Genomic DNA, 288358 nt, shown 5'->3' on the forward strand with positions numbered 1-288358 from the left:
TGTTTTCTTGCTTGTATGTTTTTGTTTTGTTTTTCCTGCTAATCTGTGGTTTGGTATAGGGTGTGAAGAATGACCCCTTACCTGGAGAATTGTAAAACTCCTTAGACTGCAGAAAATATCACTGTAATAATCTCTGGGAGAGGTAATCAGTTCCTCTGGAAACAAGCATAATATTTTTTAAAAAACATTCTTGGCAGAGTTCTCTGGATGACAATATATTTTGTAATCAAGGGCAAATTTTCTGCTCTTTAATGAAGTTCTGCTCCAGGATACAATCCAGGGAGCCACTTCTGCAAAACACTTGGCCAGCTCTTATTCTATCCCGAAGCTGACCGCTTGCTTTTGAAATCCCAACACTGAATGCGCGTTCAGTTTGCAGCATCTGGGCCCTCCTGTGCCAGCATGCTCAGAAGCTTAGGTTATGTATATTTTGTGTGAAGTGAGTACAACACGGGGAGATGGCGTGTCTCAGATGCCAGAAGAGCTGTGCAAGCCTGCTGCTGAGGGCATGCTTCCCGTTTGTTGGGGCTTTGGGGAAGGAGACCTGGTGACACAGTAGCCTTTAGGCAGAGCTGCTTGGGATGTGCAGGAAGTAGTGCTGCGGGCTTTGTCAGTGGGGGCTTGGGAATCTGAGCCATTTCTCTGCAGACAGCTGTGTTTCAGAGTCTGGACAAGTTGCTGTTGAATTTTGCATGGGCTGCCAGGGTAAGTGTTTTCATGTTGATTTGCTTATACTCTTGCTTTTCTTCCTCCTAAGTCATCAGGCCCTTTCTGGAAGTGCTGCAGGACTTGGTATACGTTAGCTAAAGTGGAATACAGAGGTTTCATTCTAATATGTTTCTAATCCAACTTTCTTTTCCTTTCCCTCTATAGATTTCGTGGAAGTATAATACTTTGTCATTATGAGATGTCGTCTCTCGGTACCTCCTTTGTGCAAATTAAATTTGATGACTTGCAGTTTTTCGAAAACTGCGGTGGAGGAAGTTTTGGGAGTGTCTATCGAGCCAAATGGATATCACAGGACAAGGAGGTGGCTGTAAAGAAGCTACTCAAGATAGAGAAAGAGGTAAGGTCTTTTCCTGCTATCAGAAGTGGTCACGATAGCACTTATGTAAGCTTTTCAACCTAGAGTCAGAGGTCTCAGGCTGCCAGGGACCTAGCAGAGCCTTTGGGGTTGATCCGTGAGGCCGTTTCCCAGTTTCCATTCTGGGAGCTCCATAAATAGGAACCAATGCCACGTGTGCTGGGGGTTGAATTTTACTTGGGCTCATCTGAACTGAGAGGATTTCTTTCCATGGCGTGAAAGACCGAATGTTCTCTGAGCTCTCGTCCAGGGGAGGTGAGCTTTCAGGCCTTCCCAGGCTTCAGGCTTTTCCCTGGGTCAGCCAAGAGGGGTCAGTAAAGAGTAGTGTGTAAAGTTTTCATCCCCTTTCCATTTTCTGTCCATTAATTTGTGGTCCTCAGGAGTTGTCTTTTGAAAAACAAAAAGCATTATTTTTCTACTGAAATATAAGCAGTACCAGCTTCTTGCATTTCACCTCTACTTGAAGCCCAAAGTGATGGACTTTGTTTAATAAAGATGCTAGACAGAGAGCTGGCCTAGTTGTAAAATGGGAAAAAGGTCTTAACTTTCAGAGTCTGGGATTTGTGCTGGTCCAAGTCAAGCCCAAAACGTATACACAGGCCCTTTATCTTTCTTAGGAAAGTGACACATCATCCCCACATTCCGTTTGGTACCTAAACTCCACAATAAAGCTAGTTGTGGAGCTGACCTGCAGGGGCTCAGGGCATTGATAACTTTTAATAGTTACCTTCTGGAGTTTGCTTTGGTCATTTCTACTTATGTCCTGTTTTGGCTTCTTATTGTTCTTTTCAGTATCTTTTTGAAGTGAACTTTTCCATAAACATCTTTTAACCTCCCTGAATGATTTCATTCTTTTCATTAACTGCTACCAGTGACCCATAGCAACTGACTGAAGATGGAAACCCAAGTGGAAAGTACTATGTGGCCTTCCATCCCAGCACTGCTGTGTGACTGTGTAATCACCATCTGTGTTTCCGATTGTTGAAGCCAAGTCAGAAAGCCTAAGATAACTCTGCCTTGGGGGTATCTGTAGGTTGTGGAAAGCATTAAGAAGTGAGAGCTTTTAAAGCCAATGTGTGCCCCAAACCGAAGGGCACTATGTAGAAAAAGTTTCCTTCCCCTGATTTCTTGATCAATGAATTTTTAAAATAGTAGCCAAATAATAAAACCATTTCTTACTCTGGACTTGAACCTAGTTTTTTTAATCTAGTGAACTCTTAAGCCCTTTACAGGCCAGCACTATTGTACCCATTCTGCAGGTTGAGAAATACAGCTTTGAGAAACATGTTAAGCTGCCCCAGTAGGGGCAGGTGAAACCCAGGTCAGACCCCCTGTTCTCCAGTTTTTAACTCTGAAACCTCTAGTTGACCAGCTAAGAGCAGAAAATAAACCAGTACCATCAAATTTATATTCATAGAAGTGTATTTATATTCAAATATTTTTAAGCATCATGCAACTTCAGTACAATGAACATGTTCTTGTGTGATTGTTGGGTGTGAGAAAGACTTTATGAGACATGAAATAGATTTTGATAGGAAGACAATAATTGCAACCCATTCACTCCACCGCCATCCATACCCAATACCTTTTTTTACTGTCTTTGACAAAGCCAGGAAAATGACATAGGAAAGCACAGGGGTGAAAACAGGAACTGGAAACTGCCAAATCCTGCTCTTGTGTACATATTTAACCTGAGTATCATTCAGAATTGGAGTTGATTACAGTAAACCGCAGGAGCATACCTCATAAACTTCTAAGTAGGAAAAACAGAAACTCAGTTTCAGCTTTGGAGCTTGATTTAATCAGTGACTGTCCGTGATAAAGAGACATGGTAAGTTATTGCAAAGCATCCCCACACTTACTGACTTGACATGCGTTTAAGATGTAAATAATTTTGGCTAGGGGTTGGCAGTTATTGGAAAGGAAATATGCATTTCTTATGTGAATGTTTGTTATACTTTATGAACTATGTATTGCCTCGGTGGCTAGATGTTTTCTCAGTGAAAAGATAAAGGTAATAAGCTCTGGATTTTTTCCAATTTATAGATTCAGTCCTGTGTCACTTGGTCATTTTTGCCAATGAATTTTAGAAGTGATGGAACATTTACTAATATGTTGGTAGCTTGCTCATGGAACTCTTTAAGAATGACCTAAGGGCTTCCCTGGTGACGCAGTGGTTGAGAGTCCGCCTGCCCATGCAGGGGACACAGGTTCATGCCCCGGTCCGGGAAGATCCCACATGCCATGGAGCGGCTGGGCCCGTGAGCCATGGCCGCTGAGCCTGTGCATCCAGAGCCTGTGCTCTGCAACGGGAGAGGCCACAACAGTGAGAGGCCTGTGTACCGCAAAAAAAAAAAAAAAAGAATGACCTAATATCTGATTAAATATATGTTTTGTGAAAGGTGGAGAAAATATATTCAAAACTCTAACTCTGCTTATGTGAGAGTATAGAGGAATGCTATTTATTTTTGCTTTATTCGTAGACTTCTAGTTTAGTGAGTATATGTTACTTTTCTGATTTAGAAAAAAAGAAAGAAAAATGGCATTTACTTAAAATCTTGGTAGTTCTTTAAAACTTAATTTTTTTGATATTCATCCATTTGTTTTATTTTTTAGATTCCACATATAAGTGATAGCAACAGTATTTGATTTCTCTGACTTATTTCACTAAGCATAATATCCTCTAGGACCATCCATGTTGTTGCAAATGGCAAGGTTTTCATTCTTTTTTATGGCTGAGTAGTATTCCATTGTGTACATATACCACATCTTCTTTATCCATTCATCTGTTGATGGACACTTAGGTTGCTTCCATATCTTGTAAAACTTCATTTTTAAAACACTGTTACACCTAGTGAAAAACTACAAGGATAGTACCATGAACTCTAGCATACCCTTCCCCTAGAATCATAACTAATTAACATTTTGCAACATTTGCTTTCTCTGTATATATTATTGATTTATATATATTCATACATATTTTAGTTTTTACTGAACATGAGAGTAAATTGCAATGCTATGTTCCTTTATCCCTAAATACTTTAGCTTCTCCCAAGAACACAACTGTAATACAACTATCAAAACTTTTACCTATTGTACGAGTCTATTTTCAGATTTTGCCAATTGTCCCAGTAAAGGCTTTTGATGGCATTTTTTTCCCCAACCCAGGTTCCAGTCCAGGATCACATACTTCAGGGGGATCCCCAGCCTCCAGGATCTAATGCCTGATGGCCTGAGGTGGAGCTGATATAATAATAATAGAAATAAAATGCACAATAAACGTAGTGCGCTTGAATCATCCCGAAACCACCCCCCACCACTGCCCCCCACCCCCAGTCTGTGGAAAAATTGTCTTCCACGAAACTGGTCCCTGGTGCCAGAAAGGTTGGGGACCACTGACATACTGCATTTAGTGATATATCTACTTAGTCTGTTTTAATCTGTAACAGTTTCTCTGCCTTTCTTTGTCTTTAACACTTTGACATTTTTGAAGTGTGCTGGAAAGTTTTGTAGAATGTCCCTCATTTGGACTTTATCTGATTTTCCCTCCCTCTTGCCTAGTTTAAAGTTATGTAGTTTTGGTAAGAATGTTATATAGGACATGTGCCCCTGGTGTGTCTTAATGGAAGACCTCCGATGTCAGTTTGTCCCATTGTAGGTGATATTAATTTTGAACCCTTGATTAAGAGGGACTCACTCAATATCTCCCCGGTAAAATACCTGTTTTCTCTTTGTAATTAATAATTAAGCTATTGGTAGATACTTTGAGGTTATGTAAATATCTTCCCTCAACAAACACTGCCCAATGTTTTTAGCATCCATTGATGATTCTTGTTCGAATCAAATATTATTGTGACAGTTACTGTGTAGGAAGCAAAAGGTTCTAGCATAAATGAGAGCCTGTCTTCCTTGTTTCCTTACTTTTCACTTATTCACTCATTCATCTATTTATTGCTTCATTGTAGACTTACAGATTCTTTTTCAAATTCAAAGTGTTATATTTCATTACTATCGTTATTCACTTTTATGCTTAAATTGTTCCCGATTTAGCAAGTAGGAGTCCCTTAAATTTGGCTCCTATGTCTTTTTGATACTTCTTCATCATTTTTCTAGCCTTTTCATACTCCCTGGCACAAAAAGATGTCCCAGTCTCAGTTAGTTCCATTCCTGGAGTCAGGTATTTCTTCAGGAAGCCCTGATTCAGGGTACCTGATTTGGGAGTATGATATTTAGAAACCAAGATTTGGGTACTAGGTTTGCTTATTGTAGACTCCTTTAAAAAGAGCCTTTGTTCTTCTGGGAGAAAGAATGTTTATAGATAAATTTTATTTATGGGAGCATTTAATTAAAATTTTAATATACATCTGTATAGCTATGATCTGTGATACACTCCTGTTAGAAATGTAAATTGATACATGTTTTGGAGAAGAGTTTAGCAAAATATATCAAAAATATTAAAATGTTTCCTTCCTTTGAGCCAGAAATCTTACTTCTAGGACTTTATCCTAAGGAAATAATCAGAGATATGCAGGAAGAAGGCTATAATAGGTTGCTTATCTCAAATAAATAATGAAGAATTAGAAACAACTCAAGTGTCCTACAACAAATTATCTTTTAAATTATGCTACATCTTACCACCCTCCCAAAAAAGTAAATGTGAAAGATGATGGTTGTGTTAATTAACTTGATCTTGGGAATCCTTTCACAATATACGTATGTATATTGACATCATCATGTTGTATACTTTAAATATATTACAATTCTACCTGTCCATTATAGGTCAATAAAGATGAAAAAAATTATGCTACATCTGTATAATGGAATTCCATTGCATTTGGAAGAATACTTAAAGAGCTACGAAAATGCTCATAATATATTGCTAAGTGGTAAAAAAGTTACAAAATAAGGTATATAATATCATCCCAGGTGTCTGTGTGGTGTTTTTCTTATACTTTCTGTTGTTTTTCATATTTTTCTATGATGATCTCATATTTCTTTTTTAAGAACATAACACCTTTATTATGAAATTTTTCAAACATGAAGAAAAGTTGAAAGGGTAAAAATGAACATCTGTATGTCTGCCATCTAGGATCTGTTATTAACATAAATACTTGCTTTATCACATGTATGTCTATGTATTCTTCCATCCATCAATCCATTTTGATGCATTGCAAGATAAGCTGCAGGTGTCAGTAGTTTCCCCTTAAATACTTCAGCATGCATATCATTACCAGAGTTCATTATGTGTTTGCAGTTCTGTTTTCTTTTAAGGTAATATTTACATACAATGAAATACACGTATCACTAAGTTTTGACAAATGTAAACACAGTGTAACCCATATATTTACAGGAAAAAAACTCAAAAAAATCATAGCTGTGACAACCTTTGTCACTTTCTAAGGATGTTCAAGTGAATTAAGTTTTATAAACCTCTTTAGTATGTCACAAATCACACATTTTTCAGTCTCAATATGTGCTTTCAAAATGTTTAATGTTTACTTCTACATTGCTTTCTCATAGCAGTGCTACAGGTTTTTCAGTGATAATTTAGTTTGTTTTTGTTGGTTGCAGATTTACTTACAGAGCACTATTTATTTTTGTTACAAAAAAAAGTTTTCAACAGGAAAAAAATAATATGGTCTTAAGGGCATATACCAAAGGTAAGAAAAGAAGCCATTATTGTATCTTTTTGGTAAATTCCAGATGAACTGAGATCAAACCAAACTGCTTAGGCAGAAATTGAAGTAGGGAGTGGCGAGGGCAGAGGAAGACACTGTGGATCCCAGTGTCCTCTTTCCAGCCACGTACCCAGAGGAGAGCAGTCCCCACACGAGTGGTTCATCAGCTTCACAGCATGAACCAGGCATGTCTGTACCTGGTACTTCTTTCTGTCGGAGAGATAGAAACCCGCAAGCATTTGTGTTAACTTGAAATCTGTTGATATTTAACTGATGGTAGGAAACCGGATTTAAGTATGAGATATGAAGGAAACATGATTCCTTTTTATTTCCCCAAAAGAATGAAAAGGAAGCAGAATCCTCAAAAGGTGAAATATGAGGCCCTTCTTCAATTGCCTTGACTTCTGCAAGGCCCCACTCCCGTTTTTGTTTGTTTGTTTGTTTTTTTGTGATACGAGGGCCTCTCACTGTTGTGGCCTCTCCCGTTGCGGAGCACAGGCTCTGGACGCGCAGGCTCAGCGGCCATGGCTCACGGGCTCAGCCGCTTCGTGGCATGTGGGATCCTCCCGGACCGGGGCACGAACCTGTGTCCCCTGCATCGGCAGGTGGACTCTCAACCACTGCGCCACCAGGGAAACCCCCCACTCCCTATATTTAAAAAAATCTTTTTTCCTGCCAAATTTGATTGTTGTAGAAATGTTGAAAGCCAGATAAATTCAAGTTTCAAAACTTTCCCACAGTATAAATATTTATAGGTAAAGAGAGAAGATCAAAATATCAAAACTGATCATAAGAACAGGAACTCTGAGTAACTTTTTATATAAAGAGGGAGATACCTGTGTGAGACAGAAAATACAATCTTGAAATTGACACAGAACTCAAAACTAAAAATGAGAGCTTTTATTATAGACTTTATCAACATGACAGCAATTAGTGCTTCACTAGAAGACTAATGTTGTTGTCATTTTATTAACTCTTGAGAGACCCTTTTTCCTCTTCTTTGCAGTTCTGTAGCTGACTTTTTATCAATGAATTATTGCCTTTGCTTTAACTGTAGGAATGTGAGCTATTATTTAAGATAACCCCATGCAGAATTTTTCTGTGCGCAGTCAGAATTTACCCATTCTGCAGTCTATTCTTTTAGGTCAGTGGTTCTCAAAGTGTGGCCCCTGGACCAGTAGCATCAAGCGTCACTGGGAAATTTGTTAGAAATGCAAATTCTTGGGCCTCACCCCACCCCTACTGAGTCGGAAACTCTGGGGTGTGGGGCTTGGCAATCTGTGCTACAACAGGCTTCCCAGGTGTTTCTGATTGCTCACTGGAGCTTTAGGTTGTACCTAGCCAATCATGTCAAATACAGACGATCAGTATGTTGACTCCAGTTTGGAATTGCAGGTACTTAGTGAAACTGGTAGTGGAGAGATTGTTGTTGTTAGAGGCTTTCGAGACCCTTAAATTCACCGTGCTCAGGTGACCACCTGTGCGCAGGCCCTGCTTGGCAATGTCAGTGGGCATAATGAACTCAAGGCAGACTTAGGAATGGCCGACAGACGGAAAACCTCAGGCAGATGCCTGAGATTCCAAACCTTTTCCACTGGGGCTCTCACCTGACTTTCCAGCTTTGTCTTTCATTTTCTGACCTGAAACCACCTTCCCTTCTCGCCCCCTCCCCAACCGGGTCCAGCTGTGCTTCCATCCTGCTTTCCCATTTCTGTAACCTTGTCCACATTCTTTCCTTCACCTGTAATACCTTTGTTCTCTGCCTGAGCAGGTCCTACTCATTCTTCAGCTTTAATTTCTTCCTTCACTGTGAAACGTTCTCAGATCACACAAATGTAATTTTTCTCTTTTTCTTTTGAATTTATACCAGTTAGCACCCATACAGCTAATTTGACATGCGATTAAAACTGCCTCGTGGCTCTAGAATTACTGTAAGGGATGGCACTTAACTTTTCACATGAACATGCCACGTCTTCTCATCCAAAAAGTGGGGCTAATAACAGTACCTCCATCACAGGGTTGTCGAGAGGATTAGAGAACTTAACACGTATAAAATATCTAGAAGAGTGCTTGACACAGGAAGACTTGGGTGACTGTTAACTGTCGATTATATCTTCACAACCATGCTGTAAAGTCAGGATAGCAGATAAGTGTCATGTTTTGTGAAAACTTCAATTTGTTGGTTCCTAGAACCTATGTTGAGAAGGGGTCAGAGGCCACGTTTATAGTCTGCAGGAAAAATCCATGGCAAGGCTCAGCATGAATGCAGAAGGGCAAGCATGTATACGCAAGTGTATGTAGCATCCCTGGTGAGAACTCTCTGAGGGCAAGAACAGCCTTAACCATTGCCTTTGTTGCTGATGCTGTCACCATCCTGGTCATCATCACTGTCCCAAGTACAGCTACCACTGCGAGCTGATCACTTGGTTAGGGGCTTTCCATCCTTGCCCTCTTCCTCTTCACAGTTGTGTTACAAGATTATAATCTCCATTTGATGGCTCAGAAACTAAGGCTCAGAGAGGTTAAGTAACCTGGCTAATATAAACAGCACCCTTCTTACCTGTCTCACAGCACCTAGCACTGTGCCTTGCTCAGAGTCAAGTATTTGTTCTTGGGACCATATCGCTGTAGATGTCCCTCTCATTCTCATCCAGGAAAGATATCCTGTATGGATGTATCTACATTTTCTTCATTTACTCTCTTTGAGCTATGAAGAGGATAGAGCACACCTGTCTTCACTGTGTCAACTGTGTCACTGTACCACTTGCATTCAGCTACATAGTGGCTTCCCTGGTGGCGAAGTGGTGAAGAATCCACCTGCCAATGCAGGGGACACAGATTCGAGCCCTGGTCCGGGAAGATCCCACATGCCGCGGGGCAACTAAGCCCGTGCACCACAACTACTGAGCCTGTGTTCTAGAGCCCGCAAGCCGTAACTGCTGAGCCTGTGTGCCACAACTACTGAAACCCGCGTGCCTAGAGCCCCTGCTCCGCAACAAAGAGTGGCCCCCACTCACCAGAGCTAGAGAAAGCTCTCATGCGGCAGAGAAGACCCAACGCAGCCAAAAATAAATAAAATAATTAAAAAAAAATACTGCAGTTACATAGTACTCTTAGTTATTGGTTTGATTTTTATAAATTCCTTTGCTTTTGTACCTTTTTTAGACTGACATGCCATTTCCACTTAAGGAATTTTAAGCATTTCACTATACCATGCTTTGATGTTTTACTACATACATAAATCATTACTTTGAATTAGAGAATAAGCAGTTTAAAATAATGGATCATTTTATTTGATCATTAATGTAGTCACCACTCCAAAGGTATATATATAAAACAGCTATCCATCACTCAGCTCTTTTCTGTGAGACATTTCTGTTACTGGGAGCTTATAAGACACCCCAAAGTGAATTGCTATAAAGAGATAGAGAAAATTGGACAGGGACTTCCCTGGTGACGCAGTGGTTGAGAATCCGCCTGCCAGTGCGGGGGATACGGGTTTGATCCCTGGTCCGGGGAGATCCCACATGCCCGTGCACCACAACTACTGAGTCCCTGTGCCACAACTACTGAAGCCTGCACGCCTAAAGCCCATGCTCCACACCAAGAGAAGCCACTGCAATGAGAGGCCTGCACACTGCAATGAAGAGTAGCCCGTGCTTGCCACAACTAGAGAAAGCCTGCGTGCAGCAACGAAGACCCAATGCAGTCAAAAATAAATAAATAATTTTTAAAAGAAAATTGGACACATGTTGAACAAATATGTAAATTACACGAGTAAGCGTATATTACTGATATAGCTGAAGGTAACACAAACCTTGTGGAGAGGTAACCTTACACTGAGGAAAAGCTGTAGGAATGGCTTCCCCTGAGACCAAGAGGAATTTAGAAAATTACCTGAATTATAAATAATTTTCTTATCATGTTATGTGAAATGCAGTCACATTAAGACAAACATCATTCTAGGATATTTTCAGATCACTTATGCGACTGTCATAGTGTTTTATTTTCAAGAAAAAGCCCCTATCCTCCTTATTTTTGCTTCTCAGTCATTTAAAAATTTTTTAATCCTTTCAAAACTTTGTTAGATTACATATTTACTTGCATGTGGAGGTTTTTTCAATTTGCCATATGTAACATTACACATTACAACAGTTATTTCAGCTTTTCATTAAAGTTATTATTGATCTCAGTATATTAGGCAGTAAACATTTCAGTTAGTTAATAATATTTTTCCAGCCATCCTCTAAATCTTGTGCTGAAATCAAACCAATGAATGTATTCCAGTAAGGCTGTTATATCCTGACTAACTGGTGTCATACAAAGCTAGGCTCTTGCTGCTAGAAGAAAAATAGTACGAAGCATGAATTGGATTTTTGAGAAACACAAAGCCTAATATGGAGAGAACAATTAAAAAACTGAAAAATTGGACGAGAGGAAGAGCTACCTGTGAGTATTTCAGATAGTTTTCAAGTAGATATGATTAATTCTCTGTCTTCAGAATAGAATTATGTCACTTGGGTATTAAAAAGGTGTGTAGAATTTTCTTCTCTGCTTTCTAGTGAAGACAGGAAGTCACTCTCATGGAATTACTTAAGACAGAGACCATCCTATCAATTTTTTTTTCACTGATGCTTGATTCCTGCTCCTGGTTAGGACAACCAGTTTCTGTTTGAAGGCTGCCATCGATGACATGTGAGTTGCAGGCTGTTCAATTTTGCAACAGCTTAATTCTTAGAAAGTTCTTTATAATGTAACTTCCAGCTGTGGATACTGGTCTCTTTTTCTGGGGCCATACAGAACAAATCTTACCCTCTTCCTTCCATACGTCTGCTTCTTGAACTTAAGATTTGTATCTCATTGATCTTTTTTTCTAAGCTCTGCATTGTACCCAGCCCACCATAAGCAATCAATAAATGCATAGGGAGTAAATAAAATAATAAACCTAGTAATCATATCTCAACTTTCTCTTCTTCTGTAAGATTTTCCAGGAAGGTTTTGTTCTTCCTGAATCTACAGAAAAGAACAGTCTGCATTTCTAGTCTACTTCATTCCTAGCCTTTTCTTCTCCACGTTTGACTGATCTTTTGAGCTCTTAACAAATTAGTTTGTCTTTGAATGAAAGGTTCTGTTCTGTGGCTGTTAGGCAGGATTTTCCTGGCCATGGTTCTTATCTGTTTTTTGTTTGTTTGTTTGTTTGTTGTTTTTGGGGTATGCGGGCCTCTCACCGCTGTGGCCTCTCCCGCTGCAGAGCACAGGCTCCAGATGCACAGATCCAGCGGCCATGGCCCACGGGCCCAGCCACTCCGCGGCACATGGGATCCCCCCGGACCGGGGCACGAACCTGCGTCCCCTGCACCGGCAGGCGGACCCCCAACCACTGCGCCACCAGGGAAGCCCTGGTTTGTTTTTTTTAACATGTTTCCAAGAAAGGAATCCAAGATGCTTTTTCTTAGCAGTGTTAATATCTGATGTTCATGATTCATGACCTGAGAAAAATTAAGGTATCCTAAATGAAATGAGACCGTTGGAGTCTTAATGACTTGAAAATATGACTTCTACCCCGATACTATTTAGGAGAATAGCACTTGGTAAAATTAGCTACATTACAGCAGATACACTGTTAAGGATGGAAATGTCTGGTGAGTGTTTGTGCAGGCTCTGCTCAAGAAGGAGGGGACTACATGGCCGATCTGCTTTTGAAGACAGATTATATTAAGTAATTAATGAACAAAATCCATTTAACTCACTACATTTTAAAAACATGCAGAATAGTGCATCCTTTAGTGGGAAACAGTTGTTTCTGTTATTGGGACCATAGTCGTAGAGCCTATCTTAAGTATGTATTCATTTTATTTTAATCATTGGGTGGGTATTTTAAAATATAATACATAGTTTGGTTAACATCTAAACTAACTTCTACTAAACTAATTAGCTGCTGACCAAATCTTTAAAGTTATGAAAGTGGAGAACTTTTTTCCCTTAAAAATCTCAGGATAGGGACTTCCCTGGTGACACAGTGGTTAAGATTCTGAGCTCCCAATGTGGGGGACCCAGGTTCAATCCCTGCTCGGGAAATTGGATCCCACGTGCATGCTGCAACTAAGAGTTCACATGCCATGACTAGGGAGCCGGCAAGCTGCAACTAAGGAGCTGGTGAGCCACAACTAAGGAGCCCACTGGCTGCAACTAAGGAGCCCGTGAGCTGCAACTAAGGAGCCCGCCTGCCGCAACTAAGACCGGGTGCAACCAAATAAATTTAAAAAAACTCAGGATAATTTCTTAACCTCAAAATAAGGCCTCTAAGTGTAACCTACATTCTTCTTTGGGAAAAACTTGGGAGCTGTGGCTAAGGCCAGGGTACTGGTCTCAGAACAGGGAGGATATGTGGGAAATTCTGATTCCAGTTAGACTTGCTGTAAGCGCAGATCAGACCAAGAACAGATCTAGTAAGAGATCAAGACATTAATATTAACTGGATTTGGGGGTGTGGAGCATTAAAAATTTATACTCTACCTTTTTTCAAAAACTATTTAAGATTATTAGCAGGTAGAATAAGCATGTTTTTGAGATTCCAAGGAAGACCCTCTATACCCCCCAAATCTCCCAGACCTGAATGTAGGGTAAGGATATATAAGCAAATTAACATTTCCTGAGTTCCTGTTATTGACAGCCTCTATTCCAAGCCATTTACATATATTCTCTATTTAATCCTATTGCTGATGCCTCAAATTTTAGCACTGTAATTTCATTCTTTCAGATTGTTTACCCTAATAAAACTGCAAATACCACTGAGAAAAGAAACATGTTAGTAACACCTCAGAGTAAATGACATATGTGATTTTTCTTCCTGGGACATACCTTTCTAGGTGGGTAGATGCACAATTGGTGCTGTAGGAGACTGTGACCTACACAGATTAGTAGGAAATCTCCTTTTCTGTATTCTGTCATCCAAAAAATATTGGATATTAATACATGCCAGGCACTATTCTAGATACTGGAGCCACATCAGTAATAAAATAAATAGACAAAAAACTTACAAAAAAACAGACAAAATTCACGTCCTTATAGAGCTTTACCTTCAAATGTGGGAAATGAAACAACTAACTGAAGGGTATATTAAAACATTATAAAGACCCTTATGCCTCTTAAATATGGGCTGAACTTAGTGACTCACTTCCAAAAATTAGAGTATAGAAAAGAAAAAATTAGTAACTTTACAATCAACAAAGGTGCCAAACACTACCTTAACCAAGTGACATGGGTTAATATCGTTAGTGTTAAGCCATGCTGCTAGCCCATAACCCCAATATGATGTGATGAGAAAACCACTTCACCTCTGTGGTCCTCTTCCCCCCAAACCCATAAACCTATTCTAGTCGTGAGGAAAATATCAGATAAACCCAAAATGATGGACATTCTACAAAATACCTGGCCAGTACTCCTCAAGGTTATTAAGGTCTTAAGAAACCAAGAAAGACTGAGAAACTGTCACAGTCCAGAAGAGATTGAGGCATGATGACCAAACATAATGTAGTATCTTGCACTGGATTCTAGAACAACAACAAAAAAAAGACATCAGTGTTAAAAATGGTGAAATCTAGATAAAGTCTGGAGTTTAGTTAATAGTAATGTACCAGTAATGGTTTCTTAGTTCTGATACATGTACCCTGGTGATGCAATATGTTAAAATTAACGGAAGCTGGGTGAGAGGAATGATCTGCATTATCTTTCCAACTTTTCTGTAAATCTAAAATTATTCCAAAATAAAAAGTTTATATTAAAAAAGTGAGGAAAAACATAGAGCAGAGTACGGGGCATCAGGAGCGCCAGTATGGGGCTAGTGTTGCCAGTTTACATGGGCTGGTCAGGTAGGCCTCGTTGAGAAGGTGGTATTTGAGTAAATGCCTGGAGTAAGCGATGGAGCCATCTGCTTACACGGGGATAAAACAGTCCATGCAGAGGGAACACGCAGATGCCAGGTGGGAGCACGCCTGGTGTGTTGGGGAAGAGCAGGGAGGCCGTTGTGGCTGGAGTGGAGTGAGTGAGGGGGGGAAGAGACAGGAAATGGGGCCAGAGAGGTAACAAGGCCAAATCGAATAGGACCTGTAGGCAACTCTTAAGAGCTTCTGATTTAAATCAGGAGGAAATGGTGAGCAGTTCAATGCTTTGGAGTAGAGAAGTGAAATGACTTACATTTTAATATGACTACTCTGGTTACTCTGCTGAGAAAAGACCATATGGGGCAGGGGCAGAAAGACCAGTTAAATTATAATCCAGACAAAGAGATGTTTGTGGCTAGGCCCAGGAAGGTTACACTGGTGGAAGTCAGAAGCGGTTGAATTTGGGGTATATTTTAAAGATAGATCTAACCAGATTGGCTCACTGGACATGCTGTGTGAAAGTAGAGTCAAGGAAGTCTCAAAGGTTGTGCACTGAGGACATGGAAGGATGCATCTGCCATCATGGGAGAGGGGGAAATCATGGGTGGAGCAGGTTTGTGAGAGCAGATCAAGAGTTCATTTTTGATACAGGCAATGAACCAAGGAAGGAATTAGCCATCTAAAAAATACCACCTACAATGCAACGAAAATATGAAATAATTGGAAATAACCCAAATGTCCATCACCAGATGCATGGATAAACAAAATATGGTGTATGTATGCAATTAAATAGTATTCATTCCTTTAAAAGGAGTGTAATTCTCTTTTTTTTTTTTTTGCGGTACGCGGGACTCTCACTGCTGTGGCCTCTCCCGTTGCGGAGCACAGGCTCCGGACGCGCAGGCTCAGCAGCCGTGGCTCACGGGCCTAGCTGCTCCGCGGCATGTGGGATCCTCCCGGACCGGGGCACGAACCAGTGTCCCCTGCATCGGCAGGCGGACTCTCAACCACTGCGCCACCAGGGAAGCCCAAAGGAGTGTAATTCTTATACATGCTACAACATGGATGAATCGTGAAAACATTATGCTTAGAGAAATAAATGAAACACAAAAGGACAAATATTGTATGATTTTACTTATATGAGATACCTAAAATGGGCAAATTCAGGTACAGAAAGTAGAATAGTGATTACTAGGGGCTGTGGGGAATGGGGAATTGGTATAAAGTTTCTGTTTGGGATGGTGAACAAATTCTGGAAATAGATTAGTGGTGATGGTTGCACAACACTGAATGCATTTAATACATTGTACATTAAAATGGTTAAAATGGTAAGTTATGTATTATGTAGCACAGCTAACATATAAAGTTCTATTTCAGAAAAAAATGAAATACTGAGGGATACATTTAACAAAAGAATTGTGCAGTATCTTTACACTGAAAGCTATAAAACATTGCTGAGAGAAATGAAAGAAGACATAATAAATGGAGAGATATGCTATGTTTTTAGGTCAGAATATATGTCAAGATGTCAGTTCTCCTGAAATTGATTTATATATTCAATACAGTCACAACCTACAGCCAGCTTTTGGTAGATATTGATAAGCAGATCATAAAACATATGGAAATGCAAAGCACCTGGAATAGCCAAAAGAATTTTGGAAAAGAGAGCAATGTTGGAGAACTTCCACTACTGCCTTATATCAGTACTTACTATAAAGCTACAGTTTTCCACATTGTGTGGTGTCAAGATGTATGGAGAGAACAGTGGAACAGAACAGAGAGTCTAGACATAGACCCACACATATTTGGTCAATAGATTTTTGACAGAGGTCCCAAGGCAGTTGAGATGAGGATGAAAAGATGAAGAAAGGATCATATTTTCAATAAATGGTGCTGGAACAATTAGTGTCTATACGCCAAAAATTTCAGAACCACTGGAATAGGGAAATGTAGTTGGTTGCTGAGTACCGATAAGGGTGTGTGTTTTCTCCAGGCATATTCAGCTCAACAGGTGCAGGAGTGGAGTAGAAAGAACATCGGATTTATTCACGGTTGTGATTTTCCTGAGTAAAGTGAAGTAAAAGCAGGACAGAGGAGGTGAGGATGGATTGAAGGGAAGGACTCTATGAATTGCCATGGAATTTAAGTGAGGCGAAGAGGGGAAGGAAGACATCCGGGAAGGGAGTGGCGTGTAAAGATGCCACTGGTGATTGTAGGGCGAGGGGCTGCTGGAGTCCAGGTGCTAGAAGGAGGGAGCAGGAAATATAAGAAGTGGGATGGGTGGATATTGGATTACGGACGGTGCAGTTGCTGGTCATGCAGGGTCTAGGGTGTGACCAAAAGGATGTGCTACTGAGGTGTGTTGCAGCAGAGTTCAAGGACTTGAGAGGACAAGTGTCCGAGGCTCATTTATGTGCATGTAAGCATTCCTACACTATGTGACAAGAATTGTAATCGGAGAAAATGGCAGTAAGCTAGGAGCTGAAATCATCAAGCAATGAAAGGGAGCTCTCTGGAACTTGTCTATGTTGGCAACTGTAAAGGATAATGGATGATGCAATCTAATGACAGATTCAGCTTTTAGGGAGGGGAGGGAGAGCGGTCTGGAAACGGTTATGAGGAGCCAGGAGGACACCTTGTTCCCCTCCAGGCCCCATGGAGCAAGTGCTGAAAGAGACAGACTAGCTGTCATCGGGAGAGCTGCAGAGGAGAGCCAGCTCCTGTCAGAAGATGAGGGAAGGTCTAGGGAAGTTTAGACTTTCGGTGGAAGTGTAAAATGGCATAGCCTGCTGGAGGGCAGTTTTGGAGACTGACAGAAGTCTTAAAATGAAATGCTATTTGATCCATCACTCTAACTTTTAAGAACTTGTTCTAAGGAAATAATTGGAAAAGGGCACATGCGTATGTGTTAAGAGTTGTATATGGCCATGAAAAATGGGAAACAGTGAGCATATGCTACTTTTATAATCAGAAAAAAAAAAAAGCTAACCAAATGCATGGAATCTTATAGCATGGAGACGGGAAAAACATCTTTATGATTTGTCAGTTTTGTACACAGTGGCAACTCACCCCCTGTTTAGTTTTAAATCATGAAAGTACCTTGAAAATATACTCATATGCTTTTGGTATTTTCTGCTTCAATTCCCGTAGAGTATCATTGATGGCATCCTTTTTTTTTTTTTTTTCATGCCAAACTGGCCCCTCAGCAGTGAAAGCGCAGAGTCTTAACCACTAGACCACCAGGGAATTACCCATGGCCCCTACTTTTAATCTCCTTGTTTATCTTAATTTTTTCCCCTTAATTTCTTTGCTGTCATGAAGTTCTACATACACGTGGTATAAAGTAAACATGAATTCTACTTAAGAGTCTCTCCGGGTATGAGTTGATAGCTGAAGAAACACTGCAGGCATTTTAAGTTAAAATATTGTACATTTCTTTGGGTTTGACATCTTAATCTTGTAGTATTCTTTAGGAAGACAAATAGAACATTTGATTACTAACCAACAGGGCTTTAAAATTTTGCCTTTGTTTCTAGCTGGCTCCAGATTTTGGTAATTATAAGGGGGAGAAATCTGTATTCTGTAGGTGAAGACTTGAAAAGAACACATAACCAGTACTTGGGTGGTATTTAAAATGTGTTTTTTCCTTTATTATGGTGGATTTTTTTTTTTCTTTTTGTTTTAGCAAATTCATAAAGGTTCTGGAATGTTTACCCACAGCCATTTGTCAGGATGAGTTAGGAAGAAATTTTCCTTTTTAAGAACTGCATATAAACAGAGAAAAACATTTCACACCTGTTTATCTTAGCACGGCCTGCAGAGAAGGAGAGGCAGATTCTCCATTAACTCTTCCCTTCAGAGAGGAGTTTAGAGAAGAGAGCAGCCTGTGACCTTATCAGCCTTGAGTAAGAACACTCACAGCCAGCTGGAGGGGCCCACCATTTGTGCCTACAAACAAAAACCTTTCCTACATTTCTTACTTCTCTTTTTGAGCCCCTCTGTACAGTTCTTTCAACTCACCTAGCTGAATTGTCTATGTTCATAAGATACTTCTAGAATACATTTTCAGAAATACACTTTAGAATTTTTTTCTTTAATGAAAACTACCTTTCAGTTTTGGTCCTCATTTGATACAGAAAATGTCTCTCTTATCCTCGTATATTAGGAAATCTAGTTGTGGGGTGGGGTGTGATATATTTGTCTCCTCTAAAGGAACGTCTGATAATCCTCTTCCTTTTAAGATATTAATTTGATTCAGTAATAAGTGAGGCATAATAAGTAAAATTAATAACCTTTTAACTTTTTAAAACAATTTTTATTTATTTCTTTTTGGCTGGTCTTTGTTGCTGCACGCGGGCTTTCTCTAGTTGTGGTAGGCGGGGGCCGCTCTGCGTTGAGGTGCATGGGCTTCTCATTGTGGGGGCTTCTCTTGGTGCACAGCACGGGCCCTAGGCGCACAGGCTCAGTAGTTGTAGCTCGCGGGCTCTAGGGTGCAGGCTCAGTAGTTGTGGCGCATGGGCTTCGTTGGTTCGCGGCATGTGGGATCTTCCCGGACCAGGGCTTGAACCCGGGTCCCCTGCATTGCCAGGTGGATTCTTAACCACTGCACCACCAGGGAAGTCCAATAACCTTTTAACTTTAAAAAGAAACAAAGTCCTTTTTTATATACAACTTATAAATCAAAATAAGTGGTGTCCTCGTTGACTGAATCAGTCCGTAAGCCATATAAGAAAATCAGCCTGCTTTCTCATTTGCTACCACCCCTCTTCATGGACTCTCTCTCCATGCAACTTATTTAAACCACTTCATGTTGCACACATTCCTGTCTTCCTTGATTTCAGTACCTGCCTCAGTTATTGTTTCTGTCCTGTCTTTGACCATCAACCATCCTGAGTGAATTTGGCATCCACTTTAAGGACCCTTGAACCGACTGCAGACTTCTGTCACTACCATTTGCATGGCTTTTAGTTCCACTTACCTTCAGCCACTTACGGGTAAAACCTCATAGCTTAGAACTGCTCTGCCTTCAAAATAGCAAGCCTGAGCTTCCCTTCTCTGCCCATAATTTATTTTACCCAGTCTTCAGCAGCTCTGCTTTTCTTCATCCTTATCACGGCATCTAGCCTTTATTCTCCAACCTCAGCACTCCCTTTTGGATTCATTTGCCTCCAGGCCTGCAGGTTTCCCACCGTGCACTTATTTCAGTGTTCACCTCTTTAATCCTGTTAAATCCCTTTGTTCTTATCTCCTTGACCTATTCCTTGAAGACAAAGACAATGGCTTTGTGCATCTGTGCATCACCTTGCTCAGTGTTCACTATTTTCTTAATGGGCAAATGACATTAACATATGTATTCACGGGTTTAGTTTTAATAACTTTTGACTGTGTCAAAAATTAAACCTGCCATCAGAGGACAAGTGTTTATAACACTCAGGAGCCCAGCTAATGGAATTGCAGGGCCTGTAGCTTTAAATCAGGGCTGCAAACTGCAGAGTCTACATACGGTAATCTGAAGGAGTAAAGTCAGCACAGACTCATTAATGTTACTAACTAATATCAGATCTCATTCTTTTGGGCACATCTATTTAAAGAAAGATTTTTATCTCCTTAAATGTAAGCAATTCAATAAACTAAGAAATATTCTGACTTGATTGGAAGAAAACAGAATTACAAAGAGAAAAGAGATGAAACATAATTAATCTTAAGGTCTACTATTGTACATGGCTATATTTCTCCATCTGTAAAACAATGGGAGCAAAAATACTTGGCTTCAGATAATATGTTTTAAGGTCCCAAATTTTCTGATTCTAACTGTATAAAGAACAGAAAACCCCCTGGGGAGAGTCTCCTGCTGTACCAGAGATTTACTTTATTTTAAAAAAAATTTTTTTTTAATTTATTTTTTGGCTGCATTGGGTCTTCGTTGCTGCACGTGGGCTTTCTCTAGTTGCTTCTCTTGTTGCGGAGCACGGGCTCTAGGTGCACGTGCTTCAGTAGTTGTGGCTCACAGGCTCTAGAGCGCAGGCTCAGTAGCTGTGGCGCAAGGGCTCAGTCGCTCCGCGGCATGTGGGATCTTCCTAGACCGGGGATCAAACCTGTGTGCCCTGCACTGGCAGGCGGATGCTTAACCACTGTACCATAAGGGAAGTCCCCCTTACCAGAGATTTAGATACTCTTGTTACATCTCTCCATTGACCACTCCCTCAAGCATCCGCCACCCCATTCCCACCCTCTTTACCTTGACAAATGGCAGGTACTTCACTCTAATTGAACAGAGAAGGCCTTTATATATAACTTAGATGTTTTCCTAACATACCTCAGGGGAGAGCGTCTCTGGTATTAGATGCCACAAGAGATTAACAAAAATTTCCATAGCCAAAAATGATTTATGACTGTTGTCCCACTCAGAGACATTTTCTAGATGAGCACTTCTTTAAGCTACCCTAACATCTGTCCTATCCTGTATTGTGTAATCTTGGAAATTATTAACCAATTCTTGGTCAATTAAGGATATTGAGGTTACAATTTTATTGTAAAAAACAAAATTTTATTAAGTAAAAATTTTATTAAGAAAATAAATAGCAAAATAGTTGAGGCATATAAGAGCCTTGGTATTATTTTCATTTATGGGTAAATCATCAAGGAGCCAATTCATATAAAATTTTATCTTTATATTGCTACAAACTTCATCATTTTAAAAGAACTCTCTCATCAATGAAACAAAAAATTAAATATATCAATTCACGTAACACTCCTCATATTTGGGGAAAAAATTCCAAAAAGAGGCAGAAGCCTTTAAATGGAATGGAAATGTCTGCAAATATAATATTTTACTATGCATAAAATGTTACATGTTTTATTTCACTATCATAGAAGCATATCAGTAAAAACAAGAGTAATATGCACAGCCTGATCGTTCCAGAATCTTCAAAGGAAGATTTCGTTTTTCAGAGTAGCTTTCCTTACAGAGATAACTGAGGACAGGAGAGAGAGCTTCATGTGGAAAAAGAAAATGGAAAAGAGACAGTGATCTTTATCACTGTTCTTGGCTTTCATCTCATTCCTTTATTGCCACATAGGACAGAAACCAGAGTCACTCCATTAACACTTTGCCACATAAAAATATAATCCATGTCTATAGTTTGGGAAAATGAATGGAGATAAGGAAGGTACCGCTATCAAATCAGAAATAATTCAGGAAATATGATATTTGTAGTTTGCAAAGCTGCTTCTTGCTTAAAGATACATTTCAGCTCATGACTTATACATTTTGTGTTTTTGTATTGGTACTTTACATTTCTGTGCTAAAAGTCCATTCCAAGAACAGAGTTCAGTATGTTTTATTAGGGAAAAAAATCAGTGAGGAAGTTTAAAAGTTTACCAAGAACATATCCCTTCTTCGTAAGAGGCACTCTTGGCATTCTTAAGAGATTCAGCTTAACATTCCTTAGTCCTTCAGATATACTTCACAGATAAATTATTTATTTATTTTTTTGCGGTTCGCGGGCCTCTCACTGCTGTGGCCTCTCCCGTTGCGGAGCCCAGGCTCCGGACGCGCAGGCTCAGCGGCCATGGCTCACGGGCCCAGCCGCTCTGCGGCATGTGGGATCTTCCTGGACCGGGGCACGAACCCGTGTCCCCTGCATCGGCAGGCGGACTCTCGACCACTGTGCCACCAGGGAAGCCCAAGGTCAACTACTATTAACTAGTAAAAGTCTCTAAGGAATATCGGAATAGCAAAGGTAGGGAGCAGCTACTCCCTCTGAACCTAGGAAGAATACCAAAGGAAGAAACAGACTTGGGAGAGAAATTTAGACCTCATTGGAGAGCATGTAGCTGCTTCTGGGTGGTGGAGGGTTTTGCTGTGGTGTCACAGTCTGGAGCTGGTTCACAAGAAGCCATCCACTGGGGTTCCAGTGATGGTTCTCAGGGGTACCACGGCTGGTGTGTAGGAAGCCACCAGCTGGGGAGCTGGCCGGCTGAAGCTGGTCGACTGAGGTGCCAATAAAATACTTGAGGGTGAGTAACACTGGGTGTCTCATATGCTGCTGGCAACCATAGCCACTGGAAAAAAATCACACAGGAAACAGGAAGGGAAGGCCCCTCCTCTGTCATGTCTTGCAGTGGCTCTCCAGTGCCCTTTATTGACAGCCTAACATCGTGCCAGCTGGCAAAAGAAAAATGTTGATAGGGTCTGTCTCCAGTATCATGAGGCAGGACAAAACAACAGATACGGTGCTGAGAAGCAACTGATTGGTAACTGGCACGGTTCACCCCGTTGGCTGCTCAGCTTCTGTGTACAACCTCTGTGCACATTTGAACTTCCATATAATAATGAAACAAGTCTGTGCTTTTACCAATGAAGAGCACCTGTCCTTTGTACAAGTGAAGAAGTTTTCACCCTTCCCCCAAAATAAGGAGACACACACTCCCAAATGTCATCATATCCATTGCTGACCTTATTAATCTCTCCTCAAATTCCATTGTAGTCTCACTGAATACTCTGTTACCTAAAGACTAAGTCATAAAGTTAACCCCTCACAACTTGCATATAAAACATGGGGGAAATAGACGTTTTTCCAAGAAGACATACAGATAGCCAGCAGGTATATGAAAAGATGCTCATCATCACTAATCATCGGGGAAATGCAAATCAAAACCACAAGGAAATATCTAATCTCACACCTGTTAGGATGGCTGATAGCAAAAAGTCAAAAGATAACAAGTGCTGGCAAGGATGTGGAGAAAAGGGAACCCTCGTACAATGTTGGTGAGAATGTGAATGGGTACAGCCACTATGGAAAACAGTTATGGGGGAGGGATCCTCAAAAAGTTAAAAATAGAACTACCATATGATTCAGCTGTCCTACCTCTGGGTATATGTCCAAAGGAAATAAAATCACTGTCTCAAAGAGATATCTGCACTCCCATGTTCACTGCAGCGTTATTCACAGAAGCTGAGATATGGAAGCAACCCAAGTGTCCATTGATGGATGAATGGGTAAAGAAGTTGTGTGTAAGGTACAAACTCTCAGTCATAAGATGAATTAGGTCCTGGAGACCTAAGGTACAGCATGGTGACTATTAATAATATTGTGAAATTTGCTAGGAGACTAGATCTCTCAAGTGTTCTCATCATACAACACAAAAGGTAACTATGTGAGCTGATGAATATGTTAATTAGCATGATTGTGGTAGTCATTTTATAATGTATACTTATATCAAAACATCATGTTGGGGACTTCCCTGGCGGTCCAGTGGTTAAGACTCCGCACTCCTAGTGCAGGGGGCATGGGTTTGATCCCTGGTCAGGGAACTAAGATCCCACACGCCGCACGGTACAGCCAAAAAAAAAAAAAATCATGTTGTACACCTTAAATATATACAATTTTTGTTTGTCAATCGCACCTCCATAAGCTAGGGAAAAATAAGAAGAAAAAGAGATAAGAAAGAAATAGTTAATATACACAAATAAGTGTACATATATTATACAGATATAGATATAATTATATAGATATCAAACAAAGGGAAAAATACACAAAGCCCCTCCCATCCTCATTTCTGTAACTAGTCATGATTTCTGGCTTCCTTCCTCCTCTGCTCGTTCCAGATTTCCTTTTTCCCTCAGCCAAAACCTCAGCTGTTTAGGGTTCTTTACTTGGCGGGGTGACCTGAACTTTCATTTCTGAAGGTTCTGAGTCCTCAGTAGTCCTGCCTGTTACTGGTTATCGTTGTGTTTCATTAACTCTTGTTATTGATCATAGGCGTATTAGGGGTCACCTCATAGAATCCCCTGGGTTTCAAACATAGAGTTCCTTTCCCCCACTGTTAATCAACAGCCTAAGTTTTTTCTTTGCTAGTTGGGCTCAATCACTCCCATCAGTAGAGGAACTTCTTTTTCTACGTTTTGGTTCAGTGGCATAAAAAACCTAAAATAGTCAAGTGGCATTCTTATATTCCAGTTCACTGGAATCATTATTATGTGTCCCCCGGTGGGAAAATTTCACCCTCTGGGACTAAGGCTTCCAAACTAGCAGAGCTCAAAGCTGCTGTGGTGGGGAGCACAAATCCTCCAAGTGGATTATTAGGTATAAGAGCGATAGGAGTCACTCTCCGTTCCCAGCCCCACGTATTCCATCACAGGGGAGACAGTGGTCTCTGATTCAAAGCGTGTACTTCATCCTCTACGTCAGAGACACTTTTACGGCGTTGTCTCTCAACTGGTGACATAGCTGAGACTTCAGTAAGCCACTGCCACCTTTCTGTTGGAGCCGCTGCTTCTGAGTGAAGGGTATATGGTGTGATGAGTCACTTCCATGGGGATGAGCCCGTTGCTGCACTTCCTTTGTTGTGAATTGGTTTCCTTCGTCAGGAGCCCCGCGGTATAGTGAAGAGAGTGAATAAGGCATGCTGGGAGGCAGCTGGTGAGGATGCTGGCAGGAACGTTACTGCTTCTCCACAGCAGCAGCAGACCGCTCGCTCAGCCTTGCCGAGGGGGAGGTCCGTGTCGCTGAGTCTCCATCCCTGCCACCACGGTCACTTTGTTCACGGACCCATTGAGCTAGCATTGCAGTGGCTGGGAAAGAGGCTGAATGACATCTGCAGAGCATATAACTTTGTTTATCTGATTATTGAGCACCCCACCTGCGGCGGATGCCCTTTGGTGAGCATTTATATGGGACATAGTCTGTGCCCGAGCTGAGACATCCATCAGCTTACCTCTTCTCCCCACATTCTTTGTCATCAGTCTTCTAATCCTGTTCCTTTCAAGTCCCTGATCATTCAGACAAACTGTAAGCAAGCACCCATGAGTTAGTATACATTCATACTTCGGGCCATCTCTCTTTCCGGACAGAATGGGTCGCTAGATGTACCGCCCAGGTTCTGCCCACCAGGAGGGTTTTCCTTAAAAGCTGTTCATTGGGGATGATCCCTGCTTGGGGCTGCAGACATCTACTTTTAGTCGGTACTAACGTCATCGCACAGAAACATTTATAAATTGAGCTCGTGCATTTTCCTTTGTCAGTCAGCCTGCTATAGGGAACTTAGTATTGACTCAGAGCCAGTATTTCGTAATCTCTGAAACCACTGGGCATTTCCTTTTCCCCAGTGCACTGTCCGTGTAGTAAATGGCAACATGTCCCTTTGGTGAATGCTCAGAGGAGGATTTTCTATGCCTGTGACAATACAGCAGGGCTCTTCCTCAAGGACACCTGGACTTGCCTTCGATCAGAGGGCTCTGGTCTGAAAACCGACCTAGGCCTAGAAACTGGGTGTGATGTGTGACTCCCTGGTGGTGACTTAGGGGTTGCCAGACCTAGAGATTTTTCTGTTTAATAGATCATGTAATATTCTAGTAGATTCCACGCTGATTTCATTCCTAGGGACACCCAGTATCCCTAAGCATTTTGGTTATCAATACATCCCTGCTGCCTTTTATGGTAAACGCACCAGTCTTGTCTTCGGCATTAAGTGCTTGCTGCTTGGCCTCTGCTAACCCCTGTATTTCTTCATCACCAAGGAAATCAGAAAGCCTGTGTCAGTGGTGACACCTCCTGCGGTCACACCTGGTCTACAAATGAGTAGCCACCGAGTTTTTCAGCAATGCAGTGCTCCTTTCACCAATGTATTTTTCAACGTGTTAGTGAAGGGAGTGTCTCTGGCCCTCCTCAGGAGATCTGGTTAGGGTGGGTGTGTATGCAGTTTGCCTGTAGTAATCAACTCCAACTTTTGGATTCCTTCTTCCACATCACGCCAGGGAAGTTCTAGCATCTCAACCTCATTACATGTAGGCTACCACGGGGTTCAAGTTTTAGTCAACCAATCAAGTAAACTATTAGAGACACTTCCAGCTTCATGGGCTAACATATTAAATCTGGAATCTCTAGTAAATGCATCCATATCTCTGAAATCAGCCTGATCTGTGTATTCCCACCCTCCTCTGTCTAACACCTTTGATATTTACTCCTACACACATTCCCTGGGTTTTCCCCATATAAACAAAAATCTTGCAGGTTTTTTTGGCCTGTAACATATTTACTTGTGGATGGTACTGTGTACCTGACCACCTGGAGCCATGTTGAGATTTGGGGACAATGGGTGGTTTTGGTCAATCTTGAGAACAATGGGCATCCCCTTGCAAGGCACGTACTGTAGGTGACGCTCTCCAGCAAAAGTTTTCCAGCAAAAGAAGGCTTGTCTCTTGAGACATAGGAGGGCAAGCTACTTCTATAGGCAAGGGAGCCTCAGAGTGCCTTTGGGGTTTAAAATGGCCAGTTTTATCTTAAATCTAATCAGATGTACCCCTTTCCAGGCTTCAGGTCCAGTTCTTTCCCAATCAATACACTAACTTTCCCATGAGGAACTTGGTGAGGTGGTGAAATCAACTGATGTTGTAATTCAGCAACATACACAATAGACTTTGGTTTTAACTTCTGGAAATAGTAGTTCTGTGGCTACTGGAAATAAAACATCCTTTTAGAGCTGCTATGGAAGCTCTTTGGTTGTTAGACCATGACTTGCGCTGGGGATTAAAGGACCTGGCGCATCATTTTCTCTTGGTAACTACCTCATTGCCCTCAAAAGAACCCATCCTACCCTACAGCCCTTATTTCATCATTACTGCCATGATGGTCAAGGACAGCAGACGCTTTGGCTTCCAGGCCTTGTTTCAATTGGCGCTTCACCTCAGTTAACCACAGGTGATGATAACATGATTAATGTTGCTGCCTCTTTATGCCACGGATTATAACATCCTCTTTCCCGTTGACAGGGAACTTGGCACTGCACTGCAGTCCACGTTCGTGACCAAGCTAACCCTAAAAACTGATTTTTCAGGGTCTGTAACCTGGGACCACACGCAGTACCAGCTCTTTGTCAGTCAGAAAAGTTAATATAGAGAATTATTGACTAGTAAAAGGTGGTTAGCCACCCAGCGGGGTAAAACGAACTCAGGAGTACAGAAATAACGGACACGGGGAGCAGCCACTAACTCTGGAGCTGAGGGAGAGTCTTCAAGGAAGGAGCAGACTTGGAAGAGGTCCCATCCACCACACTGTGGTTGAGACCCGTGGGCGGGGCTGTAGCTGTGAATGGGTGATAGGGGAGCTTGTGGTGGTACCACGGGCTGGAGCTGGTTCACAAGAAGCCACCTCCGGGGGTGCTGGTGACGTTGCATGTAGCGCCCTGGCTTGGAGTCGTTCCACACGCAGCCCCTCTCTGGGTTATCTGTGGGCCGGAGCTGGCAGGCAGCAAGCTGCCCATTAGGGTGTGGCTTCCAGAGCTCGTTACAAGAAGCCAGCTGCTGGGGTGCCAGAGAAGCCTGCTGAAGGATGAGTGCCCCCGGATTCGTGCTGAAAGGGGGAGAAGAGGCACCGAGGAGCAAGAAAGAGATGCCCCTTCCTCTGCTGTGCCTGCGTTGACCCTCCAGAGCCTCCCTTCACAAAGCCTGAAACCACACCCACCGACTAAGGAGAAATGGTTATGGGGGTCAGCTCAAGTGTTACAAAGGAGGGCAAAGTGTGGGTGCAGAATTAATTGAGAGGCAATTAATTCATAACTGGCACCTGTTTATAAGTAAGTACCAGGTCAGTCTGAGAAGAGATGATACCATTTTTTCTTCCTATATTGAAAATCAACTGCCTAGTCTTTAGTTTACATGTTTTGTGGAAGGTGTGTATTTTAATCCGCCTTTAAATATATCCCTTGTGGAATCTCTCGTGTACTACCTCCTAAGAGAAAGAACGTTCTCAGTGCAATAAGTTCTTGCCCGCGTATGTCAGCCTTCCATCCAGGAGTCCTGAGACCACAACTAAAGAACAGAGATTGTTTTATGGCTTTTTAGCTTGGTGAGAGCTCTCATCACAGCAATACAAGGATCTCAGATTACCTTGATAGCAACCTCACTTACTTGTGTTTTTCTGCTTAGAAGTTTTTACCTCATAGTTTGAATAGGAAACAAAGTTAAATTTCAGATATGTTCTTTGAAAATAAAACTTTATATACTAGTATTTCTTGCCTAACACAAAAAATGTCAGTACACTGGGGAGTGGAAGAGAGGATGCATTTCATTCCAGAGAGGAGTTTTCTCAGAAAGCTTTCTTTTCTTGATTTCCTTTTAATTTTCTAGATTGAGGGATGTATGCTTTCCGTTTCTGTTTTGCAGTAATCTATACATTATAAATGAACAGAAAATTATACCTCAGAGAATGATTAAAAGCAAATGCTTGGAAGCAGTATAATTACATTTCTTTATGGAATTTTAATATGTTTAATCCAAAGAATGAGGCATTGTCTCTAAATATATATTGTTTAAAAGAGCTTTGTGTGATGCTTTTGCCATGGCACTTATATAGGGCTTATATAAATTAGGGTATAGAATGTGGGGTTTCATACTTTATAGTTGGGGCAGGGAAAAGAATGACGGGCATGGGCAAGAAAGAGATAATGTTGTGATACTCCAGTGGTGATGGTCCAAAGTAACAAAGCGAGCTTCTTTACAAAGAGAGTATTCATTTCCTGTTCTTACTGTCAGTCCAGAAGGAAGGAGAATGAGAAGTGCTCGGATTGCAGATGTTCTCGCACACTATTTTGGGCAGTAGGGTTTGCTTAGAAAAACAGGATAAATATTGATAGGCAGCAACCACATGTTCAACTCTGGTGGTGGCCACTGCAACAAGTAGGAGGTTTGTGCTTTCTGAATTTTAGAAAATGAAATAGAGCCTACCAGGATCCTTCACTTATGTGACAACCCGGTGGTTTTGGAGTGGACATTTATTTTCTCGTCAAACCACAATCCTATCTGGGTTGGTTTTGTGGTTTTCTTCGGACATGCACCAGGAAATAGGGATTAGCAGTATGACCACTCAGTAAACATCAGGATTTTGATCACGAAATGAATGAAACAAGGAATAAGAAAGCAAATTTCCACTGCAGAGGACCACCCAGTGGTCATTTCCTTCTAATTACCTCAGTGAGTAAGAAAGAAGGAAGAGATGGATGGATGGATCTACACTGATGGTAAACTCTCCGGAGGTTGGATTCCCTTTTCCTCATTCCATTTCCTCCCTCATTTAAACATTCTGTTGATATTTAAATAATTCAAATAATGACTTGCTACTCTCTCACCCCTTTTCTTAAGACTTGCTCTGCTATTCACAATGAGGGAAAGAGAAGAAAAATACTTTGATAACTACTTGGAAACAGAAATTTTGCTTTTCTGAGGATTCTGTTAAAAAGGTGACCTTTAAAAAGGAATTAGCAGCATCTTTCAAATTTAGGATCCCAGCCAAAAACAAGCATGTTTACATTTTGGAGAGTCGTGGGGAAGAAAGATGATGGGAACTGGTATGAATATGAGAAGAAGCTAAAATGTACATCTTTAGTAACAAACCAGACCTTCTTTCTTGGGGAAGCTTTTTTTAAAAAAACGCTTAATTTCTAAATGAGATGAGCATGGGGACAGGGATACAGAAATGTATATGTTAGTTTGGAATATAATGTTAGTAAAGTTTATCCTAAATTAAGACAAAGGCATTAAGAGATGAAGTCAGAAACCCCATAATTTATACAGAGCATCTAATAATAATATGTACAATCCTTTATTGAACTCTTCCCTTATACCAGCACTCTGTGTGCACAGGTAACACCCCTGTGAGTTAGGGGTTACTACCAATACACAGGTGAAGCAATGGAGAGAAGTGGATTTATATGCCCCAAGTCACATAGTAAGTGGTAGAACTCGAATTTGAATCCATACCTTCCTGGCTTCCACCATACGCATACGCAACTGGACCTCTCTTAACTGAAGCGTACCTAGTTGAAGACCTCCCACACCTAGTTATAAATTTCTTTCTGATTCTAACAAGAGAAATATAATGAATTAATTTAGAGGCAAAAATTTTATGAAAACTGTTGAAATAACAAGGGGAAGTTTTATTTTTTCCTCTGATACTAGGTTTATCTCACACGCCTCCTTGATGCCCTCTCCAGTGTTTCTTCTCATGGTAGTTTTCTAATTGCAGCTTCCAAGAAGCAGCTTGGTTTGGGTTTATGCATCTGCAAAAGATCCTTTGACAGAGTAGCAGATGGAAAACATTATGGTCATTGACTTTATTTATTTATTTATTTATAATTTTATTTTTGGCTGCGTTGGGTCTTCGTTGCTGTGTGCAGGCTTTCTCTGCGGTGAGTGGGGGCTACTCTTCGTTGCGGTGCGCGGGCTTCTCATTGCGGTGGCTTCTCTTGTTGCAGAACACAGGCTCTAGGCGTGTGGGCTTCAGTAATTGTGGCACACAGGCTCGGTAGTTGTGGCTCACGGGCTCAGTAGTTGTGGCTCGCGGGCTCTAGAGTGCAGGCTCAGTAGTTGTGGCACATGGGCTTAGTTGCTCCGCGGCATGTGGGATCTTCCCGGACCAGGGCTCGAACCCTTGTCCCCTGCATTGGCAGGCGGATTCTTAACTACTGTGCCACCAGGGGAGCCCACATTGACTTTAATTAAAAGTTTTCATGCCGTTCTTTGCATTATTTCTCCCACAGCTATTTGGAGACTGTGTCTAAGATCATGATTTTAGGATCTTAGTAGGCTGATTCTTTCCTGAAAGTTCAAAATGATAGATCATTTCCTGATCAAATAGAATTTCCTTTAAATTCCATTAAACAAGAACCTGTTTTATCTGTGATAATTTTAAAATGAAAAATTTTCAACTGTTTTACAATAAAATGTGCTTCAGGGAACTGTAAACATTCTTCAACTCAATTTTAGAAATCTTAAACATTGAAAACAATTACAGAAATAAGTGACACTATGTCAATAAATAGTAACATTTCTGGAGTGTTTACTGGGGAGGGTAAGCTCATACATTTGTTATTTCATTTCATTCTCACCACAACTCTGTGAGGTAGGCACTACCACATCTCATCAAATCTAAAATGCCTTCAGTTTAAAGTGAGCCATTATTTTATGCACCACTAAGAATGCTGCCAGTGAAAACTGCAAGATGACCACCAGCTGCAATACAACCTTGATTTCAGTGATATCTGAAGAAATAAATGTACATCTTAGAATCCATGAAATACGTCAGTATCAGTTTTACATATGAGGAAACTGAGACAGAATTAAATAACTTGCCTGAGATCATCTGGTTTATAAGTAGCCTGCTAGAATCAGAGCCCAGGGCTCTGACTATGTTCAAACTGTTACACTTGTGCTCTCACAAATGCTTTCATTAAGGGATCTGGGACTGATCCACTTTACTGGATGATTTATCTATATTTGACTTGTTGAAATTGCCTTTTCAAAATTTATACATAATCAGAAATTAGAATTGAAACCCATGTAACTAACATGGTAAGGAACTAAAGCAGGGCCAAACACACTAGTATAAAGAGGACACAAAGAGACATTTCACGAAAAATAGACTATTTACTGTTGATGACGATAAAAACCTATGTAAATTTTCACTACTGTTGAGGGGGCTGGGGAAATGGATACTCTTAAATTATTGGTAGAAGCTTAAGCTGACATATTTCTAAGTTGCATCTGTGTATTATTCTGTATCAAAATGGGCATACTTTTTGACCCAGGCATTTCCCGACTAAGAATATGTGCTGAGCTTATGGGCAAACAAGTACATCTGATAAATATACAGTGATGTTTTTATAGTCATGAGAAATTAGAAACAATCTAAATGTTCAACAATAGAGAACTGGGTCAACGAATTCTGGTTTTCCCATTCAGTGAAAATTAAGCTGCTATGGAAAACGATGATCTCAATCCATAATTACTGACATGGAAAAAATAAAGCAGCTTATAGACAATATATATTTGCCTAATGAAGAACTGCTTTGAGATGATATCCACTGAATTTCCATCACTATCACACACACACTAAAAAAGGTTATGAAGCTACATCGATAGTTTAATGCTGTCAAGGAGAGAGTGGAATTCATATTTTTACCCTAGACTCTTAAAATGAGTCCCTTCACCTTTCTGGTTCCCTCCTCTGTAAAAGAGAGTGTTAAAAAATAGAATTATTGAATCTTTCCAGTTCTAAAATTTAAATGCACACTCACTAAAGAGAACTAAATACGACACAAGAATTTGTTGGACCCCATCCAGAGCCTGCTAGTTAACCGAGGTACCAAGTTCAGGTATGATGGGGCTAGGGCAGTGCTGAGCACATTGCTAGGCAAGTGCCCTCGTGGAACGGGCTTTGCATTTCTGTTCACTGCCACCGCCCATCTAGGAGATAAAATGAAATCGTCAATGAGAGAAAAAGTCAGGCTGATGGTTGTTACTGCTGCTGGAATATCATCACATCAGGGTAAAACAAAAATTTTAAGTGCACCGGGATTCAGAGTTTGACAAGATTTTAGAACCTGTCAAAACTCTACTGAAACATGTGGCTATGTCTAAAACAAATAGGATACTGTCAGAAACAGAATTTGACTTGTCTATCAGCACCTTTGAAAACAATGTGTATGCAATTCCTTAGGGATGATAATTACTTCACATGGTAGTGGCATTTGTGCAGAGTTTTTGTCTGCCTAGATCAAATCCTTGGCTGTGTGTTCTAACTTGGTGGAAATAGCAGAACCAGCAGCAGCCCAAAGGTCTCAAATCATCCTTGTGCATACACTCATTTTGTTTTTCTACTCCGGCTTTTACCCCAGAGAAGATGATGCATTGTCTCCAGGGAATTCAGAGACTATGGTATATGTCTTATAGAATCTAAAGGAGATTTAGTAATACATACACATGTAAAGTTGCATGTATAGTAATTGACATTAGGTGCTCCATTAAGCAATGAAATGTCACAGTGTACCAATTTTTCAGGACATGTTGCCATGGATACCTAATGTGATAGAGGTAGGGAAAGAGTTGCTTAGGAATTCGATGATTTCATTTTGAGGTGAAGTGAAAAATAAACTATTTAGAGATAGGAACCATTAAACTAGTTTATATATACAAATACTTGTTTTCAAAATCATTAGTCTTTCAAAATGAGTATCAATTAATGACAGTTCATTTATATTGCCTGTTGTTTTGTAAGCCAAAGAGCTAGGCAGAATTCTTCATTTCAGCTAGGAAATTGTGTGGCATCTAGATACTCTTAAGAGAAAATATTTTAATCAAAGAAGAATAAAACTCAAAAAAATCAAATGTAGAAATACAGAAAGGTGGCAGGAGGCTATAGTAGGAGGCAAGTTCTCTGAGGGTCTGCTCAGACACACTCAGTACTGTGAACCCTCAGGTAGCCTTTGGATTGGTTACAAAGCAAAGATTTGGGAAAGGAACAAGTTTTAAGAATTAATAAGATGGAACAGAAGCAGTGGTAAGGATGGCAGCTAACTAGTTTGATATGATTTCATGTCCTCCCCTGTGTCTAAGAGCAGTTTGCAACCAGGACTAATTCTAATTCTCCGGTTTCCTGGAGGTATCCCTGATCTCACCCCCAACACTCCCCAGTGGAATTGTCATCTCTAATCGAATAGATTCCGAAACAAGGTCCCTGGAATGGAAGGACAGGGCTCCTAAGGAAATGGGTGTTCATCTAGTTGTGTTCTCAACCATGTACATTTTGTTGACAATAGAAAGATTTTTTGGAATTGGTGCTCCCTTATTCCATCTCTGCTTCCCTTAATACAAGTCATTATTCCCTCTCCTTCCAGTATCTATTTTCCCTTTCTAATCCATCTACCGTATGGATACCAAAACAAACAAACAGACAAAAAACTCACCAGGTCAGATCATGTCATTTCTGCACCAGACACTTTTGATAGTTCTCCATTACTTATAGAATAAATTCTAACTCCTTAATATGACATTGGGGAATTCCCTGGCAGTCCAGTGGTTAGGACTCCCAGCTTCCACTGCAGGGGGCCCGGGTTCGATCCCTGGTTGGGGAACTAAGATCCCACAAGCCCCTCAGCCTAAATAAATAAATAATACAAGGAATAAGATTTTTTTTAAAAGTGCACATTTAAAAAACTATATAACATTAGCCCGCTTTAAGAAAGTTCACTCCCAGTAAAACTCTTCAGCCTCTTATGCTACTTTCCACTCATGCAGGCTGTATCTCAGCTTCATGAGAGGACAGGACGTTCTCCAAATTGGCAGTGCGCTTTCCTGCCTCCAGCTGAAATGCATTTCTACCTGCTGCCAGCCTGTCAGAGGCCTGTTGTCCTTAAAATACCCCTCCTTCAAAGCTCTTCTTCCTCTCCTCCCCTCCTCCCAGGGGAGTTAAAATGTCCCTCTGTTTTCACAGAAGTCTGTTTACACCTCTACTGAGCACTTAGGTTGCTTTTGTAAGACTTTCCTCTACCCCATCAGTATGTGTAGCATAGTGGTTAGAAGTACAGGCTCAGCGTCCTGTAGTGGCTGGAAGTACAGCTCGGAGGTGGTCGTCCTGCGTTTGAATCTATCTCAGCTGTTCTACTTATTAGCTTTTTGACCCAGGGCAAGTTAATTAACCACTAAATCTCACTCTATTAGAAACTGTAGATAAGATTGGTAGCTCTCTCATAGGCTCGTTTAAGGAATTAGATAACACAAGAAGCATTTAGCCCAGTGCCTAGCACACAGTAAGCCTTAAACAAATGTTAGAAATACACACTGTGTCTCTTTTTATCTCTTCCATCTCAGAGCTCCCAGTGGTACTTTATTTATAGTCGGTACTCAAAAATATTTATTGATTGAAAACCGTGGCTCGTTTTTTTGTTTTTACTTTTTTTTTTTTGGCTGCGTTGGGTCTTCGTTGCTGCACACGGGCTTTCTCTAGTTGCGGCGATCGAGGTCTACTCTTTGTTGAGGTGCACGAGCTTCTCATTGTGGTGTCTTCTGTTGTTGTGGAGCATGGGCCCTAGGCACGCAGGCTTCGGTAGTTGTGGCACCCGGACTCAGTAGTTATGGCTCGCGGGCTCTAGAGCGCAGGCTCAGTAGTTGTGGCACACGGGCTTAGTTGCTCAGTGGCATGTGGGATCTTCCAGGACCAGGGCTGGAACCCGTGTCCCCTCCATTGGCAGGAGGAGTCTCAACCGCTGAGCCACCAGGGAAACCTCCAAAACCGTGGCTCATTTCTATAGAGTCCTCAGTAAGTGTTTCTCTATTAAGCAAATGATGGAGATATATAAAATTTAGGGAGCAATATTTTGAAATGCTTTACCTAAATATCTGACTATTTTAAGAGGACAAGTTTGGTGAAGTATACATAATTTATATGTAAATCCTGAATTTTAGAAGACTGTATAGTAGTAAAGCAATGAAAACTTTTAAGTCCTTTACCCATAGAGCTGATGTCATTATTTTTATCCACAGTAATAAAAGTGGATACGATCTGCAAACAGATTGGGTAACATGTCAAGAGATGATGCACAATTTGGAAACTCCAAATTGATGCTAACTTCCTGGAAGAAGCTCTCTCACAGTAACTGTAACAGAAAGGACTTCGTGGAAGGAGAGACGAGGTTAGAGTTTGATGCAGAGTGAGGGCATTTGGGGACTATAGCATCTGTAGGGCTTGAGAATGTTAAGTACGGTCATAAAATGAAGAGACAGTTGAGAGCATACCTTCATAAAATTACAGAAACTTAAAAGTTGAAAAGGATCTCACAGTCCCGTTTTCCTAATTTTGTCTGCACATCAAAATGACCTGGTGGGCTTGTTAACATACACATAGCTTGACCCTACTTCCAAGAATTCTGATTTAGTAGTTCCAGAATAGAACCTAGGCGTGCGCATGTGTGTGTGTGTGTTTAAATAATTATCCCTGATGTAACAGGTCAGTGGACTGACATTGGCATTTAGGAAGCACTGATCTCCCCTAACCAGAGATTCTCATTATGGGATGATTTTCTCCATCATCTGGTTATCTGGACGCTTTAAATACCTCTGGTAATTGGAACTTACACTAAGACACCCTTTCTTCTTTTGCACTGCCCTCTTTTAAAGGCCTTTGTTGGTTTTAGTTAGAATTTGCTACCTTTTAACTCTGCCCATTGGTTCTAGTACTGTCTGCTGGAGCCATATAAATTAGGTTTGACACCTCCGCCATCTGCAGCCTTTCAGATATTTGGAGACAGTTATGATGCCCTTTTAAAAACCTTCTTTTATTTAGGCTGTAGAACCCTCTCCATCCTTAGTGTGCTATGGCTTCAACTTAATTCAGAAGCCGTATAGCCATATATTAAGGACTTAGTATATGCCAGAACTGTGCTGGAAGTTGGAGAACCCATGGGGATCTTACATTTGATCTAGGAGAGATGAACTTGTAAACAGATACCTTCAGTACAGAGGCAGTGGTGTAAAGTGTGGGTTCTGGAGTCAGACTCTTCTTGGAATCCCTAGTTCAATCACTTGACTAGCTTGGCCTTTCAACAAGCTTTTTGTGTCCTGATTTCCTCATTCTAGGGTGAGAATACTAATACGACCTGTCGCAGAGTACCTCTGAGGGAATTAAAGGTTTTCAGTACAATGCTTGGCATACAGTAAGTGTTCAATACATTTTGGATAAAAAATAAGCTAAGGGCAATAATAGTGATAGGAACTAAGAGGATGGATTACAACTTGGAAGGCAAAGTTTATCTGGTACTGAAATAAAAATATTGAATTAAAGTTTCCATGTTCAAATTAGGTGAATTTGTACACGCTTTTACATGTCCAAAAGACATAAAGAGCATTTAATCCTTGTGGAATTAAATTAAATACATTTACTCACATCCTTCTTAACACTTACTTTAATAATTTAGGTAGCATCTGATTCAGTCAGTATGATAGTAGGAAAAGTAGGTGACATGTTGAAAGGCTTGGTAAGAACAAGAACCTGAAAAGATTTCAATGGATGAGAGCAATGAACCAACAGATGGAAATGAAAAATCTTATACATAGACTGTGAGGAGCTAAGTGTAGGCAGAAGGTGAGGAAGATATGGCTTAAGGGAAGGACATTTTAGATTTGGTTTATTATGAGTTAAAATGTGATATATTTGCCAGAAAAGTTAATGTGATTTTCAAACCGTGATAAGAGAAATTTAGGCTCCTGAACCATTGAAGATCATGCCCTATTCTCTGTTTAAAGTTCTAGATCTGTTCTTACTTTGCTCTTATTAACTGGGATGTTGGGCAAGTCAGCTAACTTCCCTGGAACTTAGTTTCTTCACCTATAGTATGGGCATAACTCCTGCTTAGTTGTATTTGCTTTGAATTGTAAAGATCAAATATAATGAATACAAGTGGGACTGTTGTCACTTTAGAGAATTTTGTCACATTTTATTCATATGGTTCAAAACCTTCTTTCCTTGATATGACTGACAATATTACTAGTTTTATTAACCACCTGGGATTTTAATTAACCAAAATTTAAATAACTAAAATCTTAGCGATTGTGCCGTATACTTTATTGTTCATCTTGCTTTGCATTCAGTAGAAATATGGACATCAAAGTGGTTGGTAAATGGTGAATTATTTTTTACCTCTTTTAATTTGTATTTTGACTGGCAAACCTAACTGTGTATTAAACTGACCAAGGTATTTTAGAATAAGTTGTACTGAAAACCTCAACAGCATCCAGGGCTAAGATTAGGTATAGCAAAAGCAGTATGAACTACCTCATTGCATAGCCAGTGTTCTACTTTTCGGGGAAAAGGATACTCCAGGAATATAGGAAACGAACAGGGTGGTACTTTCTTTTACACTCTTTGCTACTGGTGGCTTATGCTTTTTTGGGAGGCGGGAATGGTCTCCTTTTCTCCATTCTTTCTCTGTCTCTCTGTCTCTCTTGTCTTTCAACTGTTAGAACAACAAAAACACATAGTATGGAGATCAAGAGCCTGCAGTTACAGTTCTTTCTAATTATATTTTAAACCCAAACGTGAACATTAGAATCCTTTTGCACACAATATGACAGTTTTCCATCCACCTTACATTGACATTTTGTTTTGTGTTCTCTGTAGCTACCAGAGAGCCTCGATAGGGAAGGAAAGAGACAGAGGGTGAGAAAGAAAGGGAGAGTCTAAATGACAGTCTTTTGAATAGTGTAAGTTCAATCTCTAAAACAAAAAGCACGATCTTTTTTTCCCCTAAATAATGTGCTCTCCAGCTTCACCTCTTATCCTGAGAAACATGAAAGAGAAAGTAAAAGAGGTGACCCAAATCACAGAGTGCCTTTGATAGGAGAAATTCAGCTGTTTTGAACACTTAAAATCAAAGGAAGTGGTTTCCCTAATTACATGAACTATGTGAAATCTCTCAGAATAGCTCTTCCACCCCAGGATTCCTTGCACTTTAGAAGTTTGCATAAAAAGCTCACATGGAGAATCAGATGCAAAGTGTTTGATTCAGATTTTATTAGGCAGAAGAGTGCCCACATCCATCCTGCAGTTTGCCAGCTGCTCGGGTTGGGACCACTATACCTGGTTTTGATGTGGATGTCTTTCAGACCTGCAACATTAAGATCTTTGTTCTATCCTTTTCTTACAAGGAGCACCACTTTTCAGAAGCAGTAGCTGTGAAAATATTCAGAAGATTGGTCTTCCCAATTTCTCTCTCAACCTGAAATGGATTCACAGCTGTGTTTGTGAACTTTGCGTGGGAAGACATGATTTCCTGGGTTGGTTGCTGGGTCGTGTTAAAGTATTAGATTTTATTAAGCTCTTCATTATATTTTAATATTTTAAATATAATCATTTACCATAAAATTCATATGTAAATTTCCCCATTTACTCTCAGAATCTAGAAATCTGCCAAAACACTTGGCCTAAAGAATAGTGATTATAGCTGTATTAAATCTTTTGTATTTTGATAGTCACCTTGTTATTGAGGCATAAAGGGTGGGATAGGTGGGCAGAGAAGAGAATTACAGATATCCTGAGTTCTCTGTTTGGGGAGGCAAGCATCAGTATGGAGGCACCAGAAGACAGAAGCATCCATCTTAATTAAAATGTCAGCTTGAGAGCTTCCCTGGTGGTGCAGTGGTTAAGAATCCACCTGCCAATGCAGGGGACACGGGTTCGAGCCCCGGTCTGGGAAGATCACACATGTCGCGGAGCCTGTGCGCCACAACTACTGAGCCTGCACTCTAGAGCCTGCGAGCCACAACTACTGAATCCTGTGCGCCTAGAGCTCGTGCTACACAACAAGAGAAGCCACCGCAATGAGAAGCCTGTGCACTGCAACGAAGAGTGGCCCCCGCTCGCCACAACTAGAGAAAGCCCGCATGCAGCAACAAAGACCCAGTGCAGCCAAAATTAAATACAATAAATAAATTTAAAAAAAAATTCTTCCATAAAGTACTGACTTAAATTGTAACCCACATAAAATGTCCTGACACTAGGACTGTTGGCTCTTGGGCAGCGAGGTTTAAGTAAAGGAAAATAAAAGTGCCCTTCAACCAACCAACCTACAAAAATCTATTTAAACAATTACATAGCAATTTCTTTGTACTTTAACAATCCTCATTTATTTCACAGAAATAGCTTATTTGAAAAGATACATAGATTGATAAGTATTTGTCATTTTAGAGAGACTATTTAAAATCTGAGAGTGTGCATGACTGAACTATGGGACTTTTTTCTTTTTTTGTGTGTTGTGAACTAATTATGGATGGATATAGATTTGGCTGTTTTGTAGATAGTCTCATCAGTATAATAAGAGAAAGGAGATTTGAAAGATGACGAAGGATTGATATTGTGGTAGGGGTTTTGCTTAATAGGTAGGTTTTCACATAATTGTGAAAAGGTCTGTTATCTTAGAAACCTAATATAATATTCAAAATGAAATTTTAAAAAAAATATTTATTTATTGGCTCTGCTGGCTCTTAGTTGCAGCATGTGGGATCTTTCGTTGCGGCACGCAGGCTTCTCTCTAGTTGTGGTGCGTGGGCTCCAGAGTGCATGGGATCAGTAGTTGCAGTGCACGGCCTCTCTAGTTGTGGTACGTGGGCTCAGTAGTTGCAGCACGCAGGCTTAGTTGCCATGCGGGCCTAGCTGCCCTGCAGCATGTGAGATCTTAGTTCCCCGACCAGGGATCGAACCGGTGTTCCCTGCATTGCAAGATGGATTCTTAACCACCGGGCCACCAGGGAAGTCCCTCAAACTGAAATTTTAATAGCTATTTTAGTTCAACAATCCCAAACCCCCATTTTAAAAATCAGTAATTTGAAGTTAAGAAGTGTTATCTTGGGTAGCAATAAATTCAGCTGTAGGGCCCAGGCCTTTGGTTTGCCTCTTTGGAGCTCTTGTCGGGAGCACACTGTCAAGTTCCTACCGCATCTGTTATTTTTCAAATGACGTTAAACTGCCTACACTATGCTTGTTACAAGAGAGAAGGTTAAATATGCTTGAATGATAAGTGTTTGATAACACTTTAACATGAGTAGTAAAAGGTCATTTTGCTCTTCTTCTTCCTAGTATTTCTAACAACTAAGAAATAGTGCCACATAAATCACAATTCAGCTTCTTGTTCGCAATCAAGACTATATCTAAATCATCCCAGAGACTGAGAATTATATGTCATGTTAAAATTCCACCACCTCTCTGGAAAACGGGTTCTGTAATCCTTACCATTCAGAAGTCTGCTTAATGGCTGGCTTAAATAACTTCTGTTAAGGTTTTAACTCAATATCCCTTGCATTATCCTCAAATGATTATAAATAATATTATTCAGATAGTACTTTTACCATTTACAAAGCACTGTTATATTATCATTCCATTTACAAAATGATGAAACAGGTTTAGTGTGACTCCCAAAATTATACCTTAGAAACCAGAGCTTAATCTTAGGTTTTTTGGGTCTGGATCCAATACTCTTTACCCACGATAGAATCTCAGCTTTGGAAAAGACCTTAACTGACCATATTTCTTTTTGTTTTTTTCGCGGTACGCGGGCCTCTGACCGCTGTGACCTCTCCCGTTGCGGAGCACAGGCTTCGGACGCTCAGGCTCAGCGGCCATGGCTCACGGGCCCAGCTGCTCCGCGGCATGTGGGATCCTCCCGGACCGGGGCACGAACCCGTGTCCCCTGCATTGGCAGGCAGACTCTCAACCACTGCGCCACCAGGGAAGCCCTACTGACCATATTTCTGATGCCTGGCTCTCCTCTTCAAAATTCTGCCACAAATGGGCCTTTAGCATCTGTTTGAATTATGATTACTAGATGGAGAACTCACTGACCTTCTGGGACAATCCACTTCACCTTTGGAAAACTGTGACCATCACAAAGTTGTTCTCTGAGTTATTCTGAGTCTATAGCAAGTGCTAACAGTACTTCTTTGGCCAATAATAAAATGAATAATGTAATACTGTAATGTGATTTTAAAACACAACATTAAAATTATAGTCCTCACGGGCTTCCCTGGTGGCACAGTGGTTGAGAGTCCGCCTGCCGATGCAGGGGACACGGGTTCATGCCCGGGTCCGGGAAGATCCACATGCCGTGGAGCGGCTGGGCCCGTGAGCCATGGCCGCTGAGCCTGCGCGTCCGGAGCCTGTGTTCCGCAATGGGAGAGGCCACAACAGTGAGAGGCCCGCGTACCACAAAAAAAAAAAAAAAAAAAAAAAGAGTCTGCCTGCCAATGCAGGGGACATGGGTTTGAGCCCTGATCCAGGAAGATCTTACATGCCACAGAGCAACTAAGTCCGTGTGCTCAACTACTGAGCCTGCACTCTAGAGCCCACAAGCCACAATTACTGAAGCCCACGTGCTGCAACTGCTGAAGTCTGTGTGCCTAGAGCCCATGCTCTGCAACAAGAGAAGCCACTGCAATGAGAAGACCACGCACCGCAACGAAGAGTAGCCCCTGCTCGCTGCAACTAGAGAAAGCCCGCGTGCAGCAACAAAGACCCAATGCTAAAAAAAAAAAAAAAGTGATACATGTTCATTGTAAAAAAAAATAAATCATTAAAAAAAAATAATAATAAATCAAACATTACAGTAGAGTAGACAGTATAAAAGGCAAAAAATTTCTCCTCCCTACAATCCTATTCTCTAAAACTTCTCAGTTTATGAATGACTTAACAGATTGATTTTTTTCTCTGCATTTATAACTATGCTAATACTGTCTCCACCCCATAAAAAAATAGATCATCCAAAAAAGAGAATCATTTGGGAAATTTGTGATGGAACTGCCTGTATCTTGACTGTTGTGGAAATCAGTTGAATACATGTATGATAAAATTGTGTAGAACTAAACACACACACACACACACACAAGTGCATATAAAACTGGTGAAATCTGAATAAGGTCTGTGGATTGTATCAATGTCAATTTCCTGGTTATGTTTTTGTACTGTAGTTATGCAAGTTGTTACCATTAGGGTACACTGTGTAAAGAGTATATGGGATCTCTCTGTATTATTATTATTATTGAGTATAGTTGCTTTACAATGTTGTGTTAGTTTCTGCTGTACAATGAAGCAAATCAGCTATATGTATACCTATATCCCCTCCCTCTTGGACCTCCCTCCACACGCCCCCCCCATCCCACACATCTAGGTCATCACAGAACACTGAGCTGAGCTCTCTGAATCTACAATGATCTCAAAATAAAAAGTTAAAAAATTGGATCATGCTGTTATATATATACTAACTTGCAACTTGAATTTTTTTTTTTTTTTTTTTTTTTTGTGGTCCTCTCATTGTTGTGGCCTCTCCTGTTGCAGAGCACAGGCTCTGGATGCGCAGGCCCAGCGGCCATGGCCCACGGGCCCAGCCGTTCCGCAGCATGTGGGACCCTCCCGGACCGGGGCACGAACCCGCATCCCCTGCATCGGCAGGCGGACTCTCAACCACTGCGCCACCAGGGAAGCCCGCAACTTGAATTTTTAACTTTGTATATTGAGGTACCATGTGACTCTATATAGAGCTACCTCATTCCTTTTAATAACCTTTAAACTTTGTGTTTAAATAGTATTCATTTGTTTACCTTTTCTTTATTATACTAAATTATATTCTTGGCCAATGTACAATAAAAATTTACTAAACGTGAAGAAACATGAAAATGTTTCAAAAGGAACAAACTGTGAGCTGACCCAGATGTTGTAATTAGCAAACAAAGACTTTAAAGCAGCTTTTATGAACATGTTCAAGAACTTAGAGGAAACCATGGCCCTAATGAGAGAATAGAGTGGGAAATTCAGCAGAGAAATGGAAACTAAAAATTCTAGACCTGCAAAACTGCATTTTCTGAAATGTAAATTTTACTAGATGGGGCTTAACAGTAGATTAGTAAATGAAAAGGAAGTGTTAGTATATGTAAAAACAGATTAATAGGGTTTATCAAATCTGAAGGACATAAGAAAAAAAGACTGAAAAAATTGAACACTCAGTAATATGAGACAATATCAATCAATCTAATATACATGTAATTGGAATTCCAGGGGTAAAAAAAAGGAGGATGAACAGAAAAAAATTGGAAGAAATGATGACTTAAAGTTCTCCAACTTTGGTAAAAAGCATACACTTATAGCTCCAAAAAGTTCAGCAAGGGCTTCCCTGGTGGCACAGTGGTTAAGAATCCTGCCAGTGCAGGGGACATGGGTTTGAGCCCTGGTCTGGGAAGATCCCACATGCCGCAGGGCAACTAAGCCCGCACGCCACAACTACTGAGCCTGCTCTCTAGAGCCTGCGTGCTACAACTAAAGCCCGCATGCCTAGAGCCTGTGCTCTGCAACAAGAGAAGCCACCACAATGAGAAGCCTGCGCACCACAATGAAGAGTAGCCCCCACTCACCACAGCTAGAGAAAGCCCACGTGCAGCAGCAAAGACCCAATGCAGCCAAAAATAAATAAATAAAATAAATAAGTAAATTTATTAAAAAAAAAAAAAGCTCAGCAAACCCCAAGCAGGATAAATTAAAGACCAAAAACAAAAAAAATCAAAACCAAAAACACTACACCTAGTCACATCATAGCTAAACTGATAAAAATCAAAGGTAAAAGAAAACTAGGAAAAACAGAGAAAGATGACACATACATAAAGAAGAAAAATAATACAAAATTCTGGTAATTTCTCCTCAGAAACAGTGGAGGCCAGAGGCATTTTTAAAGTGCTGGGTGAAAAAAAGAACTGTCAACAGAATTTCTATATCCAGTTAAAATATTATTTAAAACTGAAGGTGAAGTAGACACATTTTTAGATAAATGAAAATTGAGACAGTTAGTTGCCAGCAGATCTGCGCTACAAGAAATGGTAATTTTTAATATGAGGATAAATATAAAAGACAATCTTTATTTTGTTAATTTCTTCAGAAGACAGCTGTTTAGAGGAAGAGTTGTTCTGTCATATTATGGATTTTATAATGTATGTACATTAAATTGCATAATGCAAATGACACAAAGGATGGGGGCATAAGAAAATTACTTACAGTTTATGTGTAACGCAAAATTAAATCTAGTAGACTGTGATAAAGGTACAGATTGAATTCCTAGAGCAACCACACACACACACACACACACACACACACACACACACACACAGGGTATTGCGTAAAACCCAATGGAGAAATGAAAATGAAATACCAGAAAAAAAAATTATTAATCACAATGAAGACAGGGAAGGAGAAAAAGAGGACCGGAAAACAAATGGAACAAATGGAAAAGATAACAGTATAGTAAACTTAAAGTAATCAACATATATAATAACATCATGTATAAAAGGATTAAGCACCCCAGTTAAATGTCAGAGATTGTCAAAGTGGATAAAAAAAGCAAGACCCAACTATAAACTATATTCAAGAAATGTATTTTAAATATTAGAGATCTGTTGAAAGTGAAAAGATGAAGATATCTTACACAACTGGAAAGCATAATAAAGGTGCTGTGGTTCAGGAACCAAGAATATTACCAGAGATAAGGATATTGATTTAATAATGACCAAAGGGTCAATTCCTTAAAATATATAACAATCGTAACTGAGTATGTAAATAATGACTAAGCTTCAAAATACATGAAACAAAACCACCAGAACTAAAGACAGAAATAGACAAATCCATCATTATATTTGTAAATTTTAAACATCCCTCTCTAGGGAAATAAGAACAAAGGGCAAAGTATGTGGGGAGGGATGTGGAATTTCCATCCTCTGTCCATGCATACCACTCTCCCAGCACCTCCATGTGTTCATCTACCTGGAAGCCCTCTGCACCCTGTTCTTTTGGATTTCTATGGAGACTGTTACATAGGCACAATTGATTAAATCATCGGCCCTTGGCGACTGATTCAGCCTTCAGCCCCTCTGCCCTCCCTGGAGGTCAGGGGGATGGGACTGAAAGTTCCAACCCCCCTAATCACGTGGCTGGTGCTCCTGGCAACCAGCTGCCATCCTTAGGTGTTTTCTAAGAGTCATCTCATTAACATAACAAAAGGTGCCTTTGTTGCTCTCAGTATTTAGGGAATTCCAAGGGTTTTAGGAGCTCTGTGCCAGAAATGGGAACGAAGACCAAATACATATTTATTATAAATCACAATATCACATACTTTATTCCTTTTATTGCCAAATAATATTCCATTGTATGAATATACCACGTTTTATTTATCCATCAGTTGATAGACGTGTGGATTTTTTCTGCTTTCTGCCTATTATGAACAATGCTGTTATGAATGTTTGTGTATGGACATATGTTTTTAATTTTCTTTAATTTTAGTTGCTGAGTCAGATGGTAACTATATGTTTATTATTTGAGTAACTGTCAGATGGTTTTCCAAAGTGGCTGTACCATTTTACATTCCCACCAGAATGGAATGACGGTTCTAATTTCTCTACATTTTCACCAGCACTTGTTATTGTCTTTTTATTATTATTATTTATTTATTTATTTTGGGCTGTGTTGGGTCTTTGTTTCTGTGCGAGGGCTTTCTCTAGTTGTGGCAAGCGGGGGCCACTCCTCATCGCGGTGCGCGGGCCTCTCACTATCACGGCCTCTTTTGTTGCAGAGCACAGGCTCCAGACACGCAGGCTCAGTAGTTGTGGCTCACGGGCCTAGTCACTCCACGGCATGTGGGATCTTCCCATACCAGGGCTCAAACCCGTGTCCCCTGCATTAGCAGGCAGATTATCAACCACTGCACCACCAGGGAAGCCCCTTGTCTTTTTTTATTATAGCCATCCTAGTGGGTATGAAATGGCATTTCATCACGTTTTTTAAAATTTACTTTAATTAATTTTTAAATTTATTTTTTTTATTTTATTTATTTTTGGCTGCGTTTGGTCGTCGTTGCTATGCGAGGGCTTTCTCTAGTTGTGGTGAGTGAGGGCTACTCTTCGTTGCAGCACGCAGGCTTCTCATTGAGGTGACTTCTCTTGTTGCGGAGCACAGACTTTAGGCATGCGGGCTTCAGTAGTTGTGGCTCACAGGTTCTAGAGTGCAGGCTCAGTAGTTGTGACACATGGGCTTAGTTGCTCTGCAGCACATGGGATCTTCCCGGACCAGGGATTGAACCCATGTCCCCTGCATTGGCAGGCAGATTCTTAACCACTGCGCCACCAGAGAAGTCCCTCATTGTGGTTTTGATTTGCATTTTTCTACTGAATAATGATGTTGAACATTTTTTGGTATGCTTATTGACCATTTATATCTTTTTTGGAGAACTGCTATTTAGATTCTTTGCCCATTTTTTAACAGAGTTTTCTTTCTATTATTAAGTAATAAGAGTTTGTATATATTCTAGATATAAGCCCTTTATCAGATATATGATTTATGGATACATTCTCCCATTCTATGAGTTGTCTCTTCATTTTCTTAATGAAGCCTGTTGAAGCAGAAATGTTTTTAATTTTGATAAAGTCCAATTTATCTATTTTGTTGCTTGTACTTTTGGTATCATATCTAAGACAGTTCTGCCTAACCCAAAGTCATGAAGATTTACTCCTATATTTTCTTCTAAGAGCTTGATAGTTTTAGCTCATCGTTTTTGTCTGTGATCCATTTTGAGTTAACCTTTCTGTATGGTGTGAGGAAGGGGTCCAACTTCATTTTTTTGTTTGCGTGAATAATATCTTCTTACATCTTATTAGAATTTTGTTATTAGGTCACATTAGCTATAAGGGGGCTTGGGAGATGAAAGTTTTGGTTGGGGACCTTGCTGCCCTAAACAAAATAGAATGCAAGCAGCAGCAGCTGTCAGTTTTTACTTTTCACCCAAAATAATGTACCACCAAATTTCATGAAGAATTATCCTAATCTTTCTGAAATATGAATTTGATCAAGAGGCATTCTATAACTGGCTTCGAAAAAGACTTTTTAAAAAGTTTCCTGGATTATATTTGTTAACATGGTTTTCCAGAAGGTAATGTGGAAAGCTGAAAAGAAATGCTATTTATTACAATTATTTATTTCACTCTTCTTTATGCCTCCACTCAACTATTTGCCCACCATCACTCTCTCTCTCTCTCTCTCTCTCTCTCTCTCTCTTTCACACACACACAAACACACACACACACACACACACACACACACACACAGTGTAGTTTTTGCCTGCTAACATTACATTATATTAATGCATTTGACAAACATATCCTAAAGGACATGTTGGCCTCTCTGCTAAAAAACAGGTCATAGTACCTCCCTGGTTCTTGGGTCGTAAAAATTTCTGAACACTGCTTAGTAATATGTTATGCAGTGAGAGGCAGGATGTCTAGTGGCTTTCAGTACATGTTCAACTCCAGAACGTTTCCTTTGTTTTATTCTTCTAAAGCAACTTGGAATTTATTCACTATTTCCTGATATTGTTGAGATGGGTTATGTGAGTAACATGGACTCTGGTTGAGCTTTCTCCCAGGCAAGTTAGCAAGCTCAGTGTACTGACCGATGAAGAAAGGTTCACTCTCCTGCCTCCCCCTCACCACAGGTCATCTTTTCTAACTTCCTAATGGTGCTTGGAAACTGTGCAGATTGTTTAACAGGAAATGTATAAGTGTTGGTTGCTTTGCTGATTTCTATGGAATGGTCCCTCTTGAACTTCGTGACTTCTTTGGCTGTGTAGCTCTAGGACTAAGATTGATGATGAAGTGAAACCTGCGTGGCTTCTGAGGTTCCACTGATGCCTCCCCTGCCTTCACTCTGTCTCTTGTCTTTCCTGCTCTGCTAGATTGAGCTGCTTTTGCTAACTCACTTGGTTAGAGCAAGGTGTTTTTGAAGATGTGGTCAAGGGCTATCTCTATAAAGCTGGCTTCTTATGGAGAAAAATCTGTAATTGTAGAGGAAGTCTGAACCCCAAGCAGCTGTTGAAGACATGTAGAACCGGCCACATTGTAGGATATGTATAAATAATTATTATAATGATAACGCTAATAACCCATATTGGGAGCTTAATACATCCCAGTTTTCTTGGTGCTTTATATGCATGGACTCATTTAATGCCTAACAGTAGTAAAATGTATTCTAATACTCCTTTTCATTTTATGAAGTGTTTTCACATTTATTTGATTCTTCTTAAAAGCCTGTGATAGGAGGCCAGAGAAGACTAGGGTGACCTAACAGCTAAATGTGATGTGGTACTCTGGAGTGGGTCCTAGACCACAAAGAGGACATTCATGGAGAAACAGGTGAAATCCAAACGAAGTCTGGGGTTTTGGTTAATAGTAATGTACGATATTAACTGGGCGAGGGCTCTACAGGGCCTCTATTTTTTTCTATGACTCTAAATGGAATCCGAAGCACAGCTTTCCTCTGAACCTAAAAATTATTCCAAACGAAAAAGTTTAAAGTTTTTATTATCCCCCATTCCACAGATGTATAGTGTTTGAAAGGCCAAGTCACTTGCTGTATGGCACACAGGGGACTTAGTGAAAAACCAGAACCGAAAACCCAAGTCCTTGCCTTCCTGATGCCGCACCTGTATTCCTCTCCGTGCTGCCGCAGTAAGAATGCGCTGCTCTCTGGGCCGTCCTCCCAACAGCCTTTAGAGAACTGAGAGATAATATCCTCACTTTACAGATAATAGATCATTGTGATCCGTGTTCACTCCTGGAAAAATAACTGAAAAATATTTTCCCCATTGCCTTTGAGCCAACAGTCCTTCCATATTTGAATGGAGAATACAGTTACCTGTACTGGGCTCATTTGATTAAACTAACACAACAGAGACCTCATTATGGTGAATGACAGCCAGGGCCACAGGCAGCTGTTTTGAAAACAAATAATGGTATATTGTGTGCTCTTCTGTGACCTCTGACACAGAGATCTGAGAATAGGCAGAAGATAGAAACACAAGACCTGCCCCACCGAATTCACATTCGTTCTGCAAAGGCAGTAATTGTGAGGCTAATGATGGTAGGCTGGATTCCTTACCCCGTGTGTGGAAAAGAGAAGTTATGTCCACTTTCCTTCAGCTTGGCACTTTATTTTTAAAATAGTAGGGGACTTTAAGAGATTTATTTCGAGAATAGAAGAACTAGGCTTAACAGCTTTTGGTCTCCTTGGTATATTTTGGTCTTTGGATTTAGATTCTTCCAGCTGCTGTGGTGTTACCTGAGTATGCAGGATGATATATGCCTTCACTCTCTTCCAGTGCTGTATTCACTAGACTCTCTGGTTTGTGGTCACTCTCCTGCCCAGACCTGTGGCAAGACAGGTATTCTCTCCTTTATGAGTTTCCCTGTGCTGTTGCTGTCAGTCTTTGCATCTGTTTTCCAGCACTTCATAGTTCTAACTGATGTTCTGTGTATCTGAGTTCAGTTCTGTATATCTTCTAAAAATTTTGTCTTTGTTCACTCTAGGAATGATTCATTGAGGAAAACCAGGTGCCTAGCATGTACTTTCCATGCATATTTGGCCCTCACAGCTGCTTTAAGTAGATACTGGTTTTCTTATTTTACAGATGGAGAGCAAGCTCAGTGACATTAAGAGACTCGCGAGGCCACACAGCTCACACATGAGAAAGTTGAAATTCAGCCCCAGGGTTTCCGACTCCAAAGTAATGAGGCTACAGTGTAGCTTTGCCACAGAAACCACTCTCCAGGCCAGTGCACATTAGACTCACCTGAGAAGCTTCTAAGACACACCCATGCCTGGGCCCCACCCCATACCAATTAAATCCGATTTGAGTCAGAATGTTAGAGTTGAAGGGACTTTAGATCATTCATTCTGTCCTTTTTACCTCCACATTTTGACATTTTATCATTAGGTGAGCTGAGGCCCCAAAGCACATAGCCATCAAGTGTCAGAACCAAGGCTAAACGTGGGTCTCTTGATTCTGATTCTAGAGTTCTTTCCACACCCAGATCAAATAAATATGTTGGAGTATTTACTATATTAGGCATATGTATTGTCACAGGTGAGTCTGTCCATTTATATGAAATATATAGAAATGTGTGTCCATGCACATCTGTGTACATGTATAGAGCATGTTCATCTATCGACATTCATTTGTGAGAGAGGCAGTACTGTGTCATGGTCTAAATCATAGGCTGTACAGCCAGACTGCCTGGTTTGAATCTTGGCTTCACTGCTTCTCAGCTATCTGACCATGAGCAAGATACATAGCCTCCTGTTCTGTAGTTTCTTAGAGATAAACTGGGGGTAATAATAGTACTTACTTTGTGGATTAAATGCATTAATGTCTGTAAAGTGATGAGACAGTGTTAATACACAGGAAGCCCTGCGTGAGTATTAGGTAGAGTAGTGTGTGAATGATGGTGTGTTCAGCTTTCAACTTCTGAAACTCAAAAGTTATTACATTCATTGATTGCAAAAGAATTATAAAATGATAGTATTTATGGGAGCTGGTTCATCTGTATCAAGTCCCTTTCTCCCAGCCTTAAAGAAAATTGTATAGCTTTCTTTAGGCCCTTAACAAGGTGTATGTTCTCATGCTTCATAACCCACAATCTTCTATCCAACTCCTTCGGAAAACATGCCGATGTTCTGGTTTATTTTCTTCTTTATCTCTGGGTTCACTGTTGGACCTCACTACTTAGTGAGACCCTGTATCTCTGGGCTCACTATTCCATCCCGGCTATATTCAGCAATGACTTTCTGTGTGTTTTGTTAACAAAGGTCTCGGGCTCCCAGAAGTGTTGCTCTTGTTGATATATAACATACGTCATCTCCAGGTTTATATTTGTTTACATGCAAAATGATTCTTGTGTTTTGAGGGTCATATGCCATTGATAAGCATAATTATACAGAAAATCTTGAATTATTTTCTCTGAGACTTTTAATGATGATAATGGTCTGTTGCATGAGAAGAGTTCCACCTAGGGCACTCAGAATATAAACTGAGGCCTGTCTCTGATCTCTCCAGGGTTCTAAGCGTTGTTGCATGAAATAAAAGGAATCCTGTTACACAAATACTGCTTCAGTCAACAGGTGCGGGAAGAAGGTTACAGTATCATTAAGTACCATTATCAAAAGCCAAGAAAAAGGGACTCTTTCTTTCTGCTCAGAGGTATCAATGTTAAGGTATTCAATAGAGCCACAGTCAGATTAAGGACACCAACTGACTCTTCAATCAAAGAGAAAAATCAGAATTTGGGGTGTGATGGTGTTTGGAAATGACATAAAAATCTGAGCAAGCAAGTTCAAGGAACACAGGAAGTTACATAGGTCAACTCAAGCAACTTGAGGCAACAGAATAGGCTATCTAGAAAAGTAGTTTCCTACTATATGGGATCGAAGGCTCCCAAGGATATAGGGAAGGCAACTTCTAGGGAAAGCTGGTAGCTGCCCAAATAGCTCACTAGTAAGGTAGCTTCTGCTTTTTTTTTTTTTCATTTTTTGGCTGCACCAGGTGGCATGTGGGATCTTAGTTCCCGGACCAGGGATCGAACAGCGACCCCTGCAGTGGAAGCACGGAGTCTTAACCATTGGACCACCAGGGAAGTCTCAGGTAGCTTCTGCTTTATGTGATGAGAAATTTCAGAGTTGAGTGGACTCAGTGCTAAATCATGCTAACATATTTGACTGCAACTGAAGAATAAAGTCAACTTACTAATTTAAAAATTTTCCATTCATAGGTGAGACATTGCTTTGTGAGTGTGGACTCAGAACAAGAGGAGTTAGTAATGGGATTTGAATATGTTCTACTACTACATTCTGCTGATAATCTGATTTATCTACCCTCCAACAGGACCCGCTCATTGGGGAAGTTATTATGCTTTACAGACTTCCCTGCCAGTGCTTATTATCTCTAACTTTGTTCTAGGCCATTATGGCTGACCATCCCTAACTACCACTAACTACACAAATATATACATGTGAACACACGTGCACACACATGAACTTTAAGTATGTCAATACTTTCAATCAAGTTATCTCCCACGCTGCTGGCCTGAAAAGATCTTTTCACTTTAGAGGGACTTGGCATATCTCTGCTTTCACCTGTTTAAGTCAGTCATTTCCAAATTCCCAGCAATACATCACTGCTTTCCTGGTGTTAACTTGTCCTTAGCAGTGTTCAATCAGAGGTGGAATGCCTGTTTCTTAAAATAATACTAAGGGAACTACTTCATTAGAAGGACAGTTGGAGCAGATCGCCTTTAAATTCCAACTAGTGGTAAATTAATAATTCTCTTACCTCTGCAGGCCAGGCTGGAAGGTCTGTTTAAACATTAATATGTTTTCTTACTTTTTAGGAGTCTCTCCTACTGAAATTCAACCTGAAAATCAGCTTAGCATGTATTGTCATGTTGCTGTAGGTTTGCAGGTCCATTACCTATCTGTGTTCTACATATACTCCATGTTCCAACCAAACAAAAGTGCTTCTGTTTCTCAGATATGCTGCCCCATGCTGTGTCTCTACCAAAGCTCTTGCTATTCCCTTTGCTTGGAATGCCAAGCCTTCACCAGCTATAAATCAAAACTGAATTCAGGGGCTTCCCTGGTGGCGCAGTGGTTGAGAGTCCGCCTGCCGATGCAGGGGACACGGGTTCGTGCCCTAGTCCGGGAGGATCCCACATGCCGCGGAGCGGCTGGGCCCGTGAGCCATGGCCGCTGAGCCTGCGCGTCCGGAGCCTGTGCTCTGCAACGGGAGAGGCCACAGCAGTGAGAGGCCCGCGTACCGCAAAAAAAAAAAAAAAAAAAAAAAAAAAAAAGAAAGAAAAAACTGAATTCATTCTGCATTGTCTAGTTGAAGCTTCCCATTATCCCCCAGCTTCACCTAATCTCCACATGGGTCCTCCACAACACTTTGTACTTCTTACGGTGGTTGTGTTGCATCTTGTTATTTTGCACTTTTATTGTTCCCCTGATATTGTATAAGTCTTGATGGTAGGGGTTTATTTTATTTTTAAATAACTTACAATGCCTGTGTCTCATCCTTGTTTTCATTTATGCCAGGATATAGCACAGGTATAGATGATAAGGACAGTATCAGACTGTTAAGGGGAGGTTATATTTAACTTAAAAACTCAAAACAGAACCTATAAAGGGTATATTTAAAAGAAAAGATCAGAATTCAGAGTTAGTTAGGGAAACTTTAACAATAGAATAAAAATCCAGCCAAATATAATTGGATTAAGAAGTGAATAGAAAGCAAGGAAACAGAACTTAGTGTAAAGTATTATTTCAAGACATTTTGATGTTTAGGAAAGTAGTTTGAGAAGGAGAGAGGGTCAAGGAAAGTTGTTTGTTTCTTGGAGAGATGAAACTCAAGCATTTTTTCAGCCTAGAGGATAGAACTAGAAGGAGATTAAAGGCTCCAGGAAGGATATAATTGATGGATCGTAATGTCCTGAGGGAAGAAGGGGAGATATAAAGAGCACAGGTGTCAGGGTAAGGTCTGGGGGAAAGGATACCTTTTTCTCAGAGGCAGATAGAAAGGCAGGAAGCATAAGGAAGGAATACTGAAGGCAGTTATGCCTGTTTCCCCAGTGTAGAGTAGTCATAGTAACCTGAGACTGAAAAAGGCAAGAGTAGCTAAAGGACATGCAAATAGTCGAGGTTTATTGTAGCTGATTCATAAAGGTTGTCTTGTATACTACTTGATTATCATCATTGTCTGTCTTCCTCTACTAGACCGTAAGCTCCATGAAGGCAAGGGTTTTGCTATCTTGTTCATCACTATCCTCAGCACCAAAAAAATGGTGCCTGGCACATAGACACTCAGTAAATATTTGTTGGGTGAACAGAGAATGAAGAAGGGAGCTGGGACGTCCCTGGTGGTCCCGTGGTTAAGACTCTGCACTGCCAGTGCAGGGAGCACGGGTTCGATCCCTGGTTGGGGAAGATCCCGCCTGCTGCCTGGTGCAGCCAGAAAAAAGGGAGCACACTGGAGATACTCAAAATTACTGCTACAGTTTTTTAGCTTTCAATAATTGGAGATGTAAACAGAACTCATTGGATGAGATTGCTGAGAAAGCTCTTTAAAGGAGGCTGACCTAAGAGGATGCCCTTATGCACTTTCCTCCTTCCTGCTGCATGGAATGTAAATATAATGGCTTGGAACCTCAGGGGTTGTATTGTGACCAGCAGGTAACGTTGAGGATGCCAACCAGTGCTAAGGGAGGACGGTGGGATGGAGGTAATTGTGGGGCTGCCATATTGGGCTTCGTGCAGCCTTCATGTTTTGAGACAATATAAACTACTTCTTTAAACTACTGCTATTTTGGATCTCTGTTTCTTTCAATAGAACCCAGTTGATTAGAAAGGAAAAACTGAACGGAATTAAGGGACTAGAGACCTCAATGTGACCAACTGAAGAGCAGGTTTAAGGGGAATAAGGCTAAAAGATTAAGGTCAAGGAGGGGGGCTTCTAAGTTTGCGATGGATGGGTAATGGAAGGATCTAAGGGATTGTCATAAATTGCTAAAGCAGAATGCTAGTGAAGCCTGCTGGAGGAGAAAAAGCTAAGGAAATAGTATCTGTGTGCACAGATAGGTAACCAAGAGGTAACCCTTCGACTAGACCAGTGTTTCTTTGAGTTTTCACTTGATGGGCTGCCAAGGATCTATCTGTGGACCCCGGAATCTTATCTTGAGGACTCCAATTTGAGATACACTGCAGAATACTATTTTATTGTATGACCTTGTTGTCAAAACGATTTAAGGCAGCTAATAAAAATACAAATTGTGAGATGTAAAAAAATGAAAGTAGGAAAATGGGGCAAACGGAAAATATGGTAGAAAAACAAAATGAAAACAGGAATGAAGTTAGTATGATAAAAACACACTCATGAGGTTCTTTGTACTTTCTAGATGTAGGCAACAAATTTGTGTCTAAGCTTTTTAGCAATCAACTTGAAAAATGTAACATGATAGATTGTTGAGCAACGGGATAAAAACAAACCAGTTCAGGAAAATCACAAATATTCCTTTTACTAAGACCATTATACTTAAATTATAACTTTATATGATTGAACTAAAAAGAATATCAAAAATTTTCTTTTAGATGGGAGGAATATAAAGATGGTTTTGAGGAGAGCCACGGTAACCAAGTTTACAACATATCCCAATATTGGGCTGAAAAGTGAATACATTCAGTCAGATGGCTGTACCTAATACCAATTATTTAAATATGTTTTCAGAATCACCGATGTCTTTGCATAAACTTAGGTAAAGATAACTCCCCAAAATTGAAAAATAAGATATGTCAAGAAATTGATAAGAATTAAAATTTTTAGGCTTAGGAAAATGTATAATGTAATATAATATAAAAATTAGCTTTCAGATGTTATCTTTCACCATCTCTATTGAACACAAAGAAAGACTTAGATTTCAACATGAAGGTTAATGGAAGGAAAGATTGTCATGGTAAGTGGTGATGGTTATTAGTCTTGGAGGGTTTGCTTAAGTGGAGGCTATCTCTTCATCAGACCTTTAGGGGAGAAATGATCTTAAGAGCCTATGATTCCAGATTATTTTTACTATATATTTGTTGGGATTTGGTACTTTTTTTTTCACTCAATAGTCTGTGAGATTTCACACACATGCCTTTGTCATTAGTTATTGTTTGACTATGCTGACAGAGCCCAGAAATAGTGAAATCATTAATTTAGCTGAAGAATCCAGGTATTCAAGATACTGTCTAACTGGAGTCTACAAGACGTGAAAGGACTTTTCAAGACTATTTAAAAATTAAATTTGCCTGAATTCTTCTAAATGATTTTTCAGATTTCCATAATAAATGTAGCAAACATTTCTCTTATGGGATGTAAATAATCAAACTCTGTTGCACTGTAGAGTAATATTATAAAGCACTTAGCGAATCAGATTGTGCGAGTCGCTCAGAATTCCTAACCATGTAATTTTTGCGTAGAGAGAGGGTGCTTCGTGCTATGCAATTAACTGGTTTTCTGAGCTATCAATTTGGTCGTTCCTGGCTGGCCTGACGGCCTAGTGCCTACGGGATTTAGATCTTGGTTCTTTACTTGATCCTGCACAGTTGAGTGTCAGGAAGGTATGGAAATCTTGCAGTGGGGGCAGTGGCCAAGGCCCTAAGGGGGAGTTGATGAGGAGTTGTTTCCCACACTTCTGAATTTCCTAGGCCTATTGTAATTTTCGGATGTTCTATAAACTAAGGTTCCATTCTGCATTCAAATTAGGTTTGTAAAGTAAAGTGGGATGGTTTAGTGATTATAAGCAGAGCTCTGACATAAGACAACCTGTGTTAAAAACCTGGCTTTGCCATTTTCTGTGCCCTTAGGCAAGTTTTAAAATTTCTCTGTGCCTAGTGAAGGGTGATAGTGAAGGGCCCTCGCTCATTGTTTGCTGTGAGGATTTAAAAGGTTAGTCTACCAATTGAATATGCAATCACCAGGCAGAATGATTTTTGCATTACTTACCTTTCTAAAATATGATTATTGTCATTAAGTCCTTTAACTACCCCTTCCATTTCTTCCTTCAATTTCTTCATACTACATACATTCAAAATAAAGATAAATAAGTACCTCTGCTCAAAAAAAAGTATGCGTTTTAAAATTACATTTGTATTATGTTTTAGTTCTCTAGATTGATCTAAGTCATTAAATAGCATTAGCAAATGTATTCACAGCAAATATAAAACATTTCAAAATAAAAGAAGAAGATCGCAAACTGAAATAAAAACAAATGGAAGAGGAGGGGGAAGGGGAAGCTGGGACGAAGTGAGAGAGTGGCATGGACATATATACACTACCAAATGTACAATAGATAGCTAGTGGGAAGCAGCCGCATAGCACAGGATCAGCTCGGTGCTTTGTGACCACCTGGAGGGGTGGGATAGGGAGGGTGGGAGGGAGATGTAAGAGGGAAGAGATAATGGGGATATATGTAGGTGTATAGCTGATTCACTTTGTTATAAAGCAGAAACTAACACACCATTGTAAAGCAATTATACTCCAATAAAGATGTTAAAAAAAAATGGAAACATTAAAAAACAAAAGCAGTCTACATAAAGTGCTTGGCATATTAGGCACTTAGTACATCCTAGCTGTTATTAATTATTCAGGAGTCTGCAAACTGGAATCTCTTTGAGCAAGGGCAACTTTTAATAAAAAATATTTAGAGGGCTTTCCTGGTGGCGCAGTGGTTAAGAATCCACCTGCCAATGCAGGGGACATGGGTTCGGCCCTGGTCCAGGAAGATCCCACATGCTGCGGAGCAACTAAGCCCATGCGCCATAACTACTAAGCCTGTGCTCTAGAGCCCACGTGCCACAACTCCTGAGCCCATACGCCTAGAGCCCGTACTCCGCAACAAGAGAAGCCACCACAATGAGAAACCCATGCACTGCAGTGAAGAGTAGCCCCTGCTCGCCACAACTAGAGAAAGCCCATACACAGCAGCAAAGACCCAACACAGCCAAAAATTAAAAAATAGATTTTTTAAAAATAAATAGATTTAAAAATATATATATTTAGATGAGAGGACTCATATTTTATTGCACTTTTTTTTAAAGGGGGGTGGAAATTTATAAAAAGAGGCAGAAGTAGAAGACCTAGTTGCAAACTTTATTACTGACGTTTACTAGGCTCCTGGGAAAAAAATGAGCCTGCACAAATCAAATCAATGACCCAGTTTTCTTAAGTCTTAAATATGATAAAAAATATCTAACTTATTTGTGAGAGTCAAATAACATAAGTGCTTTGGAAATATTAAAGTGCTATATTTAGGTAAAAACACAGATAAACATAAAGTCAAATATAATAAATATATGAAGCTAACTAATACAAACCAATTACGAAAGTATAATCCACTGCTGGAAGAGATCTGATCTTTGCTCGTAAGCTTGACTTGACTCGGAATGATGAACTGATTAAAAAGGAAGGGGAAAGCCTTCAGAGAAAGGAATTAGCATTGGATAAGCACCTAGTATTTGCTAGACACTGGGGTAGGATTTCTGTTCTCCCTTAAGGAGACGGGCCCAGAGAGGTTAAATAACTTCCTTTAAATCACCCAGCTTATTGGTGGCATAGCCAAGACTCATGCTTCAGCCTGTTTGACTCCAGAGGATGTCCTAACACACCACAGTTAACTACCTCAGTTCAGTTTAGCAAATATCTATTGAGCACCCACTCTGAATAAAGTAGTTAATAATGCATCAGGTTTTTTTTTTTATATAGAAATGGAAAGAAATTTAGAGCATGAAGGAATCTGGAAGATAATTTCGTCCAACCAAGTAGTTTTCTAGGAAGAAAACAAGGTCCAGAGTGACCAGGTGGCTCCGGGGCCATCTATTTTGTAATTAGAATTTAAATTTCCACTCACCTAATCTAGATTTTGATTAAATTATATTGCTTTTCATTTAAAAAAAAAGCCTAATCCTTCGTTAGTTCATACTTCAAGTCTTATTCAAAGGCTTTCTTTGGGGAGGTTTTCTGTGTAATTTTAGCCCCAAGTGATCTCTTTGACCAAGTTACATAAGTTGTTTAGTGGGAAGTTAGGTGCTTGAATGTGCTTTTGTCACCCAAACTGAATACAGGTTGTTTATAATATATTTTACTTTTTCATGTCATCACAGTGATATTCTGTTGTGAGCATGAAGAATCTAAAGTCTCTTCGCCTTTTTATGCCTTGGAGATATCTCTTAAATCCCTATCCTTAAATCTTCACTATTTATTTCATTCAGTTTCAGCCACCCTTCCATCCTGCCAGGTTAGTCTGCCCTTAGTTGGGTATGTACTTAACTAGAGAGCAGCCTGATCCCTGGAGGGGAGCCTAGGCTGCTGTCCAAGCAGCTGCATGTGGTGAGTCTGCTGCAACCCCAGGAAAACCACTGAGCAATTTAGACTTCCCAGTACCAGTGACATTTGTAATGCATCCCACATGGCTCCATCTTGACTGTTCATGAAGAGTGAGCAGAATGACTTGTTTGTTTTTCCTTCTTAGTATTTCTAGCCATTTTTCTTCCAAGGAAAAGTTTTCATGACCTCAAATGTCATGAGGAATATAGGCTGTATTATATTATGGAACCTGAATTCAGTTCATCTATCCTTCTTTATTTCCCTGAATACCTAAAGGGCAGCATTTGAAAGAGAACGTACAGAGCTGAGAGGTTTGCTGCTTGTCATGTTATTGAATGAGTCTCATTAAGCCTAAAATGACTCAAAGAGCATGACCTGGGTATGACTCTGGTGATTAAATACAGGATTGAGAATCATCCAAGCCTACTTTTAAAGTTGTTCTATAGCACTGAGTTTTTAGGAGGAACGGGGGCTGGTTTTCCATCTTGCCGTACATGTAAGAATCAGGTTTTTATTTTAGGAAAATGACTCTAGCCATGATACTCTTGGAGTAAAAATGCAATGAATTAAACAACTTTTTCTTGACCCTGGTTCTTGTGATCTGATATGTAAATCTTCTGATTACTGAGAGTGAACATTCTGCCTCAGTTATCTTTATAATCAGAGCCTGAAAGAGTTAAAAGGGAAGGGAAGGTCTACCCACTTCTTGCCTGAAAGAACCAGGTATTTCGACCTTACAGACTTGTAAACACACTACTGTTTTAGGAGTTTTTAAATCAAGAATTTCCCCTTTTCCCTTACATTCCACTGCTAAGTCCGATAGTTCTGGGCTCTGTGGGGATAATGATAAGAGGTATGCTGTTCTGAGAAGACCAGTGGCGTTGTCTTTTCGAACCCCTCCTGTTCATAAGAGGTCTGGTTCAGTTGTTGTAGAGTTTTGTGATACTAGCCCAAGCCTAGGAAGAGGGCTGTCTTAGTCCATTCAGGCTACTGTAACAGAATACCGAAGGTGGGATGGCTTATAAACAACAAACATTTATTCATCACAGTTCTGGAGGCTGGGAAGTCTGAGATCAAGTTGTTAGCAGATTCAGTTTCTGGTGAGAACCCGCTTCCTGGTTCACAGATGGCCATCTTCTCGCTGTGCCCTCACAGGGCAGAAGGAAGGGGTGAGAGAATTCTCTGGGGTCACCTTTATAAGGGCACTAATCTCATTCATGAAGGCTTCACCCTCATGACCTAATCACCTCCCACAGGCCCCTCCTTCAAATACTATCACATTGGGGGTTAGGTTTCAACATATGAATTTTAGGGGAACACATTCATTCTATAGAAAGAAGCCTTCGTGAAATGTAGCCCCACTCCTGAGAATCAGGGCTCCATTTTTCAGTGTGTCATAGAGGAGTGTCTGCCACAGTGGGTATGGAAAGTGTGGACTTGATAAGAAGCTGGCTTACTTGCAGAGGTGATTTTTGGAAATATAAATGGTAAAATGCATTGGGTAGAAAACTGAAACTGGAAGGTTTAAGACTAAGCAAGCCTCTGCATTCTGAATCTGAAAAAGTGCAATGAGGGCATGCTTGGAGAATAGCCAAACAGGGAAGGGCGGTCAAGAAATTTTGCCTGTTTGATTGTTGTGGACGGCAGAGCCTGCAAGAGGCAACTTGTAGCCATCCAAGTCTTCATTCTGAAAGTTCAAATCAATAACGAGCTGGTGAACATAAATTTCCATGTGGCTTCTACTATGGTTGTATAATTGATTGACTGTCATTCTTATAAAATAATACCCTTAAGTAACCCTTATGCATGTAAAAGAACAGAATGACTATTAAAGCAAAGCCACACCCACAGACATTTTAATCTTCTTACTGTCCTGTTCAGAGTAAACATTTACCTAACATGAACTCTTACCGTGGCAATTACTTAAACACATTTAATATCATTATCATCAAATACTATTTGTTCATCCACCCTTCAGATATTATTGAGTACTTCTGGTATATAAAGCATCTAACCTTTCTCCCTCATGTGGTATTATACTAGACATGGTGCAAGATGAGAACGTAGGGAAGGCTTCCCTCAAGAGCACTGGGCCACAGGAGCAAATGTCAGAAGGGAGAGGAAGGATGATGATTTAATAAAGCACTGAGCCAGACTCTGAATAGGTGCACTCAGTGCCCAGCACCTTTGTCTCATGGCCTCTCAGAGTCCATGGCCTTCTTCAAGAAAAACCCAGGTGAAAAAAAAAAAAAAAGAAAAACCCAGGTGAACACTAGTTTGCTCTGGAGCCATATCAAGAGAAACTCATAGCTCAGAGGTTAACTAAACTAGTTTTTATATACCTAGGGTAGTTCTGGGGAGGTAAGGAAAGAGTTTTATCTCTTCCTGACCCAATCCTAGGGAAAAATCAGAATTTCCATGCAAATCAATATTTTTATATTTATATGCTCTAGTCATATATATTACATATAACATGCACGTATTAGTTTTTCTGATTCAAAAATTATAGAGACTTATTGTAAAGAATTTGGGAAATATATAAAAATTTAAAATCATTTATGATTCTTTTCGCTACCTACAGATAACCACAATCAATATGTTATTTTATTTCTTCCCCATCTCTCTTCTTATATGTGTAATTTTAATTTTTTTTAAAATGTGGGCTCATCTCATATCTTCTTGAACTTCGGGGGACTATACTGATGCTGGATCAGATTGATATTTTGGAGACCGAGCTGTCTTTGGAGAGAGCCTTTGACCTTGAATGCACAGTGCAGTAAGGAGACTGCTTCCTTTTGAAGGATTGGATGAGCCACTTTTCTTCCTTTTACTATCATACTCTGATGGAATCATAGACTCTTGGAATTGGTGAGGACCTCAGAAATCAAGGTCCTCCAGAAATCAGGAATGTTTTAAATACCACACACCAGAGGGCAAGGAGGAGCAGCTGACACTCGTGGACAGTAGAAGTGTACCTTGGATTTTTTTTTACACCTACTATCTTTGTGGTTGGTACCACATCACAGGCAGAAAGATGGACCCTGTGAGACACAGTCCTGCTGCTATGTAGCGGCTAAGAGCTGTTGACAACCAGGGAGAAAAGCTTGTTCCTAATATAAGATGTAAATAGAGCCTGCCAGCCTCATGATACGGGTCTTCATAAACTACTGCTTTGATTTTATAGTGATAAGTAGAGTGCCATAGGTATCTTTTTTTCACAAAAAGAAGTGAACCCAACTTTATTTTTAATATGTTATCACATAAATACATACAGACTGTATCAATGCAATATTTTTAAATGTAAAACAAGCTTTAAAAACACAAAATCTGGGCTTCCCTGGTGGCGCAGTGGTTGAGAGTCCGCCTGCCAATGCAGGGGACACAGGTTCATGCCCTGGTCTGGGAAGATCCCACATGCCGTGGAGTGGCTGGGCCCGTGAGCCATGGCCACTGAGCCTGCGCATCCGGAGCCTGTGCTCCACAGTGGGAGAGGGCACAACAGTGAGAGGCCCGCGTACCACAAAAAAAACCCAAAAAACCCCAAACAATCTTTCACTCCAATGTTCATAGCAGCACTATTCACAATAACCAATACATGGAAACAACCCCCAAGTGCCCACTGGTTTAAGAAGATGAGGCATATATATATATATATATATATATATATATATATATATATGTATATACACACACACACATACATATATATATACACACACGTGTGCGCGCATGTATATACAGTGGAATATTACTCAGCCATAAAAAAGAATGAAATATTGCCATTTGCAGCAACATGGATGTACCTAGAGAATATTATACTAAGTGAAGTAATTCAGACAGAGAAAGATAGATATTATATAGTATCACTTATATGTGGAATCTAAAAAATAATACAAATGCATCTATATACAAAACAGAAACAGACTTACTAAGAAAACAAACTTATGGTTACCAAAGGGGAAAGAGAGGGGAAGAGATAAATTAGGAGTATTGGATTAACAGATGCAAACTACTATACATAAAATAGATAAGCAACAAGGATTTACTGTACAGCACAGGGAACTATATTCAATATTTTATAATCTATAATGGAAAATAATCTGAAAAAATATATATAACTGAATCACTTTGTTGTACACCTGAAACTAACACAATATTGTAAATCAGCTATACTTCAACTAAAAGAAAAAAACTCATAGAATCTTTAAGGGTTCTATGGTAGCTCTCCAAAATTAAAGAGAAATTAAAATTTGGGATTAGGTTGAAAAAAGTTTTGAATAGAGGGAAAGGGATTGCTCTGAAGATGAAGATACTAATTAACTTAAAACCTTATTATAAAGCTGTTGAAAGTACTTTAAAGGAAGGATGTTAAAACTTAACCACCCCCTAAACTTAAATTTAGTTAAGATACTTAGTAAATTTAGTTAAATTATGATATTTAGTTTCTCTTATTCTCTCTGATCGGATCATCCATTTGGAACCTGCTGGTTGAGTTCTGGAAACATGGCCAACTGAGCTAATGGGTCATCTCCCCACATAAATGCTTAGAAATGCCGGGTGAAAGAAAATTAACAGAGTGCCCACCTCCTCCCCAAATCCCTGATAAGTTTTCCTATGAAGAAAGAAGGAGGGAGGGAGGGAAGAAGAAACCAGCCCCGATTGGAAACCATGGGAGCAGTCACATATCTTACTGCAAACACAATAGCTGTATAGACATCTGTGTGCTCTGATAAGGACATTACTACTAGACATTTTTATGAATAGACCTGTGGTTACTCCACTTGTCTGTCACATTGGGATCCTTTATTTTATGGAGAAGCTTTGAGCGTGAGTTTAAATTGCTGTAGTCTGTCCTGGTCTTTCCTTAAATCCTCACGTCCTAATCTGGAAAACTACTTATTTACCCCAAAGATCTTTAGACCTTGGGTTGTGTAACTCTTGGATGATTAGTAAATAGATTATGGTCATTCATCTCTGCAAAAGTCTAGAATAACATTTTTAAAACGTTTAAAATGTTTATTGTAGTAAAATACATACAGCATAATATCTGTCATTTTAACCATATTTAAGTGTATGGTTCAGTGGCATTAACTATAATCACAGTGTTGAAATCAACCATCGCCACTATCTATTTCCAAAATTTTTCATCACTCCAAACAGAAATTCTACATGTTAAGTGATAACTCCCCATTTCTTCCTCTTCCAGTCCCTGGTAACCTCTAATCTACATTCTTTCTAACCTGTGAATTTGCCAGCTTCAAGATATGTCATATAAGTGGAATCATCCAATGTTTGCCCTTTTGTGCCTGGCTTATTCACTTAGCCTAATGCTTTCAAAGTTCATCCATGTTGTGGCAAGTATCAGAACTTAATTCCTTTTTACGGCCAAATAATACTCATTGTATTTACTACGTTTTATTTATCTGCTCATCACTTGATGAATGCTTCGGTGGTTTCTGCCTTTTGGCTGTTGTGAATAATGCTGTTGTGAGTCCGCATACAAGTATCTGTTAGAGTTCTTACAATAGCATTTTGCAAACAGAAATGTAAATACATTGTGTAGAAAAATGAAGTCATCTGGACTTCCAGTGTTGACTAAAATTATTATTTCAGTGTAACTTGAGTAAACATAAACCTAAGAATTAACTCTTTATTGTGTATAGCTCGTAAAATCAAAATCAATTTTTCAGTTAAATAAAAATGCAACTATAAAATCAATACAACAGAAATAAACAACTTTCATCAAATTATATGTACTAAAAATAATTCTTTTGTTAGTTTTAATAGTGTAAAAAGATATTTACAGTTTTCAGTACAATGGAGCATTATTTTAGCCTTCGTCATTGTTATGTTTCCTTTTTAATAGTGAACTTTTTAAAACCACTAATCCATTATTTTGATGTGCAGGCCATTTGCTAGAGTATCCCAGAATTTAAATCTGGAAAACAACAATCTAAGGAAAAATTATTTGCTGCATATTTACTTCAGCAATTTCCATTAATGAACTGTTGGCAAGCAGGTGCCTATCAAGGCAAATCTACATAATACATATGCTTGCTATCAGTTACTGGCTGCTACAAGTACAGGTTTTAGTAGTTCAGTTAATCCCAGGTATTTCTGTTGGAGCTTGTTTGAATTAGTAACATGGTGACACTTGACCTTCATTTATTGCAAATACCACTTATTTATTTAATCTACCTCTGCTTATTATTAGCCCATTTCCATGAAACTAGTATAGCACTGTAAAATAGCATGTTGTTTTCAAGATGTTAAATCAAATTCTTAGTTTATTAAATTGGAACGTAAAATCTTATTCCATAAAAATGTCTTTTACTTGCAAATCATACAAGAGTTTTTTATAACTGAAAAAATTAAAATACGAGCACAACAAAGGGACACAAGATAATAGTTGTTGTTTTGTCATTAGCATATGCCTACTCAAGAGCTGTTAGACATGCTTACCAATACCTGAAAAGATAAATTCTCTCTCCAGGGTATAATTTGTCAATATCTTAAACGTAAGCATGAAAACTAGCTGGAACACTGAAAATCCCATGTCGTGCTGAATTATAAAATGGTCGTCTAGGGCTTCCCTGGTGGCGCAGTGGTTAAGAATCCGCCTGCCAATGCAGGGGACACGGGTTCAAGCCCTGGTCCGGGAAGATCCCACACGCCGCGGAGCAACTAATCCCGTGCACCACAACTACTGAGCCTGCGCTCTAGAGCCCTCAAGCCACAACTACTGAAGCCCGCGTGCCTAGAGTCCGTGCTCCACCACAATGAGAAACCCGCGCACCGCAACGAAGAGTTAGCCCCCACTCGCTGCAACTAGAGAAAGCCCGCGTGCAGCAACAAAGACCCAATGAGCAAAAATAAATAAATAAACTTTTTTTAAAAAGGTTCTCCAAGGATTCAGAATATTCTTGTATTTATTCTTTATTGTTACAAACATTTTTAATGGTCACAGGATTTAGATATTCCAAAGAATATACCAAAACACACCAAAGGATAACAGTCCCCTATTTTGACCAATACTAGTCCCAACATTAATGCTTCCTCACATTGAACTCTCATGCTTTACTCACAAAAGAGTTGATTTGCCACTTAAAAATAGAGGGTTTGGGGCTTCCCTGGTGGCGCAGTGGTTAGGAATCCGCCTGCTAATGCAGGGGACACGGGTTCGAGCCCTGGTCAGGGAGGATCCCACATGCCACGGAGCAACGAAACCCGTGTGCCGCAACTGTTGAGCCTGTGTTCTAGAGCCCGTGAGCCACCACTACTGAGCCCACGTGCTACAACTACTGAAGCCCACATGCCTAGCGCCCGTGCTCCACAGCAAGAGAAGCCACTGCAATGAGAAACCCGCGCATCGCAGCGAAGAGTAGCCCCCATTCCCCGCAACTAGAGAAAGCCCGCGTGCAGCAATGAAGACCCAATGCAGCCAAAAATAAATAAATAAAATAAATTAATTTTTAAAAAAATAGAGGGCTTATGATTTCCAAACTTCACATGAACTCAATTTTTACAACCAAGGTCATTTATGATTAATGAGAAATAGAATTGTCATATGAATGAATAATTGTATTTATTACTCAATTAATGCATTTTCTTTCTACTTGGAAAACTAAACTATGAGAAGGTTGTTTGATGAATACAGAACCTCTACACACAGTGGATGCTCAGTGAATGTTAAGGAATCGTTTTGATGGCTCCCTTCAACACCTATATTACTAAAAGAAAAAACTGTCAAATCAACCTTGATAAATGTCTCATCCAATCACGAATAATGTTCCTTTCTCTTGTTCCCACATTGACCCCTTGTCAACCCTCAACCTTCTGTTTTCTATCTAGTCACACCACCTTCAAAACAAGTTTCACAGCATTTTAAATGAAAACTCAACTCCTACTATGAAAAGAAAAATGTATAACAAATGTGCAAATTCCCAAAGGGGAGTCTCCTTTATGACCAAGGCTTCTCCATTTTTATTCATTGCTGACTTTAATTGTACTTTTAACTCTTGATTAGCCATATTTTAACTCCACAAAAGCAATAAAATTTTAATGACTACATGTAATTTACTTAATCTAGAGAACATACTCCTGTAGACATTAGCAGATATACACTGTGGTACCTCTTTTATTTTTCATTTTAAAAATTAAGTTTAGGGCTTCCCTGGTGGCACAGTGGTTAAGAATCCACCTGCCAATGCAGGGGACACGGGTTCGAGCCCTGGTCCGGGAACATCCCACATGCCACGGAGCAACTAAGCCCATGTGCTACAACTACTGAGCCTGCACTCTAGAGCCCGTGAGCCACAACTGCTGAGCCCACATTCCACAACTACTGAAGCCCGTGGGCCTAGAGCCCGTGCTCCACAACAACAGAAGCCACCGCAACGAGAAGCCTGTGCACCCCAACGAAAGAGTAGCCCCCGCTTGCAGCGACTAGAGAAAGCCCATGCACAGCAATGAAGACCCATGCAGCCCAAAATAAACAAATAAATAAATTAAAAACAATTAAGTTTAATAAACGGTATTTTTTACCATGACACTCTGCAGTACAGTTTTCTAATAATTAACACATTTCACAGTGTAAAGTCTGGCTTCCCTATCAAATCACCACTGAAGGTCAAGAATCCACGTGTCTGTCCTTTACAGTACTTTGCATATGGTACGAGAGCAATAATATATTTTAAATAAATGGTTAGATAAATAATATAAATAGGTATTACCTGAATCTATTCCAGTAATAGTTAAGAAACCCTGCCGTAATTTTGTCATGACTACTCATCCAACCGACAGAAGTTCAGTCTTATTGCAGTCTCCCAAAAGAAATATTATGCAGGAAAAAATGTATTTGACTTTTAGGAAGAGGGCTTTTACTGTAAATAAATGTGGCATCTCCCCTCTTTAGTCATCCCCTTCCACTGTCAGTCATGCCAGCTTGCTAGTAAGCACCTCTTCTGCCGCCAGTTCAACCCCACTTCTTTTTTAAATTTTTCAGAAAGCTTCAATATATAAATTCTTAATCTGTCAAGAGTGCTGCCAAAGACAGTTTTATCAGCATCACATACTTGTTGAGCACATATACATCTTTGTAAATGTATGTAAAAGAAAATTGAGTAGGAAACTTATGAGACTTTTATAAATGTGAAATTTTATGCAATTTTGTATTTGATTTTTATATAGGCAGAAATACTCAGTGTCCTCAGTCACAGAAACATCATCCAGTTTTACGGAGTAATTCTTGAACCTCCCAACTATGGTATCGTCACAGGTAAGAACTCTATTTGACTTTTTTCTTTCCCCAATTACCTAGCTTTAGATTCTTTAATATGCTAAAATGCTTAATATTAGGTTCTGTCATGAATTGTGTGCTACTGTCAGATGTCACTTTTGTTGCTATAAAGCATTAATAAAACTGATTATATCAATATAATTAAGAATGGTGTTTCCACTTCTACCCATGTTTAATTGTGCTAATTATATCTGCGTAAATGCTATTTAAATGCACTCGCAGCTGCACTACCAATATTTAAAGGTGCCATTTAACTAAAATTTCATTTAATTAGTTGAAATGAGCGATGTTTTTTGTAACTCTGTGACCTTTTACAAATTAAGATTTCTTGAGCTATTCATGTTATAATTCTTTGCAAGGCATTTTAATCCCATTAGAGCATTCTTTCTTCAAGGCCTCTGACATGAGAATATTTTTCAGATTTGGTCATCTGCGTTGATAATGACCTTGATCTAAATGATCACATAATTTGGAGCAGCAGTTTATAACTGATGGAAATACCCTTTCCAAAAAGGAGCACACAGAAAATGTTGCCGTATAAAAACACAGAAAGGCACATATTTTTAACACTTTATACTCATATTTGTATAATCCAATGAGCAACTTCAGGTCTATGATAAGTATAGTGCTCCATTTTACAATACGTAACTTTGACCAGGTTCTTTATCATGGCAGTTCTTTGATCAAAACAAAGCAAACAAGAAAACCTTAAAAGATTAGCCCTCTCTTCTACTGTAGGGTTAAGGACTTGGATTGTCTTTATATAAAATAACAAAACACCCTCAGTAAAAAGGGTTGGATTAGGTACTTCCTTATAAATTATCTCATCTAATAGTTAGAATAACCCTATGAAATAAAGTAATTTTATTTCACATAAGAAACTAAAACTCTAACGTAAGTACTTTCCCAAGGTTACCCAGCTAGTGGTAGAACCACAGTGGTATACATTTCTCAATTTGATTTTATACAGAATCTCCTCTTCTTGTATGCAAGAAGCCTATGAGCACACTGTAGATCCAACGGATGTGGAGGGTCGACTGTACTGCTCCATTTTATATAAGGGACTTGAATATCTGTGGATTTTGGTATCTGCAAGGGGTCCTGGTACCAACCCCCCACAGATGCTGAGAGATGACATACATACACGAACTGAGTCAAGTGTGGAAGATCAAATGGATAGGGGATGATAGCACTTGCCCTGCCTCTTGAAATGAACACAAATAAGTCTTAGTACGGGAAGGTTAAGGCAGAAAGAGACAGGCACACACACCTTGATCACCCCGCCTAGCTAGCTCCCTCTCTTTAGAACCTCATTGTCTTTCTCAGATGTTAGGGTTCTGAGGGGGGAATCTTGAATGGCTTGAATCTATTCCAACCTGAGTGTACTTGTTAATAGAAAGGTACAGCAGGCAGCTGTTGTCACTCATACTGAGGACTTGAAAGAATAATTTATCAGAGTGATGGAATGGAATGAACACCAGAATAGGAATTGAGAGATGAAATCTTGTCTTGATTCTGCCAAAGCTGCATAGGTGGGTCACTGATGATCTATGTCTCAGTTTTCTCATACGTGAATTAAGGGACTAGAATTGCTGATTTCTGGGTGAGAGTGTGTATGTGTATGTGTGCACCTGTGCATGTGTGTTTGCTGAAACTTCTCATCACAGAGAAGATTTTCTAAAATCTGCTTATAAGACCTCGAACAGAGTCCAAGAGGCAGCTGCCATTTTATTTCCCTTAGAAGGGAAGTGAACATCTTTCTCCCAGATCTACAGAGAAATGGGGTGACTAGAGTCTCAATCTCCAAAGTCAAAAGAAAAGATACAATAGTGGACCATCTTTTCTTTGATCTTTGGAAACCTTAATTTTGTACTACCGTGCAAGCAATAACCATGAACTGGAGTAACTATCATAATTTCAGACAAAATAGGCTTAAGAAAAGGAATATGACTAGAGATAAATTGGGTCATTTCATAATGATAAAAGGATGAGCATATCAGGAAGATACAGCAATTGTAAATGTATATACAGCTAACAATAGGTCCTCAAAGTACATGAAGCAAAAATTGACAGACTTTAAAGGATAAATAGTCAGTTCAACAATAATGGATTTCATTACCCCACTCTCAGTAACTGAGAGAACAACTAGATAGAAAATCAGCAAGGATATAGAAGACTTGACAAACGCTCTCAACCAACTCTACCTAACTCACATACATAGAATACACCACCCAACAAAGAATACATATTCTTTTCAAGGGCACATGGAACATTCTTTAGCATACATAAGTTAGGCCATGAAATAAATCTCAATATATCTAAAAGGACTGAAAAAGTTCTCCAACTACAATAGAATTAAGTTAGAAATTAATGCAAGAAAGAAACCTGGAAAATTCCCAAATATTTGGAAATTAAACAACATATTTCTAAATACCCAGTGAGTCAAGAAACTACAATGGATTTTTAAATAGTTTGGACAGAGAGAAAAGTAAAATGTAGCATATCAAAATTATAGGTGGCAGATAAAGTAATACTTAGGGGGGGATTTATAGCTTTAAACATCTATGTTAAAAAAAAAAAAGGTCTGGGCTTCCCTGGTGGCACAGTGGTTGGGAGTCCGCCTGCCGATGCGGGGGGCACGGGTTCGTGCCCCAGTCCGGGAAGATCCCACGTGCCGCGGAGCGGCTGGGCCTGTGAGCCATGGGTCCGGAGCCTGTGCTCTGCGATGGGAGAGGCCACAACAGTGAGAGGCCCCGGTACCGCAAAAAAAAAAAAAAAAAAAAAAAAAAAGGTCTGAAATTGATCATTAAGCTCCAACCTTAACAAATTGCAAAAATAACAGAATAAACCCAAAGCAAGCCCAATGAAAGGAAATAATAAGGATTAGAGCAGAATGCAATAACATAGAAAACAGAAAAATAATAGAGAAAATCCATGAAACTAAAAGTTTGGTCTTTGCAAAGATCAGTAAAACTGACAAACCTTTAGCTGGACTGACCAACAAAAAAGAAAATACAAATTAGCAAAACCAGGAATGAGGGAGAGGATAGCACTACAGTCCCTACAGAAATTTAAAAGGATTATAAGGAAATGTTATGACCAACTTTATGCCAACAAATTAGACAATTTAGTTGCAATGAACAAATCCCTGAAAAGATAAAAAATTTCAAAACTGACTCAAGAAGAAACAAAAAATCTGACCAGAACTATAGGTAAAGAAATTTAAATTTAAAATATCTTCATAATGAAACGCCAGACCCAGATGATTTCACTGGTGAATACTATCAAATGTTTATAGAAAAAATAACACCAGTCCTTCCCATACTCTTTATGAAAATAGAAGAAACACTTACCAGCTCATTCTAGAAGGCCAGTATTATCCTAATATCAAAGCCAGATAAAAACATAATAAGAAAACTTCAGACCACTGTCCCTCCTGAACATAGATGCAAAAATCCTTGACTATGTATTAGCAAACTGAATACAGCCACCAATAAAAAGGACTATACACCACAACCAAGTGGAATTTATCCCAGAAATGTAAGGTTGATTTAACATCTGAAATCAATTAATATAAAGCATCATAATAGATAATAGAATAAAAGACAAAAACCATTTGGCATTCTACAACACCCATTTACGCTAAGAAATCTCAACAGGCTAAAAATAGAAGTCAATTTTCTCAGCCTGATAATTAGCATCTATTAAAACCCACAGCTAAGATCTTACTTAAAGGTGAAAAATTGAATGTTTTTCCCTTAAGGTTGGGAACAAGGAAATGAGGTTCTGCTCTTGTCACATCTAGTCACCATTGTACTGGAGGTTCTAGTCAGTTTAATCAGGCAAGAAAAAGAAAATAAAAGGCATCCAGGTTAGAAAGGGAGAGGTAAAACTGTCTTATGTGACATGATTCTCTAAGACTCAGGACACCCAGGAATCCACAAAAAACTACCAAAACTAATAAACAGGGTAAGCAAGGTCACAAGGATCCAAGATTAATATACAAAAATTAATTGTAGGGGGCTTCCCTGGTAGTGCAGTGGTTGGGAGTCCGCCTGCCGATGCAGGGGACACGGGTTCGTGCCCTGGTCCGGGAAGATCCCACATGCCGCGGAGCGGCTAGACCTGTGAGCCATGGCCGCTGAGCCTGCGCGTCCGGAGCTTGTGCTCCACAACGGGAGAAGCTGCAACAGTGAGAGGCCCGCGAACCGCAAAAAAAAAAATTAATTGTATTTCTATATACTGGGAATGCACAGTCTAAAGATGAAATTTAAAAACCATTCCATTCACAGTACTATCAAAAAGAATAGTACTTTGGTATACATTTAATAGTATTGGGGTATAAATTTAACATAAGAAGTGTTAAGACTTGTGCAATGAAAAGTACAAAACATTGCTGAGAGAAAATAAAGATCTAAATAAATGGAAAGATTACATGTTCGTGGCTTGGAAGACTCAATATTGTTATGACGGCAGTTCTCCCAAATTGATCTACAAATTCAAAACAATTCCTGTCTAAATCTCAGCATTTTTTGTAAGGAATTGACAAGGTGATCCTAAAATTCACATAGAAATATAAAAGACTGGAATAACCAAACCAGTTTTAAGAAAGATCTAAGTTTAAGGTCTTTGCCGCATTTCAAAACTTATTATATAAAGATGTTAAAAAAAAAAACTTATTACAGATCTGTAGTAATTAGCATGGTGCAGTATTGACACAAGGACAGGCATATAGAGCAATGGAGCAAAATTAAGAATTTAGGGGAAAAAACCTTGCATTGATGGTCAATTGATTTTCAACAAAAGTGTCAAGACTATTAAATGGTTAAGGATAGTCTTTTCAACAAACTGTGCTGGGAAAATTAGAAATCCACATGCAAAAAAAAAAAAAAAATCTTAGACCCTCACCTCAAACCATACACAAAAGTAAACTGAAAATGGATCATAGAAATTATCAAATTGTACACTTACAGTATGTGAATTTTAAGATAGAGAATTTATATCTCAAAGCCATTTTTAAAGGAATATTCTCACTTTCTTGGCCTTTTGTGCTTCAAATTTGAGGGCTCTTCTAAATCCTGATGCAACAAATACTGATTTGTTTGCATTGTCACATAAACCCTCTGACTCATGTGTTTCATCTTATCTCATAAGAATAACAAATTTTTGAAGAAATACCTATATTCATGCCTACCTTTGTTTCAAATACATTCTTGCAACATCCTTGTGTTTCTGAATTCCATCTGAATGTCTTTGGATTTCATTGTCAGCTCAAGTTTTATTATTCGTTCTGTTAGTGGTCTTGTCTTTGACAGATTTCTTACCAGGATGATATTCACTTTTAGAAACTTTTAGAAACAGCATGGAACAGTTTTTATAAACTTTTAATGCCTTTTGTTAAATTATTTAACACATTTTCCCAATGAAACTATGAAGTCTTATTTCTGAAATGTGCCTTGGTTTTAATTATATGCTTATGTTTCCTTTGAAAATAGAATATGCTTCTCTGGGGTCACTGTATGATTACATTAACAGTAACAGAAGTGAAGAGATGGACATGGATCACATTATGACCTGGGCCACTGATGTAGCCAAAGGTAATGCTTCATGTATTCTTACAGAATTGATGGAGAGCATCCTGACATGGTGACTTTAGTCGGAGGATTTCTTATTCTGTATCTTAAGATGTTCTTTTTTCAGACCAAAAGTAGCAAGAATTCTGCAGCTTACTGTGCACATAATATTTTAGATCATTGCCTTTCTACTCCTGCATTCCTTTTCTCTCCTTCCTTTCTTTTTTACCAAAAACCAAGTTCCAACAAAATCAGTGGCTCCAAGGCAGCATTTTTGCCCTATTTTGTGACATTGTAATTGGCCAGCTTGTTTGATACATTAAATGGAAAGATTATAATTCTGTTGTGCTGCAGGTCTCTACTTAGATGCAGTATCCAGAAAACATGACTTACTGTAGGATTAGTTCTACTCATTTCGGATACATAATAATATGCTAAAAATAGTAACCACTTGGAAAAAATTTTTTTATTTATCCTGCCATGCAAAAGCAATTCAGATTTTATTTTATATTTAATGTAAACTTGGAAATCACCCTTGGAAATGAAATATTTTTAATACACAATATGCCTAAACAAGGTGCCTAGTTCTTTTTCCCTCATAAATTCCTGCATAGACAAATGCTCTCTAAAGCAATTTAAATTCCATTTATTTTTATCTTTTTATTTTCCATTTTCCTAACTGAATGTTTCTGAGTTTTATTTATAACTGTCAAAGTTGCTTTGGAAACAACTTAATCTAATGAATGCTGATGGTTACGTTTGTATTCTAGCAACCCCCAGAAGGCAAGTCTTTCCAAATTTTACTGGAGCAATTAACTCCTTTGCATTTTGCCGCTCCAATCTCTACCAACATCTCTTTACAAAGCAAATAAAGGAATATTTAGCATCCAATAAGGAAAGCAGTTCATACTTTGCTTTCACTGGGAAGTTACACAGAGACTTCCAAAAGCAATAGCCTTTCCTTTGGGGAATTATCTTGTCTGCTTTAAGTTTCATCAACACCTGCCAAATTCTTCAAATGGAGAAAGTGAAAATTATTTAAAAAAAAAAGTTTCATGCTAAATGCTGCTGCTTAAATGCTACTTCACTACCTTATAAGAATAATAAGCTCTGTGTTTAGGATGGTATACCTAAGGCTTTGGCTGTGTTAATTAACTTAATTGTGTATTCATTCATCAGACGTCTCAAATCAGCCTTAAAATTTCACATTCTTCAAGACATTTTCATGTAGCATCATAGCCACTTCTCTGCATATCAGTAGGCCACCTGTTTGTAAGCAGGGTAATGTGCTATTATTGGAAACTGCCTGAAGCATTGTGGAAATACACTTACAGAAATGTAAATACATATACAAGCAGTCCTTGACTTAAAACACTTCACCTTACAGACATTTGCATTTAGGGTGCTCAGCCAATTACACCCATCTTATTACTTAATGGCACTTATGATGGATAGACAGCAAACAAATCAACCGACACCAGTCACTCAGCTTCCAGCTGTACACCCTCCACTTAAGCTTCTCTGGCCCCCAGCCTGTAAACCTCATCCCTCCTGGTCCCTTCCCCTGCAACAGTCCCTGTCTGTAGGGCAAGTCCTTTGGCTCCAGATCAGCTCAGTCATTCCTGTGGTTTCTCAAGAGCCCTGGCACTCTGTATCAGAAGTACAAGGAAGAAAAGGAACAGGACTAAATAGCACACTGGAACTAGAGGTAAAAAATAGGGATGGAGAAAATGGGAGTGTCCAGAGCCACACGGTAATAAAATCACTTTTTGGTGGCTGATGAATTAATCTGAAAGGCAAGTTCTGATGTGTTTGGACTCAGGTGAGAAGCGTGAGGCAGAGAAGAGACTTGTTTATGTGTAGTCACAAGTAATACTTAATACTTGAAATGGCCTACGAAAGGAAGAAGAAATCAGTGCTTTCAGAATGACTTCTACCCTCTCTGATAAAGCTATGTGTAGAACTTGGAGATGAAATAGGAAGGCTTGATTTTTGTTGATTCCATTTTGAATTCAGCTGTGCCCTTCAGTTTGACCATGACTGAAGCCACTGAAGCAACAAGATGTTGAGAAATCAAAGGATGAATAATTCATTTCAAATAAGAGTGGATTCGTGCATTTTGAAATAGGCATTGCTTAACATCACTGCAAAGAGAAAACCTCCTAAAAGGCAAAAAAAAAAAGATTCTCTTCTTTCTGGGTGGGAAGAGGGATAGAGGGCAGACCAGCCAGTATAGCTGAAATTGCTACAGGTCAGTCAACAATGGGTAAAAGGAACAATTAAAGCAAATAAACCAGGATCCAATCTCCAAATGGTCATCATTGATTCCAAATCTCCCCAGTGACTCCTGTGAAATCTTTTTTTAGGAAACTCTGAATCTTAAAATTGATGAAAATATTTTTCAGCATTCCTATTGTTTTGCAATAAACATAAGGCAGACAGAATTGTAGATAGCTCTATAAAAACACATTAAATAGAATTTTATATGATTTTGATTACAATTTTTTATATACACTAAATATTCTATAAATGTATATTATATGTTATACACAAATAATTTACAACACTTTTTCTCGTAATAGCTGCCATGAGGAAGAAAAGTGCCTGTATTTAAAGCTTCTGTGCTTGAGCGTTTTTTGAAATTCTTTATTGTCAGCAAATGTAGAAATGATCTAGGTCTACCTCTAATAGTTAATTCGTTTCTACCTGAAAAATTATTCAGGAATTTGATTCTTAAAGACAAAGAGAAATAACTATGAAATTCTGTCATAAAAATTATTAAAAGTTACCTGAGTTGTAGCTTTTGAATTTTCACAGCTTAGAATATGTAGAACTTAATATTAGAAGAAATTTTTCTTTTATTCCAGTTATATATTATTTAAGATCATTTGAATTACTAATACTTTTGTTGACTCTTCAGTAATATCTTTATATGGCAAGAGTTTAAATTTTTTGAAATTTTTCTTTGTTCTTTCATGATTCTTCACTATATAATAATCAGAATGTAGAAAATAATAGATTATTTTTAAAATTAGCCTTTATAAAACTGAAATTTTCTATATAGTGAAAAAAAAGAACCAGCCTAGTTATTAAATTATTTTTCAATAGATAGTTCATTAGGGCTTCCCTGGTGGCGCAGTGGTTGAGAGTCCGCCTGCCGATGCAGGGAACACCGGTCCGGGAGGATCCCACATGCCGCGGAGCGGCTGGGCCCGTGAGCCATGGCCGCTGAGCCTGCGCATCCGGAGCCTGTGCTCCAGAATGGGAGAGGCCACAACAGTGAGAGGCCCGCGTACCACAAAAAAAAAAAAAAAAAAAAGATAGTTCATTAACCAAAGGAACCTGTTTGATTGGGGTAAGGGGCTATTCCATTGTTTAGAAAAGACAACTTGAGAAATAGAGGAAATGTTTCAGTAGAAAATGCTCTTCTTCTTTATTCTAAGGGGATAGACTGTATAAATACTGGGAAAGAGTCATTTTTTAATTCAAAATAATGAAACTCTATATACATCCAATTTACTGAAGTAACCCGATTTTCAATATGTTGTAGAGAATTTTGGAGTACATTTAAATATATATTATGTCGAAGATTTATCCTTGTAAGAAGAATAAAATATTTTGTAACTACTGTATATTTTTCTATCTGAGGATCCCCAAATCCTTTACCAACCACAACTAATGAATCCAATCAGTTCTCCCCACCCCTACCCCACCTCCACTCCCAGGGTCTTACTGGAATGAGTACTGAGAAACCAAGCTTCACTGGGTAACTGCAGACATGCAAATGTAAACTGAAATTTTTGGTCAGAACTTTGGCTGATTTAGAAGGCAGTTGGTAGTATAGAATACCTTAGTCATTGGAGCATTTCTTCCAGTAGTATCTGTGCTATTTTCTTGCAGACTCCAGAAAATTAAGGTGTCCTTATTGGGTATTATAAGAAGCTAGCTTTATCCACAATCAAATTCCAACTTCTAAGAGGTTAAAGCACATAAATTTTTCTTAGCATATAAATTGTCTTAATATGGGCATATCCTGTCCCTATTTTATCCATCATGGAAGAACAGAGCACACGAATTTAGTTTTTGCTATTAAATCCTTTGCAAAAATATGGAAAGTAATACTGATGTTTAAAATAAAAAGGTAATACTGATGCAATGTTGAAAAATTATATTAATAGGCCTTTCTTCCTTTTTGTACAAAAAGGAATGCACTATTTACACATGGAGGCTCCTGTCAAGGTGATTCACAGAGATCTCAAGTCAAGAAATGGTAACGTAGTCATATGTTTTTATTTTACCTATTTTCTTATAAAATACATGCACCGTTGTATAGAAATAGGCATCATGCTTTCCATCTCTTTTGTAACCTGCTGTTTTGACTCACTGCTGATACTGTGAAAATCTTTCCTCGATGAATAAATGTTAAAATCCTCCACATTATTTCAAGAGGCTACATAGTATTCCACTGTATAAGTAGCACAGAATATGGACATTTGGGTTGTTTACATTATTTTTTCTATGATAAGAAATGTTGAAGTTAATACTTCTCAGTAGAAATTTTCAACACATCCCTAATTATTTCTCTAGAATCATCTTCTAAAACAGGCATTGCTGGTCAAAGCACATAGTTGTGTATTTCTAGTTTTTCTATTTTTAGATGGCTCTCTGTACTAGCAGTTTGGAGTTTTGTTCTTGTTACTCCTGAGTTATTTGGTGTAAATTTTTTATGTCACTCACATTACCCGAAGGAGTGCCCAAAAATGATCAGCACAGGTTTGGAAAGTAAGAGCTTTCTTTTTCTTCTTCTCTACTTCCTAAAGTTTAATTATGATCCTGTATTTTATAATTCGGAGAGTGAGCACTTTTAAATGGCAGGATTAGATGTTACCTTCAAGTAGGAGTGGTAATAGAATGCTTTGTCCATTACATCACTTGAAAATTAATGGAAAAAGGCAGTGGGATTATTTAGCTAGCCAGCACTCAGAGTTTGCTACTTAAAAACAAAAAATCTTGCTATCAATTCATTCACATGCTTTAATTTTTTACTTGCTTTCTAAGTGATTCTTCTAAGTATGGAGGAGGAGGAAAACAATTTATTTTTAGAAAATCTTTAAATCACTGCAGTTAAAATGGGTAACTGCTAATAGTGTGATCCTTAGAATGGGTAGTCATGGCCAGCCGAGGAAGAGAACTCAGGAATCCAACCAGCTGCCCAGGACCTTGATGCTTGCGGGGGTGGAGAAGGGGAAGCTGTCAGCAGCTGCCACTCCTCAGCAGTCCAGGTTGGACCAGCACCCTGACCCTGACAGTTCACTCTGGCTGATTGTTCTTGCCCTTTTCTAGGTTTCATCACTTATCCTTTGGCTTTTCTTAGACATAAGCTTCCTGGAGCTAAATACTTTTAATATATATTGGCTAGCAGGAGGTCATTAGGAAATAATACAGAATCTAGTAGGAAGTATCAGAGTTTTATGACTTTGTACATTTTCAGTTCTTGCTCAGAGTTTCAATCTAAATAAGTTGTTTAACATCTCTCCTTTTAATCTAGTTTACCAGTATATCCTATATATCCCATGAGAGGAGAATGGTTAAATTATCCAAGATGTCATTATGAAGACTAACAATGGAGAATGTTCCCATTTTTAGAAATTACAGTTTGCGGCCTTCCCCAGTGGCACAGTGGTTAAGAATCTGCCTGCCAGTGCAGGGGACACGGGTATGAGCCCTGGTCCGGGAAGATCCCACATGCCACGGAGCAACTAAGCCCATGTGCGGCAACTGCTGAGCCTGCGCTCTAGAGCCCATGCTCCGCAACAAGAGAAGCCACCGCAATGAGAAGCCCACGCACCGCAAAGAGGAGTAGTCGCTGCTCGCCACAACTAGAGAAAGCCCGTGCACAGCAACGAAGACCCAACACAGCCAAAAATAAATAAATATAATAACTAAATAAATAAATCTATATAACTTAGAAAATGAAAGTCCTACTATTCTGTCTCCACCCCCACCCCAAAACTGTTAAAAGTTTGATCTGTATTGTTTCAGTGTGTATGTGTTTTCACAACAAGTAACTACACAAACTGTAAATTTATTTCTGGCTGCGTTGGGTCTTCGTTGCTGTGCGTGGGCTTTCTCTAGTTGCAGTGAGCAGGGGCTACTCATCGTTGCGGTGCACAGGCTTCCCATTGCAGTGACTCACAAGATACGTATGTGAATATGTTCAACAAGCAGATAGATATATAGTTTTGAGGCTGAGATCTATTTGAGAGTGTTAAGATGTAGTTAGGGCTTTTATGGGAGTGGGCGAATAAGAGCATAAGAAGGGAGAAGGCCAAGGGCAGAATCCTGAAGAAATGTTTCTAGCCTTTCCTTTGTAAGCCACACAGTGCCTTGAACATGGTAGTTTAGCAATACTTATTAGCTGTTACAAATGACCTTGATAAGTGGAGAAAATAACCTTTGCATGATCCAATACACAGAAATAGCCTAAGGGTAAATTTGATACTATATATAATAAGCTATACATTTTTTCAAATAAAAATATAAATATGGTTAATACTATATTCAGTTATTTAAAAAATACTTCTACTTTTTTATCATAAGATTAATAAGTGTTCATTTAAAAAGTCTAACATTATAAATCTGTGTACTAAAATGTACTGTGTCCAAGTTGATCTTTTCATCTTCTGCCTACCCCCCAAAAAAATTATTCCTTCATTCCCTTCTCAGTGAGTGACAATACCAGTTGCCTAATCCAGTAATCAAATAAAAAGGAATTTCAGTTCGATTGCAGAGCTCCTGTTCTAACCATCATGCTGTATGGCCTCTATTTTATTTCCTCTTTGAGTTCTCCTCCTCCTCTCCCATAGCCAATAATCCAAGCCCAGTTGATTCTGCTTCCTGTTTCTTGACTCGGTCCACTTCTCTCCTGTCCTTTGCCACAGCCTTAGTGCAGGCATCCTCATCTCTCTTGGACTACAACACTGGTGCACACAGTGATCTGCTTACCTGTGTTCTGTTCCCCTCTGCACATTTGACCGTTTCATTCCTCCACTTAAAATCATTCATTGCCTTTCCATTTCTCACAAAGGCTCTTCTGGACCTGGGCTGTGCCTTTTCCTCTGCTCCTGACCTTTTGCACAAGCTCACTCTTCTGCTTAGAAAACTGCTTTCCTCCCCCAGGTCTCCTCTTTCTGGTTAGCATCGCATCATTTCTTCCAGGAAACTTCAGCCTCCTTACACTTTGACTTCTTAGACTGCTCTTTGGTCCTGTGGCAATCTCCATGCCTCTCATCATGGAACTTATCCCACTCTATTATAGATGTTTAACTGTCTTTACCATTAGACTGTAATCTCTACCAGAGCTGAGACAATGTCAGTCTTGCTCACCTTCCTCTGCTAGAACATAGTACATGGCCTTGCCCATAGTATATGCTCAACAAATATTTGTTAAATGAATGAATGTATGAATAAGTAAATAAATGAGTATTATCTCTGCCTTCAAGAAAAATTACTCTTCAACTGGGAGGAAAAACCATATATACCATGAAGTAATAATGCTAATTATTCCTCAGTATCATGTTGACAGTCTAGTGGCAGAACCCAAGGAAAAATTTGGTTCTCTTGACTACTACTAATCTATGCCTTTCTTGCTGGACTTAATTTAAACCAGTGTTTTGAAGCTGCATTTAATTTAAACCAGTGTTTTGAAGCCTTTTTTAATCAGCACCTCATAGAATTAGTTTTTTATTTTTATTTTAATGTCAGCTCCTTTTTACAAAATCTTCAGTGCAGTAAATACTTTAATTTTACCTTTCATAATGCCATATGGAAGATAGAAATAGAAGTTTATAATATTTTTCAGTATAACTCAAATTAGATGAGTTTCATAATTTATCTTTTTTTTTTCCTTTTAGTTGTTATTGCTGCTGATGGGGTGTTGAAGGTAGGACTCTTTATTTTAATTTTTAAAAATTTCATTAATTTCAGATGTAGGTTTTGTGACTGGTAATTCTTTTGTTAGTCAGTGAGTAAAAAGTTGATACTCGTTTCTCTTTTCTCAGATCTGCGATTTTGGTGCCTCTCGGTTCCACAACCACACAACGCACATGTCCTTGGTTGGGACTTTCCCGTGGATGGCTCCAGAAGTTATCCAGAGTCTCCCTGTGTCTGAAACTTGTGACACATATTCCTATGGTGTGGTGAGTTCATTTCTTATTTTTTGTTGCTAAAGGACATGCAAAAAGCAAACAACTTGCAGAAGCGGGGTATGACAATTTAACCCAGTTTTAAAACAATGATGCTGTTGCTGGTGGAATGCCCAGAGCAGTGGCAACAGAGAGAATATTTTCTAATTACTAGAAGGTTTACTTTGATCATTTTTATGCATCTGAGTTATTTTGTCCTGTGTTGAGAAGAAGCCAGTGCCATCTGCAAGAAGCAAATTTAGATGGAACCTAAAATAGTGTTGGGCCTGATGCCCTCCTGTGGAGAGGGCCTTCCTGGGTGGACATATGTCTGTAGAATATCTCTGCAAGTCAGTGGATACAATGTGGAACAGGACTTCGTTGTCATGTGTTGCTCAGAAACCGCCAATGGATCTGCCAAATGAGTTAATTAACAGGAAATGTCAACCATTTAACTGATTAGTGAATTTCTGGAGAATACAGAAGAAAATGTGCTTATCATCTAGCACATAGCCTTGCCCATGTCTGCTGCAATGGCTGTCTGAACCATGAACCTAAGGTCTCACATAAGAATACCAGCAGAGCAACATAGTTACAAGAACAGAATAATGTGCCGGTGGGATGCTCAAGGAAGAGAGACCACAGGAATGAAGTGAAGGAGCAGAAGCTGCTAGAGGAGTTTTGAGATGGATCATTCTTGAGGAATAAGTTGTATCTGAATTAGCAGAGAGAAGGAAGTGGGGGCAATGGGGGAGGAGAGGCAGGGAGGGGAGAGTGGGCAGGGAGGTTTCTTGGTGGACGAAGGAATTTGTTGCCCTTTTTTGAGGATAAGTTTTTTATCCCTAAAAATGCTGTATTTCCTTTAAAAAGTCCAAAATAGTGTTTGGAACCCCCTGTCTTCGCCTCTCATCTCCTGATCATATTGCCTCTCTATTTTATAACTTCTTAAAAGGAGACTTTCATAATAATGGGGAAGAAGCAGTCTAACTGTAGACCAAATCAACATGCCTCTTCTTCCTGAACTTCTGTGTTTTCAACTGAAGGTGACAGCTGATAGCACAGGAGACCAACACTGTCAAACCCATTCCTTTTTCTTTAGAGTTCATCAGTCTCTAGGTAATTACTGCTAGCCTCAGTAAGTTCTGGGCTGGTTTCAGTTAGCTAGCTTTTTCTAAATCATTACTATATCTTATGTATACCAAATTAATATAATAGCAGTTTTGTTGGCTATTGAAAAAAATCATTTCATGAATGAAATATATGTTTTTGATGAAAGGCTAGAATTGTAAAAGTTGGAAGACAGTAGTAGCATCAGGTTAAATACCTAATTTTCCTTAATTCTGTGTGCTTCTAATAATGAAGGCTATAACCTATTTTAGACAGTGATAAAATAATTCTTATCAAAAGAAAGGGAAAAAAACAAAAGTTCCTGAAGAAATATATTCTAAAGCTGGTCCCGTATGTCAAAAGTTACTACGTTCTAACCATTCTACAAATCATCTGCTGGGGAGTCTGAAAATGCGGAAATTTGTTGCGATTTAAGACTGTTTGTGAGATTATTTCCTCTTAATGAAGTTATGTTCCTCATTTTTTTTTTTTTTTTTTTTTGCGTTATGTGGGCCTCTCACTGTTGTGGCCTCTCCCGTTGCGGAGCACAGGATCCAGACGTGCAGGCTCAGCGGCCATGGCTCACAGGCCCAGCCGCTCCGCGGCATGTGGGATCCTCCCGGACCGGGGCACGAACCCGTGTCCCCTGCATCGGCAGGTGGACTCTCAACCACTGTGCCACCAGGGAAGCCCTATGTTCCTCATTTTTAAGCAAAAATCTATTTATTGTGTCAGGCACTGTGCTAGACACCAACTTAGGGCAATTTACGTTTTACTTTGCCTGCTCCTTGGGACCAGTGTCTCATTTTATCCTGTGGAAACAGGAGCCAGCAAACTTTTTCTATAAAGGCCAGATAGTAAATATTTTAGACTACGAGGGCCACTTACAACCTCTGTTGCATATTCTTTTGTTTTTTACAACTCTTTGAAACTGGTAAAACCACTCTGCCATCTGTAGCAGACTGACATTTGAGACCCCTGTGGAACCCTCTTATTCAAGATTGGAAGACAAGCCACATGGCTGAAGAACGGTTCCTAGTATTTTGATAAGGGACCACAATTCTCACTCTTTCCCATTGCATGTTAGTTTTAAAACAGGGGCTACTCTTTTGCTATCTTAAAGAGAGGGGTTTACTCAGAATGCTGGTTATTCTTACCCCATAGCTGCATCAGCAGAATTCCATTCAGAAAAGTGCACATGTGCTCATTTAATTATAAATGACAAATCAGGATTTTATTTAATTCTGACCCCTTCCCATAGTACTGTCAATTAACACCATTAGTGAAAGAAAAAGTACAAGGTATGCTTTACTGAGCCTTTTTGTTTAAACAATCAGTTTTTTTTTTTTTTTTTTAACGAAAATAGCGTTACATGTCCCTAAAAGAGCAGTAGAGGACAGTTATTAAGGTAGGGGCCATGTTAGCTGTAGAAGTTTATCGTGCATAAACCTTGAAAATTATATCTATCTAGGAGAGCAATGCGGGCATTTAGAATTTTTGATGTCCTTTCAAAACAGGTGAGTAACCAGAACTCCTTTGTCAGTAGGTGCATCTGTTTGCAGAAAACATACCAGGGTTCATTAAAAAGCCTGTTCCATTAATTGAGCTCCCACCCACAGAGCAGTCACACGCAGATGAATAAGAACATAAAAAACAGTTGTCCCTTTTTTGAAACCCATCCCCCAAACCCCAATACATGTTTGCTTTTTATTTTTCTTTCTCAGGCTTGCTGTAAGAATTTAGCCCTTCATAGTCTCAAAGTCCCTAGCCCTCCCCAGTTTAATTAACCTCTGTTTCTTCTTAACACATGAGGAGACTAGCCAGCCTTGTATAGCCCTGAAATAAACGTGCTGGTGAAATGCCAGAAATGGATCTTGTGATCCTTGCTTCTGCGCTGGTATTCGCTAGGCAGGGAATTGTTTCTGTTTTATAAGGCAGTAGGTTTTTTCTACCCCCTTCTGGTGACTTCTCTTGAAGGACTAAACCAGGAGTGTTTAGGATATTATCCACGAAAAAGAAAAGACTTCAGGAGAGCCAAAATCATTGAAGAATTAGCCTTCTGAGAACTCAAGACCTAGCCACTCTTTAAAAACAAAGCTCTCCTTAATGCCAATGCAGAAAGGATTACCTTCTCAGAAGCTTCTCAGCCAAAACCAGCTTTGAAAATAGAGTAGCTTAAGAGCGAGCATCACTGCCTCACTTGTCTCTGAGCCCTGTTCCAGAACCAGCCCGGCTCAGGTAATGGCTTTCCATTGTTTGTAAAAGAAAAGGCAGGAAAAGTACACAGCCTTGTCCAAGTTTCTCTTCTGTAAACTGAAAATAGAAATTTCCCTTGTGAACCCAGTTTAAACATGGGGATGTCTCAATATAAAATGAGTTGGAAAATATTTTTAAGGTGAAAGATCACAATAATGTTTGGCCTGCATTTTCCATAACTGATATTTTCAGTCACAGTTTAATATACTTTTTGACCTCTAAGTGACTTCCTCCACAAAGTTACATTTTTTGTGCCACATGTCATTTTGTTCAGTAGAAAAAGCTGTTGTCCTATCTCATACCACCAACTTTTTTGATACATTTCTGAATGGTGAATAAATAATAAGAAATCTTGAGATGTGCTGATCCTGGAATTAAACTAAAGACCTCATTTGGGCTTCAGGACCCAGTGGTTAAGGACACCATCCCCGCCATTCTTGCCAGTTTCACATCCATCAAGTGGCTCCCTCAGCTGTGGTAGCTCTTTAGAGACACAGAGAGGGAGTAGAATGAAACTATCTTATTTTTTCCAGGATTAGAACCCTCGGAGAAATGTAACTCGGGTCTTATTAGATTTTTGGACACTTTCCAACTGAATATTTTGGGATAAAGAATGACATAAATCTTTTTCTGGTGTCACTCCCCAGGCTCTTGGTTCTGCATCTTACCCCACAAAACCCAGGCCGCCTTTGTGCATATGTGTGCGCATGTGCAGGCAGGCCCGACTCCAGAAGGAGGGGTGCAAGGCTGCTTATCCCGACGTTTTGGGGGTCCAGGGCATCAGATTTATTTGAGGCAGTCATTCTTCCCATTCTCCTTAGGAATGCCAAATCCATTCACTTACTTGCCCTTCATACGCCTTCCCCTCCCCAATCCCACCACCGGGAGGGTGGTAATTGCAACAAACTGAGGGGCTTCATTTCCTGCTCAGCCCTGTTGCTGCCTCTGTCCCCCACCCCAGCCCCGTGCCGCCCTGTGTCAGGTTACCACACACCTGTTCTAGTTCTCACCCTTTCTTTACTTTCAGTGTTTGCTGGAATCATCCCCTTCTGGGATGCCCCTTACCTTTTCCTAAGCACTTCTGTGACTCGAATAGAATTATTCAGTAGCTCTTCTAAAGAAGTACCTGACACACTTGATTAAAAGCCCAAAGAGGTTTCCGTGAATTTCTTTTCCTCCTGCTTGAGCAGCGTCTGCCAGTTTCCCTGATTTTGCTGCTAATTATCTTCGTATTAGCCAGAATTCATTTAACATGTTATGGCTCCAATAAGACCGAGCGCTGGCTGAGGAAATAGTGGATATTGGATTCCCTTGAATAGTGTATATATCCTCAATCTACATTCTTATTTAGAAATGGGTTTTTGTTTTTGTTTTTAGAACAACAGAAGTGTAAATCAGAGGTGCTGAATTCGCTTCTGCCGTGGCTCCATACCGAAAGTAGGGCCCGCTGCATTCTCTCTTACACTGTAGCTCTTCCCTCTCTACAATTACATGTGGTCAAGACCTTGACCTTCAGGGGTGAGACAGCAAATTCATATTCTAGCTCTGCCACCTGGTAACTCAGTGCCTTTGGGCAAGTTTATTTAACTTCCTTAAGCCTTAGTTTCCTCATCTGTACAATGAGAATGATACCTCTCTGATGGGATTGAGATTAATCATGATAACATACCAAAAGGGTTTAACAGAGTAACTGGAACATAATCACTCAATAAATGATAGTGGTTGTTATTATTACGATTATCATTGAAAAAATTATAATTGTTTTTGCACTTCACAAAAGTATTGGTAGATTCAAATCTTAATACTCATGTGTATAAATAGAGAAAGAAACTGAATGTAAAAATCTCCATTACTCAGAGTTTAAAGAGAATACAAAATCATTGGCTGTTTTCAGCATTTCCAGCATCAGTTTGCTTCAGTACAAATTTATTAATCCTGCTAATCTCAAGGATTGCAGAGAGGTAACACAAACATAAATTTGCACACGCATGAACGCATACACAGCCTATATATATGTATATATATAAGGCGTTTATTACATTCTAGAATATAGTATAATGAATTATGTGGTAGGTGGAGGAAAATGAATCCCTTAGACTGACTCATTTTGAGAGAGATTTTCTCCAAAGCCCAAAATCTAACTGTTACAGTTTGGCGAGTACCTGCCATTGTGGAGTAAGTGGTTTAGCCAGTGATTTGGATTGGGCCCTCGATTTTTTTTTTTTTTTTTTTATGAGACCATTATTGAACCTTTGAAAATGTGGTTGAATTCCCGGTTATTATCTTATAGAGCCGTTTATCAGAGATTGAAGGTGCAAAAGAGTTTTGACCAACAAAATATAAAATCTAGTTTGTGGTGATACATGAGAATTCTGTTAATTTACAAGATAAAGTTAAATCACTGAGGCCCACTGGTTTCATAAACTTTGAAGCCTGGCTCTAGACATTCTAATTCCTAGACCAGATTTTTTGTTTTTAATATAAAAAAAGAACAGCAACAACAACAACTAAAAAATATATATATATAAAAAATATATGGAAGAAGTCCTCTGCACGAATATGTACATTTTGCCCAAGTTTCTACAGATGGAGTTGGTTGTGCCTGGTAACTGGGTACAGTTAAATGTTAAAGTTTCAGTAATATACCAAAAATATGAAGTACAAGAATAAAAATTCCATTTTCTTTTTGTTCCAGGTTCTCTGGGAGATGCTAACAAGGGAGGCCCCCTTTAAAGGTCTGGAAGGATTACAAGTAGCTTGGCTTGTAGTGGAAAAAAACGAGGTAAGACTGCGATCCTCCATTCAGGTACATAGATCAGAAAACAGTATTGGGGTTTTGCAAAAGACTTTTTCATCTTCTTCAAATTGAAAGTAAGTTCACGCTTATGGAAAGATTAGCAGTAGGAGCTAACACAAAGGGTCAAAGTGATGTTATTCCTCATGAATGGACCCTTTACATCTAATTGTTGCAGCTTCACGTCGTGATGCTGTAGATCAAAAATTGTACAAGTACTGTACTAGTTTCTCAGTCTCAATTGTAAAACCTAGGGGTTTGTTCTTAGTGATGAAAGAAGCCATTGCGTCCAAGGTAGGGGAACAGTTTTAACTCCATCTCCTGCGTTTAGGACATCTTTTTTACTGTCCGGGAGTTGGTATATCTGTAAGAGACCTTCAGCTACTTCAACTTACCTCTCCCAGCAGGAGTCACTATAGTACAAGAAACTGTCGCTTAGATGAGAATTTCAAAAATAAAAGAAGAAAAAATAGTTTCAAAAAAGGGAAAAATTACAGTTTTGCCACCTACGTTGAACACTACATTGAAGATGAGCTCCTCACTGGAATTGGCGAGGCAGTGGCATAACTGTTCCCTTCTTCATGCAGAGCCTTTCCATTTCAAAAGAACTTCAGTGGCGTAAACACCGTTTGTGCTGTGTCCCCAGCCTCGCTTTTCTTCTTCCCACAAATTGAGGCTTTCCGTTAGTTGGACCCATGAGCCAACATCAGAGAACACGGTACATTCATATCAAAGACAGCAAATACATTTTGAAAGGTTTAAAATTGTGACTGAAACGCACAGCCATGGAAATTCTCAGCATAAGGATGAAGCATCCATTATCAAGGTATTATGAGAAGTTAGATCAAGTAATGGAAGCATGCAGTTGTCTTTGCAAGGCTGCAAAACAACTTTATTTCACAAAACTTCTTCATTTCCACATCTTATCTGTGCCCTTCACAAAAGGGAAGGGTGCAGGCTTAGGGTAAAATAATTTGCAAAACGGTGAATATGTAGCAATATTCCCTTTTTAACGCTTTAAAAGAATTAGATTGATCCGCTCCCCACGTGAGTGCAGGAGCAAACTAGATCAATCAAAAAGCTGCTATTGACTGAGAGAAACCAAGTTTCCATATTTTAGATCACATAATTCATGGTTACCTTATTAATTTGTCCTCCTGAGCCATTGAGAATGGATGAAATGTTCATGATAGCTGAACTTGATGGGAGAGAGCTGCCAATTTAAGAAAAATAAAAAGATGTTATATTCAAGAATGTGTCTTACTCATTGTTTCACAGAGGCTGTTCTGTTTTAATTAAATGGGATGGTTATTCCTGGTGTGCTATTAAATCAGACCTCACACACAGGGTAACTGATTATCTCATGGTATGAGAACCCACTTGATTCTGTTCAGTTTCTTTTGCCAGTGAGATGATTAGACGTGTAGTTCTGGGTTGACAAATAGAGTGAAGAAGATTATTGACCTTCTGTTGACTTTGGAGCAGAACACTCAATGTCATTTTTTTCCCTCTGTATCGTTTCAAGATAAACTAGGAGGAAATTTTTTTTAAAAGCTGACTGGACCCTCCAAATATGTATAAGACAGACTAATTAATATTTTAAAATATTTCATTTAAAGGAGGGCAGAAAAGGTGTGAATCTAAAGCACTTTAAAAACAAAGAGAAAAATGAATTTAGAAGCTGCCTTTGAGTAGCTGACTTGAGGGTTGAGAGTCCCCCATAAATAACCTTCAGAATCTCCTCAGCAGGCTACATGAGGAGGCCATCTCCCCCTTTCTCCCCAGGAATCCCCTAAAGTAGAGTGTCCATGGTGTGATCTCATGATCACCTAATAACAGATGGAGACTCTTCAAATGCCTCGCATACTATATTTATTAAGTGAAATAGTCATTTGAAAGAAACCCACACGGTGAAGTAATTTTTCTCAACTTTCTAATGAACCTAATGAAAATTGGGTATTACAAGGATATTTGTTTGTCTGTTCTCATTCTGCGTATTTATTTCATTTATCAGAATATGGAAATTAAGTTCAAATGTAGTTTCCATTGTCATCATTCAAGAAAATGTCTTCATTCTACCTCATAAATGGAGGCACTTATTACCAAAACAAATTCTGTTGAGATAGCATTAAAATAATTCCCAAGAATTTATTTTATTTTACAATAAAATTGAGACTTTGACTTAAATACAATTTGTAAAAATCCCTTCAAATTCCAGTTATTTTATTTTAGTTATTTTTACTCTGGAATACCTTGCGCTATTGAGTTGAAAAGAGAAAGCTATAGTTTTTTTTAAGAGGCCTCATTGAAATAAAGGATGACATGTTTAAACTTTCAGAGAGACATTTTAAATGTGAGCTAGTCACACTAGAATGCTAGTCATCCTAGACTCATAGGAAGCTGCAAAAATATTACAAAGAATTCTGTGTACCCTTCACCCTGCTTCCCCCACTGGTGAGACATAGGTATAGTATAGTATGAAAACCAGAAAATTGACACTGATCCATTACTGTTAACCAGACTCTAGACCTTATTTGGTTTCACCATGTAGGATTACTTTTTGCATCTATAGGAAGATGATACTTTCTAAAAATTATATCTGAAGACCTTTAATTCCAAACCCTTAATAATGAAATAAGGTCTTCAAACGATCATTTTTCCTATTATTAAATCCTATTGAAACTAGAATCCATAAAGCACTGTTAAACTTTACAAAGCAAACAGTGAACTCATAGAAAGCATGAAATTAAGAGGGTATTACTAATAAATTTTAAAAACCTTACAGATGTGTCTATCTGCCTTTGTAATTTCCATAAAACTCAATTAGTAGTCATTCAGAGTGTTCTGGCATTATAATTCCTATCTTTATAAATGCTTAAATATGTTTTATTCTAAGTAGCAAAATTACTATTCTTTGTTAACATAGAAATCCTCAAAAACTTAATCCATTGTTCTTGACTACACTTTAAAAAAAGATAATGAACTTGACTTAAAAAATAATTATTGCATCTTACGTTGAAAATGGTGCAAAAAAGAATATGATCTTTTTAAAAAATATCATGCCTAATTTAGTGATTAGGAAATATTTTAATTTTAAATTTGAAAGTGTTTTATTTTAAAATATTTAAGTTTTAAGTAGTGTTGCAAACCTGGTGCTAATATCTGGTTATTTCAGGATGTTTTAATGAATTAGGAATGCCCACAGTTATGTAATCAGGACTTAAATATTTTAGATTCTCTTTTAAAGTACTTTTTAGTGTACCAAAACAATCCGTTACATGAAGTGTCTGAGTCTAGATTTAACTGATCTTTGACCATCTCAGATAATTTGAAATAATTATGTCTCCTTTTATACTGTCTTACATGTGGTATCTAAAAAGTTTGTCAGTAAGAAAAGATCAACATCCATATTCAGCCAGTTCACATTTCAGTTCTTGGGAAAATGTTGTGCTAAAGTTATGTTGAAAATGTTACCTTTTATGAAAACTTATTTTTCATTACACATGGAGTACATTCAGTCACATAATTGCAGTCACTGTTTTTATTAGTTGCCATCCCCAACCATCTTACTTTTTTTTTAAGTAAACACATGATTTTCCTTTTGACCTTCATCAAAAGGTTTCCAGTTTGCATTACAGTAAAATAATAGTACCATTTACTACGTCTTGCTCTATTCTATGAAATCACAAGACCAGAAGTTGAAAAATGCTTAGTGTAGCCTCTAAGTTGTAGAGTTGTTTTTTTGTTTTTTTACTTTGCTTTAAAGTTTTATTTATTTTGGTTTATTTTTATTTTAATTCCAAATATAGATTGTCTGTTTTCTTGCCAAGGCAACTGTTTTTCTAGTTTTATACGTAGCCTCCCTCACATCCAACTAAATTGTTTTGTTTTTTATTTGCAAAACTTCTTGGCAAAAAATACTGTAAAATAAATCTTCTTAGTAAAGAGGTTCTCAGCTCTATCACATCCAATGCTCTCTTTATAACAACCATGTTAATGCTTCGTCTTCTTCCCTGAAATGAAATTTGGAGGTAGTACAACATTGTATTTTAAGTCAACGTGATGCTCTAAATGTAATATAAGGAAGAAGTAAGTATGTATTGCAAGGTGTAAATGCTCAGGCATACCAACAGTAGAGGTGATGATGGAGGTTTTAGATGCTTCCACCTATGGATAAATAGAATTCAACAGCTACAAATGCAGAGTAGAAATGAGTTGTATTAATGATTCCAGTACCATGAGCAACACTGTTGTAGGCAACATTTTCCCAAAATCTTGGTAAGGTTATGAATAATGCAAAAATCAATCTGCCCTTGATTTATTTTATTTAGTAGTTGCATTCATAGAATGTTCAGTGTATTTTTAAAATATCTTTAAAAATACTCTATTTATAAATCAGATTCTAAGGCTCAGAAAATTATAAGCGTCATTGTTTTCTTGTTTTACTCACATGAATGCACCTGGGGCATTTGAAGTTTGATGGAATGCAGGAGAATTTTTAATCAGGGCTTTACTATATATCGAAAGATGGCCAGCATTCTTGACCTGCTCCAGGTGCAACCCTCCAGACTTTAAAACAAAAATGTCTCTGTAGGGCTTCCCTGGTGGCGCAGTGGTTGGGAGTCCGCCTGCCGATGCAGGGGACACGGGTTCGTGCCCCGGTCCGGGAAGATCCCACATGCCGCGGAGCGGCTGGGCCCGTGAGCCATGGCCGCTGAGCCTGCGCGCGTCCGGAGCCTGTACTCCGCAACGGGGCAAAAAAACAAACAAACAAAAATGTCTCTGTAGATCTGTAAACTGCCCCTGGGGGCATTACATGTCCTGTGAGAACCACTGCTGTACAATGTTAGAACAAGACTAACCCTCACATAATCTTTGTTCTATCAAGTCCTTATAATTTATGCATTTGACCAAAACTAAGCCATAATGAATCATCCATTCAGAATGTCTCATTTGCTGCTGAGAGAATGCACACTTCTTTAAAATTATCTCTGTGCTCAAGATGTTTTCAGAAGTTGTACACTATTGCCAAAGCTGAACTGTTTTCCTAGTTACCTGGCCTGTTTGCATATCTCATAGCTGTCTATAAAAATACAGTGATAGATGTGTGGTTTAGATTTAGTATTTAAGTTCCAACTTGCCCCTCTCGTACTGGTTTCTTTTAGACTTGATTCTATATTTTGTTGCACTTGTTGTGCTGAGCCCTATTTCTTCATCCACTGTGATTCCTCTTTGGAGGAAAACGGTAAAGTGTCTTTAGAGCTTAGATGCTATGAACCTAAATGTAAATTCTCACCAGTCACATATCAATCAACGCAAGTTTTAAATTTTATGTCTTGTTTATGCTACTAAATTAACTCTTTTATACCTTTCAATTAGAATTTCCTTCCTTTAGTGAGAAAATCCTTGTGTTTTGTTTTGATTTATTTTTTCTTTCCCTGTTACAGAGATTAACCATTCCAAGCAGTTGCCCCAAGAGTTTTGCTGAACTGTTACATCAGTGTTGGGAAGCTGATGCCAAGGTACACACACACACACACATATATATATATTTTTGTTGTTGTTGTTGTTCTGAAATTTCACTTGTTTGTTTGGCTTTGACTTTTTAAAACTTGGGGTAATAAAATTCATTACAAAGCAAAACTGGGTTGCTGTTCTTCCGAGCCCCAGATTGACTGTGAAGGCTTTCTGTTGACATCTACTTGTCTTGATCCCTAGAAATCATTACTGGGTCTTTCTTACAGCACTCTGGCATTCTTGAGTCAATAAAAAAGAATTCTGTTACGTTGTTTTTAATCTTTAATAGTAACTGTTGCACCTCCATGTTATACAGATGCTAGCACACGGTGCTTATTGTAAGCCAGGAACTGTTCTAAGCATTTTATGTATGTTAACTCATTTATTCCTCAGAATATCTCTGTGAACTAGGTAGTGTTATTATCTTCATTTTACACATGAACACAGAGGTTAATTAGTGAGCTCAAGACCACACAGCTGGTAAGTGGTGGAGCTGGAGGATGAAGCCAAACCAGCTGACATAAGTCCCTGTGCTTAACCACTACACCATATTGCCTTTCTAGCCAAACACCAGGCAAAGGTAGCACTTCTAGAGAATCTTGATACACACTCCCTGTGGAGTTTCAGTGATGTTTTTTAAGCTATCACAATAGAGTTGGAGAAATTCCAAAAATTAAGGCTTTCATGTGGTTATCCCATTCGAGCATGAACGGCTCATTTCCTTTCCCCGCAAAGGTCTGTTTAAAAGACTCTTACAGGGCTTCCCTGGTGGCGCAGTGGTTGAGAGTCCACCTGCCGATGCAGGGGACACGGGTTCGTGCCCCGGTCCGGGAAGATCCCACATGCTGCGGAGCGGCTAGGCCCATGAGCCGTGGCCGCTGAGCCTGCGCGTCTGGAGCCTGTGCTCCGCAACAGGAGAGGCCACAACAGTGAGAGGCCCGTGTACCGCAAAAAAAAAAAAGACTCTTACATACATACAGAAATGTTTATAGGTAAAATGATAGACGAGTCTCGGATTTGCTTCAAAATAAAGTGAAGGGAAATGGATGATGGTATAGATTAAATACCGTCATCCATGATAATTTTTGAAGTGACAGGTATATAGAGGGTCATTATATTGTTCTCTGTACTTTCGCGTATGTTTGGAATTTTCCATAATAAAAAGATAAAAATTAAAAAGATCCTCACAGATTAAATATTGGAATAAGAGAGATACACTCAAGGGACTTCCCTGGTAGTCCATTGGGTAAGACACTGCGTGCCCAATACAGGGTGCCGGGGTTCGATCCCTGGTCGGGGAACTAGATCCCGCATGTGTGCTGCAACTAAGAGTCCGCATGCCGCAACTAAAAGATCCCGCATGCCGCAACTAAGGATCCTACGTGCTGCAACGAAGATCCCTCGTGCCGCAACCAAGACCCGGTGTAGCCAAAAATAAATAAATAAATATTTAAAAAATAATAATAATAGGGGGCTTCCCTGGTGGTGCAGTGGTTAAGAATCCGCCTGCAAATGCAGGGGACACGGGTTCAAGCCCTGGTCCAGGAAGATCCCACATGCTGCGGAGCAACTAAGACCTTGCGCCACAACTACTGAGGCTGCACTCTACAGCCTGCGAGCCACAACTACTGAGCCCACGTGCCACAACTACTGAAACCCGTGTGCCTAGAGCCCATGCTCTGCAATGAGAGAAGCCACATGAGAATCCCATGCACCGCAACGAAGAGTAGTCCCCGCTCACTGCATCTAGAGAAAGCCCGCGTGCAGCAACAAAGACCCAACGCAGCCAAAAAATAATTAACTAATTAAAATGATAATAATAAAAGAGATACTCTCAAGAAAGGAACTAAAATTTTATAGTTCAAATTTGTCCGGTTTTTCATGGAAATAGGTGTATTACAAACCGACCTTTTAAATAGAGATCTAAAAAGAAAGATTTAAGAATGGAATTTCTCCCTTAATTTAAATGCAGTTCCTGTATGACCCCCAAGAAGAATGAATGATGATAACATATACAGCAGTTCCTCGGTATGGGGTGGGGGGTGGGGGGGATAGTTGGTTCCAGAACCCCAGCGGAATCCACGGATGCTCAAGTCCCGTATATCAAACGGCGTAGTTGAGACAGGAACCCCCCGTCCATCCTCGGGTTCAATAGCCTGTTCGAACTTGGGTTCACCAATATGGAAACGTGCGTTTTGTCTAGTGGGAGTAACTCGTAACACTTGGTGAGTATGGGGATTGTGTTAGTATCAGGCAGAATTCATGCTGAATCATGAGTAGTGGTTTTCAGCACACTGTTCCACACCACAAGCGAGAACAGCTGAACACCAAGCACAGTAGTGCAGCCAGTAGCACAGCAAGGGACACGGACCGGAGAGGTCCCTCTGCCCCACGTGCTCCCTGTTGGCTGGGATGAGCGGTGCTTTGTCTTGGAAGAGTTTGTTGCTGGTTCTCCCCAGCCTTGTGCGTTTGGCCTGGTGAACCAGCAGCCTCCATCTGCTTTCACTCCCGTTCATCAGACTACCCTCACCCTTTTTTAAAGAGTCCTACATTTACTTAGTATTGTTTTTTATTAAGGAACTTAACAGTTTTTAAACTGTTAGTATTTTTATGTAGGTTTATTATTGTTTCATTAGTTTTTTTATGACAAAGTTGATAGGTTTTGAATGGTCTGTCCTGCCCCTGTGTAGGCCTTATTTTAGTGTGTGATTTTTTAGAATATGGGGATTTTTAAGCATTAAGAGAAATGCCTGCACTTTGCAACTAATCCAGTGGAAACTGTAAGTGGCTATTTGCAAGCTTTCTGTAGAACATTTATTTTATACTATTAAAATACTACCCTTTTCATACCCTACCACTTATATGTCCGTTGTGGCCCAGTTGGTAATTTTTGTAGTATTTTTCTCTCTGATGCTCAAGTAGAAATTTCACCTGAAGTTATGTGTGCTGAATTAGATGAATGCAACTAGATCTCTGTAATTTTAATTATATTTCAGTATGCAAAGCAGGTTTTGAGTTTCTTAATCAGAAACTCTGTACTATGTTAATTAAAATTCTAAGAATATACATTTATGGTGTATTAATTAAATGATAGTGTAAACACCTACACAACAAGGACATTAGGTCCAGAGTTGACGCCATGAAGTTGGCATGTCTCTATTGAACATGTAGTAAGCTGACCCTTTCTTAGGGTCAGAGGAATCTTGTGTTCTAGCCCCGAGAAGTATGAAGAATGTTTGAGATCAATTTTTATTTCCTAAATTCATGGCATTTTATTCTGATACAAATAATATATGCCCTCTATATTTGATTTGATTATGCATCCAGCTTACATTTCTAACTCTCTCATTGCTCTGTCCTCTAGACACACCTTACACACCTTCTTTATTCCCTGAACATGTTCTTTTCCTTCTTTTCTTTTCTCCCCTGATTACTTCACCATCAAGCCTTCCCTGGTTATTCTGTTTACCCCTGTCCATACTAACTACTTCTTTTCCAAAACCATAATCTGAGCTACTGCCTCATCTTGTGCTGTTGCATTTTTTAAAATATCTTTTCTTCCTAAATGGATTACAGGCTCCATGAGGGAATAGAGCTAGCTTTTCTTTGTTTCCCTATAGCATCTTCCGTAAATTCAGTGAGTAGATGTACAATTTTTTGTTGACTCAAGTGGCCAGAGCAAGGTCTATTTCCTGAGAAGTACATTTTAGTTCTCTGGCTAGAAGTATATAGCAATTCAACCAGGAGTTGGTGCCAGTCCTATGCCCATAGATAGAGCAATAGTTGGTTAAAATATATTTTATTTCTTTTTTTTTTCAGTCCTTAGGCTCTAGAGTATTAACACATAGATTAAAATATTCAGCTCACCTATAGAAATATATTCTTTTGCAATGAGGAGGTAGAAATGTATACAAGAGAAAGCTGCTATTAGGTAAATAAATGTTAGATAATTCCAGTGGCTTCCACCAGGTGTTCAAAAAAATTTTTTTGAAGAAAAGAAGGAAGTAAAGGTGGGTATTGGTTCAAGTTCTAAAATGATATTTCTAAAGGAGAAAAAAATAATAGTTAAAGCCCTGAGTTTGATAAGAAGTAATGTCTTACCATCATGTGATGAAGCATTTTGAAGTGTTTAAGAGCATAGACCCTGGTTCTGTAACTTGCTTCCTGTGTGATACTGGGCAAGTCATACTTTTCTGAGACTGACCTTCCTTATCTATAAAACAAAAATAACAAATAATGTATACAGATGCTTAATAAATTGTTCTGGTTGTGCCTTTTTAAGTAAGCAAAGCCTACATAATACATAAAAGGAACCTAGACCGCTTCGGAGGAAGATCCTAGACCAAATGCCGTATTCTGTAACCAGAATACTCATTAAATATTAACACAAAATTCTACATTGTTGATACCTTCTAAATGTTCACTTTGATAATTTCCATCTGAGAGCATATTCTAACTATAAAATTAAGATTTTTTCAGGGATACTTGCCATCCAATTACAAAAAGTTTTACCTTATCTCAAGAATGATTAAGTGGGGCTTCCCTGGTGGTGCAGTGGTTGAGAGTCCGCCTGCCGATGCAGGGGACACGGGTTTGTGCCCCGGTCCGGGAGGATCCCACATGCCGCGGAGCGGCTAGGCCCGTGAGCCATGGCCACTGAGCCTGCAACGGGAGAGGCCACAACGGTGAGATGCCCGCGTACCGCAAAAAAAAAAAAAAAAAAGAATGATTAAGTGTAGGGAACAATATTATTCTTTGAAAATTTGTCAGCTCCTCCTGCTGCTTTTCCATGAAAAATGAAAATCCTATATTTATTATATAATTAGTTCCTGTACAAACAATTAAAACATTTTTCCTTTTGCAACCTTGACACATGGTGGGAGAAATTAAAATGGGAACAAATTCAAAGAAGACAAACAGAATTTTTTCAAATTTCCTACTTAAGGCGCTTTTCTCTTTGCTTATTACAAGGCTTAGTGTACAATCAGTGACATTTAGCTACTTATGCCCTCTTTTAAAACACACACACCCACACATACACACACACACCCTTGAAAGAGAACAATAATGGGAGAACTCAGAATAAATATCCCAGTTTTATATTCCTGAGAAAAATTGCTTTTCTTAATGTAGGAAGCGCTCAAGTCCTGAGAGCAAGCCACCTCAACATTCTTCCTTCTTGTTTTTGTGCTCCTAAATTAAAATGCATGTTTTTAATTGCTGCAACGGTAATTTGTTCAGAAATGGTATAATTATGAGGTGTGATGAAGAGAGAATGTACATCATCCTTTTATTATCTTTCTCCATTTTTGTTTAAACCTTTTGTCTCAATCTTGGCTAGAGTCTAAAGAGAGAGACTAGGGTAGTTTTTGCTAGCTAAAGAAATACATCTAACCACTCCTTTTTCAATTTCTAGTAAACAGTACCTGAGAGTTTCCCAGCATCAAAACTAGTTTTAATGTGGAATAAACATTGAGAACAGTGAAGTTATGATGGCTTTAAAATTGGGGAATTTTTCTCTGAGCAACTGGTTTAGGAAATTTTATAAGTTCTGCTAGATTAATAAGTAGATTTCCCCCAACATTTTATTATAAAAATTTTCAAACATATGGAAAAGTTGAAAGAATTTTACAGTAAACACTGGTATACCCATCGCCCAGAATCTACTGTTAACTTTTACTATACTTGCTTTATCACAAAGATTTTTTAAAATAAATTTATTTATTTGTTTATTTTTGGCTGTGTTGGGTCTTCGTTTCTGCACGCGGGTTTTCTCTAGTTGCAGTGAATGGGAGGCTACTTGCGGTGTGCAGGCTTCTCATCGTGGTGGCTTCTCTTGTTGCAGAGCACGGGCTCTGAGCGTGTGGGCTTCAGTAGTTGTGGCTCATGGGCTGGAGCGCAGGCTCAGTAGTTGTGGCACACGGGCTTAGTTCTCCGCGACATGTGGGATCTCCCCGGACCAGGGTTCGAACCCGTGTCTCCTGCATTGGCAGGTGGATTCTTAACCACTGCACCACAGGGAAGCTTCTATCACATAGCTTTCTTTTTTTGGCTGCACTGGGTCTTCGTTGCTGCATGTGGGCTTTCTCTAGTTGCGGTGAGTGAGGGCTACTCTTCATTGTAATGCACGAGCTTCTCATTGTGGTGGCTTCTCTTGTTGCAGAGCACAGGCTCTAGGCGTGCGGGCTTCAGTAGTTGTGGCACGCAGTCTCAGTAGTTGTGGCTTGTGGGCTCTAGAGCACAGGCTCAGTAGTTGTGGCGCACAGGCTTAGTTGCTCCATGGCATGTGGGATCTTCCCGGACCAGGGCTCGAACCCGTGTCCCCTGCACTGGCAGAAGGATTCTTAACCACTGCGCCACCAGGGAAGTCCTATCACATAGATTTTTAAAAGACTTAACTTTTTCCTTTTAGGAGTCCTTAATCATACCCAAAAGAGAGAATTAGTTAGTACTTTCCTTACCTGGAAAAATACTATAATCATTCCAACCTTAGGCCACACAATAGAAAAATGACATCTGAGTCTATTATGAATAACTGGTTGAAAATAAGAAGTATGGTTCCCTAAACCTGAGCAGTCTGACAGTTGTAAAATAACTAAATCGGGACATTACATCATATTTTATTTTGTTTTATATAGTAATAAGGTGACTTGACCTTATTACTATACCTGTGGATTTTCTCTTAAAGATCTACTTTCTTGCATCCCAACAAGTGATTATTTTTTCTCCTTCAGAAACGGCCGTCTTTCAAGCAAATCATTTCAATCCTGGAGTCCATGTCGCACGACACGAACCTTCCTGACCAGTGTAACTCATTCCTGCACAATAAGGCAGAGTGGAGGTAGGTGCCTCGCATCCGAGTCACATCATCTGACTTTAAGGGATCATGAGTAGCTTCAGCCAGGAACAGAACCTGGAAACTTGATGACAGTCCTGATTCCTTAGAAATTGGGGCTTTTTCGTGTGTTTTTTGTGTTAGAAAATTTTGGAGATCGAATAAGCCCTCCCTCTCATATGTAAGCAAAGAGTGTTCCTCTAAGTGTAAGAGTGTTGCTTTATCATATGTCTAAGTATTTAGAAAGCATATTAAAACAGTATCTTCTGAGATAAAAGACGGTTACCTGACATTCCTCTGTATGCACTCTGTGTTAGGAAACTTTGGCCTCTGTCCAGTGAGAAATAAAAATACTGTCTGCTTGGAAATATGCAGAGCGCTGTATCTGTTGATGGAAGAGTTAAGGAGACTGTAAAAACGCTTAAAAGAAAGCTTTTGATGTTAGAAATCCTATTAAATTTTTTCAGGTGTAAACAAACTTAGTAATGAGAGAATTGTATTGTGTGAGTGGAAGAAGTAAGCCCGAGATGAGACATTGGAGCCGGGTCACATGATGCACGAATATAAATAGCATGTTTGGAAGCTGACATAATTCCTCCCTGACTCAGCAGAGATTTAAGTAACTCATCTCTGCTCCTGTTAGCTATGGCAGTAACGTGACGCCTGGCGCCACCTGCCGATACCAAATGAATACTGCAGGCACTTAAAAAAACGACAATCGTTTACTCCTGGGATGACACATTTCTTTGGGCTTTCTGTTTGGTGTTTTACAATAACCTTCTTTATTTTTTATTCTTTGGGAATCTCTAGGACCAGTGAGTTAAAATGAATTTTTACTTAGTGATACAAAAGTAATACTGTTTGCTGGAGTCTAGGTGTGTATGAGGGACTTTGTTCTGGGCTGAAATAATTAACAAAACAAAACATGTAAGTAATATTTGTTTCCTACAGTTAAGCGATCAGCACAAATCTAATCAGATCACTCCCCTTTTAAATCAGTATAAGGGGCTGCCATTAGTCTAGGACAAAGGCCAAAATACTTAAGATCCATGACACCCTCCGTGCTCTTGCCTCAGCAACCTCATCTTAAGAGCATCATTCTACCCCTTAATTTTTGACGTTGGTCCCTCAACACATGCATATTTCTCCCTCATACCTTGCAAATGCAGTATCTTCTGTATAAAATTCATCCCAGCGACACACCAACCCTGACGCCCAAACCCAACTTAGCTCCTCCTACTACTGCTTCAAATAGTAGCTGAAAAAAACTCCTTTAAGGAGGTGTTTCCTGACCCCAGACCAGCTGAGGTTCCACTTTATGTGCCCTGAGAGCATCTCCTTCATAGCTTCTACTGCAGTTGAAATTGATAAGTAGTTCTGCAATCTGTTGTTTAATAATGTGTGTCTCGCTGGCTAAAATGTAAGAGAGTCGGATCATCTCTTTTGTTCCTTGCTGTAACTGGAGCCTCTAGAACGTATCTTGAATACCGACGGCAGTTGCTCAACAGACATTTGGAGAAGGAAATACCACGGTGGTAATAATATTAAAAGACATCACAATGTTACACAAAAGAATAGAAATATGTAAGTTAATTTGTTTGCTTTGACAAATGTGCTTCTTACATTCATTCATTCAGATATTCATTGAACCTCTGCTGGGGAAAGGTGTCCTTTAGTATTGGGCTCTGGTGATGAGCGGAACAGCCCCAGTGCACGTGGAGTGTCAGTACTGGATTACTAAACACAAATCTACGAATAACTTTCATTACCATTTTGATAAGTATTATGACAGAACATTACTGGACGTCTGAGTGTATATAACCGTGAAATCTAATCTAGTCTGAGGGTTTAATAAGGGGATTCTCTGAGGAACTGCTGTTTGATCTGTTGGCCAAAGGATTAGTAGGATTTTAATACTACTATTAATACCCATGAGATAGGGAGTCTTTGAAGTATGTCAACAAAATCAGAAAATAGGGGGAAAGTTGGTAAGTTTTCTATATAAAAATGTAAAACCTCCATAAGACCAAAAGCAATACCCACCATCAATAAATTTCTAAGACAGATGCCATAGTGTTACAGCTTTTTTCCTATATAATAGATCATCTGTTCTAAAAGTTTCTAGTCTCAGGACTCCATTACACTCTGAAAAATTATTGAGGACTCCAAAGGGCTTTTGTTTAAATGAGTTACATCTGTCAGTATTTACCACATTCAAAATTAGAACTGAGAAAAAAATTTAAATATGTAGTTATTGATTCATTTAAAAGACAGTAATAAATCCTGCTTCCGCATTCAGCCTATGGTACTGTCCCATGTCATGGAACCTGTGGAAAAGTCTGTACACTTATGAGAGAATGAGAGTAGAAAAGGTAAATCATGTCTTGATGTTATACTGAAAACCAATTTAACCTTTGAAAAGCTCTCCTGAGTCCCCAGATCACACTCTAAAACCACCACTTCTGTCTTTAAAATAACATTTAATTAAAATATCATATTAAAGGGCCTGAAATGGCATTACACAAAAAAAGAAGTCAAATGACCAATAAACATGTGAAAAGTATTCAACCTCATTTAGCAATCAAATCAAAGGGAACATAATTTATTCATCAGATTGGCAAAAATTTATATCATGAAAATATCCAGTGTTACAAACTTCCTCATCCTTCGCTGGTGGGAAAATACTACCTTTTGGAGGACAGTTTGGCTATACAGATCAGACACCTCTCCCACTGCCATTTCATTCCTAAGAAAATAAACGGGAAGGTTGTGCAAGAATGTATGGACATTTGTTTATCACATCCTTTAGAATGATAAAACTGGAGATGAGCTTAAAGTGAAATAAAAGATTGATTTGGTTTTTTTGTGGTTTTTATGACTTAGAAAATTATGATATCCCCACACACAAAATAGTATGGAGCCTTTCATGATATTACGGATCTGATAAACGATTCAAAAATGGATGCTACGGTCCAGTACGTTCAGAATGATTCCATTTATTCTAAAATAAACACATATTTATGTGTACATGTATGTGCACGTAGAGAAAAGTATAAAAAGGTCAGTGTTACATATCATTGGGTAATGAGATTATGGGAAAGTGTTTTCTATGTGTATATCTTTATTTTGTATAATAAACCTGAATTCGTTGAATCACAAATTTATTTTTTTTAATTCTTCAAGCTAAAAAGATGAGAGAAATAAAATTGGTAATACATTAATGTATTTTAGTAAAAGGCAAACAGTTGCTTAGGGGGCTTCCTCATTGGCTGTCTTTCAGGAATTCCTTAATCCTGAGAGCTGGAGAAAGAATACATATCTTTACCTGAAGCACTAAACCACAGTTTGAGCGGCAGCAGAGCTGTTTTAATTGAACTTGGTAATTGGTTAAAAACGTGGGGAATAATAATCATATTAATTAGAGTAACAATAACGAACACAGCTGTCGTTTATCAATTCTTAACCAGATGCTTGTAGTTTATTTGGATTATCTTTTTTAATCCACATAGCAACCCTAGCGTGTACATCACAGGTGCAAGAAGCGAGACCTGGACAGGTTGGACAACCTGCTCAAGATTATACCATGTGAAACAGAACCAGCGCTGGCACCCAGGTGGTCTGATCCCACAGGCCTGCTGTGGCGCACATGCTGTGCGGTGCTGTCCCTGAATTTGTGGCCAGTGTCATGCCCTCCACTGGATTCCCTTTTAGCAAAGAGAAGCATCACAGGGGCATGATGGCTTTTTGTTTTTGTTTTTTTTTTGTGTGTGGTACGCCAGCTTCTCACTGTTGTGGCCTCTCCCGTTGTGGAGCACAGGCTCCGGACGCGCAGGCTCAGCGGCCATGGCTCACGGGCCCAGCCGCTCCACGGCATGTGGGATCTTCCCGGACCGGGGCGCGAACCCGTGTCCCCTGCATTGGCAGGCGGACTCTCAACCACTGCGCCACCAGGGAAGCCCAAGGGCATGATGGTTTTAAGTGATGATTAGGGCAAAACAACTATCCCACTCAACGTGCCAAGTGTCCAAAAGAAGGAAATGTTTTGTCAGGTCATCTGGATATTTCAAAGGACAGCACATTCAGACCACTCCTCTCTTTCCCCTGACTTTTATCTGGTGTCTGAAACCATGCGTCTAGGGTCCAAAGTGTGTGTAGGAAGTTAACAAGTATCAGTGAAGTCGGACTCCCGTCCTGCTCTGGTGTTTCTGACAAATGCTTGTTTGCTGGTGGCGCTTCCTCTACACATAAACCAGATGGAACATCTAGTCTTAGAAACTTAAATGATTATTTTGAAAATTCTTTTTAAAACTAGGTTATTAAAAACCACATGAACTATGTTCTTTCCTTTTACCTAATAGGTGATAGGCAAGAAATCTAGTGTCAGACCTTTCCTTGTTCATCACATCTTCACCTTGTTTCTCCTCCTATTGACTTGTTAGCAATAGTGGCCACGAGCATTAAGAACAGAAAATGTGTCATCCTCTTGGTCGTGTTTTCAATTCTCGTTGCCCTTTGTGATTGTCTGCAGCCCTGTGGTCACCTGCACTGAGTGAGCCTCATGTCGCTGTGATAGTGCATTCAGGGTCTCTGTCTCTTGGTAAGACATTCTGCTGGTTGCATTCTTCCTTGGTGATCAAAATATTCTTACTCTGGCATGCCTTCTTAAACACAAAACACAGAGGGCTTCCCTGGTGGTGCAGTGGTTGAGAGTTCACCTGCCGATGCAGGGAACACGGGTTTGTGCCCCGGTCCAGGAAGATCCCACATGCCGCGGAGCGGCTGAGCCCGTGAGCCATGGCCGTTGAGCCTGCGGGTCCGGAGCCTGTGCTCCACAACGGGAGAGGCCACAGCCGTGAGAGGCCCGCGTACCGCAAAAAAACAAACAACCAAAAAAAAAGAAACACAGAGATTTAAAAAACTAATCTTTGCAATTTGGATTTTAGCACAAATCATTTAATATATAACACTAAATATAATATATATATTATCTATTTCTCATGTAATATACATATAACTGTTTTTATGAATTAATCTTTTATTTCAAAGTAAGTTTCTGTCTAGTAAAAGAAGATAATTATAGTTCATTGCCTGTTTTTGACATAGGGAAAATTTTCATCAACTTAAAACATATTAAACTATATTTTTAGAACAGGAGGGTTATATAAGGGCATCAGCCAATGCATTTGATGCGAAACAGTGCATCAAGAAAAACAGAGGGAACAGCCAGGGGAGCAACTGTCTTTGTGTTGCCATCCAGGTTTGGGTTACAGCTCTTGTGGCGTAGGACCTGGACCACTGCTGTCAATATCCCAGGGCGTCTGGGAAAGTCTCATTGGGGAGCATATTTACTCAGTTTTTGTTTTTCTGTGACAGCTCTCAGCTTACTTAGCTTTATTTAACTGTTGATGTATTTTCCAGAAGGGCTTAAAATCAGAGTGGGCTCCCAGAGCTGGAACTTGAGATGAATCCTTGGCTTAAATTACAAGTGAAATTGCATGCGTTGGCCATTTACCCTGATCAAAAAGAACACCAGTGAGCTCAGTCTCCCTGGCAAAAGAGTTGGGACTGGGCTTGGTGGAAGCACCACGTGGCAGCAGCCCCTGCCGTATCCCACTGAGTGTGCCCAGGCCCCTGCTGTATCCCACTGAGTGTGCCCAACTCTGCTGCCTCCTTTTCTCACCCTCTCATTTATTGAAGATGGCTCATTCTTTCTTTTTTGTTACAAAAGTTTTAACCTAAGCTTTTCTACACTGTGTTTTTTTCTTTAGTCCTCCATTTGAAAAATAAAAACACTTATTTATAAATGGGCATAATACTTTGTCTGAAATATCAGGGATAAAATTTGGATTTTATGATACAGTCATCATTTTGAAAGATGGCTGATTCACTGCTTTTCCTTAGGGACTCTAGTGTGACTTGACTTACCTGGCTTTATCATTTTCAGATGGCACCAATAAAAGGGACGGGGTTGACAGCAGAGGCTTTTCCACTTACTTTCCTGCCTCCCTTGCTCTGAGGTACTTTGCAGACAGCCAGGGAAGTAAAACGAGGAGCCCAAGTCCAGAAACACCTCAGTAGCTGTACTCGGAGTTGGGTTTTGCCAATTAATACCCAGAACCTTTTTGTTTTCCTTCATCTGCTTCTCATATCTACAAGGGCATTGGGATAAGCTGTCCACTTATTCTGATTTTCCCTGGACATAAAAAAGCAGACTTTGGCTACATACAGTCATCAACTTAGATCTGGGGACATCTACCTTCTGTAGTCAAAGTCCCAACCAGGATCGCACAGTCGGACGTGTAGGTGTGTCCCAGGGGCACATGGGAGCAGCTGTTGGCTCAGCAGCTAATCTCCAACCGGCTTTTCTTTCCAGTCCCTTCCTTGTTCTGCGTCCTTCCCTCTGCGCCTTCGCTAACCCTTCCTTCCACCCTTCGCTCTGCTTCCTCTCCTCCTTTCTCTCTTCTTCCCTCCCTCCCTCTCGGTCTCTCCTTCTTTCTCTCAGTCTCTCATTACCGTTGCTTTTCTCACAGGCTCTTCAGAAACTGAAGGGGAAGAACTTCCAACTCTCAGAGCATAAATTTAGACTTAAACATGATGACAGCCCTGAAGGAGAAAAAACCTGCCCTGAGCCATCTTACCAATTTCAGTTTCTATAAAGCACAGGTCTCTGTAACTGGACGTATTGTTCCAGGTGGTGAGGTTGGTCAGCCCATAGAGACTAAGGAGGGAACTAACTTGCTTTTAAAATTATTAGAGTTAAAAGGAACCTTAGAGTTCATCCGGCCCAGGATTCCCACACTTGCCTGATTGTCAAAAAACGACCTGGCTCTTCTTTCAGATAATGGAGATTCCTAAGCCTACCCAGCCCTACTGAATCCTGAGCTCTGAGGAAGGGTCCTAGGAATCTATGTTTTGTTGTATGTTTTGCCCAGGTAATTATTAGGATCAGGCAACTTGTGGAGCCCTGACAGAAGATAACTACCACCCCGTACAACTGAGGAGACTGAGTCAAGTTAATCAGTCAGTTACTTGAGCAAATAGGCTAAGGTGAACTTACTAGTGGTATGACAGTGACCATACAACTGGAGTCATTTTCCCATCTCTCTCTTTGTGAGATTAGTACCTGTTTCTTGGGGCTGTAATGAGAATAAGATGAGATAATATATAATAGAGCCAGATGACCGTAAGCGTTTTTTTTTTTTTTTGGTTGCACCGTGCGGCTTGTGGGATCTTAGTTCCCCAACCAGGGATCAAACCTGGGTCCACGGCAGTGAAAGCCCAAGTCTTTTTTCTTTTATAAATTTATTCTTACTTATTTATTTATTTTTGGCTGCGTTGGGTCGTTGTTGCTGCACGCGGGCTTTCTCTGGTTGCGGCGAGCAGGGGCTACTCTTGGTTGCGGTGCGCGGGCTTTTCGTTGCAGTGGCTTCTCTTGTTGCGGAGCACAGGCTCTAGGCGTGCGGGCTTCAGTAGTTGTGGCTCATGGGCTCTAGAGCGCAGGCTCAGTAGTTGTGGCGCACAGGCTTAGTTGCTCCACGGCATGTGGGATCTTCCCGGACCGGGGCACGAACCCGTGTCCCCTGCATTGGCAGGCAGATTCTCAACCACTACGCCACCAGGGAAGTCCCAAAAGCCCAAGTCTTAACCACTGGACTGCCAGGGAACTCCTTACCATAAGCATTTATTAAATGGCTAAACCAAGACACCAGCTCCATAGGTCAGGCCCCACCCAGTGGTTCTTCACTGCTTTGAGAAAGTATTCTGAGCTTATGTTTCCAAGCTAGAAACTACCTGTTGATTTTGAAGGATATGAAAGTATGAAAGATTTCCTATTCTCTGCTCATTTACTGTTTGGTTTCAAAGCACAGGTTTAGCCTTTTCCTTTGATTAAGCATTGTGATGGACCCCTCAGCATGTAACACCTCTTCAGCAAAGTTGCGACTTAAACCAGTTATATCCCTGTGCAGGTGTGAAATTGAAGCAACTCTTGAGAGGCTGAAGAAACTAGAACGTGACCTCAGCTTTAAAGAGCAGGAGCTCAAAGAACGAGAAAGACGGCTAAAGATGTGGGAGCAAAAGCTGACGGAACAGTCCAACACCCCGGTGAGTGTTCCCTGCAGGGTTCACGGATCCCGTACTTAGGAGGCTGGCTGAGCATGGCAGCATGGCACCCCTCCCCCCTCCCCTGCTGCCTCCTCACTTCCTGCCTCGTGCCTCTACATTAAAGGATCCACATTTACACTCCCGTAGCGCTCCTATCTCTTTTCAATTAACAAAATGCCAGAAATTTAGAAGGAAAGCTTAGCCTATTTCTGGCTCTTTCTCTGAGAACTGTTATTCTGTCAGTGTATTTGTGTATTAGAATTACAAAAATAAAATTCAGTGTATTTTCACACCATCTGCTAGATCCCCAGAGCCTGTGCCTCAAGGCTGATTAACTCTTTAGAGTCCGTCGGTAATTAATAAATGTTATACCAAGGCAAGCTAGCTGTCTGAGAAAGTCGTTGATGTGTCAGAACTTAACCGAGTTTTCCTTCTAAAAGAGAGCTAACTTAATGACCTATAAATGACGAGAATTAATATTCCTTGGGTCACAATCATGGGCAGCAAAAGATTGGAAAAAGACTTCTCTCAGGACAAGCGTCCAGTATTTACTCCACCAAAAAATGTACTGGTTTTTTTTCCAAGTCCTGTATTTGGACTAAGATAAAAATTCTTTGTAAGGATTTTGCTATTTATATACTTACCATGAGCTTATATGTTAACATGATATATTAAAATCTAGTCAAATTTCAGCATTCTTCCCTATTTTAAATAATTTATTATTTTAGGAATTAAGTATAAATTTATCATTGGCTTTTCCAGGGTTTTTAATGGGCAATATATGTCCACTTTAAGATCACAAGTAATAATAAGATTAAAAGTACACTTGTTATGTACTTTAAATTCATTTTTGATAGTTGCTATGGTGATTATACCAAAAAAAATTCTTAAATGCCCTTCACTTTGTGATCTTCAAAAAACTTTCCTGGGCTTCCCTGGTGGCGCAGTGGTTGAGAGTCTGCCTGCCGATGCAGGGGACGCGGGTTCGTGCCCCGGTCCGGGAGGATCCCACATGCCGCGGAGCGGCTGGGCCCGTGAGCCATGGCCGCTGAGCCTGTGTGTCCGGAGCCTGTGCTCCGCAAAGGGAGAGGCCACAACAGTGAGAGGCCCGCGTACGCAAAAAAAAAAAACTTTCCCATTTTTAAAAGTCTTAATCTCCATTTAGCAGCCAATGCCCAACTGCAAAGTATTTTCCAGTGTCTAAAGAATAAAATAGTTTGCCTCCTTTTCCAATTTATGTGGAGAAATAACCTGATTTCCAAAAAAGGAAAATACAGTGAAGTTAAATGTTTATTATCCGATTTAACTTTTTCAAAAATGACTTTGGTTATCCAGGGAATCCCAAAGTAAGAACTGAATTGCTATGCATAAGACTGTCATGGGACATTAAAACAGTACCACATCTTATAAGTTCAGTGAATTTTAACTTGGCTCTCAAGGAGTTAAGGAAAGTTTCCTGTTCTGGTTGAATTGGTACCAAGAGGCAGACTCAGAAAGCATTACCTTAAGGATCTTCAAGGGAACACTGCTTCTCCCAGAGCTGATGAGAGGCAAAAATATGACCATCTTCTGAAGTCTGAGGGTTGTGGGGATTTTTTAAGTACGTTGAAATCTTAAGCTATAAAGCACTGCATGGCTTGACTCTTTCTAAATGTAGCATTTTAAGAAAAAACGTTAAAGGACCCATTAAAGTATGCTTTAGAACCTTTCTTTAGATTACTGGCATTAGTTTTGCTAAGAAATTATGGGCTGCCTTGCACACATTATTGCTATTAGTAACGCAGTTGTATAATAAATGATGAAAAACTCTGAGTGCACAGTAGGTTGTATGCTTGCGTTTTAAATGCAGAAAACTCTCTGTAAAGGAACTGCTCTGAAGGCTACCATCTAACAATGGACAGCATGCAGCACGATCTCAATGAGATTTTCTTCCTTTTTTTTACTTATGAAGGCTAAGTTTTCTTTCTGTACAGAACTTGCTTTTAATGTCTCTTCTTCATAGAGCTGGTATTTCTGAAGGAAAGGTTTGTGCTCAGGTATTTTATAAGTAGATATTTTCTTTTATCCTCACATCAGTTTCTAGTTGACTATAAATGAGGTTTCTGAGAGACTGATAGAATAAACCTTTTTTAAAAGGAAGCGACTGGAGGTTGAGGTTTTCTCTGTAGCCTCATCTTAATTATAAAAGTTTAATATTTAAGTAACGTCATAAAAAATTGTATTACTGCATTTATTTCAAGGAAGGACACTGCTTTCTTTCCTGAAATTAAAACATTAGTTAAAGATATTTGGGAAGGTGAATTTTCCATACACAAATATGAACAATGTTTATTTTTAATGATTGTTGTAGCTTGATGTCGAAATTTTACTTCTTTTAAAAATAATAGCTTATTTGAGAGGCATTTGTTGAGATCTTAACATAATGTGAGGAAAGACGTATGAAATAATAAAATAGATAAGCAGTAAAGGGATCCTGAGAGTATCTAACAATTGAAAACAAATTTAAGAGGCTGAGAAATTTGACTGCAAGGAAAGTAATAGCCCGTTTCCGGTGTTAAAGGATCTAAAACAATTTCTTTCTTCCATGTAACTTCTGCTTTTTAGTTGAATTATATGAAGTTCTGATTGAACTAATAACTGTAGAGGTCTTTTCCTAATGGAGTTAAGATAGATTTTTTTTAAAAAAACTTGATTCCAACTTTAATTTAAAAATTAGGAAATTGGTCCTAAAACGTACCTTTACATGCAAATATGAAGGTCATCCCAGAATTATATTACTTTTTACCCTTATTTAAACAGCATCAAAATATAAGCCTTAATTTGCTTCTTTCTCAAAGGAAGAGGCAGTAACACTTTGAGATCCTAAGTTTTACCCCTGAAATGAACAACATTTATGGAAATAGGTTGGCTGTTTAAAATAATTATGTAAGAGTGAAAATAAATGTCTGTATCCGCTCTGAGAAGAATTCCTAGAAAAAAATTCTGCTAAAAGAAGGAAACTTGTAGAGAATAGAGACAAAGGTAACAACCTAAATTAATACTAGTTTCCTTTCCTCCCAATTTTCACATGTATTTACATACTTGTTTATAACTTAAATGTTAGAGACAATCTAGAATTTGTTTACAAGTGAATTATTTCATAAATTGGATAACAAGTATTATATCTGGCTGTAATAAATAAAAAAGGGAGACAAGTGAATTCTAGACTGTTTATTAGTTTATAGATACTTAATCTAGCTAAAAAGGTAGCTAATGACCCAAATCTCCCAATTGACTGCTAAACTGTTTTTATGCTTCCTCTAAGCTTTTCTTCTTTGGTCCAAGGTTTCTTGTTTATTTTTTTTAACTCGAGATTTAATCTCTACTTAATTTCTCTTTTAATATAATAGTTAACTAAATGTTTCCATATGAAAGTCAAATTGGGAAAAATTGAGAGAAATTCTAAAAACTACTTTGTTTTAAGGAAAATGAGGGCTTAAAACTTACAACTTCCTTCCTATTTGAAATTTGGCTTGCTGTGGTGCTTTGCAAACCTTTGGTTGTGATTTACTCTGTCATTTATAAATTATGGTAAACGCGCTGGAGCCAAACCTGCCATTAAATAAATTCTCAAATAATCCCTTACATTCATTTATTTCACTAATCGTTTACCTTCTGTGCAGCACCCACTAATTTTGTGGTATCTGTTTCCTTGGTATAAATTGGTCCTAATTTCTCTTTTTACTTCTGTCCTTTCTTCCCTCATGATAGCTTCTCTTGCCTCTTGCTGCAAGAATGTCTGAGGAGTCTTACTTTGAATCTAAGACAGAGGAGTCAAACAGTGCAGAGATGTCATGTCAGATCACAGCAACAAGTAACGGGGAGGGCCATGGCATGAACCAAAGTCTGCAGGCCATGATGCTGATGGGCTTTGGGGATATCTTCTCAATGAACAAAGCAGGAGCTGTGATGCATTCTGGGATGCAGATAAACATGCAAGCCAAGCAGAATTCTTCCAAAACTACATCTAAGAGAAGGGGGAAGAAGGTCAACATGGCCCTGGGGTTCAGTGATTTTGACTTGTCAGAAGGTGATGATGATGGTGCTGATGACGGTGATGAGGAAGATAATGACATGGATAACAATAGTGAATGAAAGCAGAGAGCAAAGTATTAAAATTGAAAATGTCCGGGAAAAACAAAAGAAACTTGTTATCTCAGTCTGTACAAAAACCAGTAAGGAGGTAGAAAACCAAGCACTGCATTTTTAGGCCAATCACATTTATATGACTGTCATTTCTTTACGATTTTACTTTTGATTTGTCTTTGCTTACAGAAAAGGGGGGAGGGGATTAAGCCAAAAAGGTCTATTCAATGAATCAGCAAATATGGTGCCTGATTATAGAAACTTGTGATTCTCTACGTAATACAGCACTTTTAACTAATGACATTCTGGCTTTCTAAAAATGAATACATTATAGTTTGATTTGATTTGATTTATTCAGTTGCTTTAAAAAACTTACATTTTGAACAAGCACTCTTAACTCGTAATTCTTCTTTGACACTTGATTTTCTCGTAACATACTATGTTTTTTTTCCCTTATGGCAATACACCAAACTGTCAGAAATAATTGATAGTGACTACAAAATCTAAGAATAAAAAAATTGAAATGAAAGGAGGTTCTAACAAATACTTCTCCAGAAATACCTAAGTGCTGAGGGTTTTTAATACTTAATAGCACGACTACTGAAAGTAAAACCCAAGAGATGTTTTCAGTAGTACGTTTGCAGGAGAAATACTCTAACTTGAAACCAAACAACAGTGTTGTGGCACTTCCGTACCAGTGCTCGCCCCAGAAGCTTCTTAACAGCACACTGTCATCTAAGGCTTAGCTTATACTTTACACAAAGAGAAAGAGAGGGTAAGGGATCACACTTCCAGGCAGTGTGAGTGTTAATATGGGGGCAGGAGTGTATGCGTGTGTGTTTGTTTTCCAGAGGGGTATGAGAATCCTGGATTCTAAATACATGTAGAGATATTTTAAAGATGGAACTAAATATTATAAAAAGAATAGCAAAGATAAGCTGTCCTTACTTAGGCAAAAGTGCAGAATGAAGGGTCCTTTTTATAGCAGATCTAGCCTTCCAGATTTCTTTTTTTTAACCCTGACTCAGCCATGCTGGTGTTAAAGAGAAGTAAATGTAGGTGCTGCTCTGAAAACCTAGCTAGCCAGAGAGATATTCTCAGAATGTTATCACAGAATTGTCAAAGCTTGCTTAAATTATAAAACACTTTATTAAAAAACTACAAAACATTTGTAGTTATGTACACACAGAAAGGCAAAAGAACAAAGAAAGATTTTTTTTCAGTCTAAATTTGAAAGCAGTGCCGTTCGTTTGACTATTAAACCAAAGTACTTTGGGTGGTTCTTTTTATGGAAGATTTTTTTTTTTTTGGGGGGGGGGCTGCATTGGGTCTTCGTTGCTGCGCGCGGGCTTACTCTAGTTGCGGCAAGTGGGGGCTACTCTTCGTTGCGGTGTGCAGGCTTCTCATTGCAGTGGCTTCTCTCATTGTGGAGCACGGGCTCTAGGCACACGGGTTTCAGTAGCTGTGGCACGCGGGCTCAGTAGTTGTGGCACACGGGCTTAGTTGCTCTGCGGCATGTGGGATCTTCCCAGACCGGGACTCGAACCTGTGTCCCCTGCATTAGCAGGTGGATTCTTAACCACTGCGCCACCAGGGAAGCCCATAGAAGATTTAAGAAAGGATATCATCATAGATATTGTCTAATATTATTTCCAAGTATATTTGATCATAAAAAGCCTCCTGGAATTTGAAGCATGACATGCTTCCAATCCCCATTAAGGGTGGAAAATACCACAAAATGATCAGTACTCTGTGCCAGCTTTATTTAGAGAAAAATTACTAATAAAATGTTCTGGGTGTGAAATGTAGAGACCAGTCTGTATAGAATAGTGATAAATAGAAGGATCTGGAGTCAGATCATGATTCAAAATCGCTGTGCAATCTTGGGCAAATTATTTAACTTGTACGTCTGCTCACCTTTAACTTGAGAATGGTAATAGTACTTACCTAAAGGATTGTTGTGAGGATTAAATAAAATGATACATGTAAAGCATTTAACACAATACCAGGCCAATGGTAAGTGGTCAGTTAATGTTAGCTACTGTTAACTATGCCAGTGAAAAGACACTGAAAAATAAGTGGTTTCTGTAACCTGGAAAACGAAACTATCAATTTCAAGTGATATTTGTTGAGTAGGATGAGATGAAAGTTAAAGTGAATAGCTTTCAGGAAAGATAGAGAACATCTTTAGAACGTAAGCTGCAGAGCCGATCTACTCTGTCGCCCTTTGAAGACCATGCACATGGCAAGGTTTAGCTAGTCTGAGGTGTTTGCAGGCCTTGCTACCACCCACAGACCAGGCAAACACGGAAAGAAGAGGTAAACATTTCCCCTAGAAGATGGGTTCCCCACATACCCAATCTGATACACTTCCTATGTCTATGCAAACATAGACACAGATACACACACACCACAGTATATTATATTGCTGGTGACAAACAGGTGCAAACATAAACAGGCATCCTATCTGCACTCAGACATGGAGGAGTCCTCCTTGATTCAAGACGAGCCACTCAAGCAGAAGGTCTTGGAGTGGAGCAGAGGGGATGGTTTTCAGCTCTTGACTTCCCAGCATGCCCTGGGGCTCTGTGCCATGTAACCTGAAGGAGAGCCAGAGACCAGGTAGTTCACAGCCTGTCGTTGCACATCTTCCCAGGCCAAGGTAAAGTCATCCATCCCACCAGTATTCATTGAGCCCCTCCTTTGCGCCCGGTACCGGTCTAGGGAACAGCTAGATGAAAATCTGCACTTGTGGAGCTTACAGGCTAGCAAGCGGAGATGGACAACAAACAGAACAAATGCATCATGTAGTAAACATTTGATAAGTGCACGCTGGGAAACGAAGCAGGGAAGGATGAGGCCCATAGGGGAGTGTTGTGGACTTTAAAGTGTGGTCAGGAAAGGCCTTACCCATAATGGAATCTCTGTGGGCTGATTTTGGGATCTGTGCACCTTATGTAAGAGTGTAAACCTTAAAAAAAAAAAAGAGTGTAAACCTTGTCTCTCATTTGAGAATAACCGGTAACCGGAAATAAATTTAGAACGTATGAAATGAATGGGATGGACATTTAAAAAAATTTACATTAAATAAAAATGTATAATAATAATTAGATCTATTAGGATTATACATAAGGTTTTGGTGCATTAATAAAAGCAGCCAAATAAGGCCTAAAGAGAAAGGTAATAACCCAGACCTAGGTTTACCATCATTCAGGTAATATTTCTCTAATCTCTCGACTGCTGCCATTTTCCTCACAGAAATTCCAGAGATGGTCATAGCTCAATACTCTGCCATCAAGAAACTGCAGAGATTTTGGACACAGCAGAATTGATAACCTCAGTGATACGCTTGCAATGTTCTAACCTAAAATTGGGCTATAGGTAATTACTATAGGGCACTGGCTATTTTACTTTCTGTTCCAAATCAGTGTCTTTCTAGGGTTTTGAACATCCCTGAAATCTGCATCATATAAACAGAATCTTAAAGTGGTTTCACTTGATCTATGAAGATGATTTAGAAGACTTTAGACTCTATTATTAGCCTTATTAAATTTAAAAAGAAATATTTATCAGCCATAGACAGAATTTCTAATGAAGATGTTAATTATACAGCTTTTAATTCACTTTTCAGATCAGTTTTGTTGTTGCTGTTTTTGTGTTTTAACGTCTTTATTGGAGTATAATTGCTTTACAATGGTGTGTTAGTTTCTGCTGTATAACAAAGTGAATCACTATACATATACATATATCCCCATATCCCCTCCCTCTTGCATCTGTCTCCCTCCCACCCTTCCTATCCCACCCCTCTAGGTGGACCCAAAGCACCGAGCTGATCTCCCTGTGCTATGCGGCTGCTTCCCACTAGCCATCTATTTTACGCTTGGTAGTGTATATATGTCCATGCCACTCTCTCACTTCGTCCCAGCTTATCCTTCCCCCTCCCTGTGTCCTCAAGTCCGTTCTCTACGTCTGCGTCTTTATTCCTGTCCTGCCCCCAGGTTCTTCAGAACCTTTTTTTTTAGATTCCATATATATGTGTTAGCATACGGTATTTGTTTTTCTCTTTCTGACTTACTTCACTCTGTATGACACACTCTAGGTCCATCCACCCCACTACAAATAACTCAATTTCGTTTCTTTTTATTAGCCAGTGATTTTTAATATGCAGTAGATTTGTTAGACTTTAACACCAGCTGGGGAATTCAAACTTGATCCCCATGAAAATCAAGGAATTGGGGTGGGGGAAGGTTTGGGAGAGATCTAAAACGATTTCTCATGGCACTACGATGTACACAACTTTGCTTTTCAGAGGTTTCATTGGAGTGGTAAGAATTTCATGAAAGACAATTGTAAAACTTACTCTGAGTTAAATCTTGATCCTTTTTTTTGATACACTCGACTTGTTGCTGCCTTTTGAAACTAGCAGTCTACTGTACCGCATACATAATAAAGCACAATTTTTCTATAATCAGGTACCTTTTGCTGCTTTGGGGTAAGACTGTTTTCCTGTTTAGATGTTAAGCATTTCCAGAGAGAAGAATCTGTTCTGTTCTTTTGATTGTAACATAGCCTGATAGCTGTAGATGCAGCCTGTCTGATGAGAAATGAGCGTCTACCAGGACATCTGGAGGACTAGCTGTGTTTCCTCAGACTCCAGCTTGGTTTGCACTCTATTGCCTGTGAGGAGCTTTCTGGCATGTGATTATTTACTTCAGAGCTAGCGTTTCAGGCACCTACATTAACTATTTTATATTGTGTGCAGAATAATAGACCTTTTAGTGTCAGGTACAATACATTGCACATCTTGCTTTTGCACTGTTTTAAAATTTTTGTACTAAATGATAGAAAATATTTATATTCTTTGAGTGTGAGCTTTGAATAGATGACATTATCACCTTATTGGTTTTTTTTTTAACAAAACGCTTTTCTCAATTATTCTATCGCAGTGTTATTCTGAGCAAGTCCTATGCCAAAATCGTGTATCATGTTTGTATGGAAGATTAAATTTTATTCTTGTGTGGTAAGACTCCTCAGTTATTGACTTCATTGTTGGAATTTGATATTCCAACACAAAGTCCACAATGTATTCAGAAATCCAAGTTGGTGTCATACATTTCATTTTGATGTGAACTTTTCTTTGCTTTCCTTTGTTTTAAGACTCCATTTTGCAATAAACGTTTTGACAGTAAATCCCTTTGTTATGTGTTATTGTGTATATCAGAGCTTTGTTAGATTGGATTCCCAACAACCTTTGAAGGAATCATTATCACACGCATGACCATGAGTGTGAGCTTCTCTCCTGAAATCAATTGGAGTGTAAATAATGAATTTGTAAAGTGATGGGGCAGTCACAAGGTGGATTTTTTTTTTTTTTAAATCCCCAAAGAGAGACAGAAAAGCTTAGCACTCACCCTATAGCAGATACACTGATAATGTTAACAAGGTAGAGCAGACATAGAGGAAATAGGAAGCCACTCTGTGGCTGGAGATATTAACTCTTCTCCCCTGTTCTGCCAAATTCAAACCGTCTTGAAGCAGTGCCTGGCTCCAGCCTTCCTCTCACTAATCTTTGCAAGCAGCATGCAAGAATCCTGCTGGAGCAAGTCTCACACTGAATCCAGCGCCTTTCCCTTGGCGTCATCTTGGTGAGCCACCCTCAGAGCACAAGTCAACTCTTCTCCTCTCCTTCGGACATGAAAACCAAAGATGTTGGTTTTGATTAGTTGTTTCCTTTACAACCTTTATTCAAGAAATACTTATCAATTTTGTTCAGCACAACATTTGGGAATTATATACAAATCAAATCATTCCATACACCCTCACTTCTTCTAAAAGCCAGCCTTGATGCAGCCTTAAACGGCTCTGTAAAGTAAAGCAGTCTGTTGTTTCTTAAACTAATCAAACAAGTTCCTTATTTCACATTTGATTCTGTGATGGGAAAAGCAAATGACGCTTCTGCAGCTGTATCCAGCTGCCCCGTGAAGAAATAAAACTTGTCATGTATTTTCTTTGATCAAGTTCAGTTTTAGATCCTGTTTCTCAAGTCACTTTCGTTTCTGCATTATTAAAGCAGGTGAGTGCATGTGACTACAAACACCAGGTATTTCAGAGGAGGGAAGGGGCAGTCCTGTGGGAATCGGAGCACATGAGGGTAGCGGAGTACATATAGAGTGGTAGCGATTTATACCCTTGCAACTTATCTGTACGTCTCAAACTCTATGCATTCAGATTTATTGTAACTAGTGGGTTTTTAAAATAAATCTGCCTGGCCCCCTAGAGTTGGCTGCAGTTCCCCTTGATCCTTGGACACGCGCACACTGTATCTGGAGCTCCCGTTGAGCAAACGTGCCGTGCCCATCCTTCCTTCCTGTCCCGCCTCCACCACTGCCAGTGTCTTGCCTTGTTGCTTCTCACCAGGAGTCACCTCTCTTCTAGCCCTGCTGTGCCAGCTCAAGCCACTATGCCTTCCATCCCCCACGGCAGTCTATGAAACCCTCCCTTTTCTGTGGTATAGCCATAGACATTGAACTCTATACCAGAGAATTTAGCATCATAGTAAATGCACCCTTCAGTTTTACTCATTCAACAAACTGTTCAACAAAAATTTACCGGGTGTTGTGTGCCAGGCACTCTGATGGGCACTGAGGAAACTAAAATGAAGGTGGCCTTGAACTCCTCCCAAGGTATAGTCCATACCTACTTTACCCCCCCCACCTTAAATTAAAAGCTCCTTGAAGGCAGGGGCATGCCTTTCCTAGCAAGGTTTTGAGCATGTGAATTTAAAATACCTGCAGATTAGAAGGGTTAACTCACCCACCCTCTGATGTTTACACTAATGGTAAAAGTAACCAAAGCCAACTTCTTTTTTTTTCAACTCGCACAAAAAATACTATTTGTAACACGTGTTGAAAGACACTTTGCCATGTTGCCTCATGAGCAATCCAACCATGTTGGCAGGTTAAGCTGGTTAAAACTAATGGCTATAGCAAACTAATTCAAGTCACAAGACACAGATTTTCTTCCCGTTACGTAGGTGTCTATTTAGTCTGTGGCCATGGAGCATATATTGAAGCCAGTAGTCCTTTGGCTCTGAAATTGGGCAGGCAGCAGTCCTCTTGCAGAGTTGTCATTCATGTTTGTATACTTGCCAGGGAGGGAGGTTAGTTTAGTTTAGTTTTAGTTAGAGCAACTCTACAACCTGGGTTCCTTAGGACGGCTCCAATTTTACGTGTCCTTCTAATATTTTGTTTTAAAAATATAGTGCAACTGAGACATTTAAACACTTAGAAATTCCCCTCTAAAAATAAGCATGTAAAACATCTGGTTACCAAGTGGTTGCTTTGGGATTTTCATTAATGATCAAACGATCTTCGTGTTGACTGAGAATTCCGAAGACGGCTCTGGTATCTGACAAACGTCAGAAATTCCTTGACTGCCAAGGCCTTCTCATGGGAGGTAAAACTACTCTCAGTGTGCCAAGTACAAAGAGTGGAAAATCCCAAGATGTGCAGAGTCCCATTGTCACGGCTCACCAAGCACAATGAATTGTTACTGAGAGGTGGTTTGGCTTCTGTGGGCAACATCTTTGGAACCCTGAGAAATTCCTTAACGGTTGGGAAAACTGGTTTCCATTCAATGCCACCTGCAGGAGGAACCAAACCAGAGCTGCTTGGTTTTAGCTGCCCAGAGCTAAAATACTGAAAAGTGTGGGGATAAACCAAAAAGACAGTGATAATATTCCTTCTTTTTTTCCATTTCATTCATATTTCCCATGCAGCTGCTGCCTTCCTTTGAGATTGGTGCTTGGACAGAAGAGGACGTGGTAAGCAGCTTCTTTTAATGCCTCATTTAACCTGGGCGGGTAGTTCATAAATTTGTCCACAAGTTAAAAATACAGGGAGAGGGGTTTGGGCCTTAGGAAAGTGTTAAGTAGGAGAAGTTGACAAATTCCATGTCTTTCTATTTTTAATGCAGTAATGATTTAAAATAAGGCCTCGAGCAAAGCAAGTATCTCTTCAAATCTTACAAGAGGATTCCACCTCCCTATTTGCTCTGAAAGGTATTCCAGGATACAGTAATAAATACCAGTTAAAGGGGGGATCCAGGATACTAAATGAACATACTTGGAAAAAAATTGATCTTAAGTTTTCCCAAAAGACCGGGGATGGACTTGAACCATGGTGGGGAAAGAACTGGTAGAGGCAGTGCCTTAGGCCTGTTCATTTTACCATCTTTACTCTGACCTTCCCAAGAAGGAATAGACCCGAGCTCCCAGACATTCTCTGAAGCGGGAGCCGGAGAAGCCCCGTGTTTGGGGGAAGATGTGAACAGACTAGTTAAGTCCAAAGGAAATCCCACACCCTACAGTCTGGGTAGAGACCCTGAGGAGCAATCCTGCTTAGCCTGTTATATTTCTGTATCTGTTTCCTTAAGTGAAAAACAGGTCCAAGAATTCTTGGTCAGAGACCTCAGGGGTTTTTGCCTGTCCAGGTCCATTTTATAAGTTCAAGGTTTCATTAAATGAGAAAGGAAAAAATAAAAGTTTGTATGCCAGCCTCAGCAGGCCCACACCCCAGGAAACAGACTAGGTACCCCAAAGTCAAACTCATTATTAGAAACTCTTGGGAAGGTCTCTGGAAGGTTTACCAGATTCAACTGGTTTCTGGGCCAGGGCATATGCTCCCAGCCCTTGGTCTTCTGGTGAAGTAATACTGCTTTCAGATGAGCTCGTCTCTGTGGCTTCTGCAGGGGAAGTATGCTGGTACCAGTTGCCTCCATTTCCCATTCCCTGAGTCCTGGTGATTCTAACTTTCCTGCCAGCCCTGCTTAACAAGGACAGAGGACTTAGGCTCGCCTCTTCACAGGCCTCCATATAATGCCTTTATCCCCAGCTGCAAAGTTGGCCCTTCTCATTTGAGAGGAAGTGTTTTAAAAGGCACTGAGCTCTAAAAGCTATTTTTAGTCTTTGCTCTGAGGTTGAGTGGTTTTCAAAGCATTTAAATAAAATTCCAGGGTCAAGGGCTCCCTAGAGAATTGGTGGGCCTGGGTGTGGCCCCCCATTCTGTCTCCCTTCACCTGGATAGTGTGAGAGGCTACGGTAAACACACGCCAAGGGAAATTTCAAGGACTGAGGTTGCTGGGTCCAACCTCATTCTGTGTAGGAAGCTCCACACTTTAACTTGTCTTGGGCCACAAAGCTACTTCATGACCAGGCCTAGAACAGAGGACGTATTTTATCCATCTTTCTGTCCACTGCCGTGTGGTCCCTCTCACTCATACAATTCCTGGGTAAACCAGTGCCCTTCAACAACCCAGGGGACCACTGGCACATGAATGGAAAAAGCATTATAAGTAAGAATCTTCTTGAAAGGATTTTTAAATATCTTTCAAATAAGGAGGAAAACCAATGGTCCTTCAAGGGTCCAAGACCCCCAAAGGGAGGATGTCTCCAATTTGAAACCTTGAAGTTTTAAAACAGTAAAGAGAAAGTCTTCTGTTTTCCCTTTGTGGTTTAGCAAGAATTAAAGGTATTTTAATCCATTGAAAAACTATGTGTTTTACTGTTAAGTCTGGCCACTGACCATGAATGAATCTTCAAAACCACATATGTCCTCTCTTCCACAGTATTTTTGGGTTCAGCAGCTCGTCAGAAAAGGCAAGTGGAAAAACTTACCTTCTTAATTCATGGAGTTAACTTTGCTTGGGACGTGATTGAGTCTAATTTTATTCTGTCTTCTAATCACTCCCTTCAGGTGACACTTCGGAGGAGATGAGCATATATGCGAACTTGTTTAAGGAAAACAACATTACAGGAAAGCGACTGCTTCTTCTCGAGGAAGAAGACTTGAAAGACATGGGCATCGTCTCCAAGGGGCATATCATCCATTTAAAGGTACCTCAGAAAGGGAGAACATTCAGTCAGCAAATCTTTATTGAGCTTCTACTGTGGAGTAGGTCATGTGTCATGTTAGAGGCTGAGCTGGTGGTCACAGTCTGGAAATACTTCATACCAGCTGATCGTTAGCTGCTGCCCCCATGGGACCCCTACTCCCTCTTCATAATCCCAGAACAAAGGGTTAATACCTGGTCCAGCAGAAGTCACGTGGATACACCTGCATAGAACCCCCGTGCCCTCAGGAAGTCTCTAGTCTAGTGGAGAAGACAGTCATTAATCATGCAAAAATGGTAACATGGCAGTTGTAAGAAGTGCCACAACGGAGAGCTGAGGTTGGGCTGAGGGGAGGCTTCTGTGCAGAAGTTATGGAGTTGAGAGCTGAAGGGCCAGGAGGTGTAAGTGGGTGAAGGGTGTGGGGAGGAGGTGTTTTGGCGGCAGGGCTCTGCCTGTGGAGGGGCCTCAGTGTGGGAAGAAGCATCGTGTGGCACTAAAGCCGTGTGCGCCTGCAGAGCTGCCAGCCCACCCGGCAATAACAGGAGGCAACTTGCTTTGAGGCCAGAGAGGCTGGATATCCATTAGGGACCCCTAACGATGCCAGGACGTGTCCACAGACTGAGTGAAGTCTGCAATCTTCCAAATTTTACCCAGAACAGACACCACCTTATGTGTACCCTTATCCCTCATTTTCTCAGGAAATCCTAACATTTCCCCCCAGAACTTCAGTCTTGAAAGCTTTCCTTTCTTTTTTTCTTAATAAATCTATTTATTTATTTATTTATTTATTTGGCTGTGCTGGGTCTTCGTTGCTGTGCACAGGCTTTCTCTAGTTGCGGCCAGTGGGGCCTACTCTTCCTTGAGGTGCACGGGCTTCTCATTGCAGTGGCTTCTCTTGTTGTGGAGCAGGGCTCTAGGCACACGGGCTTCAGTAGTTGTGGCACATGGGCTCAGTTGTTGTGGCACACGGGCTTAGTTGCTCCGCGGCATGTGGGATCTTCCCAGACAAGGGCTCGAACCCGTCTCCCTTGCATTGGGAAGCGGATTCTTAACCACTGCACCACCAGGGAAGTCCCTTAAACACTTTCAAAGCTAAACCTCTGTTTTTGTTGTTGTTGCTTTTTTTGTAGTTTAGCAACCAGTTCTGTTTTTCTGTTTCTTTGTTTTGTTTTGCTTTTTAGTTACTCAAACCAAATAACACTTGCTGGCATCTGTGTACACCTTGTTATTATTCAGAGGTCTGTTTCAAGAGAGATCTTACAATGAAATCGAGTTTACGCCCCAAACCTCCTCAACCCCAGTGTGGGTAGACGGAAGGGTGGACACAGGTTAGAAAGAAGAGAAATAGAATAAAGAAGGAAATGTAGGGACTTCGCTGGTGGGTCCAGTGGGTAAGATTCCGCGCTCCCCATGCAGGGGGCCCGGGTTCGATCCCTGGTCGGGGAACTAGACCCCGCATGCATGCCACCAACTATGCGTCCACAGGCCGCTACTAAGACCCCACATGGCGAAAATAAATAGATAAATAAAATAAATATTTTTTTTTAAAGGGAAGGAAATGTAGAAAAAGCAACTTCTTATCCAAATCCACATCTTGACAAAGGCTCTACCAACTTGCCAACAACTTTCCCCTTTGCCTCAGTTGGAGCTACTGATACCAGGCTTTTTCAGGGAAATCCTCCCTGAGGTCCAAAGAGAACACATCCACTTCTGTCCTATGGGCCCTGAATCCACATAAGGAACATCCTTACAGCCCCTCAGCACCCTTTAGATGATGGCTTAGCCTTAACCTACCACCTGCTCCCTCTCACAAGATGGGCAGGAAACCTCGTGCATAAACATACATCTTAAATGATGGTAAATAATTTAATCTCAACCTCCAGCTGTGGGCAAATCCGTCCTGAAAAGCAACGCTGGCTTAGATGGGCTACAGTAGGAAAAATTCTTCTCTCTGGTACAGAGAAGTTTCAGGGTTCAAAGAGAGACATTTGATAAATCTTGTCCTATTTAGCAGATGCCAAAAAGATGCTCCCAACTCCCCTTCCCCTCTCCTGCCTTTGAAATAGGACTCGTTCCTTAAGGAGCAGTCAGGAGGAAAAGGGGTGGCAAGTTGTGATAGCTCCTCAACAGCCTCGGTGATTTAAATATTCCCAGACCCAGCCTACGACAGTCTAAGTGCCCCTCTGTGCTGGTTGGTATCGTTAGAGCAAGCGATGTCCAAACTTACTGATTATGGTTCAGCAAATCCAGTGGATGCCTACTGATCACAGTCCTGGGCCTGCGAAGAAACAAAGACTCCTGCCCTTAAGGAATTTGCATCCCAGAAAAGAGAGAAAACATGTATATACAGCTTCTCTTAATTCAGAGTCTTGGCATTTGGGAGCGGAGTGTCTGTCCTGAGCTCCAAAGGGGGGGTGTAGCCAGCATCTGCAGGGACCGCAGACTCCCTCCTGGAAGAGTCTGTATGTGCACAGAAAGGCAGTCAGTCCCTGGGGGGGGTGGGTCTCAAAAGTCAGGCGTGCGGGCCCTACACCTCTGCCAAAGCCAGGGCCCTATTACAGTGGCCGCCCCAGGGGTGGGCAGGGGTGGGGGGCTTGGCCCACAGGTGACACTCTCTTAAACTCAGCTGGGTCCTGGGTACTTCTGACAAATAAGCTTACACGAGAGGGAAAGAGTAAGGGGAAAGGGTCATGGAAACGGCCCTTTCCATGGGAGGTCTGGGAGCATCCTTCATATACTCTCGGGGCAACGAGGATAAAGAATCCTTCAAGCTGGGCCATTCGGGATGGGACGCTGCAAGGGGACCTCCAGACTGGAAGAACCTGCCTGGTCCTGTGACAGTGCTTCACACGCGCACACACACACCCATCCAGAGGGTGAGAAAGTGCCCTCGATTCTCTGCGGTCTCACTGAGGAAGGCAGGGCATTGTTGTACACCTTCTCAACGAGTGAGTCTCTCAGCCTACAGATGGTCGATTATACAACTGCAAAGTGGACAGTCTGTCCACCTGCCCTTTGCTACTTGGTTGTTCCTTTCAGCCTGTCTTGGCGTCCTCCTCACCCGAGCCTGGAAGCCCTCTGTGGAGGAACCTTGAAGGAGGAATAGAGCCTAACATCCAACAAGTGCTCATTATTGGATGATGTGTCAACAGCTTTCATTTCACTTTTTGTTTTGTTTTGTTTTTTTGTATTTTTGCGGTACGGGGGCCTCTCATTGCCGTGGCCTCTCCCGTTGCGGCGCGCAGGCTCCGGATGCGCAGGCTCAGCGGCCATGGCTCACGGGCCCAGCCGCTCCGCGGCACGTGGGATCCTCCCGGACCGGGGCACGAACCCGTGTCCCCTGCATCGGCAGGCGGACTCTCAACCACTGCGCCACCAGGGAAGCCCTCATTTCACTTTTTTAAAAATGCATCTAATTTTTCTTACATCGGTACTTTTTTACTCTCTATGTGATATGCTCAGTTCACAGAAAAGCTGGATTATACCTGATGAGTATAAACAAGAATCATCATTTAAATTGTCCTCCTTTCCTTTAAGAGTCCTTTGTCCTCCACTGGGGAAGGGAGCTTTGGACACAAACCCACAGAAAAGCCCTTTCAATGCAGTAAACCCTTTAGTGAGATTTCAGCCCTAATGAGAGCCTCTGGTGATATATTCATGTTCTTTGTTGTTTTTCCCACAATTACTCGGGGTGACAACTGCATTCTGTACAGTAGAATATTAACTTCTCACTACTATACTCTACCGGTATTTGAAGAACGGTTTTATTTATTTTTTCCTCTGAGATTAAACATCTTTAAAATATCTTCCTGTTCCATTAAATAATTATAAACTACCTATAATACTTTGAACAACCAGGTTTATTCTCAATAGATGTTGGATATTAACATCCCCAAGGTATTTTGTGAACTACGTAAATAAAGAATGCCTTTACATGTGGGCAACAATTTAATCCTTTCTTGGCATTATCGGATCATTAATAAAGTCATGTGGGTTTCTTGTGTTTTTTTTTTACAGTCGGCCATTGAGAAGTTAACCCACGATTACCTAAACTTGTTTCACTTCCCACCACTCATTAAGGTAAGGAAGGTTTTTCTTACTGAGAATATGCTACTTTTATTGACATATGTACCAGCCACATCCACACCTAAATTTGCCAATGTCGGAAACCGTTGTTTGAAGTGAAATGTAATCATATCTGTCCAACAAAAGGCCCTTTGAGTGAAGCTGAGGATGTGCATAAATGGAACAACCTTGTTCCCTGCAAGTTGAAATATTAACAATACGGTCATGATAAGAACAACACATGTCACCTTAGTGGCTAGGGGATATAAGTGCTAACATTGTAGGTGAGGACCTCTGGCCTCCCACCTGGCTCGGGAGACCTTTGTCCGACATGGAAGCCACCGAAGGAATTCACACGCTAAGCTCTGGATTGCCACTTGCACTGAGGGGTAGAAGTTTTATTGTTTGAATAACATATTAGTATATTTAACATATTATTTTGAATATAGTCTAAAGGTATACAGCATAGTTTGTTATAAAATTAGTAGATACTTGCAAACAATATACAGAACTCTTCTCATTCACCACCAACTCTGGTTTTCCATCTCTAAGCCCACGAAGATTCATTTGTTCCTCTGCTTGGCCCTCTATCCACAGATGCTCTAGGAACTGCATAATTCTTCTTTGGGATTAGGGTGTAAATATCTTGAGTGTTGTGAAACTCTCAAGGTGAAGTCTCTGTGCATCTCCAGGGACGAAGTGCATTTCTGGGGTAAAATTGCCCAATGCAAGATGCATTGTGAAAAATGTAAGATGGTGTCATTCAGTTTGCAGTGCATGAGACGAATCATTTGGCAAAGTTCTCAAAGGCTTAATATGTCATTTCTCTTGCTTTTAGTAATTGGAATTTGTAGTGTATTCCAAAATAACCAAAAATTAAGCAATAGATTAGAATGGAAAAACTAGTGCTGGGAAATCATCTCCTTTACATGGGAAGTAAAAGTAAAAACACTATGTAGTATAAACAGTGCTTAGTTTTCTGTTTCAGGACTCAGTAGGTGAACCTGAAGAAAATGAGGAAAAAATAGTGAACCTTGAACTTGTTTTTGGTTTTCACTTGAAACCAGGGACTGGCCTACAGGTAAATCATATTTTAAATCCTTTGGATCAATTTCAGTCTAATTTACTCTTTTTCTCTCCTGGAACTGTGTGGTTTTATATACCCCCTACCAGCTGGTAACATGATTCTGAGTAAATTTATAGACTTTATAAAATAGAATTTAATTGAAAGGCTGCCAGCTGCCTCTGTAAGCCAGTCTAGGAATCGTTCTCATTCAGCTGAAGAGCCCTGTGTGAGGCCACCCAAACCCTCAAGGAAACGCACTGCAAACCATGGTGGGCAGTGGGGAGTGTTAAGGTCGGGGGCACGGACACTAGAGTAATTGTTTATGCTTCTTGGCGTCACAGCTTCCTGATTCCAGTTTCTTTGTTTTTTAAGGGGAATCACTTTTATAATATCGAGAATAGAACAACAGCAAGAATGGAACTGTAGGCAAAATGGAAACCTAGATTATCAACGCTAAATGGGGTGGCAGGACATTTGACCAAATCTCATTCAGTCAGGCTGCTACTTCATGTTATGTTTAGAGTCTGGGCAAATTACGTGGGCTAGGTGTCATATGAATTGGAATCATAATAGGTTTTTGTTACTTTGGATTACTATGAATAGCCAGTAATAGTGATCACGTCTATTAATTGACCACTCGTGTTCCAGGCATACAGGACTCAGATGTAGGTGCTATTTTCCCCCATTTTACAAATAAGGAGACTACGGCTCTGAAAGGCCAATTAACTTGTCCAAGGGTTACGTGGCTAGCAAGTAGCAGAAGACGGATCTGACGCAGGCCTCTCTGACCCCAGAACCAAACTCTTAACTACTGCACTATTGGTACCTTTCCTTTGATGCTGCAAAGAGACCTTGTAAAAACAACTCCTCACAACATGAGCCCGTTGCTCTAGGAGAGCTGGTGGGGCTCAGCTGGCCCACCGGCCCTCACTAATTAAACCATGCTTACCCCAGGTCATTCCTGGAACCAGCACTTGGGAATGACTGGAAATTGTTGCAAGGGGTTAGTTTTACCAGGGGCTTCAAAAGATGCTCTTTCTTGGGCTTCCCTGGTGGCGCAGTGGTTAAGAATCCACCTGCCAATGCAGGGGACATGGGTTCGAGCCCTGGTCCGGGAAGATCCCACATGCCGCAGAGCATCTAAGCCCGTGCGCCACAACTACTGAGCCTGTGCTGTAGAGCCCGCGTGCCGCAACTACTGAAGCCCGTGTGCCTAGAGCCCATGCTCCGCAACGAGAGAAGCCATCGCAATGAGAAGCTCGTGCACTGCATCGAAGAGTAGCCTCCGCTCACTGCGACTAGAGAAAGCCCGTGCACAGCAGCAAAAGACCCAAAGCAGCCAAGATAAATAAATAATAAAATAAATAAATTTATATTAAAAAAAAAGATGCTCTTTCTAGACACTGGACAGAGTGTTTTACCTGCAACACTGCAGGTATATTGATGCTCTCGCTGAATGGAAATCTTAACCTCCCTTGTTTGGGCCACAGAACTTGGTTGAGTGAAAGCTGCTCTGACTCTAGGTGTCTGGTATAGGAACACTTTTCTTTTCCCTCTGTGAATGGGTCACTGTCTATTCATGCCTGTTGTTAGAAGCAGCTACCAGAAAGGGGGGCAAGAGAGTAAATTCCTCTCCAACAATAAGCAAGGGCCCTTCCAATCCTGAGATTCTGTAGCTGTGGGCACCCCAGGTCCATCTGATGGTAAATAAATAGCACATTTTAATTTGCCTTTTTGGGGATGTTCAACTCTATGGCACTTTATTTATGAGTACTCTGTGTTTAAACATTTTTATGGCTTGGATGGGGTAAAAGAAGAGGGAAGAATTTTCCTGAAAAAGACTTGTCAAGAGTAATCTCAACCAAGAAAATTATTTTCAATTAACAAAGAAATGACTTGTTAATGTGGAAAACTGAAATAGGTACATAGTTAGTAAAAATCAGAAGCTATAAATGATATTGGAGACCAAATATAGTGGTCTGGTTTTCACCATGATGGTATAGACTTCTTGAGTCGTTGGTTATCCACAAGGCCTAAAGTCACTGCAACTTTCGATTATCTGCTGATCCTTGGTCACCCATGCAGAGTAATAATTTCATCCATTCACTCAGCAGAAATTTACTGAGGACATACTGTGTGTCTGGCTCAATGCCAGATGCTCATAATGCAAAGTAATAAAGTATAGTACTGCCTTGCAAGGAACCCATAGTTTATGGGAATAGACAAGATCAGTGAATGGTTTTAATACAGAATGATGCAGTTTTTACAACATCACGCACATCATTCAGTGAAATCGCAGTGGATGAGCACTGAAGTGATGTAGAAAGGGGTCAGAAGAGGATCTTGACGTCTTCTTGGTAGAGGTGATACTTGAACTAAAATTTGAAAACCATCAGGAATTATTAGGTAGGGAGAAGACATTGAAGGCGAAAGGAACAGCATGTGCGAAAGCTCAGAAGCCAGGAAAACACAGGCAGCTCTTCTGTGGACTGATTTCTATAGGACCTCACAACTCAACTCAAGCATCGCTCCCTCTGGGGCAACTTTAATATGGAGCAGGTGGAATAGCGTGGGGAGAGTTAAGGCCAGAATAGTGGCTGGAGACCAGAAAAGGAACTGTTTTACGTGCTGAGCTAAGGAGTTTGAAGAGTTTTAAGCAGGGAGTAGAGAGGATTCTATTTGCGTTTTAAAAAGATCTCTCAAAAGCACAGAGAAGGATGAATTGGAAAGGGCTCGGGATAGAGTGATAAAGTCCTGTGTGGGGCAGTGCAGACAACCAGGTGAAAAGGGACAAGGAGCTGAGGCTATGCAGTGCCATGGAAGTGCCCTGTGTCCAGGGACACTGAGACGGAACTGATCAGACCGAACTGATCAGACTATGTCACTAGCTGGAGTTGGGGTGATAGGGAGGAGCCAGGACGGCACCCAGTTTCTAAGGTGAGCAGCTGGATAGATGACATTATAATGCAATAGATCAAAAGTGAAATATAGGGCTTCCCTGGTGGCGCAGCGGTTGAGAGTCCGCCTGCTGATGCAGGGGACGCGGGTTCGTGCCCCGGTCCGGGAAGATCCCACATGCTGCGGAACGGCTGGGCCCATGAGCCATGGCGGCTGAGCCTGCGCGTCCGGAGCCTGTGCTCTGCAACGGGAGAGGCCACAGCAGTGAGAGGCCCACGTACCGCAAAAAAAAAAAAAAAAAAAAAGAGTGAAATATACAATGCGGATGTAACACCAAGGTGCTAAAAGAATAAAGAAGTGACGGGAATGGGTGAGGTTAATCAGGAAAAGCTTTTTTTCCTTTTCTTTTAAATTTTTAAAAAGTTTTTGGCCACGCCACGCGGCTCGCAGGATCTTAGTTCCCCAACCAGGGATTGAACCTGGGCCCTCAGCAGTGAAAGTGCAGAGTCCTGACCACCAGGGAATTCCCAGGAAAAGCTTTTTTTGGAAGGGATGAGTTTAGAATATGGGCTCAAAGAGGCTCATGGTCGTTTGCAAATAATTTTCTGAATATGATGTTTTAAAACTTATGCTTAGAGAGTCCTTCTTTCTGAAGAGCTCAAGTTATTTCATCATGTCATCTCATTTGTCCCCCTTGGCATTTCTGTGAGATACATAAGGCACATGGTATTGTCATCCTTGATTAGAGAAAGTGTGTTACCAGCCTAGGGTAAGAGGACGGAGCTGAGACCAGAAATTACATCTTCATCATCACCTATATATTAAACATGTGCTAAGCTCTAATACCTGGCCCAAGATATTTAAGCCATCTGGAAACTTCCACAAAATAATCCTAGAGTAAATTATTGTCCAGGTCTAAACTACCCAATTATGTCAGACTATAACCTAACATTTTGAAATATCTTCTCACAAATGTGCTTTAAATTGAAATTTAAATTCCCCACATGAAAACCTTGTTACCCTGACCCTTCAAGGTAGAACCCAAGAAAAAAGGTCATCCTCAAAATCCCAATTAACTGAGTTCCCATAAGCCCATCTTCACGGAAAAGATGAAGCCTTTACCCCATCTCCATGACTAGAATAAGTTACACGAGAACACTGGGGTTTTGGAAGTTCTCTCCAAACCTGAGTTTGTGTATCAGGGAGATTCGCTTGACCATTTCACCTTTTCTTTTACAATTAAAATGAAAGATATATTCTAACGGCAGCCACTGGGAATAATGTATGACAGTGACTTTATCATGAAAATAGTAGCTATGTTTTCCCATTGCCTCTGAAAAGGACCACCAGTTAGCTAGCACTTAAAATTGGTTTGTTGTTTCAGTAACTGGCCTACTAAGAGGAAACAATGGAAATGTGACCTTATCCACAAATATACAAATATATGTAGAAAATAAAGCCTTTTCTTGTAAGAAAGACCTGTCGACCCTTATGGTCAAAGAATTCAGATTCAATTCTTTTTTTAGCCTCATTTTACAACTAGATGGATTATGGCACATAAGTGAGGTTGATTCACCAGACCAAGGAAAGCCTTTCACGTCTGGGAGCCTGTGCCTGCTCCAGTGGTCCAGAGCACCTGCGTGACCCCCTGCCCATGAACTTAGTCTCTGCTGCCGCCCCCAACCCCTCAGGATGACCAGGCCCTCACCACCAGCACCATATGGAATTCAAGAATTCATCCACAAATGAAACAAACATCCTCTTTCCTTTCCTTTTTTGAGACAACCTGGCAGGGGAAATAATTGGACAAAAGGGTTCCCTGAAAATTTTAATTAATAAGAAGTTAAGAATAAGTTTTACCCATTTACCTGACCCATTTCTAAAGAGTAAAGTTAATTATTAATTTGAATAACAATGTACATTGAGGGAGCCTCCAAGTTGACAGTGGTATTGGCAGAAATTGGGTCTTTCTCAGCTCAAGTTTCCTGGGCGAAGGGCTTGAAATGCTTATGGTAATTATTATTATTTCATACCTCAGCCAGACATTGTGGCAAGTGCTTTGCAAACATTTTTCTGGTGTAATTGTTACCATCCACCCTCATAGGGAGCAGTATCCCTGCAGGCCCAGGAGGAAACTGAGGAGGAGAGAGGAAAAGTTCCTCCCCCAGAGTTCCTACCTGGTTAGGGGCAGGTCCAGCCCAGGGGCTCAACCTTGGTGTCATACTGCTTCTTTTTGAAAAGTATCATCATCCCCCAAAATAGGTGTATTGGTAATAAAAAGGCAAACACCTTTTTTGGTCAGTTAATACTAAACCACCACTATTTTTGTTTCATGTGGAAAGTGCCTTGCATTTTATAATCTAAGGCCTTTGACTCGCTACAGAAGGAAAGCGGCTTCTGGAATCTCAGGCAGCTTCATGCACTCCCCAGGGTGGCGACCACCCTTTTTTATTGAAATATTCAGCTGCATAGAGTTTATTATTATATCTCTTATAAGCTCACCAGTCAGGAACATTGATTCTCAAATTGCCAAGGAATAAACTGTCAACTCACCCGGGAGTTTTCTCACCGAGATCCTTTTGAGACCTTGTGTCATAAAAATTCAAAAGCAGAGTTAGGAGGGAACTCTCCGAGGAGCCGTTCATTCTTTGCGTGTGCTGGACAGTCACAGACTTTTCTCTCGTGTCCTTAGTCCCTTTTCTCCCCAGTGAGGCAAGGAAACCTGATTGAAACTGGGCTCCCTTGGGTCTAAGTGGATCACCAGCTGTAGAGAAGAGATGAGCTTAGGGGAGAAGCCTGGGAAACGACACCCTGGGTCCAGTGGACCCTTAACTAGAGACTGGCTTCCAGACTCCAGCCACCTCCCTCCAGATGACCATCTCTTGTGATTTCCTTTCGAGAGGCATTTTTGAAGGGGCAAGCGAACCAGGTAGAGAAAATAAGAGGGACATTTGGAAGGGGTGGAAGCAGCACTAACTGGCCCCATCGGAATAGAAGGCTTCTCCGTCCCCCTTGCCTCCCTCCTTACATCCGTCACTGTTGGCACCTGGCCCCCTTCTCCCACTCCCCACCCGAAGAAATTCAGTCAATAGTTCTGCTTCTCCAGTTGTTTAGCTATAGGTTACAAATGCTGCTTTTCACAAATACTTCCCACTTCCTATGGTGCTTTTACGTCTCTATTAGATTGCTTATAAAATGTGGCATTTAATAAACTTAATTGAATCTCCAGGCCCTTTCTCAAAGCACTATAAATATTAAAAACTGCCAAATAGGGCTTTTTTTTCCTATTGTGGAGTTTTTATAAATGGATAGATAAACATGAATAAAATAACAGGGCACAAAGGATTTTGTAAGGAAGTAAAAAGTCAACACCTTTTGTACATTTCAGAAGAACTAAAAGGCAGTGCTTTGCCTTACTTTTTTTTTATATTAATTTATTTATTTTTGGCTGTGTTGGGTCTTCGTTTCTGTGCGAGGGCTTTCTCCACTTGCAGCGAGTGGGGGCCCCTCTCATCACGGTGCGTGGGCCTCTCACTGTTGTGGCCTCTCCCATTGCGGAGCACAGGCTCCAGACGCGCAAGCTCAGTAGTTGTGGCTCACGGGCTTAGTTGCTCTGCGGCATGTGGGATCTTCCCAGACCAGGGCTCGAATCCGTGCCCCCTGCATTGGCAGGCAGACTCCCAACCACTGCGCCACCAGGGAAGCCCCTGCTTTGCCTTACTTTGATATGTCTTGCGTTTATGACAAATTCAGTGTAGGGAAGTTTATTTCCCATGACCAACTATTTTTGGGGGGAAGGATACATGTACACACACGTGTGTTTGTGTGCCTCAGTATGTAAGCTTGCAGTGGTAGGGTTCTGTAAGAAATACAAATTTTAATTGACAGCAAAGGAGCAAATGCAGTTTGGAATTTGACTACATGACTTGCTGCTGATTTTCAATTCGCGTTGGCCATGGGCTTCGTCAAACAGGTCAGGCAGCCTCCTATAGAACTAAAACAAAACTGGGAGAGGCGTCCAGTACATCCTTGCTGATGGGTTGATAGTCATGTGTAGAAATGGCCTGCCAGAAAATGTCTAATAACTGGAGAAACAGCCCTGACTTGTAGTGTTTGCAGCTTTCCATGTCGTCAATACTCCTACCGTGGCCAATTTCAAATTGCCAATGTGACATCACTGAACTTGAAGTTGGGAAGAGATGAAAGCAATCAGCTCATGAGGGCTGTCTCCAGCACAGATTGGATCACTCTTAGTCTTCTTAATCAAGATTATGAATTCCTTTCAAAATCATGAGTAGCAAGGAAGTATACCTGATGAAACATAGGTTTAAATAAATTGCAAACACGTTATTGCTGGTTTCCAGCTATATTAAAATGTTTAGTTAGCTCAGAGAGTGTTCCAGGCTCCCAATGAACCCATTGTTGGCTTAGATCCCCTTGGGTGTCTATTGGCTCATACAGCTACACTGACCACAGTGTATGAATCACAAGTTAGGATTTGAGTTTGTAGGAAGTAAGAATATAATTATACAAACAGGGAAACAGAACTTAAATTTGCCTTTTAAAACGGTTGTAACAGCCATCACTGGCAACTTTATGATGACAGGCGCAGTTGTTGATAATAAAAGAGATCTTTGCTTTCAGAAGCAGGTTTTGAAAAGTCTCTGGGAATCACTGTAAGTTCTGCAGAGAGAAGGCCTTGATAACTCACAGTGACTTGTGTATTCTGAACCAAAAATTAGACCTTGGAAATAATCAACTGTAAACGAACAGATTATTTGGAATGAAATTAAAAGCACTATGTTAGGGCTTCCCTGGTGGCGCAGTGGTTGAGAGTCCGCCTGCCGATGCAGGGGACGCGGGTTCATGCCCCGGTCCGGGAAGATCCCACATGTCGCGGAGCGGCTGGGCTCGTGAGCCATGGCCGCTGAGCCTGCGCGTCTGGAGCCTGTGCTCCGCAACGGGAGAGGCTACAACAGTGAGAGGCCCACGTACCGAAAAAAAAAAAAAAAAAAAAAAGCACTATGTTGGGAAAGCAAAGATGTGTGACAACCACATCAACATTAGGATTTGGATTCAGAATAAACAATGCCTGCTAAATAGGACAGTTTAGGGTTTTTTTCCCAAAAACTCTATTTCTAAAAAAAAGAAACAAAAATTGTATTTCTTAGAGTCATTTCTGGAGACATGGGAGGTAGGAGGAGAATCTAATAGGTAGAAGAGCTGTTTTTGTATTTTGAAGGTCCTGGGTGAAAGTTTACTTGCAGCCCATTTCCCGGTATTAAAAACATTTAAGCAGTAATTAGGTAAGCGAGACCACTTTCTATATTGGTTAAGAAACCCAGTCTGAGATAGAATAGATTCTTATTTATTCAAAAATCAAGAGGAAGACCTACTATTCTTTTTCTCCAAGATGAATACCTTGTACCTCCCAATTTCAAATACAGTTTAAGAATGAAGAAAGAAAGAAGCCCTTTCCAAACATGTCAACTAACATCTGAACAATGTTTCAGGTAGTCAAGTGTGTGATGCATCGTATGAAAGTGTATCTCACTTGATTCGTTTCACTTTATTTTAACATCATCCCTAAAGTCCTTTTTTCAAGCATAACTCAAATAACAACTCCCCAGAAGGCAACAGAACAACCTTATCTCCACTGGTGTCTGGTTGGCACCAGTCTGCCCTGACCTTAGACACAAGCCATTGTTAAGGGTATAACGCATTTACATATTTTGCAATAAAACATGAGTTATTTGCATTACTGTGTCAAGTTTTATTTGATTCTTTCACCTAAAAATGACTCATTTTCCTTTCTTGTATTTTAAAAACCAACTACTCTAGGCTTGTTTGAGAATAATCAGAAATTGCCCATTTAGCTAGAAGTCATTTTCTTTTCAAAAGGAAAATGTTATTTAATCTTTCAGCTGTTCATTGTGCCATCATAAATACTTTCTTTTCAGCACAGTTGTGGGGACTGAAATGAGCCCACTAATTGCCTCCCATTTCGACTGACATGTGGTGGTTTAGTGGAAAGAGAACACAGCAGGGAGAAGGAAATAGGAGGCTGAGAAAATGAGAGCTAATTATTTTCACTGCCTCATGTCAGGCTCTGTGTCAGCCTTGTTTTTACAAACTGGAAGGTTTAGCACTAAATAAAACAAACTGGCGTCATGTTTTTATATACTGGCAGTGTCATGGAAGCAGCTGCACATCTCAAAGACAATATAATGCCTGCGTTCACATGGACACCATCTGACAGACACTGTGAGCCACGGCTAATGAGGACATCACAGTGGTGCCAAGTGAAAGGTGCTGAATTATGTATGATTCTTCATCAGTACAGCAATAGTCCTGTACATCATTATGAGACATTGTTTTGCTGGAGAGATTAAAACATTCTTAGTTCCAGACCCTGCAACCTATATGCGCTGAAAGAGGTTATTAATGGAATTTTTAGGGAGAGTTTCTTGTGGATTTCTTTTGGGTTGAAAAACAAATCTCGTGGGACAAAGCCGTGATGGGTCACGACACTGTATAGATAAAGAAGAGAAACAAATTAACCATACTTGCATTATCTTCCTTTTAAAGGCAGCATAATAAAATAGAGTGTACCAGGGTTATACATAATGATAAATAACCCAGGTGCTATCTCGGGATGTTCCACTCTCCTGCCTTTAAAACAGCAGGTTTCAGCAGCTGAGCAAGATAATAGCAACGCGTGTAAAGGAGCCTTCGGAGGCCTAAATCATCAACATCTTACTACTTTTAATACCAGCATGACCAACATTTCTATCGTATTTTTATTTCATCTTGTATGACTTCTTACATTTCAAAATAGTCAGTCGCCTGCTATGAGACTGTTTCCCTTTTTCCCCCCCCTCTTGAATCTTAAAAAGTTTATTCTGACCTCTGTATTTTAGATTTTAAAATGTTTCCCCAGCACAGGCCATTTTTTTTTTTAAGGTGGAAGGGCCTCTTTGCTAGAATCCTGGGCATTCTCTGGTGATTTTACTTTTTCTCTGGTCATGGGGAACGGGTAGGGTGGTGATGGGGATTTTAAAAACCAGTGTCCCCTCCATTAGACTGGGCATGCCCAGTGTAGCTAAGTTAGCTTGCTGCAAATCTCTACACTTTCTGAGCCTCAGTCTGCTCATCTGTAACGTGGGGGCAGTGCTATCTATAACAGGGTAAGCCTGTGGGGATTAAGTAAGAATCTCTAAAAACTTATGCCTAGTGAAAAGAGCCAGACATGTACACATGCATACTACAAAATCCCAATTTTATGAAGTTCTAGAGCAGGCAAAATTAATCTAGGGTGGTAGAAATTGGACCAGTGGATGCCCCTGGTTGTGGAGGAGTTATCAACTGGGAAAGGGCATGAGGGAATTTTCTAGGCTAGTGGAATATCTTACCTGTTTGGGTAATTACATTGGTGTACACATTTGTTAAAATTAATTGAGCTGTACACTTAAAAATCTGTACACTGGACTTCCCTGGTGGTGCAGTGGTTAAGACTCCGCGCTTCCACTGCTGGGGGCGTGGGTTTGATCCCTGGTTGGGGAAGTTCCGCATGCCTGAGTGGTGTGGCCACAAAAATAAAAAAACTGTACATTTTATTGTGTGCAAATTATACCTCAATAAAAAATACATTTAAAAAATGTTAATGTCTGTAACCTTCAGGTAATGGTCATCTATAGGAGCCTGAAAGCCGAATGTGGAGGTCTGTTTCCTTCTCAAATGTCCTAAATAATCTTGGCCCTAGATTTTTAAAGGTTTATCTATAATGTTCATGTTTGCAATAAAATCTTGGTAGGAAAAAATAAATAGAAAGAGAGGTTGTTGTTTCTGAATTGCCCAGAACTTAAAATAATATTTAAGTATAATTTTTATGCTAACTTCAATCACTTTTTCTATTTAGAAATTTTACCACCATCTTGATTAGTTCTTTTTTTATTTCTTTTCTTCCTTCCTCCTTTTTTTCTTCTTTTTTTTTTTCTTTTTATGGAAGGGAGAAGGGATGTGTATGTTTGGCATCCCATGTATTAGCCTGGAACTCCAAAGAATTTTAACAGCTTGCAGAGAATGTAATAATGATTTCTCACAAAGAGATATTTAACTTAGCATTAACTGAGTGTTGTTTAGGATGTTAACTTCACAGTGTAAGAGTTTCTGTTTTACTTGGCCAGTAATCTTAATTCAGAAAATTTTTTCACGTAATTGGCAATGCTGAAGCAGTTCAAACGGAATGCTTTCTCATCCTCCATTAACCACACACTTGCTCCTAAAATTATCCAGGTATTTCAGCGGCTGAAATGGTACATATCCTGGGCACTCAACAGAATTGTCATTTTTTTCATCAGTTTCCAATGCAAAAATTCCCCTCTCCCCAACAGAATCCCATCTGTTTCTTATAGATTTGCACGGCGGGGCAGATTATCTAGCTAGTAGAAAGGTTTGGATAGCTGTTTTTTGCTATTCAGCCTCAGTGAAGAACTTCCCCAAAGGCTGCTGTGTCACTGCCTTTTCCCTATAGATTAGTAACTAGCACTCCCTAGAGATGTGCAAGGTACAAATTTGAAAAGTGGGAATGTCCTCTTGGGTGGGAATCTAGTTATGAAATAAAAAATCCACGGTAGTCAGGACCTGCCCCATGATTTTGCTTGTGCAAACAGATGGGAGAAGGTTGTTTCTGCTTTGGAGAGTGGCCGTCCTGCCTAGCCGCAAAGTCTAAGCCAGGACTGGAGGGAAGTGTTTGTGATTCCAGATCCTGGCCCAATCAGTCAAGAAAAGGAGCTTACAAACAGTGGAATGGCACCATATACACTTTTAACAATGATCTTTTTCAATAAAGGAGGGGGAAATGGACTATGGTGGACTTAGTGGAGAGACTCAGTATTTCAGTCTCTGCCGTGGAGTCCTATAAAGGAACTCACCGAGATAATTTGGACTACTCGTTGACTTTGGAAGGCGGAAAGTACTATAATTCTTACTCTTGTTAACCCGTAAGAGGGCAAGTTCAGGATTCAGAAAAGACAGAGGGGAAACCTGCTCTTCATAGCGCAGTGGGCCCCCTTGGTTTAGTTCGGAACCCCACCACCTGCTCTCTGTGTGATCTTGGTCAAATTACGTCATCCCTCTGTGCTTTAGCGTCCTCATCCAAGATGAGGCTCTCCGGCTGTCAGTCACATTTCACAGCCATTGTCCCTCCGGACATCTGCTGGTTTCTGTTGGTAGGGCTGCATCAGGATCTGTTGAAACAGGAAGGGGCAGTATTGGTGTTATCTAATCCATGTATGTAAGAGGATATGTTTCTCCGTTCTGCGTATTCCATAAAGGCAGTCTTTGCTGTGTCGCCACCTGGCTGCACCTTCTTTTTTCCAACACTGATCAGTCCCCGGCACCAGTGTCAGTGCCCTCTGGATGCCCAAACTCCTGCCCAAGGAAGATGCTTTGATCCAGCCTGTCCACTCTGGCCAGGTCCCTATTCTAGACACTCTTTGAACCTTCCTGCCTCACTTAACCTTCTCGCCCATTCTCTTAGATGGCTGCTAGATGACGGGCTGGCTGATGTCATAACAGATTGGAGCTCTGTTGGGGACCTGTATTGGTAACAACAGTAATCACTTCTTTGGGGGCTCCAAATCTGGCTCCGGCACAGTGCTGGGTCCTTTATTCACATTATCTCATTGAGTCTAAATACAACCGCCCACTCGTCATTAAAGAACACTAAGATTCAGACAGGTTATAGAACTTGCCTGAGGTTGTGGGGAAAGTGGCAAGACTGGGATTCCAGCTCAGGTGGTTGCCCTTTAAACTTGTGATCTTTCGCCTCCTCCCTGTCTTGCTCCCCCAGTAATGGCTCAGTGATGATCCTTTCCTATATTGTTTCCATTTGAATAGGAATTCTCAGCACCTTAAACCAAATGAGTGAATAACAGAACCACTGCAGACTGCCAGGGGTGAAATCGTTTTGGAAAAGGAGTCCTTCAGGGCTCTCTCAGAATACAGAGCTGTCTGCTTTTGATTTCTGCCTGTCAAGATCAAGAGTTGTTCGCAGACGTTCAAAGTAACTCTTGAATGTTTCCCATTCAGAAATCAATACCCACATTTCTGTCATTCACATCAAGCCAAAATCAATAGGTCACCCTGGTAAAAGTGAATGGTTTTGAAATCAGAGTCTATTCCCGCTATCTGGTCCGTATCACTACCAAGAAACTGAAAAGCTAGCAATTGTGCTTGTAAAATTCTATATTAGGCTCATAAGTATGCACAGTTGTTATTTTCAGTGATATTATTGATGAGTTAATTCATCTTATTCATATGAAAACCTTTCCAATGATCCGTTGGTTAAGAGCTCCGTACACTGCGGCATCCCGTCTGCAGTGGGGTCCTGTGGAATTCAATAAGTTGTTTAAGTCCTGGGAGTTGTGGAGAATGCTTTCGGACACCTTTGGCTCACCGAGTAACAGAAATGCCAGGAATACCTTAGGGTAATTTAAAATTGAGCAGAATTTAAAGAATTCCATTACTTTATTTGTAGATTACTTTTCTTAACTAGACAACAATAGAATCATACATACCCTGAAAATACCCAGGAGTTACATCAGGGCCTTGACATATTAAATTAATAATTTGGGTGAACACTGCATATTTCCTTTCTTTCTCTCCCATCTGTGTAACAATCAATGCCTACTTTTTAATGAATGAATAATGCCCCTCTTATCACTTCTCTGATTATAGCTTTATGGCTTCTGTAGAAGATAGCTTCTTTTATGGTTCAGGTAAAAGGCTTTCTTTCAGCTAAGAGGAAAAGAATTAAAAAAATAAAAGGACTGTAACCCTATATCTAGATCCTGTTTCTCCACATTGGATTTTGAGGAAACAAAGAAGTTGGGGCTTAGGGGAGGACCTGTGACCGCTTGCTTTTTTGGTTGTATCAGCGAAGTCTTCTCTGCTCCTGCTCCTTTAATAGCTGGTCCCATTCTGGAGCTCTGTCAACCATCCAATGAGTCTGTCCTGCCACCCTCCCAGTTGCCCTTCCCTATTAGTATCTCCTCCAACTTTGGAGCCAAGCAGCCTTGTACCTTTTTTTTTTTAATTTTATTTTTGGCTGTGTTGGGTCTTCTCTCTAATTGTGGTACGCGGGCTTAGTTGCCCATGGCATGTGGGATCTTAGTTCCCCAACCAGGGATCGAACCCGTGTCCGCTGCATTGGAAGGCGGATTCTTAACCACTGGACCCACCAGGGAAGTCCCCAGCCTTGTGCTTTTCTAATCCCACCTCTACCACTTCTTGGCTAGGAAAACCTAGAAAAATTCCTTAATCTGTCTAAGCCTCATTTTTCTCACTTGCCTGGTGGGAAAATAAAGCTAACTTGCAGGGTCATTATGGATATCAAATAAAAGAGCACAGTGTAAGTACCCAGCAAGATGCCGAAAGCGTAGTAAGCACTCCACAGCCTGGGTTCCCTCCAGTCAGACCCTTCTCCACGCAGAGCTCCCCTGAGCCTGTCCTCGGCAGGGTCTGATTGGGGCCTGAGGTCACGGAGGTGAAGCAGAGGGGATTGGGCATTCGCACCACAATTCAAGGTCTTTTAACTGTGCTTTTGACTAACTTCATTCCAAAACTTGCCAGGCACAAGGAACAGAACTAAGTAAACTTGTCTTTTCTAAGGCTTTTTATTCCAGCTACCGCCTTGAGGAGGCTCTTGCTGTTTCAGAGAAGAGCAGTCATGACTCCAAAGAGTGATTATCCTGCCCAGTTATCTCAGGGCTCACGTTGCCAGGGTAGCAGTGGCTCCAAAACAAAGAAATAGAGAGATTTGTCAATTCTGAGCGACTAATTTGACTTGTGTTAGCCAAGAGCTAGTTTTTCACGTTATTGAATAGACCTTTTCCTTCACTAATTGGCTGTCCATCTTGTGAACGTGGCTGGGCAAAGAGGGGCCCTCCCTTCAGGCCTGGGCCCTTCTTGGTTCTGCAATTCGTCCAGAAGCTTTCCTAAAACATGGGGCGCCCCCAGCTTCCTATTGAAGCCAACAGGTTTTCAGCAGCCCCTTTGTTAGCGTTTTTCCATAATAATTGTGTCCGAGCTTGCTCAGGGAACATTCCAGGTCTGCTTGTGTGAGAGCCTGTTCTGGTTTCAGCATGGAAGGTGGTCAGTGCTTTATCCTTAATCTCTCAGAATCCTTCATTCTTCAAATAATATAAGAAAGAAGATGAATTTATGGTCCAGGGGTCAAATTTGGTGCACAGACATGGGTCTCTTTTTCCTTTTAATTACATACACAGTGTTTATACCCCAACATTTTTATTATTAAATTTTTCATATAAATTTTTCAGCAAAGTTGAAAAAATTTTATAGGAATTCTTGTATACGCAACTCCTAGATTCAAGCATCAGGATCTACTTACTTTATTACAGATCTGTCCCTCCCTCTATCTTCTTAACCATCTATCAATCTTTATTTTTGGATGCATTTCAAAGTAATTTGCAGATACGAGTACACTTCCTCCTAAATACTTCAATATACTAGAGTTCAGTAAGAAATGCACATATCTGAAGTATACATTTGCTGTGTTTTAACAAATGCATATACCTGTATAACCCAAACCACTATCTATAGAGCATTAGCATTTCCAGAAAGTCCCCTCATGCCCCTTCCCAGTCAGTCCCCATCTGCAGAAGCAACCACTTTTCTGAATATTTTCCACTGTAGATTGGTTTTGTCTGTTCTAGAAATTCATGTAAACGGAAGCCTTAGTTTGTTCTTTTTATACAAAATTTCACTTGCTATAATGCTTTTGCGATTTATCCATGTTGTTGCATGCATCAATAATTAGTTCCTTTGTATTGCTGAGTATATTCCATTCTATGAAAGTGTTGGTCAACACTTGGCCTGTTTCCAGTTTTTTGGCTATTATGACAAAGCTGCTCAGAGAATACTGTACAAGTCTGTTTTCATTTTACTTGGGTAAATACTTAGGAGTAGAATTTCTGTGTCATAGAGTACATATATGTTTAGTTTTATAATAAATTGCCAAAACTTTTCCCAAAGTGATTTTACCGTTTACACTCCAACCAACAACCCAGTAGCTCCAAATCACAGCCAACATTCGATGTTATCAGTCTTAGCCAGCTGGTATGTATATAGTGGTATCTCATTGTGGTTCTCATTTACATTTCCCTGGTGACTAATGGTGTAGAGCACTCTTTCATTACATCGTGGTTTTACTGAAAATTTAATTAACATACCATCATTTAAAAAATCAAGAGGCTTCATACAAGAATCCAACTTTTCATAAATCATTAAAGGACCTAGCAAGGCTAGACTCATATTCCCACATGGGAGCAATCAACAGAAGCTGAGCGGTGGCTGTCCCTTTAGGGCAGTTGCCCTTTAGATCCCAAGAGTCCCTTAACCCTTCCCCTGACCCCCCACCCCCACCCCAACGCTTGGGCCAGTTATGCATTGCCGTGTACATCCTCACATTTCCTGTTAAGAAGAAAGGGGGGAAAAAAAAAAAAAAAAAAAAAGAAGAAAGGGGGGGCTTCCCTGGTGGCGCAGTGGTTGAGAGTCCGCCTGCCGATGCAGGGGACACGGGTTCATGCCCCGGTCTGGGAGGATCCCACATGCCGTGGAGCGGCTGGGCCCGTGAGCCATGGCTGCTGAGCATGCGCGTCCGGAGCCTGTGCTCCGCAGCGGGAGAGGCCACGGCAGTGAGAGGCCCGCGTACCGCAAAAAAAAAAAAAAAAAGAAGAAAGGGAGCTATTTCTTGAACCCATGTCATTACCAACACTGGAAAAGTGAAAGGTAGATCCAGAGGGACTTATATTTCAAAAAAAGTGGGAAGACCACATTTCTTTGGGTCAATGGAAAAATATCCCTACAATGTTTAATATGTAAATTAAGTGGGTCCATTTTGAAATATTACAGTTTAAGGCTCTGTAATGAAACTGCCTGGCTTTATTCATTTTTATCTACCTTGCTCATTTAGGATGTGGAGTTTGCAACTCCTATAATAGAACATTTAGATTGATAAATGGTGTCTCAAGACTGCCCCACCTGGGGGTTATTTAGATATAGAAAGAGATCTAATTTCATGTCCTTTTATTGATAAAGAAAAAAAAAACACTCCAGTAATACTTCATTTAGAATACGTCATGTGTTATAAAACATTGAGACAAAAAAAAAATGGTTTTACTTTCTCAAATTCTATAATTTTTCTTTTAATTCCAGGATTGTAAGTGGAAAATGTATATGGAAATGGATGGGGATGAAATTGCAATAACCTACATCAAAGATGTGACATTCAACACTAACCTACCTGATGCAGAGATTTTAAAGATGACAAAGGTAGAGTTCTATTTACGGCTTAAAAGCTTTTTTGAATTCACAGATATCAAACAAAGACACTAAAATACCGCAGCAGCGTGCTTTTGTGCCTGTGATGCTCATACCAGCTCAGCCTCAAGCTGGCTGTTGAAAGGTACATTGTATTTAGCAGATTGAGATCATAATAGTTTTTTGTTAAAATTCCACTTACGCCGTGGGAACTAAAAAGTACTACAAAAAAGTGTTGTTTAATTTTTTTTAACTTTCTTCTACATTTCTTTATGTGTATTCCATCATTTATTAAAGGAAATAAAATGCTAATGATGTAAGTGTTTACCTCGAATTTGGGGTCATTTTCAACTTTTAAAAACTTGTCAGGAGAAAGGCTTTCTTGGTGGTGGTGAATTTCTTGAAGAACTGAGATGAGATTATTCATGAGGCACATGTTGAAGTCTTCGTGGCTTCCTTGGGTTCACACCTGTGAATTCCCGGAGTGGCCAGAGAGCATCTTACTACTACTTTGGGGTCAATGGTACAAGCACGCCCATTAAAACACTGAAGACAGTCTTAGAGAAATGCTTAGCTTCTCTTCAACATGGAAAAATTCAAATCTGTCAATAATACTGAAAAAATACATATAAGACTTCAATTGTAGAAGTTCAGCAACTCAGGTGAATAACCATGATGTCAATAGGACAGTCACCCTAAACGTCACATAGCCATTAACTCTAGTACACTCTTGACTGTGTATTTGGTTTCAGTGAGGAAAATGGGGCTGGCAGCAAAGAGCCATGGTACAAACACAAGTGGGGAAGTGCAAAGAGTCTTCAAAGCCACAGCATTAGACTTGCGAATGTGTTTGCTTCCCAGACATGAGGCTGCTAACCACCCAAGTCCTTTTAATTTAGAAACATACGCATATTCCTTGTTGGATTGCCCTGAGTAACTGGAAGTTATGTTATTTATCACAAAGGTTGTGATCTGCTTTCACCTTTCCCTTATTCTGTTGGGACAGACTGTGTTTTGGTATCTTGGAGACTGGACACACACTTTCTCTTTCCTCCCCACCTGTGCCATCTGTGGTTGCCGCCAGTTGTTAGTGGCTTCAGCGTCACTGAGAAGCAAGTCATTGCCTGATAACGGAAGGAAGTCACTCAGAACAAAAAGAACGGGGTGGAGTTATAAAACAATACAGGTGCTTCTGCTCTAAGGCCATATAGACATTCTAGAGGAACCGTATCTTCTGCAAAATCATGCAGCAACGTTAACGGGGCTTATGGGAAAAACAGGATTGGGGCGGGCCGTTCAAAATCTGTCGAACTTTTTAACATCAACAGAAATAATAAAAATCCTCATTAAGGAAGAAAAAAAAAAAACCAGAGGAGATTGATTCTTGTCACAGGAGAGACTAGAAGTTGACTCCATACCCAGACAAACTTTGTCACAAACCTTCCGTCTGTCCCTCTGAGGGCCCATTCATCTTTCCTAAAAATCATTTACTCTCCTCCGAGAGGCCTACATCCCCCTCTTCCCCTTTCTCTATAAAGATGGCATTTAATCCTGAATTCTTTGAGTTACTCATTTTTCCCTGGGTATCTCCTGTGTATACATGAGGTATACATGTTAATAAAAATCTCTTTGTTTTTCTCTTGATAAAAAAAAAAAGCCCAGTTAAATCTCTACCACATTTGCTTTGTGCCTATCTCATGGCCAGTCATTTGCAGCCTTAAACCTGGAATGATGGGTTGGGGGGGTGGGAAGAGAGTGGAGATTCACTTCTAATAAAGACCATTTTCATCAAACTTAAAATAGGATCCAAGGCATAGGCTTCTTTATTACTCATTTATTTTAATATAGTGGAGAAATGTCTTCCCAGTTTCATTTGTACCTGTAGCATTGCCGGGTAGCCTGATAGCAGGGTGGTTATGAAGCCGCTAAACCAGCCACTGCTTGCACCCAAAAAAGTCACTTTAGGGTCTGCTAAGGTTGTTAAGGCTTTCTCTTAATGGTGAGGAAACTTTCCGCTGAGGCTTCCAGACATTAGCTTGAGTTAATGACCTAATGATTGGATTGAGTGATGTATCGGAAAAGAGAAGATTGTGGGAGACAAGATTAGCTGTTCACAAACATAGGAAAGGATATGTTATGAAACCAAACCCCCAAACATTAGACATTAGCACGTTGTAAGTAATCACATGTGAACCAACATGAGTTTCCTAATAATCTGACATCATGGCTTTCATGATAACCTGAATCACGCCCTGTTTGCCAGCTGTGTACGGCACAGCTGGCCTCCAAGAAACCTGCGCCTGTGGCAGGGCAGGCTGTACGATGGCACTACACCCATCCTAACTTTTGTTTTTTTCAGCCCCCGTTTGTAATGGAGAAGTGGATTATAGGAATAATGGAAAATCAGACTGTAGAATGCACAGTCACATATGAGGTAAGCTTGGCAGGGGGTGGGCACCTGTTGGCTTCACCATCAGTTTCTCCGTAGGGATTTATTTGCTCCCTCAGAGTTCTTAAAACTTATTGGAAGAGAAACTACTTAACCAACACGAGTATGGGAAGATCAATACAATTATTCTAACGAAGTGTTGGGAAGGATTGAGAATGGGATACACTTGCCTAGAGATTGAGGTAGTCATTCATTCATTCATCAGTTAATGATTGAGCACCTTCCGCATACCACGTATGCATGTGTGAGGTACTGGGGATACGGAACAGTGACCAAAACAGAGCTCTGCCTTCTTGGTGCTTAGAGTCTAGGGGTGAAGGTAGATCAGCAATTCTTCACAGAGTGCAACTTCTACTACCATAAGGGGGGTCTACTATCAAAACCAGACTCCACATATTTTATATATGGAAAAATAGAAAAACGTATACTTTAGAAAAATGTGCTATTAAAATTAAACTTCATATATTGAGCAAATACCTACCAACGAGTAACGTTCCGTGATTAGGATAGACTAAATCTCTACTCTCTCGAGGCTTATATGTACTCCAGTGGGGGGAGATAGATGATAAATAAGTAATCTCAGAGTGATAAGTGAGAACCAGAAAATAGTGAGACACGGGGCGTTAGATTGGATGGTGAGGGAAGGCTCCTTCTCCGAGGGGGAGGCAACAAGGAACAGCAGAGGAAGGGCAAGTGCAAGTTCCTGAAGCACAGAGGGCGTGACAAGGCTAGAGAGGTGGGCGGGGCCGAGCCTAGAGCCTCCAGAGCCGCAGTGAAGAGCTTGGATTTACTGTAAGCACCGTGGGAAGCCAGTGGGTGTTTTAAGTAGTCTGCTGCTTTAAATGATCTAATTATGTTTTAAAAATCAGCAAGGTCTTCATGGTGGTGGGAAAATCTGCTTCACGAGGTAGAGAAACCCTGGGGGAACGGGGTGGAGGGAAACAGTTACAGCAGAGTCTTGGCAGCCATGGAGATATTAGTATGCAGCTACCCTTAATAGGACATGCCCTCATTCATTCACTCATTTATTCACCCAAGAAACATTTAATAAGTATTTGCCATGACCTAGGCACTGTAAGAGGAGTTTACACCTGTGTTATCTCATTAACCATGTGCAAATAGTCAAAAATAGGGAGCATTGTCTTCACCTGGCAGCTAGGGAAAACGGGCTCAGAGAGATGAAAGGCGGTCTCGAGGTTTGGGGTAGTCAGTGAGAGTCGGTGGAGTCACACCCAGGTCCTCTGACTGTGAATACAGTTTCCACTCTTCCTGTTCTATCTGTTCCCTTCCTAGCAGTGAGGTGAGGGAAGTCAGCCTGGAGTGGGACTTTGTGCACTGCTGCATTGGGATGGTCTTCTGAGATGCCAGGGTGTGGCTTTTTAACGTGAGAAATCCAAACCCTGGACAGTCCGCTTATCCAGGGTGACCCGATGCTGGAAGCTAATCAGGACAACGGCAATGATTTATCCTCATCAGCCAGGGTACACTGCCTGTCAGGGATGAGGCACCTGAGAAAGAGCATTAATTGTCAAAGCGTTGCCTGCAGGGCACAGAACCTAAATAAAAGAAGTTGACTGGTCTTGAGGAACTTGGAATCTGGATTATTCTAGAGCCTGTTGACCAGCCGCCGCCCCCCCCCCCCCCCCACTACTAAGGAAAAGCCCTCTTTGAATAACTGGACAGTCGTAACAGCCAAGTTTCATCTCTACCTGCCTTAGTTCTGGAGATACACCTCACCAAGTTTTTCCTTCTCTTTCTCTCTCTCCTGCCTCTTCCTCCTCTCCTTCTTCCTCCTTCTCAGGCTCCATGATGATGTGCTACTTGTGTCTGTAACAGTCACTTCAGGATTTTTTAAAAAATGTATTTTCATAACTGTATCAAATCCTGAGGCTCTTCAATCTAGTCTGATTTGTGACACCTGGTGATGAAGGGGAGCACAGGACAAAGAAAATGGTGTGTCTTCATCCGGCGTCCTCTCCTTTTTCTAATCCTTATTCTTAATTCTCTATCCTGCCTCACTTTTGCATTTGTTACCCTGTACCCTCCCATGGGGGTAATTAGTCCCACTGACCTACCCACACTCACCCAGTTACCCAGGATGATCACAGGCAGTCCTGGGCAAAATAGTGGTCAGATTTTTATTTATTCAACAAAATATCTGAGTTCAACTACTATAAACAAAAGACATTGTTATGTTTATCATTACTTATTAAACGAAGAGGTAAGTCGAGACTTGCCAACTAACAAATTCTTAGAGAAGACAACCACCTTTTTAACTACTACAGTCCACTAAGGATTAAAGTAGTTAAAATCTTTCTTTTAATCAGATTACCATATTCAGGCAAACCGTGCAAATATATTACCTAATGCATTATGATAGTGTTCTAAGGAGTTACACTGAAGGGATATGATAACCTGGTTTTCCTTTCTTCCTATTTTATAAACGTGAGTATATTTGGTTGTGGGTTTCTCTCCCTTTTTTTTTTTTTTTTTTTTTTTGTACAGAGCGATGTTAGAGCTCCAAAAAGCACTAAGCACATCCATTCAATTCAGTGGAGTAGAACGAAACCTCAGGATGAAGTGAAAGCTGTCCAGCTTGCCATCCAGACGTTATTCCCCAACTCAGAGGGCAACCCTGGAAGCAGGTCTGACTCAAGTAAGTCAGCTGTGCACTAGACATGTTCCAAAGCGGAAATGTCAAATCCTCAGACCAGGGATAAGCGTCAGTCTGTGAATTGACATAGATTTCTAATATAATACTTCCTTCTTCTTTTTTAGAATATTGGGTTTTATACACAAATTATACGGAAAGTAGTATTTATGGGCTTGGAAATAGGGACATATTATAATAAAGTATAATATTTGGATAACTACCATAAAAGATGAAAATTAGTGATTATTTTATATTGGTAAATAAAAATATGTATGTATATTTATACACATATATATTTAGTTTCCAAAATTGTAGATAAAGATAAGAATCATCTTCCATGTCCAACAAACCTTCCTGTAGAATCACTGCTATCACTGGGGCGACCTCTTGAGTCCGGAGCACCATGGATCCATCAAAGCATAAGAATGATAGGGGTGGGACTTTCCTGGCGGTCCAATGGTTAAGGCTTTGAGCTTCCACTACAGGGGATGTAGGTTTGATCCCTGGTCAGGGAATTAAGATCCCACGTGCTGTGCAGTGCGGCCAAAAAATGAGAAAAAAAAAAAGAATGATAGGGGAAGGGAGTGAGGGGGAAAATAAACGGAAGGAAGGAAGGAAAGAAGGGAGGATAGAGAAAGAGAAAACATGAAATACATATGCTGGGTAGTGGTGACAGTAATTACAGACACTATAAAGAAACCATTTAGAAATAACAGAGGAAGGCAGGCTGACTTGCTGTTGAACTGGTCATTATTTGCTAGCTTCAGGGAAGAAGTTCTGACCTTCACCTTTGCAGGTCCAGAAACTCTAATACAACCCAGAGTCAGACTAACAAACATGCAGGAGATGGATGCATAAAACCCCATGCAAATCACTTTTCACCGTGAGAAACATACCTCCCCAACGAACCAGAAACACATGTTTTCTTATCAGTGCCTCTTCTTCCCAATAAGAAAATATACCTGAGAAGCCATAACAGAAGGTTCTTTGGTGGCATGGAAACAAAGTACCCTGATGGCTAGTGTCCCTGAGTTATGAGAGCCTAGCTTCTGTGTCCTCTACTATAAGGACTCCTTGCCAAGGAGACCAGGTGTGTCTTTTGTTGTTGTTTTTAAATTAATTTATTTTATTTATTTTTGGCTACATTGGGTCTTCGTTGCTACGCTCCGGCTTTCTCTAGTTGCAGTGAGCGGGGGCTACTCTTCATTTTGGTGTGCGGGTTTCTCATTGCGGTGGCTTCTTTTGTTGCGGAGCACAGGCTCTAGGCATGTGGGCTCAGTAGTTGTGGCTCATGGGCTCTAGAGCGCAGGCTCAGTAGTTGTGGTGCACGGCCTTAGTTGCTCCGCAGCATGTGGGATCTTCCTGGACTAGGGCTCGAACCCGTGTCCCCTGCACTGGCAGGCGGATTCTTAACCACTGCACCACCAGGGAAGTCCCAGACTAGGTGTTTTTAAATGCCCACTAGCCACGGGGCCCAGGATCCTGGGCAGTACTCTAAACCCAACAACACAGGTTTTAACTATAATAAAATTTATTGTCTTCCATAACAAGAAGTCCAGAGGTAGGCCGGGCTCCAGGTGCAGTAAGATAAGCTGCTCAACCATGTTAAGGATGAGAAATGAACCTTTCCTTCATTCCACTCTGCCATCCTCAGTATGTTGCCTTGCCCTCAGCCTAGCTCCTCTCGTGTTCACAGTCATCACATAAAGATATGATAAGGCTGAATGCATACAAATACAAGACCCATATATATGCTGTCTAAAAGAAACCCACTTCAGACCTAGAGACACATACAGACTGAAAGTGAGAAGATGGAAAAAGATATTCCATGCAAATGGAAACCAAAAGAAAGCTGGAGTAGCAATTCTCGTAACAGACAAAATAGACTTTAAAATAAAGACTACTAGAAGAGACAAAGAAGGCCACTACATAATGATCAAGGGATCGATCCAAGGAGAAGATATAACAATTGTAAATATTTATGCACCCAACATAGGAGCACCTCAATACATAAGACAAATACTAACAGCCATAAAAGGGGAAATCGACAGTAACACATTCATAGTAGGGGACTTTAACACCCCACTTTCACCAATGGACAGATCATCCAAAATGAAAATAAATAAGGAAACACAACCTTTAAATGATACATTAAACAAGATGGACTTTTAATTGATATTTATAGGCCATTCCATCCAAAAACAACAGAATACACATTTTTCTCAAGTGCTCATGGAACATTCTCCAGGATAGATCATATATTGGGTCACAAATCAAGCCTTGGTAAATTTAAGAAAATTGAAATTGTATCATGTATCTTTTCTAACCACAATGCTATGAGACTAGATATCAATTACAGGAAAAGATCTGTAAAAAATACAAACACATGGAGGCTAAACAATACACTACTTAATAACGAAGTGATCACTGAAGAAATCAAAGGGGAAATAAAAATGTACCTAGAAACAAATGACAATGGAAACAGGACGACCCAAAACCTATGGGATGCAGCAAAAGCAGTTCTAAAAGGGCAGTTTATAGCAATACAATCTTACCTTAAGAAACAGTAAACATCTTGAATAAACACCTTAACCTTGCACCTAAAGCACTTAGAGAAAGAAGAACGAAAAAACTCCAAAGTTAGCAGAAGGAAAGAAATCATAAAGATCAGATCAGAAATAAATGAAAAAGAAATGAAGAAAACGATAGCAAAGATCAATAAAACTAAAAGCTGGTTCTTTGAGAAGATAAACAAAATTGATAAACCATTAGCCAGAATCATCAAGAAAAAAAGGGAGAAGACTCAACTCAATAGAATTAGAAATGAAAAAGAAGAAGTAACAACTGACACTGCAGAAATACAAAAGATCATGAGAGATTACTACAAGCAACTCTATGCCAATAAAATGGACAACAGGAAGAAATGGACAAATTCTTAGAAAAGCACAACGTGGAAGACTGAATCAGGAAGAAATAGAAAATATGAACAGAACAATCAGAAGCACTGAAATTGAAACTGTGATTAAAATTCTTCCAACAGGGCTTCTCTGGTGGCGCAGTGGTTGAGAGTCCGCCTGCCGATGCAGGGGACGCGGGTTCGCACCCTGGTCCAGGAAGATGCCACAGAGTGGCTGGGCCCGTGAGTCATGGCCGCTGAGCCTGCGTGTCCGGAGCCTGTGCTCCACAACAGGAGAGGCCACAACAGTGAGAGGCCCGCGTACCGCAAAAAAAAAAAAAAAAAAAATCTTCCAACAAACAAAAGCCCAGGACCAGATGGTTTCACAGGCGAATTCTATCAAACATTTAGAGAAGAGCTAACACCTATCCTTCTCAAACTCTTCCAAAATATAGCAGAGGGAGGAACACTCCCAAACTCATTCTACGAGGCCACCATCACCCTGATACCAAAACCAGACAAAGATGTCACAAGGAAAGAAAACTACAGGCCAATGTCACTGATGAACAAAGATGCAAAAATCCTCAACAAAATACTAGCAAACAGAATCCAACAGCACATTGAAAGGATCATACAGGGACTTCTCTGGTGGCGCAGTGGTTAAGAATCCACCCGCCAATGCAGGGGACACGGGTTCGAGCGCTGGTCTGGGAAGATCCCACATGCTGCAGAGCAGCTAAGCCCATGCGTCACAACTACTGAGCCTGTGTGCTGCAACTACTGAAACCCACGTGCCTAGAGCCCATGCTCTGCAACAAGAGAAGCCACTGCAATGAGAAGCCTGCACACCGCAATGAAGAGTAGCCCCCACTCGTCACAACTAGAGAAAGCCCCCGCACAGCAACAAAGACCCAACAGATCCAAAAGTAAATAAATAAAAAAAAAAAAAAAAAAAAAGGATCATACACCATGATCAAGTGGGGTTTATTCCAGGAATGCAACGATTCTTCAATATACGCAAATCAATCAACGTGATACACCATATTAACAAATTGAAGGAGAAAAACCATATGATCATCTCAATAGATGCAGAGAAAGGACAAAATTCAACACCCATTTCTGATAAAAACCCTGCAGAAAGTAGGCATAGAGGGAACTTTCCTCAACATAAGAAAGGCCATATATGACAAACCCACAGCCAACGTCGTCCTCAATGGTGAAAAACTGAAAGCATTTCCACTAAGATCAGGAACAAGACAAGGTTGCCCACTCTCACCACTCTTATTCAACATAGTTTTGGAAGTTTTAGCCACAGCAATCAGAGAAGAAAAGGAAATAAAAGGAAGCCAAATCGGAAAAGAAGAAGTAAAGCTGTCACTGTTTGCAGATGACATGATACTATACATAGAGAATCCTAAAGATGCTACCAGAAAACTACTAGAGCTAATCAATGAATTTGGTAAAGTAGCAGGATACAAAATTAATGCACAGAAATCTCTGGCATTCCTATACACTAATGGTGAAAAATCTGAAAGTGAAATCAAGAAAACAATCCCATTTACCATTGCAACAAAAAGAATGAAATATCTAGGAATAAACCTACCTAAGGAGGCAAAAGACCTGTATGCAGAAAATTATAAGACACTGATGAAAGAAATTAAAGATGATACAAATAGATGGAGAGATATACCATGTTCTTGGATTGGAAGAATCAACATTGTGAAAATGACTCTACTACCCAAAGCAATCTACAGATTCAATGCAATCCCTATCAAACTACCACTGGCATTTTCCACAGAACTAGAACAAAAAAATTTCACAATTTGTATGCAAACACAAAAGACCCCTAATAGCCAAAGCAATCTTGAGAACGAAAAACGGAGCTGGAGGAATCAGGCTCCCTGACTTCAGACTATACTACAAAGCTACAGTAATCAAGACAGTAATCAAGACAGTATGGTACTGGCACAAAAACAGAAAGATAGATCAATGCAACAGGATAGAAAGCCCAGAGATAAAACCATGCACATATGGTCACCTTATCTTTGATAAAGGAGGCAGGAATGTACAGTGGAGAAAGGACAGCCTCTTCAGTAAGTGGTGCTGGGAAAACTTGACAGGTACATGTAAAAGTATGAGATTAGATCACTCCCTAAGACCATACACAAAAATAAGCTCAAAATGGATTAAAGACCTAAATGTAAGGCCAGAAACTATCAAACTCTTAGAGGAAAACATAGGCAGAACACTCTATGACATAAATCACAGCAAGATCCTTTTTGACCCACCTCTTAGAGAAACGGAAATAAAAACAAAAATAAACAAATGGGACCTAATGAAACTTCAAAGCTTTTGCACAGCAAAGGAAACCATAAACAAGACCAAAAGACAACCCTCAGAATGGGAGAAAATATTTGCCAATGAAGCAACTGACAAAGGATTAATCTCCGAAATTTACAAGCAGCGCATGCAGCTCAATAACAGAAAAACAAACAACCCAACCAAAAATGGGCAGAAGACCTAAATAGACAGTTCTCCAAAGAAGATATACAGACTGCCAACAAACACATGAAAGAATGCTCAACATCATTAATCATTAGAGAAATGCAAATCAAAACTACAATGAGACATCATCTCACACCAGTCAGAATGGCCATCATCAAAAAATCTAGAAACAATAAATGCTGGAGAGGGTGTGGAGAAAAGGGAACCCCCTTGCACTGCTGGTGGGAATGTGAATTGGTACAGCCACTATGGAGAACAGTATGGAGGTTCCTTAAAAAACTACAAATAGAACTACCATATGGCCCAGCAATCCCACTACTGGGCATATACCCTGAGAAAACCATAATTCAAAAAGAGTCATGTACCACAATGTTCATTGCAGCTCTATTTACAATAGCCAGGACATGAAAGCAACCTAAGTGTCCATAAACAGATGAATGGATAAAGAAGATGTGCCACATATATACAATGGAATATTATTCAGCCATAAAAAGAAATGAAATTGAGTTATTTGTAGTGAGGTGGATGGACCTAGAGTCTTTCATACAGAGTGAAGTAAGTCAGAAAGAGAAAAAAAATACTGTGTGCTAACACATATATATGGAATCTAAAAAAAAACAAAAGTCATGAAGAACCTAGGGGCTAGATGGGAATAAAGACACAGACCTACTAGAGAATGGACTTGAGGACATGGGGAGGGGGAAGGGTAAGCTGGGACAAAGTGAGAGAGAGGCATGGACATATATACACTACCAAACGTAAAATAGATAGCTAGTGGGAAGCAGCCACATAGCACAGGGAGATCAGCTCGGTGCTTTGTGACCAGCTAGAGGGGTGGGATAGGGAGGGTGGGAGGGAGGGAGACGCAAGAGGGAAGAGATATATGTGTATATGTATAACTGATTCACTTTGTTATAAAGCAGAAACTAGCACACCATTGTAAAGCAATTATACTCCAATAAAAATGTAAAAAAAAAAATATATGATAAGGCCCACAGGAAATGAGAGGTCAATCCCTTCCCTGTTCTCATGTTTTGGAGTAAGAAAGACTTGCTTAGAAACCCCCTGCAGACTACCTTTCAGGTTGCTATGGCCAGAGCTGAGCACCTTGTGCATTCCCGACCATGGCATCGCTATGTCTGGCTTGGACTAATCAAAGTCTGCCTTAGAGCCAGATGTGGTCAGCTTCCCCCATGCACATGGCTCCATGGAGGGGGCTGGACACTGAACAAAATCAGGGCTTTGTTGGAAGCTAGGATTTCAGAGAAGTCCAAATGAAGGGAAGAAGGCGTGTGGTGGTTGAATGAAGCCTGTGAGGAGTGTCTGAACACAGGAGGTCGCCTGTATCTGGATGCGTCCCTCACCTGAGAGGCGTGAGTCACCTGTGCAGAGCAGTGAGGGAGGCTGCTTGCTGGCAGAGGGAGGTGAGCATGCTCTGTTCCTCTCCAGAAGCTCCATCGGCACAAGCACGGCCAGAGTAGCTCAGTGAGGACACCAGGGAACTCACGAATGAGGGCAACTCAGGCCCTTGGGAAGACAGAGATCTTAAGTGTGAGGAAGTTGCTCATTCACTGAAATATAGCTTACTAAATGGCTCTTGTTAATTAACCATTTTCTTTTACCATAACTTCTTCCTGTTTGCCATGAAGCTTCATTTTTCATGCAGAAAACATTTCTTATCCCTGAACCTCAGGAATCTCTCCTCTGGAGATATGAACAGTCTTTCTCCTAAACAATGTTTAGCTGTTTCAACTATTAGAACCCAATTTATTTTATCTGCATTTAGGGTTCTTGAGGATTTAAAAGTGCTGGTTGGCAAAAAGCCTTTTGTTTACTAAACATACCTCTGCCATCCAAAGACACTGAAACAGCAATTTCTAGAAATGACAACATGGCTAAGTGGGAACAAGATGGGATTTAGATGCAGAAGGACCTGAGATTATTAACTGAGTGACCGTGGGTCCAGTGACTTCACCTCTCAAGCTTTGGTCTCCTCAATTCTAGAATGATATTATTAGTATTGACCTGAGAAGATTTTTGAAGGGTTAAATGAGATACTATACAAAAAGCCTTTGGAACAGTGCCAAGCATGTAGCATAAATTCAGTAAGTATAAATGTCCTTATTTTTTTTAAGTATTTATAATAATAAAGGAAATGTCCTTATAACTAGCCTAGAATGTCTATGAACGGTAAAACTTTGAGCTTCCCAAATAGGCTTGAAGTATCCTGAGACAGCCTTGTGAATTAGGCATGCAGATTTACTGTAGCTTCAAGGATGTTCATTTCCATTTCTTCCACAGGTGCTGATTGCCAGTGGCTGGATACTCTGAGGATGCGGCAGATTGCATCCAACACCTCCTTACAGCGCTCCCAGAGCAACCGCATCCTGGGATCACAATTCTTCCCCTATCTCAATGACCAGGACTCCTATGCGGCTGCTGTGAGACGGACCCAGGTGCCCATTAAGTACCAACAGATAACACCTATAAACCAGTCCAGAAGCTCCTCTCCTACTCAGTATGGACTGACCAAAGACTTCTTTTCTCTGCATCTCAACTCCAGGGATAGTGACTTTTCCAGTCTTAATACTGACAGCTCTTTAGAGAGGGGTCGATACTCAGATAGAAGCAGGAACAAATACAATCATGCTAGCCTATCGCTCAATTCTTCTCTCAGAGGAAGATTCAGTGGAAAAAGTCAGCATTCTACTCCTTCAAGAGAAAGATACTCTGGCAAATTCTGCAGGGTTTCTCAGTCAGCACTCAATACTCATCAGTCACCTGACTTTAAGAGAAGCCCAAATGCCTCCCATCAACCCAGGACCATCCCAGGGATGCCTTTGCGCACAGACACCGACTCACGAGCCAATGAAGACGAAAGCAAAGTCAGCGAAGGGGGATGGACAAGGGTGGAATACCGGAGAAAACCCCACAGGCCCTCTCCTGCCAAGACCAACAGAGAAAGACCCAGAGGAAACTTCCATGGAAGGAGAAACTTTTGATGAATTGAACTGGTTGAGCTTTTCCTAGCACGTTTTTTTTTAATGTAATGGATTTTGCTAATGTGCTGCCTTCCAAAAGAATTAACAAAAAGACAACCTTTCCATTTTTTGGATTTGGGAAATACCTTCTAAGTGAGACTATAGCCAAAACAGGGCCAGATTATGGGTGTTGGTTGTCCAGTGTAAGTAACTAGACTTAAATATAACCAAACATATTTTATTTCCCTGAATTAACATCTTTAGAGGAGGGAATATACCATTTTATTACCCTAGCCATTGCTGTTCTAGTTAGCAGGGCCTAGACTAGGGTGAGGTTAAATGGAAAAACTTATCTTAAATGGGGCATTCATCTTGGGTGCAAAATTTAAGGGGGAGGAATCAAAAAGCTCAGTAATCAAGATAAATAATATTCTAGTGTAATATTTAAATAAATGAAAATTAATGCGAAATAACTGTGATAAAGAATCGAAATTCTACATAAAGACAGAGTAAGTATTACTGATTTTTCCTTTTGTCTAAGGCTCCCATATGGCTTGGCAAGGCACTGTTACTGATCCTGTATTTAGAATTTTGATATTTTTTCATCGTGTAATTTTTGCATTAATTTTCTCTTTTAAAAATATTGCATTAAAATATCATTTATCTCGATTACTGAGGTGTTTTTTTTTTAATGCCCTCTTAAATTTTGTGCCCAAGGCAAGTGCCTCACTTGCCTTACCCAATCCCCACACTGCTGGTTAGTATTTATTTTAGTAAGATATTTGGGTTTTTATCACGGTCAGAGCCAACTTGATTTGACATGTCATTTTTAGGCAATAAAAAAGGTTATTGAACTTAATGTTGATTATGATGCCATATATCATACCTTAAGACTCACCAGAAACCAAAGATCTCAATTGCCTACGAGGTTTGTGGTTATTTCTTTCCCAAAGTTCCCAGGGACTGCCCTTGAATATTATTTTCTGTATTTTGCCAAAGGAGGAGCAAAGAGGGGAATACAACGGTCCATGAAGTCCTCTTGGGATGTCAGCACTCTAAAATCTAAAAGAAAACAGACACAGAACGGGATGATAACATCACAAGCTAAAAGCCAGAGAAATTTAAAATTACCAACAGCCTGTTAGAGCAAGACAGTAAATACCATCCTTATAGCAAGAAAGCCGTAAGCAGCTGGGGGTCAAGAGGTGAATGGTACGGGTGGGCGGAAACTTCCTGCAGTTTAGGACAGGAATTGTGGGATCCAGCTTGGGAAATTCATATTTTTACAAATCAAAGGGTCAGGTGGCAACGAACATATTATATGTCAAATGAATAAGTGTTACTTTCAGTACCTTCTGAGATTCTGTTCCACATTCACTAACCCTGAATATCAAGTGTCCTTTGGCCTGGATAGGATTCTCAATGCTCTGTAGAAATCCACATGACACACTGGCAATTCTGGGGATGGCGGGGGGCTTGGGGGGAGGTCTCTTTTAATAGAAACTGGTCTTCAAGTACATGCGTATATTCCCAGAGTAGCTGCCCTGTTCTAATACAGTGCTTGGGGCCTGGAGGTGCAAACTGCATTTGGGCAGCATTAAAATCTAGGTTATAGGAAATGACCTTTACTTGCGAGGGAAGCTGTGACCTAAACATCAATCCAACAACTCAGTTGTCTCTTATTGTTTGCCATCTGCATTTACAAGCAAAAGCGATGGGAAATGGTGACATCAGACACCGAGGTCCTCTTTTCCACCATGGATAACCAACTTCTCTAAGGTTTTAAGCTCCACTGTGATCCTTTCTCACGAAGCTTGTATCAACCACAGTCTGTTTTCAATTATTTTTTTCCCTTTGTTCATGTTTAATTTTTTAAAAAGTGAGCTAATACAAAGTATGCTATCTTCATAGCATGCTGCTTCCAAATAAACAATAAAATATTTTCTTTGATTAGAATTTCTGGATAGGGCTTCCCTGGTGGCGCAGTGGTTAAGAATCTGCCTGCCTATGCAGGGGACATGGGTTTGAGCCCTGGTCCAGGAAGATCCCACATGCCACGGAGCAACTAAGCCCGTGCGCCACAACTACTGAGCCTGCGCTCTAGAGCCCACAAGCCACAACTACTGAAGCCCGTGCGCCTAAAGCTCGTGCTCCGCAACAAGAGAAACCACCACAATGAGAAGCCTGTGCACCGCAACGAAGGGTAGTCCCTGCTCACTGCAACTAGAGAAAGCCTGCGCGCAGCAACAAAGACCCAACACAGCCAAAAATAAATAAACAAATAAATAAATTTGTTTTAAAAAAAAAGAATGTCTGGATAAGTAGCTGAATGTATTCTTAACTGGGTCACTCTGATGGGAGCACAAAATGTGGCTCTAATTATTAAATAAAATGCGCATTCTGGGGAATTATTTAAGACTCTGGTTTAAAAGGTAATTATGCCAGTGATTGCTTGTTTCATGCTGTTTCCGCTCTTCTTGCTTTCTTGGGCTATTTGTTAGAGAATCCAGCCTGGTAGTAAAATGACTTCATGACCTCATCCCTAGTTAGTGCAGTAGCTGATCACAAAGAGGTTATTCCAACAGTGCACAAAACTGACCACTACATAAGATCTCATGAAAAAATACTTGTCACCTCAATGCTCCCAGCCAAAACCAAACTAAGAACATCTGGAGTCTGCCTCTTGCTTGTGAAGAAATAATAAGAGTGGATGTTATCTTTCTTTTCTAACGATGCTTATTTACCACAAATTGCTTGCCAGGTTGAAAGATGAATGTAAGTCAAGGACAGAGCAAGGATGAATGGGACTTTTTTTTTTTTCCATCAAGTTAAATCAGTTGCAAGAGGCTGAGTTTATAACAACCACCACCGACACCACCAAAAAAACACACCAGGGATATTTTAAGAGAAAAAAATTATAGTAGGAATAAATTAAGAAAGTATCTCTTTGAGTTGGGCACCTCTATGTGTGGGTGATGTGGTCGACCCTCGTAGGCTTCTGATCAAGTCTGGAACAGCTGAGTCTATACTGGTTGCTACCAAAGAGGCAGTCGTCACTCCAGGCATTGCCCAGACAAAGCGGGATTTTTGCTCTTTGCACAGTCACCAGACTAGCAATTCTACAGAACTAACCTGAATAATTGAATAATCCCAAATATGGAAAGGAGAACTAGAGATTATTTATCAAGGATACTTTAGAAATAAACATAACCTGGTAATTATTTTCAACCAATTCCTGAATGTAGTTCATAAAAATAATACAAATTAAACAGCCTTTTTTTTGTTTGTTTTTTTGTTTTACTTTTCGGCTGCGCAGCGTGGCCTGTGGGATCTTAATTCCCTGACCAGGGATGGAACCCACGCTCCCTGCATTGGAAGCCCGGAGTCTGAACCACTGGACCGCCAGGGAAGTCCCTAAATTGCCATGTTTCAAAGTATTCACGGTAAAATTTAGAATAGTAAAATCTGAAATGGGACAATTGGATGAAGAAACAACTGCTACAAAAGAAGACTCACAGTGACACAAGTGATAACTGGTAATATTTGGTATGAACAACAGAAAAATTGATATACAAAATCTTCATTGTAAAACTTACATTGAAAAGAACTGATCCCATGGGGGAGGATCAATACAATAAAAAAATTAATATAAAAATGGGAAAATTTTATTATGTTGGATAGAATATCAGGGAATTAAATTGGCATAATGACATTCTTTTTTTTTTTTTTTTTTTTTTGTGGTACGTGGGCCTCTCACTGTTGTGGCCTCTCCCGTCGCGGAGCACAGGCTCCGGACGCGCAGGCTCAGCGGCCATGGCTCACGGGCCCAGCCGCTCTGCGGCATGTGGGATCTTCCCGGACGGGGACACGAACCCGCGTCCCCTGCATCGGCAGGCGGACTCCCAACCACTGCGCCACCAGGGAAGCCCAATGACATTCTTTCTTGACAAACATTTCTCAGTAGTTATAGATTTCTGATCACAATATTTTACTCATAAATATAGAGTCAGAATATCCTAGGGTCAGGCTTCCCTGGTGGCACAGTGGTTGGGAGTCCGCCTGCCGATGCAGGGGACGCGGGTTCGTGTCCCCGTCCGGGAAGATCCCACATGCCGCAGAGCGGCTGGGCCCGTGAGCCATGGCCGCTGAGCCTGCGCGTCCGGAGCCTGTGCTCCATAACGCGAGAGGCCACAGCAGTGAGAGGCCCGCGTACCGCAAAAAAAAAAAGTCCTAGGGTCAAAACATCAAGATCAGGGTGTCCAGTAATTCAAAATGGCAGGGTCAAAACATCCTGCACACAGCTCAGAGTATTCTGACTTAACTGCAGCTATTCCAATTCAGAAATACCAAATATCTTATAAGCCTTCTAAGTATCTTCTCTGTAATTTAGCATTTCACCTCAACAAGTTGCTGTAGACGTGGCATGTTTCTGAAACTCTGGCTCTCAGAAACTGCTCAGTTACAACCATGATTTGGTTGTGCCAGCTTGTTCAGAATGCAACATCATTGAAATTTGAAATTAGAGATGCTGTAGTGAGGAGGCTTATAAAATCTCTTGCCATCACTTAGATTTGAGAAGCTGCAGTTAAGCCAGGGTGGCCTGGGGAAGTCAGAGCATAAGATCTGGACCCAGCTCTGTCTATTTGCTGTTCCTGGAACTGGTATATGAGATTGCAGAGGTGGAAAAAAATGACAGATCCATGGTCAAAATTGTCAAGGCCTTAGCCTAGCAGGCACCAGTGACCCCTCATTCAATTTTCCTATCCCTTTGACTCACTGGCTGGCCAAATAATGCATGAGCAAATCAAGAGAGTTAAAGAATAAGTAGACTTGTGACCTCATAGTTCATTCAAAACTAAAATCAAGATTTACTCTCCATAACCGATGTTCGGTTTACTCAACTCTTCCAAAGAAATTCCTTCCCTACCACCTAGATGAACCTCACTCAGCCCTCACGGTCCAGCTGACGTCCTGTTTCCCCAAAGGCCTCTGTCCACAGTTCCAGCCACTTGACCCATTCTGGACTCCTCTTGGGCCTTTTATCACACAGTCCCTTGCACCATTGCTTAACCCTTGTGTTCCCACTCCCCTGAAGGTGCTCTGTGAGGACACTGCAGTGCTGCCCAAGAACTTGACGGTAGGAAAATACAACTGACCTCCAAGAATTCATCAATGGAAGGCCAAACATCGCAATACCTCCCGGACCTGAAAAACGTGTTTAAAAATCAGACCGGAGGCATGAGGCCATCCAAAGAGAGCATGAGTCTTCTAGAGGCAGTGGGAGGCTTAGGGGGTGGGTTTGGGGACAGCCAGAGGCGGTCAGCCTTAGAAGGCCAGAATAGGGTGATCCACAAAGGAAAAGGTTAGCAATACTATCCACACCAGGCCTTCACACAGGGCATGATCTGCCCAATCGTCTTGGAGACCAGTAAGCAGGACAATATATTGTCTGCAGAGCCCTTTCCAAACAGCTGTGAGAATCCACTTGGTTAGGGAAATATAAACCTGTTGTGGAGACGGTCATATGATTGGGCTCCTGCTTACCTTTTCCACATCACTGTCTGCCTCTCCCCACAGCAATCAAACTGAAACGCTGCCATGTTCTCTCTTGCCTTCAAAACTTCTACTTTCTCCACCCAGCTTCCCCTGCATTGTCTAGCTAAGTCATCATTTAGCTCTCTGCTAAGACCTCACTACCTCCAGGAAGCCCTCCCTGATCCCCAGGCCCTTCTTCATGTGTTCACATAGGACCTTGTAGTTAATCAGATGTATCTCCCCTTGTTAAAATTGTCCCCGTCTGCTTCTCTGTATTCCTCACTAAACCATCAGCTCTATAAAGGCAGGGACTGCACCTATCTTGATCATCAGTGTATCTCCAATACATAGTTGGTACTCAGTCTGTTTATTGAATGAATGCATTAATTGATTAATATATTAATCAGGCTGACAAGCCATCAAATCATCTAAATTCTTGTACTAATCCCATGCTTATTAAGTGACCTTAACAGGAATCTCCAGTCCACTTTATTTTTTCTAATATTTATTTATATTTTTTATTTGGCTGCAGTGGGTCTTAGTTGCGGCAGGTGAACTCTTAGTTGTGGCAGGCGAACTCTTAGTTGGGGCATGCATGTGGGAACTAGTTCCCTGACCAGGAATGGAAACTTGCATTACTTGCACCTTGAAAAACGTGTTTAAAAATCACTGGGAGCACAGAGTCTTAACCACTGTGCCACCAGGGAAGTCCCCTCCAATCCACTTTAGAGTTACATTTCTAGTGTTAAAAAAAAATGGCCGTTCTGATTTTTACATCAGTATCCTGTGAGCTTTGCTAATATGAATTGGCCCCTGAGAACAACTCTGAGACACTGATTAAATTTGGGGGCTTATTGGGAGTTCCCTGGTGGTCCAGTGGTTAGGACTCAGTGCTGTCACCGCTGTGGCCCAGGTTCAACCCCTGGTCTGGGAACTAATATGCTGCAAGCCATGCAGTGTGGCCAAAAAAAAGAAGAAAAGAAAAAAATTGGGGGGCTTATCACTGAGCGCAGATTCTGGGTGTGTCAAGGCCTCCAAGGGAAAGGCCAGCCTATTTTTCCCAAGAAGTAGCCCTTTGGATGATAGTGAACTGTGCTCATTTTCTTTTCTTTTTTATTATTTATTTATTTATGGCTGTGTTGGGTCTTTGTTGCTGCATGCAGGCTTTCTCTAGTTGTGGTGAGTGGGGGCTACTCTTCATTGTGGTGCACGGGCTTTTCACTGCAGTGGCTTTTTCTTGTTGGGAGCTCGGGCTCTAGGCGCACGGGCTTCAGTAGTTGTGGCACATGGGCTCAGTAGTTGTGGCACGCAGGCTCAGCAGTTGTGGCACACAGGCTTAGCTGCTCCGTGGCACGTGGGATCTTCCCGGATCAGGGCTTGAACCCGTGTCCCCTGCATTGGCAGGCGGATTCTTAACCACTGCGCCACCAGGGAAGCCCAAACTGTGCTCATTTTCCATTTTGAATTTCTGTATCTCGTATAGCACTATAAACACCAAATCTCAAGAAATGCGTGTCACAGGAATAAAAAAGAATAGAAATATTAAGTACGTTCAAGAAATTCACACACAGACATTGTCCTGTTAGACATTTATAGAATCTCACTATATGGCTTTCCTTTCCAGAGACCCAAAGTTTGCTGGGGGTTTTTTGTTTTGTTTTTTGTTTTTGCCCGCACTGCAAGGCTTGCAGGATCTCAGTTCCCCGACCAGGGATTGAACCCAGGCCACAGCAATGAAAATGCAGAATCCAACCACTAGACCACTAGGGACCTCCCCACAGAGTTCTTTTTTTTTTTTTTTTAAATGAATATCAATTGTTCCTAAAACCAGTGCCCTCTCTAGTCCTGCTGTGACTGCTTCTAAAAGTACGTGAAGTTTTACTGAAAGTCTGACCTGGCAGTTTTCCCTTCTCATACCCATGGGCTCCAGGTGCACTCCTGATGCCAGATGATGCCTGTCCTGGCTGAGACAGGGAAGGCTTAGCCTCAGTGCGAGGACAGTTCAAGATTTGTCAGCTGACTGTGGCTGATGATCAAGATGTCCAAACTGGTTCCTTTGCTATGTGTAAAGCAATTTAATTTTGTGCCTACTTTTAATCTGCAGTGTACCGTATGTCTGCATCTGCTGTGTTAAAGCATTCATTAGCATTTAAAGGGGGAGCTGATGGTATTGATCACTTTTATTAAAACCAAAAGCAGTCATGTAGCAGTAACTGATGAGCACTCTCTTCGACCACTGAAGTCACAGCCAAAGTGTATGTACTCAGAACTCTGGCACAAACAGAAAATGCGATATTAAGGCAGAGACATCAAAGTGGCATCTGTTATAAGCACTTATGATTTCCCACCGTCCCCTGCCACCCCCAGCTTTCCAAATTATGAGCTTCTTGAAGATAGGAAACTTCATTTTTTTTCCTGAATTTCTACCACCTTGCACAGTGTCTGGAACAGAATAAATTTTCTGATGAGTGAATAAATTAAGAAATGAAGGTGAGAATAGCCAGTGCATGTTATATAAACACTCTACAAGAGCAACTGTATTTCTCTTATAGATGTTCTAACAGCTATGTATTGCTATGTAACAAATCACCCCAAAACTTAGTGGCTTGAAATAAGAAAAAACATTTGTTATCTCACATCGTTTCTGTAGTTCAGGAATTTAGGAATGGCTTAGCTGGCTGGCTCTGGATTGCGTTTCTGATAAAGCATCAGTCAAGATGTTCAGTGGAGCTGCACTCATCTAGAGGCTTGACTGTGGCTGGAGGTTCTGCTTCCAAGATGGTTCTCTCACATGCAGCTGGTTGTTGGCACAGGACCTCAGTTGCTCCTCGTGTGGACCTTTCCACATGCTTAAGTATCCTCATGACATGGTGGCTGGATTCCCCCAGAGAGAAAGATCCAAGAGGGTAAAGTGAAAGCCACAGTGTCTTTTCTGATGTAGCCTCAGACGTCACACTGAGGCATGTCCCGTAATATCCTGCTGTTTAGACAGGTCACCCTATTCCATACGGGAGGGATGACACAAGGGTGTGAATACCAGGAGGTGAGAATCACAGGGTCATCTTGCAGGTTGGCTACCACAGACACCATTAAAATCTCTGTACTCCCTAATTATAAATTGATATCTCCTCTCCTGAGCTTTGCCTTTTCTGCTTGTTTTATATTTTCTCCCAGCCTAAATGTTGAACCTGAGCAGATTTCAATGGAGTGTTAGAGCAGGAAGGCATCTTGGAGACCATCTCCCAAAGTTCAATGTCCTCACTTTACAGATGAAGAAACCAAAGCTTGTAAGGGTGAAGTGTCTGCCCAGTCACTCAGCCAGTTACAGGCAAGGCAGCACTCAAGGTCCCCAGCCTAGGCTCTTCCCTACCCTGTTCTCATGGAAGCAGTGCTTTGTGAAATGTTTAATCATGTGTGAAACTGGTGTTTGTGAGGTCCAGCAGCTGTAAGTTAACACTTATTTTATTTTGGTATAGCTGGACCTCTTAAGTCTCCATAGAGATTGGGAGAGTCATTATGGATTAGGTGTGACTAAATGCTTCTAAAACCAAAACATTCAGGCAATTACATTTTCTCTTTCTTCTATCAGGCCTGTGTCAGTTCCCTCTGGATTTTATGGTAGTTTAGAGAAAGCATTTGTTTTATGGAATTTTAATGCTCAGTTCGGTCAGGCAAAAGTTTGCTGGGGTCCTCGTGAGTTAGGCACAGGCCCTGCGTTCTCTCTGATTTCCATTGTCAATTCAGACACAAGTGTCAGAAGTAGGCGGAATTATTTCCCTATGGACTAAATTAGAAATTTGGAAAGAAAGAGATCGAAACATAAAATGGAAAAAGAGAAAGCTTCTATTCTGTGAGACAGGAATAATTCTTTCCCTGCTCCTTTGACAGTTCTTTGGCTCCTACTGTATACCACCCCTTCCTCTGACTGTATGTGTTTCATCCTTGCCTGGGGGACCTGCGGCTCTGAACTTGAAGTTCCCAGGACTTAGCTTACCCAATTACTTGTCTTTGTCTAAAAAAAGTCTAAAAATTACTAGTTCCTCCATCTGATGTAACACACTCAATAATGACCATTCCTTAAATTTAAGCCACTATAGTAAATCACTGTCTTATTCTATCAAAGAATCAAAATGAATTTACTGAAAATGAGCCATCCAATGCTAGATGGTCAGTTTTCAGAAATCCCCTTCTTCTTACCCACACAGATGAAGTTCCAAGGAGACTCAAAGGATAATAGCACCACCTGCTTATTTGACTGAGTTTTCTCTATAAGAAACGGCATCCCAAGCTAGCTTGTTCAAACACAAATTTATTGTAATGTAATATAAAACATACCATGGAAGAAATAATTTTGATTAGAGTTAACGTTTATTGATGGAGCATGACGTGCCAGTTCTAAGCCCTTCCCGCTTTTAATCTCCTCAACCTATGAGGTCGATTCTATTATTATCTCCATTTTACAATTGAGAAAATTGAGGCGTAGAAGTCAGCTATCTGACCAAGGTAATTAAGGAAGTGGCACCGTACCAGGCCAGGACCCCACAAAGGCTGGTACTGGAGGGAAGGTGTCTCCAAGGGCCTGGGGTGGGCTGCTGGCTCCTTGCCCCAAGCTCCACCGTCAATGACTCAGCTTCCCCACGCCGCTGCTTTCCAAGCCACCAGCGTCGGCTGTTTGCTGCTCCCCCATATTTCAGCCCGCACCAACAGGGGGCTTCCCATCCCTCGTGCTACTTTCTGAACTTTCAGCTGCAACTCCCACCTGTAACTGTTAAATTCCTTCCATAGTCCTTGTCTCAAAGTCCCAAAAGAGAGAGAATCGACTTGGCCCAGATCATATTTCTGAGACAGACCAGAGAAGGCCCAGGTTGCTCAGTTGATCTTAGGCTGGGCAGGTACCCTCCCTGGTCCTGTGGCCTGTGAAGAGAGAAGTGTGAGGATGGCAAACAATAGAAAGCATGGCCATGTAGGCTGCAAGGGTAGGCAGCTGCCATCATGTCTCTTAGAACAGGGTATAGGCATACTCTTCCAGCACATTTTTATTCTCTAATGTCTAATCTACACTGTTTGCTAGAAGGGCATATTCAAACACATTGGCTGAATTTAGTAAGTCTTTGTATGTGTAATTTATAAGAACTGTACCAAGAAAATTATATGGATAAACACGTCTGCTTTTTAAAAAAGACTGGGGGCTTCCCTGGTGGTGCAGTGGTTGAGAATCCACCTGCCAATGCAGGGGATGCGGGTTCAAGCCCTGGTCTGGGAAGATCCCACATGCTGAGAGCAACTAAGCCCATGCACCACAACTACTGAGCCTGTGCTCTAGAGCCCGTGAGCCACAACTACTGAGCCCATGAGCCACAACTACTAAAGCCCCTGCCTAGAGCCCGTGCGCTGCAACAAAAGAAGCCCCTGCGATGAGCAGCCTGCGTACTGCAACGAAGAGCAGCCCCTGCTCGCCACAACTAGAGAATGCCCACGCGCAGCAACGAAGACCCAATGCAGCCAAAAGTAAATAAATAAAATAAATAAATTTATTAAAAAAAAAGATTGGCTTGTGAGTAGGAAACCTACGCCACTCCTATGTTTCTCCTTTACTCTCACATTACTATCACACTCATAACACTTCTGACATCACATGGGTGGGTTTTTTTCCCCCTCGCCAAGCAGTCCTGCCACACCAGCAGGGGTGGCCTACATTTCAACTCCATTCTGACACTGTCTACCTGGAGATGGTGTCAGATCCCCAGGTTAAGTGCTCAGTCCCACAAGACTGCCACCCACACTCCTCAACTTGGAATGTCAATTGCAAGTCCACGTTGTCATCTGTGCTTCTGACCAGTGGGCTATAAATCAGAGGTTCCCATGATCCCCTCCTCGGGTTTGATTAATTTGCTAGAGCAGCTCAGAGAACTCAGGAAAACAGTCTACTCATTGTTTACCAGCTAATTACAAAATGATATAAAGGCTACAGATGAACATCCAGATGGAAGAGCTGTATAGGGCATGGTATGTGGGAAGGGGCTCGGAGCTTCCATGCCTTTTCCAGAAGTGCCACTCTCCCAGCACCTCCATGTGTTCACCAAGCCAGTTCTCCAAACTCCATACTATTGAGACTTTTATGAAGACTTCATCACACAGACGTGATCCTTTTCCAGCCCATCTCCCCTCTGGAGAACGAGTGGTGGGGCTGAAAATCCCAAACTTCTAATCATGACTTTGTCTTTCTTGTGACCAGCCCCATCCAGGAGCTTACCAAGAATCATCTCATTAGTGCAAAAGGCATTCCTGTCACCCAGGAAATGCCAAAGGATCTAGAAGCTTGGTGTCAGGAACCAGAGTCAAAGGTCAAATATTAGAACAAAAGACGCCGCTAATGCTCTTCTCACTTAGGAAAGGGTTTTATGGCTCTGGGCCAGGAACCGGGGCAGAGACCAATGTATATAATTTCTATTATTTTACAGACTGGACAACTCTATGTACAAAGGGTAATCAATTTAAATCAGTATCTAATTGAGCGTCTACTGTGAGGAACGTCATGGACAAACTTCTTAAGAGTAGAAATAGAGTTTGTAGAATTTGAGAGCTAGGAAGGACTTAGGGATGACTTAGTATCCCTAAGTGTCCCTCGGACTGGAGTCAGATGTGTTCTAAAGGTCACACATCCTTTAAAAATCTTTTTAAAGTTTTCTGTCTGTAGTCCAATAATAATCTAAAAAGATATGAGTGTATTTTGGATCACCTGTTCGGCCTCCTCAAACCTATGTACTGCTGTACAATTTCAGGGTTTGAGTCTGTGTTTTTGTTGATGCTAAATCAGGTTAACATACTTTTGGTGGCCTAATGATAAAAAAGGAAAACTTACTCATACAAATGAACTGCATTTATGCCAAAACCACTGCATTCAGTGGTTTTGTTGCGGAAATCCAAGGCCCAAGAGTGGCTGCTTGTCTAACACTCAGAAATGAATTGTCTGAGCAGACACACGTACCGACAAAGCAAGAGACTTTATTGGGAAGGAGTGCTGGGGTGGAGGGCAGCAGGATAGGGGAACCCAGGAGAACTGCTCTGCCACGTGGCTCGCAGTCTCAGGTTTTATGGTAATGGGGTTAGTTTCCAGGTGGTCTCTGGCCAATCATTCTGACTCAGGGTCCTTCCTGGTGGCACGTGCCAAGATGGATTCCAGCGAGAAGGATTCTGGGAGGTTGGTAGGACCTAAGGACTGGAGTCTCCTCTCTCCTTTTGACCTTTCCCGAATTCTCCCCGTTGGTGGTAGCTTGTTAGTTCCGCGTTCCTTTCCAGGACCTCCTGTTGTAAGAGAACTCATGCAAGTGGCTACTCTCTTGCCTGGCCAGGGCAGGTGGTTTTGGTCAGTGGTTCCCCTAACAGTTTGGTTTTCCAGTTGTTTGAACAGAGGAGGATGATGACAGAATTTGTGTAGTTGAGGGCACTGTACTCGTGAGGGAGACAGAAACTTCACTTCAAAAGACATCATTCTTCATATCTAATGAAATGTTTATTTTATTTTATTTATTTATTTTTATAGAATGTCTTTTTTTCTTTTTGGCCATGCCGTGCAGCTTGCAGGATCTTAGTTCCCTGATCAGGGATTGAACCCGGGCCACAGCAGTGAAAGTGCTGAGTCCTAACCACTGGGCCACCAGGGAATTCCCCAGAATGTCTTTTTTTTTGGAGTATAGTTGATTTATGATGTTGCATTAGTTTCAGGTGTACAGCACCTGAAATTCAGTTATACATATATCTACTCTTATTTAGATTCTTTTCCCATAAAGGTCATTACAGAGTATTGAGTAGAGTTCCCTGTGTTATACAGTAGGTTCTTATTAGTTATCTATTTTATATGTAGTAGTATGTATATGATCATCGCAACCTCCTAATTTATCCCTTCTCCCCACCTTTCCCCTTTAGTAAACATAAGTTTATTTCCTAAGTCTGTGGATCTTGATTTTATTTATATTTAGCTTGTAAATTTGTTTGGGTTGTATAGTTAGTTGAACGACAACTATAAGGTAAGGAGGTTTTCTGGGTGGTGGTGTTTTTTTTTAAGTAACATTTAACCAAAATAATTTAGTAATACTGGCAGAATATAAGAATTCTTTTTGTTTAAAAGGATACCATACATTACTCAAGTTTGAGGAACACTGATTTAGGTCAACTCTACTAATTTGCAGATGGTAGGTACAAGGCACTGAAATATAAAGAAATCTGTGAGCTACTTAAGACAGGAAGTGACTTATTCATGCCAAGTGCACGGAACTTAGATCCCTAGTCATCTGTAACTGAACTAAAAAAAATAGACCACAGCAAGATGGTGACAGAGCCAGGATGAGTTTTTTTTTTTTTTTTTTGCGGTATGAGGGCCTCTCACTGTTGTGGCCTCTCCCGTTGCAGAGCACAGGCTCCGGACACGCAGGCTCAGCGGCCATGGCTCACAGGCCCAGCCGCTCCGCGGCATGTGGGATCTTCTCGGACCGGGCACGAACCACCGTGTCCCCTGCATCGGCAGGCGGACTCTCAACCACTGCGCCACCAGGGAAGCCCGGGATGAGATTTTTACACCTGTCTTCTTTCCTATTCCCTGCTCTCAGCGGCTTGTCAGTTCATTGCTTACCTGGATCACCTGTGGCTTTCTTTTCTTTTTTTAATTGAAATATACTTGACATATAACATTGTAAATGTAAGGTGTACAACATGTTGATTTGATACGTTTATATATTATAATATGATTGCCATTGTGATAATAATTAGCACCTTTATCATGTCACACAATTATCATTTCTCTTTAGTAGTTGGAATAATCGAGATCTAGTCTCTTAGTAAGTTTGAAGATTATAATGGAATATATTGTTGTCTGTATTCACTGTGCTGTGCACTAGATCTGTAGGACTTATTTACTACTTGTTACAAGCTTATACCCTTAAACAACACTCTCATATCTCCCTACTCTTCAGCTCCTGCTAACCACTATTTTATTTTTTGTTTTTACAAATTTGGCTTTTTTGGAATCCACATATAAGTGATATCATACAGCATTTGTCTATCTGTCTTAACTTATCTCACTTAGCATGATGTCCTCAAGGTCCATCCAGGGTTACTGCAAATGGCAGGATTTCCTCCTTTCTCGTGGCTGAATAATATTCTTCCATTGTGTGTGTGTGTGTGTGTGTGTGTGTGTGTGTGTACACACACACACACCCCACATCTTCTTTATCCGTTCAGCTGTTGATGGACGCTTAGGTTGTTTCCATATCTTTGCTATGAGAATACTGCTGTAATAAACATGGGAATGCATATATTTTTTCAATAGCCTGTTTCCATTTCCTTTGGGTCTCTACTCAGAAGTAGAATTGCTAGATTATATGGTAAATCTATTTTTTTTAGAAACCTCCATATTGTTTTCCATAGTATTCCAACTTCTTTTTCCTGTCTTTTTTCTCTCTCCCATTCTCAGTAGTAGCAATAATTATAACCACAATTTTACTCTAGCTTGCTATGTGCCCAGTGCTTTATAAACATTATCTTGTTCAATGTTTGATTAGACTCCTCAAATACTGAATTGTCTTCAGTTTTGTTTTGTTTACCATTTTGTTTTTCCCATGTCTTTGTCTTGTATAAGTTTCTTTAGCTGGGCAGCTTTTCAGGATGAAAGGCTGCTGAGTGTCCCTGAAGGGTGACGCTATTGTGTCCATTACAGGAATCATGAATTAATGATACTTGTCCAGGCATTATCTCAAGAGCTTTTTGTTGTCCTTAAAGAGAGACAGTTCATTTTGCTTGGGATATGATTGTGGTGATTTAGTTCTCAATAAAAGACAGCTTCCATGCTGGTGGAAACCTTTGTATTTTAGAGTGTTCTACTGTGAGTTGCCTTCCTTAGGTTCCTTGAAAGAAAACACCCTTCCTCTTCCCCTCTCAATCCATCATTTTTACATAGACAGGTTTCTCAAACACAGACAGGAAAAGTATCACATGTAACAATGCCTTCCCTTTATGCAATGCTTTACAACCAAGCCACAAAGGCTGGCCCCAGAGCCGGCAACACCACTGCGTTGAATACCCTTATCTCTGTTCTACAGAGGTGAAAAGATTTCCCTAGAAATCTAGAAGAATCTAGAGTGCTATCCAAATTGGAGCTTAAGTTTAATCTTTAATTCAGATTACTGTGGTCCCATTCACAACACTGTCTTTGTAAGACTGACTGCCATCATAGCTACAGAATAAAAAGAATGGATATTGTAGGGGAGGAAAAAGTTTCCCTCGACCCTCTTAGGGTCCCTGGCTGGGTCTGAAAATTAAACCAACAAAGACAGATTAACAGGAGAAAAGCATACAATTTATACTAGTGGGGAAAATTCGCTCTTTAATTTTATGCATATCTTAAAAGAGAATTTCTCAGAAGATAGCTATTCCCCCCATCCCCGCTGTCACTCACTCTGTTATATGAGAGGCGTATCTCAAATTGTTAACAAGTTATTTTACTCAAAAAAATCTAGGCATATCTAAAAGATATATTTGTTCTATAGCTCCCTAGCACTGATGCTATATCAAGATTGAAAAGAGTGACTTTACATTGATTCTAGTTTAAAAACAAATGATTAAGAACACAAAAACATAAAAAATAACGCAATGATTATCAATACACTCTCTTTTTCAAATCATCGTTCCCGAGTTTGCTGATTGCAGCATTTGAAAACCAAAACATTACCATTAACAGGCTAGGGAGTGGGAAATAAATTCCACCACTTTCTGCACTTCCAGGATTTGACCTTTAACATTGGGCAAATTTGTAAATTTGCCGAAGTCAGGCTGGCTTGAGGAGCTCAGCTTAGCTCATCTGGTTGTTGGATCCACCACTGAAAGTACCGGCTCATTTACCAAAGTAAACAGAACTGTAAAGACTAAAACCAAACAAAATGAAAATCGATTTTTTTTAAGAGGTCATTCTGGGAATATTTTTTCTTCTCCTTACTGAAGGGTAGCTTCAATGTGCCACCCCAAAATTTGTCTCTTTGGTATAAGAATTATTTTGAGGGGATCATTTTAAAGAAACTGCAGATGCAAAGAAGGCTCTGAAAACAGTAGCAGTTACCCTTTGGTAAAGGGAAATCTTCGTTTATAAAGAAATTTACATTAGAAAGGGGGCCTGCTTTTTCAGCTGAGAGGCTTACCTGCAGTGGTGGGCAACCTTTGTTTACCAAACCTTCCTCTTCCCACCTTCCTCTGAGTTGCTTCCCCCTTTGAAGCCCCAGCTCCCATCTCTGTCCTTAGATCAGGATGGCATTTAAGTCTCACCTGTCTGGCTGCCTTTTGAGTTTCAAATCTTAGGTTCCAGTATGAATGTGCGTAATAAAATGGTTTTATTTTTCTCCTGTTAATCTGTCTTTATTATGAGGACGAGGGGTCTTAGCCAAGAACTCGGAAGAGTAGAGGAAAATTATTTTACCTCCCCTACGTTACCTTAGAAAGCATAGTGCTTAGCCCTTATTTCACTAAGATTACTCCATAATAGGAGTGAGATAAGTATCTTTCAAAGACAAAAGGGCCTATATGGAAAGTGCTCAGTTCATAGCTGGCTCCTGCCAAGGGCTCAGTAGATTATAGCTGTTACCATTGTGGTTAGCAGTATTTTATTAGATCTTAAAACTCTAAAATGGCCAGGCCTGAGAAAGAAGCAGTAAAACTATATTCCAGCTACTTGTTTTAGTCTTTTTATTAATCTTCTTTGTTTAAACCATTCTCCCGAGCCTTTTTCTTTGTTTTGTTTTTATATTGTTTTAAGGAGACTGGGTTAGTAGTGGGCCAATTTTTCAATTCCTTAAAATTTTGTAATCCGGTCAGTTTTCGCCCACCCCAAAATAAATATACTTATTGCCTCCAGGCCTCAGCTATTTTTAAAGGGTTGTATAGCTGGGACTTGGTTGTACAAGGTTGTATGTTCCTAAACGCTACATACCATGATGGCTTGGTACCGATAAGTGGAACATCGCCTGCCGTATCAGTAAGCTAAGGATGTCACAGTTCATCAGTGATTGCAGCCACAGCCAATGGTGAGTTGGTGAGCCCTGAGGGAACTCAGGAAGGAAAAGAATACCTGCCAGCTAATAGCCATTAGACTGCAGCCAGTCCCCACGGTGAGCTCTGAGGAAACGCAGGATATGAAAACACAGGATACTGGCCCCAGATGGCTGAGGTGTACATCAAAGGAGTGATTTCAGTGAACCCAGACTCTTGCATCTTCCCATATACAGAAGAGCGCTCAATTCCTTAACTTGACATATCTGGTTTTCTTTAATTAACAGTAATCGTTTGATGCTCAGACCACCTGCCCTTTGTTGCAAAACTCCTATATTTCCTGGCTCCCCACCTCGGCTCTTTGGAGCAGTTCTCTCAGGGTTGCTTAAGATGTTGTCTCCCGGGTTTGAAGTCCTAAAAATTCCAGCTGAATAAAACATAGCTCTCAACTTTTAGGTTGTGAATATTTTTTTAGTCGACAGTACATTGAATAAAATTCTGTAAATTTTTAATGGATCCCCACTATTCCAACCTAATATTATTACCTAAAAAAGACAACTAAAAAAACCCACGTGTGTGTGTGTGTGTGTGCATGTGTGTGTGTGTATGTGTGTGTGTGTGAGAGAGAGAGAGAGAGAGAGAGAGAGAGAGAGAGAGAGAAAGAGAAAAGACAACGTCTGGAAGGATATACAATAAAATATTAATTTTGTCTCTGGGTGATTAGATAGCAGGTGCTTTGCATTTTATCTTTGTTTTGCTTATTTGTATAATACCTCAAAAATGAGGGTGAATTACTTGTATCATTTTTTTAGTTAAAAATGTACTTATTATAATCGAATATCTTTAACATATGCATTACTATATATAAAATAGGTAAACAACAAGGACCTACTGTATAGCACAGGGAACTATACTTAATATTTTGTAATAACCTATATAGGAAAAGAATCTGAAAAAAAATACACACACACACGTATATGTATAACTGAATCACTTTGCTGTACACATGAAACTAACACAACACTGTAAATCAACTATACTTCAATTTAAAACAATTAATTAAAAAAAGGAAGATATGGGGACTTCCCTGGTGGCGCAGTGGTTAAGAATCTGCCTGCCAATGCAGGGCACACGGGTTCGAGCCCTGGTCCAGGAAGATCCCACATGCCGCAGAGCAACTAAGCCCGTGTGCCACAACTACTGAGCCTACGCTCTAAAGCCCGCGAGCCACAACTACTGAAGCCCGCGCGCCTACAGCCCGTGCTCTGCAACGAGAGGCCGCGAAAGTGAAAGGCCCGCGCCCCGCGATGAAGAGTGGCCCCACTCGCCGCAACTAGAGAAAGCCCTCGCACAGAAACGAAGACCCAGCACAGCCAAAAAAATATATTAAAAAAACCATTATCTAGAAACTTGCTGAGCTGATGGAAGGGCACAAAGTTTCTCAGACATTCTTTGCTCCTCCCTCAACAGCTCCCCCGCCTCCCGTGCTAATCACTCAAAACCTGGACCTCTATGCCTAGCACCTCTGATGATTCTGTTGCCAGGTGTAAGTGATACTGCTGAGGATCAAATCTTTGCCTTTTAAGCCCGTGTTTTCCATAAACCCGACTCCAAAGGATACTGAGGATGTGCTTCAAAGATATTCATTTGAATTTTTACTTCCATAGTGACAAGCCCTCTAACCTAATTACTATTAATTACTATTATTACTCCCAGCCAGAAAAAACAAGTTGCTTTATTTGGAAATTAAGAGGAAAAAACCTGAGCCAAAAAGACCTCCTGCCGTTTCATATCAATAAATTGGAAGAAAATAACCATGCTCTCTACCCTTAAAAAAATGAGAGATCAGCAGAAATACTTTGTGATGGGCTGCATGCAATGTGGAAATATTTTTGTCTAATTTTTTATACTAATAAACTTCCAGAACTCTGAGAATCACATTGTTGGTTGTGACAGGTTGGGGGTTATAGAGGAGGAGTTTCATATGTATGAAGTTAATAACAGTATGTGGAGATTATATTTAACCGTGTGTAAACGTCTGGTATGGAAAAAGAGAATACTCAGCCACAAAAAAGAATTAAATAATGCCATTTGCAGCAACATGGATGCACCTAGAGATTATCATACTAAGTGAAGTCAGACAGAGAAAGACAAATATATTATCACTTATATGTGGAATCTAAAAAATAAGGCAAAAGAACTTATTTGCAAAACGGAAATAGGCTCATAGATATAGAAAATGAATTTATAGTTACCAAAGGGGATAGCGGGGCAGGGGGAGGCATACATTAGGAGTTTGGGATTAAAATCTACACACTACTATATATAAAATAGATAACCAACAAGGACCTACTGTATAGCACAGGGAATTATACTCAATATCTTGTAATAACCTATAATGGAAAAGAGTCTAAAACAGAATATATATATACATATATATGTATAACTGAATTACTTTGCTATATATTTGAAACTAATACAACATTGTAAATAAATTATATTTCAATAAAAATTGAAAAAAAATTTTTTAAAAAGAAAAAGAGTATAGGCCCAACGTTAGACTCAGCTGCAAAGCTGCAGAACGCTTTATCTAAAGACTGCAGAGGTAGCCCCAGTGTCCATCTGCCTCTCATCTGTAGGAGGTACCAGGCTAGGTGACAACTCCCAAGTGACTTTCTGGCCTTCCCTGAGTACCCAGGCCACAGAGAGTTTGATTTTCCTTCCTAAAAATTTCTGTACCACTTACAGTCTGACATTTATATTGTGTCACTTGATATTTTTAATCAATTGATTTTAATCCAGAATATATAATAAAGTGTTAAACTGATCTCATTGTTTCTGTAGGTTGGTCTTCTCTCACTAGACAGTAGCTCTCTCCTCTTCAGGGTCATTGATAATATCCTTTGACCATCCAATAACTCCACAAAAATAACAGGCACAGAGCAGCTCATACTATAAACTTGACTGAAGTGATGGTTTTTCAGGATAAAAACACCAATGTTCAAATGTCACACCAGCTCAGCCTACTGTTTCCTACCACATGTCAAAAGGCAAACAAAACACGTGCTTCATGAAACAAAATATATTTAAGTATTTAGCTATTTATTGCATTATTCTGGTGTGGTAGAAAGACTTTTTTCCAGCCGGGTGACCTGGTTTACAATACCAGCTCTGCAAATTACCCACGTGACCTTAAGCAAATCTGTAACCTCTCTTAACTTATAGTGATTAGTTCAGTGAGTCAGTCATTTAACAAATCTTTCATTATCATTTGATCCGTGCAGAACGTGGTGCTAGAAAGGGATGCAAAGGTGAACAAGGTCGCCTCAAATCTATCCAACACTTATAGTAAAGTTTTCATTTCTGCAATTTTTTTTGTTTTGAAAAGCTTTCCTTTTGTTGTGCTCTGAACATTCCCTCTTCAGAGCAATCTGTTCTTGTTTAAAATCTTCTCATATCTGCAGATACTAATATAGTCTTTTTTCCCCCAATGTTTATTTCCCCCCCCAGAGTCTCTGTTTTCACCAAGTTGCTTTTTCTCTATTTTTCTGTTTGTTTTCTGTCTCTTTCATATTACATGCTTTCCTCCAGTACCATCTTTTGAAGAAAAGCTGATAGGAAGCTCTGAACACTTGAGTGTAGCCTATCAGCTGTGATCTCACCATAGTGCAGTGGTTTTCTACATGTTTTGACCAAGTGAACAGTAAGAAATGCATTTTACATAATGACCCTGTGTATGTGGATCTGAAAAGCTTCACAGTACTTTGACAATACTTTCCTTTATTATATGTGATACAGTCTCATTTTTTCTTTTCTGTTTTGTGGACACAACCTACCATAATACATTCATGATGTAGTAAAGTATTATCACCATAAGTTGAAAAGCACCAGTAGAGATGATCTAGCTGGGCTGTTTTCTGGAGGAATCCTGGTCAGTCCTTCTCTCTTGGACTTATTACACAAGTACCCAGAAGATACTTTTCTTTTTCCCTGCATGGAGAGTGTCAACTACAAAAAAACAAAACAAAAACACAGCAAGCTGCAAATCAGATGGTTTATTTGGGCTTTTAAGTACTGCAATCCAGGACACACAGATTCAGGTAACCCCAAAAGAGTGTTGTGAGGAAGAGAAAGAGTCAGGGGCTTATAAAGACAAAAGGCCATGCCGTTGTTGAAAGTTGCCTGGTGAGAATTGTGATGGACTCTGACTTGCATCAGAATATATTTGCTTTTAAGGAATCACAGATTGTTTTAGGTAGGGGTCTGATAAGTAGCTAGACTGTCATGAGTTATTTTAAGGTAAGGGTCTGATAAGTACAGTATTTTGAGTTTCTGGCAGGTGTTCTGGATGCCTTCATCAGGTCAAAAGGTCAGATTCCATTCAGGTTGAGATGTGCATAAGTCACACATCCTTAGCAGCTGCCCAGCGACATTTTGGAGAGCTCTTTTAATGATACCAACTTCATTTTGATTTTCCTTTCACAACAGTTCATGCCTGGTGGCCAGAGGTCTGGGAGCCTGGGAGTTGATCTTCAACATGTGAATGGTTATTAATCACCAATTTTTCAAGTTAGAGTCCCTCACTTCAGAAGCCCTTTATATTAACCTCTGCAGGTGATCAACCTCAGTCTCGGGAGAGAGGCAGCCACTTGGGGGTTCCAGGGGGGGAGGGGCCTGGGGCTCCAATTGCTCCTTACACTGAATTTCAACCATTCCTCCTTTTTGTAGCTCACCTGTACCCCTCTTCAGAAAGGTATATGATGCTGCCAATTTCTGAGTCTTTTGGGAATTCTGCCCTGTAAGAGGAATCCATTTTCTTGTTTTGTTTGTTTGTTTGCTTTAATCTCTTTTTTTAAACATCTTTATTGGAGTATAACTGCTTGGTGTGTGAGTTTCTGCTGTAGGAATCCATCTTCTTAAGATGGTTCCCATTCCACCCATTCTTTTCCAGTTTGTAAAATGTTGCTGCTTTTGTTTCCTCTCCCAATTTCTTTGATTTTCTCTTTTTAAAAACCAGCAAACAACAACCCCTATTACTGTGGGGTTAGTGGAGTGTGGGAAGGGAGCATGGATCATTGCTGGTATTAAAGCCAACATGTAAACCAGCCTTTATATACAACTTCATATTTTCTTTAAAAATTTTAAATTTAACATTATAGCATAATCACTTACCTGTATAATAAAAAAAAATACTCGACAAACATCATTTAACTGCTGCTTATATGCCATTGTCCTTTCTTAAGAATTTCACCAACGTGGACATTGGGCTTGTTCCTAATTTTTCCCCGTTATGAATAATACTGTAATGAACATCTGTGTGTATAAAACCATTACCCGATTTTAGCTGATTTCCTTAGAACTGTTAAAAAACAAAATTCAGCTGAGTAAGTGTAAAGATCTAATTGGCTTTATTCAACAATTCATGAATCGGGGCAGCATCCCGATAGGTAGATAGAGAGGAACTCCGAGGAGCTGTACAAAAGGGTAGAAAGGGGACTTCCCTGGGGGCGCAGTGGTTGAGAGTCCGCCTGCCGATGCAGGGGACACGGGTTCGTGCTCCGGTCCGGGAAGATCCCACATGCCGCAGAGCGGCTGGGCCCATGAGCCATGGCCGCTGAGCCTGCGCGTCCGGAGCCTGTGCTCCCCAACGGGAGAGGCCAAAGCAGTGAGAGGCCCACACACCGAAAAAAAAAAAAAAATTAGCTTTACTGCCCCTCACCTTTAAAAAAAAAAAAAAAGGGCAGAAAGGGTCAGGGATAAGGAAAGCAGGCACTGCTTCAGGCAAGGTCACCTTCCCATGGGGGATGGAAGGGGTCTACCCGGTGGATTACCTCATTAGTACTGACCAGGCAATTCCGGACTGGCTAGTTAAAGGTTACATTCCTGGGAGAGGCAGAAACTGCAATTAGGTTAGGTACCGAGTCTTGGTTTGCTGATGTGGAGCTTAGCTCAAGTGACTCCATCTGGAGGCTGTTGTCTCTTTTTCTTTTAACAGAATAAATTCCCAGAGGAAATATTACACGAAAAAAGAGAATGCAGATATATGAAAGAGCAAGTTTACAAAAAAGTAATTCTCAAACTTCAGTTGCCTCAGAATAGCCTGGAGGGCTGGTTAAAACAGCCTGCTGGGCCCATCCCTAGAGTGAATGATTCAGCGAGTCTGGGGCGGGGCCAATCGTAATTTGCATTTTTAACAAGTTCCAAGGCCTTGGCCAAAGCTGCAGGTTGGGAGCCACACTCAGAGAACACTGATCTAAACCACAGACAGAAAAACAGTCTCGAACAAAAGAAGATAAGGAGGTTAACTGAGAATAGATGAAACCGCAGAAGTGTTTGTTGGTGGAAACTAGGCGAGAAGTTGCATCTTTTTTCTGCCTGAAGTAGGAGGTGGAATCCTCAGCCAGAAAAGAAGGTAAGAGTAGAGTAAAAGGTGTGATAAAAAGGAGTGAGTGGTTTGGGTACACCTTGGTGGGATTTAATGAAGGAACTGACTTGGAACCCTATATAGCATTAACTAAGGGCATTGAAAATCTAGCTGAAACTAGCCGTCATACATCTAAAATGATGACTAGTTTCATCATCCTTTGATCTTTTACAACAGTGCTCAGCTGCCAGAGGAAGCCTTAAGGGCAGCCGCCCAAGGTGTGAGGCGCTCAGGCTAGGGGTGAGAGAGTGAAGCAGTGACCGTGAGGTCTAGGCCAGCGATGAAAGCTCTATCCAACTTGCCAGAGGGCAAGAAAAGAAAGAGTCAAATGACAGCATGTTTGATAAAATATAAAGCAGGCCTTGTGGAAGTAAGGGAGTGAGAAAGCTGCAGAGAGGACACGAGTGGTCTTGAGTCATGCTGTTAGAGCTGACCATTCTGAGAGCGGAGCTGTTCTGAGGTGTGAGAAGAATCTGGAGATCAAGAGAATCTGATTGAGGAAATCTGAAGGTAAACTGTTAGATGGGTCATTTGCATGGGCATAAAAGTTCCTGAGGGTAATGACAAATCCCTGGTCACATGGAGGTTGGTAAATAAGTAGCCCAAAGGAGGGATAGTGGAATTGAAGGGAGAGGTGGGGTGAAATCGTTTGGGTGTCATATCTCTGGACTCCAAGGAGCCCAGTTCTTTATGTCTCAGGACGGAAAGATTTCAGCGAGAGGCAAAGTGATAGGTAAGAAGTGATTTATTAGAATAGGACGCTTGTGAGGCTTACAAGCAGGCAGGCAAGCTTTGCGCTGCCCCGAATACTTAGTGGGTTACAGTTTTATAATCGAAGGTGTGGGGAGAAGACCTTCTTTATCTTTCTTGAGTAGACATCACGTTTCCATCATCAGCTCCTCCTCCGGGTTGGGTTTTTCGTCGCTACATGGTCAGGTCAGGACTGTCATGGCACATTGGAAAAATTATTTCAGGTCTCAGTACCATGAGGGTCTTTCGTTTTGAAACGTCACCTTTCTATAAATGATTGTTTTTTTGTGTGCACAGAGCATGTGCTGGGGATCATTAACTTGATGACATCTTATTCTTCACTATTGTTTTATTGTTTTTAGGGAATTGTGCAAAGAGCATGTCCTAGGGGTCAAAGAGCATGTTTTGAGGGTCATTAACTTACTGAGCTCACTGGGCAGGATGTAGGTCTCATGCCTGCCACCATTGTTTTATTGTTTTGGGGCTTGTCTCGTGCTTCTGGTGCACGATTTTGTTGCTAATCAAGTTAGCTTGATTTTGTTGTTAGGCAAACCAATCTGGCTTTGATGCTAAGTGACTTGTTCTGCTTCGTGAGTCAAGCAAGCCCACATTGCTTCAGCATTTTCCCATTACTTTCTTGAGTGACCATTAATCTTACTGTGGTCTCCCAAAGCCCCCTAAAGTTCCCTCTCTAGCTACAATCCCCTAATGGGGTTTCTAAGCTATTTGATTATCCTACTCAATCCCTATCGGAAGTATACCTTTCACGTGAGAGATTTATTTCCTGCTTTCAGGGAGAAAGAAAGGAGGGTCACAGTGTCCCTTCTGTGTTGGCCATTTCTTTCTTTCTTTCTTTTTTTTTTTTTTTTTTTTGCGGTACGCGGGCCTCTCACTGTTGTGGCCTCTCCCGTTGCGGAGCACAGGCTCCGGACGCGCAGGCTCAGCAGCCATGGCTCACGGGCCCAGCCGCTCCGCGGCATGTGGGATCTTCCCGGACCGGGGCACGAACCCGTGTCCCCTGCATCGGCAGGCGGACTCGCAACCACTGTGCCACCAGGGAAGCCCCCTGGTCATTTCTTAAGTAACTTTAATTTAAAACAATGAATATGCCACTGAGGCACATTTGGGGGCAGCCTACTCTGGGCTCCAACAATTCCTATTAAGCTCTAGAGTGGGGCGGCTGCTGTTCTCTACCCGCCCACCGCCCCCCCCCCCCAGGATCGTGGTCATTCTCAGTGCTCCAGGCAACCACTACCAATCTCTTAGAGTTTGCACTCAAAAATCAAAGTCCCTTGCCATTCTTGTGCTAGGCATTGGAACACTACGTCCCTGTTCTCAAGGATCTTAATGGCTGTGGTGCGGAGGAGAGAGTGGAAAACAAAACAAGTCTTGATGGGGGCTCAGAAAAGGAACACCTAACTAAGTCTAGAAAGTGAGATAGAAAATGACCTCTCAGAGGACATTTTTTTTTTTTTTAGAGGACATTTCTTGGTGAGACAAAAGCTCTTTGAGACAGAGGAAGGAAGGAAGGAAGGTAGGAAGGAAGTTTTTTCAAAATGCAAATAAACCACTTAAGACAAAAGAATACCTATTGTTTCTCATTGCTATTTGTGGCCCACCTTCTGAGAAAAGGAGTTAGCCTGGGGCCAGGTGAAAAAACTAGGCGGCAGAGGGAGGTATTTGTAGCTGGGTTGGGGAGGCTTTGCCAATTCTAGGGCGGCCCAGCTTGTAGGGAGAAAGGGTATAGACAAATATACTGCTCTCGGGTGTCACCCTCACTCTGCCTGTGAAATTGTTCACCTTTCTTTTTTTTTTTGGCGGTACGCGGGCCTCTCACTGTTGTGGCCTCTCCCGCTGCGGAGCACAGGCTCCGGACGCGCAGGCTCAGCGGCCATGGCTCACGGGCCCAGCCGCTTCGCGGCATGTGGGATCTTCCCGGACCGGGGCACGAACCACCGTGTCCCCCGCATCGGCAGGCGGACTCTCAACCACGGCACCACCAGGGAAGCCCCTCACCTTTCTTTTAAAGAGAAAGACACACCCTAACTCTAAAGACTTGGCCCAAAAAAGGGTGAATAGAGGAGGAAAGGAGAGAAAAGAGGCAAGCATGTTGGGTGTGGTCACGGAGAGTGTGTGGATAGAGGAGGAAATCTAGAACAAGCCCCAGGTACACCGGCATCTTTAGCTTGGGCAGAGGAAGTGAGAAAGAGTGCCTGTAAAGGTGGCTCCATGGGTTCCTGGGGCAATGTAGCCAAGTCTTGGAAAAGGGAAAAAAGAACACTAAGTGATAGAGTAGATGGTGGATGGTGGGAGTTTTAAGAGGGAATGAAAAACAGGCAGTCATTGGAAAGGGCAAACAAATAAAAACCAATACGTAAGTGAGCTGGGCTGAAATTCTTGAATTTTTATTCAGTAGCAGATGGAGAGCCCCTGAGGTATTGCAAATAGGGGAACTATGTGGTGTGTGTGTGTTAAAATCGCTCGCTGACCGGGAAGAATCTGGGTGGGTGAGTGGGCAGTTGGCAGTGGGACCAGAGGCAGGGAGATGATTCAGCCACTCCATACATCTTCATTCTTTGTCCATCTTTTATTTTCGCTCTTCCCCTCCCTATCTATAGGAGCCTACAAAATCCTAGTCCAGAGACTTATTTTTCCTCCCAGGCTGTGTTGGGTGATTTCTCCTTTTTACAGTTGTCAGAAATGAAAGTGACAAATGTAACCTCTTTTTCACTGAAAGGAAAGAAGCCTTGCTAGGTTTTAACAAAAAGGAGACTGTCCAAATAGGTTTGTTATAAGTACTATAACGGAGAAACTCTCAGTTAGCTGTCCTGGCATCCCCAGGTGTTATCTTAATTTATTCAACATTTACTATACATCACTGTAGAGGAGGAAAAATAATTTTGCCTCTACCCTTCTTAGGTTCTTGAATGAGACTCCCCTGTAATAAAAAGATTAACAAGAGGAAAATTTAATTCTGTTCCTATATACAAAAGCCCCACAAAGATAAGAGGCTGAAAGACGTGACCAGAGCAGGAAGCTTTTCTAACTTTTAGACAAAGAAACAATAAATTTGTGAAGAACTGACAAGACAAACAGGTTTGGGCTAGAAGTAGTAAATGGTGAGGAAGTACCAAGATTTGCTTATCTAGTCTTTTTGGCCCTAGATTCCCTGTATCTTGTGGTGAGGATGCCTTCTACCCTCCAGGTACAGGGAAGGTACCTTTCACAGGGGAGATTTTTTTTTTTTTAAATTTCTGCTGTACAGCAAAGTGACTTAGTTGTACATATATATATATTCTTTTCCATTCTGATTTGTCACAGGATGTTGAATATAGTTCCCAGTGCTATACAGTAGGAGCTTGTTTATCCATCCTATATATACTAGTTTGCATCTGCTAATCCACTAACGGAGCAGGACCCTATGGGATAGCCTTCCCCCATATCCTCTGCTTTAGCTCCTCTCTGAAGTACCTGGATAACAGTATTTGATGCACATTCCTGAGCTGTTTTACAGATGTGAAAACCCCCCACCAAATGGAAGATGTTAACTACTTGATGACCATGAGCACATAGCCCCAGGCCTCCTGGAGCCTAAGGATAGATAATGTTAACCCCTATGACACCACCCTGTTACCTCACCATCAACCAGTTAGAGACTTTTACATGTGCTGATCACATATCTTGCGACCCCCCCCCCCCTCACCTGGCCTTTAAAAATGCTTTGGTGAAAGTGTTTGGGGAGCTCGGGGTTTTTTTTTTTGGGCTGAGCCACTCGTCTCCTTGCATGGCCCTGCAATAAACCTTTTTCTGTGTTCCAGATTCCGACGTTTCAGCTTGTTTGGCCTCACTCTGCGTTGGGCACACAAACTTGCACTAACAATCCCAAGCTCCCAATCCTTCCCTCCCCCTCCCCCTTGACAGCCACAAGTCTATTCTCTATGTCTGTGAGTCTGTTTCTGTTTCATAGATATGTTCGTTTGTGTTGTATTTTAGATTCCATATATAAGTGATATCATATGATACTTGTCTTTCTTTTTCTTACTTAGCTTAGTATGATAATCTCTAGGTTCATCCATGGTGCTGCAAATGGCATTATTTTAGTCCTTTTCTCATCACAGGAGATTTATCTCCTACTTCCAGGGGACAAAGGAGAGTCAGTGTCCTTGCACTGGCTGTTTCTCCAGTACCTTTAATGAAAAATAAATGCCAGAGTGGCATATTTTGGGGTGACATGTCCTGAACCCCTGTATCAGTCATGGTACTAAGATGAGGACCATGAATCAGACAGACCGGAACTGGTTGCAAGGGAGAAATGGAGACACAGTGTAGAGAACAAACGTATGGACACCAAGGGGAGAAAGCAGCGGGGGGTGGTGGGATGAATTGGGAGATCAGGATTGACATATATACACTAATATGTATAAAATAGATAACTAATAAGAACGTGCTGTACAAAATGAAATAAGTAAAATAAAATTAAAAAAAAAAAAAAAGACCGGGTCTTTGCTCTCCTAAAGTTTAAATTCTGGGTAGGTTTTGGATATGTGTGTGTGTATGTTGGGAGTAGTGGGTGAGACAGATTGTAAACAAATAACCATGAAAACTTCAGATTCTGAGAGGGTCTGTGAAGACAATAGGGTCCTGACATAGAACATAATAGGGTTGAGGGGAGGGCTTTCTGAATGTAATACAGGGCCTAGGGGAGGTGACATTTGAACCTAGACTTGAAGGCAGAGAAGGAATCAAAGTACAAAGGTCCTTTCAAGCAGACAGAATAGCCTGTGCAAAGAACTCTAGGTGGTTATGAGCCTGAGGTTTCCATGGCTGAATCTTGTTGAGCAAGGGGGGCCAGTGGTATAGGATGAGATGGAGGAGTTTGGCAGGGCTGGAACAGTGGAAAGCTAATGAAGGATTGTTTTCTTTATGTTTTTGTTTTTGTTTTGCGGTACGCGGGCCTCTCACTGTTGCGGCCTCTCCGGTTGCGGAGCACAGGCTCCGGACGCGCCGGCTCAGCGGCCATGGCTCACGGGCCCAGCCGCTCCGCGGCATGTGGGATCCTCCCGGACTGGGGCACGAACCCGTGTCCCCTGTATAGACTAGAACAATGGCAGTGGCGATGGAGAAAAGTGGATGGATTTGTGATATATTTGTGGAAATAAAGCAAGAGTATTTGGTGACACATTAGAAGGGAGAAACAAGGGATAGAGAGGACTATCGACTAATACTTGGTTTTTAGCTTGATCACCTGGGTAGATGATGATGCTATTTACTGAGGTAGAAAGATCTGGAGATGAGTGGCTTTTTGAGGAGGGAATTGGGGATCTATTATGACATGTTATGTTCAAAATGACATCAAGTAGCTGACTTAATATACGAGTTTGGAGTTCAGAGAAAGGTCTTAGCTGGAGATATAACACTGGGAGTCACAGGATATGATGGAACCACTGTTCCTCAAAAACAGTCTGATAAAGTCACATCTTTCCTAGTTGGAGAACAGGTCATCCCTCGGTGCCATCTTTCAGGTAATCCCCACATTCCACAGGCAATCACCATTCCGATTTCTATTGCCATTGTTTCATTTCACCTGTTCTGATACAGGTTTCCCCTCCGCTATCTGAAAGTAGAGCGCTTCTATGAAACGTTTGGCAAGCTGAAATGGTGTGAAGTGAAAAAGCAATTACCTTAACTTCTTGCTAACTGGTGCACAAAATAAATTGAGATAAAGCACAGACACAGTTCAAATCTGTGGCGGCTTGATGCTGGGTGTAGTTCCCGGGGAAGGAGGTTGGCAGTGCCACCTCTATAATGGTGGCTGGCAGCTGGCTGCAAAATAAGTGTTGTACGTTATTTTCATTTTTCACTTTTTTGTAAAAGTGAAAATCCTCTTTGGCTTTCTTTCCAGTGTGGAAAACAGGTAAAAGCGAAGAGGTTGTAAAGTAAACTTCCGGAAAGTGGGGGATACCTGCCTTGTACTTCTTCATCATCCAGTTCAAAACCTTTTTTCTCTTGTGATTTCTTCTTTGACTCATGGATTATTTAGATGTGTGCTGTTCTGTTCAATTTCCAAATATGTGAGACTTTTCTAGATGTCTTGATGTTGATTTCTAATTTAATTATCTTGTGGTCAGGAAATAGACTAGGTACAATGGCAATTCCTTTTGAAGTTTATTGAGACTTATTTCATAACCTGGAATAATGTGTATCTTGATGAATGTTTCATTTGCACTTGAAAAGAACATGCATTCTGCTACTCTACAGTTGCTGGATGAAATGTTTTATAAATGTTAATTATATAATTAGGTAAAGTTGCTTAATGGTGTTTTTCAAATTCTCCATATCCTAGTTTTTTGGTGTGTGGGTGTGTGTTGGTTTAATTCTATCAGTTTTTGAGACGGGACGTTAAAATCTTCAACTACAATTGTTTCTTTATTTCTCCCTTTAGCTTTGTCAGATTTTTTTAATGTGTTTTGAAGTTCTGCTATTAGGTTCATATACATTTAGGAATGATATGTCTTCCTGGTGAAACAATCCGTTTATCATTATAAAATATTCCTCTTTATCTCTGGTAATACATTTTGTTCCGAAGTCTAATTTGTCCTGTATTAAAGTGGGTCTCTTTTTGGGGACTTCCCTGGAGGTCCAGTGGTTAAGACTCTGCACTTCCATTGCAGGGGGCATGGGTTCAATCCCTGGTTGGGGAACTAAGATCCCGCATGCCATGTGGCATAGCCAAAAGTAAAAAAAAAATGAAATAGAATAAAGGGAGTCTTTCATTGATAGCACATAGTTAGGTCTTCCTTTTTTATTCAGTTGGACAATTCCAGTCTTTTAGTTGGTTTGTTAGGTCCATTTACATTTGCTGTAATTATTGGTGTGATTAATTCAATTCCACTATTTTTTTTTTTTTTTTTTTGCGGTACGCGGGCCTCTCACTGCTGTGGCCTCTCCCGTTGCGGAGCACAGGCTCCGGACGCGCAGGCTCAACGGCCATGGCTCACGGGCCCAGCCGCTCCGCGGCATGTGGGATCTTCCCGGACCGGGGCACAAACCCGTGTCCCCTGAATCGGCAGGCGGACTCTCAACCACTGCGCCACCAGGGAAGGCCCCTCTCTGTTAGCTTTTTAGCCTGATACCACAAGCCAGTAAGACTGCAGATTTCTGCTTGAGTTCTAGCTCCCCTAGACATGGGAACATTCTGTATGAGTGGATCTCATCCAGTGAGTATAGTTCCCTTCTTTTAAGGCTTGAAGGCCCCTCCCGTTTTTGCTTGCTTCAGCCCCTCTCCAGTATCTTCAAATAGTTAATTACATTTTATCCACAGTTTATGACTGTTATCTGTGGGAGAGTTATTCTAGTGCTGGTTATTCTGCCATTATCAACACCATAACTCTCAGTTCTCTTTTAATCCTTTCAAAGTCTCTCTCACATCAGTGAGAAAGCCTCAGTTTGATGATGTTATTTAACATCACACTTTTTGTTTTGTCCAAGAGATCATGTCTCAGACTTCAGAAGACAATAAAATCTAGTTAGAATTTAATAATCATGTTTCATATTTTATCCATCTATCATTTTATTGATGGCCAATTATACTGTTTTTCCAGTTGTAGCTATAATTTTAATTTTTATACAAGTAAAACAAGTGTGAGTCAATGTAAAGAAAACTAATAAGTAATAGTAGGATTGTACAGTTATGGCAAAACATAAGACAACAGTGCTGGGAATACTGAAGTTAGGAAAATGCCCTTCAATAACATACTTCCTGTGACCATGAGACACTGGTGAATGGAAGTTTAGCGTTAGGAAGAGAAGTCAGGACAGGAAATAGAGATTAGAGAATTCAAAGGCTTAAGACCTTCAGTCCAGTGCCATTGTAAGAATCAGGTTTTATAACTTTAATGTAAAATGTTGTTGAGAATACAGCCATTCTAAGAGGTTCTCTCTTTGGTTTTTATCCTTATAGGTTGTTAAATTTTATAAGAGTCAGTATAACCTGTTCAATTCCACTTCTGATTTATGTTTTTTATTTGATGTTTGCTTTCTATTTCCAACCATTGTGAAGGTAGCTTTAAAATACATCTATAAGTTCATTTGTTTGAATGTCTCTGATGAAACTTCAGTTTCAGAAATGTCTATTGTTACCTTTCTGTTTTTTTTCTACATTGATCTTGATCCTGAGGAGGGTTATAAATTTTCTTTTAAGTCATCTGACTCTAGTCCTAGATCAGGTCGATATCACCTGGAAAGTAACACTTTTGTTATCCAAGACTCTAAAGAAAATAAACCCCCAGGGAGGCAGCATTGAAGAGAGATTAGAAAAGGGGCTATCAGGAGGATAATCCAATTTAATCAGCTCTCCTTTTTCTAAACTCTCTGCTACCAGTCCTTTTTACCCTGGCTTTTTAAGGATTGGTATGACTACCTGGTGTTAATATTTATTTATTTATATAATGAAGGCACAGTTTTAGTTTCTTAAGTAAGTGGGTTTTAGTCAGTTCACTGTGGAGTAACTGGTTCTTTGATCTATTTTGAAGGGTGGACTGAAGAAAAAAATTCCTGACAATTCTGTTAAGGGCCTCATGTCATGGACATGATCCTTATACTGTCTTTTCTAGCTGGTACTATGCTAAAATTGCATTATGCTAAAACACAGACTTTGGAAATACAAATACTTTTGATGAGAAGTCAGTGGCCTTTGTATTCTCCTGTATATAATATATATATTTTAACAGCTTTTAAGATTTTTCTCTTCATCTTTGGTTCTCAGAAAATTTACAAAGGACATCACAGATGTGGTTTTCTTTGTATTTTTCTTGCTTGGGGTTCGCTGAGCTTCTTGAATCTATAAATTTGGGAAATTTTCAGCTATTATTCCTTCAACTATTTTTTTCTGCCTCGTTCTCTCTGTGCTTTCCTTTTAGGACTCTGATTACACATATATTAGAATTTTTTTGTATTGTTTCTATAGGTCACTAAGTCCCTTTTCTATTCTTTTTCCATTTTTCTCCCCAATCTTTTTTCCTCTTTGTTCTTCATAGTGGATAATTTCTAATCACCTATCTTCATGTTCACTTATTCTGACATCATCTCCAATCTTAAGTTTATCCATTAGATATTTTATTTAGGTTATTTTCTTTTTCTTTTTTAAAATAAATTTATTTATTTTTATTTTTGGCTGCATTGGGTCTTTGTTGCTGCATGCGAGCTTTCTCTAGTTGCGGCGAGCAGGGGCTACACTTTGTTGTGGTGCACAGCCTTCTCATTGCGGTGGCTTCTTTTGTTATGGAGCAGGGCTCTAGGTGTGCGTGCTTCAGTAGTTGTGGCACGTGGGCTCAATAGTTGTGGCTTGTGGGCTCTAGAGCACAGGCTCAGCAGTTGTGGCACACAGGCTTAGTTGCTCCGTGGCATGTGGGATCTTCCTGGACCAGGGCTCGAACCCATGTCCCCTGCATTGGCAGGCGGATTCTTAACCACTGCGCCACTAGGAAATTCCCTATTTTATTTTTCAAATCCAGAAGTTCCATTTGGTTCAATTTGTATACTTTGATTTCTCTCCTGATAGCTTTTATTTGTTTATTACAAGATATTTTCCTTTATGTCCTTGAGCTTAGTTATAATAGCTGTTTTATCATCTTTCTTTGCTAACTTCAACATCTGGGGAATCTTGAGGTCAGTCTGCATTGATTGCCTGAGTCATGAGTATTTTCCCCCTTGTCTAGTGATTTTGGGTTTTATTCAAAACATTATAAATAATCATTGTAGACACTTTGGATTCTGTTCTGTTCTTCCAAAGAGTCTTGATTATTTGTTTTAACAGGAGGTTAACTGGGCCTGCTTCAAACTCCACACTCAGACTCCCTTGTAGTTGGTAGCAGCTGAAATCTCTGCTTAGTTTTTTTAGCCATGGATGAACTTCTTGGATCTCTCATGCACATGTAGTTTAGGAATCAGCCAAAGATTTGGGCAGAATTTACATGCAGACTTTGAGGCAACCCGTTTATGACTCTTCTTTTTGAGATTTCCCCTCAGTCTCCAGTTGCTGTTTCCATTTCAAACTCTGGTTCTTCAAACCAGTAAGACTGCAGGATTCTATTGGAGTTTTAGCCACCCTGTCTTGTGCCAACTAAGGACTGCCTTCAGGTAAAAGGACATAAAAATGGGAAATTCACACAGCTATTCCCTTTTTCCAACTATAAACATCTTTGCAGTTCCTGTTTGCTTTTGGTCACTCTCTAGTGCCTTTGGGCAACTGATTTTTGTCCAAGAGTGTTGGTCCTATAGGAGCTCTACACCATTACTGGAGCAGAACCTCATAAGCACTTATTTGTCTTGTATTTGATTTAATTTGTCTCTGTGTCTTTGCAAAAAAGTTAATTGGCCTGATTTAGGGACAGTATTTTTATTTTAGACCTTTATTTTACAGATAACTACTCAGTATTTTTTTAAGCTTAACAGTTTTATTTTTTAATTAAACATTTTATTTATTTTGAGATAACTGTAGATCCACATGCAGTCATAAAAAATCACGGAGACGCCATCTACCCTTTACCCAGTTTCCCCCAATGGTAACATCTTGCAAAACTATAGTACAATGTCACAACCAGGAGATTCGCACTGATACAGTCAAGATACAGAATATTTCTGCCACCACAGAGATTCCTCATGTTGCCTTTTTATACCTGTGCCTACTTCCTTTTTGCCCTCACCTCCTCCTTAACCCCTGGCAACCACTAATCTATAACTTCATTATTTCAAGAATGTTATATAAATGATAACCTTTTAGGATTGGCTTTTTTCACCAGCATAATTCTCATAATTAATCCACATTGTCATTAATCTGTAGTTCCTTTTTTTTGTTTGTTTTTGTTTTTGTGGTACGCAGGCCTCTCACTGTTGTGGCCTCTCCCGTTGCGGAGCACAGGCTCCAGATGCGCAGGCTCAGCGGCCATGGCTCACGGGCCCAGCCGCTCCGCAGCATGTGGGATCTTTCCGGACCAGGGCACGAACCCGTGTCCCCTGCATCGGCAGGCGGACTCTCAACCGCTGCGCCACCAGGGAAGCCCAGTTCCTTTTTATTGATAAGTAGTATTCCAAGGTATGGATATACCTTGTTTGTATAAACTTTTTCCCACTGAAGGACATCTGGATTTTTTTCCAGTTTTTTACTATTATGAATAGAGCTCCTGAAAATTCATGAGCACGTTTTTGTGTGAACATAAGTCTTGATTTCTGTGGAATAAATGCTCAGGAGTGCAATTGCTGGGCCCTATGTAGTTGCATATTTTGTTTCTTTTTTTTGAATTTTATTTTTTTATACAGCAGGTTCTTATTAGTTATCCATTTTATACATATTGGTGTATATATGTCAATCCCAATCTCCCAATTCATCACACCGGCCCCTCCCCCCCGCATATTTTATTTCTTAAGAAACTCAAAACTATTTTCCAGAGTGTCTATGTCATTATACATTCCCACTAGGAATATATGATCCAGCTTCTCTCCATCCTCACCAGCATTTGGTGGTATTACCATTGTTTATTTCAACCTTTCTGATAGGTATATAGTGTTAATCTCATTGTGGTTTTATTTTGCATTTCCCTAATAGCTAATGATACCAAACTATTTTCATGTGCTTATGTATCACATATATTTATTTTTTCTATGAAATGACCCTTCATGTGTTTTGTACACACACAAATTGGATTGTTTGCTTTTCTGCTGTTGAGTTTTGAGAGTTGATTATATAATTTAGATACTAGTCTTTTCCCAGATACACAGTTTGGAAATATTTTCTCCCAAACTGTAGCTTGTCTTAATTTTGTAAACATTTGGTAGAATCTCTAGTGAAACCATGTGGGCTTGGATGTGTCTTTTGTGGCAGTTTTAAAATTACACATTCAATTACATTGAGTTATAAGATCTTCAAATTATCTATTTCATATTGGGCAAGTCGTGGTATTTTGAGAAACTGGTCATTTCAACTAAGTTGTCAAATATATGTGTGTAGAGTTGTTGATAGTATTCCCTTATTATCCCTTTCTTGTCTGCAGGGTCTGTAGTGATATCCCCTGCTTTATTTCTGACATTGGAAATTGTTTAACCTCTTTTTATCAGTGTTATTAGAGAATTGTCAAGTTTATTGGTCTTTTCAAAGAACCATCTCTGTCTCATTGATTTTTCCCTATTGCTTTTCTGTTTTCAGTTTCATAATTTTTGCTCTAATTTTTATTATTTCTTTCCTTCTGGTTGCTTTGAGTTTAATTTGTTCTTCCATCTTGAGGTGGGAGCTTAATAAAATATTGATTTGAGACTTTCCCTTTTTTCTAATGTATGCATTTAGTGTTATATTTCCCTCTCAACACTTCTTTACCTGTGTCCCTCAAAATTTGATATGTTTTATTTCCATTTTCATTAAGTTCCATCTATTTTCTGATTTTCTTCGAGACTTCCTCTTTAACACATGACTTATTTATAAGTGTGTTGTTTAGTCTCCAAGAGTTTGGAGATTTTCCTCTTAGCTTTCTGTTATTTAATTCCAGTTTGACTCCCATCAAGGTTACACAACACACTCTCTGTGATTTACATTCTTTTTAATTTCTTAAGGTTTATTTTATGACCCAGGATATGGTCTGTCTTGGAATACTTCCTCTGGACACTTTATTTTAATTAATTAATTAATTGGGCTGCACTGGGTCTTTGTTGCTGCATGTGGGCTTTCTCTAGTTGTGGCGAGCAGGCGCTACTCTGTTGTAGCGCGCGGCCTTCTCATTGCGGTGGCTTCTCTTGTTGCGGAGCACGGGCTCTAGGAGTGCATGCTTCAGTAGTTGTGGCACGTGGGCTCAGTAGTTGTGGCCCGTGGGCTGTAGAGCGCAGGCTCAGTAGTTGTGGCACACGGGCTTAGTTGCTCCGTGGCATGTGGGATCTTCCCGGACCAGGGCTGCATTGGCAGGCGGATTCTTAACCACTGCACCACTAGGGAAGTCCCTGGACACTTTAAAAGAATGTGTATTATGCCGTTGTTGGATGGAGTGTTATATAAATGTTGATTAGGTCCTGTTGGTTGGTGGTGTTGAGTTCTTCTATATCCTTGCTGATTTTCTGTCTAGTTTTATCACTTATTGAGTGAGGAGTGTTGAAATCTCCAACTATAATATGGGTTTATTTCTCCATCCATTTCTATCATCTTTTGTTTCTCATATTTTGTAGCTCTATTGTTGTGTGCATCCACATTTAGGATTACTGTTCTTGGTGGATTAACCTATTTATCGTTATACAATGTCCTTCTCCATCTTTGTTCATTTTACTTACTTTGAAGTCTCCTTTATCTGATATGAATATAGCCACTCCTACTTTTAATAATGTTTGCCTGCTGTATCTTTTTTCATCTGATAATTTATTATAAGTAACTTTCTTATAGACGGCATAGAGTTAGGCTGTTTTTCAAGAATCTACTCTGCCGATCTGTCTTTTAATTGATTTATTTAAGACATTTACATTTATTTATTTATTATTTTTGGCTGCTTCAGGTCTTAGTTGTGGCATGCGGGATCTTCGTTGCAGCGTGCGGGCTTCTCTAGTTGCGGCATGTGGGCTTCTCTCTAGTTGTGGCATGTGGGTTTTCTCTCATTGTGGTGCGTGGGCTCTGTAGTTGTGGCATGCGGGCTCCAGAGCGCATGGGCTCTATAGTTTGCAGCACGTGGGCTCTTTAGTTGAGGTGCGTGGGCTCAGTGGTTGTGGTGTGCGCAGCATGTGGGATCTTAGTTCCCCGACCAGGGTTCCAACCTGCGTCCCCTGCATTGGAAAGCGGATTCTTTACCATTGGACCACCAGGGAAGTCCCCTAAGCCATTTACATTTAATGTAATGATATTATCAGGGCTTAAATCTGCCATTTTGTTTTTTCTGCTTTCCCGTGTTACTTGAACATTTTTTAGAATTCCATTTTGGCTTATTTACAATATTTTATAGTGCGTCTCTTTGTATATCTTTAGTACTGTATGCTCTAGGTATACATTATTATACCTAATTTGTCACAATCTGCTTGTGTTTTCATTTCAACAGTTCAAGTGAAGTATATAGAAACTTTATTTCTTTTTATATCCCTTTACACTCCCATTTGATAATTGTTTTAAATATTTCCACCACATAAATTTAGACCCATATTAGACATGTTATAATTTTTTCTTCAACCATCAAACATAAATTAGAAAACTAAGGAGGAAAAGAAGTGGTGCTCCCCCTCCCCCCAAAGATTGATATGTCCTTGTCCTAGTACCCAAACACTGTAAATGTTACCTTATTTGGGAAAAGGGTCTTTACAGATGTAATTAAGTTAAGGATCTTGAGATGAGATCATCCTGGTTTACCCAGTAGGCCCTAAACCCAATGACAAGTGTCCTTATAAGAAACACAAGAGGAGGAGTCACAGACACAGAGAAGATCATGCAAAGATGGAGGCAGAGACTGGTGTGAGCAACCATAAGCCAAGGAATGAGGACAGCAATCAGAAGCTACAAGAGGCAAGGAACAGAATCTCCCCTAGAGCTTCTGGAGGGAGCACAGTCCTGCTGAGACCTTGATTTCAGACTTCTGGTCTCCAAAACTAAGAGAATAACTTTCTGTTGTTTAAGACACAAAGTTTGTGGTAATTTCTTACAGCAGCCACAGGATCCCCATACAACACCACACCCAGCCTTCCAGTCTCTAATCTGTAAAAGAGGAGTCCAAACAGACCCAGCTTGACCAAGCTCTTATCCTAGAGATGGGATTTCCATAACAACTCTGGTTACAAACTAGACTAGATCTTTCAGACTCTTACTTTGAAAGACAGTAACTAGAATAACCAGGCTTTACCAATTTCCAATTAGGAATTTATGAAGCCAATGTTATGGATTGAATGTTTGTGGCCCCCATCCCCTGAAATTCGTATGTTGATGTTTAATCCCCAGTGAGATGGTATTTAGAGGTGGAGCCTTTGGGAGGGAATTAGGTTATGGGGCCCTCATGAATGGGATTAGTGCCATTAGAAGAAAAGATATGAGAAGAAGAAGATATGAGAAGAGATATGAGAGAGCTTGCTTCTCTATCTCTGCTCTCCACTGTTAGGATATAAGAAGAGGGCCATCTGCAAATCAGGAAGCAGACTCTTGCCAGACACCAGATCTGTTGGCACCTTGATTGTGAACTTCCCAGGCTCCAGAACTATGAGAAATAAATGTTGTGTAAGCCACCCAGTCTGTGGTATCTTTGTTAGAACTAAGACAGGCAGTTTGTACAGTTTCTAAATTTTTGAGTTTTGGATAATTCTTCTTGCTTCTCTAAGCAACCCTCTTTTCTTACTGGCCATTTGGTCTCTTTTGCTCCCTCATAACATTGGCTCATAGTAATCTTTGGTCTGCCGTGGACTCAGAGCATCATTTATTTGCCTTCAATCCCACCATTGGCCAGTGTTATCTCTTGGTATTAACTAAGCTAAGAGAAAGAAAATGACTGGCTTAAATTCACCTGTGTATGTGAACGTATGTATATGGGACCACTAAGGTATTATGGATCAGCGGCCCCTATCTCAGGTGTCTAATCTGTGGTGGCTGGGAGCAGGGAAACATTATCACCTGGTATCAAACATGATGCTTAAGCAGGTGGGGCTGGGTATTCAGATGCTGTCAGGTACAATATAACAGTAGAGTGTGGGCTCTGTCGGGGTTGAAATAGCAGCTCTGCCATTCACCACACGTTCTATGACCTTGAGCAAGTTGATCTCTCTCAGTTTTTGTGTTTTATCTATAAAATAGAGAGCATGGACCAAGCCTGCCTTATAGGATTGGTGTGAGGATTAAATGAGTACATGTCTGGCATGTATGTAGTAAGTGCTCAGTACATTTTAGCTATTATCATTGAGCCTGCCAAGCCCATAACTTTTTCCACTGTGTAGTTTCAGAGACACCCCAGACCAACATGATTTAAATATCACTTTTCTACTCAGAAAGTTATATTCCTGTTCCTAATTTTTAAAATAAAGCGCCTAAAATCATAACTACTGTATCAAGAGACAGTATCATGGAGCAATATCAAAGGTGCTTCTCGGTCTAAGTTCACAACCTCCTGGCACTATCATCTCATCTCTAGTTCTGCTACAATTCTTTCTTGCCATTCTACGACCTATGGAATAAATGGTACCTTTAACCACCATCAACACTGCTGGTATATTATTTAGATATTTATTATTTAACTACTTTTTAAAGTGTATGAAAGTATTAAAGTATGTAAGTATATTAAGTATATAAGTATCTATTAGTTAATGAGGAAATTTAAAAAATAAATTTCTAAGAATTAAAGTAATTATAGGGATGAGATCGGCTAACCATGAGCCTTGCCCCAAGAAAACCAGATCCCCTATTTTCCTGCCTTATGTTAATATATGTTAGTAAAGCACCAGGTACATAGTGGATATCTATAGACAGAGCAAAGTACACTAATGTGGGATCTGTCTTATACTTTCTTATAACCCTAGTAATTATATAATTTCAACTGGAGGACCAATGTTGCACTTCTACTTCTAACTGCTATTTGATCATTGGAATTATAATCATGGTTTTTGATTTTTCACACAGCTTTCAAAATATATCTCCAGATTTACAGAGCATTATGAATGTAGTTCATTGGCTTGTTTTTCGAGGACATCAATGAGATTTTTTTTCTTTTAGCGACAGCACTCTAAATCTCTTTTTTAATCCTACCATTTTATGCTCCTCTCCCACTGGTTATATTCTTGTTCTCTCTGACCTCCTAAATATCTCTTACATCCTGTTTTATGCTCACCCCTCCCTGTCATCCCACCAGAACAATATTAATTTAGGCCTTCATCATTCTGTGTCCTAGATAGCTGGAATAGCTTCCCGTTTCCCCAGCATCCAGCTTCCTTGTCCCCTTCATGTGCATTCTTTATCCTTCCAGAGTGATTTTTCTAAAATGCAAATTTTACTATATTGTTCCTTTGCTCAAAACCCTATTGCTTTCAGGATACAACCTAAACTCCTTAGGCCTTTGCAATTCTAGCCCAACGGGTTCCTGTGATCGCCTTGGTTGCCATTAAATCGTCTGTATTGCACCTGTTGGTGCCTGGTAGTCTGCGCCACTGCCTGGTAGTGATACTCGGCAAAGCTCCTTGCTATAGTACTACTCACATCACCTCATCATCTCCTCAGTCATTAATGAGGATGTTTGGTGGCACTTGTAGTTGCAGATGCTGGTCTTGCTGAGACAGGAAAAGAACCCCCTCTCCCACCGCCCACTTTTACAATTCTTTCAATAAACACCAAAGGGAGCAGTCCATTCTGAGTTACAACCCCAGGAGGCACAAGTTTCATCAGCCTATTTAAAGACCATTTGAGTGGAATCATTGTGTCCTACTCCAAAACATCCCTTTGGGCCCCAAATCCATAGGTCCTGGAGATTCCCAGTGTAGCCTGAGTATCTGTCAGGGTCATTTCCTTTAACACTGGGGGACACTCACCAAGGGATAGGCATGCTTCTTCTCCCAAGGCTGGATCTCTGTACACCCCGGCCAGACTGACAGTGCTGGGTGTTTTCTCCTTGTTTCTTCCTGGTGGCCCATGAAGAGAGGACATGTTTGTGAGTTATGGATATTATGTGTCATGATCATGAAAATTATTTTTATTTAAAAAAATTGCAATCTTCCCCCCCCCCCCCCCACCCGCTGTGCGGCTTGTGGGATCTTAGTTCCCCCAGCAGGGATCGAACCTGTGCCCCCTGCAGTGGAAGCACCGAGTCCTAACCGATGGGCCGCCAGGGAAGTCCCCCAAAATTGCAATCGTGAAACACTATTGTAGCAAAAAGGAGCTGTGAATTATGATGACTTTTTGGACTATTAATAATTCTATCACATTTTCCACGGTAATTTTTTCTGTCTAGAAATCTGGGAGAGGGTGGGATGGGGACATGGTTTTGCTCCTCACTCCCCGCACCTTTAACCTGACCCCATGAATCCTTGTGGAGTCCAGATTTTTGGTGAACTGTTGTTGCTATTTTTTTATTTTTAAAATTGTGGTAAAATGTACATGAAATTTACCATTTTAACAATTTAAAAGTGTACAATTCAGTGGCATTAAGTGCATTCACAGTGTTGTGCAAGCATTAGCGCTGTCCATTTCCAGAACTTTTTCATCTTCCCACACAGAAACTCTGCATGCATTAAACGTTAATTCCCTCTTTCCCTTCAGTCCCTGGTAACCTCTATTCTACTTCGTGTTTCTGAATTTTTCTACTCTAGGTACTTCATATAATATTTGTCCTTTTGTGTCTGGCTTATTTCAGTTAACATAATGCTCTTTAGGTTCATCTATATTGTAGTATGTATCAGAATTTCATTCCTTTTAAGGCTAACATTCTATTGTAGGTACATACCACATTTTTTTCTATCCATTCATCTGGTGATGGCCATTTGTATGATTTACACCTCCTGGCTATTGTTAATAACACTGCTACAAACATGCGTGTACAAGTTTCTCTTTGAGTCCCTGCATCAATTCTTTTGGGTATATACCTAGGAGTGGAATTGATGGATCATATCGTAATTCTCTGTTTAACTTTTTAAGGACTGCTGGTGGACTGGTTTTGAACTCTACGGATCAATGTTCAGATTAGGCTCTTCCGTGGGGCCCTGACCAATATCTTCAATTTTTAACCAATCTATAGTCAATCCTCAAGTCTCCTTTAAGCTAACAGTTAAACTTCCTCTCTCTACAGCAATTCTCTTTCCACAGAGTTGTTTAAGAGGAACAGATCTGAAGAAGAAATCAATGATCTGGAAAATTCACACCTAGGACAGTTTACAATAAGTTGTCTATGTAGCAAAAACCAGAAAATTTTCACACCTTTTTTTTTGGTACACTCCAGTTGTTTCCAGTGTATGTGGGGGGATGATCAAATTAAAAACAACCCAAAAACTCTTGAGCACAAACAAAAACCTTGCTAAGTGCAAATTTTTAAAAAAATTATGGAAGGAGAACAAGTTAAAGGGGAGTCTGGATCATAAAAATGTAGGCAGAGTTAGGTTGTAGTTATAATTCAGTGTCCATAATGTTGGAACCGACTGATTCAGTAATTAAAACTTGACTTTATCTCATCCAGTGTTTAATGGTGCTCTAACACTAGCAATCAAGTATTTCACAATGGACAATGCTTATCCATGAGAAAACAAATATTTCTTCTCCCTAAAAATGGCCAGGTTTGCATTCATGTTTCCATATTCCATTCTCGCATCAGGTGTCAGATGTCAGCAAACTGACCTACTTAAAATGGTGTTGACGTATGATTAAAAGCAAACATACCAATATGGTTTCGAGGGGTAGGATTTGTGGATCTGACTGAGCCAGGGTGGTCATGGGCTGGACCCTCCTGCAGAGTGGCTTCTGGCTGCAGAAGGGTAACTTAGACCTTTTGGGTTTCTTGCCTTTGTGCATCCTGAAAGCAGGCGTGGGGTGCGGTGGGGTGGGGGTGGGGCGTGGGAGTGGGGGTGGGGGGAGGGGGGCGTGTAGATCGATAATTAGGGGGTTATTTAAAATAAGTCACCTGACAGACTGCAACCTGCCTGTATCCACAAATACAATGACAGCTCTCCCCAGTCCTTTGTTCCTGGGTGTGTGGCAGCTATTGAAGGTCTCTTGTTTACAGAGCAGCTTGGGTTCCAGTTACATTGCCTGAAAGAAGGAAAGGTGTGTGGGACTAGAGTAGCACACCTACTGGGACATTAGCTTTGTTTTGAAATCCATCTAAAAGTGATAACATGTTAGTAATTGTTGCATTCTTTGTCCTAAAACCAAACATCTAGAGGTCAAGGTTGACTTCAGCTCACCTTGTTATTAGTGATCAGAACCTCAGGGTCAAGTATCATACTTAATAATAAGAAATGGAATTCTTTGTGCAAAGTGAATAAAAGCTATGGGACAGCACACAACCATCCTGAAAGTTCATAATGGCCTGAGGAGTTCAAAGCTCTCTAACAGGAGACTGGTATTTTAGAATGTTTTACACATTTAACATTCCTCCTACAATCGTTCTGGCTAGTAATAAGTAGTTACTGAGTATGTGCTGTATTTACAGCCCTTGTACCAGATCCTGTCTGTGTATGTCAGGTGTGTGCTTATGAAATGTCAGGTATGTACCTATTACCTTTGCTCTGGCCTGTGCCCTCATCTCTGCACACTGAATTTCCATTCTTACTCATTTTGTGTCTTTCGTTCAAAATGAACATATTTACCCGTACATGATTAACGTAGTGACATAAAACCTTTATGAGATGGCTAAAATTACAAGACTAACTCGTATTCCAATTTATAGGACCCTATAAAGGGACCGCATATTTAACACTACAATATATATCTTGACTGACATAACAAATATTTCAAAATTAAAAAGTTTTTTATCATAAAATGTTTCAGATACAAAAAAATCCCACAGAAAGTGAAAATATAAAAGACACTTATGTATCTACCACTCACATTTAACATGTTGCCATATTTGCTTCATACATTGAAGACCCTCCCCTCCCCTCCTTCCTCCATCTTTCCCTCCTCAGAGTTAACCTGTATCCTATTCCAACTGCACGTCTTTATATACTTTCACAACTTACGTATGTTTTGTGTTTAAAATTTGCATAAGGGGTATACTTTACAGAAATGTTTGCAATCTGCTTTTCCATTCAACTTTAAGATTTACTTACATTGATGCAAGCAAGCTATGCCATTCCTTTGAACACTTCAAATTCTATTGTATGAATACACCACTGTTCATGTCTCCATTTCCCTTCTGAGGGCCATTTAGGTTGTTGGCATTTACTACGATACACAAATACTACTGTGAATGAACCATCCACTCCTCTGGTCTGGTTAGCTCTACCTTCAAAATAATACATCTTAAAATCTGACCACTTCCCCCCATCCCACGATCACCCTAGTCCAAGCCATCATTTTTTCCTCCAGGGGCTCGTAAGTGTCTCACTCTTGCCCCCCTTTCGTTTATAGTTCACACAGCCCATGGAGTCTGATTGGGTCTTGTCTTCATCAGAATCCTTCCTATCATACCTGATATAAAATCCAAACCTCTTCCTATGGCCAGAGAAGCCCCATGTGATCTGTCCCCTCACCCTCTCTTTCCCTAGCTTTCTGTAGTCCAGTATGGTCCTTTACTGGGCTTCTGTTCACTCTGCCTGATACCAGCACTTCCTTCATCTTCCTGTGGCTTCCTCCCTTATTTTTATTCAGGTTCCTGATCAGATAACACCTCCTTTCCTGTTTCTATTTTCTTTTTTTTTTTCTGTTTCTATTTTCTGAATTGGTACCTCTTTCATTTCCTATCCATCTATCCTACTTTTTCCTTCTTGGAAGTTATCACACCTGAAATTATCTTATTGTTTACTTCCATTCCTCCACTAGAATGTCAACTTCCTGGGCTTTATGTCCCAGTTCTCAGAATAGTGCCTGGTGTCATGGGTGTTGGCAAGCCTCAGCTGAACGAATAAAGGAGAGAGCATCAGTACAAGACTCATAATGTACCTTCTCCAGGACAGTAGCTTGGAAACTTTGTTGACGGTGAAGCACAATAAGAAGTACGCGTTTTACACAGCACACACACAGGCAGGCACAAGCGCTTCAGGAAACAATACTCACACTACTCTTATTTTTTAAATTCTATTTCAAAAAGAAAGAAGAAAATATGCTAGTTGCAACCCACTAAATTGATTTCACAATTTGCCAATGGGTTCTCACTTGCAGCATGAAAAACTTAGTTTTAGGGTATATGTCTGGAAGCGGTTTTGCTAAATATTCCTGAATTGCACTCCCAAGTGAAACATTTACACTAATAACATCATTTCAGGGATTTCCTCATATCCTTACCAACACCTGGTCTTAACAGGCTTTACATTTTTGGCCAGTCTGAGTGAAACTGTATCTCTGTTTTAATTTGCATTTTCCTGATTACTAAAAAGACTAATAGACCAGTGATCTTAACCTTAAAAAATATGTAAACTATATTCTGGTGCCCCAGCAAGACTAATACTTCTCTTATCAGAAGAAATAGGCAAAGTGAGTTAATCTTCCCCTACTTTATGTAGTTTAACAATTCCAAATTCTCACATGTTTAATTTTAGTGGCACAAGATTGTATTCCCAAGGACATAACGACGATTTTAGTTCATTCACCATTCATGCAGTCGTTTATTTACTCAACAACTATTTATTGAGGGCTCGCTACTGCCAGCAATTTCGCCAGACAGACCAACAAACTCTCCTGCCGCCTACCTTCCAGACCCTGAGTTCTTTGTTCCTCGCTCTGTGGCAGAGTGACCACGGATCAGGCGTGTAGTAGAAAGGCTCGAAAACTCCGATCAAGTCCTTAACGATTCTTCCAATCCACGTTCTCGTGCATCGACTATTCACAAGTTTTTGTATTCAGTATACCCGGAGAGGAACGCAGTGTGTTCACGCATGCTCTCTCCCTGCAAAGGAATATTCCCAAGAGAAGTTTTGAAGGAGAAAGGGAATGCTTCATTTAAAGCACTTGTTTTAAACGTAAGATTATAATTAAGGTCTTTTAAAGCAACACAATTTATTTTACTTTTTCTTCTAAAAGCAACTTTTCCCCCTGTTCTCTACAAAAAAATTTTTTTAAGCCTCACACTGTATTTCGTCGTAATGTCAGGTTCGTTTCAAAGGGCAATGAAAAATCTCAGGCTCATTCTGACTTAGGTAATTCTAAATTTTGACGAAGAACGTTAACTCCAAACCACATTAATACAGTCTTTAGCTTCCATTCTTCTATAATTTCTAGACTTTATTATCCCATAGATAAGTCTTAACTAAGAGTAGCCCTTTCTCATTTCAAAACCACAAGTCTTATATAAAACAACTTCCCGTGCTTTCTGGAAAGAAAGATCAGGATTTAACTCATTTTATTGCTTCAGATAATGTTGCGGTTACCAGATAAGAGGTGCTACATCTAGGGACAGTGCCTGGGCTGATAAACGGTGGAGTTCGTGCTTGGTTCTTTGATTTTTATTTTATATAACGTAAACCGCACACCGCAGGGAAAGTGCTAAGTGCGGAGGCCAGCGCAGCTCTCCACGACTCCCATCTCCACTTTCCTCTCCCAGCCCCGGAATTCATGCAAATCAGCCTGCTAACCCCGGGGCAATACGACCCATTTTCGCGCCATTCGCTCGGGACCGTGCAGCTACGTAAAGAGGAGTGGTCCTGGAGCTCCCAAGGCACCACAGTTCCAAGGAGGATTTTAGGGGACTGCACGGCTATCACAGGACTTCAGGGTACCTGGGGGGACCGCTTTTTTTCCGGGGCCGAGTGGGTCTCTCGCGCGGGTGGACCGTTACCATAGCTGGCAGGACCTGCGCCCCAACGCGGGAAAGCCTGCCGCGCCCCGCCCCTCCGGCCCGGGCTCTGAGCGCCCCGCCCGCCGGCCCGCGCTGGTCGAGCTCGGGCTCCTGCGTGGTGGGACGGAGGCGCGCGCGGCTCCTCAGCTCTCAGCGCTCAGAGCGCCAGCCGCCAGCATGGACGCTCGCCGCGTGCCGGTGAGGCTGGACGGGCGAAGGCGCGGGATGGGCGCGGTGGGTGTTGGGCACGGGCGGACCCCCTCCAACTCCGCGGCGGAGTGCCCTTACCAACTGGTGGCCGTCCTGGGCGGCGCCCGTTGAGGCAAGCCCTTGATGTTTTGCACTTGCGGGTAGTTCGGGGACTAGGGGTTGCCCCCGACGGGCGTGTGCACCCGGCGCGCGAGCGGTCCGGAGATTTGAGAGGTTTGCAGGATGGTTGGCAGCCCCGGGGAGCTCGAGGCCACGTGCGCCCGTGGTGCACGTGCGCTGGGGGCTGGCCGGGGGGGCCCATTGTCTCCGCTGTACGCAGCCCTGCCCGCGGGGCGCGGAGGGGAACGCCGCCCTGCGGCGTCCGGGCCCTTTCCCGCGCGCACCCCGCGCGCACTGGGGGTCCTTGGGCGCGCTTCCCGCCCGCTTTTGCATCAGCCATGCCGGCAGGCGCTTCTAACCACTGAGGGTTTGGGGTTTGGAGTTTAAAGGTCTTGCAAATCGGTCTCTTTAGAACTTGGGTTATGCACACTTGAGGGGGCATTTCTAGTCCCAGGCGGTGATTTAGTGCAGCGGAAGGACTTGGTCTGAACGGTTCGCCTACCGTTTGCTCATTTCCCACTCCCTTCCCCACCCCCCAACCATCCTCAGCAGCAGGACGTAGCCCTGATGGAACGTTACTTTCTGCTCTAACGGAAACCGGAACGGAGGGTCTGCCCCAGAAGAGGTTAGAGGGTGGGGGTTGGGTGAAAAGGAAGAGAGTGACACGCTTAAAATAAATATGGGTAAGGGACCCACGTGGGAAGGCTGGGATTCCCTGGGGGTGGGTGGGAGAGGGCGTGTTGGGGGCGTGGTTTCAGAGACAGCTCTCCTGAATGGACCTGGGCATTGGCTTTCGGCATGAAGAAAGACATGTGTAGCTGGACTTGGACTCTGACGTGCCTGGATTCAAATTTGGGCCATCGTGGGACTTGAATAGTTCCTTTCACCGCTCTGAGCCTCAGTTTCCACCTTTGTTGCAAGGAATTAATGTGAAAGCATACTTAGTGCCTGGCACAAAAAAACACCTATTAAGTGGTGTTAGTTATTACCTATCTGCCAAGAAAGTCCATCTCAACCATGATCATTTGCCTCGCTTCTTTCTAGGTCTTTTCCTCTAGATATATATTTGCCTGATAACTAACTCTTGGCATGTGGTGACTAGTTAAAGCGCAGCAGGAATTTCCCTGCGAGCTTCCAATAGAATGCCTCCCTTGAGGCTATCTTGGGCGTCTGACTGCTGGCAGGTATACTGATGAGTGAAGTGAATGGTGATAATTCCTGCAGTAGTGCAAGGAGCTTTGCTGTTTTAGGAGACTGCAGACTCCTTCCAACCCTGTGATCTTGAGCAATCTGTTTCACCTCCTTGCAGCCTTTAATTTGCTCATCTGGAAAATGGGGAGTTTCTGAGATCCCCTTTAATAGGTAGTACCTCTACCTATTATCACATTTGCCTGCCTTTCTAAAAGGACAAAAGACTAAAACTTCCTAAGATGATTGAATGGAGTCTGTTGAGGAGTACTGGGTGGTTGGGTCCCATGATCATGAAAATAATTTTATTTGCAAGAGAAATGCATAATGTTAAGTATAGAAGGAAGGTCAGAATGTTCTGTTCACCCGACACCTCACATCTTGGCATTATTTTTGTGGGACCCCTAGCAGAGCTTGCCTTTTCAAAAGTTTTCAGTGTAAGGAGTCACTTCTGTTACTCCATGGCTATACTTCAGAAGAGAAAAATATAGGAACTACTAATACAACATTTAAGAAATCTCATTAAGTATTAAGAAATGGTAGAAACTACCATCTTTTTACATGAGATTGATGCCAGTTGCACGTTCTGAGGAGCAGTGCCAGGCTATTCAGTGTTCATGAATGAAGGCTGCATTTTCCTATCCACAGGCCATTTGTGTCTTATGAAAGGACTTCTAAAAACTTAAGACTTGTGCAGCAAGGGGACTGCAGAAAGAGCTGAATGTCTGGCCAGCCTAATAGAGCCCTGAAGTGGAATCAGGCATTCTACCTGGGTTTGGAGGACTGTTTGACCTTTAACTTGGCTCCTGTACATTTGTTCACTGGGTCGATAATATTTGATTTGTAAGGACTTGTGCTGAAATCACTCTACCCCTCCTGACTGGCACAGGCCTGGCTGAAAGCCTGCCATCTCAAAGTAGAGGTGCTGCCCAGTTTTTACAGTTTGGGAAATTAGCATCACAGTACAGAGCCCAAAGCTTACATAGAGAGATCTCATTAGCTTGATTTTGGCTGAGGGAGAGAAATCACTACCATTTTGTACTTTTGAAGTACAGTTTAATTTTTTTTTTTAAGGGCAGATTTTAGGAGTTTAGCCTTTAATGCCTTGGGAGCTCAGTATAATAATGTTAAGAGTTTGGGGCTCTTAAGGTGGGTAAAGGGGTAGCTCTACAGATATTTGAAAAAATTGATAGTTGTCGTTATAATGTTCCTTCACAGGGATCTCTTTTTAGGATAGTACCTGGTTTTGAAAAAAATTTTTGTAGCAATTGCAAACCCGCCTTTTTCTGTGTAGGGTATGAGAAGTGGGCATATCTCCTCTGTGCCGTTTGAACCTACTCAACTCAAAAATGGTATCTTTCGTTAGATTCTGCGGTAAGCAACCCATTTAATAGTGTTGTCATTTCTGTTTGCAGCAAAAGGATCGCAGAGCAAAGAAGAACTTCAAGAAATTCAGATATGTGAAGTTGATTTCCATGGAAACCTCGTCATCCTCTGATGACAGTTGTGACAGCTTTGCTTCTGATAATTTTGCAAACACAGTAAGTGCAGCCTGAGAATAAACAGAATGGAGTCTGCCGTGCTCAAAATGCCTCAGATGCTTTGTGTGTGATTAAAACTGCTTGCTTTTTGCTTACATTTCTATACAGCCGTTATGAAAATACAGTATGCACTGCAATTTCATTTCACTTTTTGCTGTGGTTCTAGGTAGTAATTGTTGGAGGTAGATTAGCTACTTATTCTATCCTTTTGAAATGTCGCCTAACCTAACATGCCTGATGATTTGCCATAACAACTCAGAAATCATTTGTAAACCTCTGAACCATTTTTCTTTGTAACAAAAGCTGTTCTCTTGTAGTGCACTTGTAAATGTGATTTGCTCTCTGCACGGTTTATGGAAAATTGGTTCTTGAAAAAGGAAAAAAAAATGCACAACCACATTTATTTATTTATTTTACAGAAACCTAAATTCAGGTCAGATATCAGTGAAGAACTGGCAAATGTTTTTTATGAGGACTCTGATAATGAATCTTTCTGCGGCTTTTCAGAAAGTGAGGTGCAAGATGTGTTAGACCATTGTGGATTTTTACAGAAACCAAGGCCAGATGTCACTAACGAACTGGCCAGTATTTTTCATGCCGACTCTGATGATGAATCGTTTTGCGGTTTCTCAGAGAGTGAGATACAAGATGGAATGGTGAGTTTGAGAATTTCACCAATTTCAAGAAATAAGGTACCTTTAGAGGCATGACATACTTGTTTAAAAAGTTTTTTTTTTTTCCTTAAGATTTTCGTTTTAGTCATGCCAGAAGATTTTGTTGATCTTTTAAAAAGTTTTAAGAGTATTTTCTTCATGTCTTAAAGCAGTTTTTTGCTAATGTAGTTCTACTTGTAAAGCTTGACCATTTTTGTAGTCTCTGAAAATCTTGGAAACTGGTAAGATAGAATTGGCCCGCCTGCAGATTTCTGTTGCTACAGAAATCCAGCCTAATCAGAGGAAGCACACGTGTCCTCAAGATGAGCTACATTCACATTTAAGTTCAAGTGCCCAGCCCAGGGCCTGACACAGAGTAGGCCTTCAGTAAATGTCGGTTCCCGTAGTGGATCTGTGCCTGCATCCGGAAAGCCTGTGATAACTCCCATGCAGGAGCTTAAGTGCAGGTAATGACAATTAGGGCCCTGCCTGCTTCCACTTTGGCTCCTTTGTTGGCTTTTCCTGTGCATGCTGTCTTACCTCTAGCCTCTGTTGTCCTGCTCAGGACACTGCTGCCGCTGACGCACCTCGGTCCCACTCTCCCCAAGCATGCTGGTTACTTCTGCACACGTTTTTCTGTTAGCAAGACTTTCTCGACAAGCTGTTGATTTGCAGTCAGGTGCGTGCTCTTTAGCTCATTGTGGTCTGACACGGGTCCACTGCCTGGGACCACACTTGAGCGGCACTGACATAAGTGAGAACGCCTGACCAGCGAATGTTTATCACTGTCTAACTTCATGATAATGTAATATTTCCTCTAAGAGGTGATGTTGGTCTGAATCAGTATGTATTGGAGTTATTGGCAGGGGCTGATCTGCGAATCTGGATGTCACCCAACATTGTCTATAGCCTGAATCATTTCTGGGCAATGTTTCAATTCTTTGTAGATGCTATTTGTTGCGATTGATAAAATGCCAATTGATTAAAAGGCTTAAGAACTGATAAAAGTTTTGTCATTTTATATCTTTCAACCCATGCACACTAAAAATATAGGAATAGTACAAAAAACGGTGGGGATTTTGGAATTTAAAAAATGAGTCTTCCGTTTCTGGGACTTTATGGGTGGTATTTTTTTCCTCTCTCTTTGTTTGTTTTCAGCCATCACCACAGTCAATTTCAGAATATTTTTGTCACCCCAAAAAGAAATGCTGGACCCATCAGCAGTCACTTTGCATCCTTTCCCAATATCCTCAGTTCCTGACAACCGTTAATCTATTTTGTCTCATAGATTTGCCTATCCTGGGCATTTCCTAGAAGTGGAACCCTACAATATGTGGTCTTTTGTGACTGGCTTCTTTCACTTAGCATGTTTTCAAAGTTCTTCCATGTGTCAGTACTTCATATCTTTTTTTTTTTTTTTACTTCATATCTTTTTATTGCTGAATAATATTCCATTGTGTGAATATACCACATTTTATTTATCCATTCATCAGTTGATGGACGTTTCGGTTGTTGGCACCTTTTGGCTGTTAGGACTGATGCTGCTGTGAACGTGTGCATACAGGTTTTTGTATGGACATACACTCTTCAGTAGGAGTAGAATTGCTGAGTCATGTAGGCTGTATGGTTAACCTTTTGAGGAACCGCCAGACTGTCTTCCAAAGTGGCGGCACCATTTTACAGTCCTACCAGAGTGGGTGTGTGAGTTCCAGTTTCTCCACATCCTTGCTGTACTTATTGATTTGGTTCTGCTAGTGGGTGGGAAGTGATGTCTTGTGATTCTGATTTGCATTTCCCCAGTGGCTAAGTTTCATACATTTTAAATGATGGAAACATACTACTTTTGGAATCTGAGATTTAAAAAATTTTAGGCTTACAAAAAGTGGATAAGAGAGGGAGGTAGTCAGATCTCATAGAGACAGAAAGTAGAATGGTGGTTGCCAGGGGTTGAGGGGGATGCGAATGGGGAGTAATTGTTTAATGAGTATGGAGTTTCAGTTTGTGAAGATGAAAAAGTTCTGGATATGGATGGTGGTGATGGTTGCAGAACAATGAATGTATTTAATATCATTGAATTGTACACTTAAACATGGTTCAAGTGAAACATTTTATGTTATGTTACATATATTTTGCTAGTTTTTTAAAAAAGTAGTACAGAGCATTGAGACATCTTTTAATAAAGTTTAGTATTGCCATAAGCATTGAAATCATGTTTATGAGAGCACACATATTTACTCCTAGGGGAATTCTTTTAAAAATGCTTAAAGATTCTATTTTTAAAGAAATGAAAAAGGGAGCTGGGATTTTCACATTAAAAAAATGGCTCAGAACCACTGGCCTAGGGACTGTGAAGGTGGCTTATAACAATGTGTCTTGTAGGCTCCCTGAGTTAAACTACACTCAGGTTGTTGTATTTATTTGTAATTCTTGATTTTGTTACCCAGAGCTGTCAATTAAACTTGACAATTAAAGTGTTCAGTGCACATGTATTTGCTGCAAGCTTGTTTTGTTCCAAAGGCATATTTTGTAGTCATACTCTTGCAGACTGTGCAACAATCAGCAAGTCATTAATGCCTCACTTGTCCTGATTGACTAGAGGCTGCAGGCAGACCACGCCGGCTGTCGGACCCGCAGTCAGTGCAGAAGTTCCGGACCTCTCCGGGTAGCCATGAAGTTTCCAACTCGAAACACCAGGGGAGCCGCCAACGAGAGAGCAGTGCCCTCCGAACCCTCAGAGAATTCTGTGACCGATTGCAATTCTGATTCAGAAGATGAAAGTGGCATGAATTTTTTGGAGAAAAGGGCTTTAAATATACAGCAAAACAAAGCAATGGTGGGTATCTGACTTTGAATGTATTAGAACCCTCCCTTTCTTCCCAGCTTTTCTCTAAGCCACTTGTTGCTTATATCTTTGTCATAAGAATTATTTTCCATGTAGCTCTGAAATTTTCATAGCATATGTTTTAAAATGTGTTTCTTTCCCTAAACTGACTTTTCTTTTTTTAATCTGTTAAAGTCTTGGTAGATGTATAGGGGAAATCAGAAGCTCTTTGAAACGTGCTACTGTGATTTCCAGAATTTACTTGTTTTCCGTAGTTATTCTAAACCAATAACTTCTGTTTACTTTCCTCCCTTTTTAGCTTGCAAAACTAATGTCAGAATTAGAAAGCTTTCCTGGCTCCTTCCCTGGAAGGCGTTCCCTGCCTGGCTCCAGTTCAGTAAGTACAAATCCTTGTTTGTATGGTACTGTTTTGGGCAGGTTTGATTTTAAATGGGCAGGTCTGATTTTAAATGGGCAGGTCTGATTTTAAAGTCCAATTTCATTATTTCATGTGGTCTTGTAGACAGACTTAGAGGTGATAGAGGAAAGCTTCTGACAGATCTCTGGGACCTCTTCCTTGCACCCTGGGCCAGGGGTGCCCCTGTCCCCTGATGCCAAGCTCCTGTGGGGCTCAAACCCCACCCCCCTCCGTTTTCCTTGGCCACCCACGTGGCACGTGGGGTCCTAGTTCCTGGACCAGAGATCGAACCCGCGCCCCCTTGCAGTGGAAGCACGGAGTCTCCACCACTGGACCTCCAGGGAAGTTCCTCAAACCTCTTTTGATTCGTTGTTTCTTTTCCTCCCACCCAAGTAAACCTAAGACCCTCAGGGGTAGGAAATAAAGATCGAAAATGGTTTTTTCTGTATCCCCAGCATTGGCAGATTCCTCCTACATGGTAATGGATGTTTTTAAAATCTGAGAATGAAAAAATAGAAAGCAAAAACAATTTGTTAACCAAGTCATGGCCTAATATATGTGATTATATCCTGAGGAAACTAAGCTGGTGCAACTCAGGGGAATCTGGTGTGTCCGGTGTGGTACAAAAGGAAAGATTTCCTTTTCCGCCTCTCCGTGAGCAGGAATAGAACAAGGAAAAGCATACATACATTTCTCTCTTGGGCAGTATAGGAACAGTGAATATGTTTCAGGGCTCAAGAGATGTTGTAGAAAAGGTTTTTTTTTTGGAGAACGAGATTCTTTCTTACATCTTTATTGAGTAAAGCATAAATAGATCATCCCTCAGTTTGAGAGAAACCAGGTTTGGTGTTAACAGAAGCCAAATTACAATGGCTGTATCATTTCTGGGCTCATTTTCCATGCATTACAGAGAGGCTGAAGGAAATTGGAAAGTGGAGTACTCCTTTTACTTAAAAGACAACCTGGTTCAGGAGAAGGTGCCACTTCTCATTCTGGAATAAACGGGTCCAATCCTCTGTTTTGTTCAGCGTCCAAAGACACCCCGAAGGCGCACATTCCCAGGTGTCTCCTGCAGGAGAAACCCTGAGCGGAGAGCTCGTCCTCTCACCAGGTCGAGGTCTCGGGTCCTTGGGTCACACAGTGCCCCGCCCACGGAGGATGAGGAGGAGGACGAGGAGGAAGAGGATAAGTACATGTTGGTGAGAAAGAGGAAGCCCGTGGCTGGCTACATGAACGTGAGTTCTCCGCTTTTATGCTTTCTCTTCTGTTTGTCATGTTCTGTGGGCCCAGGGTCATGGACACAGCATAGAAGCACACACCGCCTCAACACCAATGATCCATATGAAATGTTCTTCTCAAACACTCCAGAACGGTTAAAGTCACATCAGCTTTTTTTTTTTTTTTTGGCGGTACGCGGGCCTCTCACTGTTGTGGCCTCTCCTGTTACGGAGCACAGGCTCCAGACGCGCAGGCTCAGCGGCCATGGCTCACGGGCCCAGCCACTCCGCGGCATGTGGGATCTTCCCGGACCGGGGCACGAACCCGCGTCCCCTGCATCGGCAGGCGGACTCTCAACCCCTGCGCCACCAGGGAAGCCCCACATCAGCTTATTTTGATGGTTCTTGCTAGCAGGCAAGAGGATCAAAATTATCTTGGGCTTTTCTTAATCGTAGGAGTCATTTCCATGATGTTGTCCCATGATCCTTAGTAAACTTAGGATTCTCCCCTTCTCCGTAAGCTCTAAGAATGATTTCCAGGTTGAATTCTCTGAAGAAATGACAAAGCGAGTATCTTGAGATTCAGAGCTGGCAAGAGCCAGGAAGGCCACTCTGTTCCATGTTTCTCATTATGCAGGAAGATGACATGCCCCGAAGTCGTCGCCCCGGATCCATGGCCCTTCCCCATATAATTCGCCCAGTGGACGAAATCACGGAGGAAGAATTGGACAACATCTGCAGCAACTCTCGAGAGAAGATCTATAACCGTTCGTTGGTTAGAGCCTCTAAATGATGTCTGGAAATGTACACGTCTGTGAGAGAGACATTTTGCTAATGTTCTGACAGTCTTAGCATATGGGATGTGTGCCTGTGTGTCTTTTTCATGTAAGAAAAGAGAGTTTTGTAGCGTCCTTGGGATTTAGCTTTCTTAGTAAGTTTGCAGTAGCAGTAGTTGCTTAGTAAGTCTTCAGTAGCATTAAATCTTCTCTCTTAATTTGGAAATTGATTCATTCAACCTAAGTATCTATTAACGTGTGCCTACATAGATCGGTGTTGGGGATATGGTTGTGTGGTAAAGATAAACAGTTTTTTTTTTTTTTTTTTTTGGCGGTACGCAGGCCTCTCACTGCTGTGGCCTCTCCTGTTGCGGAGCACAGGCTCCGGACGCACAGGCTCAGCGACCATGGCTCACGGGCCCAGCCGCTCTGCGGCATGTGGGATCCTCCCAGACCAGGGCACGAACCTGTGTCCCCTGCATTGGCAGGCAGACTCTCAACCACTGCACCACCAGGGAAGCCCAAACAGATCTTTTCTTTTTGTAGTTTTGCTAACATAAGGTATTGCGTCTGCCAGTTGAATGAAATCACCATGCTTGAGATACTTTTCATGTCCTTTTGTATACATGTGTGTATAGATGTGAACTAGGATTCAAAGAGAAAATATGAGACTTTACCCACAAAGAAGGACATTCTTTTTTTTTTTTTTCTTTAAATTTTTTTTTGTAGTCAAATTCCTCCTTTTTTTGGCCGTGCGGCTTGCCCTCCACAGTGAAAGCGTGTAGTTCTAACCACTGGACTGCCAGGGAATTCCCAAAGAAGGACATTCTTTAAGTATTTTGTCTACAGAAAGCAGTGTTTTTGTTTTTGGTTCTTATTTGCTTATTATTTGCAGGGAACGACTTGTCATCAGTGCCGCCAGAAAACTATGGATACCAAGACAAACTGCAGAAACCCAGAGTGCTGGGGCGTTCGAGGCCAGTTCTGCGGGCCCTGCCTTCGAAACCGTTACGGTGAAGAAGTCAGGGATGCCCTGCTAGACCCAGTACGTGCCTCGAAGGGGTGGTCCTGGGGGCTCGAGAGTCTGGCGTGAGCTGATAGGGCCAGAGAGAGATTGAGCCCTTAGTGTTGTGGGACATTCATTTCGGGGAAGGCAGATGCATTCAGAGTGTTGGCGCTGGGTGGTGGTGAGCCCTTCTGGAGTGCTCCCGACCCGGCCATTCGGGGAAGTCCGTTCCCCACTTAGCCCTGCTAGTGGCCGTGGAACTTTTTCCGTGGGATTTCCTAAGGGAACGTGATGCATGACTAACTGATGTAAACCATGTTACAAGGTTTTTAATAATTAAAAAGATCTGAATGCAATTGATCAGGCCCATCTTAAAGGTTAAACAGGAGTAAATAAGTAAGCGGCAGTGTGAGGTTTAACTTAATGGTGCCTTTTCATGCTTATTCAGAGCTGGCACTGCCCACCGTGTCGCGGGATCTGCAACTGCAGCTTCTGTCGGCAGAGAGACGGGCGGTGTGCAACTGGGGTGCTCGTGTACTTAGCCAAGTACCACGGCTTCGGGAACGTGCATGCTTACTTGAAAAGGTAGGGCTGATTTTTCCCTCTTCCACACCCAAATCTGACATTCATTTTTGTATCTTAATAAAATCGTAGAAGTCAGAAGAGGGCAGGAGGGTGCAGGTATTAACTAGAAAGGGGCACATGGGGAGTCGGGGAGGGTTGGAAACATTTTATATCTTCATCTGGGTGGTGGTGACCCTCGTGGGCATGCGTGTGTAAAATTCAAGCTGTACACTTAAGATGTGTTATAACTCGATAGAAACGTTTAAAAGAGTGAATTAGGCTCTCAGAAGATTATTATTTTTTTAACTTTTTAAAAATTGAAGTATAGTTGATTTACAATGTTGTGTTTCAGGTATACAGCAAAGTGATTCAGTTATACATATATATATATATATTTTTTATATTCTTTTCCATTATGGTTTATTACAAGATACTGAGTTTAGTTCCCTGTGCTATACAGTAGGACCTTGTTGGTTATCTATTATACATATAGTAGTTTGTATCTGTTAATCCCAGACTTCTGATTTTTATCATCCCCTCAACTCCCTTCCCCTTTGGTAACCATAAGTTTGTTTTCTATGTCTGTCAGTCTGTTTTTGTTTTGTAAATAAGTTTTCATTTGTATCATATTTTAGATTCTGCATATAAGTGATATCATATGGTATTTGTCTTTCTCTCTCTTATTTCACTTAGTATGATAATCTCCAGGTCCATCCCTGTTGGTGCAAATGGCATTATTTCATTCTTTTTAATGGCTGAGTGATATTCCATTGTATATATGTACCACATCTTCTTTATCCATTCCTCTGTCGATGGACACTTAAGTTGCTTCTATGTCTTGGCTGTTGTAAATAGTGCTGCTATCAACATTGGGGTGCGTGTGTCTCTTGGAATTAGTTTTCAGAAGAGAATTCTTAGGCCGAAAACCATATCCTGACATGTTCCCTCTTCTCTTTCAGTCTAAAACAGGAGTTTGAAATGCAAGCATAATAATTGGAAGATCCACTACCTGCCTTCCACTTCACAAATCTTCCTTGTTTTAAAGTTTTCAATTTTGTCATGTGATTGAAACCCGAGTTTAAGAATTCTGATGATCAGTCTGTCTTATAGGCAAATCAGGTTAACCTCATTAGACATGCACGCGTGTCTGGGCATCACGGGGTTGTAGTGCCAGCTGTACCCTGCCCTCCTGCAGTTTCTCCTTTGCATTTCCCCCCACCCCTCATCCCGTGCCATCCCCCTCTTATCTCCAGTGGTTCTCTTCCATCATTTAGTTTCAGAATCCTTTTTAAATGACAATTTTATGAAAGCATGTTTGATTTAATTGGTGTTGAAATAGCCCTGGAATCCACCCATAAAACCAAGCACTTAGAAACTCAGTACTAGTGTTAACTAACTACATCTCTCGATTTCCAGAGACCAGCCCTCTAACTTGCTTACATGAAAACACTGGGTCTGATTTAGTGTTCGCTGACATTTTTAACAGAATCAAGGCACAAAAGTCTTAAAACCATGTGGAAAAATTAGGTGATTGTTGGCAAGTGGAATATATGACTGTGGAGGCCTCTCAGGAGCGTATTCCATGTATTGTGCTTATTATTCAAGTTGTCACAGTTGAGGCTTAGTTGCTGCTGATTTCTTCCACCAAGTGCATCTGGCCCACACGGTCACGACCCAAAGGTTCTCGGGCAGTGCTATGCTTGAAATCATTGTAGAAAAGCCATCCTGGGGAATTGGGACGGGGAGCCTTCAGGAGTAGGCCGATTTGAATTCATGGAATAAAACTTCAGGATAAGTGTAGTTTGCCAAGTTGATTTCAGTTCATAACGTAAGGTATTTCAAATACATTCTTGCTTATGTTGCGTGGAAAATTGTTACTTATACTCAGCTACAATTCTTTGCAGTTTTTACTTTCTTGCAGAAATTATAAACCAGGCACAGGGTTCACATTCAGGTTCGAAGCACTTTTATAACACTGAGAAGTGCCTTTTTGGAGAAGGGTGACTTTCAACAGTTTGCTAACTTGACATCTCTGCCAGTTTAGTTTCTGGACAGAGTCCATGTGTCGTCTCTCCCTCTGCCTGTTTCGGCATGAATCAAATCGTTTGCTAGAGGTAGAATCTAAGTGTGTGTATGTTCATTTTGCTTTGCGTCTGCAGCCCGTAGCTGTGCCTGTGCAGTGTTTGGTGCATAATTGGACCTTGAATCAATAAATGTAAATAGAGCATTTGATCTGTTATGCTTTTATACAAAGTTTTTTATTTTAATAATAAAACGTTTTGTTCTAGCTTGTCTGCTTTTTTAAAAATCTTTGATGCTCAATCTTACCGCACTGAGTCCTAATTTTTTCCTCCTATTTAAACAAAAGACCATGTCTGCCTTTTCAAGAGCCCCCTCCCCCTTCCCCCCCGCCTGCACACACACACTTTGGCTTAAGTTTCTGACAGTCAAGGGCCAGTCAAGGCTTGGTGATAATGCCTGATAGCTGTGAATCAGAATCAGTTAAGACGGCTACATCACCAGATAGAAAATACGGGCCCCTGAAGTTTTACAATGTTGTTTTCTTTTCTTTGACCATTTGCCAACCCAAGAACCAACAGTGATTTCACAATACCTGGCTTGCTTTTATCAACCGTTCGGATATTTATTGCAGGCACGCTTTGCCTTGAGACCTATTCCAGAACTGAGAGAATCAAAAGACAAAAAAAGCATGGTTCAAAAGTTCTCGTACCCGATTCTTTAGACCAGGGTTGGCAAGCTACATCCTGGGGACCGGATTCTGCTGCAGCCTGTATTCATATGACACGTGAACTAAGTATGGTCTTTTACATTTTTAGAGAGTTTTTAAAAAAAGAAAGCATGTGACGTAGTGGCCCACAAAGCCTGAGATGCTTTATGGTAAGTTTGCTGAGTCTTGCTCTAGACTTATCTGAGAAACCACGTTTACACCACATACATTTGGGGGAGAAGACCAAAATAAATGAAGTTACACAGCTGTAACTGTATTCTATATAAGCCCAAAAGAAGTTGACATTTCTTCTCATAAACTCTTAGTATCTTAAGAAGCCCAATTATAACCCAGCCCTTTTAGGGATGCAATTGGGAGGCTTCTATTTTTGGAGTTAATCAAAATTGGTCGTCGTTTGGAATGTTTTTGGTGTTACCATGTTTTAAAATTATGAAGTGGCACTTATGTGGTTTTCATTAAAAATATTGCTAGCAACAGTAGATGCTGAAGCCTTATACCCTGAAAGGATTTACAATCTAGTGGAAGAAGTAAGACAAAAATCTAAAAGTAACGTTCTGTAGGAATGAAGAGAGGAAAAGCAATTGGCGTTTTCTCACTAGCAGGCGTTTTACAGCGTTGATGGGCAGGTCTGCTGCTCTATCTCAGCCTTGTCTGTGGGAACCTCTACTTTCTCCCATGCACCCCACTGTAAAGCTCCACACACGGTCCTTAGAGTTGAGAGAACTCCAGTTTGGACAATTAGATGAAAAAGTAGTGTGAGGGTATTCATGCTTCGGGAATTGCCTTTGTATTTCTCCATCCTGGGTTCCCAGAGGTAGAGATGGTATCCACCTTTATCTTCACCTACTAAGAGGTTGAGAAAGGAAATAGCAACTATAATAGACTTTAGTAGTTTCATAGGAGGGGCAAAGGCAGTAGTTAGAAGGTGCTGCAGGAGGGGGTTATTTGTGTTTTATTTTGCTTTCAGAAAAGAAGTGAGAGGGAGCTCCTGATGGCTCAAGGTCTGGCAGACAATTGGATTATTTGCATGCCAGGGGAATGGATTACGGGTTCAGGGATTTAGAGCATGGTTGCAGAGGATTAGGTTCTGACAAGAAAGTGATAGCAAGTCCTGAGGGGAATGAAAGGTGAGCATATGTGACTTTTGTGTTAATGTTAACTGCACATTTGTGGGGTAGTAGCTCAAGGATGAACTAAATCCAGAGAAGTTGAGAAAAGTGCCCAGTGCCACGTAGCTAAAGTGGCTGAGCTTGACTAGAGTATTCCGGGGAGAAGCCTTTTTTTTTTCGGTAACTAAGCAGAACTCGGGCAGCCTTAGGAGTCAGAAGCAGAGGAAAGGGCTGTGGATCAGGTTGTGGCAGTGAGAACAAGGGGGTCTTGGGTGCTGGGGCAGTCCTGGCCGAGGTGGCTTATGCGGAAATCCTGCTGGTGGGGAGACAGGAGGGCTGGGAGGGGCTGAGGGCTTCTGTGGTCAGGAGGGGTTGGGGGTAGGATTCCGTAGGCCCCCCTCATCCCTGGGGGATATGTTCCAAGACCCCCAGTGGATGCCCGAAACCACAGATAGTACCAAACCCTATATATACTATACTTTTTCCTATACATACATACCTATGATAAAGTTTAATTTATAAATTAGGCACAGTTAGAGATGGACAACACCACCTAATAATACAATAGAACAAAGGTGTAATAAGAGGTGAATGTGCACACTCGCTCTTTTATAATGTACTGCATTCACCCTTCTGATGGCCATGTGAGAGGATAAGATGCCCTGCGTGATGAGATGAGGTGAGGTGAATGACAGTGGGCATTGAGGCGGAGCATTAGGCTACTGTTGATCATCTCCTTCCCGTGACCCTGGATGTCAGGAGCAGACGATATGGATGGCTGGGGATCTCCCAGCGGGACGGAGCAGGGCAGCACGAGACTTCATTGTGCTACTCTGAATGGCACACAATTTAAAGCTTCTGAATTGTTTTGTTTCTGGAATTTTCCATTTAGTGTTTTTGGACCAAGGTTGACCTTGGGTAACTGAATCCGAGGAAAGCAAGACTGCAGATAAAAAGGGTCTGCTTACTGTGGTAGGTATTGGCTCATCCAGCATAGATGTTAGAAACTCGTGAGGCTCTTAACTGCAGGGCTGTAAAGTCCTGTGGTTAGAAGACTCCTTAGTTAACTACAAGGTTGAGGAAGGAGGAGAAGAGGGTGAGAACTTCCAAAGGAGGCATTGCTATGAGATAGTGGAGGATGGACTAAACTTGGAATGGCGGAAGGGAGCTGGGGATCTTTGCTTTCGAATGTATAAGGTATGGACTCAGCTGTAGAGAGATTAGTGTGCTCCAGGTAGAGACCTTTATTCATAATAGCCAAGTGATGAAAGACTTGTTTGAGGCAAAAAGCCAGAAACAAAGGAGACATCACTTAAGGTTAAAAGTCACTAACGTATTTTTTTTTTTTTTTTTCCGATCTTCCCTGCATTTTGTTTTATATGGTAGCATTTGTATTCTATATGCAAATTCTATAGCATTAAGAATGTCAAAACATTTAAAATGGCCATATAATAGTATTTGTTTATATGAATGGTCCATATTTTACTTAAACTATTCCCAAAATTGGGGTATCTTGGTGGTTAACAATCTTTTGATATTGCGAGTAATGCTATTGTTAGTATCGTTATGCCCAAATCTTTGGTTAAAATAGATTTCTAGAAAGTGTGGTAACTCTTAGTTACAAGGATGAAGAAAGGTAGGAGGCTGAGAATTTTGGAGAGTGTGGGGCTGGTCTGTAGCCCTAGACTGTAGCACAGAGTTCTAGGTGAACTTGGGTATAGCCCAAGGGTGGGGAGAGAGGAGGAAAGCTACTTGCTAGACACCAAAATAGGAGGCATGGCTCATTGTAGGTGAACTCAACTTGTAGGATAGCAAATGTGCGTAGCCTGCCAAATAGGAAACTTTTTTTTTTTTTAACGTAATCCTGTGCCTTGAAGGTTTGTTGGGAGTGTTTATTGTCAGATGAAAGTACCTGCTGATAACACATGATTGCAGCAACGCTCAATCCAACATTATATTGATAAGTATTTGCCAAAGGAGGGACTCTAGAGTTAGTTGAGCCGCCTCCTGGGTACGAGACACAGTGCTCAGTACAGTATGTACGTTAGCTTTTCATAGCAGGTATTTTATTTTTATTTTAACTTTTTTTTTTTTTTGCGGTACGCGGGCCTCTCACCGTTGTGGCCTCTCCTGTTGTGGAGCACAGGCTCCAGACGCGCAGGCTCAGCGGCCATGGCTTACGGGCCCAGCCGCTGCGCGGCATGTGGAATCTTCCCAGACCGGGGCACGAACCTGCGTCCCCTGCCTCGGCAGGCGGACTCTCAATCATTGCACCACCAGGGGAGCCCCATAGCACGTATTTTAGAGATGAGGAGACTCAGCAAGGTTAAGTAACTTATGAAAACTCAAGAGCCCATGCCTGCTTTTCTAGCCAGAGAAGAGAGATATTAGAACCAAACACTGTTCTGAGGACTTCTGATAGACCAGGCTACATACTTGATAGGGCTACATATCTTGATCATAACATATAATACCAGCCACCCATAGTTAACGTGTTTATTTCACTTTCTCCCCTCATTAAGGCTGTGAAGTCATTGAGAGCAAGACCATCTTTGATCTGAATACCCTTATCATGTACTAGGTACTCAACAAATGTTTACTAAGGGAGCGCCTTGGTGATCTAGTGGTTAGGATTCCGGGCTTTCACTGCCATGGCCCAGGTTCAATCCCTGGTCAGGGAACTGAGATTCCATAAGCCACGTGGCAAAAAAAAAAAAAGAGAAAAAAAAGTTCACTAAATATTTATCAAAAGATAAGTTGAGGGTTCTGGGCAGGAAAGTTCCTGAGATTTGGGTGGAGAGAACTAAGGTCATGGTGGAGGAGAAATAATGGATAGATCCCAACATTGAAGAGTTGGTTAATCCCAGCATTAACCCCTTATGAGGTGTAACCTTTCTTTGTGATATAATGCTTAGCTTTCTATGAAGCTGCAATGGTCAATTCATTAAGAATCATGTATTTCTAGTAATGTATTTTTCTATGGGAAAAATACATTTTACTTCATTATACTAACTTTAAAGAATGTCTCTATTCTACTGAGTAAAGAATTTGTATTATTGAGCTATAAATGAGCTACAAAAAGATAATTTTAGATATAATAGCTCGAAGTGTTCTCCATTTGTTGGGGGAAAACTTTTGGTGGCAAAAATTGTGTGCATAGAATTTAAACTTTTTTAAAGAGAAGAGACCCTCCCCCACTGTGTGTGCCCATCACTAACTTCAGCGGTGATCAAAGCATGGTCCATCCTCTTTCATCTGTACTCTTTTACTATCCCCAGTCCACTGAATTATTTTGAAGAAAAGCCCAGACATGACATTCATACACACTTCAGTATTTCTAAAAGATAATGACTCTTTTTTTAGAACCATAATAAAATATCATTATTACACCTACATAAAGTTAGCAAGAGTTCCTTAATGTCAAATATCCAATCAGTGTTCAAATTTTCACTATCCCACCCCTCACCTTCCATTTATACAATTGGTTTATTTGAATTCAGGACTCGACTCTTATTCATTTATATATTTAATGTCTCTTTTAATTATTAGGGTCCCCTCCCTTTATTCCCCTTGCTGTTTATTTGTTGAAAAAAGTCATCTTTCCTGAAGAGTTTCCCACATTTTACTAATTGCAACCCCATGGTGTCATTTAATATGTTCCTCTGTCTTTTCTGTTATCTAGAAGCTTGATCTGATTCAGATGCAACAACAGTACTTTATATTGTGTACTGACATCAGCAGACTCTTACTATCCTGTTCTCTCCCTTTTTGTACTGTTAGTGGCCACTGATAAACATTTTCTGTAAATTCTCTTTCTTCATTAATCAACTGGAAACTTCCCCTCAAGTATCTAATTACACAAGGTAGAGTTTTTATTACATAAAAGGTGTATTAAGGACTTGATTATTTTTGTTAACCAGTCTTCAGAATCAAGAATTAGTTCTCTAGTATCTTCTAATGGTGCCAACTAAGGGTTTTTGTTTATTTGTTTAAGTATCACATGAACTCTTGGATTTTTCAAATATTTGATGTGATTCAGTCCATAGCAGTTATTATTCTTATTGATGCCCAATTTTGGCCCATTGGGAGATTGGTCATAGGCTCCTGCATCCTTCTGATATGACCCCAGTGGTCTTTGATAGTTTCCTTTGTTTTCTGGTAAGACAAAATGTTCCAGGCTCATCTTACACATTTTCTGCCCCAAACCTAGAATCAACCATTCCTTCAAAGTATTTTGTTTTCAAAACACATTTCTTTCATATCTATCTATGTATTACATATACACACAACTTATGTAAATGTGCTCCTATATAAGCAATTATATATAAATATATTAGTAACATCACTATATATAAACATATATATGGTTTATGTATTATTATTTCAGAATAATAGTACCAATATTTTACTTATATATTAACATTATTACTGAAAAACAGTTGAAGGTAATTTTCTGTTTTCGTCCTTGGTGTCAGTCCTTTGGTACATATTACTATTTTTTTTGTGGTTCACGGGCCTCTCACTGTTGTGGCCTCTCCCGTTGCGGAGCACAGGCTCCGGACGCTCAGGCTCAGCGGCCATGGCTCACAGGCCCAGCCACTCTGCGGCATGCGGGATCTTCCCAGACCGGGGCATGAACCCGTGTCCCCTGCATCAGCAGGCGGACTCTCAACCACTGCGCCACCAGGGAAGCCCGTATATTACTGTTTTTAAAGTCATTTTAAACTCTTTTTTTAAAAAATGAATTTATTTATTTTTGGCTGCATTGGGTGTTCGTTGCTGCGGCGCTGGCTTTCTCTAGTTGTGGCGAGCGGGGGCTACTCTTCGTTGCGGTGTGCGGGCTTCTCCTTGCGGTGGCTTCTCTTGTTGCAGAGCACGGGCTCTGCGCGCAGGCTCAGTAGTTGTGGCACATAGGCTTAGTTGCTCCGCAGGATGTGGGATCTTCCTGGACCAGGGCTCAAACCCGTGTGCCCTGCATTGTCAGGCGGATTCTTAACAACTGTGCCACCAGGGAAGCCCATAAACTCTTAATGTGGTTAAGCCACCCACTTGATACATTGTTAGGTTTACTTGTGTTACTTTGCTTTTACTTTTAAAGACTGCTCTTCAAAAAATTAGGATTTAATTTTGTCTTGTAATGATGTAAAACAGTTACATGTTTCCAAAGTCAAGCTCAGAAAATAAGGTGTTGTTAGTGAAGTCTAAATTTTATTCCTATCCTTCCACCCTGATCCTTCTCTCCCTCTCTAGGTTAACATCTTAAAATTTTTTATGACTTACACTCTGATTTTCAGAACTATAAGAAAATACGTGTATATATATGTACCCTCCTTTTGCCTTCTCAGATAAATGATAGTGTCCTACTCTCTACATACTTTTCTTTATCTTGCCTTTTTTACTTAATTACATATGGGAGAGAGTCATGATTAATTTTATTATACAGAGAATTCTGAACTATACTCACGTGTATGAACATGGAACTAAGCCTTGAGGTTTCAGAGAAAAAGATATTGTAGAGAGTGGTCTTCTCCCCTACTCAAACACTGAAGGACAGACTCTCCTGTGAGCTCGTGCTAAGATAGTCAAATTGTCTATTCTCACATGCTTAGTAGGCAAGCCATATCAGTAGGAACTGGTATTTCAGTTTAATTTTAATTTTTAAAATTTTTTTTAATTTTAATTTTTATTTGATTACACACTTTTTAATAGACTGGTCCTCAAGTTTGTCTTCTAAATTGTATAGCTGTAAATGTTTCTCACTTGTTGAAGACCCTCCAGTATGTCTTTTAGAAAAGTAATAATGACCACTGGAGCTTGCCTGAATTTCCAAGACATGACCATTTTGAGTAACCTAGTGCTTGAGGAGAAAAATATGTAAATGAAATTCCTTCATGCAAATGCTCCCTGCAACTCTCATTGCCAGTCAGATTTCTGTAAATCATGATAAACAGATGCCACCAAACTAAATGACTAAGTAAAATTATGAAGATAGATTCTATTTATCTTACTTTTCAGTGATGGGGAGGGAGAAAAGGATGATTAGGGCAGACATAAAGAACTCTATTAATTGATTTCAGCAAAGTGAGATGTGGGATTCTTAAGAACTGGAGAGAGCTGGCCCTGGTAAGAGAGAGGTTTGATTGCAACTTGGTTTGCTTTACCAGAAAACTGGGTTTTGGAAACAACCTAATATCAAGCTCATTGAGTTTTTGCCTAGTGTTTAGCTTTTTGCCACTTTTATTCTTAACTTTAAAAAAAGATTGAAGTAAAATTCACATAACATAAAATTTACCATTTTAACTGTTTTAAAGTGTACAATTCTGTGGCTTCCAGTACATTCACAGTGTTGTGCAACCATTGCCACTATGTAACTGCAGAACATTTTCATCACTCCCTCAAAGAAACCCGTCACTCCCCTTTTTCCCTCTCCTCAGTCCATAAGAACCCATCTGCTTTTCTGTCTCATGGATATGGCTATTTTGAACGTTTGGGAACATACAATATGTGGCTTTTTGTGTCTGATTTCTTTCACTTAGCATGTTTTCAAGGTTCAACCTTATAGTAGTTCTCAGGACTTTATTCCTTTTTGTGACCTAATTATATTCCATTTTATAGATATACCACAATTTTTCCATCAGTTGATGGATATTTTGTTTGTGTTCACTTTTGGCTGTTGTGAATAGTGCTTCTATGAACATTCATTTGCAAGGTTTTGTTTAAACACCTGATTTCAATTCTCTTGGGTATATACCTAGGAGTGGAATTGCTAGGATATAGAGTTTGAGTAACTGCCAGACTGTCTTTTTACTTGCTTGATTATACTCTATTATGCACAAAAGTTTTCATTTTCATAGGGTCCAATTTATTGATTTTTTTCTTTAGGTGCTTGTGCTTTTGATGTTGTATCTAAGAATCCACTGCCACATCCAGAATCATGAAGATCTATGCCTGTGTTTTTCTTCTAAGAGTTTTATGTTTTTTAACTCTTACATTTAGGTCTATGGTCCATTCTGAGTTACTTTTTGTATATGGTGTGTGGTAAGTGTCCAATTTCATTCTGTTGCATGTGGATATCCAATTGTCCAAGCACAATTTGTTGAAAAGACTTTTTTTTCCCCTGTTCAATGATCTTGGCACCCTTGTTGAAAATCAGTTAACCGGAGATGTATGGGTTTATTTCTGGACTCTTAATTTCTATTTCATTGATCTTTATGTCTATCCTTATGCCAAGACTGCACTGTCTTGATTACTGCAATTTTGTAGTAAGCTATAAAATTGGGACATGTGATCCCTCCAACTTTCTTCTTTTTCAAGATTGGGGTCCTTTGCAATTCCATATGAGTTTTAGGATCAGTTTATCCATTTCTGCAAAATTAGAAGTTGGGATTTTGATAAGAATTGCATTGAATCTGTGATTTGTGGAGTACTGCCATGTTAACAAAATTAAGTCTTCTAATCCATGAACTTGGGATGTCTTTCCATTTATTTAGGTATTTTTAAATTTCCTTCAACCATGTTTTATAGTTTCTAGTGTACAAGTCTTGCATCTCCCTGGTTAAATTTATTCCCAAATATTTTATTCTTTTTGAAATATTATAATTGAAATTACTATTATTATTATTTTTTTGTGGTACGTGGGCCTCTCACTGTTGTGGCCTCTCCTGCTGTGAAGCACAGGCTCCAGACAGCACAGGCCCAGTGGCCATGGCCCACGGGCCCAGCTGCTCTGTGGCATGCGGGATCCTCCCGGACCAGGACACGAACCCGTGTCCCCCGCATCGGCAGGCAGACTCCCAACCACTGCGCCACCAGGGAAGCCCTATTTTCTTAATTTTATTTTCAGATTGTTTATTGCTTATATATAGAAATACAACTCATTTTTGTATATTGAAGTTACTATTATTATTTTGTGTGTGTGTGTGTGTGTGTGTGTGTGAGTGTGTGTGGTACACGGGCCTCTCACTGTTGTGGCCTCTCCCGTTGCAGAGCACAGGCTCCGGACACGCAGGCTCGGAGGCCATGGCTCACGGGCCCAGCCGCTCTGCGGCATGTGGGTTCCTCCCGGACCGGGGCATGAACTCGTGTCCCGTGCATTGGCAGGCGGACTCTCAACCACTGCGCCACCAGGGAAGCCCTGAAGTTACTATTATTTTTAAGGAAACTGTTTTCTCACCAGTGCATCCTTGATAACTTGTGCTAATTCTTTGGGTTTAACAGTTACTCTCTGACCTTCATGCTGAAGGATATTAATACCTCCTTAGTTTCATCCACCTTGATATAGGGATTTCAACACTGTCTTGTTACCAAGAAGTTTCTGCTCTTTAATTAACCATGGATAATACTACATTTTAAAATGCTGACTGATACATTGGGGAGGAGAAAAAAAGAGAGATATGGGGCTTCTCTGGTGGCGCAGTGGTTGGGAGTCCGCCTGCTGATGTAGGGGACGCGGGTTCATGTCCCAGTCCGGGAAGACCCCACGTGCCGCGGAGCGGCTAGGCCCGTGAGCCATGGCCGCTGAGCCTGTGGGTCCGGAGCCTGTGCTCCGCAATGGGAGAGGCCACAACAGTTAGAGGCCTGCGTACCACAAAAAAAGAGAGATATGGGCAATAAGCTTATAGTCATCATATTTTAAAAGTTTATTCTTATTTATATTTTTAAATCACTTATTATATAAAGTTAGAATGTCATAATTTAAGTCACCCATAATCCTGCTACTCACAGGTAACCACAGTTAAGAATTCGATTACTCATGGGTGCTGAACATAAGTATTGTTAATATTGCTAAGCTCATACTCTTCCTATAATTTTTGTTCTATTTTTAAAATATCTAAATTCTGTAATAATGACTCACTGTTAGAAAACATCAATTTAAATACACTGTAAAAATAAAAAGTAATAGTAATTTCTTTACATTTATTTCGGATAGCCACTTTTGGCATGTCTTTCATGGGCCTTTTTTTTTTTTAAAAAAAATAAGTGTAACACATGCATTTGGTTAAAACAATCAAATAGTTCTGAAGGATTCATAATGGAAAGCAGTGGTGCCTTTCTCCACTTCTCCAGAATCCCAGTGCCGCTCTCTAGGGGGAAATCATTTTTAACTCCAGTTTTTGTAACTTTTGAGGAATGACCTCCATATCTCAGTATTTTTCCTGATATATTTTGATTTAGCAACTTTAGACACTAATATATTGGATCTCCTGACCTTTCTTCCCTATATCCTTATTATCCCTCAAGGCCTGACCAGAATAAGCACGTTGGCCCAGATATTAGGAGAGACTAGAATTTCCTAAGCACTTACTATGTGCCAGGCTCTGCTCTAAAGTTGCCATTTTAATCCTTACAACAACTGAATGAGTTAGTTTACATCATTCTAGTTTAATGGTAAGGAAACAGAGGTTCAAAGAGGTAGAAACTTGTCTAAGTGTGGCAGATCGCATTTTCCAAAACATGGCCCCACCTGCTTTTCCAGAACACTGCCGTTTATTTCCCCATTGCCTTGGAGTCTATTTCCTCACCCCTTAAGCCTGGGCAAGCCTTTGTGGCTGACTTGATGAGTAGAATGCTGTGGATATATTGCTGCTGCATGACTTGCCTGGGTTTAGAAAGGTGGAACGCTTCTTAATGTCTCTCTCCCTGTGGATTCTCACCCTTGGAAGCCAACCACCATGTTGTAAGGAAGCCCAGGCTCCATGAAGCCACATGTAAGTTATCTGGCTTATAGTGTCAACTTAGGGTCCAGCCGGCACAACAGCTGGCATCAATCACCAGACGTGTGAGAAAACAAGCCCTCAGCTTATGAGCCACTCTCATCCTTCCAGTCTTCCAGCTGAGGCCCCAGACATTGTAGAACAGAGACAAATTGCCCCCTTTATGCCCTGTCCACATTCCTGACCCACAGAATTGGTGAATGTGACAAAGAGTAGTTCTATGCCACTAAGCTTTGAGGTAATTTCATACACAGCAATAGATAACCAAAACATCAGGGCACCATACATCTGGTAAGTGACAGACCTTGGGTTTGAGCCTCGTTCCACCTCCAGAATCTCTGCTTTTAGCCACTAGGTTCCACAATCTGTGAAAACTACTGTATTCGTTTGCTAGGGCTGCCATAACAAAGTACCACAGACTGGGTGGTTTAAACAATGGAAATGTATTTTCTCACAAGTCCAATATCAAGGTGTTGGCAGGGTTGGTTCCTTCTGAAGCCTCTCTCCTTGGCTTGTAGATGCCATCTTTCCCCAGTATCTTCACATGGTCTTCCCTTTGTGCTCTCCGGTGTCCTAATCTCCTCTTCTTATAAGGACAGAGCCTACATGTATGACCCCATTTTACCTTAATTACCTCTTGAAAGGCCCTATATTCAAATACAGTAATATTCTGAGGTACTGGGGGTTAGAATGTGAACATACGAATTTGGGGAAGACACAGTTCAGCCTATAACAACTACCCACAGGGCGTGGAGCTCTGGCTCCTGGCTCACTCTCTACCTCCTGCCTTCGTCTGCTTTATCTTCCTGGGCAGTGGTTTTAGACCCTAGCCACACATTAGAATCATCTGGTGAGCTCAAAAAAGAGTTATAGCCATGCCCTACCCCGGACCAATTAAATCAGAATCTCTGGGGTAGGGCCTGGGTACCAGCATATTTTTAAAGTTCCTCCATGATTCTAACGTGCAGCCAGGGTTGAGGATGACTGCTCTGGTGTGGAAGAGAGGTCTGGCGAGAGCAGTGAGCCAGCCAGGACAGGTGAGGGTCACCTGGGGCAGCAAATTCATGTTTCGGTTACAGAAAGAGAAATAAAAATCACAGAGAATCCCAGTGTTTCATAGTAGCTTAGATATGAAGAGGATGGGGTATCAAGTGGGATAAAAAGCAGAAGATATAGGGAAATAGCCATCCCGCTAGTTAAGGTGTGAAATTCCATTACATGACATTAGAAACCAAGAAAAAAAATAAAGCAAGAAAGCACAAGATATTCAGTGGCAGTGAAGTAACAAAAATGAGCAAGTAGGGGGCTTCCCTGGTGGCTCAGTGGTTGGGAGTCCGCCTGCCGATGCAGGGGACACGGTTCGTGCCCCGGTCTGGGAAGATCCCACATGCCGCGGAGCGGCTGGGCCCGTGAGCCATGGCCGCTGAGCCTGCGCGTCCGGAGCCTGTGCTCCGCAACGGGAGAGGCCACAGCAGTGAGAGGCCCGTGCGCTGCCCAAAAAAAAAAAAAAAAAATGAGCAAGTAGGGTTTGGTGTGAGTCGTCCCCCATTAGAGCCTGGTTTTCATGTTTTACACGGTAACTGAGCAGAATTTATTGACTATTTTATAACATGCAAAAATCAAGTGCTAGCAGTATAGCCCAGCCGGGGAGCTCCATACCCACACGTCAGGAACCTTGACCTCCGTACACTGTCAGCAGTCAGAGCAGCACCACCCTGTCCCCACCTAGCCCCGGCTGGCCACAGACACTCAGCAGACCTCTATATTCCAGACAGATTTTTCTTTCCTTCTCACTCCCAGCCTTCTTCCCCTTTGGCTGTTTCTGGGGCTCTGTGTTGCTTGTGAATTGACATGGGGGGATGTTGCCTATTCCTGAAGTCATTTATATTAGTATTACTACAGTAAATTCTTTATGAAATAAAAATCAATAGTCACCGACATCCTGAGTAGTGAGGAAAATAATTGTTTATGGCACTCAGCTTAAGCTGTTCTGGTAATCACGTTGAAAAATACAATATTTATTCATTAGATCAAATTTAATGAGGCCTCCTGGCAGTAATTATAAAAATTACTGTAGCAGTAAATTACTAATGAGTTATGATGTGCTTCCTACCTGTGAAGAAGGACTGGGGGTTGAAAAAGCCTGCTACCCAGATGAGGATGCGAGGGAGGGAGCCCCACAGGCTCCGTGCTGCTCCCTCACCCAGGCAGGAGAGGAGCAGTGTACCCAGACCACAAAAGCAAACAAGAAAAAAGACCAAGGACATGCAACCCGGGTGGTGGTGGTAGGGGGCGATTCTTGCAGCCGTAGGAACAGGATCAAGATTAGAGCATTCTTTTCCCAAAGGTGAGCATCATCTCAGCGACTTGGAGTTGCCGGCGTGCTGGGGTCACAGAGGAGCACTAATCTGTGCTTGGGAAGGACAGAGCTTCTTATTAAGGCCGGGAAATGATTCCAGACACATGCCGCCCTTCAAGTCTGGGGGCTCGACTCTGACCGCTGAGGTACAGGTTCTGCTCGGCGCTTTCAAAACCAGCCGCTAAGCCTCTGCTCTAATGCAAACACAGCTGATGGTTTTTACAAGCTCCTGTGGGTTTCTTCCTCCTCTGAAAGCTCAGAACTAGATAGAATGTTTGCTTTTTATTTATAGCATGGAGCTAAGTTTTTTTAAAGGCTGCAAGTAATTAATTTTGATTGAAAGTCTATATGTGAAAAAGCCAGAAAATATATTGATCTGATGGTAGGCACAATTTTATTTTATTTATTTATTTTTTGCGGTACGCGGGCCTCTCACTGCTGTGGCCTCTCCCGTTGCGGAGCACAGGCTCCGGACGCGCAGGCTCAGCGGCCATGGCTCACGGGCCCAGCCGCTCCGCGGCATGTGGGATCTTCCCGGACCGGGGCACAAACCCGTGTCCCCTGCATCGGCAGGCGGACTCTCAACCACTGCGCCACCAGAGAAGACCGGTAGGCACAATTAAAAAAAAAAAATACAACAGGGTTAAGTGGACACATCAAATATCCAACAAGGTATGGTTCAACACAGCTTTGTACTGCAGTTTTCTGGATTAATATAAACGATGGATACTAGCCTTACCCCATAACAGGGCTACTATGTCAGGTCCGTATGGTAGCCTTTGTTCCCGGACACAGAACCATGGCCTGCCGATGAGGGACCAGCCACGCTGGGTGAGGGTCTCCCACCCACCAGCAGCTGGAGTCGGGTACCCAGTAGAAACGCCTGCTGAAGCCTCAGCACCGCGTCCCTCTCCAAAGTAACGTCTCTGAATAGCAGGCAGGCTGTCGTCTGGAGTGACAACTATCTATTCAGGTGGTGGCTGCTTTTGTCTTCTCACTTGTACCACCAAGCGGATTTTTGTTTAACTTTCAGAATTCTGACAGCATCTCTGTCGTACTCCAAGTGGGTCCAGCCCCTCCTCTCGTGGGGAGGGTGCAATGACATTAGAGGGTACATTTTTTTCTTTAATTTGCAGATGCCTTAAAATGAGATTGTCAGGTTTGTTGGCTCGTCAGACGAAAGTATCAAGATTGTCACAGTGTATTATATCACTATAATATGATTATGGTACACGAAACTAATGAGTAATATTGTACTTAGTGGTGGGACTGAGCCACACTAACATTAAAAACGGTGAGCAGCCTTGCGTCTTACCAGAGAACCTAGGAAGGATGCTACCCTGCGGGACATGAGGCCGGAATTTCATCATCAGGGAAGGTCAAGAAGCCCTCTTTGGAGAGGGAGAAATAGCGGGGAGGGGCAAGATGAGGGTTGTGTGGGGAGACCAGAGCAGCAGGGAGCCAGGGGCTCCTCAGGGAGACGGATTGAAGCCTCCGACAGAAAATGAAGGAAGGAGTCAGTGTCAGTTGTGAGTTTTCATCACAATTAGAATCGCGTGTGGCTAAACTAGAAGCAATTTGAAGAGGAGTGTTATCTGCCTTGCTTAAGCCCTCGGCCATTCATTCCTTCATCAGATGTTTATAAGCCTCCTGCGTGCCCGGCACTCAGCATCAGGCACCGGCAGTACGGGTACCAGGCACAGGCACCCGTGAGGTGAGGTGAGGCCCGCGGTGAGCAGTGCAGATATCGAACGAGTACAAGTACAAACTAACGTGCAGTGCCCGTGTGGTGTAAGTGCTGGGGAGGGAAAGACCTAATTTACTTAGTGGAAGTGATATTGGAGCTGAGAACTCAAAAGATGAGGAGTTAGGAGGGGAATGGTGGTGGGGGGGGTTGGCATTCGAGGCACAGGAAGCAGCATTCCTGTGCAGGAGAGCACGTCGAGCCCGTGGGAACTGGCGGCATGTGGGATCTTCCCGGACCGGGGCACAAACCCGTGTCCCCTGCATCGGCAGGCGGACTCAGAGGGATGGAGGGAAGAGGTGATCCCATAGTCACCACATGAAGAACGTGACTTCCGGGGTCAGACAGACAGGGCCAGTCGACCTCTCTATGTTCGTTGTAAGGGCCTAAATGACATCATCCGTAAAGCCCTCAGCACACACGGGTCCTGGCATGTAGTAGAAATCGGTGCATGGAAATAATCATTATTGTTACTGAGGGGCAGGCTGGTGAGCTTATTGCTATGTGGTGGTGTGCAGACAGCCAAGTGCTTGTTTGGTGGTAGATGGACTGCTGGGGAGTTGGACAAAGGTGAGGCATGTGAAGGCATAGCACTGCCATTATACCTGAGTCAGGGCGTAGAGGAGAACAGAAGAGCAAGTACTTACTCTAACCTAGGACAACAATATCCCAAAGTAAACACTCATCTACTTGTTAGCATCAAGCGACACCTCCACGTGTGGTAGATGAGCTGGCACGTTACGGTTTCTTTGAGATTTCTTCAGTACGCAGACCGCACAACCGCACTCAGAAGCCCTGAGCCCAACACGCCGTTCTTTGAGTGCCTAAAGGACTGGTCAGTCTGAAGTGGGTATTTTTGCCAAGACAGACTGCGCTTGTGCCTACTAGTACAGAAAGTCTGCTTCCTAAAACTGATAGGATTTACAGGGTTTATCTTTTCTAAAAGACGCATGTGTATTCCCCTCACTAATGTTATTGCACCCAACACTCATTTGAAGAAGGAAACTTACCTGCAAGAACTGCAAGAAAAATTAAAAATGTGTACCCAGAGCCCTCCCAGAAGTCAAAGATGTCAGTGTTTAGAGTGTGTCGAGTTGGAACTTTGACACCCCTGAACTCCTCATCCCCAAACTCAAGAGCAACACGGAAAAGATGAAGTGCTAAAGAGATTCCTCATTGCTGCTATCCCAAGAGCACGCCAAAGGCTGGCTGCGATTCACTTGTCATGAGTGGGTTGTGAACATATTTATGAAGGATTAACCTGGGCCTACAGTCCAGGAAAACGATTTGGTTAAACACATATTTTATTCCATTTTGTCTTCTTCATCTACATCTTCCCCTACTTCTTGATATGAGTCGTTGATGAGGGTATCGTGTGCATCTTTAGTATTCCTGCTAGGGAAGACGTAGCTTTTTCCAACCCGGACTTCCAGAAGACTATAAAGTTCTTATTTTCCAAGAATTTTGTCTAGAGGAAAAGCATTCACTGATGGGTTGACTGAGCTTCGTAGCCCAAATGGCTGAACAAATGAGACATGGGCATTTTCAACTGGCTTATCCTTTCAGAATGCATAAAGTGGGGAGTTGTGGGGAGGGGGGCGACGGGGAAGAGGCAGGAGGAGAACAGACACAGGCTGGAGACTCACCAGTCCTGCCAGGGGCAGCTTTGTCTGGCCTGGCCTGTCTCTGGTACCCGGGGCACCCGTGCATCCTCACGCAGCTCCACTCTCCCTCGCCTGCAAGCCTGCTGCCCCTGAACTCTTTAGAGCACCAGGTCTGAGTGTGGCTTAAAGGCCATCTGCTACAGGCACATGGTCAGCCCTTTGTGGAAGCTGCTTACTGGGGGTACTTTAGAACTCGGCCTCTTTGTCCCGAAAACAGCATACTTCTGTGAGCTTTTTTTCCCCCTAAATTGAACCACTCCTGTCCCTAATTGTGTCACTCCTGCTGTCACCTCCTAGCCATCAGAGCCTGTGGCATGGTTCTGATTGTGTTGCAGTGCGTCCTTGAAGCATCCTTTTTGTTGTGTTCAATGGCTCTCCTTCAGCTCACAACACAGTGGTCGCAATGGTCTCCTAGGGTCACCCATTCTCCACTGAGGACCAGCCCAGAAAAGCTCAGTCGTAATGAACGGGGCTTCAGACGGACAGACACACACGCGGGCTTGAGAGCCCTCCTGGCTTCGGCCACTCTAACAAGAATTTGTCATTTGTGGCTTTTGCACATTGGAAAAACTTTCATCTCTGAGTTTCTATGGGCTATAAATACTTGGTAGGTTAAAAAGGAATCATTCAGAACATGAAATAAACATAACCTGGCACGTACACAGCAACACACCTCAACGGAGCCCTTCAACTTGTAGGCCAGAGCTGCGGGAATCTGAGACGGGCCTTCCTTCATCTCCTCTCTCATTCACTTCCCTCCCGGGCTGGACACTGCTCTGGTTTCTGACCTTTTTTGGTTGGATGTTTTCCTAATGAGGCAGGAGGATGAGGTCTCCATGTTACTTACACCTTTCAACCACAAAGTGAAAACTTGATTTCCTTGGGATGGGGGAAAATGTGTACAATGTATGGAAATCACGATATGGGTAATATGTCTCTCCCACAAATAAAGAAATGAGTCTAGCAGAGAGATGCTCTAGCTTGATTCTGAAAAATCGCTATGATCATGGTCTTTATGGCTTTATTTGTTTTCAAAATAACTGCTTTATTATTTTTTTCAGATCGTAAATGAAGTGATTGTTGTAAAAAAATTTAAGTAATAGAAAGATAGACCAAGAAAAATAAGCATCAACCATATTTTCCAAAGATAGTATCATTAATACCTTTGTCCTATGTTTTTCTTTCTTTTTTTACATTGAGGTATAAAATACACATGAAGAGGTACACAAATCATAAATGCACATCTCAACATAAAAAAATTTTCTTAATAGTATATATCCATATCACCACCACCTACATCAAAACGTTCCTTGTACCATAGCAAACTCTGTTGTGTCCCCTCCTAGTCAATACCAGACATCCCTTCCTGAGCACATATAATATATGTATCCCATTTTAGACTGTTTTCTCTATATTACACTTTTTATGCTTTGCTTATGTATAGCAGGCATTTTTACAAAAAGAAACCAAACTCTTCATATAGTATTGTGATCCAATCTTCTCACTTTATGTAATAAAATATTTACATTTATATATAATAAATATTTACCAATAAGATCTCACATTTATATAAGATACAAATATATAATTTACATAATTATCACTTCATATTCTTTCTATGTCGTTAAATCTAAAACTAAACCATCATCTGTAATGGCTGCATCCCATTATTAGGTGTAGCATAATTTGTAAACTACTTTCCTACTGATGGACATTTAGCATTGTTCCCTTTTGATTATATTTAGAAGTTGCCATTAGGGTAACATTTATGAGCAAACTTATTCCAAAGGCTTTGTAATCCTTTACTGTTGAGTGTGAGTATTTCTTACATGCTTCTACATTTTTACATTATCCATCTCTTGTTCCACATTTGTTCTTTCTCTTGGGTGTACTCATCTTTCAGCACATGATAAAGGACTCTCTCTGTGTGTGTGTGTGTGTGTGTGTGTGTGTGTGTGTTTATTCAGATATTGTTAATGTAGTAGTCCCAATCTAGCCCAGTCTTGGAGCAGGAGACAGAAAGTTATGTTTGGGTCCACACATCATATCATGAGGTTTTAAAAGTCGTTTAAAAATTCTCATCGGATTTCACATCTTCACAGATCATTCTATTTACAGGGGCAAAAAAAAAAAAAAAAAAGGTATCTGGCTCAAGTCCTCTGATTCCATCCTTATTGTAACGTCACCCCTTCCCCTTGACTAGAAAGCATTTCCATGAATACGCACAGTGCGTTTCTTTCTGCTCTAATCTGTGAGTATCACTGCCCTGGTCTCTCAATCCCCCACCTCAGGCTTTTTGTGAAATACTCCGTTCTCTTTATTAGGAGTGAGAGTCTTGTACAAAATTCCAGTGCTGTGGGTTGGCACGCTCGTTGAATTTTCAAATCGGGTTCATTTTCCTGGTCAGTTATTTAATTTATTTTTTAAAGACATCTTTTATTTTCAGTCAAAGGACAAGGAAAAATAATTCTGAGAGATATGTGTTTAAAGTAAAAGGGGGTTTTATTAGGATGTTTGTTTATGTTGACTCTACAGAGTTCTTTTTAGTCTAGAAGCCACGGGGATTATTATTTCTTTGTCATGGAATCCCTAGATCTTTGTGGGAAGCCTAGAAGAACCAGTTTCTCTTCCATTTAAACAAATTCAATTCACTCGCATTGGCAGAGCACACCAAAATCTTATTTTTCTCAGCCAAGCAGAGGAAAGTCTGGGACTTTTTAAATTTTATTATTATTTTTTGAATTTTTGGCTGCGTTGGGTCTTTGTTGCTGCGCGCGGGCTTTCTCTAGTTGCGGTGAGCGGGGGCTACTCTTCCTTGCTGTACGTGGGCTTCTCATTGCGGTGGCTTCTCTTGTTGTGGAGCATGGGTTCTAGGCGCATGGGCTCAGTAGTTGTGGTTTGTGGGCTCTAGAGCGCAGGCTCAGTAGTTGTGGCACACAGGCTTAGTTGCTCCGCGGCATGTGGGATCTTCCCGGACCAGGGCTCAAACCTGTGTCCCCTGCATTGGCAGGCAGATTCTTAACCACTGTGCCACCAGGGAAGTCCCTGCCTGGGAGTTTTTTAAACATGGATTTTCCATTCTAATTTATCCCCCCCAGGGGGAAATATATATATATAAAATACACATAGCCTCTTCTCCAAGGCAATGAGGCACATGAAGTTTCTCTCCTAAAACCCTTCCTGGCCAGATTATGTATGAGTGAAAGTAAAATTTTCTTATAGGCTTAAAAGAAATAGCCAAGCAAATAAATACTTGTTTGGAAAAAATTCAAGCAAACCTCTGAAATGTAAAAAATAAAATTTGGTCTCTCACAGTCCCATTACCTCAGGAGTAACCATTGTTAATAGTTGGCATTTGTATCATGCTTTAGAAATAAAATATGGGATTGCATTATTCATATGATGCAGAAAGCTGTTTTCACTCCACACGTATTGGACACATCTCTATGGCAGAACACAAAGATCTACCTCATTAGAGTGGCAGTAGAAGATTCCATAGTACGAATCCCTATAATTTTTTAACCATTTTTGATCAATGGACATCTAGGTTTTCCTACAGATTTTTCTATTTACAAGCCTGTATATTGAATCTAAATGTCTCACAGGTCCCGTTATAATTATAGCCAAAGATCTTAACCAGTTGCAATTGGCGGTTGGTGGTTATTTTTATCCATTTCTATTCCCAGAAAAGAAGGAATGGGGCAATCCACAGCCAGTGATTGGCCTGCCTACCCAGTACACAAATGTAACTATAAAACCTATTTTTTCCTTCTTCCATTCCAGCCTCCCCACCTCCTTCCTCCCACATGCCTTCTCTCTTCCCCCCACATGGAAAAAAGTTTCCAAAAGAAACTTTTGGGCTTAGCAACTAGGCTGATGTATCAAACTCGTTTAGAGACATGACTGCCTTATATTTTTCTGGTTCCATATTCCTAGTTTTCTCCTACAAGTTCTCTGGATTGTTCTGCATTTACAACCTGATGACTATGGTCTCTGAGAGGATTTCCGGTGGCTGGAAGGTTTATGGTTGATGATGTAATGTAGTAGCAGTTTCAGACCAAGTCCAGCATTCCTGAGTCTAACCAGGTGCTCTTGAGCCCGAAGTACGGCGTTCTGAGTCTTCATGTTTGCTTCCCCCTCCCTCGTCATGGAAAACAACAGAGTACACCAATAAGCCAGAAACTGCACAAAGAGGACGGCTTTCAGACTCGCATGTTAGAAGGGCAGAGTTCTGTGTGTTGTGTTTGTACTGTTAGCCTATGAAAAACAGACAAGATTTAGGGAAAAAAAGGAAGGCTATTTACTAGCGCAAAATACAAGATAGTTCACTTTACATATTTTCTTGATGGACACAAAGCGACACCCATACTGATTGACTGTCGGCATGTGCCTCTCCACGGAGCCAGGCTCTCTGTGATGGATCAGCCGGGCTCAGGCAAGTGTCAGGAAGATTATCAAAAGAAAGAGCTGTCTGTAGTTGTTCCCTTTTTGAAGAGATTGACAACTCACCCTAACAAAAGGAAACATTAGTGTGCTATTTGCGTCTGGAGAAAGAGACTATGATAAGATGACGTGATAAATGGTGGGGTGGGGCTAGGGGTGGGAGGGAGGTTGCCATAAAAACACACAAGGTAGCTAAATCGTGTAGTGCAAAGAAAACCTCAGCTCACACATTGGTGAGGCTTATATTTTTAATTATTATTCTTAAAAATAAATTTATTTACTTTTGGCTGCGTTGGGTCTTCATTGCTGCGCACGGGCTTTCTCTAGTTGTGGCGAGCGGGGTCTACCCTTCGTTGCGGTGCGCGGGCTTCTCATTGCAGTGGCTTCTCTTGCGGAGCACGGGCTCTAGGTGCGTGGGCTTCAGTAGTACTGGCACATGGGCTTCCGTAGTCGTGGCATGCGGGCTCTGGAGCGCAGGCTCAGTAGTTGTGGCGCAGGGGCTTCGTTGCTCCGCGGTATGTGAGATCTTCCCGTACCAGGGCTCGAACCCGTGTCCCCTGCATTGGCAGGTGGATTCTTAACCACTGCGCCACCAGGGAAGCCCGAGGCTTGTTTATTTTAAGAAGGCAAGCTGGTCTGAACCCCAAAAGCGTCTTCAAAAATTTTAGCCTAAGTTCTCTAGTGTTGCCAACAGCTTGAAGAGAACTCTTAAATATTTCGTACCTTTTCTCTAGTTGCTTTACTGTGACCATGGGTAGCCTGCACGAGAAGACGCGGTATACTGTGAAGCAAAAAGGAATCAGGCAGATCTCCTCCCTCCACAAGATCCAGAGCGGGGCCTACATTTGGCATAGCCCGGAACAGGGGTTTGTATAGTGGATTCACCGAGGGTGTTTATTATGATTCTGAAACTAACTGGATGAACTTGGGTGCATCCAAATAGGAGATTGTCCCCTCGAGATGCTTTACCCCTCATGAATTGCAGGGATGGCACCGATTTCAAGTGTTTTCAGGTCATCTTGTCAGACTTGCTTCCCGAGCTAATACACCCGAGTTGATATACAGTGAACAGGTTGCGCGTGGAGATGAAAATGCTTTGACAGACAGCTGAAGTCCACACGGCGCCTGCAGGAAGCAGTCACTTTTCTCCTCGCTGACCCTGCATTCTCACAACATTCCTAGGCCTCCAAGGTGCTCCTGGGGGGAGTCTCCTGGCCATGGCAAACCAGGCCATGTCTAGTAGGTGGTGGGTCTCCTCTGGCCTGAGCAGAGAGTGGTTCTAGATCTCAAGAGCTTGCTGTAGGAGCTTAGCTTTGGGCCAGGCTGGCCCCTCTCGGCATCCTCAGGGTCTGGGCCTGGAGTGGGTCCTTAACAAATGCTTGCTGCACTTGGTTGATCCAGAGTTGCTGAGGGCTCTGGAGCGTTTTGTTTAGCATGGATCTCAAGAAGAGGATTCTGACTGATCCTGGGTCTCTGTGTGCTCCAGTCAAGTCCAAGGATCTCTGCCACTGATTCCTACCCATGCAAGCTTCCTACATGCACAAGCGTTGGCTTTTGGAGTTCATGATGGGAGTTACCCAGTGAATCAAGACAGGCTCTTATGTATGCATCTGAAGGGCCAGGTGCTGGCAGGGGTAGAGAGGAAAGTCTTCTGGGCTTTGTGCACTGTCAGCCATGTAAGCACCAACAGGAAATAGCACTTCCTGTCCACATTTGGGTGTAGGTAGAAAACACGGTCAATACCAAATACCAGTAACAACAATGGGGGATTTTTTAGAATGTGCTTCTTTCTGCTCTTTGGGTGCTGGCCTCTACCATTACATCCTTTGATGACCAAATTCACTATATTTTTTAAATGCCGTACTTTCTCCTGAGACTTAAAGCAGTTTGAATCTTGGTGTGATTACCCTTTAGTCTCTGAGGGGTTTGCATCTCCCTGAAAGCTGTTCTTCTAAGGATGACTGGGTGGGAGGCTGCGGTGATCTGTCCACTCACGGTGATGGGGGGGCTACAATGAACAGTAAGGCGCGTCTCTGTTGGTCAGTGGGAACGACGTGCTCAGGTTACGCCAGTCACTAATTTGGTGACTTCAACAGCATTGGGAAGCCCTCACCTGCCCACAGAGGAGACCAGATACAGGTCTGGGTCTTTCCACATTTAGGTGACCTCTGGGAGACAAACTTGTCTCCTTCTCCCTGGGCCGATCTTTATCTTTTGAAGGACTGTTTGAGCCCCTAGAGAACCCTTTCAGGAGCCCCTGGATCTAAAGTGATTTAGAAACAAGTAGTTGAGGGAAGTGGTGAATAAGCAGAAAGTCGGAGAAGGAAACTCTTGCGAGGACTGGGGAGAAGAAGGCAGGCAAGAAAGCTAGAAAGGGGAGTCAGGGGTCCTGAAAGGAAAAGAGAGGGAGGCTGTGTGTGTTAGAGAAACAGAGAAAGAGAACAGACAGGAAGAAGGCCGGGGAAAGAAATCAAAGTACTTGAGTGAAAACCAAAAAACAAAGGCAACAACCAAAAGCAAACAATAACAACATCAAAACCCAGAGAATGGTGTCCTGCCCCCAAATTTCTGAGGTCAGCAACACCCACCAGGTAATCTGACAGTGACACCAGGTGGCTGATGAGACCACACAGGAGTTAGCCTAAATTATTTTACCCTAAAATGACAAGCTTTGTTCTCTAAACCAACCCTTAAGTTGAAACAGTATTGTAAGAAACCTAGATACCATGTAATCCAGTGTCCTCATTTTACAGCTCAGGACACTGGGTCCTCAAATGATCAAAAAAGACCAAACAAACAAACAAAAAATGCAATACCATTGTGCAGACATGGCACTTCACTTAAACAACTGCATGACTTTAGCTTTTTATTGTTATTAGTCTTTTAACAAATAAAATCTACCTTAGAGTTCACTGCCTTTTGATCAACAGTGGGGAACTAATATGAAAACACAAATTGTGATGATCTGGGCATTATATTTGATCAATGCAGATGCACACAGATTTCTGTAGAAAGTTAATCAAGAGGAAAAATCATCACAAACACAGGTACAGTAACTTTTGACATGAAACAGATTATTGAAGAGAGAGCACAATTTGACTAGTGTCGTCTTTCCCTTACAGTCATCCCCCGGTGCCCGCAGGGGACACCAAAGTCCTTGGATGCACAAGTCCATTATATAAAATGGTGTAGTGTTTGCATATAACCTATGCACGTCCTCCCATATACTTTAAATCGTCTCTAGATTACTTATAACGCCTAATACAAGGTAAAGGCCAGGTAAATACTTGTAAATACCGTAGAAATACCATGTAAATTGTTACTGGTGTGCACCAAATTCAAGTTTTGCTTTTTGGAACTTTCGGGATTTTTTTTCCGAAATATCCTCAGTCCTCTGTTGGCTGAATCCATGGATGTGGAACCCGAGGATACAGAGGACTGCCTGTATCCTCTACAAAGTTACGGAAAGCCACTTGCTATTCTAGAAGTAATATCAGATGTAGCTCATGTGCTTTTGGAAGTTTTTAAAGAATATCATACAGTAGACTTATCAAATGTAAGCAAGAACAGGAATTCTAAATATGTTTGGTGTCTTATACAGTCGGTTAGCATTCAGGGGTCTGTTTGTCCTAGTTATATCTGATGATGGTTTCATCTAAATTATACATCCAATGAAGCATTTGATGAAAAAAGAAATGTTCGATATTAGAACGTGAATCAGCAAATATTGGGCATGTAGAATATTATGCTGGACCTTTAAAAGCAATTTGTGTCCTGGGCAAAAAAGCAAAAAATATTCTTACAGGGAGGAAACTGAAGAAAGGAAAATATTTGGGGGTGGTTGCTACTGATGGTATATTGAGAACTGGTTCTCTAAATCAAAATTTCTTACGTGGCTACGTCTTATCGATTATTGAAAATAAAAGAAAATATCTTTATGATTTCAAAGGGTGGTTTATTTAGTTTGATTTGTTTTATTGGCTTTTTTTTTTTTTTTTTTTTTTACAGCTGTAAGGCTGTTTCCTGCTTTGCTTTGGTCAAATTAAAGGGAAGAGAAAAAAATCAAACAAGAAAATAGCTATGTTAAGTGAAATCGATGAACGTTCAGAAGAACACAAATGCTTTGCCACTTTTGCGAACAATTTGCCATCTCTGCGTGTTTATGGACCCCTCCCTCTGAGCATCTCTGTGTATTTACTAATTGCCGGTGGTGTCCCCTCACCAATGATGGGCGCGCAGGCTGTAGAACAGGCTGCTCAATGTCACCGTCAGGAAGTCAGCCTCTACCTGAGGGAACAGAGCATGCAGGGTCAGGCCCCCCTGAGGCAGTCTTTCATCTGTGCAACTAGGTCATCTCTGGAAATCTGGCGAGAAGCCGCCACCAGACAGGGTGGGCAGGGCAAGAACCCGCTGCCTGTGCAGCTCACCTACCAAAACCCTAGTTGTCGTCATTGCTCGCGGTAGGTGCCCTGATCAGATGCTGTGGCAGTCACGTTGATAATGGCCGAACATTTATAATGTGTCCCCCCTGCATGCCTAAATGCATCCGTATCATTAATGTGCACAGAACACAATTACAACTTCTTCATTGACGGACATTCTAGCCAGGCTGCTGCTGGTTCTTTTAGCTGAATTGTTATGAAATACTAACTTGGCCTTTTTTAAAAAAAACGGGGGTGGGGGGTGGGGGGGGCATACATTCCCTTTCTAATTTTTGAAGCTCTGTCTCGTGGCAAAACATTATTATTCCACTTGTCCCAAATTAAACAATTTAATATTTTAGAAAACAACTTTTCCCTATTTAAATGAAATCAAGTAATACAGTTTGCAAAGTAAAAGGCAGGGTTTCATCTTCTAGACAAAAAAAAAAAAAATGTTAAAAGAAAGACATGTATTGTCTATTTAACAATCGAAATGCTCCAATAAAATAAAATCGTGGTATCATAATGAGTTCTCTTTCAGATGGCTTGCTCTGAACTGAATTATGCTCTTTATGTAATCAAATGACAAATGGTTTAATTCAGTATCAGATATTCATGAGCGGTAAATGTGCTACATCACCAGAACGGGGGCAAAATCATAAACAAATACTGTAGCATGAACAGAGATGGAAGCTAACGGAAGTGGACGTCTGCACTGGTTTTCAGTTATTGTGGCCTTGATTCCAAGAGAGAGAAGAAGGAACGGGAACGCTCCCTTTCCTAACCATCCTAAAGTGCGACCGTGGTGAGAATGAAAGGGAGAGAAAGGAATGTGGATATCGATTCTCATGGCTCCTTCTCAGATCAGAAGGCTAAAGGCAGATCAGGGATTAGACCACAATGTGACAGAAGTTCCTAGACACTTCAGAACGGATCAGGGTAGTATTTCTTTATTAGAAGAGAGTATGTGAATTGAATCTTGTTTTTCCTTTAAGGTTAGAACGGCTAATTATCCTGAATCTGAATTTAATAATGGAGTGAGTTCTGACCATCCAGGGAACTAGATGAGAGCTTATCCTGCCCCATCACCTACCTGGCTGTACTGTTTGCCCTGTACATGGCAAGACTTCATGGGAAGACAGGTCTTTGGAAATAATGGAAATTGCAACTGGAAAACCCAGCTGTATCCTGTAGGCTCTGAGCGTCTTCTTAGACCTCCTTAGACCTGGAACAAACCAATTAATTTAGAATAACACATTTCTTCTTTTAGGCTCAGCCAAATACTCTCGATGCCATGCAGGTCTCTCTGTCTGTTTCTCTCTCTCTCTCTGTCTCTCCCAGCAGTGCTTTGCCTCACAGGGGGCCCCATGCCACCATTTCCCAGCTGCCGTGTTCAGACTTTTCTAGAACTCATGAGATCAGAAAAGGTTGAACCCCACCCAGTGTGTGAGGCAGGCCATTAGAGGAGCTCTATTCCCATCCCTGTAAGCAGTCATTTGGAGTTGCCTAAGAAATCTCTAAGAACTCCACAAAATTGAAATCAGCCCTCCCAAATGGCATAAAGAGTTTTTGGTTGTTAACTCTACCATCTCCTGTTAGCTAAGCTCATTTGTTTTCCCTCCTGAGAGAAGAGCTCTTGCGTCTAATCACACCTAATCTTTCTGCAAAGATGTTTTCCTAAAAAACTGTGTAAATCAAGTTTTGTAAATCTAACCATATGTTTTATGCATCAGGGGAACTTGAAATGTAAAGGAATCCCATGGTGCATCCTTCTGTAAAATGAAGATTTGCTCCCTTGTTATTCATTTTTGTAAATCTGAATATTCAGTGGGTTGAAGGAGGTATGCTTTTATTTAGGTTTTTGCATTTGGTGTCTTTCCATTTCTTATTTTCAATGAGCCTACAAATGTGCACACATTCCACCTTTAGAGGAAGGAAACATAGCAAACACACTCTCTGATTCTTAGGTCATAAAGAGCCTCCAAATTCTGTGCCAGTGATCATAATGAGTCATCGTCTGATTGAAAAAAAAAACAGCAGAAAACCTTGCCCCTATCACACACCATAAAACCAGAGGTCCATTTCAGACTGTCTCAGTTCTGTCCCTTCCCTTCATCTTTCTATTTGGGAGATTAAAAGGTGCACAGAGTTCTCCATTTAAAATAAGATAGTGTCTATTAAAGCTTTACCTAGCAGGAATTTGCCAAATAGGGACATGAAGTTACCCAGCCACCAGGGATCCTGGAGAGTCTGGTCTCTGAAGATGAAGTTAGAAATGAGGGAATGTTTACTGTTCATTCTTCTATTCGACAGAAACCCACAGGGTCCTATAGCAAGGAAAGGCTTAGCAATCCGAGCAGAGTGAAACCAGATTCCCAAAGTTTGTGCAGCAGACTTCAGTCCTAAGGGCAACTTTCTTGAGGTATTTTTCCACCCTTCATCCCCTGGATCCCAATTAAGGGAAACATTTTTTTAGACATGTCTTCTCCCCATGATACTAAAGCAGGGCTGTTCTTTCTTTCTCTCCTTCCCTCCCTGCCATCCTCCCTTCCTTCTTTCCTTCTTTTTCTTTCTTCCATCTAGATGGGCAATGCAAAGGGTCTGATATTTGAAAATGTAATTTTATTAGTGAGAAACTTGTCCTACAAGGACCTTGTTTTAATTTGGGAAATTTCCCAAACCTAAATTCCCGGTCCAGAGGACCCTGATTCGATCCAGGCTGGGCAAACTGGAGTATCTTTCAGTAAAAGGGAGATAGCCAAGGGGAAGTAAGAATCACACATGGCTGAACACCGACGTCAGCTCAAGTCCTTGGAAAGAGCCACTATACGAGAATAGAGTGGCTGACTGAAAGCTCGCTCAATCAGGGCTTCAGCACTTGCAGGAATGAAATAACGCCGGACGACGTTACGAAGCGCTGTGGCTGCCAGCAGGGGGAGCTCTAGCTCCGGAAACCCGTCAGTGGTCGCGGAAAGCTCTTCACCGAGTCTAGATCTTTCCAAGGAGTTGAAAGCTCTGTGGTCGTAGAGGTCCGTAAGAAGACCCACGAGTGACGTCGATGAACCAGAAACAGAGGTCTCCCTTCGCATGGGCTCTGGACGAGGAGAGCAGTTAATACCTTTGTAGCAACAGAGCTAAAAGAGGCATTTTAAGAGCCAGTGACCAAAGTCTTACAAAGACATCAGAGAAAAAGCGTCTTCTTCCTCCTTCTTTCCCTTCCTCTGCCCCTGGACACAGCTCTGTTTCTTGCGGACCGGGACCGCGGTCTGATGGTACACTCCAAAGACACATTTGGCAGGGCGAGCCTCCCGGGCTGTACAAGCTGCCAGTGATTGGAATGAACCGCATTTCTCGATGCCCTCCATCAGCTCTGGGTCACAGCTGGGTCCCTGCTGCTCTCATTTTTTTAGGCAGGAGACACAGAAAACCCTTCAGTTGTAACTATATCAGGGCCAAGAGGCTCCACTGACCATGTCTTCTGTGGTTGTTGTAGAAGGTTCTGCGGAGAGAGAAAGGCGGCCCCAGGAAAGGCAGACACATAAAAACCATTCCAGCCCATGAAATATCTGAGAAGCCGCTGGCCTCCCAGCGGCTTGTTCCGAGCTGTGTCAGTGTTCCACATGCCAGTGTCCCTAGGGAGTTTCCAGGTATTTCGGGAACACAAAACTTCTGCCTTATAGAGTTTGAGAAAGGCTGTACCGCTATCCATGCATTCCCCCCTTCCCCACCTCTCCTGGCAAGAACGCTTGTTACCACTTCAAATGAACACGTGAAAAAACCAACTTAATTTTCTTTAATACAGCATTTCCGTAATTGATCTGACCATGAAATATTTTTTCCCCTCTCCAGACAGTACCTATACCCCGGGTACTTCTGTTCTCTGGAGCACACTTTGAGAAATGCTGAGTATGCATAAAAGAGCCACCTTCTAGGGGTGAAGAAACTTGTGCGTTTCTGCAGATTGGCTCTGAATTTAACTGTTATTATTTTTTATTTTGCGATGCCACGTGGCTTGTGGGATCTTAGTTCCCTGACCAGGGATTGAAACCCTGGCTCTTGGCAGTGAAAGCACTGAGTCCTAACCACTGGACTGCCAGGGAATTCCCTGTTGTTATGATTTGTGGTGAGTCATCGAGCCTCTCTGGGCCTCAGTTTCCTCTTCCGTAAAGTGATGATTCTTCAGTTCTACACATCTATGTGGATCCTGGCTGCAGTGGGAATCCCAGATGTTCAGATACATTCAGAGCTTCTAAAACCTGTGTTTCTGAAGATGGAAATCGATCACATGTTTATGTGGAAAGTAAGTTGTGAACTTTTGTCTATGAACAGACAAAATTGACAAAAATCATACGACAGGAGGAGGCAATATTCCTTTCTCTTTGTATTTGGTTTATAAACCACACTGGTCCTGTGGCTACTTCTGTGTGTTTTTATCTGTCCGCTTTACTTAATCGATGGATTAGCTGCATGCATGGTTCTCTGTGCTTTCCATGTGCAAAACTGCAAGGGTCGTGTTTTTTTTTTTTTTTTTTTTTTTTTGCGGCACGCAGGCCTCTCATTGTTGTGGCCTCTCCCGTTGCGGAGCATAGGCTCCGGACGCACAGGTTCAGTGGCCATGGCTCACAGGCCCAGCCGCTCCGCGGCATGTGGGATCTTCCCGGACCGGGGCACGAACCCGTGTGCCTTGCATCGACAGGCGGACTCTCAACCACTGCGCCACCAGGGAAGCCCAAGGGTCTTGTTTTGATTTAGTTTACGTAATGAATGAATTTTAATTGTTGAGGACATTTATCCGGAATCTTAACAGGGATTCCACAGATTGCAAGGACATACAGGCTTCTCTGAGCAACAGCAGGAACCAGAATGCCTGCTGGTGGTGGTTAGGGACTGGCGTTGATGAAACAGTGCAAGTTAGAAAGCATACAGCCAGAGGTTTTGCTAAAAGAGCTGTAAGGAACAGTGGTTGAAATATCGGGTCCTCTGGGACGAAAGGGCCTTTCTGCTCTTTCCCCAGATCCCTACCTCTCCTCCTCTTGGAAGTAGAAGTGGTATTACCATGAATGCCTTTCCTTGGAGATATTGGTGAGGTGAATCAGAAGGAAGATGGGGAGACGGGGGTTTGTGATATGTTACTGGACATCCGTCTTGCGCATGGCCATCTGCAAGTCCTTGTTCAGCAATGTTGAAAGAATCCAGCAGATGTTGGTTGAGCACCTACTATGTGCCAGGTGCTTATTCTCACCAAGTGGAAGGTCTTCTCTTCCAAGCTCTGGTGCAAATTCAGCCTCCTTTCTGGCGCCTTCACTGATATTTGCAGCCTTTACCGACAGCTGCCAAGTGCTAAACGGTTTTGGTTGGGTCACGCAGCTTAGCACTCATTATATCCTGCCTTGTTGCTGTAGTTTTTTTTTTTTTTTTTTTTTTGTTGTTGCTGTAGTTTTATATGAGTTCCTAACTAGGAGGTAAGCTTCATGAGAGCACTCTTTTCCTTGCCCATGGTACCTCTATAAATACAGCTCACCAAATCACAGCAGATCACAGCAGAATCTGGGGAATCCTTCAGACAACAGGTCTCTGCACCTCAGAGTATTAAAACGTGTTTTTGAGCCAGTGGTGTATGTTGCGTGTTAAGTGCTCATAACTATCTATTTTGTCTACTCTCTTTGTTTCAGTGGGTTTTTGTTAGTTTCAGAATTAGAGGGTCCGATTTTGGGTTTACTTCTCAGTATTGGTTGTTGATAATGTTGTGCACTAACATTTGTTGAACTCTGCAGAATTAAGTGCCTTTCTGGGTGGTCTGAATTCATCTCCAAAGGCAACTTCCACTGATGTGGTCTTTTCCCTGGCTTTCTGTTTTACAAGTTTGTGGCTAATTATGAGGGTTTCAGTCAGTTTGATGACCACAGATGGCACCAACACTCCAGATGGCCCAGAAGGGGATTTGTGGGGCTGTGCGGTCTGGGCTCCTTCAGAGAGACCCGCAGGGAGATGAGCAATACGATTGTGGGCGTGTGTCTCTGCCTTTCACACGTCTCTCCTCCTGGCATCATTGCCCACCTTCCGGAGCCACTCCCTCTACCTACTCTGGAACCCAATTTTTTTTTTTTAATTTAATTATTTTTGGCTGCGTTGGGTCTTCGTTGCTGCGCGTGGGCTTCCTCTAGTTGCGGCGAGTGGGGGTTACCCTGCATTGTGTTGCGCGGGCTTCTCATTGCGGTGGCTTCTCTTGTTGCGGAGCACAGGCTCTAGGCGCGTGGGCTCAGTAGTTGTGGCTTGCAGGCTCTAGAGCGCAGGCTCAGTAGCTGGTGCACGGGCTTAGTTGCTACATGGCATGTGGGATCTTCCTGGACCAGGGCTCGAACCTGTGTCCCCTACATTGGCAGGCGGATTCTTAACCACTACGCCACCAGGGAAGCCCCTAGAACCCAATTTAGGTGTTCCCTGCTGCAGGGTTATTGCCTAAGTAGGGTGGGGGCTGATGAGCCTTTACAGCGGGGTCCCTTCCAAGTGTGCACTTGCATGAAAAGTCGATCTGGAATATCCAGAAGTCTTTCACAAATTACCCTAATTTGTAACCTTTGCACAATAGTTTTTAGAGTCCACAGAATGCTTCCATGCAGAGTCAGCTGTGCTGTAAACATCTAGGTGAAGTGAGGGGAGTGGTGGAGAGGCCGAGGGCAGGTGACTGACACAAAGAGGGAGGAAGAGGTGGCAGGGCTGGAACCGGGTTCTTCTGACCCTCCCCTGCCCTGTGTTTTGCCTTGTATTATGGTTATTGGCAGATACGTCTCTTATCCTCAGAGCCTGTAGTAAGATGTAGAGGACAAGTATGCAGTCTGCAAGTCTTGGGCTAAAAGTCGGCCTGCCCCTCACACGCCAGTGGATAGTAGTGATGATGATGATAACAGCTCCCGTGATTCAGTACTCACCATGTACAAGGAATTGTACACATTTTACCTCGTCTTAGTCTATTTGGGCTGCTAATGCCAGAGACTTGCTAACACCCTGCTAACAAACATTCATTCCTCACAGTTCTGGAGACTGGGAAGTCCAGGTTCAGGGCAGTAGCAGCTTCGGTGTCTGGTGAGAGAATCTGTTTCCTGGTTCATAGACTACTGCCTTCTCGCTGTGTCCTGCCATGGCAGAAGCGGGGAGAGAGCTCTCTGGGGTCTCTTTTAAAGGACACTAATCGCATTCATGAGGCTCTACCCTCATGACCTCATCACCTCCCGAAGGCCCCACTCCCAACTACCATCATATTGGAGATTAGGATTTAACACCTGAATTTAGGGGGGACACAGACATTCAGTCTGGAGCACTCATTTACTACTCTTGACAGCCCGAGAGGCATATATTCTTTTTTTTTTTGGCTGTGCCGTGCAGCATGCAGGATCCCGACCAGTGATCAAACCTGGGCCCTCAGCAGCGAGAGCGTGGAGTCCCAACAACTGGACCTCCAGGGAATTCCTGAGGCCTATATTCTTATCCTGTTCTACAGTGGAGATTAGAGCAAGGGTTCACGGTCACTTACTGATGCTGCTAGGATTGAAAGCCATGTTTTGTCTGTTTTTAGTCAGTGATTATTCATGGTTTCTGCATTGGTTGTTGAGAGGTTTAAATAAGATAAATAGCGTGGTGCAAGCCTGACCCACAGTAAGCTCACAATAAACACTAGGTCTTTCTCTCCTTTCCCTTGAGTCTAGGGACCTAATCACCCCACCCTCTAACCCCTGCCAGATAGATAGTCCGTATGGTATAGTGCTGTAATATCAACTTGTATAAGTTGATTCTCAGTAAAGGTTCATTGAGTTAAATGGAAATCAAAGCTGAGAATGAGGAAATCCTTTTGCTTTTCTAAGCAGGTGGAGGAAATATATGAAGACCCAAGCAACCATACTGCAAAGGTTGCTGGCATCTATGCTGGAGCATAATGATGCCAGAGTTGTGGCTTTGGTCCCCAAACACCATCTCTGGTTCTTCTCTTTCTCTGTTCACCTTCCTGTTATGCAGTTATATTCCCAGCACCCACTCAGCTTGGAGCCGAGGTGTGGACCTCATACATAACGCATCTTGTCCTGAATCCATTATTCCCTCATCCCGCTTAGCTGCTTTTCTTTTTAAGCTTATTCGTATCATTTCAGGTAATGATGGTTTTATTGTAAAAATACATACGTGAGAGCTGAAAAAACAAAAACAAAACCAGGCTTCAGGGGAAGAGAAACCACAGTGGATCAGAAGAATCCCAGAGCAGCTCTGGGAACATAAACAGCAGGATCTGGGATGCTTTTAGTCTGGTCCCCACTGCTGACCTTACTCAGCTATCCTCCAGGGTCTGCCGGACTCTGTACTTGTTACTGAGTGGCTGGTCCACCCTACGTGCCGTGCATCCTTTTCTTTTTACCTCATCGCTTCTGTTAACCTTCCTCTTCCTCACCTGGATTATAGAATTTGCTCCTGCGTAGCTTTGGCTTGCCTTGACCCCTCACAGCCCGACTCTAGCTCATGGAAGCGCTGTGCATCCTGCCATCGTCAGCTCCCCCCTGCTTGTTGCCACTGAATCCTACTGAATCATTCTCTCAGTACTTTTGCGGTTCAGATTGGAGAGAATCTGATTGCCAAGCACATCCTTTCTTGCCAGACCACCTTACTGGTTATTGACCAGTATATATGGATTTGCTTGGGTCGGATCCAATCCAATCAGCTGTGACCAAGGGTAGGACCCCTGGGCTGCCTTTCTTCAAGAGTGTTTCTACAACCCAAATTCTCATGCTAAGTGAAAAAGCCAGTTGTAAAGGATCGTATACTGTATGACTCCACTTTTATGAAATGTCTAAAATAGAAAAATCTGTAGAGACAGAAAGTAGATGAGTGATTGCCTAGGGCTGGGGGTGGGTAAGGAATTGGAAGATGATGGTTAAGGGGTGTGGTGTTTCTTTTGGGGTGATGAAAATGTTTTAAAATTGATTGTAGTGATGGTTGCAAAATTCTGTGCATGCATTAAAAGCCATTAAAGTGTACACTTTATTTATTTTTATTACCTTTTTTAGCTCAAAGGTTTTTAAAAATATCTTTATGGTAGTTGCTTATGAGTCTTTTTCTTTTTTTTTTTGAGTCTTTATCTTTTTTAAGTGAACATCCATCATCTCATATAAACATAATATTAAAGAAATAAAAAATTTTTTTCCTTGTGATGAGAACTCAGGATTTACTCTTAACAACTTTTGTACATAACATACAGCAGTGTTCATTATATTTATCACATTGTACATGACATCCCTAGTACTTATTTATCTTATACTAACTGGAAGTTTGTACCTTTTGACCACCTTCATCCAATCCCCCCTCCCCTCACCCCCTGCCTCTGGTAACGACAAATCTGACCTTTTTTTTCTCTGAGTTTGTTTCTTTGTTTTTGAATTATAATTCACCTATAACACTGTGTAAGTTCCTGGTATACAAAATAGTGGTTTGATATTTCTATACATTTCAAAATGATCACCATGATATCTAGTTATCGTTTAAAGTGCACACTTTAAATGGGTAAACTGTATGGTAAGTGAATTATATCTGAATAAAGGTGCTTTTAAAAAAAAAGTGTTTGTGGGGAGTGGGAAAGGTAAGCTGGGACAAAGTGAGAGAGTGGCATGGACATATAAACACTACCAAATGTAAAATGGATAGCTAGTGGGAAGCAGCCACATAGCACAGGGAGATCAGCTCGGTGCTTTGTGACCACCTAGAGGGGTGGGATAGGGAGGGTGGGAGGGAGGGATACGCAAGAGGGAGGAGATATGGGGATATATGTGTACATATACCTGATTCACTTTGTTATGGAGCAGAAACTAGCACACCATTGTAAAGCAATTATACTCCAATATAGATGTTTTAAAAAATAAATAAATAAAATAAAAGATAAATAAAAAGTGTTTGGTGGGGAGTTTTCCATAGGAGGGGCTGAGGACACGGAAGGTACCATATCCTTCTTGTTGATTCTAATAAATGCCACACTCTCTACCCATTTTGCCAAATCCAAGCTCTGGAATTTATCCTGACATCTTCAACTCTTTCAGTTCACGGCTTACCTCCTTCCCTGATTCCAACTCTTAGTGCAGGAGTTGGGCCTCAGTTTGGGTCAAGTGCCCCTCCTCTGTGCTCCAGAAGCATCTCATACATGAGCATCTCTTTTATTATTCCATATAATTGGTGCCACACTAGCAAGTCTCTGGGCGTCTTTCAGCATTCCTAGCATGCTGCCTGATGTGCTAGGTACCTAAGAAGGTTTCTTGCGGGGATGGGATGGACGGATGGAATGGTTGGATGGGATAGAAAGAGGGAAAGGGCCAGTTACCGTCTCTGCCCGTGACCACTGCCTTAGCAGTCCTACCAGTCACCTAAGATATGTGCGCCAATGGGAGAGTGGCTGCAGGATGGGTAGATGCGTGCAGTCCCACCACTGTCATCTACCCAAGAATCCAAAACACAGATGCTGTTGATGCAGTTCAGCCCATTTCTGTCAGAGCAGTTATCTGGGGCAACCGGCAAACTTCCAAGGACTCGGTTTCCACTCACTGTGATTTGTGTTGAGTTTCCAACGTTCTCTGGGGCATGATACGCTCCTTGGGGTGAGGGCAGACCCAGCACTAGCAACGCATTATAGACCCGATGTTTCCAGTCATTTCTCTTCTGTGCCAAGCCCATTGGCTGGAAGCTTTGGGGCAGGGTGGAAAGGCAGGAGGGTGGGAGGAGAAGGAGGGGCGGGGGAATGGCCACCTCAGAAAATTGGAAATATGAAATGTCTTATTGATAAAAGCAAAGGCTAGATGGAAGGAAGCAGTTTGATATAGCACACTATTTGAAAAAATCATGTGCATCTGTTTGGCACAATATACAACATAATGACAGCAATCTTCCCTGTTTGTATCTATTCATCTGATTATACAGAGTAACAATTCTTTTAGTTACACATTTATTTACCCAGGGATTTTTTTAATGGATAATAAGTTAGTAAATCAGATAGCATGTGTTCTGGATAATACTTTAGTAAACTGTCTACCACACAAGACAGTTGCAATTCACATTTTATATAATATCCAATGTTCCATTAATACACAGCACAATGTGAGGCTATGAGCAGCTCTTCAAGAAGGACAAAGCAGATTTTAATGATTATTTAATACTGTTTGATCTAGACACATATTATGTTGAAAAGCTACAGATTTCAGTCCCGCAGTGCACCACAGATGTAACGAGAAATGCGGATTTATTTGAAGTAGAATCCAGTGGCCTTCTTTTTTTTACGGTACGCGGGCCTCTCACTGTTGTGGCCTCTCCTGTTGCGGAGCACAGGCTCCGGACGCGCAGGCTCAGCGGCCATGGCTCACGGGCCCAGCCGCTCCGCGGCATGTGGGATCTTCCCGGACCGGGGCACGAACCCGCGTCCCCTGCATCGGCAGGCGGACTCTCAACCACTGGGCCACCAGGGAAGCCCCAGTGGCCTTCTTTTGATGTAGTTGCCATCACTGTTTGTGCTGAAGTTTCCTGTCTTTGCCTCAAGGATACATTCTGAGTTCTTTCTAAGTGGTGAAAATCCAAACGTGAACCCCCAAACATACATTGTTCCATGGCAAAATAATGAACACTAAGGAAGAGTGGAGAGTATTTAATTTAGGCCAATGAAGTATGATAATAAAAATAAGAATAATTCTTCCCCTCTTTCTGAAGTGAACACAGAAGTGAACAAAATTCCTGGTCCTTTCTAGAATGTCGAGTGGGCAGAAGTCTGCTGAAGACGAAGATGGAAAAAGAGCGGCGCTAAGGAGAAGGACTTGTGGTTTTTTCCCGCTCACACACCCCTGGGTGGGGCTGCCAGGAGAATGAAGCTGCAGCACGCACTTGCAAACGTTCACTCCCTCTGTGCCTCCTTACAGAGCTCATGGGGCATCTCCAGGTCATTAAGAGGAGGTCTGTTGTGGACATATATACATAATATATGTACATAATATAATATGTTGTGGACATATATACATAATACCACATTATGTATCTTATGTATCGTATTTTAAAGAAAATGCCTTGCGTCAGATTCCCATTGCTCCACACGTTTGTAGGGCATCCCTGGAAATGGACACCCGAACCTTTACAACTCAGCAAGTCATCCAACAAGGAGCCTCTGGGCTGCTTCAAGGAGTCATTTCCTAAAGGGGGGAAAATCTGCACATTATATCTGTGGAGATATAGTCAACAGCAGACCTTTCTGTTCCTCCTATGGTGTGGCATGGGACGGTGTTACTGCCTATGGATATGGTGTTCACACTTGCCTTGTTTTTGAACAGTCCCGCCAGACGAGCTCCTGAGCCAGGGACTCCACAGCTTCAAAAAGCCAGTTCCTTGGGACAGAATGAAAAGTCATTGGCTATGTGAGCTACTTTCTTTTTTTTTTTTTTTGTTTTTTGTTTTTTTGCGCTATGCGGGCCTCTCACTGCTGTGGCCTCTCCCGTTGCGGAGCACAGGCTCCGGACGCGCAGGCTCAGCAGCCATGGGTCACAGGCCAGCCACTCCGCGGCATGTGGGATCTTCCCGGACCGGGGCACGAACCTGCGTCCCCTGCATTGGCAGGCGGACTCTCAACCACTGCGCCACCAGGGAAGCCCCGTGAGCTACTTTCTTGAAATAATTCAGCAAAATCAGAGTCGGACGAAATTTGAAGAAGAGTCCTGGCATTAATGAGTATCTATTATTTACCAAGCATATTCCACATATTTTATCATCTCATAGTTGCAGTGGCTTTATAAAGTAGGTCTTATCATCCCCTTTTCCAGACAGGAAAACAAGATTCAAATTTGCACAGTTAATGAGGGGCAGGGCCAGTCTCTGCGCCCAGCACTAGCTGGCTTCAGAGCCTTTGTGGATTCTCTGTATCAGTGTGCCTCAAACTGGGTTCCACAATCCTATCCTCTGGGAGTTAAAAATACACCAATGCGGGCTCCCCTGGTGGCGCAGTGGTTGAGAGTCCGCCTGCCGATGCAGGGGACACGGGTTCGTGCCCCGGTCCGGGAAGATCCCACATGCCGTGGAGCAGCTGGGCCCGTGAGCCGTGGCTGCTGAGCCTGCGCGTTCGGAGCCTGTGCTCCGCAACGGGAGAGGCCACAGCAGTGAGAGGCCCGTGTACTGCAAAAAAAAAAAAAAACACCAATGCTCCTGTTCCACATCCAGAGATTCTGAAGAAATTGGTCTGGGCTGGGGCCAGGGCATCAATATTTTTAAGAAACTCACCCAGCAGTTCTACCAAGATGCTAGGGTTAGAAACCACTGGGTTACATCATACCACCCACCAACTTACAACCTCATGATGTCACATACATTTACCTGAATCACATGGATCACAGGTGACAAAGATCATGCAGTCTGTAATGGGGGACAGACAAGAAAAAAAGTGGATGTCCCTGAACACAATTATCAGTCCATTCTATGAACGTCCCACACATTCGGCATTCCACAGGGAGATTTCAGACCGTACTGACCTCTTTTTTCCATTCCAATTCAACAAGCACCTTGAGATGTTTTAAGTAAGTTCATCGAGCTATATATATTCTGCTAGTGGTTGTATTGTACCAAACCCATTCAAGGAACTCAAGAAAGGAAATGATCAAATTAAGCTGTATCTTTGACCACAGGCTCAAACATTGGTGTAAAAGTTTAAAACTTAGACTTCCCCAGTGGTTAATTGTTGTACTTCAATTTCATGATCTCAGAGCTCTTGGTTGGATTTTTGTTTGTTTAATAACTAGAATCTAGCTATTTGCCTGGCAAGTTGTTCTGGTGCCACAGATGTTCATTCTGTGGATGAGAAACAGTGAAATGTAAAGCATATTAAATGTGGACTTATTCTTGCATCAAAACTAACTTCTTCATGGAACTTTTTGCTTTTTTGGTATTATAGGTACTTTCTTTTCACACATTAATACCATTACTTTCCCCCAAGGCTCTGGGGGCTATTTATAAGGCACAACAATCCTCCAAAACCCTCCCCCAAAACAAAAACAACCCACTCATAATCTGGAAGTTAAATTATGTAAGCAATATGGTTGTGATTAGAAATATTAATGCTTATTGGAGGAAATGCTCCAAAATGCTAACAATGACCATACTTGTTGATTAAAGGTAGATGTCAAAACTATCCAAACTAGGGCTTCTCTGGTGGTGCAGTGGTTAAGAATCTGCCTGCCAGTGCAGGGGACACGGGTTCGATCCCTGGTCCGGAAAGATCCCACATGCCGCGGAGCAACTAAGCCCGTGTGCCACAACTACTAAGCCTGCGCTCTAGAGCCTCCAAGCCACAACTACTGAGCCTGCGTGCCACAACTACTGAAGCCTGTGCACCTAGAGCCTGTGCTCTGCAACAAGAGAAGCCACCACTATGAGAAGCCTGTGCACCGCAATGAAGAGTAGCCCCTGCTCGCCACAACTAGAGAAAGCCTGTGTGCAACAACAAAGACCCAACACAGCCAGAAAAAACAAAATAATAATAAAATAAAATTTAAAAACCTAGGGCTTCCCTGGTGGTGCAGTGTTTGAGAATCTGCCTGCCAATTCAGGGGACACGGGTTCGAGCCCTGGTCTGGGAAGATCCCACATGCCACAGAGCAACTAGGCCCATGAGCCACAACTACTGAGCCTGCGCATCTGGGGCCTGTGCCCCGCAACAAGAGAGGCCGCGATAGTGAAAGGCCCGTGCACCGCGATGAAGAGTTGCCCCCGCTTGCCGCAACTAGAGCAAGCCCTCGCACGAAACGAACACCGAACACAGCCAAAAATAAATTTAAAAAAACAAGCAAACCAAAAAAACCAAAAAACTATCCAAACTAAATTCAAACATTCTTTTGAGATTTTAAAAACTGTTGATATCTGTAGTCCTAGTTATCATTTTCTTCCAAGACAATGGCTCTGGGTCATTCAGGAGACCCGGAGCCATTCCTTCCTTCCTTCCTTCTTTTTTCTTTTTTAAAAAATGTGTATCTTACTTCAATGACCTGCTCTAATAAAAGCTTTTTATTTTAAACATATGGGAGTAGAGATTAAAACACTAGCAACTTTTGCTGAAAGTCCTTCAAAATGACCAAATATGCACTTCCAAAGCTTTCTTGGACTTGAATGTCGTTGAGCTACTCTGTATATTTACCCGATTCCAGATTTCATTGAAGAGATGAAGCATTCTGTATGGTTTACCAAGAAGAAGACAAGCGAAAATAGGAGGCTTAATTCCTGCAAAAAGTTTTCAACCTCCTTGATTAGGAAGACAGACGCTGCAGCCAGAATGCCTATGGTTGATCCTGGTCTTGTGACCCAGGCAAGTCATTCACCTCATTTGCCTCAATTTCTCCATCTGCAAAATAGGACTAATATTTGCTAACTTCCCTATGGAGTTGCATGTAGAGTGCTTAGAACACTACCTGCCACACGTTAAGTGCTTAATACATGATAGATATTATTATTTTAGATGGAATAGACACTTAGATCAATGGCAGAGCTAGTAAAATTGTGCAAAGTCTAATGCGGACTAACATAGGATTATGTTTTAAAAAAAGATTTTCTCTTTTTGTTGAGTTTTTCTAAGCAAGGAGGGGACTCCCGGGAGGCAGGAAGTGGGTAGTGGAGAGTAGCAGAGGACTACTTCCTTGCTTTGCTTCAGTGCCACACAAAAACTCGGTTGTTTTGTTTTATGCCTGGATGCTGCCCTGGGAACTTCAACAGACATTAAAGAACAAGTTCAGAATTATGTTCTGGTGACCAGCAGTTTACTCTCCTGGCCAGGGCCACAGGCCAGGATTTTAGCGAGAAACCACACTCTGAGCCTGGGCTTAGAAAACATGAAGCTTTTAACACAGGGGGAAGGGTTGCAGCACATTTTCTTCCCTTCCTCCCTCCTTTCTTTCCTTTATCTTTCTTTCTCATTCTCTCTTAAAAAATTATCAATTCTAAAAAAGAAAAAAAATTCCCTTGAATAAACTTATCTGTTTTCCAACTGATCAATACAAAGTGTCAAATACAAACAGAGTAAGTTACGGGATTTGTCTGGCGGTGGGTCCGGTGGGCATCCCTGGTCAGGGAACTAGATCCCACATGCCAAAACTAAAGATCCCACGTGCTGCAACTAAGACCCGGCACAGCCAAATAAGTAAATTAATAAATTAAAAAAAAAAAAGTAAATGCTTTAAAAAAAAAAGTAAGTTAATTAAAAAGTAACTAGAGAGTTAATTATGTTGCTACTCAATATTGGTGTTCTGCTGCATATGTGCTAGTACTGTGGAGGCCTTTCTGGGAGATGTTCCCTGACTGTGCACAGACCCAGGTTTCTCCCCCCTGCTCCCACTCTGGTTTCCTTCTCCTCCCGCTAGTCCCCAGAGAGCTCTTCTTCACCCTGCTGAGGGCAAGGATGTGCTGAGGGGAGAAGTTGCTTGTTCTTTTGCCAGGGGCTTCTCACCCTGCCCCAGCTTGGAGGGCCCTTAAGAGACCCTGGGCTCTGAAAGAACGCATTGCTTACATATCTACCAGCTTTAATTTAACTACTGTATTTGATTTACAACACTCTTTCTAGCAAAATTAAATATTAGAATAAAAATTTTCAAAAATACCCCTCAATTCTTCTTTTTATAACTTGGACCACATTTTGAGTGCATGCAGTTAACTACAAGGCATTCTTCCCTTGGCTATAAATTCAGATGTCTTGTCTTCATTATAGAACAGTCCCACGCAAGCCCCAAATTGCTCGTGTTTCACTTTTATGTTTTTCGATTCACTTAGTATATTATTCTTAAATCATCGATTCAAATTCTTTTCTAAGTTTCCTTTAATTTTTGCCTCTACACCTTGGCATCCCCTCTGCCTTAAAGCTAATAGTTGTTTTCCCCTTAAAGAAACACAGTAAGACTAAATCATCTAGTTTCTGCATATATCCCCCCGCCATTATGGATTGTTCTTTTTTTTTTTTTTTTTAAATTTTGTTTTTGCTGTACGCGGGCCTCTCAGTGTTGTGGCCTCTCCCGTTGTGGAGCACAGGCTCCGCGGCCATGGCTCACGGGCCCAGCCGCTCCGCGGCATGTGGGATCTTCCCGGACCGGGGCACGAACCCGTGTCCCCTGCATCGGCAGGCGGACTCTCAACCACTGCGCCACCAGGGAAGCCTGGATTGTTCTTTGAGTGTCTTCCAGTCTTGGACTTGCCGCCTACCATAAGATAAAGAAACTTAAATGTCATTGCCTATGTGCGTGTAAGAGGACTGGTAAATCTGATTAGTCACAACTAAGTCATCAGACCAGGAACTCAGAAAAAGAGGTTAAGAATGTTGGATGAAATCCTTTTTTATGAGAATATAGATTTTTGGGTCTGGATGGGTCTCAGAAATACATTAGGTTTGACTAGACATTTTCTGGATGAAGAAACCAAAGACACAGAGGGTTACTTTTCTTGGTCAAGCACTAACACAACTAGTTAAGCCTCCTGGACACCTCCTAGTGTAGCACTTTCATCCATTCACTCACTCATTCATATCTCCCTCCCTTTCCACAGTGTTTATTCTTGCCTACTATATACTTGTTTCATGATAAACAAGGGACCATCTATTTTTGGAATAAAAAACCTGGGCAACAGATGGTCTGACAAGTAGGAGAGTCCCAAATAGATGCACAGAAACAGAATGTTTGAAATAGGAACTACCCTGGAAAATGTGATTTGTGTGGTCACTGTCACTAGCATAATGTTCTCATTATAACACATACCACACCGCTTTTACTGTGATGCTATAGAATCCTAATCCAAGACAAGGCAAGAAGAACCAAAAGGTAACAAGAAAGTACGCACACACTTTCAGACCCATACATAGAGATGGAGCTGCCTCAGATGTAGTTCAACATACAATTAGCACACTGACATTTTGGCAAAATTTCCAGGCATTTCCATAAATCCTTTTTAGATTCTTCTTCCCTCCAGCTCAGCAAGACAGTCACATTTTTCCGGGCCTCAGACACACAATAGCATCCAAATGATATTTAAGAACAAGCCCCCAGCATGACCAGGGAGACTCAACCAGCCTGGGAGAAGGGAAGGGCACCATATGCCATGTGCTCTTTGTGTATGGCCTTGCTGCCATTTTCCAGCTGCCTTTGCCTCTTTATTTTACTTTAGGAGACAAGAGCCCGACTGAAACGTACAAAGGGGATTTAGGATTAAGCATCATCTTCTCTCTCTCTAACCTGTAACGTCTTTCATCCTAACAAAGGTGGGAGGAGCCGCCGAGAAGGACGGGGCTACCCGAGGAGGTTGAAGAGGAAGCTAGGCGACAGTGGGGGAAGGGGACAGAGCCACCTTTTTAAACTTGCTGTCCCTCTGCTCTCAGTTTTTCTTCATCACACAGAAGCGCCATCTGTTCACAGACTTGCTGCGCGTCCATTTGGTTTCCATTCAGTAACAGCTTATGTAGGAAGCAGATTATGAAGTGAGCAAACATGTCACTGGCTGGACGAGGGCTGTACTTTGTTCACGTCCCTTAAAACTCTACAGAAACAGGGCAGCAGCGAGCTCTGTGCAGTCCTGACTGCTTCCCGGCCCTGGTGCGCGGGCCTGGATTACACCGCCTGCCTTTGATTAGCCCTTTTATGCGAAAGCCTCTCAGTGTTGATGAGTTTCATTTATACTATATTTTAAAGTACCCTGAAATGATGTTTTTCCAATGTTTACCATGAAAAACAATTTAGTGTGCTAACCTAACAGGAGCATAAACAATTTGAGAACAGGAAATTTACTACCTCTTTCTGTACTCCCTTTTCTCTGGTTAACTAGAGTCAGCTCTATAATACACTGACATTTTGGCAAAAGTTGCAGGCGTTCTCTTAATTATGTAGACTTATTTGATTATACTTTTAAAACTAACAAGTGGAATCAATCAGCAGTGGCTGTAGACATCAAAATATCACCTTTTGCTGTCTCAAAAAAAGATATACTGTCTTTGACCTTTTTAAGCATCCTTGGAGAAATGACCCAGATCCCATGATCTTCACAGTGGGGCCTGGTACCTCCCAGTTGTGTGACTCTGTTATGCAAGGACCCCTCACAAATCATCCCATAGCGCTGATATATTCAAGATGACATCCCCAAATATCACTGGGCGTTTTAGTCATTTAACACTTTTAGATTATAAATAATCCTGGATCAACATCTATGAGCATGAAGCATCTTCTATTTTTAGAATTATTTTCTTAGACTACATGGTGGGAATTGGAATCACAGAATCAAATTTGTGCCATTTTGAATTTAATCTTCAAACTCTACCCCTTAAGAAAAGTTTAGTGTTTTGAGTAGGGATAGAAGGATCCAGGACCACTAATTCATCATTGCATTTAAACATTTTCACCCAAACTGTTGAATAGCCTTGTCATATGACTTAACTAGAGTTTTCATCTGTCAAACAAAATTTAATGTTTATTTACTTGAAACACTCTTAAAGTCCAGAAATAAGAATTGCTATTCTACTTATTCCTAATTTTCCTTAGGAACTCAATGAACATTTAAACACTGGTAGAAAATGTGAGTGAGTAGATTAGATTATATTAACTTAAAACTTGGTGTGTTATTCTGGCATTATAATACATTTTGTACATACCATATGTTACTTAGGCATCAAATAACAGAAGTGCAATAAAGAAATGTCAGATTTTCAACTCTAAATATCACGGATTATTAACTATCCACTGATTTTTTTTAAACAGTCAAATTTAACTCTGGTATAATTTTTGATTCGATTTCATACTTTGCTTGAAAATATTTAGTGCATTTTTAAAATTTAAATTAAATTGGTGAAGGAGAAAATCTCAGACTGTCCATTTTAAATTGAAATAGCCATGTCGGTTTCAAGAGTTATTATAAGTGAACTACCTGTGATATGAAAACTTTTTCTTGGGTTAATGCATCAAATTGCCTTGTTTTAATAATGTACACTTCCTGGCTAATAACTTCTTTTTTATCACTCTTGAACATAAACATTCTTTTGTTTGAAGAGAGCTTTTATTTTTCACTCAAAATTATCTGCACATAAAATATGTGCCTAGGACAACAGTAGTGAAAAATTCCAGCAGCCAGGCCTGACCACGAACATGCTGCTCTGTCACTGGGTCTCAGTTCCTATATGTGCTGCTGGCACAAGAATTCGCTCTGACAATCAATTGATAAGCATAAAAATCCTTTAACTTCTCACAGAATGGCCTTGGCCGTTCCAATGTAAAGCTTGTACTCATTCACGTAGTAGCTCCCAATTATCAGACTGAAGATGGTCCCTGGGAAGGACTATGAACCTTCATTAAACCTTGTATGATCCACAACTCAGCTTTTCTTGGTTCTGCTCTAATTTCTTTTGATTTCTGAGTCCACGCTAGCGTGCATGACTGAGATAGGGTGACCTAGAGCTGGGTGAGTTGTGAGAAAAAGTCTGGAATATTGTCTGTATTGGGTAAGGGGGTGTAGACACTTTTCAACCATTCCTGCCAAAGGGTTACAGCGCTTAAGCACAGGAGGGCATCGGATGTGTCCCTTGAAAGTCTTGTCTATATCACCTCCTTTCTCTGGTCTGTGCACGTGCACATCCCCAAGAGCATTCTCTTATTTCTGTCCCCTTGCAAAAGCTAAAGGCCAAGACCAAAACAATTCCCCAGAGAATTAGAGGTGATAGTAAACCAACTCGTCTTTATACTTCTTGTCTTTACTAAACTTCTCCTCCTCATCTGTACACTTTCCAGGTGTCATAATAACAGACAGAAGAGATGAGATAGCAAGACGGGAGCTCCTCTCACCCCTGCCCTTAAAAACAAAAGCATGAGAATTGGTTCTGGGTGACTCTTTTGGTATGTGTGTCCTCTGCAGAGGGGACCTGGGGCTGCTGTCTTGCGTGGAGGCCCCCTTCACTGTTTGCAGTCTCCAATTATCACTTCTACTGTTCCACCTGTGACGAGTCTGGGTGTCATACAGTGGTGTGCCAATATCTCTTTAACAGCCACCTCTTCAGAAAAAAGAAGCCCTGATATGTAGCATTTGCCAATTACCATGCTGTAAATACTCACACCACTGCTGATTTTAAGCTGCCAATGTGATTTCACTGACACGCAGTTGGGAAGAGATGCAAAATCTACTCTTAGGAGCTAGTGTGAGCTGGTTCCAGTGCAATTTCATCTCCCTTCGGACCACGAGCTTTCTCCTTTCATTCAGTGATGAATCCCCTCTTGGGCAGCTCAGATACTTTATCCAGTCTTGACCCCAGGGTCAGCCAGTCTCTCCCTCTTCAACTTTTCTCCATCCTTAGATGCTCATTGCATGCTTCCTATCTGCCAGACATAGTACAAGTCATCGTGGCTTCCGTGTCAACTAAGACAGGGTCCCTTTCTCAAGGAGTTTATCATCTAGTGCAGGGGTCCCCAATCCACTGTTAGGAACCGGGCCACACAGCAGGAGGTGAGTGTAGGGTGAGCGAGCGAGGCTTCATCTGTATTTACGGCTGCTCCCCATCGCTCACATTACCACTTGAACTCCACCTCCTGTCAGCATTATGGTGAGTTGTATAATTATTTCATTATATATTACAATGTAATAGTAATAGAAGTAAAGTGTACAATAAATGTAATGAGCTTGAATCATCCTGAAACCATCCCCAACCCCCGTCCATGGAAAAATTATCTTCCACGAAACCGGTCCCTGATGCCAAAAAGGTTGATCTAGTGGAGGCCAGATAAGTTATCAGTCTAGCCAGGGATATTGGTTCAGAGTGTAGATGATGCAGTGATACAGGCAGGCCTAGGGTGTTATGAGATCCCAGAATCACTCACAAACCCCTAGATCTCTTTTACTTTTCTGGAAGTTGGGGAAGACAAGACCCACTAATCACTACATCCATCCCGGACCGGAGAGCATTGCTAGGGAGGGTATCCTGCTGTTCAGCTTCATAGGCAAAGCATCTCCTGTTCCTCTTGGTGACGCCTCCTCTATCCCAGTGGACTATTTCACCTCCTTGGCCAGTTAGATTGAGGCCAACCAGAGATTCCCACATTTACCCTCCTCTCTATCTCAGGATAATTCCCTCGAATTATCCCTCATTTTTGCTCACAGTCTTAGACAAGGAACTCTCCATTCACCACACCTATGCCCTCATTTGCCCAGCCTCCCCACACCTCTCAGAACCCCTTATACTCAATTAGCTCCTTTTCTCCTTGGCTTTTTCCAGTCTTTTCTTCACCCCTGATTTCTTCCCATAATTCCACAGACCTGTAAGTCACTCCTCTCCTTGCCTCTGCTCTCGTCATGATTGTGATTCCTGGCTTGGGCTTCCGGAGCGTCTAAACACCTTATTTAACTCGCTGAATCTCAGTCTCCTCACCTGTGAAGTGCCAACACCTCTCAGTGCTGTAGTGAGTGCATTAATGAAATAATAATTAAATGAGGTAATCAAGTAACGTGTAATTTACTGATCCTTTACTCTTGAAGTTGCAGAATGTTCTTGTAGTGACCAAAGGTAAAGGGCTGTCTCCTTATAAACTCCCTTCTCTGGCATGGGGAGATAGGAAGGAGGGAGCCTGAGTACAAAGCCCCACTCCTCCAGTTACCTCCTACCCCGTCTGTCCCTTGTTGTGATAATGTGTGTGAGATAAGACAGGAAAGGGCACCTTGAAAACTGTAGAGCCTTAAGCACTGATAGGGTGTCATTGGTAACCCTGTTACAGGGAAAATTCCAGTGTCCTCTGACCTGCCTGCAAAGCCATCCATGCTCTAACTCTGGTTACCTAATTTCACTTCCTCCAGCTGTTTCCCAGAAACAATCCTTACTTCAGCCAAGCTGATGCCCTTCTGTGCCACCAACGGGTCTTCTCTCGTGCTATTTGGAGAATGCCTTTCACTTCCTGGATCGTCTTCTTGTCTAGACCCTTAGGCGTAGATAAAGTCCCAGTTCCAAACCCGTTAGCTCACAATCTGTCTTTCCCTCCTGTAAACAACAGAGCTGTCCGTCTTATTCCCGTAATTGGACTTTGTTAGATACTGCCTTAGAACAGGGTTTCCCAAAGTGTGTTTCTGGGAATACTGGAGCTACCTGATGAAAAGGAGATCTTTCTCTGAGCCCTTAATATGGTGATGAACACCATGAATCTCCAAGAAGGGGATGTAAAATGCAGCACTTACCAAAACATAGTTGACCATAGAACAATTTTTTAAAAACATAGAAAAGTAACAAAGACTATTGTTCTACGTATAGCCTGGGAAACACTATCTTAGAATGTTAAGTTGATGATATATGTTTGGTTATTTGAGGTCACAGATTCCTCGAGGTTAAGATCATAATCTTTATTTTGACCATGTTGCCATTTATTAAAAAAAATCTAAGAAGCCATGGCCCATGAACTGAAATACATTGATTTGGAACTCCAGTTCTTTCTCCTTTGAAAAGGGAGATCATGAACACATTATTTAGCCCCTAATATAGGCTTCATCTTATGAGGATAATAATACCTAGCTAACTGAATTGTTGTGAGGACTAAATAAAATACTACATGTAATGTGCTGAACATAGGGCCTAGAAAATAGAAGAAGTTCAACTAATTTTGTTTTTCTTCTCCTTTCTCTCTCTAGATAGTTCATCTTGATAGATTACCTTGGTCTAAAGCTTTATTATTATTTGTAAATAGATTTCTAAGAAACCCCTCTAAAAAACCCTCTAAATCATCCAAATGTCTTTTTAAATTTAATGTTATAAATCTGGTTAACATACATCAATGATCTTCACTATCAGAAGAAAGGAAAAAAGAGCCACAATAAAATCAGCATCATGATTTTTTTGGAACTATGATCTCCACACAGTTAAATCGCAAGCAGCTATCAAATTAAGATATTGTTGGTATTGCTTCTAATGTTTTATGTATTCATGTTTTTCAATTTCTTTTTGTGTACCCATTATCTTTGATTTTTAACAATTTATTTATTTATTTTTTTTTAAAAAAATATATTTATTTATTTAATTGGCTGCACCAGGTCTTAGTTGCAGCATGCAGGATCTTCGTTGCCACATGAGGGATCTTTAGTTGTGGCATAAGAACTCTTAATTGTGGCATGTGGGATCTGGTTTCCTGACCAGAGATCAAACCCAGGGCCCCTGCATTGGGAGTGAAGTCTTAACCACTGGACCACCAGGGAAGTCCCTCAAAACTTTATTTTAAAATAGGCTTTGTATTAGATGAATTTGCCCAACTGTAGGCTAATGTAAATGTTCTGAGCACGTTGAAGGTAGGCTAGACTAGGCTTTGATGCTTGGTAGGTAAGTGTGTTAAATGCATTTTGGACTTACAATATTTTCAATTCACGATGGGTTTACTGGGATGTAACCCCATCATAAGGCGAGGAAGAGCTCTACTTGAAGAAGTGATCGGTAAAATCAGCTGATCTTGTGCAGCTCTTGCTCCTGTGACATAGATCAGTGTGTTAAAATTGTGTGTTAAGCCCATTGGACAGGTCTGGCAACTGAGGCTCCAAAGAGTTAAAAGGCTTGCTGAAGATTATAGGACCAAGGAGAGTGGTAGTGGGGCCTGTCTCCAAAGTGCTGCTCTTTCAAATGGCATTTTTCTCCCTAAACATTCAGTGAGGCAGATATTGAACACATTAAGTCTGGTGTTTAAACAGGAAAGTAAAGCCTTACATTGGTATGTGTATTAGTTTGCTAGAGCTGCCATAACAAAATGCCATAGAATAGGTGGCTTAAAGAGATGAATGTATTTCCTCGCAGTTCTGGAGGCTGGAAGTTGATGACCAAGATGTCGGTAGGTTTGGTTTCTCCTGAGGCCTCTCTCCTTGGCTTGCAGATGGCCACCTTCTTGCTGTGACCTTTCGTTTGTACACACGTATCCTTGGTGTGTGTTTCTCTTCCTATAAGGACACCAGTTATACTGGATGAGGGTCCTGCACTTATTACCTTATTTAACCTTAATTACCTCTTTAATGGTCCCAATCTCCAAATATAGTCACTTTCTAAGATACTGGGGGTTAGGACTTCAATGTATGAATTTTGAGGGGGCACAATTCAGTCTGTAGCAGCATGGGAAAAGGAGAATCAAAAACCTAAAAAAGAAAAAGAAAGAAAGAACCGTATTACTTTTATGACATTCATTGGAGAAACTAAGCCATAGTAGTTGTTGTAATGTGTGAAGACAACTGGACACTCTCTGGGGTGAGGAGAACCTTCCAGCCGGCAAATCCTTCTTTACTCCTCTTTGGAGATGGAGGAGGGTAGAATCTGGAAACCCAACTCAAGGGATTTGCTGTGTGCTTCCTGAGCCAGTGGAAGAAAGAAGCATTCTCCTTGACCCACCTGAAATTTTGTGCACGTGATGTCACTTGGGTGGTGTCTTCTGTCGCTCACTTTCCCCTTTACAGGCTTAAACTCAAAACTTTCTCTTCCCAACCTCCCTCCCCACTCCGTATTGTAGCTAATGTGCCATTGTTGTCACACTCAGCATCATACAACAAAGTGGATGGTGTGGAGATGGACTCTGTGGTGCTCACAAAGGACCCCCCCTCCCAGGACCCAGCGTGTGCTGCTGATGACTCCCAGCTGAGTTTTTCCTAGGGAATTACTCCCGGCCATGGTTATGCCCCCTGCCTGGAGGCTGTCCACCTCGCATGGTTGGTCAAGGAGAGGAAAAGGGTCATGGGCCCAGCAGCCCAAGTCTGCCCTAGAGCTCCGTGTTATTGTCTTAGGCTGCTACTGTATTGCAGTTCAATTTCCCTCCCTGTCCATCACTTCTTCTTAGGTGGTTGCTTCTGAGGGTAGTCTCTCCAAAACCTCTTGCATGCAAATCTCAGAGTCTTAAGGTCTGTTTCCCAGAGAATCCGATACGCAACAGTGCATAATTTGGGTGGTGCCATATGCTGCTTTGTAATAAGTTCATTTTTACCAATCATGCCATTATTAGGTGATGCTAGGACTCAACAGGGTTCAATAAATAATTTTGAACCAATAGAGAAAGAAGATAAAAGAGTAGGCAAGTGTGGAATCAAAATAGCACCTTTACTACTGAGAAAGCTGGTATTGGAAATAGAACCTATAGCTGCAGGATTTAGAGGGCATTGTCTGTGCTCCTACCCGTCGCGGTGCTGGACCACAAGCCTGCTCCGTAGAATCACAGAAAGTAGGAACAGAGCAGAAATTGTGCTTCCTGGGGGGCAGCTTGCTCCTGAGGGTGACGGGAGGCCTCGTTCTTTGTCCCAAACGCATCGATGAGTACATCACTCCATCTTCCCAGGGGAGGAGTGAATTGGAGAGGAGTGCCCAGGAATACTATGCTAGGTGGCGTGCTACACGTGGAAGAAGACATATGGAGTGGGGAAAAGTTCTCTCTCTAACAGATGGCAATCTCCCTTTTGAGACTGTGTCTCTTTCTTGGGAATTCAGTCCTTCAAAAATCAATCTCACAGATATCATTGAGGGCCTACTATATAGCAGGCACTGTCTTAGGGGATTCAGATGTGAACAAAATAGGCAAAAATCCCTGTCCTCGTGGAGGTTACAATCTAGTGGAGGACACAGAGAGTAAACAAGGGAAATAAGGACAATATATAGTGGGAAGGATAGTTATGAGTGATGAAGAGAAACTGTCAAGTGGGGAAGGGCACATGAGGGATTATGAGGCGTGGTGCCAAAAAGGGACATGTGGAAATCCTCCCTTCTGCCTGGGTACCAAGGGCTAAGGAGTTAATATTTGCCCCAGAAACCATGCTGCCCGTTCCAGTTCCCATCACCTCTGACACTCCCCGCTCTCACAGCCCCACCTCCATCCCCAGCCCCACAAGAGTCTTACTGCTTCTGTGACCATAAGCACTCACCACAACCCTTTAGCTCATCCTCTTCAGGGTCAGCTACAGCTGATAGCCTTGAAGATATGGGCATTCGAGGTGTTTTCCCTGGCAGAAGCCCAGCATGCCTTCGGGGCTGGCAGTTTTGCTCTCTGCCCTGCTCCAGTGGTGATGTATCTGGCTCTGCCTCAACCAGCCAGAGGGACTTGCACCACCTACATCCTGGGAGAAGCCAGCTCCCGCAGCTGGTTTGTGGTTTCAGCCTCACTGCTGTCATGTGAACCCTGGAACAGGAAATTCTGTCCCCACGTGGAAACTAGGACTGGTTTGGGGGAGTCCTGGCGGGTGGATATTTATTCTTTTGTGTTCCTGGTACTTATTCCTCCTGCCTTCTGGGAATAGCACCCTCATTCTTTGGGGAAGCTGTTCTCTCTACCCGACCTGGATCCTATGGGGAATTCATATGTTTATATAATATAATCCCTCTTACCTGTACATAGTGATTGGTCAAAAGGTAGGCCCCTCACCAAGCTGGGTGATCACAGTAGCCACTGCCCTGGCCACAGTGATGAGTCCCCAGTGGGTGACTCAAGAAACCAATCAGAAACTCTCCTGGGGTGTCAGTAACTAAACCTGGGAGCAGAGAACTATTTTCTTTTGAGGAAAAGCTGGGAAATGTGAGTCCGTCGCTGCAGCAGCCATGTCTGTTCTGTGAAGAAAACCAGGCAATGGGAGGAGAGAAAGAAGCTGATTTACAGAGGGAGGCAGAGGTAAGAGAGTCCAGCTGGGCTGAGTCCCTGACTCTGGGCATGTCAGCCACACTCCTACCCTTCAGGTACTCAAGCCAGTACATTCCCAATTTCTCCTTAGCTGGGTCAGGCTGGGTCTCAGTCACTGGGAATCCATGGAGTATGACTCATACTTGGGAAGACCCAAAGGGTTCAGGTGAGCTTCCCTACATCTTCTGCCTACCCATCTTTGGAGAATTACTTCTTCCTTGGAGCTTTTCCTGACTGTCCCAGGTAGGACTTCTCTTCCTTCTTTGTGTCTACGTAGCTGTCTGTTTCTTCATTCTCATCTCTTCTCTCACGGTGCTGGTAATCCTTAGTGTACTTACTGGTTTACCTATCTGTCCTATCTGGAGGTAGACATTGGGTCTTCCTCTTTTTTGTATTCCCAGAGTTGGCACTTAGGTTACTTAGTATATTTTTGTTGATTGAATGAATAAATGGATAGACAGATGGATAGGTACCACCATCATTCAGTGGGTATCGCTGACTGGCAATCTTAAATCAAGATTTCAAAGTCCAGAGATTCTCTGGGCACCAAATTAATTCTGGAATTTTGGAGAGGTTTTGAGAAGGTCTGGGGAAATTGATGCTCCCTTGGCACTACTTTGGAGTCACCACAGGGCGGCTAGGAGTTGGTTCAAGGTTGCCCAGGACACTTGGTGACTGAGCTTCTTTGGTTCGCTCAGGGCAGAGAGCAGTGCCTTTTCTGGGGTTACGGAGGCCAGCTTGGGGAGCTCCCAGCTGGGCACTATATGATGGCAAAGTACCCTGATCTACAGAGATACCCAACCTTGCCATGGCAAGTTAGGTAGAGCAGAGATTTGGCTTTCCCTGATTTGGTGGTGTTGGTTTCCCTCCTCAAACTTTCTGCAAGGGGCTGAGGCTCTCATTCCCTGGGCATTCATTGTCACACTCCCTCTTCTTCAGCATTTTCTCTCAGCAGAGCTCTTCTTACTGCTATAAATTTGTTTCCCCCAGGCTGCTTCCTTAATCTCAATTTCTTCTCACTCTCTTCCACACACACACACACACACACAGACACACACAACACACACACGTCTCATTTATTGCATTTGCTTTTCTCAACCTGATATCTTTAGCCTTCTGTATAGACCATGTGCTTTTTAAGAGCAAGGGCCATTTCATTCATCTTTGAATAAACTCTCTGTTCTCACATTTAGGTTTTCTCTGGTTTCTTCAATTCAGGTCATTTACACCGGTTTCTCCAAAGGTATTTGTATAATAAGTCATTGATTTCTTCAATTCTAGATAAGTTTTATATGTAATAGCATTAATGAACATTGTGAAAAGAAAAAGGAATCTCTGCACAATATCACAGTATTATGTCAAATGTGTGCATCTCCACTCCCTGTGCATAGACACCCAGCAAGAAAGAGCAATTGGGGGCTTTCCTGGTGGCGCAGTGGTTGGGAGTCCGCCTGCCGATGCAGCGGACGCGGGTTCGTGTCCCGGTCTGGGAGGATCCCGCGTGCCGCGGGGCGGCTGGGCCCGTGGGCCGTGGCCGCTGGGACTGCGCGTCCGGAGCTTGTGCTCCGCGGCGGGAGGGGTCGCGGCGGTGAGAGGCCCGCGTACCGGAAAAAAAAAAAAGAGAAAAGAAACAGCAATTGGGGACTTCCCTGGTGGTCCAGTGGTTAAGACTCCACGCTTCCAGTGCAGGGGGCCCCGGTTCGATCTCTGGTCAGGGTACTAGATCCTGCATGCTGCAACTAAGACCCGGCGCAGCCAGATAAATAAAAACAAACAAACAAAAACAGCAATTGGTGGGACAGTTCTTCCCTGTGTGGACGGTCCAGCATTTTGACCCCTCCTTTTCCAAATGCCAGGAGGCCCCTCAGTGATTGTCACAAATAAAGAATGTCAGTATAGTTAAGTTCTAAAATATTAACTGCAAATGAATCTTCCAGATTCTTGAGATGCTTATTATTATTATTTGCTATTAAAAATGTTTGCCTCTCATTATTGTAAAAGTAATATACGCTCATTACAGAAAAGTTCAAAAGGATGGAGAAATAAAAATATCCCATCCTTCCACCCTCCCAAAGTTAACCACTTTAACACCTTGATGCACGTGATTCCACTTTTCAACCCACATATATATAAATAAAAATAGTATTGTGCTATCTGTTCTGCTTTGTAGCCTGTTTTCTCCTATGAATATATCGTAAACAGCTCTCTACTGCTGATAAACACATTTCTCCAACATTATTTTTAATGACTGGCAGATTATTTTATTGTCTAAATATACAATGATTTATTTTATGAATCCCCTATTGCTGGAACTTTTGGTTGCCTTCAATGTTTATGATTATTAATAGTGCTGCCAAGAACCCCCTTGTTACATCTTTTCATAATCCTTCATTGTTTTCTTATGATAAACTCCTAGAGTGGAATGTGCCTCTTAGAATCTTTTCACACTGACAAATGCCCTACCCCATAGCCTTCAATCTGGGTTGTTTTCATAGCTTTCCTTGTGGCCATTATTCAATCAATAGATACCATTGATAGACTTCAGTGGATGAAATCTCCTAGTTCTTTACTGTGATTCTTCCTCAGCAATGACCTGTTTTGTCATTTAAGGACCACCCCGAAAAAATTGAGGTACAAAGACAAAAGAAATTTTTTAAGCATCAAGAAAAGTAAAAAAATCCCTTAGAGACCCTCAGAGGTGTGCCGTAGAATCAATGTGGCTGATCATTATGTCTCTTTATTTTATTTTTTAAAATTTATTTTTTATTGAAGTATAGTTGATTTACAAAGTTGTATTAGTTTCTGTTGTACAGCACAGCGATTCATTTCTATCTATCTCTATATATAGATATAGAGGTATATATTCTTTTTCATATTCTTTTCCATTATGGTTTATTACAGGATATTGAAAATAGTTCCTTGTGCTATACAGTAGGCCACCCCCCCTCCCCGCCTTGGCAACCACGAGTCTGTTCTCTATGCCTGTGAGTCTGTTTCTGTTTCGTAGATATGTTCATTTGTGTTGTATTTTAGATTCCACATATAAGTGATATCATATGATATTTGTCTTCCTCTGTCTGACTTACTTTACTTGGTATGATGATCTCTAGGTCCATCCATGTTGCTGCAAATGGCATTATTTCATCTTTTATGGCTGAGTAATATTCCATTGTATATATGTACCACATTATCTTTATCCATTAGTCTGTTGGTGGACATTTCGGTTGCTTCCATGTCTTGACTATTGTAAAAAGTGCTGCTGTGAACATAAGGGTGCCTGTATCTTTTCAAATTATGTTTTTTTTTTTTTCCGAATATATGCCCAGGAGTGGGACTGCTGGATCATATGGCAACTCTATTTTTAGTTTTTTGAGGAACCTCCATACTGTTCTCCATAGTGGCTGTATCAATTTACATTCCCACCAACAGTGTAGGAGGGCTCCCTTTTCTCCACACCCTCTCCAGCATTTGTTATTTGTAGCATTATGTCTCTTTAAATGCTATTTTCAATATGCTCATTATGTCTCTTTAAAATGCTATTTTGAAATACTACTTATTACTACTTAAGATGTAAATAACTCATTCTAGATTAAAAACTGTATGGTTAGTGGGCTTCAAACATAATGCCCTGCATGCAGCTTTTGGAACATGGGACCCCAAAGCTATTCACATAGGTCCCTTGCTGGTAAGCCTGAGGCACCAGTACAATCAGAAGCTGATCGCACATGTACCTCCCATGGAACCTTCTAGAGCACAGTCATGTAAGGCAAGTCTTGGATTCAGAGTCCTTATGCTCATTGACTCACAGCCCTATTTATCTCTATGTGAGGTCAAAATACAAATGCCAAAATTTCACTTTCCCCAATTTTCCATTTTTGCTAATTGCATTTACCTTGCTCTTTCCCTTTTTCCCTATACATACTTGACATTTTAAAAAGGTGTTTTAGCCTCTGAATTTAAGCAAATTGGTCCACAGAACTCCCCAGTGAGTAGCAAACTCTGAGTTAATATTCACGGTGTCCTAAATGTTAACACAACCATAAAAGCAGCTTGGTTTTGCCTTGGCTCCAGCTAAGTTTAAGCTGTATTTACAGAGTTACTTACTTATTTTCTTTAATAAGTCAAAATGTTCCGTTTGTTCAGCTATTTCACTACTATTCTTTACATATGACAGTTAAAATTATAATGGTAGTTTTAAAAGCAGAGAATCCATAGTAGGTCTGTGTTTGGACAAGAGAATACTTTTCTATCAGAGGTGAGGCTCTTGTGGGCCTGACATTCTAGAATGCCTTTTTTAGTAAAGAAGAGCAAACAAATCTCTGGGACTATTGGAGAATGCCCTTTGTTTTAGTTTTTAAAATGCTTTAAAATGTATTAGTTTTAAAAATGCTTTAAAATGTTTTAGTTTTAAAAGTGCTTTAAAAATGTAATGCTCTGTGAGTGAGAAGGTGTAGAGGTCTGCCAATCAAAGTTGGGGTGATCGAACACAAAATGTTTAGCATACTGTTGACTTTCAAGTGATTCTGAAAAAGAGTCATGATACATTATCAACAGTGAAATAACAAAGGCAGTCGTCCCTAGGTGTATGTGGGATTAAAATACTGTCCTTTTCACATTCATATTTTTCTTGCCCTTAATCCCTTCTTTGGAATTCCTCCAGAACACTCAGAAATACCCACCACCATTCATATTGTCATCCTTGGCCATGAAGAATAATAACAGACATTTCTATCAAGATGATATTTTCATTAGAACCATGGCTGTTTTCTTATTTGTCAGAAAAATATATGAACAATGTCTTGTATTGAATGTGTATCCTGAATGTTCCAGAGTCATCACTCTGGTGTTTCTGTCACAGCTGTCTGAGGCCCCATTCTGTTTAAAAAGTCTTGTAATTTCCACATATCTCTTCTGGTTTTTTTGGTGCCTAATCCAGTCGTCTGGCTCTGGACAACTGCTCTGCTCCTCCCCTTGTGGCCAGTGTCCTGCTCTTTTGTTTTTCTCTATCCTATTTTGTCCTGAGTGTGGATATAGACCCTTCCTGTAATCTCCCAGTAGAAAGTGAGGGCAGTCTATAATTTTTGAGGGTTTAGGAATATGGGAAGTGACTTAAATCCCCGAGGTCAGGATGGCAGACAGGATGGTTCTGAAAATCCATCACCCCATCCCTCACAGGAATGCCCACCTGGGCACATTTCTTCTTAGGCTCTGTCAACCACCATGTGCAGGACCTGCTTATCTTCTGTAAACAGGAGCCGCCCTTCCCGTACATGGCATGTTTATGCTGCCCTCACGGGAGTCCAGACCCAGCCTTGTACAGATCAAGAAAAAGGAAAAGGTTCTTCCTTTTAACTCGAGCTATCTCTTCTTTCTTTGCGTAAAAATTGTTCTCTTCCAAGGTTATGGTTACTTGAGCACATTTACTTCTTTTAGGGGCAGCTCCATTCCTATGACTGCCCTTTGACATATAAAAGACTTGAGAATTCAATGATCTGATGTCATCTGTTTCCCACAGTTTGGGTTAATGGCTCGGGTTTGGGGCTTTTGCAGAGGGGTCAAGTTTTGGCTTTGGCAATTCCAGTCTTCCAGCATGAAGGCGCTTCCTGTAGCCTATCTGGAGTCTATGTTGTGTAAATTCGTATTTATTTTATTATTATTATTTTAATGTATTTATTTATTTTTGACTGCGTTGGGTCTTTGCTGCTGCGTGCAGGTTTTCTCTTGTTGTGGTGAGCAGGGGCTACTCTTCGTTGTGGTGCGCAGGCTTCTCATTGCAGTGGCTTCTCTTGTTGTGGAGCACAGGCTCTAGGCACACGGGCTTCAGTAGTTGTGGCACATGGGCTCAGTAGTTGTGGCTCGCGGGCTCTAGATCTCAGGCTCAGTAGTTGTGGCACACGGGCTTAGTTGCTCCGCGGTATGTGGGATCTTCCCGGACCAGGGCTTGAACTCGTGTCCCCTGCATTGGCAAGCAGGTTCTTAACCACTGCACCACCAGGGAAGCCCTAAATTCATATTTTTCCTAAAGGAAACAATCTGCAGAAGCATAGGTCTCATGAAAAGCCACATCCAACTGATATTATTGAAAAAGACTCTTAACTTCCCAGTCAGAATCCTGTGCATTTTGGTCTTTCCCAAGGACAGCTAGAATACTTGCTTTACATTTGCACATCTGTGAGTGATGGGTCTAGAAGCATGTGGAGATAGTACGAGAAAAGAGGCTTTATTGCCCATTAGTCTATACCAACGATTCCCCCCAAAATTTCTGTGAATCAAATAAATGTGAAATACTGGGTAAAACAAGATTTTTTTCAAATCAAATTTGTTTTAAGACTTTTGATTTGCTCTGTCCATTATCACCTTTTAGGGAAAGTAAAATGTGTTTCACAAACTTTTTGACCATTACTTTTTTTCCCCACAAAGAGCTACTTCTCTAGAATTCTAGTCAAGATTGGATGGATAAATATGAGACCCTTGCCTTCCTTGATTAAGGACACACAGTTTATATCCCATTACTGAGACAGCTTAGAGTTACATTTCTAGCTTGCCCCAGGGAATAGGAGGAAATCCCAGAAATCCTGTTATCTGGCAGCTTTCACAGCCTGGAACAATCTGTCCCACTCCAGATGACTTGCCCAGTGAGCCCACTGGACACAGCAGACCCAAGCGTCCAGGATCTCCAGTTTCCTACCTTGTTCTCTCATTCTTTTCTTTCCTCATCCTGAAAGTTCAGGCACGTGCATTTGAGAAATTTTCCCCCTCTTACCTGTCACTTCAGAACCTTTCTTAATGGTTCACTGCATTAAAAAACTTTTTTTCCAGAAGGCCTTTGAGGGACCACTGTGCCACTACTTAACACTTGAGATTTGACCTTTTGGGATAAGGCAATGACTGTGTAATGCCTGGGTTCCGGTGACGATCACACAGTAATTTATTAGCAGTCAATGATTCATTCGTGCAAAATATAAACATATAAACATAGTCATACTACAAATGTTAATATATAATACCTGCTTCAGGATTCCCTCTATCGTCCTACATCTTCAGATGATGAATCTTGTGTAGTGACCATAGACTCTTCCTTTCTGGGTGAAAGGTAAACACTTGACCCTATAGGTCAAGTTAATTCTATGTCAAGAAGGCATGTGGTACTCAAAGTGCAATTTCTTATCCTAGCTGCTTTACTTTAACCTTTTGGAGACCTGTAGACTGACCTATCCTCAAGAAATATGGATGAAGGAGTAATGTGAGAGAACCAATCTATACTAATAAAACATTGGGGTGTAGTGTCCCAGTTTCCTCTAATAAATGTGTACTCACACACGTACTCTCATTTATCACAGGTATTTTATTTAAAGGTGTGGGAAAACAAGATATCTACTGAGTGGGATGTATTTGTCTCAGTAGACCACACGGGACAAAAATGAAAGTCCAGCTGACCACTCATCTGTCAGGTTGTTGATCTTCTCTGTCACAATGTTGAAGAGTCCCACCTATGGTCTTGTTCTGTGGTGGGATTAAAGAGGAAGAGCTGTTGTGAGGAAGAAAGAGAGAAAAGTTGCAGGAAAGTCGGTGAATAGATTTCCCCTGGAGTAAATTAGCTGTTTACACAAACACTTTGATCTGCTCTTATTGAGTCAACTTGAATGAGAACTAATTTTGGGGGGGTCTTGAATTTATAAAGCTCACCCGTGAGGAAATAGAACAATGGAGATTTTTTTTTTTTTTGCGGTACGCGGGCCTCTCACTGTTGCGGCCTCTCCCGTTGCGGAGCACAGGCTCCTGACGCGCAGGCTCAGCGGCCATGGCTCACGGGCCCAGCCGCTCCCTGGCATGTGGGATCCTCCCAGACCAGGGCACGAACCCACGTCCCCTGCGTCGGCAGGCGGACTCTGAACCACTGCGCCACCAGGGAAGCCCAACAATGGAGACTTTATTTCACTTACTTGTCATTTCCCTAGTGACATTATTTCTAAAACTTGCCAATGACAGAAACCTAGTTAGAATAAGAGAGTTTGGCCTCCTCTGTCAGAACGAAACAGGAAGTGTCAGGAAAGCAAGGGGGTGGGGATTTCCCCATTGCTGAAGATAAAGAATGCAACACATTTAAGATTGTTTAGTATTAGTAGCAATCTTTTTTTTTTTTTGGTGCTTTATCAAAACTGCTATACAGCACTTAACACATTGCATTAAAATCTTTTATTTGCAGTCTTCAGACAGATTTGTGAACAACTGGGTCACACCAAAAGACTTAATGAAATTAAGGTCTAGAAAAGAAATTTATAGGTCTAGAAAAACCTCAACTTTTCTCTCACATGGACTGTGAAGTCTCTCAGTACCATGGAGATGCACCCACAAGAGAGGTGTGGCTGAACACAGTACGTGGCAAGGAGGCAACAATGAAAAGAATATGATCGCCGTATCGGTTAGGATGTTTTGCATCAGTCAAAGCAACCTGACTGATGGTTACTTACATCGATAGAGGTTTGCTTTTCTCACATAGCAACGTGAATGGATGCTGGATGTTGGTTCAGTAGCTCAGTAGATATCTGGGATGCCCAGCCTTTCCTTCACTGTGGCAAGATGGCTGCTGCAGCACCAGCCACGAAATCCACATTCAAGGTGATGCCTGGGTAAGGTAGTGCAACTGTTGCCCCTAGTACTTATTCACTCATTCAACAACTATTTACTGAGCACCGGCTATGTGCCGATACTAAACAAGGCAAGGGGAATAGAAAGATGCTGAAGAAAAGGAGTAGAAAGAGGAACATCATATGTTTCTGTTCTTTTTATCAGGTCAGCAAATGCCTTCCTAGGAGCATTTCCCTTATGTTTCATGGCTGTGGCATGGGTACATCCTGCCCTCTCCCCGGTTCAATCACTGGCGAAGAGTAGTTGGAAGATAGCAGCCTTACACCAGTCACAATTCATTTTCTGAGGCTAGGGGAGGGGCTGTTCTTCCCTAAGAACATGTAACAATCATAATTCCTGAATTTTAGCCGCACATGTTGCCCCTAGTACCCATTCATTCATTCATTTATTCAACAAATACTTATTGAACACCTGCTATGTACCAGATACAAGTTAGGTACTAGGGATAGAGAGATGCATAAGAGTTTCAGTTTTCTATAAAATAAAAACAATGCAAATGAATGTCTTGTAATGCAACGTGATAAGATGAATTAAGGTGATATTAGGAGTGGAGAAAAGCCCAGAAAGAGTTATGAAGTTTTCCAGCACAGAATAGAGGGAGAGATTGAGATAAATGAAGACTTCCTAGAAAAGGGGATATTACAGCAGGCCCTTGGGGGTAAATGGGATTCCACAGAGCATAGACAGTTTGAAGGTAGAAGAGAGGTAGTGAGGGACTCAGGATGCCCTGAGCTAGTTGCAGTGATCGTGGGTTGTCTGAGTCTTTATTTCCCCATGGAATTCAATCTTTTGCCTAAGTTTGTAGGTTGACAATTCATACCACTGGTTCAAGGAGTGTGAAGCAAAGACTAGAGGGTAAAGGGGAAGACTGATTTTACTTTGGAGGCTTCTCTCTGGACCAATAAAAAGGCTTCTATTAACAAAGTTGTAATCTCTTTAACCTTTCTCTTGTCCTGCCAAACTAAGAGACAGGAGAGTTAAAGTTCTCCATTTGGCACAGAAAAATCAAACCTTTTAAAGAATCAGAAGGGGAGGCACCATTCGCCTCCTTGTTCCTGCTACATTTCTAACCTGTCACCCTCACTTCAGTAACTTTGTTGGCCTAACAAGGCACATAAGGAGCTCAGTCTGTCTATACAGAGAGCTTTCCAGCTGCAGGCTCTACTGCTCACAAGAAACGGGACGGCCTAAGGTTATATTCATGAGGGGGCTTCAGGGTAAGAAAAGGCCCAGGATCTGTCTACATTTTAGGGAAGTCCAAACAGTGCCAGACGAAGGCTTCCAAGTTCCCCCAACTGCTACTCCACAAAAGACCTGGTTGGTCTTCTTTAGAAGCCTAATCCTTCTGTCAATAGCGGTTAGGGATCTGAGCACACACTGCTTCAGAAGCACTGGGTTATACCAGCCCTTTTCTGAATTAGTCCATCACAAGCCCTTTAGAAAGCATGGGGTTATGACATCTGACCTTAGAGAAACCAAGTGACATCTGACCTTAGAGAAACCAACTCTACATGACTCTATTTTGGATCTGACTAATGAAAGTCCTCTTTTGAGGGAGAAGAAGGATCTCCAGTTTTAGGATGTATCTGAGGGCATAGGAAAAGATTAACTCTGACAGTTTTACTTTGACCTAAAGACGTAGCTTTAAAATATTCGTGATTTCTTTAAAAGGTAAATTAAAGGTGGTTTTGAGGAGCACCTTGAATTGGAGTAAATATTGGATACTGTGGCCTGGTAGAATGATGCCAAAGCTCAAAATCCCCACATGGCTTTCCTTGGGCTAAAAGAAAGGATGTCAAGTTCACCGGGATGGTCCTCAGCATCAGAGGTTACAGATGCCTGGCAACCTGGTGGGCAGGAGATTTCCTTGGAGACCAGAGGATCCAGAGGCACCAACTCTTCTCTCCAGCACAAGTCTGCATGAGGTCACATTCTCCTCCAGTGAACCCAGTTATCGTCATGGAAATTCAGCTGATAACAATAAGGGAGACAGAAAGAAGACGGGGCAGACTGAGAGACTGAAAATACGTCTTCCTTGAGAGAGTAAACAGTATTTAAAGGGATTTTAATGGTAGGATCAGACTAAGTTTTGAATGGCATAAAACAAGAAGTTATTTTCCCCACCAACCGTAAAGTGTGAGCTCAAAAGGAAGGTAAGCTAGAGACAAAAGGACAAAATTATACTCCCTTCGCACAGTTGAGTTACCGCGTGAGTTACATTTGCAAACATGATACAAAAAGATGAACAAAATTCTATACAATTCCAAATTCTCCAGATCTAGTTTCCAAATTTTAAATAGGAAAACTGAGAATAACAGTGAAAGAACGTTGGTAGAAATCCAGTTTTATAAATCACAGACAATGAAGAACATTCTCTATTATAAAAATATTTTTATATAAGTTAAGCTATTTCATACCCTAAATACTTTTTTCCATTTTACTGTTTAATTATATATTTGGCATATTATTGAGTATTTTAAAATAAATTTTAAATTTCAGAATAGTTTTATATTTGCAAAATAGTACAGAGGGATCCCATATGCCCCTCATCATTTCCCCCATTATTCACACCTTACATTAGTGTGGTGCGTTTGTCATAACTAATGAACTGATACTGATACATTATTGTTATTCAATAAAGTCCATGCTCTCTTCAGACTTCCTTACTTTTTACTTAATGTCTTTTTTCTCTTACAGTGTATTATTTAGGGTATCTTATTACATTTAGTGATCATGTCTCCTTAGGTTCCTCCAGACTATAATAGTTTTTCAGGTGGTTTTCCTTGTTTTTGATGACTTTGACAGTTTTAAGGAGTACGGTCAGGTACTTTGTAGAATGCCCCTCAATTTGGGTTTGTTTGATGTCTTTCTCGTGATTAGACTGGGGTTATACGTTTTTTTGGAGAGGGGGGAAGACACAGGAAAAGCACCATTCTCATCACACCATATCAAGGACACATAATTTCAACATGACTTATCACTGCTGCTGCTGACCTTGGTCGCTGGGCTGAGGAAGTGTTTGTCAAGTTCCTCTACAGGTGTGTTATCCTTTCCTCTTCTTTGAGTACTGCACTCTTTGGGAAGGACTGTTTTTTCATAATCATTCTCTTGGGTGTTGTCTCACTCTTGTCATTTTATATCTCCTCTCTCTCTCAGTAGGAAGCTGGCATTCCGTGTAGGAATAAGAGAAATGTTTGCCTTCTATGCTGTTTTACTTAGAAGTTATAGAAAAGTAAAGAAAAGCTTTTTGTCACTTGCTAGAGGGTAATAGAAACAATTAGTTTCCACTTAGAGAAGTTCCTTTTTAGAGAAATATTTTTAAAATTTCTCTGTATATATAATAGGACATATGGAATTTATTATAAAGGCTGGTAATTGGATCACCATGAGGGTAGGTATTAATGGAAGTGCCAGTGGACCAGGTGATGAGGTCGTTACATCTCTCTACAAGAGTGTGGACATTCAGGACAGTGCTGGGGGATGTTTTATTGTGCTTTATCATTATTTGAGCATCCCTATAAACTAATGTTTCCACTTTTCCAAGAACCAACTGTAAGACCTTAAGTCAAACCATTTCACCTTTTTCAACCCTCAGTTCCACATTGTCATACAGGGAGGCTATTACCTGTGTTACCAACCTTAGTGCATCTTTGACAGATGACTGTGAAATTTGTGTGTAAGGCTGCATTGAAAAGGATAATGCAGGTGTACAATCCCTTAGCCACAATTCTGAAATTACATTTTTTTCTAAAAACTTGATGTTATTTCATAACTCTCTTGGCAGCAAAACATGGCCTGACCTGATATGAGGCTATTGACACCTTTTACCTATCTCACTTAGTACAAACATTTATACATTTAGCTGCATAAATGTGAATGTGTTTGATTATGGAGTGCTGCGCAGACTCCAGGGGGATATTCTATATGACACACATATTCAATTATAAGTCTAAATTCCTAACATTTCTGAATTCTGAAACACATCTTGTGCAAAAGGGTTCAGATAAGCGACTGCAAATCTCTAAGTCTGGTATAATTATTATTTCCTTGTCACTAAGTAGGACCTCTCGCAAACTTTTCTCAAACCTCAGCCACTTACTTTTCTTCTTACACTGTAGAGAGAGTCACAGCAAACTCATTTATCACACTTTCATTTATGGTATAGTCTGAAAATTCTTCAATGACAAAGCTAAGAGGTGTATGGGAAATGTTCTAGATTATCAGATGGGTACTTTTCTGCTAGGGTGAACCAGGGCCCAGAGCCTATGTAGAGAAGGTCAATTAGCAGTAGAGCGCTGTCCAGATAAGTCAAAAAGTCATCTGACACCACTCTCACATTCTGCCTCCTAGAGTGCACAGCCTCTGTTGCTCTTCTTTGTGATTAAATCCATTGGATGGTACATTTTATTTTATTTTTCTTTTGGACACGCTACGTGGCTTGTGGGGTCTTACGGCCCCAGCCAGGGTTCGAACTTGGACCCTTGGCTGTGAAAGCATGCTGTCCTATCCGCTGGACTGCCAGGGAATTCCCTGGTGGTACATTTTAAATTGAACACTTGCTGTGTTTTAAAAATACTACTCTTCCGGGCTTCCCTGGTGGCGCAGTGGTTGAGAGTCTGCCTGCCGATGCAGGGGACGCGGGTTCGTGCCCTGGTCTGGGAAGATCCCACATGCCGTGGAGCGGCTAGGCCCGTGAGCCACGGCCGCTGAGCCTGTGCGTCCAGAGCCTGTGCTCCGCAACAGTGAGAGGCCTGCATACTGCAAAAAAAAGAAGAAAAAAAAAAGACATTGCTAATTACAGTAAATTACCAAAACAAATTCCAGATGAGTTAAAAAAGTTAAATGAAAATAGCTAAAAAGAAAATATAAATTAACAGTTATTTAAAAAAATACTACTCTTCCTTATCTATGGAATTTCTCTTTCAGCCCTATCACTTTGTTTAAGCAGAAGAATTTTTGTGCTTGTACATGTGAAAACAGTATGTAAATTTTTGGCTGGTTCATTACTATCTGGAGGCAAATATTTTTTTTTCCAGTTATTTGGTTAATTTCACCTGTTGATAGTCAGGGACACGTTATACATATATTTAAACCCTATGTAAAGAACTATCTTAATTAAATGCAATGCATCCCTTAGAACTTCAATGAGCTGTAAAATCAGCTCTTTAACTTCAAATGCCCGATAACTAATTTCACATGATATGCTAGCAACAGGCAGCTAAAGTTGAAACCTAAGTAGAGTCCTAGAAGCAGAGAAATGTTGCTTCCTTAAAAAAACTTTCCATCTTCATTCTCAACTTTATATGGCAAACTGGGTATGATTTGACCTTTGAATTTTATTCCTTTTGTTTTGTATTCTAGATGGCCCCAGTTACAAATAACAGAAGCATGAAAGAGGCTACACTGATTAATAATTTGTGTCTTCCAGCGAACAAATGTATCTAACGGCCACAGTAGACCTATTAGCACTGTGTGTTCACAGGAAGATTGATTGGAACTAACTCTGTGAGTTATATATAGAACATTATCCTTGAGAGTTACGTGTGTCCTAAATATTATGCTTTGTTACAGTTTATTGGCTTGGATTCTACTTGTGAGACTAGAACAAACTGCTGGTTTTTGGGGCGGGGGGCATTAACTAGTTCATTGTGCCCTGATGAAGCAGGGAAATACATAGCACTGTATTTTCTGAAACTTTTACATACATCTTAGTACCCATTGCTTGAGTCTCTGAGGGGCCTTTGAATATTCAGAAATTGCCAAAGGACAAGGTAGAAATCACATAGGCGAGAGTGGCTGATTGGTTCCAGACAGTTCTCCAATCAGCAACATCTAGCTGGAAACAAAACTCCTTCCCAATCAAATATTTCTGGCCAACGTTTGGGTCAAGAGTAGAATTTTCATTTTTCACAGGTCACTTTTTTTTTTTTTTTATAAACTCAGGTATTCTAGCCAGAGATG

The 288358-nt window shown here is 41.2% G+C and overlaps 2 protein-coding genes and 1 non-coding gene across 5 annotated transcripts; all 3 read left to right on the plus strand.

Annotated features, from left to right (window-relative positions):
* The first annotated feature begins 555 nt into the window (after positions 1-555).
* MAP3K20 (mitogen-activated protein kinase kinase kinase 20) lies at positions 556-159484 on the plus strand. 2 transcript variants are annotated; one of them, XM_065880322.1, is made up of 20 exons: positions 556-705; positions 874-1066; positions 68922-69009; positions 74526-74627; positions 78808-78873; positions 82517-82545; positions 82664-82801; positions 88845-88931; positions 94391-94465; positions 101195-101301; positions 109263-109398; positions 121301-121345; positions 123148-123178; positions 123276-123415; positions 127430-127492; positions 128466-128558; positions 145680-145796; positions 148144-148218; positions 150739-150889; positions 158589-159484. In XM_065880322.1, exons 2-20 carry the CDS (start codon positions 908-910, stop codon positions 159287-159289), a joined length of 2403 nt encoding a protein of 800 aa, XP_065736394.1. In that variant the 5' UTR covers positions 556-705; positions 874-907; the 3' UTR covers positions 159290-159484. The 2 variants fall into 2 exon arrangements, with proteins under 2 accessions (XP_065736394.1, XP_065736395.1); XM_065880323.1 differs by lacking the exons at positions 556-705; positions 121301-121345; positions 123148-123178; ... (5 more) ...; positions 150739-150889; positions 158589-159484 and adding an exon at positions 113149-113821 and having other exon boundaries at positions 880-1066.
* Positions 159485-165665: 6181 nt separating this feature from the next.
* TRNAD-GUC (transfer RNA aspartic acid (anticodon GUC)) lies at positions 165666-165737 on the plus strand. The gene has a single exon. It is a non-coding gene; the product is annotated as a tRNA-Asp (tRNA).
* A 41846-nt stretch (positions 165738-207583) lies between these two features.
* Positions 207584-218889, plus strand: CDCA7 (cell division cycle associated 7). 2 transcript variants are annotated; one of them, XM_065880814.1, is made up of 10 exons: positions 207584-207604; positions 210319-210444; positions 210864-211100; positions 213694-213930; positions 214238-214315; positions 215365-215571; positions 216191-216328; positions 217225-217374; positions 217784-217920; positions 218859-218889. In XM_065880814.1, exons 1-10 carry the CDS (start codon positions 207584-207586, stop codon positions 218887-218889), a joined length of 1362 nt encoding a protein of 453 aa, XP_065736886.1. The 2 variants fall into 2 exon arrangements, with proteins under 2 accessions (XP_065736886.1, XP_065736887.1); XM_065880815.1 differs by lacking the exon at positions 210864-211100.
* The last annotated feature ends 69469 nt before the right edge of the window (positions 218890-288358 follow it).

The sequence above is a fragment of the Phocoena phocoena genome, chromosome 7 (genome assembly GCF_963924675.1).
Source record: "Phocoena phocoena chromosome 7, mPhoPho1.1, whole genome shotgun sequence".
NCBI lineage: Eukaryota > Metazoa > Chordata > Mammalia > Artiodactyla > Phocoenidae > Phocoena > Phocoena phocoena.

What these genes read in the sequence shown, in the direction of transcription:
- MAP3K20 (XM_065880322.1), top strand. Translation starts at nt 908, where the DNA reads ATGTCGTCTCTCGGTACCTCCTTTGTGCAAATTAAATTTGATGACTTG. An exon ending in CTTGGACAGAAGAGGACGTG is followed by an intron (nt 121,346 to 123,147) that starts GTAAGCAGCTTC and finishes TCTCTTCCACAG; the next exon opens with TATTTTTGGGTTCAGCAGCT. An exon ending in TCAGCAGCTCGTCAGAAAAG is followed by an intron (nt 123,179 to 123,275) that starts GCAAGTGGAAAA and finishes CACTCCCTTCAG; the next exon opens with GTGACACTTCGGAGGAGATG.
- CDCA7 (XM_065880814.1), top strand. Translation starts at nt 207,584, where the DNA reads ATGGACGCTCGCCGCGTGCCG. An exon ending in CTGATAATTTTGCAAACACA is followed by an intron (nt 210,445 to 210,863) that starts GTAAGTGCAGCC and finishes TTTATTTTACAG; the next exon opens with AAACCTAAATTCAGGTCAGA. An exon ending in GTGAGATACAAGATGGAATG is followed by an intron (nt 211,101 to 213,693) that starts GTGAGTTTGAGA and finishes CTGATTGACTAG; the next exon opens with AGGCTGCAGGCAGACCACGC.